The sequence below is a fragment of the Pogoniulus pusillus genome, chromosome 26 (assembly GCF_015220805.1).
Source record: "Pogoniulus pusillus isolate bPogPus1 chromosome 26, bPogPus1.pri, whole genome shotgun sequence".
Taxonomy (NCBI): Eukaryota; Metazoa; Chordata; class Aves; order Piciformes; family Lybiidae; genus Pogoniulus; species Pogoniulus pusillus.
The window spans coordinates 15,139,921-15,398,478 of NC_087289.1; the positions used below are offsets into that span (position 1 = coordinate 15,139,921).

Genomic DNA, 258,558 nt, shown 5'->3' on the forward strand with positions numbered 1-258,558 from the left:
GTAGGGTGTCCCTGGGCATGGCAGAGGAGTTAGAACTGGATGATCCTTGAGGTCCCTTCCAACCCTGACTGATTCTACGATTCTAAAATAAAACAAAGAAACAAAAGCCACCAAATCAAACCAAAATATCAGGGAGACATGAAACCTGCAGAAAGATGGAATCACAGAATCGTTTAGGCTGGAAAAGACCTTCAAGATCATTGAGTCCAACCATTAATGCCACCCTACCAAGTCCACAACTAAGCCACATACCCAAACACCACACTGACATGGCTTCTAAATAAATCCAGGGATGATGACTCAACTACCTCCCTGGGAGCCTGTTCCAATGCCTGATAACCCTTTCAGTGATTTTCCCCCCTGATTTCTAGCCTTGGTGCAGCTTAGCAGCATTTCCTCTTGTTCTATCACTAGTTACTTAGAAGAAGAGACCAACACCCAGCTCATGACAACCTCATTTCAAGGAGCTGTAGGGTGATAAGGTCTCACATCAGCCTTCTTTTCTCCAGATTGAACAACCTCAGTTTCTTCAGTTTGTCCTCATAAGACAGAACTTAAAATGCAGGAAAACATAAAGCAAAACTAGGGAGCAATCAGCATTTGACCTTTAAATTATGTTTGAGAAGTAACAGAAATAGTCTCCAGGATATGCCAGTTGGATACAGAGAAGTCACAAATTCACAGCAGGGGAAAGGTCTAAGTAGCTACATATTTACATTGCAGTTGAGAAATTCAGGTACTTCAGTACTAGATCTGCAACACCACACATTGCAAACTGAATGCAACCACACAGACCTGTAATTCAGTAACAAACCAGGGGCTTCCTAGAGAACTGAAGGCCTCAGGGCTGAGGCTTGCAAGCCCTGTTCTGCCTCCAACTCTTTAACCTGCCTAAGGCTTTCCTTGGTTTAGCCATGACAGCAGTTTCTCTAACAGGGTTACCTATGACTAGTTAGTTTTACTTCTGACTTGTGTGATACACAACTCACCAGAGATCGGTCAAAACCAAATACAGACCTGTTGCTGGACAAAAGTAGTTTTAGGTGTAACAAAGTGAAGAAATAAATAGCACCTGACATAAGCAAAAGCTACCATACAACATAAACCCAGAGCTGAGGACCAGCAATGAAAGTGACAATGATATCCACCCTCTCCTCATGTCTTCCAATCATCTCTAAACAAATGATGACAAGATCTTTTCTCAATTCCTTCCCATTTGCTAGAAGATTGGAGAAATGTTAATAGCAAGGAATATAAGTATGTACAACTTTGTCAAATAGCAAGGTAGGAAAATATCAACAAAGCAGATAAACAACATTAAAAAAACCCAAACAACTTTGGCTGGCCCAAAGATACAACTAGAAGGGAGAAATGAGGATGGGTAGCAAGCAAAGCTTCTTGACAAATGAAAAACATTTGGCTGTCTCTCAAGGAAACTACTGGGATCTCCATTCCTCAGGAGTTCTGAAACTAGACTCAACAAAATGTGAGAGAACCATATTGCATTGGCAAGGAAACCAAGTATATGGACTGTCCTCTTCCCTTCTGATTTCTATTTCTCTGAAGCATTGCATCAAGACACTGACCTAATATTGTGTGTATTCACTTCAGGCTGAAAATTTTCTGCTTTGCTGCTGCACTACTTAAAGCTTTCAACATAATTCTAACTTTCCTCTACTCACAGGTGGGAGAACTGGGACCTACTCCATATTAGCATCACAACACACTGAAACATTCTGTTCCCCACTGAAAGCAAAGTACTGTACCACCACCATTTGATTGCTTACAGCTCAACAACTCAAGAGATGTAAATCTGTAGCTCAAGAAGTTTAGGCTTCAAAACACTTGCTGTTATTTACCTGCCTAAAACCAAAACCTGTTGCTACAGAATCCAAGTGACAAAAGGACTCCTGTGCTCAGTAAAGACAATAGTGGATGTTCCGCTGACTGGAAGTCTCAGGAAAGGTTTGCTTCTCAGCTTCTACATACAGACAAACCACTATTTTTAAGTTGGAAAACCCTCACCAACATGATGAAATGGTTTGCAGCACATAAGCATGCCCATCACCTTTTGCCAGCGATGACATACAAAGCAGTGCCTTGCTTTAGGGCGCAAACACAACCCAGCACAACACGGCAGTGGCAGCCAGTCACTAGTGGTGTCCCTCAGGGATCAGTGCTGGGTCCCATCCTCTTTAACATCTTCATAGATGATCTGGATGAGGGCATGGAGTCAGTCATCAGCAAGTTTGCAGATGACACCAAGCTGGGGTCAGATGTGGCTGGGTTGGAGGGCAGAAGGGCTCTGCAGCGGGACCTTGACCGCCTGGACAGATGGGCAGAGTCCAAGGGGATGGCATTCAATAGCTCCAAGTGCAGGGTGCTGCACTTTGGCCACAGTAACCCCATGCAGAGATACAGGCTGGGGTCGGAGTGGCTGGAGAGCAGCCAAACAGAGAGGGATCTGGGGGTGCTGATTGATACCCGCCTGAACATGAGCCAGCAGTGTGCCCAGGTGGCCAAGAGAGCCAGTGGCATCCTGGCCTGCATCAGGAATGGTGTGGCCAGCAGGAGCAGGGAGGTCATTCTGCCCCTGTACTCTGCACTGGTTAGACCACACCTGGAGTCCTGTGTTCAGTTCTGGGCCCCTCAGTTTAGGAGGGACATTGAGATGCTTGAGCGTGTCCAGAGAAGGGCGACGAGGCTGGGGAGAGGCCTCGAGCCAGAATTCTGAACTACTTGTTGTGCTTTTTGGTAGAGGAGACTAAAGGAATTGTGGCATGGCAAAGAATTTTCAAATTGGAAAGAATTTAAAACTGTTGAGAGCTCCTGAACTTCTTTTGTTTAATAGTTACAGGAGAACTGAGCCAAATATTTCTTAATTAAATTTAAGGTAGTTGCTTTACCTTAAGCACCATATTAAGTAACTCAAAGGGATTATAGAATTCCTCTAATTTGTGTTTAATAAAAATCACAATTCTTTCTAATGAGACTAATTTAAATCTTCATACTCGTTGTGCTTACAAAATAAATCAAGAAATATTATCACGAATGTGGCAGCTGTAGCAACCCAAAAGGTTATCACTAATGAATCAATTGAAGAAGCAGTTTAACACCACTTTACTGCCACCATGACAGATATGACAGGCTTACAAATGAACACATTGGATACTAAGCGTTAACATCCATGTTCTGTCAGCTTCTCCTGTGACTAATCGAAACGTAGCTTGCATTGCTTTGACTAATAAATAATCCTGGTTTGTAAAACTGCCTTATCTTGCAATTATGGCAGTGTGAACAGTATCTTAATTATAGCTCTTTCAGAGCCTCATCTATCAGTCACTGCCAAGAAATACTTCCAAAGGTTCACAGGCAGAAAGAGGGAGAAAAAAAAAAGCAGCTCAGAGCCCACTCAATAGACCAAAATGTTGCCCACAGTCACTTCCTCCTAAATAAAGCTATGGGTGAGAGTGTGGCAGAATTTCTCAGTTTGAAGTACAACTTCACCAGGTACTAAATGTTAGTTGTGGGGTAGGGGGAGAGTTTTGCATGCAATTGTTCTCAAATTCCAAGCCTATTTGCATTTTTCCCACTAATCCTGATATTCTTGGAATTCAGTGAAACTTGTATGATTATGGAAGAGCAGTTACAGGCAAATTAAATTGGTTCTTTTTGGTGTGGGACATCACAACTAATCAGCCTTTCTACTATTGGGGCAAAGGGTTTTTAAATCATTGTGACGGTTTGGGAGTTACCTGCCCTCCACCCCCACCCCCCCACCCCCCTTATGAAACCACCCAGACTAGAGTCAGCTATGAAACCACCCAGACTAGAGTCAGATGAGCTGAAAGTTAAGGAATGAAGCTTTAAATTCACAGCTTAGCACAAGAAACAAGCAGGCATTTGCAATATCAACAGCTCTATAAAGAAATATACAAGTTAATACAGAAACACAGCACCTCTCCCAGAAACTGTGTTCAATTCTGGGCCCCCCAGTTTAGGAGGGACATTGAGATGCTTGAGCATGTCCAGAGAAGGGCAACGAGGCTGGGGAGAGGCCTTGAGCACAAGCCCTACGAGGAGAGGCTGAGGGAGCTGGGATTGGTTAGCCTGGAGAAGAGGAGGCTCAGGGGGGACCTTATTGCTGCCTACAACTACCTGAGGGGAGGTTGTGGCCAGAAGGAGGTTGCTCTCTTCTCTCAGGTGGCCAGCACCAGAATGAGAGGACACAGCCTCAAGCTGCGCCAGGGGAGATTTAGGCTGGAGGTGAGGAGAAAGTTCTTCACTGAGAGAGTCATTGGACACTGGAATGGGCTGCCCGGGGAGGTGGTGGAGTCACCGTCCCTGGAGCTGTTCAAGGCAGGATTGGACGTGGCACTTGGTGCCATGGTCTAGCCTTGAGCTCTGTGGTAAAGGGTTGGACTTGATGATCTGTGAGGTCTCTTCCAACCCTGATGATACTGTGATACTGTGAAACCAGAGTCCCCAGGAGGGGCTCCCAACCACCCTTCCACCCTCTTTCCACCCCTCTATGTTATCCCAGACTTTGCATTACATGCACAGTGGGCTGCAAGGATCAGCAAGGGAGTTAGAAAGCAGAAGGATTAGTTACACAAGCAGCAGCAGCTCAGGCAGAAAGGCAGAGACACCAGCTGTGACAAAGACCCATTCTTTTATCTGTGGTTGTGTTCTTGTTTTTATCCATCTCAGCAAGCCTAGGAGCGCAGTAGTCACCACCACTGTTTCCTTTTCACAGCCTATCATCTCAGTTCTCTCACTAAAACACTCCTTTTTGCCTCACACCAGCACAATCACACTCGGTAACAGTGCAGTGCAATAGCCAGCTAACTTCAGGCACTGTTGACTTCGTTGTGGAGGCAGGGAATTAGCATGGGAGAGTCAGGAACATGTATAAAAACAGAATTAATTTATTTGCCTGAAACCCACCCCCAGAACTACGTACAGAAATTGAGTTTTAATTAGCAGATTCAGTTTGATTGAGATCTTAGAAGGATATCATAGCTAAATTTGACTGCTTTAGAAGTCAGGAGTTGGAAAAGGCTAAGCTATTAAATACATCATTCATAGAATCATAGAATCAACCAGGTTGGAAGAGACCTCCAAGATCATCGAGTCCAACCTATCCCCCAGCCCTATCCAGTCAACCAGACCATGGCACTGAGTGCCTCATCCAGGCTTTTCTTGAAGACCCCCAGGGACGGTGCCTCCACCACCTCCCTGGGCAGCCCATTCCAATGGGAAATCACTCTCATTCCCCACTATTCATCAGTCAGGCTGAGCTAAGTTTACTCACAGGTGAGCCAGGCTGTGGGAGAGAAAGGGCTGCCCAGGTGCTTGTCTGCTCACTCTCTTCCAAAGGACACCCGAGGCTCCTTAAGGCCTATCGAGCTGCATAAAGGCAGTGCTTACGGCGGGAAGCCACCCAAAGCAGGGTCCTGTCCCTCAGGAGCTGGCCCCTGGGAGTGCCTGGGGACTCTCTCTGCAGGAACTATCCAGGCGGGGGAGAACTCCAGGGCGGGAAGCACCCCAATATTCACACCTTTCCTAGACACAGAGCAGAGTTACCACTGCCCAGGCACAAGGAGCACAGCCAATGCCCAGCCGGATCCCAGCGCGGGCACTGCACGGGCACCCCTGGTGCCGGAAGGGCCCTTGGCTGCCCCCTTCATGCCTGCAGGGCTGGGGGGGAAACAGGTTCTTCGTGCCTCTTCCTCTCCCAGCCAAACCACTGAGGGAGAGGAATTTGGGGTATACAGGACTCCAGGACATACTTCCACTGATTTTATGTGGTGGTTTGGCTATTATCTGCCCCTCCCCCACTCCCCCCCACTTTAGAAATGCCCCAGCTAACTCAGCCAGCTCTGGGAATATAAACTGTGCTAGTTAGAAGCAAGCTGGAATGTTTTGGTAAAACAACTAGATAAAGGGCAGTGAAATGAAAACAATTGTGTCTCTTCGCTCACAGTCAGGCTGAGACCTCTGGGAAGAAGAAGTAAAACATTCTCCATTTTGTCTTTCACTTCTGCCTTTGCCTTCAGACCTAATCACATCTCATTAACCCTGCTCCCACTAACCCTGCTCCCTAACCTCTTGGCTGCACCTCTTTTCTTCCTGAGAACTGGAGTAAGGTTGAGAGGGCAAGGGGAGGTGTTGGGGTGGTTTGAGAGCCCCTCCTGGGGACTCAGATTTCTGGGAGGGGAGTTGTGCTTCTGTATTGTTTATCCTTTGTATATTTCTGTATATATTGTAAATAGCTGCTTGTATATCTGCTGCTATAAAATAAATAGCTTCATTTATATTCCCAGAGGCCATCTGAGTTAGCTGGGGCAAATTCAAAAGTGTGGGGGAGCGGGTAAGAGCCCAAACCATTACATAAATGAAGCTATTTATTTACAGCTAGCACAATATACAAGCAGATAGTTACAGTACATACAGTTATAGACAGAAATATACAAATGAAAAGTAATACAGAAGCACAACTCCCCTCCTAGAAACCTGAGTCCCCAGGAGGGGCTCTCAACCACCCCTGCACCTCCCCCTGCCCCTCTCAACCTTACCCCAGTTCTCAGGAAGAAAAGAGGTGCAGCCAAGAGGTTAAGAAGCAAAGGTGAGCGGCAGCGAGGTTAAGGAGATGTAGTTCAGTCTGAAGCCAAAAGCAGAGTGAAAACAAAATGAAGAATGTTATCTAATGTTTGCTTTCTTGTTCCCATACCTCTCAGTGAGACTGTGAGGGAAGGAGCCACAACCAATGTTTTCCTTTCATAGCCAGTTATCTACTTTCTCTCACCAAAACATTCTAGCCTGCTTCAAACTAGCACTTGGTGCCATGGTCTAGCCTTGAGCTCTGTGGTAAAGGGTTGGACTTGATAATCTGTGAGGTGTCTTCCAACCCTGATAATACTGTGATACTGTGATACATTTTAAGAGCTGGAAGATAGGACAGGTCTCTCCCTCCCACTCTCTGACCGCGCACAGGTGACTGGGCGATGATGATGCCAGTGCCAGTGTTGTACTTACTCATTTTTTAATCACTGATCCTTCAGTGCTACTGTTATTTCTGTACAGGATTGGACAGATGACTAAAAGGGAGTTTCCACTCCTGCAGAAAGCCCAGACTGCAATCTTTAAAGTTCTAAAACCCAGAGTAGGATTACTATGCAAACCACTACACAGCAGCAACTCCTCACAGCAGCGTGAGGGCAATACAGAGAGCAAACCTGCTTCATTACCTGCTTGTCAAAACCAGGAGCCAAGACAAAGAGACTGGCAATTTTTTAAAACTCAGGCACAGGGACATTGACCTCAGCAGGGGCCTGAATAGCAGGAAGGCATCAAGACTGCAGAGAACTAAGGCTGGACATGCAAACTGCTTCACCTTTATTGTCATCCAAGGAAAAAAAGCAGAATGAAAGAGGCTAAAAAAATTGCAGTGCACTCCAGCAGGGTAGTGAAGGTCAAACTCAGCAAGAGACAATGCATTCTAATGAATATTTCCCACAACTCCTGGAAGATTAGATTCAGCACATCTTTAAATCTCACCAATATATTAAACTGCTAAAAAAATAGATGAACCTATCAGAACTGTAGAAATATCTTATTTTGTATTGGAAGAGCTTCTTCTCAAGTGCAGGTCTCCAAAAAAGTATTAGGATAGGTTTCTATGATCAGGACAAAAACTCTTATCTCAAATAACAGGGAATGAGAGAGAGTTAACACAGAGTTAGCTGACAATACAACTCTTAGAAGAGATAAAAAAATATACCATCAAATTAGTGTCAGCAGACAAATAGGAAGTCTGCTAATGATCAACTCTGCTCATTTAAAAGCTAACCAACACAGTGTGATGGAATAGATCCCTGTGCCAGAGGATTAAAGACCAAATAAATCTAAAAAGGACTAAAATGTAAATGCATTTAATCAATACACATACATGGTTTGGATCAGTGTAGAATTCCCACTGTACAGACCCATTTATCAGAAAGGAGGAATGATGAAAGCCTAATTGCAAGTGCAACCGTGACTATCTTATAACTATCATTTTTCTTTCACACACTACACACCATTAATGTGGTGTAAATGAACTAAAGAAACTATCTAGAAAACAATCTGACAACCTTTTGAAGAGAAAACAAACACCACCACCACAAAAACCCCACAGGCTAAAGGAGAAAGGAGGCTACGTCAACCATAATTAAAATCAAGACTGTGGTAAGGACACAACTTAGAATAATATAAGGCTCCAAAGTAGCAAATGCTTCAGCATCTAATTTATATCTACAGCCACAGCTGGTCAGCTACTTGCACTGCTTTTTCTGAGGTCAGTGCTCAGCACCTCACAAGACCAGTCCCAGAGCAACTCCAGAGAAGTAGGTTAACAGAATCAACCAGGCTGGAAGAGATCTCCAAGATCATCCAGTCCAACCTAGCACCCAGCCCTAGCCAATCAATCAGACCATGGCACTAAGTGCCTCATCCAGGCTTTGCTTCAACACTTCCAGGGATGGTGACTCCACCACCGCCCTGGGCAGCCCATTCCAATGCCAATCACTCTCTCTGCCAACAACTTTCTCCTAACATCCAGCCTAGACCTCCCCTGCCACAACTTGAGACTGTGTCCCCTTGCTCTGTTGCTGCTTGCCTAGCAGAAGAGACCAACCCCACCTGGCTACAACCTCCCTTCAGGTAGTTGGAGACAACCATGAGGTCCCCCCTGAGCCTCCTCTTCTGCAGGCTGCACACCCCCAGCTCCCTCAGCCTGTCCTCACAGGGCTGTGCTCCAGGCCCCTCACCAGCTTCATTGCCCTTCTCTGGGTATATTCCAGTACCTCAACATCTCTCTTGAAGTGAGGAGCCCAGAACTGGGCACAGCACTGAAGGTGTGGCCTGACCAGTGCTGAGCACAGGGGCAGAATAACCTCCCTTGTCCTACTGGCCACACTCTTCCTGATCCAGGCCAGGATACTTCTGCCCACCTGGGCACACTGCTGGCTCATGTTCAGCTACTATCTACCAGTACCCCCAGGTCTCTTTCTGTCCCCAGCCTGTAGCGCTGCTTAACCAAACAGTTAAGAGCTTGAAACAGTGTCAAAGCAATGCAAAACACCAAAGCAAACCAGCAAAGCCCCTAACTCCAGAGGAATGAAAGTCCATCCCAATGTACTAACATTTTTACCGCTATTGCCTTCACTTCATGATATGAGGCACAGGTGACATGGTAGGGAATGAGGCAGAGAGTGAGGAATAGGAGAGCTGAGGTTATTCCAACAGCAACTGAACTTCATTTTCAGTAAAACACTCCACCCAAGAAAATGTTTCTTCCTATTTCAGCTATGCTTCCTGCAACTTGCATCCCAACACCAACTTTAACAGTGTTAAAGAACAGCAGCTTCCCAAGGGCAGAGGATGAGTGCTATGCCTTTGCAGTGAGCGGAACACCTCCTAGTGCACACTTACTGCCCCTGGACATAACATCTGTGAATGAGAAGGTGAACAGCTGAAGCTGAGTTTACTACTACATTGCTTCTTTTTCAAGTGCTCATAAGGAATGTGTACAGACTGAACATTTCTCAGGTCTTTCTGCTATGCAGACCCAGGCAGGTCAGGACACTGCAGAAGAAGAAACCCACGTTTGTGAAGCCACATTACTAAACTAATTAGTGCTGGGCCCCATCCTTTTTAACATCTTCATAGATGACCTGGATGAGGGCATGGAGTCAGTCATCAGCAAGGTTGCAGATGACACCAAGCTGGGGGCAGATGTGGCTGGGTTGGAGGGCAGAAGGGCTCTGCAGCAGGACCTTGACCGCCTGGACAGATGGGCAGAGTCCAAGGGGATGGCATTCAATAGCTCCAAGTGCAGGGTGCTGCACTTTGGCCACAACAACCCCATGCAGAGATACAGGCTGGGGTCGGAGTGGCTGGAGAGCAGCCAGACAGAGAGGGATCTGGGGGTGCTGATTGATACCCACCTGAACATGAGCCAGCAGTGTGCCCAGGTGGCCAAGAGAGCCAGTGGCATCCTGGCCTGCATCAGGAATGGTGTGGTCAGCAGGAGCAGGGAGGTCATTCTGCCCCTGTACTCTGCACTGGTTAGACCACACCTTGAGTACTGTGTTCAGTTCTGGGCCCCCCAGTTTAGGAGGGACATTGAGATGCTTGAGTGTGTCCAGAGAAGGGCGACGAGGCTGGGGAGAGGCCTTGAGCACAGCCCTACGAGGAGAGGCTGAGGGAGCTGGGATTGGTTAGCCTGGAGAAGAGGAGGCTCAGGGGGGACCTTATTGCTGTCTACAACTACCTGAGGGGTGGTTGTGGCCAGGAGGAGGTTGCTCTCTTCTCTCAGGTGGCCAGCACCAGAACAAGAGGACACAGCCTCAGGCTGCGCCAGGGGAAATTTAGGCTGGAGGTGAGGAGAAAATTCTTCCCTGAGAGAGTCATTGGACACTGGAATGGGCTGCCCGGGGAGGTGGTGGAGTCGCCGTCCCTGGAGCTGTTCAAGGCAGGATTGGACGTGGCACTTGGTGCCATGGTCTAGCCTTGAGCTCTGTGGTAAAGGGTTGGACTTGATGATCTGTGAGGTCTCTTCCAACCCTGATAATACTGTGATACTGTAACATTCAAATGGCTCCTTTTTCTGATGCTGGAACAGACAGTGATCTTGTGTGGGAAAAGATTCCTGGTTTTTCAACTGCTAGTGTTTGCCCTCAATTTAAAGCATTCAGGTACACTTCACGTTCAGGTACAGCAGTTACAAAGCAGCGTTACTAAAGAAAAGAGTTTTTAAAGAACTTGTGAAACAAACATTTCTACTTACTAAACACAACAGGAAAGGTTTCCAGATCACATCCCAGTAAAATTGCTGCTTTCCAAGTACATGCCTGCAAAAGAGGACAAAAGAATGATTAATGGACAAGAACACACTGTGACTGTGGGCACAACAGCTGATAATATTTCTTCACTAGACAAAAAGGCCAAATGCAAGTTGTATGCACTATACACAGCATTCCCAGATATAAATCTAGCTATAAAATATTCTTGAGGTCTCTCAAGTCACAGACTGTGAGAATGGATAGACAGAAGTAGGGAATATGGGAGGTAACAGTGTAGAGGACAATGCTATACAGTTGCTTTTATTTCTGTGACCATCTCCAAAGAACTTGAACCTACAATGACTTGCATGAAGGCAAATGCACAGGCAGCCACCCTGCATATTATCAATATGCTAAGCATATTCTGCCATTTCAGCAAACTACATGCATTTGGTTAATCTTTTCAGCCTTTATCACAATATGCCTTCAGGACAGGACCATATTCAAAACTACTAGGAAACAAAAACTCCTTTCCCTATTGAACTGGTTTCATCTCTTTTTATTTTTCCTTCTTTGCCACAGCATTGGCCTTCAACTGCTAGTTCACAGGCTCACAGGATGTTAGGGGTTGGAAGGGACTCAAAGAGATCACCAAGTCCAACCCCCCTGCCAGAGCAGGACAATACTAACACAGATCACAGAGGAACACATACAGACAGGCCTTGAAAATCTCCAGAACAGGAGACTCCACAACCTCTCTGGGGAGCCTGTGCCAGTGCTCTGGGACCCTTACAGTAAAGAGGTTCCCCCTTGTGTTGAGGAACCTCTTTTGCTGCAATTTGCACCTATTGCTCCTTGTCCTATCACAGGCAGCAAGTGAGCAGAGCCTGTCCCCCACCTCCTGACCCCCCCAGCCCTCAGATATTTATAAACATTTATCGAATCCCCTCTAAATCTTCTCCTTTCCAGACTAAACAGCCCTAGGTCCCTCAGCCTCTCCTCATAAGCCACATCCTCCAGTCCCCTCATCATCCTCATAGCCCTCCACTGGACCCTCTCCAGCAGATCTCTGTCCCTCTTAAACTGGGGAGCCCAAAACTGAACACAGTATTCCAGGTGAGCTATCACCAGGGCATAGTAGAGGGGAAGGAGAACCTCCCTGGATCTGCTGGACACACTCTTCCTAATACACCCCAGGATGCCATTGGCCTTCTTGGCCACAAGGGCACATTGCTGTGCATGGGTAACTTTTGATCCAGTTCTTGGTTTAAAAGCAGGTAGCCATGTCAGACAATAAGCAGAAGATCTACCTGAGGGCTTTCCTGGTAATTTTCAACTTGACTGACCTATAAAAAAAGTACTGGGAAATAAGTCTGCAGTGCCTAGAAGTACTGAGTGTTTGTTCAGCTCGGCAGTACTGAATTGCCTTTCCTTTAGTTCAAAGTAAAACGGGAAATAATTTATTCTTCAAAACATTTCATGAACTAATTTAAAATCATTGACTTCAAAAGAAAATATGAAGAAGAAAAATGTGAAATTCTGAATACATTCATATGCAATAGCAGCAAAACTATTCTCTCCCTCTTCTGTTTCACAGACGTGGGATAGTTCCTTCTTCAAGTAGGACAGTGCAGTATAGTTGGTATACAGAAAATACACTCATCACAGTTCAGGGAACATACTCAAGGAAACAAAAGGCATTACAACTTAAGAGATTGATAGGCTTGTACTTAAGATGTAGCTGTTGTACAGAATCATAGAATCAACCAGGTTGGAAGAGACCTCCAAGATCATCCAGGCCAACCTAGCACCCAGCCCTATCCAATCAACCAGACCATGGCACTAAGTGCCTCATCCAGGCTTTGCTTGAAGACCCCCAGGGACGGTGCCTCCACCACCTCCCTGGGCAGCCCATTCCAATGCCAATCACTCTCTCTGTGAAGAACTTCTTCCTAATATCCAGCCTATACCTACCCTGGCACAACTTGAGACTGTGTCTCCTTGTTCTATTGCTGGTTGCCTGGGAGAAGAGGCCAACTCCCACCTGGCTACAATGCCCCTTCAGGTAGTTGTAGACAGTAATAAGATCACCCCTGAGCCTCCTCTTCTCCAGGCTAAACAACCCCAGCTCCCTCAACCTCTCCTCATAGGATTTGTGCTCCAGGCCCCTCATCAGCTTTGTTGCCCTTCTCTGGACATGTTCCAGCACCTCAACATCTTTCTTGAATTGGGGCCCAGAACTGGACACAGTACTCAAGACTGGATGAGGCACTTATTGCCATGGTCTAGCTGACTGGATGGGGCTGGGTGATAGGTTGGACTGGATGATCTTGAGGTGTCTCCCAACCTGGTTGATTCTATGATTCTATCTGTTGTACAGTTACCAACACCTATAAAGGAGGCCTGAAACAGGTTCAGGAGAACACAAACTTCTACAAACAGGTATTTGTGGAAGAGTTTCTTAATGCACAGGGCACATAAACACAAGTATTTGAATGTTTCTGAATGCAGCTGTCTATGTTCACTTCATTCTTCATGGTTCTGAAATGACTGAGTGCAATCAGTTAATTTGTTTTGAGAATTTCTAGCAGAGTTTCACTAAGCATTTGCTAAAGAGGGAGCTGAGTATTTACTCACAAAAATATTAATCTCTGGATTTGCTGGGGCTAACTACAGCTTCCCAGACAGAACCCAAGCACTTGAAGGGAGTTCAGTCGGTGTCTTGTCAGCCATTGAGGGGCTTGTAAATCTTCCCAGGCTCTTAGCAGGGGTGCTGAGAGAAAGCAGACATTCTCTGACCTGGTCCTGGCTCCTTTTGGACAATCTGTGTCCCTTCTAGGGCTGCTTGTCTTGGCAGAAGACTTGCAGGCGTAGGCAGGATGTCTTGTAGACACGCAATCTTGGCACAACATCATGCTGGCTAAGCAAGGCTATCGTGTGAAGGCACTAATGCCTTTTCCTGGTAACCTTAAGACACAGCAAGCTTCCAGGCAGACTAACTCAAAGCATCAGGGATTGTTACTGTTTAGCCAGGCTAGCATATAGCCTAGCAGAGCACAGCAGATACAATAGCAGAAGGCAATGGGAGAGTCACTGCCAGAAGCAGAGAGCACGTTAAGCAAAAGCAATGGTAGTAGAAGCAAGTTGTCTCTACCTGCTCATCTCTTTGTATCAATGTAGCCCGAGTCTAACGGGCCTTTGGACTCAGATTAGCCAATCAGAAGGGCAGCTAGACAAGCTTAATACTAGGTGAAGTCAGGCTTGCTTTTACCTTTTAGGGCAGAACACAAACAAGTGTATAAACACATGTGGGTACCCTGTAAACAAGTCTGAATGCACATGGAGGCACCAGGCTCTTTTGTCCTTCTTTCCCGTGGTTACTTCCCCCAACAACAGAAGGGAGAGAGGGCAGAAAAACATGTCTGGGTCAGGCAGGACATGTTCAGGCCTAATTTGGCCTGTTTTGGCCTTCCACAACACATCTCAAACCACATCTACCTTTCCTAGTGTTGTAGGCAATCTTATTAGGAAGCAGACCATGAAGAATGGAGATGTAAAAATATCAGAAATTTAGGAATCATCTCTTTTCATTTCTACCACTCAAATAGCAAATGAAATAAACATATACTGCCATTTGGCCTGTGGACATGAAAAGTTCATCTTTTTATCTTCTGAATCTTAAGGACCATAACAGGGAGAGGGCTTACAATAAGTCACTGAGCACTAGCCAGCTTTTTGGTTTCTTTTCCTCTTTCATTGCTGGCTAAGAGATACTGCTTTACTGTTTTCAGACCACAAAATAAAACAGCAGCTGCACTGGAAGTTGCATATGTATCTGTGTGTTTAGATATATTTATTTATATACATATATGTATGAAAGGGACCTGGGATACTGGAAGATAGTAGGTTGAACATGAGGCAGCAGTGTGCCCAGGTGGGCAGGAGTGCCAATGGCATCCTGGGCCTGTATCAGGAACAGTGTGGCCAGCAGGACAAGTGAGGTTATTCTGCCCCTGTACTCAGCACTGGTCAGGCCACACCTTAAGTACTGTGTCCAGTTCTGGGCTCCTCAGTTCAAGAGAGATGTTGAGGTGCTGGAAGGTGTCCAGAGAAGGGCAACGAAGCTGGTGAGAGACCTGGAACACAGCCCTGTGAGGAGAGGCTGAGGAAGCTGGGGGTGTTTATCCTGGAGAAGAGGAGGCTTAGGGGTGACCTCATTGCTGTCTACAACTACCTGAAGGGAGGCTGTAGCCAGGTGGGGTTGGGCTCTTCTGTCAGGCAGCCAGCAACAGAACAAGGGGACACAGTCTCAAGTTGTGACAGGGGAGGTTTAGACTGGATGTCAGGAGGAAGTTGTTGGCAGAGAGAGTGATTGGCATTGGAATGGGCTGCCCAGGGAGGCGGTGGAGTTACCATACCTGGAGGTGTTGAAGCAAAGCCTGGATGAGGCACTTAGTGCCATGGTCTGGTTGACTGGCTAGGGCTGGGTGCTAGGTTGGCCTGGATGATCTTGGAGATCTCTTCCCATCTGGATGATTCCCTGAGTCTATATGCGTGTATAAGTGTGTATATGTGCACACATGCATACATACACACACACACACACGTATACATAATGTGTAAGTCAGTCCAGTGAGAAGTACTCAGAATGTAAATTTTATAATGTGAATTTGCAGAACATGGCAGTGGGAGACTGGATTCTTTAGGCCATCCAGTGATGATTTTATTGTGAAGTACTATTTTCTATAAGGCCTTTGAGATAATTTCAGAGTATTGTAAATGCTACATCTAACCCCAGAACATGCTACATAGCAGTTATGACTGGCCAGAGTAACACAACCAAAATGTGTTAGTAAGTAAATCCTAAAGACATAGATGCCTATCAGGAAAAGATCTAGAATTCAACTTGCAAGCTACATTGCATTAGCAGTCCTTGCAGTTCTGAAACATAGTTTATGTCCCAAAAGCAAAGAACTCATGGAACACACCAGAGAAGCAAAACCATCATTTGTTATTCTTCTGAATGACTGAGCTGAGATACCATCTGGACAGAGAGATGCCTTGGACCAGACTCAATTTCCCAACTAATTTTGCCCATTTGGTCAACATATTACTCTTGTTTGTTGCTATTTGAATGACCTAGTTTACCCCAGAAACAATTTCTGAAAGTGAATTTCCAAGTGAAACTAATCTGTGCAGAGAACACTTCTGTGATTTTCCAACAGAAGCAAAAAAAACCCCAACAAATCTCAACCTCTCAATCTCCCACTGCAGTACTGAATTCAGAGTTCACCTGAAGTGTACAGAAAGATATTTACTGAACACAACTGAAGAGAAGGTGAAGGGAACTAAATAGCTTATTGATATTCCCCTGGAAGGAAGAGGATTAATTTGTTTAATAAACTGCTGAGCTACCAACTTAGACCTGATGCATAAGAGCTCCAATAACATTCAGGGGAAAAGTTCCTATTTCTGACCCTCTCTCTAGCTGTAATTACTGGGGTTTATTTGTTTCTTTAGGGAGTTGGAGAAACCAGGAGGGGCATTAACAGAATCTCCAGGCTGGACTTCCGAAGAGCAGACTTCAGCCTATTTAAGGAACTAATTCAGAAAGTTCCTTGGGAAAAAGCCCTTGAAAACAAAGGGGTCCAGGAAGGTTGGAACTGCTTCAAGAAAGAACTCCTGAAGGCACAGGAGCAGGCAGTGCCTCTGAGCCGGCAGACGAGCCGACAAGGGAGGCAGCCAGGCTGGATGGGCAGGGAGCTGCTGAAGGAATTAAAGGTTAAAAAGAGAGTGTATCACCTTTGGAAAAGAGGGGAGATGTCCCAGAAGTTCAAGGAAGTTGCTAGGTCTTGTAGAGGAAAAACTAGAGAGGCAAAAGCCCACTTGGAGCTCAGGCTGGCCACGGCTGCCAAGGAAAATAAAAAGTGTTTCTTTAAATATATGAATGGCAGAGAAGGGCCAAGGACAACCTCCAGTCCTTGTTAGATAGAGAGGGGAACATAGTGACAAAGGATGAGGAAAAGGCAGAGGTGCTTAACACCTTCTTTGCCTCAATCTTCACTAGTGGGACAGGTTGTCTCCAGGACAGCTGGACTCCTGAAGTGGTGGATGGAGTCAGGGACCAGTACAGTCCCCCTCTAATCCATGAGGAAGCAGTAAGGGACCTGCTGCGTCATTTGGATCCTCACAAGTCCATGGGACCGGATGGGATCCACCCTAGGGTGCTGAGACAGCTGGCAGATGAGCTGGCCAAGCCACTCTCCATCATTTATCAGCAGTCCTGGCTCACTGGAGAGGTCCCTGAAGACTGGAAGCTGGCCAATGTGATACCCATTCACAAGAAGGGTCGTAAGGAGGAGCCAGAAAACTACAGACCTGTGAGCCTGACCTCAGTGCCAGGCAAGGTTATGGAACAGGTAATCTTGGGTGCCATCACAAAGCACCTACAGGATGGCCAAGGGATCAGGCCCAGCCAGCATGGGTTTAGGAAGGGCAGGTCCTGCCTCACCAACCTGATCTCCTTTTATGATCAGGTTACCTGCCTGGTGAATGTGGGGAAGGCTGTGGATGTAGTCTACTTGGACTTCAGCAAAGCCTTTGACACTGTCTGCCACAAGAAGCTCCTGGCCAAGCTGGCAGCTCATGGTTTGGACTCTGGATAAAATCATTACAGCTGCTAATTAGCTTTGGTTTTCTCTTTGAAAAAAACTTATGAGAAGACTGTGCCCCCCTCTCCTCCTTGAGCACACCCAGATTTTCAGGGCTTACTTGAATAGTGTCATAGGAATTACAAGAGTTTCATCAAGCCTGATAGTCAGGTTGACAAACCATGTAAGTGTTCTGGCTGGAAAAACCTTTCCAATGAAGGCTTTCATGAAACAGCAAGAAAAAAAAAAAATCTTTAGAGGAACCATCATAAAAGGCATAAGAACCATTAAGTGTCCATCCCATGGCACATCTTTAAGAAAAATGGGTTTCAGGCATTCCTGCAAGCACAAGAACACATTTTTCCCCCTCACTTTATAGTTCCTCCCAATTGCACATCTCTTCAGAAGGATCTGTAACGTTTGCACATCTCAGCTATTGCCATTGAAATGGCAGTTGATGGATGCTGAATTGATGATTTCACAGACAGAAATCTTTAACAGAGAAACAGGATGCAAGCACAGCAGTGTCACAAGCACCCTGCCGATATTCCTTAACTTCCACTCAAAACAACTGCAATTAGTACTGATTTGTGAAAAGAAGGGTATAAAAAAGAAAAGGTTGAAGCCAGTAGCCCCCTTTATACTGGTGAGGGCCAAAGCTGTTCAACAGCCTCAGGCTGCGACAGGGGAGATTTAGGCTGGAGGTGAGGAGAAAGTTCTTCACTGAGAGAGTCATTGGACACTGGAATGGGCTGCCCGGGGAGGTGGTGGAGTCGCCGTCCCTGGAGCTGTTCAAGGCAGGATTGGACGTGGCACTTGGTGCCATGGTCTAGCCTTGAGCTCTGTGGTAAAGGGTTGGACTTGATGATCTGTGAGGTCTCTTCCAACCCTGATGATACTGTGATACTGTGAACTCCAGTTGGCAGGACCAATATTAAATAATAAAGTACCTGGTCATATCTCTACATTTATTCTTTATTTCAGGTTTCATCTCAAGACAAGCCTGAGGAACAGCAGCAGATTGCAGATCATACCCGTTTTGGATCACTAACCCTCCTCATGCCTCTCACACCATGGAAAGCAAGGATGTCAAGTTCTCCTGGCAACCAACAACAGAACAAGGGGACACAGTCTCAAGTTGTGACAGGGGAGGTCAAGGCTGGATGTTAGGAGGAAGCTGTTGGCAGAGAGAGTGATTGGCATTGGAATGGGCTGCCCAGGGAGGTGGTGGAGTTGCTGTCCCTGGAAGTGTTGAAGCAAAGCCTGGATGAGGCACTTAGTGCCATGGTCTAGTTGATTGGATAGGGCTGGGTGCTAGGTTGGACTGGATGATTTTGGAGGTCTCTTCCAACCTGGCTAATTCTCTGATTCTCTGATTGTAAATGGTCAATGCTAGGAAGCCCTGTCTGATCCTTGTCCTGATCTAGCACTCCACATTCCATCAAGGCAATCACAACTTTCGGGGAGTTAAACTGCTACCATGATTAAGGAAACCTAACACACTGGAAACCTAGCAAGTAAAGAGCCCAGGGAAGCAAACTGATCTAACTCTGCTATTCGGTGAACACGTCACTGGTGATCAGAAAGGCAGTACAGAAGTGGTCACATCTAACTTCAGTTCCTTAAATGCTCTGAGGCATTTTAAAGTATTAGCAAGATCTGGGATGTAAAAGTCTGGGTACACTTAGGCCAGCATTTGAGCACTCAAGAATCCCATTCATTACTGCTCTGATTCAATGACCTTACACACATAATCAATGACTAAACTGATAAATGGGAAGATTTGTTAAAAATCTATTTCTCAAGTGCTGGAACTAAATGTTTTATTCTCGACAGCTGTAATTTATAATTCACTGACAAGAACATTTGTTCCAGCTGTTCAGACCTATTTCACTCAGCAGAGAGAGAAAGAGAGAGCACCCTGTATTTCCAAAGCCAGACACAGCATTTACATTGGGAACTGCTTGATTCATTTAGCAAATTGAGTTATTAGCTAACTCAAAACAATTAGATGACATTCTTAATGCTCATAATTAGAACACTCATCATGGGAGCTATGAGGCTGGAGTTCTTTAAAGCTTCAGCAATAGCAAAGTGCCAGAAAAAAAGTAAAACAAACTAGTGGCTTTTAATGTCTCAGCATACTTTTTTTCATGTGGCTAAGTAATTTCCTCAGTTTAATTGAGATGATTCATTCCACATATGCTTTACGCCAGTGTCTTAGCATTCCCTTTGCATGTCACTGAATCGGATCTTTCTAGGTCTAATAATCAATATTTCTTGTTTTCATTTAGACAGCAAAAACTGGATACATCTTTCCTTTAGAAAGCTTGATCTGAAAAGCTGACAACTTCCTCTGAAGCTTTGGTGGGGGAAGGATAACTTATTATTTGCATTGAAAGGCAGTTTTTGACCACTTGGTAAACAATGGTTGGACTTGCCTAAAAGAGCTGCAGGAAATTTGGGTGAATTTTCTCTTGTATCAAAGTTTAAAAATGCATATGGAAATATGACATGATCTTCTTGATCAATTTAGTTCTATACATTAATATATGTTTTTATGTCTCACTATCTGAGGGGTGGCTGTGGCCAGGAGGAGGTTGCTCTCTTCTCTCAGGTGGCCAGCGCCAGAACAAGAGGACACAGCCTCAGGCTGCACCAGGGGAGATTTAGGCTGGAGGTGAGGAGAAAGTTCTTCACTGAGAGAGTCATTGGACACTGGAATGGGCTGCCTGGGGAGGTGGTGGAGTCGCCGTCCCTGGGGCACTTCAAGGCAAGGTTGGACGTGGCACTTGGTGCCATGGTCTGGCCTTGAGCTCTGTGGTAAAGGGTTGGACTTGATGATCTGTGAGGTCTCTTCCAACCCTGATGATACTGTGATACTGTGATCATAACCTCTAAAATGTTCTTATGAATATTTCAAAGTGTGTGGATCCTACACTGGCTCACCTTTGTTCCCCTAACTCCCAGTTCCCACATGTGCTAGTTTGAGGCTAACTGGAATATTTTAATGAGAAAAAAATAGGTTATAGGTTGTGAAAAGGAAACAATGGTCATGTCTTACTTCACTCATAGGCTTGCTGAGCTGTGTGGAAACAAGAACACAAAATGTAGGTAAGACAGTGGGAGAGAGAGAGTGTGTGCGTGTGTGTCACATCTGGTGCCCTGGGCTGCTTCTGTGTAACTAATCCTTCTGCTTTCTAACTCCCCTTGCCAATCCTCCAAATCACCTTGTGTGTAAGCTATACTCTGGGGTAAGGTAGAGGAGTGGAAAGAAGGTGGAAGGGTGGCTGGGAGCCTCTCCTGGGGACTCTGGTTTCTGGGAGGGCTGTTGTGTTTCTGTATTACCTTTAACTTATATATTACTATATATAGCTGTAAATATTTGCTCGTATATTGTGCTAAGCTACAAATATAAAGCTTCATTTCTGAACTTCCACCTTGCTGAGTTTAGTCTGGGAGATTTCATATGAGTGAGGGGGGCAGGGAACTTCCAAACCATCACACCACATTATCTAGAGAAACTAACATTAAACTTCTCAACAGCAAAACAGTTACCAAAACCTAATTTGCACTGATTTACCTTTTAATGCCATATCTCCATATTTGTTCCCTGAAAATTCAGTTATCTAATGAGACTAGCATGTGCCAAAATCTAACTTCTGTTCTTGCCTTTGGAAATTAATGCCATAAGATTACATTGCATAGTTAAGAAATCCACTGTGCAAGGATATGAATAAGCATTTCTAAGGTTAAAGGTTTTTATAAAGTTCTATGATGTGGGAAGGGAATTAAAAGAAAAAACTCACACTGCATTGGAAAGAAGCCCACTTATAATGAATGGGAAGCCAGAAAAAGCATGGAATTCATTATAGTTTTAGCACTTCTTCATCTGAAATAGATAGCATAGGAGCAGGAGAGTTGGAGTAAATGGGCTTCAGCTCAGAACTCATCTCCAGTGTAGCAAGAGAAGCCATGACCTTTCTTAAGGATCTGCATTCTCCATCTACAGCTCCAGGTTCATAACAGAAAAGCAGATCAAAAGCATCATTATGAAAACCCACCTATTTTCTTTTTAAAGAAAGAAGAATTCTTGTGGGGTTTCTGTTTGTTTTGGTTTAAATACTAATCTTAAAGCTCCAAATTTAACAACTCTCAGTTTCTATTCATTAGAGCTTACCCAGGACTGACCAACTACCTGCACCTTTAAGTCCAAACCACTTACATAGGACCAATAGGTTATGGAATGATGCTGAATGTGGTAGTGACTGAACAAGGTCTTCTGATACTAAATTCCACTTTTGTTCATGTTGAATCTCAACATAAAGACAGTGTCTTTGGTTGAACATATTTGCACAATTCCTGCTAAACTTGCTGAATTTGCAATGCAGAGTGCCATGAAGCTGTTACTCTGAAGGAAAGGAGTTTAAAGGTGTCTGGATGCCTCCTGCCAACAACAACAGAATGAGTTTTGAGTGTCAGCAGTAAGGAGCCAGTTCCAGAAATCAAACACACAGCAGCACACCAGCCTTCTGATTCAGTCACCTAGGTAAAGAATAAGATTCTTCTTTACCTACATGAAAACAGTATGAGAGATGGGGTAGAGACACTTGGCCTTAAAACTTTAGTGTTGGAAGACTATATATGAAGGTTGTTCATTCCTCCTCTGGTTTAGGGGACTTGCTCTCCTACTCTGAAGAATCTTCAGGATATTTTAACTGCTATTGGGGCTTCTCTCATTTACATTCAGTGTCCTCCCTCCTGTGCATGTGTAGGAGAGGGGTAAACTCACCCTGCTCCACTGAACATCTTTGCTTCCCCATGTTTCCTAGATGGTTTACATTCTGTTCTGGGAAGTAATTTTGCTGCTTATGAATGTGGATGACTTCTTCAACGCCTAGGGGCCATCAGAATCAGTGCCAAATATTTCAAATCAGGGAGGTGGTGGAGTCAGTCCCTGGAAATGTTCAAGAAAAGACTGGATGAGGCACTTAGTGCCATGGTCTAGTTGCTTGGATAGAGCTGGGTGCTAGGTTGGACTGGATGATCTCCAAGCTGGTTGATTCTATGATAGATCTATTAGAGTTTATGCCTGGTCAGTGGTGCAGCATATGTAGCCATGGTTTGACCTGAATGAGTAGGTGCTGATCTCCTGATAAAACAATTCAGTTTCACACTGATATGACAACACATACAACTACTTGGTACTGTGCTCTACTTGTGGAAACCTTAATTTCCAGTGACCATTAGATTTCTCAGGTACAACTTTGTATGATGCAAATAGATCCACCTTGTATCCTAACCAGTGACTACAGAATCAACCTTACCCGAGCATCTTCAAGCAAAGGTTCAACAGAACACCCACACATCCTAAAAACTAACCTGCCCACATCCACATAAGTAAACACTGAGAGCTGTGTCCTGGAGTCCTGCACACCCCAAATCCCTCTCCCTCCGTGGTTTGAATGGGAGAGGAAAGGTGTGGAAAACCTGTTTCCCTTGCTCTGCAGGTGTAAAGTGGGGGAGCACAGGGTCCTTCTGGCACAAGGGGTGCCCGTGCAGATGCCCATGCTGGGATTGGGCTGGGCATTGGCTGTGGTCTTTGTGCCTAGGCAGTGGTAACTCTGCTTTGTCTAGGAAAGGTGTGAATATTGGGGTGCTTCCTGCCTTAGAGTTCTCCCCTGCCTGGATAGTTCCTGCAGAGAGAGTCCCCTGGCACTCCGAAGGACAAGCTCTTGAGGGACAGGACTGTCCCTGCTTTGGACAGCTTCCCACCATAAGCACCCTTTGTGCAAGCTAAGGAGGCTCAGATGTCCCTTGACAAGCATCTGGATTGCCCTTTTCTCTTAGCCTGGCTCATCTGTGAGTAGTAAACTTTTGGCTCAGCCTGATTAATAGTAGGGAATGCCATGTTTAGTGGCTTAGCCTTTTCCATCTCCTGACTTCCAAAACAGTCAAATTTATCTATGGTACCCTTGTAAGATCTTCTCAAACTGAATCTGCTAATTAAAACTAAATTAATTTCTGGATATAGTTTTGGGGGGCAAGTTTCAGGAAAATAATTCTATTTTCATACATATTCCTGATTTGGCCACATTAATTCCCTGCCTCCACAGCAGCCAGGTAGAATCATAGAATCAACCAGGTTGGAAGAGACCTCCAAGATCAGCCAGGCCAACCTAGCACCCAGCCCTGGCCAGACAACCAGACCATGGCACTAAGTGCCTCATCCAGGCTTTGCTTCAACACTTCCAGGGACAGCAACTCTACCACCTCCCTGGGCAGCCCATTCCAATGCCAATCACTCTCTCTGCCAACAACTTCCTCCTAACATCCAGCCTAGACCTCCCCAGCACAACTTGAGACTGTGTCCCCTTGTTCTGTTGCTGCTTGCCTGGCAGAAGAGCCCAACCCCACCTGGCTACAGTCTCCCTTCAGGTAGTTGTAGACAGCAATGAGGTCCCCCCTGAGCCTCCTCTTCTGCAGGCTGCACACCCCCAGCTCTCTCAGCCTCTCCTCATAGGGTTTGTGTTCTAGGCCTCTCATATGCTGCCTCTAAGAGCAGCCAAAACCAGTTAACTAGGAAGAAGCACAATTAGTGTCAGCCTGAACCACTCTCCTGCCTCCTTAACGTCCTGCAGCTCTTACTCTGAACTAGAAAGATCTATGTCTACCTGTTCTGTCCACAACACAGAACTTTGAAGCTCTCAATCACCCTTTTCCTCAACATCTCTCCATGCTGAAGAGCCCTAGCCTCATTACTCACTTCTTTTATAAAGCCTGTTCCAAGATTTTAATCACTCCTGTGAGTTTTATCCTGTTTGGGCCAGAGTGGAGATTAAAGAAAGCATAACAGCAGACAGTACTCAGGATGCAGAAGTTCTGGGCATTAGTACTGGTGTATAAAGCATTGAATGTTGCTTCAGTTTTGCTCTGTATTATTGTCTTAAGAGCATCAATGTTTGATGTAAGTTTTTGGCCCACTCCTGACACTGAGATGGCTTTTCTATTACAATCCAATGTCTTCCTCAAGAACCAGCTCAGAGCCTACCTAATTCTCTCTCATCCAGACTCCCTCCTCCCCCATGTACACCACTTTTATCTCCACCACACTGGCACTGAATTTCACTGTCTGGACACTTGGTTTCACTGGTAATTGAGAGTTTTCTGGACAGTAATGACCAACATCAAGTACTCAACTCTTCCTGTGTCATTTACCACCACGGGTCTCAGAACAGATTTATTTGCTAACTCATTAGAAGAACTCCAACAAACTGCAACATTCTCGACTCTGTCAAGAAGTTCATCCCCATATCCAGTAATTCCATTGTCAATATACCAACAAGCAGCAATTTTTTTGTGTACATATCTCAAGCTCAGCAGCCTGCAGTTCCTCGTATCTCATTTTTACAACACAGTATCACATCTGCCATCTTCCAGTCCTCGGGTACAGAGTGTTTTCACACAACACCACAGCTAGTCTTGTTATCTCATTCCTGAATCCTTGGGTTAATAGCAAATTACTTGGCAACTTCTTCTATTTGATTCATAAATTCCTCTGCCAGCTCATCAATCTGAAAGAGATTTTCTGATTAACTCTTTGTTAAAAGTGTTCCAGCACTACCAGTTCCAGGGAACTGCCATTTCTTCACAATGAACAACCAATGCAAGGAATCCTTTTGTCATTTCTGAGCATCTGCTGGCCCTGGAGATTTTTCTGGCAGTCTCCCTGATGCTGTTTCTGAAGATGTATTTCTTATTAGTTTTGATACCTTTTGCAAATGGTCCTCTAACTCTTCTTGCAGTCTGCCTTACTGCAATTCCACATTTAACCTGTCATTTATTTTATAATCCTTTGTAATTTCTTCATTGAGATAAAGCTTTCAGCTTTTAGAGGATTCTCTTTTGCTTTCAACAGTAACCATCATGCTGCTATTAAGCTCTGATGCTTCCTTTCTGAAGTGTTTTACAATAGGTGTGAAACATTTGTTCTCTGCCTCCAGGATCACATCCGTGCCATCTGTAATTTTCAGCTTCCTTTGTAACAAGTTGGCATGAGCTGTTTTCCCCATTTCCACACACCTCTTGAAGTGGGAGCATGGCTGCAACAGATTATTTGGCTTCTGTTTCTTTTGCATGGATCCTGAACTAATTATACTGTTTCTGCTCTTGATTTGACGTTTTGAATCAGGTCTGTGCACTATTTGTCACTAAGTCAAAGGTACCCTTTTAGGCTCAGGAAAGCAGAAGTTATGGCACTATGATAGTGCCAAAAGTGAGAAGAGTTTTCACGCAGGAAGAGGGCAGCTCTGAGCGATGATGCCACAGAGAGTGGCTTCCCTTAGCTATGTAGGACAAACATAGCTTCCTCACTCCTCTAATCAAAGTAGGCTCAGTTCTGCATGTATGTTCCACCTATCACCAGTGAGTGAGGTAAGCAGGGTGCCCAAGGTAAGCATTTGCTGGTTTCCTCACCAAGACATTAAGAATGAAAGAACCTTTTAACCACAGTTTCCATAGATTCTGCATTACATTAATTTCCCTGAAATGAACAATTATGTCAATTTTGAAGATGCAAAAGTGACTTTTAAAACCCACTATGCACTGCTGAGCTTCCTTCTGAGTATGCCTTCCTCTTGCTTCATAGCCCTTCCACATCATAGAGCATAACAGCATCTGTACAAATGGAAGCCCACTCTCAGGATGCAATTTCTTTTTCTCTCTCTATCCCAAACTTGCTGTGTGACCTTCAGCAAGTCATCAGATCTCACTGACTCATAAGACTATCTCTGGAAAAGGGAACTGCAAAGCTTTAATATCTGCAGATGATTATTATACGTATAAATCCTCATCATCATTTTCATCACTATTTTCATCACTTGCTATTTCACTTTCATTCCAGATATGAAGCAGAAAGCTCAGCAGAAATACACAAAATAGATACCAGTTTTGTGCAAAAGAGATAGACTACATTTGCTGTGCCTCCAGGCTCTGCCAGACAAGGGTACCTTTCAAGCTGCTTTAAACAGACAACACTCCGCTGCAATGATTAGAGGTGGGGGGACATGCATCTGCTGAGGATACAGGTCATTATGGTCACTGCAATATTAGGCAGTATGAAAACAAGGAAAAGACTGAAGAAACATTCTCTGCTGTCAGGACACCACAGCTCAGACAATATGGGGAGGGCAGGAATATGCACAGAAGAAGCAGTGACCTGGCCAAGTCACTTGCCTCTTAGCCCCAGTTAACTACAGAGCACACATCTTTTAGGAAGCCAGGCCAGCACTTTGCTCCCTACTATGCCAAACTGCTCCGTGCAATGCTTTTGTAAGGAGCTACCCAAACAGCATTACCTGTCTCATCATTGTCATCAGGAATTGGGATCCTCTTACCTTCAAGGACTTTGACTAAAACTCATCTCAGCATGAGTCTGCAGCAACCTACCCCATAATAAGTTACTGTTCCCATACAATGGAAGCTGGTACAGATGCAAGACTTCATGGGAAGAAACCATCCTGGTACCAACAGTCTGTACCTGCCACCTACGATGGGTGGTTCCACCGTTCAAGACCATCATCTCAGAACCAAAGAATGGAGCTGCCATCCTAAGAGATGGATGTTTTAGTGTTGCTAAGGAAACTGTGGACTCAAGTGAATTTTGCTCATTTTAATATCATTATAATACCAAAACACACCTCCTGACCTCAGGCTACCCACCTCCAGGGTAGACCACACCTTGGGCCCAGACCACGCCTCAGGCACTCCTCTCTAAGCATGCCTCTAAACCTTACATCGTAGGGGGCATGAGGGGCATGTGGTCATTGACAGGTGTGAAGTCAAATATAAAAGTTGTTTCCCTAGCAACAGGTGAGAGTTCAAGAGCACAGAAGCTCAAGAGCCCTGAGAGCACCAAGAGCTTCTGCTTGAGCCTCAACTTCATCTCTGCACTTCACTACAACAGAAGAGGTCTCTTCCAACAACAAGAAAGAAGGCTACAACAAGAACAGGAGGACCAGCAGCACTGGACTTTGGGACCAGAGAGACATCTTTGGGACCCTCACATTGTTGGTAGCTATAAGACCTCTTCCCCTTTCCTCCCTTCACTTTTCCCCTTTCTCTTGTTGCTCTTCTCTGTTTTTTATGGCCAAAGAATAAAGTTCCACTGTTGATTGAAGCAATACCCCTTGGCATGCATTGCCTGTGTTTTGCACTTTGAGATCACACTAATAGACCACCACGAGTCCACTGCTCGGACCGTGGCAGTTTTCAATTTGAGTTTCCCAAAATAAACCCCAAATGGATTTAAAAGAAAATCATCTACATTCCTTAGAAATAATAACCAGCAGTTGCAAACACTTGAGTTTCGTATTTTCCAGGTCATCTTAATTTCACGGTGCCAACCAGAGAAGAAAAACAGAAGGTACAGAAAGCTCTTCTCTGAAGAGGGTTCAGTCCTGGAAGCTGTGAAAAAATGACTTTACAAATGGTCAAGCAAAAGTTCTGCTTCTAATCAGTGAAGCCAGCACTAAGCTGTTGACACCAAGGCTTGCACAGAGCTGTAACTGTTGACAGCATACTTAGCCTGAGGGATCTGCAGAATACTGAGAGAACTGGATTTTCTAGACAGTGCAGAGACCAAAACAGAAAGGAGGGCTCCAACTGAATCAGCTGCTCTTACAATGAGGACAAAGCTTGAAACATGTGTGACCTTACCCTTAATGCCACCCATATCTCAATAATAAAAAGTAGCATACTAGACACCAATATCTTGGCTAGCAACTGGGAAAGGAAAGGACAAGCAGGACACTTTGCCCACCTAGAAATGACTGTGCAGGAGGCCTAGTGGAATCTCAATGGCTATCACCTACTAGGTCCAGAAATGGTGCTTCACACAAAGCCTCACAGCAGGAAGAGGCTCTGGCTTTGCTTGCGCTTCGAGGCTTCCCTGGCTGAACGTGGGTTGTCTTTTTACCTCCTCATTCACTGCTGTGATCTCTACCTTCTCTGTTTGCAGGGAGTGGAGAAATAAAAATGAAAGGTCACACTCCTAAGCCCTCAATGTATTTTAGATTCCCCATGCTGTTCAGATGGCTGTTCCTCCATCAGTGACTTCACTGATCTCTCCTGACTCTACATACATGTAAGAAGATTAGAAGCAAGCAGAAAATAACCTTTAATAGAATATTTTGTATAGTAAATAGGAGTCTTTAAACATATTACAGGAATGAGAAAATATCCCTCTTCTGCTACTCAAATATTTATGCAGGTTAAATATTTATGCACATACAACCCTGGAGCTCAGCACTGGTTTACCCCACACACTCGGAATGTGTGGGACATCAGCATTAAGCTTCTGTCAAGGGCTATGTTTTTATGTCATATTTACCCACAGAGAAGCCGCATGCCTTCTTCGGTATTCATAATAAAACAGAGCAAACATTGCCCGAGTTGCAGCCAGGATTAGCGGCAGCAGTAGCAGAGAGCCACCAGATGGTGCTGTTAAAGACGCTATGGAAAGCTGATTCCGAACTGAACATCGCAGATAAAATCACGGTCTTAAAATCACGTTCCTTTCGCAGAATCACAGAATGTTAGGAGTCGGAAGGGACCTCGAAAGATCATCTAGTCCAACACCCCTGCCAGAGCAGGATCACCTAGAGCAGATCACACAGGAATGGCATTCAGGTGGTCTTGAGTATCTCCAGAGATGGAGACTCCACAGCCTCCCTGGGCAGCCTGTTCCAGTGTTCTGCCATCCTCATAGTGATAAAAGTTTTCCTCTTGTTTACATGGAGCTTTTGATTCTGTTTATTAAAGCGGCAAGGCTGCTACTGCAACTTTCCTTTTTAAAAGGGGAAAGGTTAGTGCTGAGGGCAACACAGCCCATTAAAGTAGGAACGTTTTTGGTTAAAGCCTCCAAGAGGTAGGTTGCATATCAGGAGGCTTTCAGGCATCTGAGCACAGGAAAGAAAGCATCAGGATCCGGGGACATACCTATGCTCCCAGTATGCTGCAGAGACAGCATGCAGGCTGCTCCAGCCCAGCTCAAGACATTTATGTTCAGTGTCACCTGGCATTAGCCTGTTTGCTATTTGTATCTTCAGCTCTCCCAAAGAAAATGCTGAGTCAGTTTGAAACTCTTAAGTTTTTTCTTCCAACACTCACATTCAGAGAAGAAATAAAACCTCTTTGCATTGGGAACCCATAGCCCAATATTCTCTGGAAGATAGGAAAGGAGGCTCTTAGCCCCTTTCAGAACAGCAGCTGTCAAAGCAGTTCCTTTCCTTGCGTGCAACACTACACTTCTCTGGAATGGGAGGCTGAGGTGCACAAGTCCCTAGGTCTGAGGGGATGGGGGCAAGGATTATAACCAAAAGTAATTTCAGGATGTATGTAAATACTCTGAAATAATGGCTAGAACCTATGTTTTTAACCTTTCAGGCATTTGCCAGCAGGAGCCACAATCAGACTGAGAGTGGCCTCTCTGCTGGCGGGGAGCACCTCAGGGTGCCAAACAAACACCCAGCTTCATGGTCTAGATGTATGCAGCCCTTCAGGCCTGCCAAGGCTGAGGACCAGCACAGTTCCAGCCAGCTAAGATGCTTATTTTTTAAATCCCTTCCAGAGGTTTGACAGCAGCTACACAGACTTCTTCAGCACAACAATTTTAGGCACCTAAATTCTAACCACATCTCACGTCAGCACTTATTTTGAGTTGTGTTTTTGTCACTTCAGCTTTATATTAAAAGACAGCATTTTCCAAAGCCTGGAATTCATTGGCCCTAACCCAGTTATTTCAAACTGGCTTCACTTCTACCTTTTTGTCCCTCTAACGAAACAACAGCTGTGAATATTTCATGACAAACAACTAGGTCATCCCTTTTTGCACTGGTGTGATCAGATGACTGCAAGCTGCATCCATACGAGCTTTCTATGGGAACAGAAACGATCCCACCATTAGCAGTCCCTATGCCAAGGAAACCTGAAGTGTGTGGATACAAAATGAACACAAGACTGGGAAACTGCCTTTGTTAGGAGGATGAACTCTAAAAGCCTATGGGCGATGTAGTAATCTCAGCTTCTGGAGTACGGGAGGTAGAAAGTTACACATCCAGTGCAGTTGTGAGAACCAGAGGCCAGCTTAGCTAAAACTCCAAGAAAGCTGTGACAGTTTACTCTGAGCTTCCTCTAAACTGTAATGGGAAAGCTGGAAACAGCTTGTGGCTGTAAGTTCAAAGGCATGTATGTGGGCTATAATGCATGTTGCTCCCCAGCTGAGACGCTTTACTGATTGCATGAGATGTTATGCACTTGAATGAATTGTAGCTCTGGCTATTAACAGTTTAATAATGGTACTGTGAATTAGCATTAAATTACAGTGAATGTTACAGAAGAGGATCTAATATTTACATTAGTGCTTAATGAGATCCCCATAATTAATATAATTGCACTGAGCCACAGGAATTAATATTCAACCAGTTGTGTTAAAAAGCTATCCAATACACAGAGAGACTTTTTGAAGGCACCTTCCCAACAACAACAAAAAGGATTTTCTAAAAGCACAAGTCCTGCTGCTGCAGGGGTGAAATTCATTGTGGGATAAAGGCCTGGGTCCCCACTGAAATGTTAGAAGACATTCATTTACCCTATTTCCTAAGCATTCACGTTATGCTTATTCTAGAAACACTGCAGCACGAAGCAGAACACCTCTTAAGTTCTGTGCTCCACTTCAAGCACGGCTCCTAAGGTTGCAACAAACACGAGTGGGAAAAAAACACTCAGACAGGTGACAGAGGTACATAAACAGCTGCCAGAAGGCACAAAAAGCACGGCTTATAGCTGCAGAGAGTGTGTTTTATAAGGAAGGAGGTAATTCTTTTCACCTGCAAGGAGTCACCAAGACCTCTTTGCCTTTGTTTCTAAAAGGCAGACTTGAGGGAGACACAGACAGAGAGGCCCTCTGAAAGCCAAGTGCCTTCAGCAACCCTCTGGTGAGACTGCAGGGACAAGGAACCCGAGTAGCCATACTCAGACATGAGGATAATGCCTTTCTTCTCATTTCCCCAAGCATTTTGTACTTAGAGATAGCTGACAGTTCTTCTGTTTGTTTGTTTAGAAGCTCCCTCTCTAATCAAGACAGAAAACTTTCCTCTCTTGCTATGCCATGTTTAAATAGGCACTGCTATTTCATTTTTCTGTAGCCAAGAACCTCACAGATACTATTTTTCAGGGTAACTGATAGCACTAAGGGCAAAAGATTAAGTATGTAAGTCTTAAGTATCAAAGGATAATTAATCTTGCATCCTCAGCCATCTCTTCTATGTCTTCAGACATTAGATCAAGTTCTGCTTGCACCAGAGAGCAATGTCAATGTTTTAAATAGTGCTGGCAAAGACCAGCACAGAGCTATCTCTCTTCCTCCCTGTCCCCTCCCTTCCCCAATGTACTGGGAGTTATTTTCAAAGCAAACAAAAAGCAAGTAAAATTTGTCAGCCAGCCCGTCCAGCATCCCATCAGACTTGGAGAAAGCCACCCTGTGGTGAACGAGTAGACATGAAGACTTCAAGCTAATACTCCAAGAGAAGGTCTCAACAAGAATGATTGTTACACCATGCCGGTAAAATACTGCCTCAGTAGCACCAAAGCTGATTACCTTTGTGAAAGGCACCTACCTTGTCATGCTTTGCTCTCCCCTCGCTGCAGGGCTCAACACAGCTCTGCAGCACTTCTTAGGATCTCAATACACACCTCCAGGGAAGGGAGTGCAGCAATTCATGACTGCCCAAGTCAAAGGACCTATCACCTTTAAACCTGCTCTCAAGTACTTCTCAAGTTGAGGCAGACAGTCAGTCTGTCAGGAGCTTGGGAAACGTTTGTCAGAGACAGAGGTGGCAAAACACTGCCTGTCAGTTGGTTATACCTTCTTTCCTTTATCCCCTCCTCTCTTCCCTCCAAAAAAACCCCGAGTCTCACTCCTTCCAGCTCTTGCTGTCAAACTCCTGTGATGGCACAATCCAGCACACCAACTACCTGACACTGGAAATGGGAGAGAGAAGGGAAAGGTAGCTGGAACTAGTGGGGAATGTAGCTACTTTCAGCTTCTCATGGCAAACAGTGTTTACCTTTTGTTTCTTATCAGTTGCAAGTACAAGACCTAAATTAACCATTCTAAACTACTCAAGGATGGCCTTCAAAACAGCGTTGCCAGTTCTTCTATTGGTATTCTTCACACAGTTAACATTTGATTTGCCTGCTGCAACTACAAATGTTCCATTATTCTGCTGCTATTGGTATCTGAGACATTGAGCCCTGCTGCACTGTTTGCCTTAATGATTTCCCATGACAGCAAATGCTCCATACCATTTATCTGTCATGATAAGTGCTGCCCAAACTCTTTCCCAGCGTGTTTCCTCTCATCAATGAGCATTCTTTTATTCTTGTGTTGTAAGAAAGGTGAACAGGAACACTGGACTGTTTAATGTGCCTCCTGTTAACACTTTCTCTTACTCAGGTGTGTATAAAAGATTAGCAAACCATTAAGAAAACACAAATTCAGGAGATGCTTCTAAAAATACCTCATTTTTTGCAACCCTGGAGTGGCAAAATATCTTGAAATGGGATTCATAGCATTAAAAACAACAGTTAAACTGAACAAAATGATAACACAGTATCACAGATCATCAAGTCCAACCCTTTACCACAGAGCTCAAGGCTAGACCATGGCACCAAGTGCCACGTCCAATCTTGCCTTGAACAGCTCCAGGGACGGCGACTCCACCACCTCCCCGGGCAGCCCATTCCAACATTAGCATTAGACGTTCTTAAAGTCATCCCACATTGGATGCAGTCACCATTAGGTAGGATAACTATTCTCTGAGGCTGACCTGCAAAATGCCCCCCAAAACTCAGGCAGAGTTATGAAGTAGGTTTGTGGTATTACAGTGCTGGCTGCTGGCAGGATCGCCCCATCAATCCTGCACACCCCATGCTGGTACAAGCCACAGTTTATGTTACCAGAGCATACATATTCATCATCAGAGGTAGGGTTATTACAATTCTTTTTTGGAGTTCATTAACATAGGTATTTCCCATTCTCACCCTGGTTACAACCCACCCTGGTGGTCTTCAGTGGTTATCTGAGGTGAGCACCAGCACACTCTTCCTCACAGGGCCTTTTCATCTTTGATCAACAGACCCCTCTTTATTGCTGATGTCAGGCTTCTCCTTCTTCTCCTTCCTGCTTTGCTTAGTCACTGCAGGCCTGGGTCTTTACAAGATTACATATCACAGATCTCAAACTAGTAGCTACTGGTACTTCATAGAATCAATCAGGTTGGAAGAGACCTCCAAGATCACCTAGGCAAACCTAGCACCCAGCCCTGTCCAATCAACTAGACCATGGCACTAAGTGCCCATTCCAGGTTTTGCTTGAACACTTCCAGGGACAGCAACTCCACCATCTCCCTGGGCAACCCATTCCAATGCCAATCACTCTCTCTGCCAACAACTTCCTCCTAACATCCAGCCTAGACCTCCCCTGCCACAACTGGAGACTGTGTCCCCTTGTTCTGTTGCTGCTTGCCTGGCAGCAGAGACCAACCCCACCTGGCTACAGCCTCCCTTCAGGTAGTTGCAGACAGCAATGAGGTCACCCCTGAGCCTCCTTTTCTGCAGGCTGCACACCCCCAGCTCCCTCAGCCTCTCCTCACAGGGCTGTGCTCCAGGCCCCTCACCAGCTTCATTGCCTTTCTCTGGACACATTCCAGTATTGAACTGAGGGGCCCAGAACTGGACACAGCACTCAAGGTGTGGCCTGACCAGTGCTGAGTACAGGGGCAGAATAACCTCCCTTGTCCTACTGGCCACACTTTTCCTGAGCCAGGCCAGGATGCCATTGGCTCTCCTGCCCACCTGGGCACACTGCTGGCTCATGTTCAGCTACTCTCTACCAGCACCCCCAGGTCCCTCTCTGCCTGGCTGCTCCCCAGTCATTCTGTCCCCAGCCTGTACTGCTTCTTGAGGTTGTTGTGGCCGAAGTGTAGAACCCTGCACTTGGCCTTGTTCAGTCTCATCCCATTGGCCTCTGCCCACCTATCCAGCCTATTAAGATCCCTCTGCAGGGCTCTCCTACCCTCCAACAGCTCCATAGCTGCTCCTAGCTTGGTGTCATCTGCAAACTTACTAACGCTGGACTCAATCCTCTAGTCCAGGTCGTCAATAAAGATATTGCACAGGACTGGGCCCAGCACTGATCCCTGGGGAACACCACAAGTTTGGTATTTTATAATTTACTACAGACACCTTCAAAATGTGCATTTGGTCTGTAAGACCCTTTACCAGCACTCCTTGATTTTTCTTACATCAGAGCCACTGAACAAGATGAGAAGTGTGAGTGGGACAGGGACCTGGACTGCATGAAGCACCAATTTAGCAGCTCACTCTACCTCAGACAAGGTCTGAAACTATGCAGCAGGCAAACAGACATGAGCATAGATGCACACCACACAACCCAACAACACTGCAGGGGTACACAAGTTTACACCCCTGAACAGAGCAACTAAAGAAGCAAAACTGTCCCAACTGCCTGAGATCACTGCACACACATCGCTCAGCAGACCTAAGCAGCCTGGGCAAGTTGTCATACTGAGAGCATGCCCTACTGAGCACAAGTAGTTAGGTCTGACTGCTTTGATCAAAAACCATCACTTAAGCCCAAAACTCAGCCAACATCTATTACCACTGACAAAGAGCAAAGTCACTGTGCTCTTTTCTCCCCGGGTCCAAGCATATGGTTCAGCCAACATCAGAAATGATGGAAACAGGTTCAGCTTGCTATGGTTGCAATTAGCAAGTCTTAATTCACATTTAGAGTACAAAAGGTATATTCTCCTCATCATAAATTCATTAAGCTAATAAAGGTTAAGTATACACTGCAAACCAGGGTTATAAAAGCATAAAGTACAACCTCTCTCCACCCAGACAGTAACTTTCACAAAAACCTGCAGGAGTTAATCATCTTTTAAGACCTTCACCTCTGTCATGTTTGATTTGTATCACCCAATAGTTCAAAATTACTAGAGAGATGGACAGACAAACACACATCAGAAAAACAGAGAGCTGTTTCCATAGTGAAGTGCATTAAAAATAGAAAGAACATGACACTGATGTTTCTTTTCAGATATTGCCAGAGGGATTCTTCAAGACACTGTATCCTGAAGCTCTAATCTCTATAGTGAATTTTGACTGTTTAAAAAGCACTAGTAGGATCCCTCATAATTCTTGTGCTGACAAAATTAATTGGACCAAATTCCTATGCATACTCAGGACAGGTGAGATGGGAAAAAAAACCACCCATTGGACGCTTAAAGATGTAATGCAGCTTAACTTGCAGCTATGACACCATATGTGAATGATCTACATGCATGTGTAGTTACAGTCTAGTTTCACTGTCAAACTGAAGTATTAGAGCAGCTGTAATTTGCCTCATACATATTTGATACCCTGGCAATAACTTCATAGCCAGCTTTACTGCAACTTCATTGTTGGACAATAAAAGTTGGACTAAAAAATATTGCTTAGAGAAAGTCTAAGCAATGATGAAAAGTGTTGGAAGCATTAGTCTTTGGGTTACCCAGAGATTTCTGTATGCAAACATACTAACTTAATACATCAATGTCTGCATGAGACAAGCAGGCTGAATTAAGAGCCACCTCTTCTGCAAACGAGCAGAAGCCAGCTCCAAAGCATCACGGGGCACACTGCACTGGCTATTTGCTCATACAGGTAAAGCCTAAAACCAGCCTCATGACTCAAGAATTCCTCATATATTTGCAACAAAGACTAGCTCTGGTGAGAGTATCAGTGATCATTACAGTGGTGGCAGAGACAGCCAAGCTCCACAAAAGAGCCACTGTCTCTTGAGAAAGTGACTATGTCTGATTTTAAGGAACAGTAAGAAGCACCCAAAAAGTGCAAAGACCACAGCCTTGAGAGCCTGCACTGGTATTTTCTGAACATTTCAGCCCAGACACATAGGAATGAAGGCAAGGCTGCTCCTTCCAACACCCTTTACAGAACTAGAGGCAAAGGCTTCTCAATGCTACAGTCTGTGAACCAGTCTGGAAAACCTTAAAAATGTAAAGTCTTCTCCTTCCCCAATAAAGGCAGTAATTTCTGTCTGTAAAAGTAAGGTTGTTATTTTGGCCCTTGTCACTTGAAAGCATGAATTCTACTTCTCCTTTCTATCTACGTAGGAGTCCAGAAAAAAGAAAGTCAAAATACCTTCAATTGGAGGGTCCAGACAGAACTGCCTCAGAAGACCCATTTCTGAATGGCTGCAGTAACCAACAGAAAAGCAATAGGACTGCCAAGCTCAGCAGGAGCAATAAGCAGAGTGAAAGGTCACTTTTTGCTTAAGTTTTAGTCTTGTAACGTGAGGCATTTTGGCAAAGTGTGGAAGACAGACTGGCCAATGCTAAGGCACAAGCAATCTTTTAAAGCTGCACTTCATCTGACATGGGCTTTTGTCTGCTTTCAACGAAGTAGTAATTTATCTGGCTGGTAGTTGGTGAAGCATTAACTACAGTGAATATTAGAACTGAAAGCAAACATCTATTCTTTTTAGTTTAGTGGACACAGGGAATGGGAGAAAGATGGCAGTTGTCCTGTGTCACTTCAGTAGTGACAATTTTCTCTTTCAACCTCGTCTTGCAGCAAGTAGCCTGCATGCACCTCTGACAAACAGCCACACACAAAGAACTGACTTCATCCAAATCCTGAAACAGTCACATATCATTAGCTGCAATAGTTTCATAAATAAAGGCAAGGTTTCTCTGAAGGACCTTTTCCAGGGAAAAGCAGTGCTGAGAAGCTATATTGAAAGCTCTATTTTAAAGCTGTGACCTAGACTCAGTACTTAACAATGACCCAGTTACCTAGGCAGTTTGGAAGGGCTTGTGTCTTTTTTAGGTGCATAGGCAGAGGTAGCCATAGCAGCACTTGCGTCTGTTGCAGGCATTCTGCCTCTTGCAGCTTCCTTTCCCCGCAACTTGCGCCCACACTGCTATTGGCTAGAAAATATGCCCTGCCAGAAAGCTGTACCAGCCAAAAGGGTCTTTGGCTTCAGGTAACGTTTTCCCCACAATCATCAGTATCTTTCACTAAGATCACAAGCTTTTGTCTCGTTGAAGAATAGTTAATAAAGAGTAGATACCATCAGCAATTCAGTGGAAGCATCTCCCTTGTGCCGAATGGATGCTGTTCCACAGAGACAGATGACTGCTTGCTGAAAAGACCTAATTTATTGGCATCGTTTGCACTAGGGAATGTCAGCTCACAGAACCAAACCTCCTGAACGAGATGGTCAGTTGCTATCCAGCTAGTCATCAGAGCCTGTACTGCAAGTGCCCTTATAAAGGCAACTTCAGCTGGATAAGACTCCCCAAACTGTCCTGGAGCATTCTCACGTCCCAGTAGCATACCAGCATAGGCACTATTCATATCTATCCATTGCCTTAAACTACATATGAACCCTCCCTTAACTATCTTAACCATGAACAGAGACTGCTCTACAAGACCACTCCTTCTGAGCAGGTTTGTCTAAACATTAGAAGTTACCTCTGTGTAATTTTACAACATCTTTAGCTACAGTAGACATCGAGAGAGAGAACCCTAGGAACTCCTGGCTTCTCTGCCCAGGAAGTTAACTAGCACATCCCAGCACAGAAGCAGTGTCTACCAGTCTGTGTACTGTAGAAGCCACCTGAGAGAGAACCTGGGACTGACCAAAAGTCCTGTCTGCAGAGCTCCTGTCCATTTCTTTACTGGGAGGCTAACTAGGAATTCAGTCAACTTCTCTGCCTGCAGGCCAGATGTGCTCACTCTGAACAGAATTCGTGGACCACCCAGGGAACTGTTGATAAAGTGTACTGGATATCCATACAGACACAACCCAGATATCAGCTACGTCAGAACTGCAGCAGGGTAAAGTTGAGTTTCACCCTTATGCAACAGGGATAACCTACATACAATACTCTATAGATGTTCACCTCAGTATCCACTGAGTTATTTTAACAGCAGCCACTTGATGCCCTTTCATACAAGCCTTATACCATTCCTAAGGCAGGCACACTGACTTTGCATGGCCTTCTCCTGATTATCTGTTGTATGTTGTCTCAGTTCTAATTTCAATTTCCCCGAGACTCAAATATAGTTGATGGAACCAACAACAATTTATAGGATGCTCTTCCCCCTGCTTTCCCAAAAGAAAAAGGAATTAGATGGAGAGAGAGAGGAAAGGTAAGCAGACCCAAAATAAATAAACTCATTGCAATTTGGAAGTTAAAAGAAGAAAAGTTTAACAATAAATAAAAGGTGTATGAGGTAGGGAAGTTACAAAGGTGTAGGGAAGGGAAAACAAGATACAAAATAGGTAAATATGCAACCAGATTTGATGGGTGCTGGCCACGTGGTGTAGCAAAGAGCAGCAGGAAACAGGAATGGTGATGCAGGCAGAGAGAGAGAAAAGGAATCATAGAATCAACCAGGTTGGAAGAGACATACAAGATCATCCAGGCCAACCTATCACCCAGCCCTAACCAATCAACTAGACCATGGCACTAAGTGCCTCATCCAGTCTTTTCTTGAAGACCCCCAGGGACGGTGCCTCCACCACCTCCCTGGGCAGCCCATTCCAATGCCAATCACTCTCTCTGTGAAGAACTTCCTCCTAACATCCAGCCTATACCTACCCTGGCACAACTTCAGACTGTGTCCCCTTGTTCTATTGCTGGTTGCCTGGGAGAAGAGGCCACCCCCCCACCTGGCTACAATGCCCCTTCAGGTAGTTGTAGACAGTAATAAGATCACCCCTGAGCCTCCTCTTCTGCAGGCTGCACACCCCCAGCTCCCTCAACCTCTCCTCATAGGATTTGTGCTCCAGGCCCCTCACCAGCTTTGTTGCCCTTCTCTGGACATGTTCCAGCACCTCAACATCTTTCTTGAATTGAGGGGCCCAGAACTGGACACAGTACTCAAGGTGTGGCCTGACCAGTGCTGAGTACAGGGGAAGAATAACCTCCCTTGTCTTACTGGCCACACTGTTCCTGATGCAGGCCAGGATGCCATTGGCTCTCTTGGCCACCTGGGCACACTGCTGGCTCATCTTCAGCTTACTGTCTATCAGTACCCCCAGGTCCCTTTCCTCCTGGCTGCTCTCCAGCCACTCTGTCCCCAGCCTGTAGCGCTGCTTGGGGTTGTTGTGGCCAAAGTGCAGAACCCTGCACTTGACCTTGTTAAATCTCATCCCATTGGCCTCTGCCCACCCATCCAGCCTGTCCAGGTCCCTCTGCAGGGCTCTCCTACCTTCCAACAGAGTTCCAACAAGAAGTCCCCCTGCTTTTATGGATCTTAGGAAGGGGGAGTGGGCTAACCACCATCACCTAGTAGTGTTCAGACCCACCCCTGGGAAGGGGTCAAGACCACCTGGAGTCAGGTTCAAGACCACTCCTTCAGGACGGTTAACTTTGTACACTTGTGCATCTGGAAGTGGGAGCCCAAGGGTTAAAAAGGCAGACAGAAATGGTTTATGGTTTGGAATTATGTAGTCATTATGCTGAGAGGATGGAACACTTCTGGGCACCCAACTCCATCTCCTCGCTCTTTAACAAATCTTTACAATCCCTCTGACACTTCCCAAAACATTTAAGTGTTGACCAGAAAGCCCACAGCTTTTCTGACAAAAAAAAAAAGGTTTTTCTGAAGCTCCTATGGGAATAATGAGCCTCTCCCATTACAAAAGGACAAGTTAGCTGAAAGAAGCAGTAGAAGAACTAATGCCATTTGCTAAGATGGATTGCTATTATTTGAGCTGTCCATCTACACGTATTTGTCCACAGCGTATTTTTAGTACTAGAAGCAAAGTAGTTACAGATCACAGAACAGCAAAACTGCCAGAAAACATGGACTGACTTACCTTCATCAAAATAAATCACAACAGGTTTTGGAACTCCCATCACTCAGAAGCCATAGGTGACCTTGAGGGAGAAGTTGATTAAAACTGTCACACAAAGCCCACTGTTATACTTTATAGCTAATGACACCAAACTGCCAACTGAACTTTGCCTGCTTGTGTCTGCACAGTACTCCAAAAGCTGAGATGCTGCTCCTCAATAGCATCTGATTGAAGGAAATTTAGTGGTCTGACTTGATCTCTGAATTACAACACTTTCTCATGAGGCTGTTTCAAATGCTACAAACAAGAATAAGGAACCCAAAAGCAAGGGGCAAGATTAAAAAAGTAACAAAACAAACAAACAAAAAAAATCAACCACACCCCAATCCAGTTCACTTTCCCCTCTCATCAGGTTACTTAACTGTGTACACCTGGAAAGTTCCCAGCTCTCAGGTGCAACAGACCAAATCCTCCGTGGGGCAGACGTTGAGGTAGGCTTCAGCAGAACACTACTGAGTACACCAAATTGTCTACAGCTTGCAGTGTCCAAAGCCAAGAGTTTGGCTTCCACTGGGGGCACACATGGCTGAGAGCCCAGCACCACCATGTCTGTCCTGGCAAAGAGGGACGACGACTACCACAGGTGCTGGGATGCTCAAAGGCTGTGTGGGAGACCGGAAAGTGATACTGTGATACTGTGAAAGACAGGAGCTTATACCAGTATGATACATAGAAGGTCAATCAGTTTATTGAAGCTAAGAGTGATACTCATAGAGAGGATTGGGTACATATGTATGCAATCTTGATAGGCTCCACTAACCACACCATTTCCCTTGCTCCCAGGGCTGACCAGCTTGTCCCCCATCAAGGCCCCCTTGCGCAGCTCAGCTACAGATAGCAGCCAACTTTCTCAGCTTCTCTGCTAGCCTCCCCAAGGCCACCTCCCTGCAGCTGTGCTTGCTATCAGAGTGACCTTAGCCTTCCCTGCCTCTTCTCCTTATTTTTCAGACTGTTCAGTTCTGCTCAATCCTGCTCAAACCCCGCACATGGGAAAGCAGACTGCTTTGAAAGTCTTCACTGTGGGAAAAGCTGCCAATTCCTTCATACAAAAATAAGAAGGAGTTCCTTTTCACATGTTGGGATAATTCTGCACAAAGTAAGCACTAGTACACCAGGTCTGGGGATCCTGGTCAGACACTGAAAGCCTGGTAGGTGGAAAACCATGAGAAGACCCAACATTTCACTACTGGTGGCTCAGACCAACAGCACAGAGCATAAGGCTGAAAATTCCAGCCAGGAATTCTGCAACAGGGCCCGGACAGACAGCACACTAACCAGGCAAGCCCTCATGACTTCCCAAACTGCTACAACAGAGGAGGCACCCCAAGGTCCTTCACTTTGAAGAAGCCTGTGCAGCAGAGCCTCAGAAACTCCAAGCTCAGGTCTTTTTCACACAGGAGGCACATCATTTCAGGACAAATATGGTTATATTCTCTCAGAAGTCATAGAATCAACCGGGTTGGAAGAGACCTCCAAGATCATCCAGGCAAACTTAGCACCCAGCCCTAGCCAAGCAACCAGACCATGGCACTAAATGCCTCATCCAGGCTTTTCTTGAAGACCTTCAGGGACAGTGACTCCACCACCTCCCTGGGCAGCCCATTCCAATGCCAATCACTCTCTCTGGAAAGAACTTCCTCCTAACATCCAGCCTATACTTCCCATGGCACAACTTGAGATTGTGTCCCCTTGTTCTGTTGCTGGTTGCCTGGCAGAAGAGCCCAACCCCACCTGGCTACAACCTCCCTTCAGGTAGTTGTAGACAGGAATGAGGTCTGCTCTGAGCCTCCTCTTCTCCAGGCTCCTTCCAACCCTGACTGATCCTGTTATTCTGAGACTGTAGAAAGCTCAAGACCTTCTGAGGCAACTGACATTAGACAGGTGTTCTGCCCTCAAAAAGGCCAGATTGAGTAGAGTAAGACATCCAATTTCAACCATAACTACCTGAAATCAGTAAGCAGTCCAAACAAAGCCAGGCTTCTCCAAGCAACAATTCAAATTCTTGGTGATCATCTTTTTGCCCAAACTTCCTCCTACCCCAAAGGTAACTATGCTTTGTATTCAGGCCTTTCAGCTTGTTGGGGGGAAAATGAATTCAGATGACTGTCTCTAGTTACCTGGCTGTGGCATTATCCTGCTTCTTTCTTACGTCACTATATTAAGCAAGCACATGGAAATTGCCAAATCCTCCATTTGTTTTAACTTTTCTTTTCATAATTCATAGATGCAGAGACCCAAGAGCAGATATGACCTACAGATAATTCAGTTGCTCCAGTCAGTTCAGACTTCCCATTGTCATAAAGCCTGACATTTACACGGTGTTTGAGTAGGATGCCAGCGACTGCCACCAGTGAACAATATTCTGTCACTTTATTGGTGCCAGTTATTTACCTGACCTTGGCTCAGTAGAAATGAAGAAAAAAAAGAACCAACCCAGCAACAACAAAACAAAATAAATGGTCTTCTTTTCCTTCCCACCTGTTCTTGGGCAACAGCCTGAGGTGGAAAAAAGGCAAGCTGGGGGAGATGTGGGGATCCAGGGATATTTCCTAACTTGTTCAGAGCAGTTAAGCCAGCTCTGCTCTGCTCCTGGACCTCGACAGTGCCCTTGGCATGGTACCAGCACAGAAATATGCTGTTCAACATTGCCTTGCTGCTGCCTTGTATCTGGAGTCAAACAAGGCCCAAAGTACAAACAGAGTCAAATATATACTCGGCCAATTTGTCTGTATTATGCCTAGTGAAAATGGTCCTACCCTCTGCCTATGACTGGTCCTCCTGACACCCCTAATGAAAGTGGTGTCAAGCCAGTCACGTCCCTCAGGAAGGCAGAGTTCATTATCGCTCTGTTTAGGCTGCTTACACATTCACACAGTACAAAACAGCCAGAGAAGAGAACAAAGTACTCTGAAATTATCCTAATTTGAGAAAGCCTTTTCCTTAACAAGCTTTTCTCTGTTGCAAACAAGCTTTAGCTCAGGAAATTATACAATCATAGAATGTCAGAGGCTGGAAGGGACCTCAAAAGATCATCTGGTCCAGCCTCCCTGCCTGAGCAGGGTCACTTAGAGCAGAGCACACTGGAACACACCCAGACAGTTAAATGCTGCACTACTGTAGCAAAGCTCACTGCAGGAGCTTATTTTATAATCATTGACCTATCATTGATTTTACTTCACCAAAACTCAGAGTTCAGTCACTTTTTCACAAGGTCTAAGATTCACATGTCCAATTAGGGCAGACAGCACCCAAGCACCAAGACAAGTTTACCTGTATGATCTGACAGTGCAGACACTGAGGTTGCTTAGTCCCTGTCTTCTGTCCTCCAGAGCTTGCTGGGAATGTGCTGGCTTTGGATGCACCTTTCATACCTTTAGGAGCTGACAGCAGTCGTGATCTCTTTTCTTCCCGTCCTGTCTCACCTTTCTGAATCATCAAGACCTTTTAACTCTTTATCTGGATGTCTCTACAAGTGTTTTCTGCTCTTGCCTAGGGTGTGGGCTGCCCCTTGTTTTTCTGACCCGGATGTTGTGAATAGCTGCAGGTGGACGTGCTGCAGCTGTAACCTGCTAATGAAGAGGTCATCAACACCTGTCATTCCAGTAGCCCCTCCTTAATGCATTTCCACAGCTCAAACCTCCCTTTCCTACTTTAAATTAGCTTTCTACAGTGCAGCTGCAGAAAACACGAAGAATTCAGTCACACCCATCACCAGGACTGCATCCTATCTGGATTTAAAACAAAAGGGTACTTTTAGTAACAGACAGGCAGCTATTCTGTTTTCCTACCAGGGTGGAAGTTTGACTCAGTGCATCTTTTCTGAGTTTAACTGATGGCAGAGCATAGGTAAATGTTTTTGCAATAACACTCAGCACTGTCAGCTCTTTCAGTCTCAAAGCTTAGCAGCAGTCACCTTTCAGCTGCACAACGCTGCGTTGCTGCATTCCTTCCTTGCTGTTGGAACAGCTTTACTTAACCTACATTTTCTTGACTAAAGCAGTAAGTTCTCATTCTGTACTCACTGACAATGTGAATAACAAAGCTCTGCCTTTCTCACAGAATCCCTACCCACACCTGAACTACGGTGGACTTTCCTTCCCTGACTGAAGATACCCTGTTGTTTCCTCTAGTTCTTTGCAGGCCTATTGCCCTTTTGGAAAGAGAACTCAAACATGCTCTACTTGACATAGCCCTAAGCAAGAAGAGACCACTACCTGCATCCCTGCCTGAATGCCCGGAGAAGAGGCATGCAGCCTTTGCCTGCTGCACAGTGAGACTGCCAAGACAATTTTTCTTTTCAGTTAGCACCTCTGGAAATGCCTACATCTCCTTTCCTGGAGCCCTGTGGGAGCACACTCACCTCCAATGCAGATGTACAGAACAAGTGTTCTTGCATGAAAGATCAGGTAGCTGTAACCCAAGAAATCTCCCAGTTTACCTCTCTGCCAGCCAGGCATATTGCCAAGTAATATCTTTGACTCCCTCCACACAGCCCATGACACTGAGATTGCATCCAGGTTCTGCTGGGCTCCTGGTCCCTATTAATTTTTAGTCACTCACTCCAGGGCCACACTACTTTGTGATTTCAATGCTTTCAGTTGCGTGTTCTCAGCTTCAAAAAGAACTCCCAGCCAAACAAACAAATCCCAAACTCCTGCCACCTACATTTCTGATAAGCTCTGAAGAATAAACTCTCTCAGACGTTTTGGAGAAGATGCCCAAAAGCAGATTCTGTGGCCTGATTGACACAGCTCTTTGCTCCTCACACCTGGAAGCTGAACTAGGATGAGAAATGGAGTAACTCAGTAAAGGAAGGCTAAGAAAAATCAAAGTGGGAACCCAAAACTGAACTTTTCCTCTAACTCAACACTCATGTTGTAGAAATGATAAAACATCAACTCTGGCTGTATAAGGAAAATCATTCATATTTAGGACATAGTCATATGTTGCAGTTAAAAGTATTACAGAGCCCTTAAGATGCACTCTTCAAAGTAGTAGCTGATGGTAGGCTTGTGGAGGAGAAGATCATAAAAAGTATAACAAAATTATGAAAACCTGCTCCTTAACAATTCATTGTAGAGGTCTCAGATACAGCACAAGATTATGTAAGTTTTTACTGTTACCACACTTCCTCCATCTCTGCTTGACTGAGCTTTCTCTGCATTTCAATCAAAGCAGGGCACTATCTCTGGGAAAATGAGTTCCTATTCTGTGACAAGTAATGAATGTCCTATGGGGGCATGTATAAGGTGTCACGTAGCAGGTAGCAGAGTTATCTTGCAGTATACAAACTCAGAATACCTTTGGTTATGCTTTTCAGAATGTGACACAAAGAAACCTGGGCTTCTCATGCTGACCATGAGACTTCAGCTCTCCATCTCAGCCATGGCAACCATAGCTCACTCTGGACTGCTGTTTATGGAGGGTTTCTCTCCAATAAAAGTTGCTTATGAAAGAAAGATATAAAATCCTCTATCAGGCAGCTGTATGAGGGTTTGCTCTCTGAAATAGGAGTGCTCTGGAAATAGGATTTTAGCATTTTCCAATGCCTTTGAACAGTATAAATCAACCTATTCATCTGATCAGCATTAAAAACACATATCTCTCAGGGAGAAAAGTAACTGCAGCCACAAAGTACCAAATTCCAGTTCAAGGCACTCCAACTAATGCTTCACAACCAGATGGCCATTTTGGGAGCATCTTCGGGTACTGTTGTATTTCACCTTAATTTAACAACCTGTTGGAGTTTGTCCTCCAGCAGAATCTGGGGCTGTAGCTCCTCCACAGTGGTAAATAACAGCGGCCAAAATTAGCCATCCCAGGAAGCAGTTGGTTTGGAGCACATCAGACCGATGCTCAGTTTGTTAAAGCTATTAGATGCCAGGCTCTCCATTCTCCTTGTTCTAAGAGCTGGAGGAGGAACCCAGCCAAAAAACCACAACACACTAAAACAGACAAACCTACAAGAAAACAATCTAAACCCGAGAGATTTGCAAAGAAAGACAGCTGAAGGTAAATTATTTCCTGTACAGGGTAATTTTCATGCAGAGTAAGTTCCTGAAGAGGGACATTAAGCAAAGAATGCAACTATGTTTGAGAGATAAGTAGGCAATTTTCTAAAGATGAGGATGTTAGGCACATGGAGAAAAGAAAATAAAGAGAAGGGAAAGGACACACTCATCACTCAATAGCCTCTTTTCTTGAGTGTTTCACACTTCTGTGAAACACAGATAGTAACAATAAATGCAGCAGGCCTTCACCAAGGAGAAACAACCTCTCCCAAGGACTATGGGCAAACCTGCTACAGATTAACAACTCCACAGCTTCTGAGGAAAACCACCTACCCTGCAGTGAAAGGTGAGAGGAAGCACAAAACACAAGAACGAAAGCATCAACACACCCTGAACAGGCCCAACTTGTGCTGAAGCAGGTCTGTCTGCCACTTTGTAGATGGGGCATGAGGAGCAAACCCATGGCAACCCCTGCCCGGTGACACTTGCACGGCAGCATGTCTCAGCCCTGCTGCCTTCAGACAGCTCAGTCCTAGGAGAGAAGAGCTACATATGCTATCAATAAAGGGCTACATGAATATTATCAATAAAGCAGTCTACTTACCAGCTACACAGTCATGAAGAATGAGGCCACCTTCGGTCTTGGTTTGGCAGACTGTGCAGCTGGCATTAGGAAAGGCAGCGTTACTGTCCAGGAGCAGAGACAGCCAGCTGCTCTCGCAGGAAAAGGGATTCAGGAGGCAGGGAAGCTGGTAAGGGCTTACCAACAGGGCAGCAGCCCTCAGCCTGAGCTCAGTATCCAAGCATCCATCAACTGTCCCAAAGAGGGTGACCAACAAGGACCAGCTACAGAGTCCAGCCAGGAATAAATAGAGAGAGACAGAGATGGCTACAGCACAAGGCCAAGGTCCACCCAGGAAGCAAGGACAGAGGACTGGAACTCAACCCACCCACATCACAGCTAGGGCAGAGGGTACCAGGGATGGGAGGAGCCCTAAGCAAGGCTGCTGGAGACAATCAACCCCTGTTAGTGCCCCAGGACAGAACAGCTGCCTCTCGTCCCAGTGAGGATCCCCCTCATCCCCTACACATATCCAGACATACAGAAACTGGAGTCCTTGTAGAGGCTGGTAAGGGCAGTCAAGGCTCATAGCCCTGACAGTAATGTCTGCACCTCACCTGTAAAGGAAAACAAGCAAGAAAGCTGATGGAGGGAGCAAAGATAAAGGATGGCAGATCAGAGTGTTCCCAGGATCCATCAGTCTCATATGATGGATGGAAAGTGATGCCATGCAGGGTCTCCAGTCTGGGTTGTGCTCTAGAAATAATTAGTCAAAATAACTTATTGCTAGCAGCTAGGCCTCTGGTGTGAAAGTCAGAGTCACTTTTGGAGAAAACTCTGGCAAAATGCAGAATCTGGACAATGAGAGGCAGGGTTCTTGCAAGAAGAAGTTCTCTGCTTCAACAAGTTTAAACATCCTTCCTGCCTCTGCTTGAGAAAACAAGGACCTGTCTGCACACATAAGCAACTGGCATGATCTTTGGGGCACCAGTCCCACCATGCAAGACATTCACTAGTTCATAGTGTAACTGCTCCTCCCAAAGTTAGTCACTTCATTAAACAAAACAAAACAAAACGTCTTGTTAATATATGTGATTGGCTAGGGCTGGGTGTTAGGTTGGACTGGATGACCTTGGAGGCCTCTTCCAACCTGGTTGATTCTATGATTCTACATAAAGTTTCTAGTGCTTAGCAAAAAGATAAGACTGGATGAGGCACTTAATGCTATGGTCTAGTTGATTGGCTAGGGCTGGGTACTAGGTTGGACTGGATGATCTTGGAGGTCTCTTCCAGCCTGGTTGATTCTATGATTCTATGAAATGTGGCCATTGGTTCAGTTGACTTTTAGTGTTGAAGCAAGAAGCAAATTTAGTTGCCAGCATTCAAAAAAAATCAGTGTAGAGTTAGGGTAGAGCATTACCTTGGAAATGTCTTGGAAGAAACTTGACCTTATACATATGTAAAGGGTGAGTGCCAAGAGGATGGAGTCAGGCCCTGAAGGGACGCTGTATCCAGGTGGGGTTGGTCTCTTCTGCCAGGCAACCAGCAACAGAACAAGGGGACACAGTCTCAAGTTGTGACAGGGTAGGGGGAGGTATAGCTGGATGTTAGGAAGAAGTGTGCTAGTTTGAAGTGTGCTAGCTTCCCAGAGAGAGTGATTGGCATTGGAATGGGCTGCCCAGGGAGGTGGTGGAGTCGCTGTCCTTGGAAGTGTTCAAGCAAAGCCTGGATGAGGCACTTAGTGCCATGGTCTGGTTGACTGGCTAGGGCTGGGTGCTGGGTTGGCCTGGATGATCTTTTCCAATCTGTTTGATTCTATGATTCTATTAAGCAGAGGTAAAACAAAGTCAGAGGTATTTGGTAGGGAGGAATTTAACTACAGAGACTTGCACCAGTTAAACACACAACTGATCCTGTTTACAGACCACTACCTCTCTGGCATTATTAATAAATCATGTTCTATTTCTTCCCCTTAATTGCACTGACTGCATTACCATGATGAGAAGAGCCTAAGAAAACTGGAAAAGCAGATTATTTTGAGAAGAAATTGGGAGCCTGAGGTACTGTGGCATATCACTGAGAGAAAGCAGGTGGTCACAGGTGGCACTGAGCCTCAAAAGCTAATGACTATCTGTGCACTGTGCTATAGGGCTTGGTTGCACTTTGATGAAATACTCTGTCTACAAGCTGGCACTGCACATTTGTTTTCAGAGCAATTAAAATCTACAGTGGATCAGAAAACACTATTTTTATGAAAACCCACAGCAAGGCAATAATTTACAGACCTACTGTATGAGCATAAGGATTTTCTCCTTTGGGCTGAAACCTCATTATTTTTCATCTTGTCCCACTTGGACTTCTTTTTTCCTTAACAGAGGTGTAAAAATTTAACTACCACTATTCAGTTACATCTAAAACTGCACATTTCATAGGCAGGTGCTGTAAAGGTGTTATCATCTATTACTGAAGGTGTTATTGTCCGACTTTCAAGGTAACAGAATGTCCTGTGAGCTGTACCTGTGCAGCTACCAATTTTTAGAGAGCCACTGCTGTAGAGTGAATGATTCATTAATTGGTATCAATGATAAGACAAAGTTAAGTTTCATCTGAAGGAGCAAAAATATACTGAGGTGACAAAGCTGGTGAGGGGCCTGGAGTACAGCCCTGTGAGGAGAGGCTGAGGGAGCTGGGGGTGTGCAGCCTGGAGAAGAGGAGGCTCAGGGGGGACCTCATTGCTGTCTACAACTACCTGAAGGGAGGCTGTAGCCAGGTAGGGTTGGGCTCTTCTGCCAGGCAGCCAGCAATAGAACAAGGGGACACAGTCTCAAGCTGTGGCAGGGAAGATATATGCTGGATGTTAGGAGGAAGTTGTTGGCAGAGAGAGTGATTGGCATTGGAATGGGCTGCCCAGGGAGGTAGTGGAGTCGCTGTTCCTGAAGATGTTGAAGAAAAGCCTGGATGAGACACTTAGTGCCATGGTCTAGTTGGTTGGATAGAGCTGGGTGCTAGGTTGGCCTGGATGATCTTGGAGGTCTCTTCCAACCTGATTCTATGATTCTGTGGAGAGATTTTCTGACAATTAAAATACTCTGTCTATAAAGCTTACTGGTCAACAAGAATTTTTTTTACTTAGGGAAGTATTACACTTCAAAGATTTTCAGCATGATTTATCAAATACTCTATGACTCATTTTCTATGCTTTAGACATTTGTCTAGAATCCAGAGAAATGATGCTTCAGTCTCCATAGATTTTGTTGTTCTTTTTTTGCAGGAAAACAATGTTTTGCTGTGCTATCTCATCCATTCTTAGCATTACAGTGTCATAATACAACAAAAGCCTTTGTGCTTGCAAGGTGGATGTTTACATCTTCTCAATAGATGATTCCCTTCAGGATCCCCTTGTTGCAGGAAATGAAAGGACCTTCCTTGTATCCTTTGAAAGCTTCAGTCATAATACCACCCCAAAAAAAGCATCCACAAGTAAGTGCTCAGTACCTGCTAGTAAGACAATCATAGAATCATAGAATCAGTCAGGGTTGGAAGGGACCACAAGGATCATCTAGTCCCAACACCCCTGCCATGGGCAGGGACACCCTACCCTAGATCAGGCTACCCACAACCTCATCCAGCCTGGCCTTAAACACCTCCAGACATGGGACCTCAACCACTCCCTTGGGCAACCCATTCCAGGCTCTCACCACTCTCATGCTGAACAACTTCCTTCTCACATCCAGCCTGAACCTACCCACTGCCAGCTTTGCTCCATTCCAACTACAGGACACTCTGTTTTAGGAGATCCCTCCAAAGATATTTCTTTACAAACCCTTCTGTGTGCAATATTCTGGCTTTAAACAACTCATCTCATTAACTGCCAACAGAAACATGCTGCATAAGTCTATTGGGCCACAGCTCTTAAAAGCCTTGACAGCTTCTTGCCTTCCCCCCTGCACAGCTATGCCTCTTCTCTTTTTCCAAATCTGCCCACTACTGCTCTCTGGAAAAAACTATCATCTTAGCTATATAAAACTGTTCCAAGTTGTTTTGACAAGAGGCAGAAGTGCAAACAAGAGCACGTTCTCCACTGCAGCAGAAGAAACAGCTAAGCACTTCCTAGAACAACAGAAACACTTAGCAAGGCAAAAGCTGAATTTCTTTAAGCTCAGTCTCCACCTTCCCTAAAGCAGGAACACTGAAACGTAATCATTTAGAGAATGAGCATGCAAGCATTATGCAACCCCAGAAATTTTATTTGCCCATAGCTGGAAAAAGCCAGTTGGATGTAATTGGAGAAGCTTAAGCAGGAGTCACTCTAGCAGGTCGTTCTGCAGCACCTTTACCCAGCTCCTCGGGCAAAGAGGGTAAAAATAAACTCTGTCTGTAGCCTCCAGTAGAGTACTACATGTTCTCATACTGTGTGTCTCTAAAAAAAGCTGTGCTTTGCTAATTAACTTTCCCAGAGCTCTTGCTCCTGCATTTAGGGATGCGTTGTTATGACACACCAGGGCTCTGGAGCTGCAGCATCTCCTTTCACAGCACTCATCCCTTCTTCCTCATAGCACAAGTAGCAGAGCTAAATTGCTGTTCATCAGCAAGGTCTCCCCCCCCTCCCTGCCCTCCACCCTTTTCCCCTGCAAAGCCTGGTATTAAACTTCCCTCTGCATACACATTCGTGCCCATATCTTGCTTCAGCCCAGTTGTGTCTCCCACTGTGCAAAAGATTGCTGTGTTTAATCTCAATTTCTCCACAGTCCCTGCAGTTAAAGCTCACACACCACAGCATTTCACTGGCAGCAAAAACTAGCCTCTCCCTCTAGCCTACATTTCCAGTGTACTTCTGCTTCTCCCTCCTGCCCTCAGGGCCATGTGCTGCTTTCTATGAACAGCCTTGTTTTACTGCGCTCACCTAATGATCGAGTTCAGAGAGCATCACTGAGCACTACCTGCAGCCTGCACAGCTTTCAAGCTGTACCCACAGAAGTTGGTAGCTTGGAATATTACTCTTGTTCAATAAAATACTGGTATTAGTGCCATGGTAGCTGCAGGGCACTCAGTATTTCATTGCCTCACACAGAGCAAGAGGCAGATAGCCACTGCCTCTCCTAATTTTTTCAGTGTACAAAGGAATCCTAAGCACTTTTGGTCAAAATGAAACATAGAATCACAGAATTAACCAGGTTGGAAAAGACCTCTAGGATCATCGAGTCCAACCTATCACTTAACCCTTCTAATTAACTATACCATGTCACTAAGTGCCTCATCCAGCCTCCTCTTAAACACCTCCAGGGATGGCGACTCCACCACCTCCCCAGGCAGCCCATTCCAAAGGGCAATCTCTCTTTCCGTGGAAAATGTCTACCTACTGTCCAGCCTAAACCTGCCCTGGTGAAGTTTGAGACTGCATCTTCTTGTTCTGTAAGTGGGTGCCTAGGAGAAGAAACCAACCCCTGCCTGGCTACAACCTCCCTTCAAGTAGTTGTAGAGTGCAATAAGGTCTCCCTTGAGCCTTCTCTTCTTCAAGCCGAACAATCCCAGCTCCCTCAGCTGCTCCTCACAGGGCTTGTGCTTCAGCCCCCACACCAGCCTTGTTGTCCTTCTCTGGGCACCCCTCATATCCCTTCCCATTGCTTCTGAAAACAGCTTAGGCTGTGGCAGAAAGCAAGTGACAACTGCATTTTTATGATTATATTACTAGGAGTCTTTGAGGAGTACTAGGACTATTCACAGAAGGAGAAAAGAAAATCAGAGTGTCAGAGCCTTGCACTTGGTGGTTCCTGTTGTGTGAAGTCCTTGTGTACAGTGTAAAGGCAGAAAGAGGACTAAGGTTTCCTCCATGCACTGCCTGCCTTTCAGAAGGATATGAGACTTGTGAATAGATTGTTTGGTCACAGTTTGAAGCTTCTTCTACATTCCTTATTCTGCTTGAAGAATGGTTATTCATACCAGAGCTTCGGTAGGACCACCTATGGGAGACAGAGCTCCTCAGTTTAGTGTGCAGAGGAACAGCAAGCCTGGATTTCCCTCTTGCGTAAAGGGGAGCACAACCAGAGCCCCTGAAACAAACATCCAGTGCTCAAAGAATATATTTGGCAAAGTCAAGAATCAGCAATATTAGCAGCACTTTCTTTTACTCTCTATTTACTCCAATTCTATGGATACAGAACAAACAGGTATTTAGTATTGTTTCAGCTGCTCCAGAGAGGAAATTGCAACTGTCTTTACAAATGGCTTGAAAATCCACATTCAGTCTCTGCTTAAATTTAATGTGTAGCATCTTCTAGAAGTTTCTTCCAAAACATTTCCAAGGTAATGCTCTACCCTAACTGTACACAGATTTTTTTTTAAATGATGGCAACTAAATTTGCATCTTGCTTCAACACTAACAAAGGTCAACTGAGCCAATGGCCAGATTTCAACAAGCACTAGAAACTTTATGTAGAATCATAGAATCAACCAGGTTGGAAGAGACCTCCAAGATCATCCAGGCCAACCTAGCACCCAGCCTTAGCCAATCAACCAGACCATGGCACTAAGTGCCTCAGCCAGGCTTCTCTTGAACACCTCCAGGGACAGTGCCTCCACCACCTCCCTAGGCAGCCCATTCCAATGCCAATCACTCTCTCTGCCAACAACTTCTTCCTAACATCCAGCCTAGACTTCCCCTGGCACAACTTGAGACTGTGTCCCCTTGTTCTGTTGCTGCTTGCCTGGCATCAGAGACCAACCCCACCTGGCTACAGCCTCCCTTCAGGTAGTTGTAGACAGCAATGAGGTCAGCCCTGAGCCTCCTCTTCTGCAGGCTGCACACCCCCAGCTCCCTCAGCCTCTCCTCACAGGGCTGTGTTCCAGGCCCCTCACCAGCTTTGTTGCCCTTCTCTGGACACATTCCAGTACCTCAGCATCTCTCTTGAATTGAGGAGTGCAGAACTGGACACAGCACTCAAGGTGTGGCCTGACCAGTGGTGAGTACAGGGAAAGAATAACCTCCCATGTATAGAATCACAGAATCAACCAGGTTGGAAGAGACCTCCAAGATCATCCAGTCCCTGGCTTCTCAGTGTTCCATGCAAGCAGTGTAAAGAAGTGTCATTTAAGAAGCAGTGTCATTTAGTTTGCAGAACTGCCAAAATCCCAGTTGCTTGAATGAAGAAAAAAAGCCAGTAAAACAGGCCCATCTTCTCCTTTGCTCTAGTTCCTTCAGCACCTTCCCTCTCCCAGAACAGAATGGAGACTAACTCAGCCAAGCATTCTGTCATACCTTGAAGTTCATCCTGGAATCAAAGTACTTCATTAAATCAGGGTCCCTGTGGTTAATGATTTCTGCCCCACAGAGAGGAGAGCTGGAAAAGTTAGGTATAGTTTAGACTCAGGCAAATATTTGAACACAACCCAAGAAAAAAGCAGCCGTGCAGAGCAAGATCTTACATGAAGAGCATTATCACTGGCCTGAAATCAAACTGACAACCTTTAAATCAGACTTCAGCTGATCTTCAGACCATAAAGTGACACTTCTTCATTCCCTTCATGTACAGCAATAAAAGACTAGCAGTTGAGGGATTTTACTGAGCCTGGTGGACAACACAGCCGAGTTCAAACAGTGACACAAGTGTGTCTTCATTGTATTTGACTGAAGCTCAATAAACTTGTGTAGATACAACTGTCAAAGGCAGGGATGCTGTTAACAATTTCATGAAGGCAGAGCACTCGGTGAGATGAAAGGCAGCTGCCAGCTTGCAGCCACAGGAGCACACCCTCACAAACAATGAATGGAGACAAGGCTATCGATTAGTGCTTGGCAGCCCACTGGTTTGTCTGAACCAGCTACAGCTTAAGAATTACATATAACAGAAAGCCAGTAACCTTCTCCTCTCCCTGCCCTGCTCCAAATTAAGATTATAACACATGAACTTAATTGAATACTCAGAGGAAGTTTACACATTTTGGGGGGGGGCCTCAGAAGCCATTTTCAGTTTAACTGTAGGAAATGTGCCTGGCTGGATCCAGCCCCTTTAAACGAGCTCAACAGAATCAGTTGGTATAAAATAATTTGCTTGGGAATGAGATCTGGCCTCATCCTTCACTGGTCCTGTCCCTCCCCATACCCATGGCTACTCCCTTAGCCACGTACAGAATGCTTTAATAGAATATGGTTTATCAGAAAATCCATAAAAGCCACATTTGCATAAACCAGACTTTCTACACTATTTCATTTCCAGACACTCATCACTTTCCATGCAAAGGAAGGTAAAACTGAAACTCAAACCAACAAATTCTTGCTGGTCTGAATATCCAGAACCTGTTCCTGAGCACTTGTGCTAAATAAACGAGAAGTGGTTTTGCTTTAGGACATTCCTGTTATGATTCCAAGGCAGGAGAATGTTTCAAATCTAGGTGCACATAGCCATTTAATCCATAGTACTTGGTAAACACTCATGCAGGATTTCAAGTAGCAGTATCAAAGATATTTCATAACAATTTGCTTCCTATTATTTCTCAGAGCCTCAGTCTAGCCCCAAAGACAGAAGACAAGAAGAAAGAAGACTAACAGTAAGGTATAAATAATACTGTGGGGAGAAAGAAAACAAACTAACCACAACCACCAACCAAGCAACTGTGCTAGTTAGAGCCTAGGATATTTTAGTGAGAGGAATTAGATGATAGGCTGTGGAAAGGAAACTATGGTGATGTCTGCTGCGCTCATAGGCTTGCTGAGATGTATGAAAACAAGAACACAAACATAGACAACAGAGTTGATGTTTCTGGCTTGGGCTGCCTCCCTTCTTTCCCAAACCTGCTCTCTGTGTAACTAACCTCCCTGCTTCCTAACCCCCCTGGCCAATTCTCCAAACTTTGAACGTCAGGCAAAATCCAGGATAAGGTAGAGGGGTGGGAAGGTGGTGAAAGGGTGGTTGGGAGCCCCTCCTGGGGACTCTGGTTTCTGGGAGAGGGGCTGTGTTTCTGTATTACTTTTTACCTTGTCTATTTCTGTCTGTAGCTGTAGATATTGTAAATACCTGCTTGTCTATTGTGCTAAGCTGTAAATATAAAGCTTCATTCTAATCTCTAGCTTGGGTCTGGGTGATTACATAAGAGTGGGAGGGGGTGGGTAACACCCAAACCATCACACCAACAACCAACCAACACCACAAGCAGCCAACCAAAAAAAACCCTCAACAAACCCACATGCAAAAAAACCCAAACAAACAATAACCTACAGAGCATCCAGCATCTGTCCCCACTGCAGCAAGGTCAGGCATTAGCAGTTTTGGCAACAGCCAGCTCCTTATCTCCTGTATGAAAGACACAGTGCTGGGAGCAATTAAAGACCAGTGTAATGCCAGGAAGGAGGCATAATGGCAATTAAATGGGATGATACAAGCACATGCAGGTCTTTAACAATGATCAGTTAGTGAGGTAAAAATAACTGTAGAGAATGCTCTCACTGCAATTCATTTTCACCCTGCCACAAGTAATGCTGGGACAATATTTTACATGGGGCAGTAAATAGCTCTATGATTTACTGCCATTTCAAAGTGAAGTAAGCAGCTGACACAGAGTGATATGTACCATCATCTCAGCATAAATTCATAACATTTAATCAGCCATTTGCTACAGAAGGATATCTGCCTGCTGGATTGCCTTTAATCAGTACTAACAGCATTAAAAAGGAACATATTCTGAAACTGAGAGAAAATTAGATGTGCTATTCAGCTGATTCTCATGCTTGAGATTCTGTGACTGCAGTCACATCTGATGTGCCTAAGGGTCCATCCCAATTTTCTTTCCTGTCAGGGGGAGACTTTGCTCCAAGGATACTGGATCAGAGTGGAACTGGAGTAGGCTTTGATTTATTTTTCTATTTTTTCCCTTTGAAAGCTCAGCACAGGGCTGCACAAGGCCCTGTTGTAGATGGCACTAGATGCTCTCCTGGCGTTTAACTCTGCGTGTTCCTTTTGTCTTTCACTCTGGGGGGGTGCAATTCAACAGCAAATCAAAAAGAAGTGAAGGGATGGTTTCCCTCACCAGAGTAACAATTCTTTTACTTGAACAAACAAACAAGAAACCCCCCACCAGATTGAACTTAGACCAAAAGGTAAAGTATCTGAAGTATTTTCAGCTTATTAAGAACAGGGTGGACAATCTGATAGCTTTCTCTATGCCCAACAAAGAGCACAAGACAGGAAAAGACTATTCTTGAGAGAGAAGCTGAATTAAATCTGTTCAGACATAGGTAGATTGTACCCCTCGGGGTTTTTTTCTGATAGTTTATTCTCTGGCTCTCCCAACAAACTTCTGCATTCATAAAATCATAACTTTTAAATTATATACAGACACAGAAGTAGTTTATTGCCAGTAAAAAAACATAAAGATTCCACTGTTTTCTACCCTCACAAATTTTAGCAATAAAAAATAAACCAAAATAGAATCATAGAATCAGTCAGGGTTGGAAGGGACCACAAGGATTATCTAGTTCCAACCCCCCTGCCATGCCCAGGGACACTCTACTCTAGATCAGGCTGCACACAGCCTCATCCAGCCTGGCCTTAAACACCTCCAGCCATGGGCCCTCAACCACCTCCCTGGGCAACCCATTCCAGGCTCTCACCACTCTCATGCTCAACAACTTCCTCCTCACATCCAGCCCAAACCTACCCATCTCCAGCTTTGCTCCATTCCCCCCGGTCCTGTCACTCCCTGTTAGCCTGAAAAGTCCTTCCCCAGCTTTTTTGTAGCACCCCTTGAGATACTGAAAGGCCACCAGAAGGTCACTTGGGAGCCTTCTCCTCTCCAGACTGAACAGCCCCAACTCTTTCAGTCTGTCCTCATAGCAGAGCTGCTGCAGTCCTCTGAGCATCCTTGTGGGCCTTCTCTGGACATGATCCAGCATCTCCACATCTTGTAAGAAGGGCTCCAGAACTGGATGCAGTACTCCAGGTGGGGTCTGACCAGCATGGAGTAGAGGGGGACAATCACCTCCCTGGCCCTGCTGGCCACACTTCTCCTGATGCAGCCCAGGCTCTGGTTGGCTTTCTGGGCTGCAAGTGCACACTGCTGGCTCATGTTGAGCTTCTCATCCACCAGCACTTCCAAGTCCCTCTCCTCAGGGCTGCTCTCCAGACAGTCCCTGCCCAGCCTGGATTTGTGCCTGGGATTGCCCCGACCCAGATGCAGGATCCTGCACTTGGTCTTGATGTACCTCATGAGTTTGGCTTGTGCATACACAGCTCCAGTATTGAGTGGCAGCCTACTAAATTATCCACAAAATAGTTTAGATGGTTGCTGGATAAGGGTTTATCATTAAGAAAAACCCAACCAGTCAACTTCAAACCTACCAGAATCCATGTGAACTAGACAGTACAAGGGCTCTAGAGACCCTGGCCATGATCCTGATCTGTAGCTGGTCACCCACAGTGGTTTGCTTGAGTCGTTTTGCCTCTGTATTACCGGCTGTGTGAAAGGCAGCATTCACTACCTTTGAGAAGTGCTAGCTAGAAATGTGCTTTGAACAAAGACAGATCACCTCTTAGTGCCTGGTACAACAAAATTACATCAGTCCCCAAACCACAATGAAAACTACCTATATAATTCACCCTGTTGTACAGCACATCCCCCAGACTGCATATTTTAACCACAAAACAAACCACGTGGGTTCCACAGAGAGAGAATTCTCACAGAAGGATTTCTTAAAGCAGTACAACATTGCAAAGTCAGGTCCTTTATGGGAAGTCCCTATATATGTCCATGAACATTTAAGCCAACTGAAAAGCTGTCAAATGTTACCTATGCCTGTAAGAGGATCTGCACTGTACTTTTGTTTCTACTAAAAAGCAAGAATTCTTGAGAAAAGGTCACCTGGGACAATGTTCACACACATCAAACTCTAGGAGAGGAAACAGCATTTCTTCCATTGTGCTAGTTTGAGGCTTGCTGGAATATTTTAGTGATATTAGATTACAGGCTGTGAAAAGGAAACAGTGGTGATGTCTACTTCACTCATAGGCTTGCTGAGATGTATGAGGAGAGGTTGAGGGAGCTGGGCCTGTTTAGCCTGGAGAAGAGGAGGCTCAGGGGTGATCTTATTACTGTCTACAACTACCTGAAGGGGCATTGTAGCCAGGTGGGGGGTGGCCTCTTCTCCCAGGCAACCAGCAATAGAACAAGGGGACACAGTCTCAAGTTGTGCCAGGGTAGGTATAGGCTGGGGGTTAGGAAGAAGTTCTTCACAGAGAGAGTGATTTCCCATTGGAATGGGCTGCCCAGGGAGGTGGTGGAGGCACTGTCCCTGGGGGTGTTCAAGAAAAGACTGGATGAGGCACTTAGTGCCATGGTCTAGTTGACTGGCTAGGGCTGGGTGCTAGGTTGGACTGGATGACCTTGGAGGTCTCTTCCAGCCTGGTTGATTCTATGATTCTATGAAAACAAGAACATAAACATAGATAAATCAGTTGGTGTGGAGCTCTGGAAGCCTGTGTTTTTTTTCCTCTTTGGGCTGCTTCTGTGTACCTAATCCTCCAAACTCACCTCAAACATAAGGCAAAATCTGGGATAAGGTAGAGGGCTGGGAAGAAGGTGGAAGGGTGGTTAGGAGCCCCTCCTGGGGACTCTGGTTTCTGGGAGGGCTGTTGTGTTTCTGCATTACTTTTAACTTGTGTGTTTCTGTATATAGCTGTAAATATTGTAAATATCTGCTTGTACATTGTGCTAAGATGTAAGTATAAAACTTCATTCTTTAATTTCCAGCCAGCTGAGTCTAGTCTGGGTGATTTCAGAACGGGAGGGGGGAGGTAACACCCAAACCATCACATCCATTTATTGCTATGAGAAACTTCCTGTGCTGCATGTTTTACACTTTGTGTGTGCATTTATGTATTTGACATATGCAATACCACATTTTCATCACACCCTTACACGTCTCAAACTTGTATACAAGGAAAGATCCAAGTAATAGCAGAGCTGAAAGCATAAAATGATTTCTTAATCTACAGTAACATACAGCCTTTTGGCAGTAGTACATCTACTGTATTTGTATTTTAGCTCACATACCACTTTCAAGGCTGCAGTATTTCAGCATAATTACAAATTAATGAGATAGGTAGTCTCTCTTACAGAGATAGCAGCAATCTGTAAAAGGGTATTAAGGAAAGGAGTAATTTATGGGCTCAGGAAGGTTCCAAGTGAGCAGTCACATTAGCATGACAGCAGGAGGTCAAGAGACTCGTTAGCCAGCAGTTACAACATATGCAGCTCGGTATTTTTATAGTAGCAGGATGCACATGCAACATACATTTTAGGAAGCTCAGTTACTTGGGTGCTCTGACATTAACTTCATCTGTATTTCCCAACCCACTGTGGGGGTGGCTCATTGCTGTGTGCCTATAATGGGAGATATGTTTTAAATACCCAGCTTTGTTGGCCTGGATGATCTTGGAGGTCTCTTCCAACCTGGTTGATTCTATGATTCTATGTTTCATACATTGCTCTGTTACCAAAAATAATCTTGCCCAGTAACAGTGTGGGACTGAAACAGTGAAAACAGCAGAGAGAAATATCTGTTGGTCCCCTTACCTGGGTAAGCCATCCTAACAACAAGAGCAACTACATCCCTTGCACCAACAGAACACCAGCCTTAAACTGGCCAGATACAGCCATCAGAGATGTATTGTGCTAATACCTGATGTCCTTTCTTCAGCGTGAACAACAAAGGAAGCATGGCCCGGGTTTGAAATCTGGGATTTGAGACAAGAGGAAGACAGATGATAGGTGAAAAGTAGACATCCATCCCTGGAGGTGTTTAAGGGCAGGCTGGATGAGGCTGTGGGCAGCCTGATGTAGGGTAGGGTGTCCCTGCCCATGGCAGGGGGGTTGGAACTGGATGATCCTTGTGGTCCTTTCCAACCCCGACTGATTCTATGATTCTAAAAGATGTATGTGTGTGAATCTGGAGGAGAGATACAGCAGCAAGGCAACATTTACAGAATACTTGTTCTCGAGCTGAGGAGAAAAGTGTTGAAAGCCTTCAGCTTGGATAAAATCCTAAATGTATGACATGGCACAAAACCAAATAAATAACAAAATTGAAAGGTTTAGCTGCTGATCAAATGAAGTGGCATGCCTCCAGTGATCCCAGCAGTACTCCTCTGTTTTATACCCACTGAAGGTGACTTGAGCACATTTGGAAAGGAATTTCAAAGGAATGAAGCCTACAGACAATCTAAAGCTACTTACTGTAAGTCATTCAGACAGGGGGAAAGAAACTGTCAAATAATCTTGCATTGTATGAAACAGCAGTGCCAACAGGGTGACCAGGTAACTTGTTTAAACTGGCTTAAGGTTTGGCTGGCATGTTTTGTCTCTCCTATTCCCCCCTCTCTGGCTGAATCCACCAAATCCTTTGTCTAAGGAACGATGGATTAAAGCAGAGACACACAAGTGTTTTTGTCTAAATCAGATACGTAGAACGCAATAATTGGCTCTGAACGTGCTCCACGACTGATACCAGCACACACCTTAATTATTAATTGAATTTTTTCAAACCAACAGGATCAAAGCCTAATATATCAACTCTTATCACATCTGCAGCACTCCAAGACTTCAGCATTATTTCTAATTAAACACATGGGTGCCTATATGAAAGGGAAAGCACACCAGCTTGGTTGCTTTCATAGATTTCAGATGTTCCTTGAATTCTGCAAGAAGCTGCCTCTCCTAAGCACTGGGTTATGACTCATTAAGAGATGACTCTTTTTTTTTTTTTTACCAGAAACATCAGATGTTGCCTTCTTTTAGAAGCATTTGGGCCTAATTTTTATTTCACCTAAAAATGGCAATTCCAGACTTCCATAAAAATCAGAGTGAGAGCAGAACATGATCAAACACAAATTCTCATACTAAGCAGACCTAGGAGGATTTCATTCAGTTGATAGCTGCATTATTCAGGCTTTTTTTTTCCCCATCTCAACTTTTGACACCCTTTCCCAGTCATGATTTTTTTCATATAACACAACATTACACTGTGGAGTTAACAGCCACAGGGTGTTTGGAGTCCCATATATGGGCCAGCAAATTGATTACCAAATAGAATCATAGAATCAGCCAAGTTGGAAGAGACCTCCAAGAGATCAACCAGTCCAACCTAGCACCCATCCCTCTCCAGTCAATTAGACCATGGCACTAAGTGCTTCATCCAGTCTTGTTTTTTAACACCTCCATGGACAGTGACTGCACCACCTCCCTCAGCAGCCCACTGCAATGGCAAATCACTCTCTCTGTGAAGAATATAGATGAAACAGAAATAGATGAACAGGAAACAGATTCATTGGGAAATACCATCGGGAGTCCAATGCCATCTCTAAGTCAAGGTCCTTGAACTCAAGGTCATTATAAACTAGCCTAGCTCCTTACATGTTGGGGTATGGGCAGCGCTGAATGACTTGAAGTAACCAAACACAAGGGGTAACATTAGGACATAGAGGAGGATGTGAGATAAGGGAGTGCAGCACTGAGGAAAACAACCTTGAGGAAGCTGGTAGAGAAAGTGCAAAGTTAGCTGTGCAAGAGGGCTAAGAGGACCAGCCAATCAAGTTCACTCCCCTAAGGTGTGTGAACAGCACGTACTAAACCTGTGCACCCTATCAGAATCATGTATGTTGTATGCTGAACGATTACAGCTCTATATAAGCATAGCTTTTAGCCTGCAGTAAAGGCTTGACTGAAGCATCATAGTGGTCTTCCGTGTCACTCTGGTCCCAGCATGATCTATCACAGTATCACCAAGGTTGGAAGAGACCTCATAGATCATCAAGTCCAACCCTTTACCACAGAGCTCAAGACTAGACCATGGCACCAAGTGCCACGTCCAACCTTGCCTTGAACTGCCCCAGGGATGATGACTCCACCACCTCCCCAGGCAGCCCATTCCAGTAGCCAACCCCAGCCCTTACACAAACAAACTCTGGCTCCTTCCTCCTGTAGAAAGCTGCTACTAGACTAAGTGCTCTGCTACACACCCCTGTGATGACCCCACACAGCTGTTCCACGGCCTACATGTCTATAAAGAATCATATTGCTGCTTCCTTTCATAAGCATACAGAGCAGCAGGCTTGGGAAACAGAAGGGACAGATGTTCAGCAACTGCAGTATATAGGGCTGACATGTAAACGAGCCAGAAGGAAAACATTAACTAGAGGAAGTTACATTAAAAAATCCACACCAAGAGTGAGCTGCACAGTCCCAGCAAAACCAAGTTTCTCTCTTCACTGAAACCCTAGCGAAAAACAGCTAGAAATGACAGAATATAGGTCAATCTAAAATAGCTATTCACACATCAGTGGAATGCAACACATCCATCCAGGACTCTCTGAGCAAAGCCCCTGAGTGTTTGCGCAGCTTGCAGTTCCACTGCAGACTTTGCCATACAAGAGGTGTTCTGCCACAGTGGCAGCTTTTAAAGTATCTTATTCCACTGCTTCCAAAACTCTCTTCTGGGAGGTGAATGAGTCCATTGTCCGTTTGTCTGAAGGGCAAAGGCAGCTGAGAGTGGCCTTATGGGTTCTGCTCCACATATCCAAGCACCACAGCACCGAGGACATTGTCCTGGGAACAGGAAGTTCTGACAAGAAACAGAAATGCCATACACCTGGTTTCTCATCTGGAGTGAGAGCTGCTTCATCTGTTCCTGAAAAATCACATTCACACTGGCAGCACCACATTAAAAATGGTGTTTGGGGGGAAAAACAATAAAAAAACCTTTGCCTTTTATCAGGACAGATGCTGGCCAAAAGCCTCTAGCAGAACAACAGCTGGCTTAGCATCCAAAATTAGAAAACAGTCTCTGTTTAAAGGATTTTTATTGATCTGGTTAGGCTCTAAAAGCATGGCAAATTCTCCTCTTATCTCATTCTATTGTAAAAGAGAAATGTTCATTCCAATTTATAAACATATATTTTCTTTTTTGGGGAAAAAAAAACCCCAAATCTATAATGATAAAGTAGCTTTTGACTCATTTTGTTGAGGTGCTGGAACGTGTCCAGAGAAGGGTGACAAAGCTGGTGAAAGGCCTGGAGCACAAACTCTATGAGGAGAGGCTGAGGGAGCTGGGGGTGTGCAGTCTGGAGAAGAGGAGGCTCAGGGCAGACCTCATTGCTGTCTACAACTACCTGAAGGGAGGCTGTAGCCAGGTGGGGTTGGTCTCTTCTGCCAGGCAACCAGCAACAGAACAAGAGGACACAGCCTCAAGTTGTGACAGGGAAATATAGGCTGGATGTTAGGAGGAAGTTGTTGGCAGAGAGAGTGATTGGCATTGGAATGGGCTGCCCAGGTAGGTGGTGGAGGCACCGTCCCTGAAGGTCTTCAAGAAAAGCCTGGATGAGGCACTTAGTGCCATGGTCTGGTTGACTGGCTAGGGCTGGGTGCTAGGTTGGCCTGGATGATCTTGGAGGTCTCTTCCAACCTCATTGATTCTATGATTCTATGCATAGAGTCACACAAAACTGTTAACAACACATATACCATGCCAGATATGCCAACACACACAGAGAACAGAGTAAGTTTTAAGGCTGCATCTTTATAATGATCCAAATTAGGACAGTGATATGTTAATGTCATCAGATAAAGTTGAATTACAATCCCTTCAGTTTGAAGCTACTGATGGTTGGACTTGGTCACATTTTCCAATCAAAAATATAATTTCTGGCTAACACAGGCATCCTGTTGTGAGTCTCCTCCCCAGCCCCATCCTCCATTTCCTTTCTTCTTTTTCTTCTCCTCTCACACCATATACATACACCCAATCTCTACCTTTTGCTAACACATGACCTGACTTTCTTTCACCTTCCCCTGTACCATGTTCCCCTTCCTCCACACCTTAACAGAGGAATATCTTTCCAGTATCAGGGATGAACATACATAAAAAAACCCTTTTGGTGTTTATGCTATTTGACTACCCTAAATTGCACTGCAAGGCTGTGCCTTTTACAAGGTTTAAAGAACCAGACCTGGAGCCCAACACAGGAACTGAATATCCATTTCCTGGAGAGAACAGTCCTCCTGTAAATGCTCAGGAGGTCACTCTGCCTCTGTTCTGAAATCAGGGTAAACACACTGATGGTGACCTGGACCCCAGCAAAATAAACCCAAAGGTGATCTGCCGAACAGCCCAGGCTTTGCATCTATACAGTTGGTTCACACATTTCTTTTCAAAGCCAGTGGAGTGAGTGTGCCTGAAATCTGAGGGACCTTCTGGCAAGCCTTGCTCACACAGTATGTTAAGCACTCACCCTGTCTTGAAGGCTGGCCAAATAACCCTGAGGCACAAACCGCTTTTCTCACTCAACTGTCGTCATCTGGAAAGTTGATAAAAGACAGCATACTGAAGGACTCCCATATGCTAAACCCCAGTTCTCCCTCGTTTTTTATTCATCATTCTGTGTGAAAGGTCTAAGTTGAATCCCAAATTGAGGCTGCACATACACAAACAGTTTAGCAGACCTAAAAGAGCCCTTCACATGTATTAATATCTTGTGCTAAGTGGTGTTCAGAGGCAGCAGGTAAATCAGAATTCATTGCCCTGCAAGCCATATGAACACATGTATACACAGTGCACAGCCTAGACGGCAACTGTATCCTGGCTGCTTTTATGCTCAACCCAAAGCTTACATATGCTGCAGCTATCTCGGCTCATATAGATTGTATAGGTTTAGGGGCTATCACATTCTCATGGAAATTCAGTTCAGGGCTCAATTTGCCCTTATTTAAATGCTAATTTCAGTGAAGTGGTTTAACAAAGCAATTATGGGAAAAAAAAAGGGCTCTAATCTTCCACTGAGTAGGGGAAAACTCCCAATGTGTGAGGCAGATTAACCACGTGAACACAACAGAAGTGATCTTTTTCACACTTAATGCACTTGGCCAATAAGTGATTGCCTTACAGAGGTGACAGTTCAGCCTCCTTTTCTAAATATACAACACCAAAGAACAAACAAAGCACTAACACCTCATGCAAGCCTTAACAACTACGCTTTGCAGCCTCTCATTTCCTGTACTTAACATTTGCTCTTGTTTTCCTTCTTAATGTATGTTTATCCATTTTATTTAGAACTTCTGACTGTAGGATATAATCAGACACTTTAGAAAGCATTTTGCTATAATTGTAGTTAGTCAAGTTAAGTGCCACAATTTAAAGTGGTTTAATGTTAATTCCACCTCCCCTCTCTGCCAGAGCTGCAACTGAAACCTACAATGCCAAGCAATTCAAGATGCCTCCACCTGCCAGAGTCATAACATGCTAGTTCTACCAGCTTTCCACAGCCTCTCTGGGTAGAAATTCAACAGACATTTTTCAGGGCAAGGGCAGACAGAAGACAGAAGTGATGCAAGGGAGTTTGAGCCCGCTACTCACGTCTTGGATAACCTGCAGTGCCATTAGAATTTGTAACATCTTTCTGCTCTTGAGAACAGGTAACAAATGACTGACAGAAATCTGGGAGATGCTGTCAAATGCTCAATCTTCTGCCTCTGAATCGGTGGAATTTTATATAAGTTGAACACCCAAAGGATTTAATGTCACTATTGATTTATGAGTTTCAAACACCAATTTCTTGTTTTCTAAAGTTTAATCATCTCATTTCTCTTCTTCGAGAGACCTGCTACCTCTCTTTGAACACTTCCTCACTGACTTTCCATCATCTTTTCAACTCTCCCTAAACTTTACTTTTCTCTCCCATATCCTTCCAAGCATGTACAACCTGTAGGTCCAGGGCAATGAGGGAGAACAATGAAACAAAGGCAGTTGCTCATCACAGACAGAATACAAAGGATGAAGGAGCAGGGAATAGTCTCCAACAACTGGAGAGAAAAGGCTTTTTTATGGACATATTTTTCTTCTGAAGCATCTCCATTAGTAACAAAAAAGCAAATTATAACAGGCAATACACAATTTTGATTAAATAATTATCACAAGAGCAAATAAATGTTAATTTCCAAAGCTCAGGTAACCCTAAACAGATGACTGTCACTCCCCAGTGCATCAGAAGACACTTTCCTTGTGTGATGTTCACAGTTTGTGCTACACAGTTAAGTAATGCTGTAGCATAGATCAATATAATCCTTGTGAAGTCAATGGAATGATTCCTGTTTAAGCTAAGGAAAATTACATGTGCAGTACAACTCTGCAGCAAGTTTTCACCACTAGAGAGGCAGTGGCATGCCATGGAAAGTGCAGGATGAAAGAACATGCACACCTTTTCATAAAGCCATCATAAAACAAAATCTACACTGGAACTCTTGAGCCATATAACCAAGTTCTGATGTACTCTGCACAGACTTTAAGAGATCATTTGAGTAGCAGTCAAGGATGAACAAGTTAGTCTTTCTTCATCCAGCCAATGCAAATAAAATAGCATTCAGCTAGGATGCTTATTTCTAGCTTCTCTAAATCAGTGGGCAGCTATGCTGGACCTCTGTCTTGCTAAAATATCCAGCCCAATGTGGCTGCTCCTTGGACTCAGAAGGCAATGTCTACATAAGATAGCTAATGCACTGCAGTTCCCAGCATACAGGGGAGAATGGCAGCTCCAAGATCTATGACAGTTCTTATCCTATCCAGGAGTGTATCTAAAGAAAACAGACCTGTGATGTTGAGTCTATGAAATCTACTGAGCAATTCTCATTGCTGGATGAGAGTCTCTATACAAGACTTGTCACTGCCTTTTCCTGAACCTACCTGAGGTTTTAAACAGGAAGATGTTCTTCCTGCAACAATATAATGACACAATGCAGGGAAGGAAGAGCATTTGAGAGACGACAACAACCCAGTATGAACACAATTACACAGCATCCACCACCTCTTTGATCTATACAACTTCTGGGCTTTTTTTTCCCTGTCTGTCAGCTATTTTTATCTGTCTGGAATAGCTTTCTAAGCACAATGGAGTGAAAAATACATAGCATGTCTGCAAATTAGCAATAAGTTGTACAACTAAATCCAGAATGGAATTTCCTTTGGTGCAATGGAATTTCCTTTGGTGCAAGCTTTGTTTCCATTCTCCTTATAGTCTATGCTGTCTCCCAGAGGCCTCGGTGACTATACTTGCATGTTTCATCATGAATAAGTGTAAAGAATGAAGAGTGGCTGCAGAAAAGAATGGGGATGCAGGAAGAGTTATGGTCAAAGAGTTTTTCTAAATTTAAAACCTCATTTTTAAGACAGAAAAAGGCCAAGGAACATGATCACTTTCATTACCCAAAGGGTGAATAGTTTATCTCCACTTGATAAGTGAAGCAGGGCCCTTTTCAGTACTCAGTCCACTGTGGGGTGGAGATAGGCTTATTTCCCAATATCAGCACTAGGCAAAAGGCTCATTGGTATCCATTCATGTGGAAACATTCATTTTGATAGTCAACAATGTTCTTTGGAGATTACTTATTTTAATTATTTCTTCTGCTGACTGAAGGCACAAAAAAAAATCCCCAAACCTAAGCAGTTTCAGAAAGCCACAAAGATGTTAAAACCTGCATGTGGTAGGACAGTGCCTTGCAGTTGTGAGGTGTTGTACCAAAGATGGACCACACCAAATGAACTCACACTGAGCAGAGAATGAAGAAAACTCTTCACTCTCAGTCTAGTGGAATCACAGGCTGGCTGGAGAAATCAGTCTGAGATCCCAAAAAATGCAAGTAAGACTTTGGGTATTCAGAACTCATCTTCTGCCCTTGCTGTGCCACAAGCATGTGCATGTTTTGACCAAGAATTGCCAGGATCAGTTGGTACATGCATCCTGTTTGAGAGGCTGCAGGCATTGCTAGTCACAGCCAGCACAAGATTTCCTTGTGGCATTCCATGCAAGCCTCTAACAGGTAAACATATCTGGGAATTAATCAAGAGCACTGACTGCTTTCTGCAAAATACAATAATCAAGCAAGTGGCCAATGTTAGCAAGGTCTTGACTAAGCCTAGTACTGAACAGCAGCAAACCTTTTGGAAAAAAACATCACTGGGGAAACGTGAACAAGAAAGGAGAGCAATGAGAGCAGGAGCTCACTCCAACCTGCCAATGGCAATGCAGTGCAGGCTTTGAGTTCGAGGAAATGCAAGTAAACAAGCACAAGCCTTTGGAGGTGACTCAGGTAGTAGTTAGGGAGGTGGAGTAAAATGCCAGAGCTTTGAATTCCTGATCTCAGACCAGATCTATGCTGGGTTGTTCTACACTAAAAAGCAGAGTTCCAATTCTGGAGCTGGGAACATTAAGTTCTGGTCTAACTCAAGAATTCCTCTCTGTGGTGCTCAATTTCAGAAATTCTAAAGCAATTCAGTCCCAGCATTAAATTCAGTTCTGGCTTATTCAGCAAGGTCTTTTATATTGCAGTTTTTATTAAAATAAGGTTGTTATTTTTTGTGTAAAGAAAATATGACAACACAAATACAACTACCCCTCACTGGATTTTCATAAAGAAGAAGTTTCATTGACCTTTCATAATCCTGACCTTGATTTGAAGAGTAGCATCTAAGCATAAACAATAGGGAGAGAAGAGCTAATATCCAAACCCACCAAATCCCTAAAAGCAAGTCTGTCTGAAATCCACAAATCTTTCAGTGAATGAGAACTGAGCTTCAAATCTGGTCTGAAATAACAACACATGCTTCATGCTAAAGTTTGCTGGAGGGAAGTAAAATCTTACCTTGATTTAACATAATTTTAACATCACTTTTGGGGCCAGGTTGGATGAGGCTGTGGCCAGCCTGATCTAGGGTAGGGTGTCTCTGCCCATGGCAGGAGGGTTGGGACTAGATGATCGTTGTGGTCCCTTCCAACCCTGACTGATTCTGTGATTCTCTATTACTGGGGGGAGGTAGGGAGGGGGAAAGGTTTTACTTTTTAATATAGTCAGTTTGCATTTGACTTCTCCTACTTACTAGAAGTCAGAGACAAAGACAAGTCTATGCAAGCAAGACAAGAAGTATTTTACTAAACTAAACCTTGTGGGCAGGTTTACTGAGCCTGAAAGCACAATTCTGCCAGATAAACAGCCCGAGCCCTGCTGTTCTGTAATTACACTGACAAACCCAGAATGAGTCTGTACACACAAATGAAGCAAGGTTTAATGCTTCAGCACTTAATTGAAAAGTTGGTGGAGGTGAGTCCTGGTGGCAGGGACCTGCATAAGCAGAAAGGTGTCAGATGAGAAAACCCAAACTGCCAGCACTTCAATATTCAGTGCTATTTGAAGCAACTGTTATCCACAAAGAGATTCCACAAAACACATGCAACAAATTAAGTTACAAATCCATACCCATTTGATTTAAAGTAAGTACCTTGGGACAATAAAGCAGTCTCCCTTGACAGAATTGGTTTCATTAAGGTTTTCCTAAAATTTACACACCACAGTAGGCACAGTAATTTTATTTCCAAATGAGCTAAACTAGCTTTTGATCTGATAGAGGCACTTACTTACGATCAGAAGGGCAAGAAACTGAAATATATGTAAGTGTGCAGGGCAATTCATGTCATCTCAGCATAATTATCCTACCTCAGGGTCAGCTCAAGTTGCTCCCACAAAAGCTAACTTCCTCTGAAGGGCTATTTGTCATGGATGCTTGATTCTTAATCACCTCATCAGAACAGCTGCTGCTCTGGATATCCCTGTGATCATTTGGAAGGTTTAAGGCCCCTTCTACTGAAGTTACTTATTAGTGGGCTCCATTCCAGCTAATATGCTGAAAATTTCCTAAAAAGCAAAAAAAACCCCAACATTTAAGAGTGTTTCAGATGACACAGAAGAGTTCTGCTGAGCTAAAGGACTTGTAAAAAACACTCAAATATTGAAGAGCAAACCTTTGTTTGACGTTACAGTACTAGAAGCTTTTGGCCCCAAGCTCTGCCTCTGCAAACTGAAGTCAACAATACTATGCTTTTGCACACTGCAGACCTTATTTTCATGTAAGCCTCCTGGTTTCATACACACCTGGGCAAGAGAGCTGCCCTCTCTCCACTTTCTGTAAGATAAATTCTCATCCATTGCACTTCTGGAGTAACCACAGCCACTGCACACACAAAAAGCCTTTGGACACGATTTCCAACAGTGATTCTGGACATATCCAGTGAGAAAACTTACAGCAGGGATTGGCTTGTCAGGTCTAAACACTTAACATCCCCTCAAGGTAGGGCCCAACCCTTAAGGTGCTTCCTAAAAGTGAAATCAAACTGACAGACAGGGAGTGACTGTGTGCTACAGGACAGAGTGTTTTTTCAGAGGAGAGAAAGAACTTTGTGCAAACATCTCTGTACTTTGACAAGACTGTACTTCTAACACATTTTATAGCAGCTGGGGAGATAGGACCATGCACCACACACTCCTCTCCAACCAGCCCACCCAGTACATCAAGAAGCACAAGTTTTAATTGTTGTAGGCTAAAAGAAATTAAGAGTTAATTTGTATAACCATAACGAAAGTCCTCAGAGGCTACAGAGTGCCAGGGGGGATGGGCAGCCTGTCCCAGAGGGTGGCCCAGGACATTGTAATCTGTTCACAGGCTATTAGGGGTTGGAAGTGACCCAAGGAGATCATTGAGTCCAACCCCCCTGCCAGAGCAGGACCACACAATCTAGCACAGATCACAGAGGAACACATCCAGACAGACCTTGAAAGTCTCCAGAGAAGGAGACTCCACAACCTCTCTGGGGAGCCTGTGCCAGTGCTCTGGGACCCTTACAGTAAAGAAGTTCCCCCTTGTGTTGAGGCAGAACCTCCTATGCTGCAACTTACACCCATTGCTGCTTGTCCTATCCCAGGGAGCATAGCCTGTCCCTTCCCTCCTGGCAGCCCTCAGATGCTTACAAACATTTATCAAATCCCCTCTAAGTCTTCTCTTCTCCCAACTAAACAGCCCCAGGTCCCTCAGCCTCTCCTCATCAGGCAATGCCCTCAAATCCCCTCATCATCCTCGTAGTCCTCTGCTGGACCCTCTCGAGCAGATCCCTGTCCCTCTTCAACTGAGGAGCCCAAAACTGAACACAGTATTCAAGATGAGGTCTCACCTTGATCTGCTGGACACACTCTTCCTAATACACTCCAGGACCCCATTGGCCTTCTTGGCCACAAGGACACACTGCTGTGCCACATTGCTGTGCCATGGTTACCTTGTTATCCACCAGCACTCCCAGGTCCCTCTGCACAGGGCTGCTCGCCAGCAGATCACCTCCCAGCCTGTTCTATGCCACATGCCTGCATCTCCCTGTTTAAGGGGGTGCACAGCCAATTCTCTCTCTCTGCTCCAGACATGTGCACTTTTATCTTCTGTTTTGTGGGGGAGAGGCCTTCTGCTGGCCTTGGCTGGCAGCTAATTTCGAGCTATGCCACTGAGCCTGTTGAGGGGGCATTAAGGCCTGGTTGGCCTGAGTCTAATGGCAGGGGCAGTTCAGCCTGCTCCTAGGCTTACTGAGGTTGACTGGGGGGGAGGTTTTTTGGAAGGCTCTGGAAGGTTTTGGCCTTCCTCTTACCTGACTACCATTTGGATATATTTGTATTTCCATTTAAACTTCCAATCCAGTGTGGAGTGTTTGTATTTTACTCCTTTGGGCAGAAGTAAAATACCTTTTCTGTCCTTTTGCCCTGGGCAGCTCATGGCTCAAAACTAGGACACGAATTTGCTGGCAGTTCTATAGAAGACAGTATCAAGAGCCACAAGAATTTCCCTGAACACTCTGGAGTCTCACTACTGAAACACTAATGCAGGGAAAGAACTGCACTGAGGTACCAGACCTCATAAGGACATATGGTTCAGTTTCAGTCTTCCAGCTTTACAAGTAGGTCATCATTTTAATTACAGTATTTGTATTTAAGCTCTGCACACAGCAACTAAATTTCAGCTGTGCAGTATAGTGCCAGGCTCTCAGCAGCATGGGGAAAAAAAAGGGAAGTAAAAAAAATCATCAACCAGCTGCCTACTTGTTCCCAGAAACAAGAAAACATCTATCAAGCCTTGGCATGAAAAATTCTTATTTCTGTTTTATCTATTTATTCTCCTAAAAAGCATCACTGAAACAATTCACAAGATTCATAATCTAGAAGAAAACAATTTAAGCTCTCTTCTTTACAAAAATACTAATTTGCAGAAAGCAGTAATTTACCTGAAACCTACTTAGGAAAACACTTCTGCAAATTCATGTCGTAAGAGTCTGCCCCAGAAGAATCAGAAAACATATTACTCCATCATTTGTGCTTTGTAGGTGTAGAACTATGTAGAAGAAGAATGTGGTGTCCTGGATACCCCAAATTCCTCTCCCTCTGTGGTTTGAATGGAAGAAGAAAGGCATGAAAAACCTGTTTCCCTCCACACACACCCTGCAGGCTTGAAGCAGGGGAAGCAAAGGGTCTTTCTGGCATGTGGGGTGACCTGTACAGATGCCTGTGATGAAACTGGGCTGGTGATTGGCTGTGTTTTCACACCTAGGAAATGGTAAATTGACACTTTGTCTAGAGAAGGTGCAAATATAGGGGGTTCTTCCCACCCTGGGGTGCTTCCCACCTTGGGAGTTCCTGGAGAGACAGTCCCCTGGCACTGCCAAGGACAAGCTCCTGAGAGACTGGACCATCCCTGCTTTGGATGGCTCCCCCACTTAGCACTCTTTAGTGCAAGCTTTAGAGGCTTAATGAGCCTCAGACATCCTTTTGAAAGAGAGAGAGCCGGCAAGCACCTGGACTGCCCTCTCTCTAAGACCCTATTCAGTAACTAATTGCTGACTGCCTGCCGGATGGAGTGACCCTAGCAGTTTTGGCTCTCTCCCTCCTGTTGTGAGAGCAGCCTCGTCCTGAGACCCTCCCACTCAAGAAGAAGTGTTCGAGACATTTCTGAGTTTGGCAGCTCTGTGACTCATCTCAAACTGCTGTGGCACAGGTCTCTATTATTTGATATCACTGGTAACGTCACAGGCTGCCCCTGCAGAGAGAATCCAGCCTAGCACATCCATGAGTAAGCTTTCCTCTTAATCTCCTGCTTGGCCTGATTGATAGTGGGGTAAAGCTGTGTTTATAGCTTAGCCTTTTCCATTTCCTGACTTCCTAAATAGCCAAAGTTATCTATAGTATCCTTTCTAAGATATTCTCAATCAAACTGAGTCTGCTAATGAAACTAAATTAATTTCTCTATATAATTTTGGGGAAGGGGTTTCAGGAAAATAAAACAATTCTATTTTTATATATTTCCTGACTTGGCCACATTAATTCCCTGCCTCCACAACATGTGGGCACAAAGCCAGCAGACAACATTCTCAGAGGTAAATCCCAAATAAAAACCATCCATGGGTTAGCTGCAAATAACAGGGCCCTAAGCCCCTCAGGCACAGCCCATGCTTCCAAGCTGCCCTGATCTTACAAGCAAAGCAGTGTGGCAAAGGAGACTAACACCACACTTGTTCAGCAAGCCCAAGAGCACTGTCAGAAGTTCTCCTTGCTTTAGAGGCAAAAGCTCCATTTGCTTTGGCTCCTGAGCCGCTGGTGGTGTCTGTGCAGCCCTGGTGGTGTCTGTGCAGAACCAGAGCAGACCCAGCAATTCAAAACAGCCTTCCATCCTTATAGGGCTCTTTGGCACACAGTGATCAGAATCTGACCTGCAGATCAACCCTTCAGAAACTTCCAAATCCCAGTGTTCTACCTGAACGTCTGCATTTCTGTTTCTATTATTCAAACACTACAGTGCTAAGCTGAATGGGGGTTTGCTTACGCCAGCTGTGCCCACCTCACTGCCTTGTGAACAGCATACAGATGCATCTCCCTCTGGCTTCCTCTTTCATTTGCTTCCATCCAGACTTCTCACATGCAAGCACTCCAACCTGCTTCATGCATGCACAGAGCTTTCTGCATACTGCAATCACCTTTGAGAAAATTCAAAAGCTTTTTTTCTTCTAAGCCATTCAGGTAAACATATATCTTAAGTTTGACCAGAGATGTTACACTTATGGAACACCCTGCTCTCCCTTGCTACAAAATCATTCAGAGATTCCTCCTGAGGAGTCCAGCCTCCAGAAGAACAGACAATAAAATAACTCATCCATGGTCAAAGACATCCCAAAGTGTTCTCTCATTCATGGGCTGTTACAAACACCCACTTCCTTTACATGCTTTTGAATGAATTGACTTTCAAGACATCTAAACTTTCAAAACTTGAGATGGAATCTACAGATGACAAATGATTTACTTTAGTTCCTGCAGATCATTCTCATGCCCTTTTTCATTTCAGCTATTACAAAACCCTGAGTCTGTCTTGGTGCTGGAGAGGAGATGAAATCTGCAAGTGTGAAGGGCACAGAGGCAAGGAATAGAATCTTTTCAAGAAGACCTGTATTCACTGCTATCACTCCAGATTCACAAATGGGATTCTCTTTCTTTGGCAAGACAGGATGGATGTTAGGAGGAAGTTCTTTACAGAGAGAGTGATTGGCATTGGAATGGGCTGCCCAGGGAGGTGGTGGAGTCACCATCCCTGGAGGTGTTCAAGAAAAGCCTGGATGAGGCACTTAGTGCCGTGGTCTGGTTGACTGGCTAAGGCTGGGTGCTAGGTTGGACTGGATGATCTTGGAGGTCTCTTCCAACCTGGCTGATTCTATGATTCTATGACACCAGGGTTTTGTTACTTCTCATGAGACAAGCAATTAGAGAGGAATATATTAATGGAATGGCTCTTGCAAGTCAGGAATAGTGAGTAAAACATTATGGACCCAAAGAGGGACAGGATAAGAACAGACTCCTTGAGTACATACTTGCAGTTCTGTGGGCAACATCTCCAAAACTTTGTGCTTCATGAGTAGGATGAAGGAATAGTACTTTCTATGCCTGTGTTCTCTTGCTCATTCCTTTTTTTTTCTTTCTACACTTTCCAGTATAACATCAGCAGTAATGCCAAAGGTAAACATGTCAGTCAAAAAGCAATATATGCAAATACTTAATGGAAATATTCATGTTCATCTTAACCTACTGCCAATTCAGAAGCTGGCAGGGTGAACAACTGACATAGAAAGAAACTATTTCAGGCCAACAGTCACTGGCTGCCTTCTCCTGGGGTAATAGAGTTTTGCCTCAGCCTAACATTCCACATAAGCACAAATGCCATAAAAAAGTGCACAGTGGTGCTTAGGGAGAGCACAGATACCACCCAACACAGAAAGTGCTCATCAGCTTCATAATTTCTTCCTCTGTTCTAATTAATAGATTGAAACTTATCTGCTGGACCCTGCAGATAGTTGTCTTTTTATTTTTAAAATTTCAAGCACTGAAATAATTTTAAAATACCAAGAACATAAAACCAATCTTTAAATAATCTATTAATGCTTCTGCTAAGGCAGAAGACACAATAGAATTAATTTACAGAGAGGCTTATGAATATTTACTCACAAAGTATTATATCTGGATTCCCAGGGCTAACTACAGTTGCCAGACACTACCCAAACACTTGAAGGGAGTTCTGTTGGTGTCTTGATTGGCATTGAGAGGCTTCTTCCAGGCTCTAACAGGATGCCAGGAAAGAGGCAGATGATCTCTAAGCTGATTCTGGTTCCTCATTTGAATTCCAGACTTGGCACAGAGGTTTGCAGAGTGCAAGCAGGATGTCTTGCAGATGTGCAGAAAGCATGATAACAGTGGCACTTCTTGCCATGTTGTGAGGCACTTAATGCCTTCTCCTGGTAAACCTGAAGCACAGCAAGTTTCCAGGTAGTCAAAGCTTGTACATTAAAGCTTTGTTGTTTGAAGCATGGAGGCAGAGCAGAACACACTGAGGCAGAGCAGAGCACATTGTCCAAGTAAAGCAGTGAGGCAGGGCAGAGCAGAGCTTGCAACTTAGCTCCATTTATATTATTTGGCCAAGTGCAATGGCTCCTTTGTCCAGAGAGATTCATCAATCAGAATGGCACTTTGCCAAACTGCAGAGGCAGCAAGGCAGAAGGAGCACAACTGCTTGCAACTTAGCTCAACTTCTATTACTTGCCCAAGAGCCCTGTCTCCTTTGGCCACAGAGATTCACCAATCAAAATGGCATCTGCCAAACTGACCATATGAGGTGAACCCAGGGCTTGCTCACCCTTATTTGGGCAAGACACTCACAAGTGCATAAACACCTGTGGGTACCTGCTCATCACTTTGGGAGGAGACATAATGGCCCAAACCTTTGTTTTCCTCCTGCCCTTACTTCCTCTATCAGCAGAAGGGTGAGGCAAGCCAGGACATGTTTTAGGCCTATTAGCCTTCCACAACAACAACATATTCAGCAGTCCAGATGAATACACCAAGGATCTTTTGGTTATTAAGGGAATGCCAGTTCAGAGTTCCCCAGCTACATCTTTGCTTTCAGGGAAGATCTGCCACCCAAAACTCTTTAGCAACCTTCCTGAAGCTCAAATTAATCTGTAAGCCCACAGCTCAGCAAAATGATCCAAACAGATTCCTGCTGCAGCCCCATTCAATGCTAGATCAGTGCTCAAGGAGATAGCATTCAATCAAGTTTTACTTATAGGGAATTAGCTACAGGATGGTAATTAAACCCTTCAGTGTCAAACCTCAGTTAAATCAGGGGTAGGTGATATAGTCACTCCTGCATTTCTTCCACTAGAGAAGGGAAGAAATCACCCACAGAGTCACTGGGGAAGTCACTGGGTTCCACCTCTCATCTCCTCCTGCTGTTCTGTAAGGCCCTAGTCAGCAGCCGTCGTATCTCCCCTTAGTGGCTTCCAAACACTCTTCAGACACCTTGCTAGACCATGGCCTTCTGAGGTGAGGCCTTACATAAATGAGACCCAGAAATGTCTATGTTGCCATCTTCATTTAGAAAGTTTTGTGCTGTAGGTGAGTTTCCCTACTGTACTTTCCTCCTCCATACCTTCAGGCTGCATCTTTGCTCGCTGTGCTCAGGCAAATGCCATAAGATAATCACCACCCATCACAGACTGCTACAATTAGTCAGAAGGCAGCTACATCATAAGAGCTAATTGGCCCCATTAGCTATTCTCAGTTGAGACCATTATCTGAATAATCTTTGCTTGTTCTTGTCTATGATTTTGCACTGAACCAGCACATCCATTCCCCAAAATACTTTTTTTGCTCCTGCTGATTCTGTATTCCAACAGTATATAGAGCAGCTCACATTAATAGAATCTGCAGATCTTCTGATTTCCTTGACTGAGCTGGCTCGCAGTGTAATTTAGCTGAACTCACCTTGTTTAGAGTCAAACAAAAAGAGAGGTACCAATTCCTAGTTGTACTTTACACTAAAATAACTTATTCCATTAGCAAAGGAAAACCATTCTTTTTCTCAGATCTGGGATGTATCCTATGCTCAGCCACACGCCTGAAACTGAAATGACAGGAGCATAAGGCTGCAATGCAGCATAGACAGGGGTCTTTTTATGTCCACTGACAGATATTTAAGTGAATACACAGAAATACCAAGGAGTGTTCACAACCACTATTCATGCTCAGAGCTGTGAAGTATCAGCATAAAAAGCTCAAAGGCTTAACTCCACCAGCTGAATGCCATCTCCTCAAATCAGATCTGCATTGTGTGGTCTGTGACGACAGCTCCCTGATACTCCTGTCGCATGTCACATCTCAGGCATTGCCATGTGGCTAGAGCAGATAAAGCATGCTTGGCAAATTCATCCCTATTCCAACAGACCAGTGCTTCTCATGAGCACAGCAACAGGTCATGACATTGCTGTCTGTAGCAGTCAAGGGCAACACAGAAGCCCCTTTGACTATGGTGGGTACTCATGAGAAGTTTCAAAAGACATTCTTCTCCCTCAAGCTTTATGAGAGACAGTCACAGACAGAGCTTTCCTGAAGAATTAATGGCACTCCAGACCTTGCACGAGTGCACTTCTGTGCTAAGAACTTGAAGTGACAAGAAGCAGGGATGTTCTTCACAGGTGGGGTGAAGACATAAGGACTGCAATGTGAGTTTGAACTCATCTCTGATGTAAATTTCAGGCTCACAGCAACATTCTTGCATTTGTTGCTACTGGATATCACAAATTTAATTTGTTAAAGTGTCTGTTAGGTTCACAGCTCCATCTGAGTGTACTCAAATACAGATATTCAGGGTATGATCTTGAGAACTGTCACATATTGAGAACCACTCTTAGTACTAAGAAGAGATGTTCAGCTCTTCAGAAGAAAAGCTGGGATACTCAGACTGAAACACAAGTGGAAAAGCACTTGTAACAAATTGACTCATGCTTCAACACTTGGGGCCACTAACTCATCTGTTTGCCAAGTCAGTCTCCTTTACATGGCTTCCTGAGGTGTCCAATGGCCAGTTCCGGATCAAGAGCAACACAAGAAACACTTTATTCCACCAGCTACAAATCCTCCCCCACCACCTGGCTCATGTCTTGGATATAGCAATTCTTTAACTCAGAGAGAGGCATATGAAGGCCTGAGAGAAAAAGCCTCAACTCTTAACTGTCATCTCTTCACCTTCCACACTTTCAGAGAAAACACTTCTAGCTTTCTGCCCAGCTTGCCACTTACACAGGCAAGTAGCTTTCCCAAAATGCTACCTAATATCCATGATATTCTCAATGATACCCTTGCCCTCAAGGGCTATAGTTTCAGGGTTAAGTCCCCACTGTCCTGCATTTTAAATATCTAAAAGCAAAGTCTTGGTGCACCTCTGAAGTACAGACAATAACACAACACATAACCACTTCTCTCCTAGCCTAACACAACCCCTACTGACACACACCACAGCCTAGAGGGCAGAGAGGTAATGCAAAGCAAGGAAACAGCTATGTATCCCTAACAAACAGAACTAATTGTTTCATGGAAATGTTGCCAAGGTGTCCTGGATACCCCCAAAGTCCTCTTCCTCCATGGTTTGAACGGGATAGGAAAGGCATGAAAATCCTGTTTCCCCCCCAGCCCTGCAGGCTTGAAGTGGGGAAGCAAAGTGTCCCTCCGGCACAAGGGGTGAGCCATGCAGGCGCCCGCGCTGCAGCCGGGCTGGGGCTGGCTGTGTGCTTCGTGCCTAGGGACGGGAACTGGACCCTTTGCCTGGGAAGGTGTAACCATTGGGGTGCTCCCTGCCTTGGGGCGCTCCCCGCCTGGAGAGCTCCTGCAGAGAGAGGCCCCTGGCACTGCGAGGGACAAGCTCCTGAGGGACAGGACCATCCCTGCTTAGGACAGCTCCCCACTGTAAGCACTCTCTTGGGCAAGCTTAACAGGCCCAAGGAGCCTCGGATGTCCTTTGAAAGAGAGAGAGCTGACAGGCATCTGGAGTGCCCTTTCTCTCAGACAGCCTGGCTCACCTGTGAGTAGTGAACTTTCTGCTCAGCCTGATTGATAGTGGGGAAAAGCTGTGTTTACAGCTTAGCCTTTTCCATTTCCTGACTTCTAAAATAGCCAAATTTATCTGTAGCATCCTTTGTAAGATCTTCTCAATCAAACGGAGTCTGCTAATTAATTAATTAATTTCTGTATGTAGTTTTGTGGGGGGGTTCCAGGAAAATAAAGTAATTCTATTTGTATATATATTCTTGACTCAGCCACGCTAATTCCCTGCCTCCACAACACAAGGATGTCAGGCTGCACATCCAGGGGACAGGACATTGATCAGCAGAAATTATCACAGAAGAAAAGCAAACTTGTTCACAGAAAGGCCAGAAGAGAGAAAGGAATGGATGCCAAGCAAGCACTAACCACCTGGGCCCAGGTAAAGCCAAAGATGACAGCTTTAGTGTGAGGTTTCACAGAATCACAGCTTTCTTGAGTCCTGCTGTGTTCAGGGAATGCAGGCCTTTGTAAATTCTCCATGAGGACATAGGAGTGCATCAAAGCCATCCTTAACTTAGCAATTTCTCATCTTAAGTGGAAAAAATGACACAAAACCTTCCTTCCCAGACTTCTTTATTGGCTTCTTGGGTCAAGAGAGGGCACAACAATAATAACAGCCTCAGCAAGGAGATGATACCTTGTTCTAGAAAAGCAGTATTTGAATCTGGATTGAAGGGACAATGCTTTTTGAGCAGCAGCTAGGTATAAGAGGACCTGATTTCTTCCTTATCAAGGTTTCAACTTCCTTTGCTGTTAAGGGACTGATGTGCATTCTGGCCCTGCATTTTCAACAGACACTTTTGGATATATTTATAGTGTCTGGCTGATTTGCCCAGGGTTTAAATTGCTCAGGACAAGCACTTCTGTTAGCCTTATTTATAATACCTAACAAAGTAAGAACCGTGACAGTAGCAGAGAGATGACTGCAAGGTTTTGCTATAGTAAGGACTCCTCCTTTTGTCAGCAAGCATTGGCTGAAGGTACATTTCTCCATCTCTTCAGGCAATGAGAAAAATAAGAGAAGAACTGGGAACAAAGGGAAGCATTCTGCACAGCACCACAGCAGATCAGCAACCAAAAAAATCCTGCCATATATTAATCTTAACCCTGTTCATTTTGCCTCTGAGCTCAGGACTAAAGGCAGTTCATCTCCTGTGATCCCCTGTTGGACAGGAGGATCCCATACTTGCTTTAGAGGTGACCCAATACATCAGGGACAGCTCTGACATCCTTAGTCCTGCCCGTGAGCTGCCTTGGAGCAGAAAGTACACTTCCTGTCACCCCCCTCATTGCCCAGTGGCTAATCCTGCTACCTTGGGAGCACCTAAACTATGTGACTCTGCTTCAGCTACCCATGTAATGCAATTCATTTTCTTCATTAGCAACACAAAGTCCCACTTTGCAGAGAGACATCATACTCTGAAGTAGCACAAGAATAGGGAAGATCTTGTCTGTTGGAAAACAGTCATCCAACACACATGCTCTTCTCAGGCTCAGACACACTCCTGACTTCATGCTCCCTTCAGGCAGAGAGTCATGTGGGATACTGAGCCCTCTAAACTCAATCTGACTGGCATGTCTGTGGGAAAGGACATCTAACTGGGAGCAGAACCTGCCTCCCACTTCTTGTTAAAAGAAATTAAAATATTTGAACATCCAGCACCAACAATCTTTCTTTAAAAATTATGCAGTTCAGACACTAACAAAATACGGACGATGGAGATGGAACTCTTAAAAGCTGGTTTGGTCTTTTTGCGTTCCAAAGCTTTCCCCAGTTGGATGAAAAAAAATATTCTCTTGGTGTTTTCCTAAACTTTGACAGGAAGAAGCTATACAGATACATTATAGTGTGATGGAGATACAGAAACATCAGAGCCTGTCCACTTAGCAAAAGACCTGGAACACTAATGAAGGTCACTGTGAGAGAGTTCACAGTATCACAGTATTATTAGGATTGGAAGAGACCTCATAGATCATCAAGTCCAACCCTTTACCACAGAGCTCAAGGCTAGACCATGGCACCAAGTGCCATGTCCAATCCTGCCCTGAACAGCCCCAGGGACGGCGACTCCACCACCTCCCCGGGCAGCCCATTCCAGTGTCCAATGACTCTCTCAGTGAAGAACTTTCTCCTCACCTCCAGCCTAAATCTCCCCTGGCGCAGCTTGAGGCTGTGTCCTCTTGTTCTGGTGCTGGCCACCTGAGAGAAGAGAGCAACCTCCTCCTGGCCACAACCACCCCTCAGGTAGTTGCAGACAGCAATAAGGTCACCCCTGAGCCTCCTCTTCTCCAGGCTAACCAATCCCAGCTCCCTCAGCCTCTCCTTGTAGGGCTGTGCTCAAGGCCTCTCCCCAGCCTCGTCGCCCTTCTCTGGACATGCTCAAGCATCTCAATGTCCCTCCTAAACTGGGGGGCCCAGAACGGAGAAATGTAGGTACAGGGTTAAATAAAAGCAGTAACAGGGAAAACCATAGCATTATTAAAACTGCTTTGGTTCTAAGCTTACCAACTGTGCAACCATGGCAAAAGTTCCTGAGGGTACTGTTCTATTTAGAGTGAGATTCTTGGTACTCCTGGTGTTTTCCATTTTCCTCTCCTAGATGCCTTAAATAACCCTAGGGTAGATTTTGTGATTCTTACTCAAGACAAACATTAATGAATTCTTCACAGATTAAAGTATTATCCCTGTTCATTAACCCTCACTCAGGAGAAGCATTTCACTCTGCAGAAGCCATGCACAGCAAAAAAAAGAACAGGCTGATTCATCTGCAATGCAGCTAACCCTTAATTGCTTACTTGCACTGTCAAGCTCTACCCTCCCAAAGCCAACTTGCCGTTTGCTTTTTCGGCTAATTATATGACTCTCAAAGGAATGATTTTTCTTGCAAGGCACTGAAAGAAGGGCAGGAGGCATTATATCATTCTCTGCCACATTTAATATCATATATAATGAGCTTCCAAATTCAGAGATGTCTGAGGAAACGATGGAAATGCTGAATCTGGCCCTGTGACACAACCAGATTTGCAGGGAAGGCAAATCTTCCCATCTTTGCTTTCTGCCCTCTGTTGCTAGCATCCAAATGGAAATTAGCAGAAGAACCAAATCTATTGGCAGGATTGAAAAGTGCATGCATTCAAACTGTCCAACATTATTAAATGTATGAATAAAACCATTCAAGATAGAATCAAATTCCCTGCTGGGCAGAAAGGCTATTTGTAGGCAACCAGGGAGAAAGTGTGCTGTAACTCCAGAATCATACAGCTTCAAATTGTCTCATTTGAGATGCTTAGATAACCGAGTCCCCTGAGTTTTCCTATTCTGCCCAGTAAAATAGCCAAAGAAAAACTCAGCACACAAAGGATTAAGATATGCTATTTCTTCATGAATGCATGGCAGCATGGAAAATGCTTAAAGGTGAGAGTGGCTTGTCCTTGCCTTTACAGCTTGCAAGCAATCTGTTGATGTTCAGTACTGACTTCCATAAAAAGCATGAAGTATGATTATGCCACTAAAAAAAAAGCTGGAGAGTATCCAGTGTTTAATTACCATCATATCAGATTCTTAAATGCTGATGAGAGCAAGTGTCAAACTAAAAGAACTGTGTGCCATAGAGAACACTTTGGGGACTGCCTCTTCACAAGTTTGATGAGTGCCCAGCAAACTGACTACTGGGAGGACTTAGAGAGATTCAGTATGCCGAAGAAAAACAGAGACACGTTCCAGTGAGTTCTCTGGGGACCAGGGAATGCTCTCACACATGGGTATTGTAGCTTAAACACTAAAAGCATATTGAGAAAGGTATACTGGAAACCACAGTATCTATGACTCACATGCTACAGCCATAAAGGGAGAAACTACAATGCTGAATAAGATGCAACAAACAATCCCAAGTAGCCCTATTGATGGAAGGGCAGGCTATACTCAGGTCTTCTCCAACCTGGTTGATTCTATGATTCTATCCCACTGGCCAGCAAAGCTCCTGAGGTGTGTAGATAGCAGAACTGGTCAGCTGCTGTCTCGAAAGGTAGGCATCCCCCCGGGGACCAGCAGCTGTTAGGCTGGTGAGGCTGGTGTTGCTCACAGCTCAGCCACCTATGCTCTCAGTGTATACATGTTCAGAATTGTGACTTGGGGCCTGTAGGTCCCAGAAGGCTGAACCAAGCAGAACCAAGCTCCTCCCTTACTTCACAGTGTGCTACATAACAACTTTCCCTACTGCCCATGTGCGTTGTTGGCTTTGGTAGTTGTGTGACCCCTTAGCGAGGGGAGCCTTCATCATCTTCAGCTCCCTCTGCAGCTGCCTGTCTTCTGTGGAGCCTTTCAAGGTCATTGCTGGCTCCACATACAGTTTAGCCAACTCCATATTCCAGCCTCTGATTACAGGGATGGTACTTGCAGGCTTTGTTTTCCTTAGATTTCTCACTTGAGGGCTCACAGACTCTGTTCTTACCTCTGGTAACCTGGCAGCTATTGGCCTGTTGCCCCTAAGTCCCATCAGCCACATACCAATTTCCCTCTACAAGACATTAATTTACATGGATCCCAAACAACTTGAACATAGACAAGAAAGTCAGTGGAGTCCTGTGAAAACATGATACAAGAGCAGATAGAATGAGAAGCTAAGAACAAAGGTCACTTAGACTAAGCATAACTCAAATCCTTTCTTTCAGTTGAAGGACGAGATCTGACAGATGCCTTTTAAGAAATGCTTCTCCAATTACAGTAGGGGTTATATTCAGCTATACCTAGATGATCTAACCAAATTCCAGACCACACTGTTTTCAACTTTATACATACAGAGAAGGACAAGTGAAACAGCATGGGAGAGGTAAGTGTGCATACTTTTTACATAGAGACAACAAAAGCATGGAGATACGGTGCATGTCTATGCCCAGCAGTGACAGCTGCAGACCTGCACCTTGCTGTAGACCACTGAAAAAATGTGTCACAGCCACAAAGCTCAACCTCACACCTTGCAAGAAGGTCATATACAGGAGATATAGACCAGGGAAGTCCTTCCGCCCCTGTACTCAGCACTGGTCAGGCCACACCTTGAATACTGTGTCCAGTTCTGGGCCCCTCAATTTAAGAAAGATGTTGAGGGTTTTGAACATGTCCAGAGAAGGGCAACAAAGCTGGTGAGGGGCCTGGAGCACAGCCCTATGAGGAGCAGCTGAGGAAGCTGGGAGTGTTCAGTATTGGTAAGAGGAGGCTCAGGGGAGACCTCATTGCTGTCTACAACTACCTGAAAGGAGGTTATAGTCAGGCAGGGGTTGGTCTCTTCTCCCAGGCACCCAGTGACAGAACAAGAGGACACAGTCTCAAACTGTGCCAGGGCAGGTTTAGGCTGGACATTAGGAAGAAATTCTTCATGGAAGGAGTGATTGCCCATTGGAATGGGTTGCCTGGGGAGGTGATGGAGTCACTATATCTGGAGGTGTTTAAAAGGAAGCTGCATGAGGCACTTAGCACCACGGTTTAGTTAATTAGAAGGGTTAGGTGATAGGTTGGACTCGATGATCCTAGAGGTCTTATCCAACCTGGTTAATTGTGTGATTCAGACTAAAACAAATACAAGAAGTGTATGCAGGTCTTTTCAAGAACAAACCCAGTATCTTTAACTGAAAACAGTTTTGTAGCCAGTTTAGAAGTTCAATATTGCTGTGCTTCAAATGTAATCAGCAAACTTCCACCATCCATGTACTGGGGAATCCCTCAACATGGCAGTAACTAAAATGGGGTTTGCAAGAGAATTTGGGCTAGCTTTTGCAAGAACATCATTACTTCCAATCTTCAGGCTGATATGTTCCCCTCTCCTCTGCCACAAACACCTAAGAATATTGCAAACAGCAACCCAAAGAAAATAAACTCCATAGAGTAAAGAAATAAATTTCTTTAAGGTGTGCAGAATGTGGGATAGACAATTCAGCATGAAGGGCCTGTAAATCTCTAGAAGTGAAGGAGATTACTCTTGGATATCTCAATAGTTGCACAGAAGTTGCAAAAAGCAATTTGCTCCTGTGTGCATGAAATCATCCAAAATGCTGTAACACAGAGTTCTTACAGGAATAGCTGCACTGGAGTGATTTTGGCCAGGCACAGCTTCAAAACCCATTTTCTTTTTTACTAGCTTAATCGATGCCTGGGGGAAACATTGCAATACCTCACCACATCCTCCTTTCCTAGAGCTACTGGGGAAAAAGTCTGTCCAAAAGTGGCACTTGAGGATTCAGTAGACACATGGCTGCAGTATTGCTGTAGTGGTTTTAATAGCAAACAGCCTGATTGCTCGCAAGAAATACTAGACCAACATCTCTTCACAGGCTCACAGGGTGTTAGGGGTTGGAAGGGACCCAAGGAGGTCATCTAGTTGACTGGATAGGTCTGGGTGCTAGGTTGGACTGGATGATCTTGGAGGTCTCTTCCAACCTGGTTGATTCTATGATTCTATTACCCCCCCCCCCCCCCCGCCAGAGCAGGACAATCCTATCTAACACAGATCACAGAGGAACACATCCAGACAGGCCTGGAAAGGCTCCAGAGAAGGAGACTCCACAACCTCTCTGGGGAGCCTGTGCCAGTGCTCTGGGACCCTTACAGTAAAGAAGTTCCCCCTTGTGTTGAGGCAGAACCTCTTGTGCTGCAACTTACACCCATTGCTCCTTGTTCTATCCCAGGGAGCAAGTGGGCAGAGCCTGTCCCCTCCCTCCTGGTAGCCTTCAGATACTTAGAAACATTTATCAAACCCCTTCTAAGTCTTCTCTTCTCCAGACTAAAAAGCCCCAGGTCCCTCAGCCTCTCCTCATCAGGCAGTGCCCTCCAGTCCCCTAATCATTCTTGTAGCCCTCTGCTGGACCCTCTCCAGGAGATCCCTGTCTCTCTTAAACTGAGGAGCCCCAAACTGAAGGCAGTATTCAAGATGAGGTCTCCCTAGGGCAGAGGGGAAGGAAAGTAGATACAACACAGGCAAAAGTTCCCGTAGGTCAGCATGCCCTCACTGCACTCTAACTCATAACTTCTTGCATTCAGACAAGATAAGCCCTAACCAAATACAATCAATCTTCTCACACCTGCTTTACAGAAAAGGAACAGAACTATTGAGAGGTCACAGGTCCTGCCCTTTGGCCTTTTGGAGCCCGTAACTAAGGCCAAAGCAAATCTACACATTCAACATTCCATTTAATGAACATTTAATCCAAAATTTATATCCTCTAGGTTGTTCTGAACAGCAGAAGAGGATGATTTTTGACTGGCAATAGGTCAAAGCCAGTAGAATTGCTGGCTATCCCATGAGCAGACATTTTAGCACAAGGCTCTTTGCCTCTTAGCAAGGGGACTTATTTGCCCTCTCTGTTGTAAGCACATACAGAAAGTAGTCTCATACTCCTCTTTAGCACCTTTGTAGAGGCTTGGGTTTTTTTTCCTGTCTAGTATTCTTTACACAGAGTGTAAAAAGCCATTTGTCTCCAAACACTGTGGCCAAGTTTGCTGACACAGCACCTCCTGTCCTGCAAGCACCTCAACAAACCTGTTCTGTGTACCTCGACAGATAAATTACTCCCTAACACAGCACACCAGAGTGAAACCTCCCATTCTACTGTTAAGGAGTTTTGATAACACAAATTTTGGTCATATCTTTTCATCTTCATACAGCTCCCTGGTGTCATCCTTACACAGTAGAGAACTGAGGAGAACCCTCCTCTCTCTAGGTGGAGCGACTTGCCCCAAACTACTGAGTAAGTAAGAAGCTTGTAGAGCTCCCTGTCCAGAGCAGACAGCCCTCTGAAATGATGTTTGTTTTACTGGCTTGAATTCATCATGTGTACTTCATGTGTTGATTTAACACTTTTTCCCCTCCCCTCATATTAGACCATAAGTAAATTTCCATCATGCTTCCTTCTTCCTTTGGTAGTGATTAAAAAACTCTCTAGGATTCCATTTCTCACGTGCAAATTTCTGTGATCATGAAATAACTGTGCCTTTTATCTGCCTTTTAAGAGAATTATAAAGCAGGAATATGCCATCCTTGTCTTTGTGCACTGGAGATCCCTATCCAGTCATGTTCTCCTTCCCCATATGGCCAAGATGCAGTAATTCATCATGTCAGTGTTCAGGGAATTCTTCCTCTCCTGCTTGGAAATGATCAACCTGTTTTCATTTCCCTTGAGCCTTTGGGAGGAGACAGTGACTTAAACTTCAGACTTATGATTAATGTCACTTCCTTCAATGTAAGGTACAAAACCAGGAGAAAAACAGTAAGTCAACAATAAAGGACAGGCTTTATCAATTATTTAAACACTATTCACACATGAAAAATTCAAAGAGACTCAATATATTTTTCCCCCAACAGAATATCCTGTTATGAAAGCATCAGAGCTGTAAATCAAATCTCTACCTGTTCCTTGAAGTGATTTAATTTTGGGCTTTATGAGTCACTGAAAATGATGGCCAAGTTTTGCTGAAACGTGATCTCAACTGTCACACCTTAATAGTAACAGGAGGTTACCAAAGGCTAACTTGTATATTCAAATCATCTCTTCATATAAGGTTTTAAACTTGCCCCTCTTATTCCTGCTGTGTTTATATAATGCAGAATGTGTAGAGAACTTGGACCAAAGCTTGGTCAGAAAGGAGCAGCTTACTCAGATGATTGTCAGTTCCATTACACTGCATACACCCCCCCAGGGAACAGCAGAAGCATTCAATATTAAAGCTGGAGATATTGACCAGGGTCCTTACCTGCCTGTGGTAAACATGAGGAAGATCAACTGCAAGCATCAGACATTCCAAGGCCAAACCATTTTTTCAGGGTGCCTCAGGATCTTTCTGAAATTGAACCATGAATAAAAGACTTTATAAAGGCAAAACAAAAACCAAGAACAAGAGGACATTAAGGCAGGAGTTCTGAAGAACTAAAGGACTCAGAGCTATCATATGCAGCCTCTTAATCAAAACCACCCTGGTGTTGGACATGGCAACATGACACCTGGACAAACCAGAGGAACTCTGGACTAATAAGCCAAAGGACTCTCCAAGGCAAATAAATAGAAGCTAGTGTAAAGAAATCAATCTGTAATACATGACATAACATAACATTTGGGGAGCAACAAAGGTAACATTTGGGGAAGAAACAAAAGTGGCTTCATAAAGGGAAGTCAAGCTTCACAGACCTACTGAAATTCCCTGAACAAGCCAGGAAGGCAAGGGAAATTAAGTTCCTGATGAACACCTCTACTTCCTGAAAGTACTCAACAAGGTCCTCCCAGGAGCAACTTTTAAGGACAACAAGCAGCCATATAATCAAAAGCAAGAGTCTCACATGGGTTGTTCAAAAGACAGAAACCTAAGCAGGAGCTGGCAGCTTCTTGCAGCAACGAGCTCACTATGAGCTGCCCAGAAAGATTCACATCAGTATTTGGGTCCTTCAAAACTTCAGAACTGTTTTGGAAAAGAATGTGAACAATATAGTTTGTTGATACTCTGGTATCTGCCACTGGGAGCTGCTCCAGGTGCTAAACAAGTGATCAAGGAGAAAAACTGGGGAGTAGACTTGAGGGACTGTGGTGGGTTCCCTGTGGCAGCCAGAGAGTACCAGGAGAGGAGACTGCTAGGCTCCTGGTTGCCAACAGAGATAATTTTTTTGCGCTGGTTTGTTTTCTTGACATGAATTTGCAGAATGTGATTCTCCATGTTGAAAGAGAAGGCTCCAGGGAGATCTTAGAGCAGCCTTCCAGTATTGGAAGGGGACTAGAGGAGAGCTGGAGAGGAACTTGTTAATAGGACATAGATTGACAGGACAAGAGGTTATCATAGGCCCACAGGATGTTAGGGGTTGGAAGGGACCCAAAGAGATCATCGAGTCCAACCCCTCTGCCAGAGCAGGACAATCCTATCTAACACAGATCACAGAGGAACTTATGGCTGCAAACTGGAAGAAGCTGGGTTTGGATTAGATATTAGGAAGACATTCTTCCTTGTGAGGTTGCTGGGACACAGGAACAGGCTGCCTACAGATGTTGTGGAGGCTCCAAGCCTGGAAGTCTTCAAAGCCAGTTTGGATGGGGCCTTGGGCAACCTGGTTTAGTAAGAAGTGCTGTTGCCTGTGGCAAGGGGGTTGGAACTTGACAATCTTTAAGGTCCCTTCCAAATCAACTGGAAGATTAAAGTCAGTGTACTCGATATAAAAATCACTGAGTGCAGATGACAACCTCCATGCCAGATGAAATACAGATAAGATGACTTCAACCTTGATATAAGCTGCCTATGAGAAGTCAGACTGGCAGAAAAATCCAGAGCTGAAGTAGTCACCTTCCCCCAGACACCATCTTCCTGACAGACAGAAACTGCTGAGTACTCAGAAACTGCTGGAAATACTCTTTAGGTATCCAGATCCTGCTACAACTGAAACAATCTAAACTGCATGCTGAACAGCAGGCAACGTCCCCAGCAGTGACCAGGAACAGACACAAGCCCCTCCTGCCCTTTATTTGCAGCAAGGGAAGTGAGGGCCAGCTCAGGGAACTGAACTTAGCTGAAACCAGGTCATGCTCATGCAACTCGTGGAAGACAAAAAGTTGTTTAATTCACCACATACCATCTCTCCTTCTACTACTCACAGCACAGAGAGGTGCAGAATTAAACTCTACAGGAAAAAACAAACAACAACAAACTGGCCTATCAATTACCCCCCAGTTTCCATATTACCTCTGTAAGCCACCAAGGGGCAATTCCCCTCCCTGCTGCCTTCACAAGGATTCTGTATAACTGATGAGAATCTGACCAGGAAACACTCGTCCCTCTTTGCAGTCTCAATTGCAAACATGTGGCAAGTGTCTCCTTTTGGTTTTAATTAGTTACTCACGTTTTTTGAGGCAATTTGTATGTTCTCAACTTGAAATACTATGCATATCATTAACTCAGAGGGTGGCCTGGTCTGAAGTTTGGTGGTCTGTTATAGATCTGAGCTCTGCAACAAAACAGGACAGCTCCACACACAAGAGCGTTTTCAGAAACAAGAATCTGATGAGCAGAGTGCACCAAAATGTGTATTTGATGTTATCTTTCTCACAAAGAAGTTCCCCCCTGCCTCCCATCACCTCTGTTGGCAACTAAAATAGTAGAAGTGTAAGATTTGAGGATTGAAGCTCTGGTTAAGTGTGTTAAATGACATCAGTTTACAGGCTGTACAAAGAGGCTCCTGTACAAGGAGACTGTGAAGAACATCTTCAGACTTTGCTCTTTCACAGTTTCAAGTGGTTCTTCTCTAGGCAAGATCAGTATCAGCTCTGGAGTACTGGGCACTGAGGAACTAAAGGAGACACAACAAGGACAAGTGCAGAGTCTGGGGAGGAATAATAAACTGCACCAGTAAAAGTCAGGAGGTGACCTGCTGGTGAGCAGCCCAGTGCAGAGGGACCTGGGAGTGCTGGTGGCTAACAAGTTACCCATGGCACAGCAATGTGTCCTTGAGGCCAAGAAGGCCAATGGCATCCTGGGGTGTACTAGGAAGAGTGTGTCCAGCAGATCAAGGGAGTTTCTCATCCCCCTCTCCTCTGTCCTGGTGAGACCTCATCTTGAATACTGTGTTCAGTTTCGGGCTCCCCACTTGAAGAGGGTCCAGCAGAGGGCCATGAGGATGATGAGGGGACAGGAGGGCACTGCCTGATGAGGAGAGTCTGAGGGACCTGGGGCTGTTTAGTCTGGAGAAGAGAAGACTTAGAGGGGATTTGATAACTGTCTATAAATATCTGAGGACTGGCCAGGATGGGGGGACAGGCTCTGCTCACTGCTCCCCGGGATAGGACAAGGAGCAATGGGTGTAAGTTGCAGCACAGGAGGTTCCACCTCAACACAAGGAGGAACTTCTTTACAGTAAGGGTCCCAGAGCAGTGGCACAGGCTGCCCAGAGAGGTTGTGGAGTCTCCTCCTCTGGAGCCTTTCAAGGCCTGTCTGGATGTGTTCCTCTGTGATCTGTGCTAGATTGTGTGGTCCTGCTCTGGCAGGGGAGCTGGACTCGATGATCTCCTTGGGTCCCTTCCAACCCCCAATATCCTGTGAGCCTGTGATATCATATTTCTAACAAAAATACCCAAATGTTTGGAAGCAACTTTTCTTGTCTTGTGTTTGGGTGCAAGGTAGGCATCTCTGGAACTTGGTATGAGCTGATGAACTGCAAATTTCTACACAAAGTTCTACCACTAATAAACATTTGAAGAAGAAACATTCCTGCATGAGGACTTCCAAGAGATTGCAAAAACATGATTTAAGGGGAGCAGTCTGCCAGCCTAGATGAGATGATAAGGTAATCCTCAAGTCTTTCTCCCTCTGCACAGAACAATAAGCATATTCAAGATTCAAGGCTGAAGACTCAGACTGAACTATTTGCAAAGCTTGGTACAAACACATGACACTGTGCAGAACGCCCTTACTGTCCTCCGGGCCACTCACAGAAGGACAGAATCAGCCAGGTTGGAAGAGACCTCCAAGATCATCCACTCCAACCTATTGCCCAGTCCTAGCCAATCAACCAGACCATGGCACCAAGTGCCTCATCCAGGCTTTACTTGAACACCTCTAGGGACGGCGACTCCACCACCTCCCTGGGCAGCCCATTCCAATGCCAATCACTCTCTCTCACAACAACTTCCTCCTAACATCCAGCCTAGACCTCCCCCGGCACAACTTGAGACTGTGTCCTCTTGTTCTGTTGCTGGTTGCCTGGCAGAAGAGACCAACCCCACCTGGCTACAGCCTCCCTTCAGGTAGTTGTAGACAGCAATGAGGTCACCCCTGAGCCTCAATTCTTCCAGGCTAAACACTCCCAGCTCCCTCAACACACTACAGATGCAGAACATTCTGCTCCTGAGATAGAGATAAGAAATGTCAGGAACTGCCCTGTCGTCAGATGTGCATTCAGATATTCCAAAGCTACTTCTGACCAGGTTTTATTTTTACTCTGTATTTGCCCTTTTCATTTTTGAGCACACATTCCCAATCAGTTTTTTACGCTGGCTTTACATCTTTGTTGCAGGGTGATGATGGATCAAATCAGCTTTCCGCCTCTGAGCTGCCAAGAACTGATGTTCCATCTCAGTCTCCCTATTGTGCTGTGCACACGTGCACATTTGAAAATCATGCCAGAGAGAGGAAATAAAGCTCAGAGGCATTTCAGCAGAAATGTTTTTCTGCAACCCTCAGAGAAGAAAGGAACAAAATTATTATATTGGTTTTATAGACACAGTACTAACACTAGACTCAGTGGGAGAGTTATTAGCAGAGTTGTTAACTGCTAAATGAGAATGTGCTATAGGAAAAAAAACACCACATAAAACCCCCCATCCAAACCACTACAGTTTGTGTAAATGTATATTGGGTCTGAAGATACTGGAAAAGTGGGACACTTTTACAGAGTATTAGGAAATAGTTACCAGGAGCTTTGTTTCAAAGCCTTATTTTCTCTCTCCTCTAGGAAATTACTCAGAGTAATACAAGAAATACATAGATAAATAAATGGAGTTCAACAGCAGACCTTAAAAATTCACATGTTTAAACTCCAATATTCTCTGCTCCTGTAGATCTATATACACTGTTCCCCTGTATTTCAGGTCCAGATCATGTCCTCTTCAGCCACCATCCAGGCTCTGCCCTTCTGCTTCCCAGCTCACTGTGATCTCTGACTCACAGCTCACTCATTTTATTCAACACTCCCACAAGTCCTGCAGTACATCAGATCATGCAATATCATAGGACAGAGAAGGAAATGGACCTGCTATACCCAGAGAGAATATTTAAACTAAAAATAATTATATTTAAACCACATTGGCATCCAGGGCTGTTGCAATTAAAATAAGGTTGAGTTTGCACATTAGAAAGGCTGCTCTTTATTTTGATTGCAGGAAACAGTCTACTCTGAGCATTAATAATGCCTTTCAGCTACCAACCTGGCTGGAAACCCACATACAGCCAACCTCCACAAGCACTTGGCTCAAGAGTTTTCACCAGGGGATTATCACAAGGAGCAGGACCTTCATAACCAAGCAAGCACTGGATTCTAGGAATTTATTAAAAGTTGTAGTAGTACAATAGGTCATTACTTGCCTGAATGCATTCCTTGGGCAGTGCTGCTGCATACAGAAAATACCCAAGGAAAATAGTGAACAGTGCTGAAAGTCTTTAAAGAGTAGAAACAGTCAGAGAGACAACACATTTTCATTTTAAATGCTTGTAAGGCATTCAGAATGTGTGTTTGTCATGAAGGGAACACACGAAACAGGCAGCTAACAGCCACTGATCTACTACAATTAAATCTCCTTCCAACACAACTAAATTACTGGTTTGGATGTTGGTTGGGAAAACACTGCTGCACAACTAATTAAACTATTAAACTACATGGAGAGGTGGAACAAAATGTGCACACAACTCAGTCAGAAAAGGAAAATCTCTCACAAGTATGCAGGATTGATCTACCTACCTACCTACCCACCCACCTTTATCTCTACTCATAGAATCATAGAATTAACCAGGTTGGAAAAGACCAACCTATCACCTGAACCTTTTCATTAACTAAACCATGGCCCTAAGTGCCTCATCCAGCCTCCTCTTAAACACCTGGTGACTCCACCACCTCCCCAGGCAGCCCATTCCAATGGGTGATCACTCTTTCCATGCAGAACTTCTTCCAAACGTCCAGCCTAAACCTGCCTTGGTGCAGTTTGAGATTGTGTCCTCTTGTTCTGTCACTGGGTGCCTGGGAGAAGAGACCAATCTCCACTTGGCTACAACCTCCTTTCAGGTAGCTGTAGAGAGCAATAAGGTCTCCCTTGAGTATCCTCTTCTCCAGGCTGAACAAACCCAGCTCCCTCAACCACTCCTGGGGTACGGCTGTGTTCCAGCCCCTCACCAGCCTCGTTGCCCTTCTCTGGACATGTTCATGCACCTCAACATCTTTCTTAAACTGAGTGGGCCAGAACTGGACACAGGACTCAAGATGTGGCCTGACCAGCTCTGAGTACAGGGGTGGAATGATTTACCTGGTCCTGCTGGTGACACTGTTCCTGATACAGGCCAGGATGCCATTGGCCTTCTTGGCCATCTGGGCACACTGCTGGCTCAATTTCAGTCAATTGTCAACCAGTACCCCCAGGTCCCTCTCTGCCTGACCGCTCTCCAGCTGCTCTGTCCCCAGCCTGTAGCACTGCATGGGGTTGTTGTACCTAAAGTGCAGCACCTGGCACTTGGACCTGTTAAAACTCATGGCATTAGACTGTGTCCATCTCTCCAGCCTGTCCAGGTCCCTCTGCAGAGCCCTCCTACCCTCTACCAGGTCAACACATGCTCCTAACTTGGTGTAGTCTGCAATCTTACTGATGGTGGACTCAATCCCCTCATTCAGATCATCAATGAAGATATTAATCACCAAAGGAGGGGGGGGGGGGGAGATGGTGGGGGAGTTGTGGGGTAAGGTTCCTTAGGTTCTACTGTAAAAGGGAAGAAGTTCCAAGCTGCAGAGGCTGCTTCTGTGGAGCAAGAGTAAGAAAGCCTCTCTCTATAGCAGAACTCCATTTATACCCTAGGTGGTTTATCTGTGGTCAATTGCCTGATAAGCTGGAGGGTCTGTTTCTCCAGGCAAACAAAGGAACCCTCAGACGGGGGGGGGGGGGTGGGGGGGGGGGGGGGTGGAACCAGATACAAGGAGAGGATGATCTTTATCAACTCTGCAGGACCCTGCACTGAGCTGGGTGGAGGGAGTTGTACCTGCCACTGCGTTGCTCAGACACACCCACACCCCTGCCTAGGCAGACACTAAGAACAGGACTGGTGATGTAATTTCTGTTGTTCAAGTATCCACAAGAAATGGTAAACTGGGGGAAAAAATAAACAATCCACAAAACCAACAAAAAAAAACCCACAAATAAACAAACACCAACAAAAAACCAAACCCTCAGAAAACCATAGAAGTACTATAGCAGGTGATATGAAGCAATCCAAATTAAACCCCTAAAAAGATACTGTGCCCTAATTTAAGCCAAAGTTGGGCATACTTACAGCATCACTGAACAGCTACATCTCTAGAAAGGGCAAGAGGTTTGTTTCCCAAGGCTGTCTTTTCAGGTGTCATTGCAACAGCTAAACCACTGCCCTGCCTTCTATCAATTTTCCAAACAATAAGGTCCCAGCAAGCTTGTTCACTATTTGTGCTGGGCTTTAAGAAACATGCCACAGAATCAAATCTGAGTGCTGTAGTTAACATTCAAGGGTACAAAAACAGTGCCACACAGCCAGCAGCCTTCCTCTAGGATTTAACTGCTGCATGCAATGCCTTCTAATGATCTTGTGTGTCACTTGAGATGTGTCTTGCAGCCTGGCCAATTGCCTACCCTTGAAAGTCTGTGACCACAGCACTTCTCCCATCTTCATCACCCCCCACTTTACTGCCTCTTTGTATGGCCAGTCCCTCTGGCCCTGCAAAACATATCTGGATGCTTTCCTGTGTGACATGCCCTAGGTGATCCTGCTTCAACAGAGGGGTTGGACTCAATCTCTGGATAATCTTCCAGCTCCTACCATTCTGTAATTCTGTGTGAAAAGAGAGGGAGGCACAGCTGCTTCAGACACCATGCAGCTCCAGTTACACACTTCAAGCTCCCTATGTAAGTTGCTGAAGTGCCTGGAGACATTGGACACAGAGGTTGGAGAGGATGGCTTCTGATCAACCTTTCTCCTAAGACACACTCTACTTCCCAGGTGTGAATCACAGGCTCTACAGGAGCCAGAGCTGCTTTCCATATAGGACTTCATATACAAACTTCCTTAGCAGTGCCAGATGCAAAACTCTCTTGTTGCTGTGACCGGCAGCCAGCAAACACAAAGCAACAGTGCAGATGCCAGCAAGAGCAACAAGGCAGTTTTCTTCTAGTCCCAGCAGAAGCCTCATGTACTCTCGGTGGGAGGACAGCACAACCCAGTGCTCACCACCTCCTTGATGCCTTCCTGGTACTTGGTATTTGCCTCTCCTGTGCTGCCTTACAGATCTTGGAAGATACAGTGCAGCACTAAACCCAGAAGGTCTGAACGGGATCAAAATAGCTTCAACATATGTACCTAAGCCTGATGAATGCCATTTCAACTCATTTCCATAAGACTAATGCCTTGCTCTACAAATAACTTCTCATAGAATTTCATAGAATTAACCAGGTTGGAAGAGGCCTCCAAGATCATCCAGTCCAACCTAGCACCCAGCCCTAGCCAATCAACCAGACCATGGCACTAAGTGCCTCAGACAGGCTTTGCTTGAACACCTCCAGAGATGGTGACTCCACCACCTCCCTGGGCAGCCCATTCCAATGCCAATCACTCTCTCTGGCAGGAACTTCCTCCTAACATCCAGCCTAAACCTCCCCTGGCACAACTTGAGACTGTGTCCCCTTATTCTATTGCTGGTTGCCTGGCAGAAGAGACCAACCCCACCTGGTTACAGCCTCCCTTCAGGTAGTTGTAGACAGCAATGAGGTCTGCCCTGAGCCTCCTCTTCTCCAGGCTGCACACCCCCAGCTCCCTCAGCCTTTCCTCACAGGACTTGTTCAACATAGGAAAACCACTTTCTATCAACAGTGTGTAGTGCCACAGATACAACACAGGCACCAAACAACAAAATAATCAGTTTTTCCACTCAGATGCTTTCTAATGCTACTTGGGATTTTTTGTAAGATGTGGTGTTCACAATAAACAATTTAAAGATTTAATGTTCACTGACTCCTCTGTCATAAACAGCTCTTGAGCTGCCAAACAATAATACCTTTTTCTTTTAATTCTTTAAAAAGCCCAGATATTTGTCAACAAGTTTAGAACTCTTAGCAGTGCTCCATGAATATCATCAGCCTCAGATCCTCCTCAAAGGTCTACTATATTGAGAAAAAAAAGGCAAGTCTGATGATCTCCCCTTTATCTTTATTACAGCAGCACTATTTGTGCTGCTAACATTAAGGGTCTGTCAGCATTTTTATTGGAAACCACTACTCCAGGGGTTTATAACTCAGCAGTAAAAATTCACTCCAGAAGGAAACTTATCATGCAAAGGAGCTCTTATTTAAGCTCAAATGACAGAAAATTATATTCATACTTGTAAAAAGTTATTTTAAAGCACTTTCAACTGTCCAGGCAACTACATCACTGACCAGTTACTTGAGTTTCTGCACTGAGGAAAGCCCTACAGAGGGACTTTGCCAGGCTGGATGGGTGGGCAGAGGCCAATGGGATGGGATTTAACAAGGCCAACTGCAAGGTTCTACATTCTGGCCACAACGACCCCAAGCAGCACTACAGGCTGGGGACAGAGTGGCTGGAGAGCAGCCAGGCAGAAAGGGACCTGGGGGTGCTGGTAGAGAGTAGCTGAAGGTGAGCCAGCAGTGTGCCCAAGTGGCCAGGAGAGCCAATGGCATCCTGGCCTGGATCAGGAACAGTGTGGCCAGTAGGATGAGGGAGGTTATTCTGCCCTTGTACCCTTGTACTGGTCAGGCCACACCTTGAGTGCTGTGTCCAGTCTTGGGCTCCTCCATTCCAGAGAGATGTTGAGGTACTGGAATGTGTCCAGAGAAGGGCAACAAAGCTGGTGAGGGGCCTGGAACACAAACCCTATGAGGAGAGGCTGAAGAAGCTGGGGGTGTGCAGCCACAGAAGAGGAGGCTCAGAGGTGAACTCATTGCTGTGTACAACTACCTGAAGGGAGGCTGTAGCCAGGTGGGGTTGGTCTCTTCTCCCAGGCAAGCAGCAACAGAACAAGGGGACACAGTCTCAAGTTGTGCTGGGGGAGGTCTAGGCTGGATGTTAGGAGGAAGTTGTTGCCAGAGAGAGTGATTGGCATTGGAATGGGCTGCCCAGGGAGGTGGTGGAGGCACCGTCCCTGGAGGTGTTCAAGTAAAGCCTGGATGAGGCACTTGGTGACATGGTCTAGTTGATTGGCTAGGGCTGGGTGCTAGGTTGGACTGGATGATCTTGGAGGTTTCTTCCAGTCTGGTTGATTCTTTGATTCTATGACATAACCCTTCAAATGGCTCTCATTTTGTGCAATAACCTCTATTTGATGAGCTCACATTGAACACTAAGCTCCATCTTACATGCTTTATGCAAGTGAATCACTCCAGCCTGATTGTTAGAAGGAATTGCACATTATGGCACATTTCACACAAGATGCCAGTTCAGCCAAGGTCGTGTTTCGGAGTGCAGTGGGAGATTTTGCTTCCCAAAAGATGTCTGATTTCAAAATGTGGCTGACATTCATTTCCACAAATCCTCCAGAAAGCTTTTTGTTCTTTTCTAATAGAATTGCACCACCGGTTACTTTATTATCTTGATTGCTCATTAGATTAAAATCTGGTCATTTTAACTTGAAGGGAGCTTTGAACAAATGACCACCTTTCTAGAGCAATTCCTGGTTTGTCTTTGACCAGCACGGTTTCTTATGTGGTTGTAATCTACAGTAACTGTTGCCTGACAAGAGCCTTTTAACTGAAATTGCTCCTATTACAGCTGTAATAAAATTAGTTCAGAAGATGAAGAGTCTGGCTTTATGGGTTCATCCTTCAGTTTCCCCTCTTTGGGCAAGATTTCTATCATTTATTGTACTTTGTAACACATGAAAATACTCAAAATCATCAGAGGTTTTCATGTTAGCTTACCACAGAATCAGGCAAAACCTCCAAAAGAAGGCAAGGTGAGTGAAGAAGCAGCCTTCCTGACATGGAACAAAAAATGGCTCAGAGAAATAATGAAACATCCAGACACACAATTTGAGAAGGCTTGGAAGCTGCACTTACCTGAGGGAACACTGGTGAAGTCAAAGGCTCATTTGAAAAAATTCACACCTAGGAAATAATTCAGAAGCAAGTATTTCAGGAGCTATTACTTGTGCTCCCACTTTTTTAAGTGAAACTAAATTATGGGTTTGAAAAGAAGGCAGTCCCCTGGAGCAATACCACCTGAGAACTGAGAGGGATCCTTGGATCCAAGCTGGCCATGTTCAGAGGATGACTCCGGAGTGCCACTGGGATGGTCAGGAGCTGTATTTCTGGTTCAATTTGTAAGATGAGAAATGTCACAGAATAGAATCAACCAACTTGGAAGAGACCTCCATGATCATCCAGTCCAACCTATCAATCAACCAGACCATGGCACTAAGTGCCCCGTCCAGTCTTTCCTTGAAGACCTCCAGGGATGGCGACTCCACCACCTCCCTGGGCAGCCTATTCCAATGCCAATCACTCTCTCTGGCAACAACTTCCTTCTAACATCCAGCCTAGACCTCCCTCAGGTCTTGCATTCATGGTACTTGCAGACAGACGGGACTCCTAACACTAGATCAGAATTATTGTGGTACTGCTACTATTGCCTACCAGGTCAGTACTTCAGTAACCTCACTAAGATGGCTCATGCTAGGCATCATTAAAATCCTCCCAAGTCTTCTCAGACCCAGTTTTGTGGCCTTCTAATTCCAGCATTTATGCCAAACAGAGAAGCACAGATGTAGTTTTCTCACTTGTAGATCACTTTCACACAGCATGGTGGGATTTACATGACAGCATAACACAGTCTCTTTTGGGAGGGTAAACAGTTTTCCCAGGGCTAGTGAAGATTATCAGGCCTGTTCAGATAAAATAACCTCTGTTCTGGGATCAAACAAAAAATTTAAAAGAATGAAACATTCCTACTGCAAAGAAGCTGAGCACATGTTTTAGCTTTAGGTATATGCTCAAAAGTCACTGGCACTGGTTTAATTGCTGGATTTAACAGATTTGACTTCAGTATATACTTAAGTATTTCACTGACATGGGAATTTTACAGATCTCATTTGACATGAAAAGGTTTTAGGAATGAGCCAGGTGTACAGCAGTTATGAGCTCCTGAAACTTTTACCTACTGATGTGGAATTCACAAAAATGAGCTGCAGATTGCTACAACCCTAAACCTCTGACTTCCACTGAAAATTCACCTCTTAATGAACTGACCCAACTCACCGCTTCAACAGTGACTTGCACAATCTAGAGCTTGAAAAATGAAAACAGATTCGAGAGATCTTAGTTCCCCCCTCCAGCTCTGCAAAGCTTATGAGCCTGTGGGTGGTACACTAACTGATCTTACACACAGAAGCACATCCTTAAAACACTTCTTTAGAACCTGATTTGCAGCAAATGCTACAGTCCTCACTGAAACATCTAAGTCTTCTGAAAATTATCCATACTAGGTGGTCTATGCCTTTTTCACAGAGAGATGAGGAGCTCTGTGTTCTTGCAGTGTTTTGATGTAATAGTTTTTCCTATCCCACCAGTCAAACAGATGCTTCCCAGGCATCTGCTTAAAGTCTTCCTGCAGTAGTCTTCCACTATACCCATTCAGCTTCCCCTCATAAACTGCAGTGCTGCTGATTCACCATTTCAGGCACCTTAAAGCATTACACTAAAAGGAGGGGAAGACAACAACCCACCCAGGCTCTCAGATCTGCAGGCCTGCATGGGCACTAGTATTTCTGTGTGGCTCTTCTGCAGGGCCTTGTGCAGCAGCAACACAAGCTACTGGTTTTCACCGACTCCTATACTGTGGAACAAGCAGTACCTGACTGGGTCAGTTCAGACAGTCCCACTGCCTGTGATGTAGCCATTCAATTCTGGCTGCAGCTCTGTCTCAGCAAAGGTATGGTTACATGCACTATGATGATGACAGGAAAAAGGTAGCTAAGAAGAAACTCCAAAAGTGGAGCGGTTAATATTGGTGGTGTGTTACAAATGATGCAAAATTAATCATCGATATCAATGTTGATATCCAAGTGAAGATTGTTAATAACTATGAAAACTGTTTGTGAACATGAAATCTCACCAGAAATCTTATTTACCAGGTCTGAGACACACAGCTTGGATGCTTACACACACAGGGAACAGGCAAAACTAGAACACTTTAAGAAACAACTGGCAAACATTATACTGGAAGAGGAGGTTCTTGCAGTCAATATACTGCTTGCAGTGAATTATACCACTTAGCCACTAGATGGACTCAGGAAGCCACTCTCTGCTTATGGCAGAAGGCAATTACTGAATTACAAGAGGCTTTAAGTATTTACTCACAAAAATTATCTCCTGACTCACAGGGCTAGCTATAGCTTCAAACAGTACCCAGGGGGTTCTGTCCATGTCTTGTGAGCCTCTGAGGCTTCTGATTCTTCCCAGGCTTCACAAGGTGCTTGGGAAAGAAGGCGGATGATCTGTGACCTCATCCTGGCTCCTCTGAATGATCTGTGTATCTCCAGGACTTCCCATCTTGGCAGGAGACTTTCAGGTGTAGGCAGGATGTCTTGCGATGTGCAGTCTTAGCACAATGTCACATTGGCTATGCAGGCCAATCACGTGGAAGCATTTAAAGCCTGTTTCTGGTAAACTCGAAGCAGGCAGTTTCCAGGCAGTTCAGGAGAGCTAGCTTACAGCTTAGCATAATGCTGCAGGAGGCAGTGGTAGAACCACTGCCAGAGGCAGAGAGCCGTGGCAGCAGCAGGCATGAATATATCAGCAGAGCACATTGTGTTACCTGCTCATCTCTTCTTATCAATACAGACAGAGACTAATGGGCCTTTGGACACAAATCAGTCAATCAGAATGGCTGTTAGCTGAGCTTGACCATATTAGGTGAAGCCATAGGCTTGCTTTACCCAAATTTGGGAAAAACACAGGCCTTGCACAAGGCAGACACAAGCCACGCGTATGCACCTCGTCCACCACGGGATGTAAACAAGAGCAAAACAAGTCAGCCTGGGCAAGCCAGGGTCCTTAGACTCAGTGGCTCCAGATTCTTTATCCTCTTTCCCACAGTTGCCTCTCCCCATAACAGAGGGAGAGCAGAAAAACATGTCTGGGCAAGCCAGGACATGTTCAAGCCTATTTCGGCCTATTCAGATCTACCACAACATGGCGTTGGTAGCATTCTCCTAGACCTGATATTCCCTCAGCCCTTCCCTGCTCAGGACTAGTGTTTTGGAAGAACATGACGCACATCAGGCAGCCAACACTGATTTCAGCAGGCCCACAAAATGTCCTTGGGTTGGAACAGAAAGAAATCCCTGGTGCTCACCAGTCCTAATTCAGACAGAACTCCCTTTCATGCCACTGGGAAGACAGCCAGCAGGAAGGCTCAACACTGAAATCCACTACTGGGGTGGTTAATGTCCCAGAGGAGTTTGTCTGCTACTTACTCCTGTGCTCTGGATCAGACCCTGAGCACAGCGAAGCTGTTGCAGTTCTGCATACCCTGCAATAGCTCCTCTCACAGCAAGCCAAAAAGGGAAAGCAAGACCAGGTAACAGGCTTGGCCAAAGTCCACTTGGCTACAGTCAAAGCTCCTTTTGTATTCCAGAGCACCATGGGACAGGCATGTTGGCTCCTAGCAGCCACAGCCATCCAGAAAACTCTCTTCTCTCTTCTGGTTACAGATTATCTCTGGTTTGAAAAAAATATTTCACCTTCATTTATAGATCTCTATATTATTCATTATTGTATAAATTACATACATCGAATCACAGAGTTACTGAGGCTGAAACACACCTCTGAGATCATCAGGTCCAGCCTATGACCTAACAACCACCACATGTCACTAAGTGCCACATCCAATCCTTCCTCAAACACCTGCAGGGACGGCGACTCTGCCCCCTCCCTGGGCAGCCCATTCCAGTGTCTAATTATCCTTTCCATGAGGCAATGCTTCCTAACATCCAACCCAAACCTGCCCTGGTACAGCTCCAGTCCATGCCCTCTCGACTTGTCACAAGTTGCCCAGGAGAAGAGCCTGACCCCACCTTACTACAACTTACCTTCAGGCAGCTGGAGAGGGTGATATGGCCGCCCTGAGTCTCCTCCAGACTGAACCTCCCTCAGCTTCTCCTCACAGACTTCCCCTCCAGTCCCTTCACCACTCTCATCACTCTTCTTTGAGCTCCTCTGCTCCAGCACCTCAGTATCTTTCTTGGCGTGAGGGACCCAGACCTGCACACAGGACCTGACGTGAGGGGCCCAGACCTGCACACAGGACCTGACGTGAGGGGCCAGACCTGCACACAGGACCTGACGTGAGGGGCCAGACCTGCACACAGGACCTGACGTGAGGGCCCAGACCTGCACACAGGACCTGACGTGAGGGGCCCAGACCTGCACACAGGACCTGACGTGAGGGACCCAGACCTGCACACAGGACCTGACGTGTGGGGCCCAGACCTGCACACAGGACCTGACGTGAGGGGCCCAGACCTGCACACAGGACCTGACGTGAGGGGCCCAGACCTGCACACAGGACCTAACGTGAGGGGCCAGACCTGCACACAGGACCTGCCGTGAGGGCCCCAGACCTGCACACAGGACCTGACGTGAGGGCCCAGACCTGCACACAGGACCTGACGTGAGGGGCCCAGACCTGCACACAGGACCTGACGTGAGGGACCCAGACCTGCACACAGGACCTGACGTGTGGGGCCCAGACCTGCACACAGGACCTGATGTGAGGGGCCCAGACCTGCACACAGGACCTGACGTGAGGGGCCCAGACCTGCACACAGGACCTAACGTGAGGGGCCAGACCTGCACACAGGACCTGACGTGAGGGGCCCAGACCTGCACACAGGACCTAACGTGAGGGGCCAGACCTGCACACAGGACCTGCCGTGAGGGCCCCAGACCTGCACACAGGACCTGACGTGAGGGCCCAGACCTGCACACAGGACCTGACGTGAGGGCCCAGACCTGCACACAGGACCTGACGTGAGGGGCCCAGACCTGCACACAGGACCTGACGTGAGGGCCCAGACCTGCACACAGGACCTGACGTGAGGGGCCCAGACCTGCACACAGGACCTGACGTGAGGGGCCAGACCTGCACACAGGACCTGAGGTGAGGCCTCACCAGTGCTGAATCATTTTGGCTGGAAAAGACGTTTAAGATGATGAGTCTGCTCTCTAAGTCTCCCAAGGCTGCTGTTAAACACAACAGCTCCACCTATTTAAACACCTGCAGGGATGGAGATTCAACCAGATCCCTGGGCAGCCTGTTCCAGTGTTTGAACCCTTTTTCAGTGGAAAACTTTCTTCTAATGTCCAACCTAAACCTCCCCTGGTGCAAGCTGAGGCCATTTGCTCTTCATAGACACTTGTACTACAGGGAGAAGAGACCAACACGTACCTCACCCCAACCTCCTCTCAGCAGCTGCAGAAAGAAAAGTCTCCCTTCAGCTTCCTTCTCTGCAGACTACACAAGCTCAGTTCCCCCAGCCGGCCCTCATAAGCCTTGTTCTCCAGACCCTTCTCAAGCTTTGCTGCCATTCTCTGGATACACTCCAGCACTTCAGTCTCCTTGTAGTGAGGAGCCCAAAACTCAACCCAGTAACCAAGTCAGCACTGAGTACAGGGGGACAACCAATTTCCTAGTCCTGATGCTCACACTAATCCTGATGCAGACAGGATGCTCTTGGCTGCCTTGGTCCCCTGGGCACACTGCTCAGGTGGCCATCATTTTATATATATATGACACTGTTACATACATTCATCAGGGCAACGAAGCTGGTGAGGGGCCTGGAGCACAGCCCTGTGAGGAGAGGTTGAGGGAGCTGGGGGTGTGCAGCCTGCAGAAGAGGAGGCTCAGGGCAGAGCTCATTGCTGTCTACAACCACCTGAAGGGAGGCTGTAGCCAGGTGGGGTTGGGCTCTTCTGCCAGGCAACCAGCAACAGAACAAGGGGACACAGTCTCAAGCTGTGCCAGGGCAGGTCTAGGGTGGATGTTAGGAGGAAGTTGTTGGCAGAGAGAGTGATTGGCATTGGAATGGGCTGCCCAGGGAGGTGGTGGAGTCACTGTCCCTGGAGGTGCTCAAGAGAAGGCTGGATGAGGCACTTAGTGCCATGGTCTGGTTGATTGGACAGGGCTGGGTGCTAGGTTGGCCTGGATGATCTTGGAGCTCTCTTCCAGCCTGGTTGATTCTGCAATTCTATTCTACAATACAATACACTTTCTTTAACCATGTGTACATTTCTATGTGTAAATGGTTACAGAAAAGAACATTTATTACACCCAATGTAGAGAAGTATTCAATAACAATATTTTTTCCTCTGAAAATAATCCAAGTTGCCTTTTACCTAAACTGATCTATAATCACTTCTTAGAACTACCAGCAATCAGATTTTGTCTCCTTACTGGTAGAGCTAGCCACCCACTGCGTTTTCTTATATATATTAGCAAGTAGGTCATCAAGTGGTTTTATTTTTAGATCTACTTTTAAATACTCATAAGGGGATCAGAAGATCCTCACCTATAAAAATTCCTGACACTTCCATGTTATTGCTATCAATTAGAGACATTTTCCAAGTGCAGAAGGTAATTATAATTATTAGCATTTATAATAAAATGACTAAGCTGGAGATATTTTTGGAAGGGTGCAGACTATCACTGAGCAGTTATATCATCTCTGATCCCTCAAAACGTGTGCAAAAAGAGAACATCCAGAAAAGCTGATAACTGTGTGGTAAAGAGATATATATAATCATCTTTTTGTTTGACTGGTCTACAACTGCCGGTGCCAGAATGCCTGCAGATGTATTTTCCTCTTCCAATGCAATGCTGCATACAGTGGCTCAAGGAGAACTCTTCTATGATCAAATCAAAACTGGAAAGCCTGAATTCTAAAGACAGCTCAGATGAAATGCCAGATTTTTCCTGGACCTTTTAATATCAGTTATTTGGTAAAAGACTAAATAATTACTGACACTTGGTCTACTTTGTCTGTGTAGAATCTGATCCAGCATGGATAAAGAGAGGTTGATGAAATTTGGATTAGGTTCCTTGAGCAGGCTGTTTGAGGTCAGTGCATTGGCAGAATACCTTGTACAACAGTCTGCACCAAAAGGCAGTGTGAATGTTTAAATGCTCTCTCTCTGGCATGGAAGGATGAGATGGCAACCCTCCTGCTACTCTGTCCTTGATTTCAGCCACTCCTAAGAGAACCCTGCACAGAGCTGCAAGCAGAAAGACTTAAATTCTCCGAGTTAATTCCCATATCTAATATTGATTTCAACTCTCTTCTCTCTGTGATTGAGATTTCCACTTTTCCAAGTCCTGTATTAACTAGTTCTTGCAGAATAACAGATGCAGAAATGAGCACCAAGTATTTAGGATGCTTATTCTGAATACACGATGTCATGAATATTTTGACTGATCAATCCTCTATGAAGCACATGTTCCTGAAGTTAGGTGAGTAGTTGGTCTTTTTATCCTCTTTCATACACAACTACGAGACAGCAGTGTCATTTATTAATAACACAGAGAGCAGTCAGCCATCCTCCAGCTCAAGTACAGGCATACCCAAAGACCTAGGCTTGGTATTTGGAGGGGAATTAGATTGGTTTTACTTGCTGTATATTTTTCAATTATTAACTTTTCCTACCTGCTTACTCTTTCCAGAATATGCTAGATGGTGTCAACAACTTGCACTGCTCCCATACTTCATGGTAACAGGCAGATGGAACATTAGTAGGCTAAAACCTCAACACGTAGAGCTTTGAAAAGAGATGCATCTGTTCTTAGTTTTTGTTCCTCTAAAACATGAGGAGAATGGGAGGAATTTGGAGGAGGAGAGTCAGAATCGTATGGCATCCATCAAAATGCAGATGGTTCTCTCTTACCTCTGCCTCTACAGCACATCAATAAATTAAATTGATTCCAGTACTGCTGCATACACATAACTATAGGAGGACATTATTAAGCCAATTACTATGACCAGCTACAGACTAAAGAAGGCAGCATTTTTCTTGTTATATCCCTTGGCTCTGCAGTAATAATGCTGGCTCATATCCAGCCATTTTCAGCTACAGCTTCATCAGCATGCAAGATGTTGGGTGGTATGTACTATTTGCATCACTCTTCTCACAACAAGGTCTTCATCTTGCTATTTCAACATCATCAGCTTTGCTCCTAACCCTACTTTTTCTCCCAAAGGATTGTGTTCCTGTTCAATGTCACACTATAGGAAGGGCTGGATATCTTGTGAGTTTAAATGAGTCCACAGTTACACTGGGCCTAACTGCACTGACATTTTCATTTCTAATGATCACCTTTATACCTTTAGACAAGAAGCAAGTTGTCACTAGGAGTACTCTGACACAGAGAGATGGCCTGAGCTCCTACACTGACTTACTCTGCGCTGAGTTTCAATTGCTAATCTGGTGGATTCATTTACCTCTTCCTGTGCCTTAGTTCATTCCTCTCTAGAAATGCTACAATCAAAGGAATAACAAAACATAGTTCCCTTCCTTGCCACTCTCAAAGTCTGCAATGAATTGAATTTAAACTCAAGTATTTTCCTTAAATGCAGTCCAATGCAACTAGATATAAGAGTTCAGGATGGTACAAGGGTTTCTACACATCACCTGGGAACTTCACTGAACTAGAATTCACTGCTTAGCTGCTTCTTTGATCCCTGCTTTAGTCCTCCCATTGCTGTAGCTTCTCCAGCCAATGTAAATTTTAGTTAGTTTTGAGTTGGTTAGTAAAAAAAATCCAATTACTCACATTACAAAATTGCATCCTGATTTATACTGAAAAGCTGATCACATTAAAACCACCAAGTTCCTAAAGAGATTTGTGCTTAATATTTTCAGCAAAGTGAAAACATAGGAGAGGGAAGTTCAGGAGTGCCAGGGAAGAACTGCTGAGCAGTATGAATCTACAGCAAGTGCTCAGGACTGGCAGAAGAAAAATCGGAGTCCATTACGCAGCGTTGCTGCATTACTAGTTTCTTCTTCTCCATTTCAAAAGCAGAATCTACACTCATCATTGCAATGATACAGGTTAATGAAGACATGCCACTGTGGGGAAAAGCAGAATCAACTGCTGATCTCTGCTTTCTTGTCCATGTTCCTTTCCTATTCTACTGGCATTCACCAGAACAACATTCTTCCACAGAATCATATAATCAGGTTGGAAGAGACCTCCAAAATCATCCAGCCAAACCTATCACCCAGCCCTTGCCAATCAACTAGACCATGGCATTAAGTGCCTCATCCAGTCCTTTCTTCAACACCTCTAAGGAGGGCAACTCCACCACCTCCCTGGGCAGCCCATTCCAAACGCAAATCACTCTCTCTGTGCCCATATAGGAATTCAAGGTTCTCCTGTGATAAATGCTGCACATATTTAGTGTCTCAGTATAACTGCTACACCAGAGAATATTTGCTCTTTCACAGCTCTCCACATGCTAAAAAAACCCAACAAAGACAATACAGAAAGCGAAGGTTAACTATTTAATATATTCATACACATACCTTACCCATCTCTGCCTATCAACAGTAAAATGAGGTCAGCAATTCGGGCTGGGCTGGATCATACCAATTATTGCCATATTAGCACTTTGAAAGAAAGGATGAGGCCAAGATGGAAAAAAACCATAAATAACAAGGAGGAAAATGGTAAAGAAGGAGAAGTGCAGTGAGAGGCTCCTATTCCACTAGATGCTGAGCTAGCTATTGATCTTTATTCAGCTTTGGCAAATCCCCTTAAATGAAGCTGCGTGTTCCAAGGAAGGGCTGTGATAAGTCTATTTGTGCTTTAGTAAAGCTAAAATGAAGTTTCATAATACCCAAAGTACTTGGCCCAGCATTCCTGTGATGTAATTCTGACTTGCAGAATATTAATTCTGAGCATGCAGAGGTCTAACAACAAAACATGTGAAATGTCAGTAGCTTCAGACTGATGAAATCCAGGTAATCAACCTGATACATCAAAAATTAAGGAGAAGCCATCCCCATCACATTAAGGGTGTTCATAGGCTGGGCTCTCCACACCACTGCATCAGTGTTGCTGCAATACCAAATGAATGACCCTGCCACAGGGAACCTGGGATCTACTTGGGCTCCTCTAAGAGAAGAATTTGGTTCTGCTCCTTTGCTTATTCTATGGTAAAGCTTGTGAGGTAACTCAAAATGCCCTCAGATTTTCTTAGCAGCACAAATCAAAAGCTGCAGATTCCCAGAGACACAGGTTTTTAGTTTCAGTTAAAAAGCAACTTAAAGCAGTACTGGCAACACTTGAGGACCCATACCTACGCTGCTGTGTGGCAGGCACTAATAGCCCCCGTTCTGCTTTAGCCCTGCTCCTGTTCTTAATTCATGCAGGTCATTGCCATACCTGTCAAATAATTCCCTGTACAAGGTATTGATGCTTACTTTTATGGGTCAAGAAAGTACAGGAGATCCTTCAGGGACACAGCATTAACAACTCCTCAAATCACCTCACAGCCAAGAGTGCTGAGAGGGCTGGCAGCTGAGCTGGCCAAGCTGCTCTCCATCATTTATCAGCAGTCCTGGCTCACTGGAGAGGTTCCTGAAGACTGGAAGCTGGCCCATGTGATAGTCATCCACAAGAAGGGCCAGAACCAGGAAAATTACAGACCTGTCAGCCTGACCTCAGTGCTAGGCAAGGGCATGGAACAGGTCATCTTGAGTGCCATCACACAGCACCTACAGGATGGCCAAGGGACCAGGCCCAGCCACCATGGGTGCACTTTGGCCACAACAACCCCAAGCAGAACTACAGGTTGGGGACAGAGTGGCTGGAGAACAAACAGCAAGAAAGCGACCTGGGGGTTCTGGTAGAGAGTAGCTGAACATGAGCCAGCAGTGTGCCCAGGTGGCCAGAACAGCCAATGGCATCCTGGCCTGGATCAGGAACAGTGAGGCCAGCAGGACAAGGGAGGTTCTTGTGCCCCTGTACTCAGCACTGGTCAGGCCACACCTTGAGTGCTGTGTCCAGTTCTGGGCTCCTCCATTCAAGAGAGATGTTGAGATGCTGGAATGTGTCCAGAGAAGGGCAACGAAGCTGGTGAGGGGCCTGGAGCACAGCCCTGTGAGGAGAGGCTGAGGGAGCTGGGGGTGTGCAGCCTGCAGAAGAGGAGGCTCAGGAGTGACCTCATTGCTGTCTACAACCACCTGAAGGGAGGTTGTAGCCAGGTGGGGTTGGTCTCTTCTCCCAGGCAACCAGCAACAGAAGAAGGGGACACAGTCTCAAGCTGTGGTGGGGGAGGTCTAGGCTGGATGTTAGGAGGAAGTTGTTGGCAGAGAGAGTGATTGGCATTGGAATGGGCTGCCCAGGGAGGTGGTGGAGTCGCTGTCCCTGGAGGTGTTGAAGCAAAGCCTGGCTGAGGCACTTAGTGCCATGGTCTGGTTGATTGGCTAGGGCTGGGTGCTAGGTTGGACTGGATGACCTTGGAGGTTTCTTCCAGTCTGGTTGATTCTATGGCAATACTTTCAATACTCCAGGCACATTTACAGGGTCATAGACCTGTTCAGTTGGAAAAGACCTGTAAGATTGAGTCCAGTGTTGATCTGACACCACCACAGCATTAAACCATGTCCGTAAGTGTCATGTCTACACTTCTTTGAACACCTGCAGGGACAGCAGGAACTCCACCACCTCTCTGGGCAGCCTGTTCCAATCCTTGACCTCTCTTTCGGTACAATGTATCTCCATTCAGATGTTCTTGTCAAGAATATATGGTCAGAAAATCCGTAGGGTTACTAAAGAGATATTTTAAAAATTGGCTTTTACTCATAAAATAGTATTTAAAAAGTGCATGAAACCAGGAAAACTCTGGAATTCCATCATGATACTTTTACAGCCATTCAAACTGCAGCTGCACTGATTAGTATTTATGACCAGATTATCTTTCCCCTCCAAAATAGTATATAATTCCAGAAGACAATATGCAGATACCATATGGTCCCATGAACATCTGCAGCCCAGAGCCATCTCTGTCAGAAGCACAGAATGTCAGTATGAGATTGCCCAGGAGTTTCCATCTGATCTGCTGCCTCAGGGATTGAAAGAGCAATAACAATAAAGGGGAACCGTGAGTGTTGCTTAATGTTTTTCAATGGATCGTGCGCGTTAGAAACAGTAATTAATGATTTGGTTTATAATGCCTCAGGGAATTACTGTCCAAGGAAATAATGTAAGTAATTTAAATTTGCAATAAAGTGTAAGCGTGCAGGCATTTCGTGGCAGCATACAGCACTGATTTGCCAGAGGGGAAAAAAAACACTCTTACTGCAGCCACGTCCAGATAATCCCCAGCAAAAGCCATATCAGCCCCTTAAGTGATTTGATTACGCTCTCTCACTGTGCAACAGTCCTCAAAGGCATATTCAAAGCCAAATACACCTCACTAAAAGACCACAGGAGCAAAAAAGCCAGCACGGAATTAAAGGACTCCTTTTTCACTCTTTTAAGGCAACTGCAGTTCTCTCTTTCCAAGCACATCTCCCGACACTTGCAATTGTCATCGTTATTCTCTTTTTTAGAACACCTGCATAGCTTAACCCATGGCAACATAAGAAATGAAACAATCAGGTCCATGAAATAACCTACAGAAGAAATAGCTGCCTTGACCCAAATCTCCTGTGGCCATCTCCTGTGAGGGCAAAATATCCGAGAGCTGCAAGTAAGAATTCCTAAGCAGTACCTCTCTGTCTGCAGCCCTACAACTCTTGATCTTTCTCTCCTAAAAATGCTTGCAAGGAGAACACTGTAGATCATGCCTTGCAAGTCAATAAATCTAGGTTTTGTCAAAGCCAGAGGATAAATGAGATCTGGAGAAAAAGATGTCTAATACTGACCTTCTCTACTAAGGCTGTCTAAGTTCTAGTTTAAATTTCCCAGAGACTCAATTACAGTTAATAGAACCAATAACAACTAATGGATGTCTTTCCCTCTTCCCCCCACCTTTTGCAGAGAAAGGAATTAGATGTAGAGAAGAAAAGGTAAAACACACCCAAATGAATAGTCTCACTTTGATTTGGAAGTTAAAAGCGAACACTTTAACCATTGTGCTAGTTTGAAGATAGCTAGAAAGTTTTGCCTAGAAGAATTAGATCACAAGCTGTGAAAAGGAAACAATGCTGATGGCTACTGCACTCATAGGCTTGCTGAGATGGATAAGAACAAGAACACAACCATAGATAACACAGTCACTGTCTGGGCTTTGAGCTGAACTTCTCTCTCTCTCTAACCTAACCTGATGTCTGTGTGACTAATTCACCTGCTTCCTAACTTCCCCAGCTGACCCTACAATCTTCCTTGAGCACAGCAAACATTTGAGGTAAGGCAGTGTCTGGGGTAAGGTAGAGAGGGGTGGGAGAAGGTGGAAGGGTGGTTTGGAGCCCCTCCTGGGGACTCAGGTTTCTGGGAGGGCTGTTGTGTTTCTGTATTACCTTTTAACTTGTCTATTTCTGTCTATGGCTGTATATACTGTAACTATCTGCTTGTATATTGAGCTAAGCTGTAAATATAAGCTTCATTCAATTTCCAGAGCCAGCTGAGTCTAGTCTGGGTGATTTCCAAACTGGGGAGAGGGGGGGCAGGGAACACCCAAACCATCACAAGAATAAATAAAGGGCATTTGAGGTAAGGGAGTTACAAAGAGGTATAGAGAAGGGAAAACAAGATACAAAATGTATATAGACAACCAGATTGATGGCAATGGGTTTGTCCCCCTCATGGAATGGTGGCCACGTGGTAAAACAGAAGAGCAGCAGGAACAGGAGGGTGGCACTGTCAGGCAGGGCAGCAGGGCAAGAGAGAATAAAAGAGGAAGCTCCTCTGTTTTTACAGGGGGCTAGACAGGAAGAGGAAGGGGACTACACCTGGAATAAGGTTCAGGCCCACCCCTGGGGAGGAGTCAGGAGGACCTGGGGTCAGGGTCAAGACCACCCCCCCGGGAGGGTTAACCCTTTACAAGAACCCAGCCACCTTTGCTGAAGCCACTGCATCTACCAACTGGAAGGTGAAAGGAGGTCATAGGTAGGGCGCATTCCTTACTCAGAATTGTGCTTTGATTCAGCAAGTTAAATGTATCCTTGTGGATTCTATTTACACTGATCAGAATCCTGTAGAGATACCAGACCATGACAGGGATTTGCTTCTCTAATGGTGGCTTCCCAAGCAAGCATCTTCATCCTTAACATTTAGTCTCCTGAGACACAGGTCCATGGCATGCCATGTTCCCAGGTAAGATAAGTTACTACCTTCAAGTGAGAAGCTGCACTGTCAGAAGCAGAAGTCTGGCACAAGTACCTCTGAAATCCCAGTCACTAGCACCTCTGGTGCATGGCAAAGGCACCTGTGCACTGCAACCATCTTGCTTTTTGGCACATTCTTCATTGCTTCTTCAGCAAAGCACATCTGAAACACTGCATGGTCCCTAGGCTACATAAAGAATGTCATCTCCTTTGTTCAGGTTTGGCCTCTAGTAACCCAGGCAAAAGAGCTTTGAAAAGCAGGGGTTAGTTCTGTGGAAACGCATTCCCTCCCTCACTGCCACCCAACAGGCACATCCTGGCACAGCTGTGCTGACACAGAGAGGGACCCACACTCCAGGGCAGCACAGGGAACTGGCTAATAACTCTGGATATCCTGAGTGTTGGTTCAAAGGAGCTGGGCTCTTCCCCTGTCCCTCTGGGCAGTGCATACCAGGCCTGTTAACGTTTGGCATAACAAGGACAAAAGTGATCTTTGTGAGTAGCTGGTGATTAACAGACATCCTTCTTCTTATATTTGTACTTAGGCTGAGCAATGGAGACCATTACACCAAAATAAGAGTTTTAGCTAAAAGTTAAAACTTCCTAAGATAATTTTATAAGCAGCTTGAATGGGCTGGTATTTGTCAGCACCATCAGAGGTGTTGAAAGTAGACCTACTTTCTTCTGATAGCACACTGCTGTCTTCTAGATATCTCTGAACATAATTACTTTCTCCCAGGCAACCAGCAATAGAACAAGGGGACACAGTCTCAAGTTGTGCTGGGGGAAGTCTAGGCTGGATGTTAGGAGGAAGTTGTTGGCAGAGAGAGTGATTGGCATTGGAATGGGCTGCCCAGGGAGGTGGTGGAGTCACCATGCCTGGAGGTGTTCAAGCAAAGCCTGGATGAGGCACTTAGTGCCATGGTTTAGTTGACTGGATAGGGCTGGGTGATAGGTTGGACTGGATGCTCTTGGAATTCTCCTCCAACCTGGTTGATTCTATACCCACTTCTATTCTACCCTAGCATCTTTAAGAGCTGGCAAAAATGCACTGATGGATTACGTGGATTAAAACACGTAAATAATTCTCCCTTACAGACTAATAAGCAGGACAGTTATTCTTCCCAGCATGCCTTACCTGAAGCAAAAGCCTTCAGCTGGTTCAGGTTTTTTGGAAGAATCCTCATCCTGCAATGTGAAGTCTTTCCCATATTTCATGAGTTACTTTTGTCTCCAGCATTTTCATTCAAGGAGCTGCACTATTGCAGTGATAGTTACCTAAGGAACTGTGCTTACATGCCAAGAGAAATCACATACTTCTCTTGGGTCTGGTCCCCCCAGTGCCCACACATGCAACATCATTCTCTTCAATAGCTCCAGGCAGCAAAAGGCCACATGTGCCCTATGAAATAGGTGATGTGATTGCACAAAGACAGGTAACTGGAAAACACAAACCCAAACTGCTTTTGCACTGTTGTCTATGGCAATCGATGAAGAGAGAATGACCACCTCTTCCACAGTGCTCCCCGTGCAGCCTGAAAGCCACTCATTGCCATATTTCATGGCTATTCTGGGAGCTAGAGTGCAGTGAAGCAAACAAGTCCTTACTCTAATGGTATTTCTGAGAAATCAGTTAATCACCGAGTTTAATGCATAAATTAGAACCCTGAACACAGACTTCACATTGCTCATGGTCCCTCTTGCCAATTGCAATGACTTGCACATTGCTTTGGAAAAACAAAGGCTGAGCTGCATTAACACACCTGAACTGTGCTATGTTAACACACCTCAGCTGTGCATGTACTTGCAGCCCTCTTCACTCAACTCTCAGCTTTCTGCTGTGACAGGCATCAAGGTACTATCCTGAGCCAACACATTCATTAGCTCAAGTGTTACTAGAAGAGCAGGATCTATGACGACTTCAAATAAAGAGAGTCCTCTCACTCTGCTGGCATTAGTATTATGGGGACTGCAGATGTATTTTACACCACAGAAACTCAACTACATGTAAGCAGAACATAACTACTCTCACATACAATAAGCAGCCATAGGCAGGAGATCAAGAATATCTCCAACTTTACTGAGACAAGGAAGTTGTTAACAAAAGCCCTCTGCACTAGTGTGAGACAGCACTGATGTAAGGGCAACTTTATTACAACAATGTGCCAAAGGACCATCAATATTTTCCTCCTGAGTTGGGATAAACAAACCAGCAGTAGCTTGTCATGAAAGCAACAGACAGTTAAACTTTGCTGCCTCACACGTATCCAGCTCTGCCTGTAAATCTGATGTTGCAGGAGATGGCTTTCTGGAGACTTCTTGCAAACCACTGCAGAGGATCCTGCTTCTCCTTGTGTCATCCAGAGGAGGGTGACAAAGCTGGTGAAAGGCCTGGAACACAAACCCTATGGGGAGAGGCTGAGGGAGCTGGGGGTGTGCAGCCTGCAGAAGAGGAGGCTCAGGGGTGAACTCATTGCTGTCTACAACTACCTGAAGGGAGGCTGTAGCCAGGTGGGGTTGGGCTCTCCTCCTAGGCAGCCAGCTGTTGCTGGGACACAGTCTCAAGTTGTGGTAGGGAAGGTCTAGGCTGGATGTTAGGAGGAAGTTGTTGCCAGAGAGAGTGATTGGCATTGGAATGGGCTACCCAGGGAGGTGGTGGAGTTGCCATCACTGGAGGTGTTGAAAAAAAGCCTGGATGAGGCACTTAGTGCCATGGTCTGGTTGATTGGATGGGGCTGGGTGCTAGGTTGGACTGGATGATCTTGGACATCTCTTCCAACCTGGCTGATTCTATGATTCTATAACTGATGAATAATCATGAACATCCATCAAAAACTAACTAGTATGTGGGCTAATCAGGCATTAGTATTATTCAGATAGTAGCAATTCATGTTTGTTTCATAAAAATCCACCCATTATAAAGCATATCTCTGTGTTTTATGTCTGCAACCAATATGCACATGAATTATTAATATGCTATAAAATGAGTCTATTTTGGGGGGGGGGGGAAATGAACTACCTAAAGCATTTTCATATAAATGACTGCAATTTAGTGTTCAAAAACATTTCATTTTTCAGCACCCTGCTCACTTCCAATTGAAGTCTGTGCATGGGATTTGGCCAAGCATGTCGCAAGAAACCTCACATTTATAAATGATTAACCCACGAAGATCCAGCATGGATCAAGTATAAAAGAAGCAGCCATGCAACAGCAGGCAGATAGGACTCACCCTCCTGAGCTTTTAATAAGTTTTTGCATGAGTAGCTTCAAAAAGCTGAAGCCAATTCCTGTAATGCTTGAATGGTTTGTTTAGGACAAGTACATCACCACTCTTCCCTACTACTGATGTGAGCTGAGCACAAGGCAAACTGTTCAAACACACTATCTGTATGCATTGCCCAAGAGTGAAATTGCCTCTGTTCTGTTGCACTGGGATCATAGAATCATAGAATCATAGAATCAACCAGGTTGGAAGAGACCTCCAAGATCATCCAGGCCAACCTAGCACCCAGCCCAATCCAGTCAACCAGACCATGGCACTAAGTGCCTCATCCAGGCTTTACTTGAACACCTCCAGGGATGGTGACTCCACCACCTCCCTGGGCAGCCCATTCCAATGCCAATCACTCTCTCTGGCAAAAACTTCCTCATAACATCCAGCCTAGACCTCCCCCAGCACAACTTAAGACTGTGTCCCTTTATTCTGTTGCTGGTTGCCTGGCAGAAGAGACCAACCCCACCTGGCTGCAGCCTCCCTTCAGGTAGTTGTAGCCAGCAATGAGGTCTGCCCTGAGCCTCCTCTTCTGCAGGCTGCACACCCCCAGCTCCCTCAGCCTCTCCTCACAGGGTTTGTGTTCCAGGCCTCTCACCAGCTTTATTGCCCTTCTCTGGACACATTCCAGCACCTCAACATCTCTCCTGAATTGAGGAGCCCAGAACTGGACACAGTACTCAAGGTGTGGCCTGACCAGTGTTGAGTACTGGGGCAGAATAACCTCCCTTGTCCTACTGACCACACAGTTCCTGATACAGGCCAGGATGCCATTGGCACCAAAGAGTTTGACTTGTCTTAGAAGAAGGCATTTGAGTATCTAAAGCAGCCTTACATTCCTGAGAGACTACTGTAAGTGACATTCTTTATCCATCTCTCCTTTCCTCCATTCAGGTTCAGCAACCTCATGAATGTCAGAGGAAGAGGAATTTAATCTTTCCTCAAGCAAAGACCCAAATAATCAACATTGTTAAAGACTACTATGTATGCAATAGGAATACTCTTGTTGGATACTAGGTATATTCTCTTCATTCATCTTGCCTTGCTTTCTTCATCTGAAAACTGGACTGGGTATCTGACAACAAACTGTTATCAAGGAAGCACAGTAGGGGGAAAAAAGTCACAATATATAATTGTGGGCTTGTCTGTAGAGAAATAATGAATATGGATTAAATTAATTAATGCAAAACTCAAAACCAAAACTTGCAGATGAACACTCTAATTCAAAAGCAAAGTAAATCAAACCTGAAGTAAAACTATATCTGCAACAGCAGGAGCTGGGCTGTCCAACATCAGAGTTCTTAGAAATAATATCAAAGTACAGCAGTGCTCCAGAAACCTCTGCTCCACTCAGGATGGTTTGCAGATTCTGCTGCTCAGTTCCCCTGACTGGCTTCCTCACCTCTCCCTCCAGTGATCTGTTATTCTTGAGAATTCCATTCCCAAGATCCAAAGGTGTGATGCCCACCTGCTCATGGCTGTGACAGAGGGGAAGCATTCTCTTTTAAGTCTTTAAAATATTGCTCTTGTAGAGAAAACATGAAAAACTACATAAGGCAGAACTTGCTTCAAGCAAATTCCTGCCTCCAGAATGAGTATTCAGCAGGTAGGAAGCACTTCAGATTCCACGACACAGCTGGTTGGAGAAATATAGACAAAACCAACCAACAAACAAAACCAAGCCAAAATCTCATTTGGGAAGCCAAGCTGATCAAAAAGTCATTGAATGCAGTTTGGTGGTTAAAAATCATTATATATAAGCTATACTTCAAGTGATGAATCAGTAATAACTGTGACATAAAAGTTTTATAGGCAGCTTTACCTGTCAGAAGAGTTCCTGCACTATAAAATCAATGTTCAGTGGGATTTCCAGCAGATAAAGGAACACTTGATTCCATCTTTAGGGAAAGCTCTGTCCAGTTTGATTGTTTAGCTAGTTCAGTGTACAGCTCTTGCTATTTCTTTCCTGTCCTCTAGCCTCCATCATAAGAGTATTATCTACATAAAAATGACATTTCCCTCACCTCAAAACTACTACTGTTTTAAAAGGTTAATGGCTGTATCTGCATAGGCCTCTAAACCATGACAGCTTCTGTTTCCTGAGCAGAAGGTATACACAAAGTCAAGCCACGGGTTTAGAAGATTAAGTGCAGTCAGAGAAACTGTGATTCTATGCTTAAAAACATGCAAACCTATCAATCTTTACTCTGCTGATCTTTATACATTAAATCAAAAGACCATAAAATGTGTGCTCCTTCTGACAGAATGCTTTCAGTCAAATACAGAACTCTGCACCAATGAACAATGTGGTTAATTACTTATTGCAAGAAGAAACCCCCAACGCAGTCAGGAACACACCAGTAAGGCAACCTACTTGTGCAGAAAACTAAGTATGACACTGAGTCAGATGAACAACTCTTGGAGCCTCAAGAAAATACATTGTTTGTTTGGGTTCTCTTTACCACACAACCAAAGGATCCTTTGCTTTTGCTTTTTGACCTCCATGGCCCCAGGGCAGGGATCACTTTACATGACCACAGATGACAAGTATCATAGAACAGAATCATAGAATCAACTAGGTTGGAAGAGACCTCCAAGATCATCCAGGCCAACCTAGAACCATCCCTGTCCAGTCAACCAGACCATGGCAATAAGTGCCTCATCCAGGCTTTTTTTCAACATCTCCAGGGATGGCAACTCCACCACCTCCCTGGGCAGCCCATTCCAATGCCAATCACTCCCTCTAGGAAGAACATCCTCCTAACATCCAGCCTTGACCTCCCCTGGCACAACTTGAAACTGTGTCCCCTTCTTCTGTTGCTGCTTGCCTGGGAGAAGAGCCCAACCCCACCTGGCTACAGCCTCCCTTCAGGAAGTTGTAGACAGCAATGAGGTCACCCCGAGACTCCTCTTCCCCAGGCTGCACACCCCCAGCTCCCTCAGCCTCTCCTCACAGGCTGCTTTGTTGCCCTTCTCTGGACACCTTCCAGCACCTCAACATCTCTCTTGAATTGAGTAGCCCAGAACTGGACACAGCACTCAAGGTGCGGCCTGAGCAGTGTTGAGTACAGGGGCAGAATAACCTCCCTTGTCCTACTGGCCACACTGCTCTGGATCCAACCCAGGATGCCACTGGCTCTCTTGGCCACCTGGGCACACTGCTGGCTCATGTTCAGCTACTCTCTCCCAGCACCCCCAGGTCCCTTTCTGCCTGGCTGCTCTCCAGCCACTCTGTCCCCAGCCTGTAGCACTGCTTGAGGTTGTTGTGGCCAAAGTGCAGAACCCTGCACTTGGTCTTGTTAAATCTCATCCCCTTGGCCTCTGCCCACCCACCCAGCCTGGCAAGGTCCCTCTGCAGGGCTCTCCTACCCTTCAACAGATCCACAGCTGCTCCTAGCTTGGTGTCATCTGCAAACTTACTGATGCTGTACTCAATCCCCTGATTCAGATCATCAATACAAATATTGAACAGAATTAGGCCCAGCACTGACCTGTGGGGGACACCACTTGATAGAGCTGCCAACTGGCTGTGGTCTCATTCACCACCAGTCTCTGGGCCTGACCCTCCAGCCAGTACAACTCAACCTGATTTGGACAAGATCATATTCAAAAATCATAGAAAGGTTTGGGTCGGAAGGTACCTTCAAGATCACAGAATCAAAGAATGCAAGGTTGGAAGGGACCCCAAGGATCCTCTGCTCCAACCTTTCTAGGTAATAGTGTGAATAAAATAGAATGGCCCAGCACCCTGTCAAGATGAGTCTTAAAACTGATCAAACTCACCTAGTTCCAAACTCCTTACTCATGGGCAAGAGACACCTCCTACCGGACCAGATTGGTCAGGGCCCCATCCAACCTAGCCTTCAGTACTTCCAGGCTTGAAGCCTCCATGGCTTCTCTGGGCAGCCTTTTCAGTGCCTCATCACCCTCCTATGCACACATGAGAAAGTGCAGGTAAGCCTACATATATGTGGGGTTTTTTTATACTCAAAGGCATTTGTGCAATTGCACACAAAAACTGAGAGTAAGTTCTATATTTCTGGGCATTCTGTGTTCTAAAGCAAACAATTAAATGCTTAAACTATTATTAAAATGATTGAGATTTGCCACTTGATTCAAAGACATGACAAAATGAGATGCTGTACAAGTTATTATATATTAAATGTCCTTTTTTTTTCCAAGGTAGGAAAAAAAAAAGACAATTCACTATTGCAGTTCATCTGCTCTGGAAAGAGGAAAAGGGAAAAATCAGTGTTTTTTATGCTAGGGGACACAAGGAGTCACATTAGCATTTCCCCACAAAAGACACTGGTGGTCTAATTTACTGCTGCACAGCTCAGCTGAGCAGAGGAGTCAAAGCTGGCTGGCTGTACTCCCAGCAAAGGGCTGGTGATCATTCATCTCCTCCTCAAAGGGTGACAAATGTGTGGATTTACACTTGAAAAGGAAACAAACTGTTCTAAGGAGCTACTGCTAAGAGATAGGTATGGGAATGCTTCCATTTCTGCAGGTGAGAAGAAAAGAAGTCAAGCATTGTTAAATGAAATAACCTTGTGGCTCACCAGTAAAGGAAGGCGGCTGTCATATTCCTGAGGCTTGCCCAAGGAATGTGTAACACTACCTGTTGGGAAGAGGCAAATGCAGCCGAAAGGGTTGTGCTGAAGGCAACCAAAACTCCCAGGGCCACCGAGGAGCTGAAAGTCCATTCCATTCCCTCTGTGTGTCAGGTTAAATGGTCCTTTTTGAACGCTCCTAGGCTTCTAAAATCTGCTGTCTTATCAACAAAGCTTTCCCCTCTCAACTGCCAGACAGGAACTTCTCAAAGGAACTTGCACTGTTGACAGCAAATCGGCTCTTCATTTCTGCTAAGAAAGGGACCTGATCTACACTGATTTCCTACTTTTAGTGATGTCAAAGGTAAGGGCTCCTTCTGTTCCAAGTATAGGCTTGGAGAGGGCTTCATGATGGGTCAGCAATACACTTAATTCAATCACAGTAAATAACATCTCCTTACTATGAGATGATAAAATCACACCCACAGCTAACAGTGCACTCATTTAAAGCTGCACCACTGCCACTGAGACCAGCAATCTGCCTAAGCATAGTGGTAGCAGAGGACACTCAAGTCAGCTCCTGCTGTGAACTGGAGATGGTGCAATGGATGTATGACCAGTTTGAAGCTCTCCCCTGGGTGACTTTAACAATGTGCATGGCATGCTTGGTCACCCTCAGTGAGCCAAGGTTAATTTAATGAAATTATTTCCCTCTTTAATTGAATGCAGCAGTCTGGGTGATCAATAAAGGGAAGGGTTATCTTAATTCAGACACTGCTCTTCAACCAATAGCACTGATGGGCTAGTTTGTCTGGTTGCTTTTAATGTATGCTAAAAAATGGAAATTGAACAAAGCTTTCTCCATACCTTGAAATGAGCTGTTAGATGACTTCCATTCATATCACTGCACCACTGTACATCCAGATCTATTTGAAGATTGTGTAACTCTAAGAAGTTTCCACACAGAAAACAGCTCCCATAGAGATCCAGGATAAAAAAAAACGTGTGATATGACATGCATAACTCTGTATTAGAGCTTCATCCAGCAACCTCTGGGTTTGATTCAGAATAGTTTGACAAGATTTAGAGACTGTGATATCAAATTGTCATTCTAGGTGAGGGTAAAAGCAGTCAGAGATGCCTGCTATGAAATCAAAATCACTAAACTCACAGATGCAAAGCAGTGAGATACTGGATTTGAGATACTGGAACATGTCCAGAGAAGGGCAATGAAGCTGGTGAGGGGCCTGGAGCACAAACCCTATGAGGAGAGGCTGAGGGAGCTGGGGGTGTGCAGCCTGCAGAAGAGTAGGCTCAGGGGGGACCTCATTGTTGTCTACAAGTACCTGAAGGGACACTGTAGCCAGGTGGGGTTGGTCTCTTCTGCCAGGCAAGCAGCAACAGAACAAGGGGACACAGTCTCAAGTTGTGTCAGGGGAGGTCAAGGCTGGATGTTAGGAGGAAGTGATTTGCTGTTGGAATGGGCTGCTCAGGGAGGTGGTGGAGTTACTATCCCTGGAGGTGTTGAAGAAAAGACTGGATGAGGCACTTAGTGCCATGGTCTGGTTGATTGGATAGGGCTGGGTGCTAGGTTGGACTGGATGATCTTGGAGGTCTCTTCCAACCTGGTTGATTAGAAAAAAAAAAAAAACAACAAAACTGACCCACATTGAATCTTGGATTCATGGTGAGCAGATTTAATGTGCACCACTTTCAGAGCAGTTAAGAGCCCTTAGGGGCTCCTCAACTTGTGTGTGATCCAGAAAAGGTTTCCTGAAGGCAATAGAGAAATATTGATTAGAAGAGTATTTACAAACATAGGTCTGAGGCCATTTCATACAATCATAGTCTCAGTCAGGTTTGGAAAGGACCACAAGGATCATCTAGTTCCAACCTCCTGCCATGGGCAGGGACACCCTACCCTAGATCAGGCTGGCCAGAGTCTCATCCAGCCTGGCCTTAAACACCTTTGGAAACCAAGTCAGAAGTTTTCAGTGAGTACTGGATTTATGTAGTCTTTGTCAACAGCAACATTCCCTATCCTTTTTTCCTCATTTGTGCTAAATTTCAATTCATGGCTGTATACTGTAAATGGAAAGATGTGGAATTAAGAAGATGAAATAATACACTATCTTTTAAACATGCAATACTGAATTTATAGCTGCCTCTTCTTTTTTTTTTTTTTTCCCTGGCATCTTGTCAGCATAAAATACAAAAGGCTCAGGAAATCTAAAAGAGAAAAGCCTCTCTCACACACTTTATCAGTGAAGAATTTCCATGGCAATACTGCTTTGAAGCTAAATGGTTTTATTTATAGACAAAGCAGTTTTCATAGCTCATTTGCATTTTCTCCAGATTACCATAACCATACATGATCCATTGTTAAGATCTGCAGATTTTATCTGTGCAGTGCCAGCAACTCACTGAAATATTTAGAATATGAAATGATAAATAAATTAAATGCTCCTGCAACTCGTCAGATTCATGACAGGCTGCAAGGGAAGGCAGTCACCTCCACAGCGCAGTACAGTGATGTGTAGCAGAGCAGAATGAACTCATGTGGTCACTCTGCAGAAATACCTAACAGAAAGGTTGAGAGCAGCATTGTAAAGGGTTGACCCTCCAGGGGCAGTGACCTTGAACCTGACCCTAGGTGGTCTTGGCCCCTCCCCAAGGGTGGGTCTGACACTACCAGGTGATGGTTAACGCACTCCCCCTTCCTGTCTAAAGATCCATAAAAGCAGGGGGCTTGCTGTTCTCTCGCTCTGCGCTCCCTGCCTCTCTCTTTACCAGCATCACCATCCTGTTGCTCTTTGTTTTACCAGGTGGTCACCACCCACGAGGTGGACAAAGCCATCATCATCAAATCTGGTTGTATTTGCACATTTTGTACTTGTTTTCCCTTCCCTATACCTTTGTAACTTCCCTACCTCAGACACCTTTTTAATTTATTGTTAAACTACTTTTTTCACTTCCAAATCAAGTGAGATTTATTTATGTTGGTGTGCTTACCTTTTCCTCTCTCTACATCCTTATTCCTTTCTTTTGGGAAAGAAGGGGGAAGAGGGAAGGGCACTCTGTGAATTGTTATTTGGTTCTATTTGAGTCTCTGGGAATTTAAATTAGAACTGAGACAAGCATGAATGGAGAGTGAATTGGAAGCCATGGATGAGGAAGAACCAGAAGGACAGTGGGTGCTGACAGCAGGTCATGATCCAACAACTCTACAGTCAATATCTCAGGAAATCCCAGATGAGGTAAATAAAGAACACTAGATGTACTCTAAAGCCACTGAGAAGTGGTGGTTAAAAGACTCAGAATTGAGGTGTGCTAGTCTGAGCCCAGCTGGAATATTTTGGTGAGAGGAATTGGATGACAGGCTGTGAAAAGGAAACAGTGGTGGTGTTTACTGCACTCATAGGCTTGCTGAGAAGCAGAAGAACAAGAACGCAAACATAGATAATACAGTTTGCTCTCTGGCTTTGAGCTGCACTTCTCTCTCTAACCTGCCATCTGTGTGGCTAATCCTGCTTCCTAACCTCCCCAGCCCATCCTCCAAACTCACCCTGAGTGTAAGGCAAAATCTGGGGTAAGGTAGAGGGGTGGGAAGAAGGTGGAAGGGTGGTTGGGAGCCCCTCCTGGGGACTCAGGTTTCTGGGAGCGCTGTTGTGTTACTTTTTAACCTGTCTATTTCTGTCTATAGCTGCAAATGTAAATACCTGCTTGTCTGCTGTGTTAAGCTGTAAGTATAAAGCTTCATTCCATTTCCAGCTTGGCCAAGCCTTGCCTGGGTGATTTTCACAAGTGGGGGGGGGGTGGGGGGTGGGTAACACCCAAATCATCACATGAGGAGGATAAGAATCACAGAATGGTGGGAGTTGCAAGGAACTTTTGGAGATCATCTAGTGGCATCCAGGCAGGTTTGGAATGACTCCAAAGATGGACACTTCACCATCTCTCTGGGCAGGCTGTTCCAGTGCTCTACTACCCTCAAAGTCAAGAAGTTCCTCCTCATGTTTAGAGGTAATATTCTATGTTCAAGTTTGTGCCCACTGCCTCTCATCCTGAAGTTAGGCATCACTGAAAAGAGACCAGCCCCATCCTCCTGAAAAAGTAGTAAAGCCTAATGATGGAGAGAAGCCAGACATGACAGACAAAAGCACCACAATTACAAAAGCAGCATTGGCTCAAGCCTTGAAAGGATGCAGGATACATCACAAGGACCAGAGAGTCAGTGTATCTTCTCCTTTGTCTGCAGAAACTTTGGCCAGGCCACAGGGGAAATGCCTTGGTGCCTGGATGCTGGCCTGTCCACTTGGCACCTGCACCTTGGTGCTTATGAGGGTGTGAATGAACTAGCATCTCTTTGAAAAGAAAACCCTCTTCTTCTCCCATTAATAATTACTGCATTGGTTTCATATTAATTGCTACTCCTTCCCTTGGAGAACTATAAAGAATAGGTCCAGCTTTTGCCCTCAACCTTGATATGGAGTTAGGCAGGAAAGAAGGAAGCACGGTCCAGAAGTACTCTCTCCCACTGAAAGCCAAAGCAATACAGATGTGGAAATCTAGCAAGAAGTGTGCATTCAGCATTTATTTTTTGGGAGAATCTGTGCCAGTTGCTCCAGCAGAGGACATGAAATGCTCTCTTTCACAGAAAGCTGTAATTCAGCTCAGATAAATTTAAGTGTTGCCTGCAGCTTTGCAGGGAAATTCTCTACTGTTACTCCTAAGCAATACTCACACTTGGTTCATCTCTCATCCAGATAACTCTGTCACCAAGCTCATAATTAGGGATTTTTTTTTCCAGGAATACTATATTCAAAAAAATCTGGAGAAGGCCCAAGAGCACAAGGCCTCAGCTTCCACTGAGCTGGACCATAGGAAGGGTGGAAAAGCAGCTTATCCCAGTCTTTACTTCACAAAAGCCAGAACTTCAAACCCCACCAGCCAGAATAGAAAGGCAATCATCACCAGGAATACATACTCCAAACAGGACTCATCAGTAAGGACACAGCTACTCCATCTGAGGTGTAAATGTTACAGCTAGCATCAAGCAAACTGGTATGCCTCATGGAGCATCCCAGTGCCACCCATGGACACTCAGTGCAGACTCACTGTTGGCTCAGGGCTGCCTGCTCTAAATCACAGTCACAGAATCACAGAATGTCAGGGGCTGGAAAGGACCTCAAAAGCTCATCCAGTCCAACCCCCCTGCCAGAGCAGGATCACCTATACCAGATCACAGAGAAATGCATCCAGGTGAGCTTTGAATATCTTCAGAGAGGAAACCTCCACAAGCCCCCTGGGCAGCCTGCTCCAGTGTTCTGTCACCCTCACTGTGAAAAAAATCCTCCCAATATTTAAATGAAACTCCTATGCCTCAAATTCCACCCACCACCCCTTGCCCTGTCACTGGGCATCTCCAAGCAGAACCTGGTTCCATCCTCCTGGCACTCACCCTTTACATACTTATAAACATGAACCAGGTCACCTCAATCTCCTCCAAGCAGCAGAGCCCCAGCTCCATCAGCCTCTCCTCATAAGAGAGATGTTCCATTCCCTTAATCATCTCTGTGACCCTGCACTGGACACTCTCAAGCATCAATATGTCCCTCTTGAACTGGGGGGCTCAGAACTGGACACAGGACTCCAGATGGGGCATCATCAGGGCCGAGCAGAGGGGCAGAAGAGCGTCTCTTGACCTACTAGCCACAGCCCTTTCAATACACCCCAGAATGGCATTGGCTCTCCTGGCCACAAGAACACATTGCTGGCTCTTGGCCAACCTCCCATCCACTAGGACTGCCAGATCCTTTTCCCCTTTGCTGCCTTCCAACCTATACTGCTGCCTGGTGTTGTTCTTTCAGACAGTCCTCCATTAACATTCATTCCTCTCTCCCTGCTGCAGTCCCCCAGACAGCAAATGGTGGAGCCATCCAAGTGCAAAAGCAACCCTTTGCCCCAGCAGTCCAGCTGGCCAATAGCTCTTCAAACAAGCCAGGAAACAAAGAAAAATTATTTGCCAACTTCTTGTTTGCTACCAGCATAGACACCACTCAGGACAAGTCCTGGTTCAGTGCTTCCTCTCTGACATTTTCAGTCACACAGTGTAAAGCCACAACTGCCTTGCATTTACCACAAAGAAGAGGCCACAAGAGTGAGAATTGAATCACAGGGTGGTTTAGGTTGGAAGGGACCTCCAAAAGTCATCTAGTCCAACTCCCCACAGTAAGCAGGGACATCCTCCATTAGATCAGGCTGCCCCTGAGCCAGACCTGTCAAGCTTGACTTTGCATAGCTCCCAGGGATATATCTCTCCTGGGCAACCTGTTCCACCACTCCCATGGTAAAGAACTTGTTCCTAACATCCAATTTAAATCGACTTTTCTTTAATTTCAAACCATTAGCCCTTATCCTATCACTGTAGGGCTTGGTAAAGAAGTCCCTCTCCAGCCCTCCTGCCGACCCCTTCAGATACTGGAAGGCAGCTATTAGGTCTCCCCAGGGTCTTCTCTTCCAGGGGCTGAACAAGCCCAGTTCCCTCAGCCTGCCTTTGTGTTCTGGGTACCACAACAGAGCAGCTGAATGGTGGACAGTGAGCCCCCAGCAAATTAGAATACACAACTTGCTTTTCACTTGTGATGCTTTACTCTTGACTTGTTGATGCAGGAAAGGTTGCTGCTGTTGACTTAGTGAGATCAATCACTCTCCCACTGCTATTGGGCCTGTCAGAAGAGGCAACTTTCACTGTAGCTCTTAAAGGACACCACAAACACACCTCCCTTTCTTACAGCCAGCAGAAGGGACCATGCAGGGTATCGACACCTACTCTGTTTACTGTACTTAAAGTAATGTCCAAGAACCAAAGAGGTGGTTTCAGCTTTAGTGAAGAGCCACCACCTCATCTCTCTCAAGATGAAGTGAAAACCATCAAGTGCAGAACTCTTACAATAATTTAATGCACACCACAAGACCATCCAACAGTCTCCTGAAAACAACACATACTCTTTAGCTCCAGTAACCATATTACTGAAAATAGATTTTACACAATCCTCCTTCAAACAGCCATTTAAACCCCAGGCTTAAAGGAGATTATGCTGTTTGCTGATTTAAGCTGAAAAGGAAGCTTGTTCCAGTCATCTGAGGGCTCCAGAGGCAAAAGCTCATCTGCCAAATTCCCTCTTTATCCCAGTACAATATAAAGCATCTAAATTATGATGATAATCTGGAAGCAAAATGACTTTCCTCTCAAAGATAGTGTTTAAGTCAGTTTCTGAGGCTTTTCAGGCTTTTCCAGGGATTGTTTCAACTTTGGTGCAACAGTTCTATGATGTTGCCTGATCTGTTTGATCTATGAAAGGTGATTTACCTCAGTATCTGTAGAGATAACCCTCCTGGAAACCTTCACCTTGGACTCAAATGCACAGAGGCCACTCACCTTCTTACAGGTATAAGCTGCAGACAAAGGAAGAATTGAATGCACAGCCTAATGAGGTATGGCTGTGGGACATAAACTGGGCATTTATCTCCAGCTCTGCTCCTCACTTCTGGTACTGCCCTGGTCACATCTACTCTCCCATTTGAAAAGAAGTGGCTGGGCCCAGGCATGGCTGCTTACTGTGATGGATTTGGGTACTTATGCAGCCATTTTTGCTCAGTTGCTGCTGTTTGCTCCAGAAAAGCTGGCAAAATGGCCATGTTCCCTTGTGGCAGTACTGCCCAAGACAGGTGGTGCTGCCCTTTACAAATGCCATCATATCTATTATTAGAGAGACAAAAGGTTTTGCTTCCTGGAAAATTAAGGTAGCTCTACACTGTCAAGCATAGCAGAACCCAGCTCTCTTCATGCCTATGTCAAAGGAACAAAATCAGACAAATCCCACAGGAATCTCCAGGGCTGACAGACACTGAGAGCTGTTCATGAAGACTAAAGGAGGAACTACAGCCTATATTGCTCCTCACAGCACCTCTTGGCAATTTCCTCTGTTATTTTTGCTATTTTATGCTATGAAAATGAAAAAGCTAGGGAGAGAATGTAGGTTAAAGCTTAACAAGTTCATTTCTCCAAATATTAAATATACCATAGACTTATATAGATATCTACACTTGAGAAAAGGAAGCTGAGGAGAGACCTTCCTGTTCTCTACAACTACTTGAAAGGAGGCTGGAGTGAGGTGTTGGTCTCTTCTTCCAAGTAACAAGTGATAGTACAAGACTAAATGGCCTCAGGTTGAACCAGGAGAGGTTTAGTTGGAGATGAGAATAAACTTCTTCACTGAAAGGGTTCTCACACACTGGAACAGGCTGCCCAGGAAGATGCTGAGGGAGCTGGGGTTGCTTAGCCTAGAGAAGAGGAGGCTCAGGGCTGACCTCATTGCTGTCTACAACTACCTGAATGGAAGTTGTAGCCAGGTGGGGGTTGGTCACTTCTGCTAGGCAAGCAGCAATAGAACAAGGGGACACAGTCTCAAGTTGTGCCAGGGGAGGTCTAGGCTGGATGTCAGGAGGAAGTTCTTCACAGAGAGGGCGATTTGTCATTGGAATGGGCTGCCCAGGGAGGTGGTGGAGTCACCATCCCTGGAGGTGTTGAAGAAAAGATTGAATGAGGCACTTAGTGCCATGGTCTAGTTGACTGGACAGGGCTGGGTGCTAGGTTGGACTGGATGATCTTGGAGGACTCTTCCAACCTGGTTGATTCTATGACTCTATGGCTGAATCCCCATTCCCAGAGGTGTTTAAAAGACATTTGGTGCTGAGGGATGTGGTTTAGCAGCAGATTTGGTAGAGTTAGAGAACATTTGGACTCGATGATCATGAAGGTCTTTTTCAACTAAAACAATTCCATACTTCTGAGGCACAGCCATACCAATTGGGGTCTCCAGGGACACACATAATTTTTTCTTCCTGTTATCACAGTTGGGATACTTCTGTTTCTAGACTCTAACCTTCATTTTTCCACAATTATTAACACTTGATGGAAAGGCAGAAAGACTGTGCAAAACACTGCATGAGAATTTAAAAGGCAATGCAGTGGAAAACTGTTAATGGTTAAATGCATCATTATGCCCAGCAACATTACACAATTAACAAATCTAATCATTTAACACTCTAACACTTCAAACTCCCATTAAATATGTAATTTCCTATATGAAATAATTATTCATTTATCAGTAGGAGCTGCCTTCACTTCAGTACAGAAGTAAAAATTACAATTAGATGCAGCAGGGCAGAAGGAATTTTCGGTAGTGAGATGGGATGGAGCTGTGTGCGCAGCTCTTGTCTCACAGTCAAACTCATAACTCTCACAGGACAACGCCTCTAAATATCTTGGGTCATTAGCAAAATTACATAGCTAATGAAGGGCAAATTAATGGAGCTCTGGAACATTTTATAAGCCTGTAAGAACAGCTACTTGTTATACATCACTAAGAAATAATTGCGGAGTCAATCTCACCAGCTCATTAAGCTTTAACAATACAGAGTAGGCAAGCTACTCCTCAAGGAGAATCCTCAGACTTATGGCTGGCAGGTCCCCAGGCTCAGGAGGCAATTGGAAGAGGGGGTTAAGGAAGATGAGATTTCAGGTTTGCAATACAAGCCCCACAATTCAGGGCAGGGAATCTGAGAGAGCCCAGCTGCCTGCCCTAAAGTAGCCGCATCTGCAGCTTGGCAAACAACTTCATGCAAAGCCTGAATGAGATCTCAAGGAACCAATGATTTCCCTATGGAGAACATACAGGAGGAGTCATGAGGGGATGACACCAATACTGCATAAATAACTGGAGATAACTGGGTATATTTATGAAGCTTTGATGTCTTCTTCACCATGGTGTTGGCCAGGCTGTTTACAGTGAACCTCTGTGATGGAGGCCACCTCACACCTGACTCTCATTTGGTGCACACTTCACTTAAACAGGCATTCAAGAGTAGGCAGTCCTGAGTCATATTCATTCAGAACAAGTACTGCATGTGTCAGCAATAAAGAAGTTTTTTAGAGACAGTAGCACACCTTAAAACAAATTAGGATGAGCTTTTTGCAATACCAAAGGAGCTGACAGTTGCTGCTCCATAATTGGTCCCAGAATGAATCTTTTCAGTATTTCACAGAACAACATAAAGTGGCTGAAAGGGGAAAGAAAAGTGGCTGAAAGGGGAAAGAAGCTGAAGACAGAACCTCCATGTAAAGGTTTTAACAAGTTAGGTACTTCTGTTGGAATGTCCCCACCCCAAGTCCATATAATTAGTTCTAGATAGGGCTCAGTTCTCCACACAGTTCTCAGCTGGAGTGGTGGAATTAACCAAAGTAATCATCTTCATTATTTTAAGTTCAGTTAAGCACCTAAAAAACCAGATCCTCATGTGACATACTCCACTATAAGCACATCATAGGGACCTGCTCAAAACCCTGCTGCATTTTTTTGAATCCAAAATGAAAACCAAGGTCATAAAAGATGAACCACAAAACCCAATCCACTAAGATCCATCCAAAACATGTTTGGATTAGAGCTGTACTGCAGATCACATCAAGTTAGGTGGTAGTTTTGATTTGAATGAGGGTAGGGAGGCTCTGCAGAGGGACTTGGATAGGTTAGAGCAATGGGCCAACATTAATGGGATGAGTTTCAACAGGGCCAAATGCCAGGTCCTGCACCTGGGTCACAGCAACCCCAAGCAACGCTACAGGCTTGAGGCAGTGTGGCTGGAGAGCTGCCTGGCAGAAAAGGATCTGGGGGCTGTAATAGTCAGGAGCTGAATATCAGCCAGCAGTGTGTCCAGGTGGACAAGAATGCCAGTGGCATCCTGGCTTGTATTAAAAATGCTGTGGCCAGCAGGAGCAGAGACCTGATTGTCCCCTTGGACTTGGCTTTGGTGATGCCACACCTCAAGCACTGTGCTCAGCCTTGGGCACCTCAATACAAGAGAGATGTGGAGGTGCTGGAGCAGGTCCAGAGGAGGGCAACAAAGCTGGGGAAGTGCCTGGAGAATAAATCTTATGAAGAGCGACTGAGGGAGCTGGGGGTGGTTGGTTTGAAAAAGAGGAGGCTGAGGGCAGACCTCATTGCTGTCTACAGCTACCTGAAGGGACACTGTGGAGAGGCTGCTGCTGGGCTCTTCTCACAGGTAACTGGAGCCAGAACAAGGGGGAATAGCCTCAAGCTGAAACTGGGGAGGTTTACATTGGACATTAGGAAGAAGTTTTTCACTGAGAGAGTGGTCAGGCACTGGAATGAGCTGCCATGGGAGGTGGTTGAGTCACCCACCCTGGATGTGTTTAAGGGTCATTTGGATGTGGTGCTTAGGGGTATGGTTTAAGGTGAATCTTGTAGAGTAGGGTTCTAGGTTGGACTTAGTGATCCTGAGGAGCTTTTCCAACCTGCATGTTTCTGTGATTCTGTATGAAATATAACTACCAAAGTCAAACTTTCTTCGAGATTTGGCTTTTCTCATTACTGTAACATCAAAACCCTATTGTTCCTCTCACCACAAACACCTGGCTAAGTCAGACTCACAGACATAAAGCAAAATATCATCTGCTTTAAGTACTTTTCAGTGATTTCCTGTGAAAGTTTTCCCATGTGGCTCCTATAAATGTCTTTTTCCCCCCATGTATCCTCTATTATACCTGGTGGTTCTCAGAAAATTATACCCTGAAAAAACATGAGAGGAACTTTTTTTTATTTAAAACCCCAACCAACCCAACAAAAACCCCAACATAAGAACCTTCACTGAACTAAAAGCACTAGCCACTGCTAGTGACAACAGTCTGGCAAACAAATATCACTCCTAGAAACACTTATTTTGCTTTTCAAGGACTACAGACTCAATACAAATTGAAATGACCCCTAAAGCTGATCTGAATTTCTCCTAGCTTTGAGATGCACTAAAATGTTTAAGTGGGGGGTTGGGAAAAAACAGAAAAAGCTCTTCTGTGCAGCAGAAGGTTGGAACACACTCAGGTCCCAAAGCTGACACTTAGAATCATAGAATCATAGAATCAACCAGGTTGGAAGAGACCTCCAAGATCATCCAGTCCAACCTAGCACCCAGCCCTATCCAGTCAACTAGACCATGGCACTAAGTGCCCCATCCAGTCTTTTCTTGAAGACCCCCAGGGACAGTGCCTCCACCACCTCCCTGGGCAGCCCATTCCAATGCCAATCACTCTCTCTGTGAAGAACTTCTTCCTAATATCCAGCCTATACCTACCCTGGCACAACAAGATGCTCCATGTTCACCACCTTGCAACATGCCAATGAGGCTGCAGCTGACTGGCAGCTGGTCAAGAAAGTCAGGGAAAAAAAGATCAGGAGCAACGGCAAAAGTTTGAAGGTTTTCAGGAGAAGCAAGAGATTTTCCCAGCACAAGTACATAACATAACGTGTCCAACTAGAGTGAATTGAAAGGTCTCGTAAGCTCCCGTTGGAATCCTCTGAAGACATTCCCACTGGAACACAAGGAACCTTTTGCTTTCTCCTGTGTCTACTGATTCACATATTAAAACCCCAGGTATGTACCCTCTTAAAAAAATTAACAGCACTATAGTGAAAATATTCTGCAATCCACATTAGTGGCTGATCTCCAGATCTCCCAGCTTCAGGAGCTCCCAGTGGCAATAAGCTTCACAGCCTAATTCAATGCTATGCTGTCTTAACTAATTCCATTAAAACTCCTTATTGAGTTCATACCAAAACTGTTACCTCCTGCTCTCAGCACTCCTCCTCAACCTTGTGCAGTTTTTAAACATTAGACATTACATAATTTCTTTTTAACCACCTAATGAACTGTAAAGGAATCCTGTATAAAACAATCCTTTGTGACTAACACTCCATAGGACCATAAAACAGGAACCATGGAAAAATAATGATTCATTTTCCAGCTTCCAAGGACATTGCTGGTTTCACTGCTGTCCACAAAGGAGTCATGCACACTACTCTGATAAATTCCTGACTGACTGCAGTCAAATATATCACACTGGACAAAGGTGAACTCTAGCAGCATCACTAGATGCCTTTGCTTGACTGTCATTTCCAGCTGCTAATTGATTTGACTTCTAATGGCCTTTCTCCCTGTATTTCATTGTACTTTATTAGCTGCAATTGAAAAGAATGCTTCTCATGTACTGTGACAGTTACAGAGAATGAATGAGCAATTTTCTTGCTGGGCCAGTACCAGTACATCTCAATTCCATTTGGACTCAACACTTGTAGCAGAATTGAGCAGTGTAAGATGTACTGCTCATAAAGCACAGTAAGAAGGTCACTGTCTGCTGAGCAGGTTTTATGCTCCCTAAAGCACAGATCAGAGTTGGAATTTCCCAATCCAATTCTCTGAGTACCATTAAGTGCTAGATGCTTCTGTTCCTGCACATGTATTATAGAACCACCATAGATATATGCTAGCCATATGTTAGGTCCATCAGCTATTCCCACTGTTTGCAATGCTACTTACCAGTATATAGCACACTGTTACCTTAAAGGATGAGCTTGTGCATAGAGGTATTTTATGCAGTTGAATGACAGAGGTATTTTATACAGTTGAATTTAGGCTCAGTCTTTACAGACTGGAGACCTCCTGTCTCAATTTCTGGAGCAAGAGCAGGCTGAGTGAACACTCAAGGTATTAACCTGGACCAGGTTCTTTTAAAAGGCTGTATTTTTCTGTCTGTTCCTTTTTATGCTGTACTCTAATAGTCTTTTTAATAATTTCCACTACACTGCTGCATTTATTTTATTATATTCCACCCCTGAGGATGGCATCTCTAAAATGAAGACATAATTGGTGGAGTAGAATCCTAACCCAATACAGATCAAAATAAGTACATTGATATCAGCTGAGAAGTACAAACCTTCTTCCCAGCAGAGGTTCTGCACTCCCTCTGCAGAAGGAACCTCAGTAGCACTGCTGAAGAGATGCAGGAAGAAATGGCTACTTTTCTAAATCTCTGCACCTTCCCTGTGAAGCTACAAGCACAAAACCAGATACAACTGCCCCCCAAAACTAGGCTTACATGATCATTTGGATCAGCAAGATGGAACTCTTCCTTCCTATGTTCTTCTATATATTGTGGTCTTCAAACTCCTTCTAAAAGTCCACCCCAACCCCTCACAGCAGCCTTCTGCAAAGAATGCTTAGAAGAACCCCAAACTTGAGTAAAAAATGAAACAAATGAAAAACTAAGGTGCTCAAGTGACTCATCACTGAAAGGTTTATTTCAAGAGTAGAAGTAAAACCTGAAGACCCTGATTATGGGCAGTGCTAAAGAACTGTCTGTATCAGAAATCATTCTGAAGTGAGCACAGTAGTTGCACAAATCACAGTATCACAGTATCATCAGGGTTGGAAGAGACCTCACAGATCATCAAGTCCAACCCATTACCACAGAGCTCAAGGCTAGACCATGGCACCAAGTGCCACGTCCAATCCTGCCTTGAACAGCTCCAGGGACGGCGACTCCACCACCTCCCCGGGCAGCCCATTCCAGTGTCCAATGACTCTCTCAGGGAAGAACTTTCTCCTCACCTCCAGCCTAAATTTCCCCTGGTGTAGCTTGAGGCTGTGTCCTCTTGTTCTGGTGCTGGCCACCTGAGAGAAGAGAGCAACCTCCTCCTGGCCACAACCTCCCCTCAGGTAGTTGCAGACAGCAATAAGGTCTCCCCTGAGCCTCCTCTTCTCCAGGCTAACCAATCCCAGCTCCCTCAGCCTCTCCTCGTAGGGCTGTGCTCAAGGCCTCTCCCCAGCCTCGTCGCCCTTCTCTGGACACGCTCAAGCATCTCAACGTCCCTCCTAAACTGGGGGGCCCAGAACTGAACACAGCACTCAAGGTGTGGTCTAACCAGTGCAGAGTACAGGGGCAGAATGACCTCCCTGCTCCTGCTGACCACACCATTCCTGATGCAGGCCAGGATGCCACTGGCTCTCTTGGCCACCTGGGCACACTGCTGGCTCATGTTCAGGTGGGTATCAATCAGCACCCCCAGATCCCTCTCTGTCTGGCTGCTCTCCAGCCACTCCGACCCCAGCCTGTATCTCTGCATGGGATTGTTGTGGCCAAAGTGCAGCACCCTGCACTTGGAGCTATTGAATGCCATCCCCATGGACTCTGCCCATCTGTCCAGGTGGTCAAGGTCCCACTGCAGAGCCCTCCTGCCCTCCAACCCAGCCACATCTGCCCCCAGCTTGCTGCCATCTGCAAACTTGCTGATGACTGACTCCATGCCCTCATCCAGATCATCTATGAAGATGTTAAAGAGGATGGGGCCCAGCACTGATCCCTGAGGGACACCACTAGTGACTGCATTTATAGACTAGGGCATCCCTCACACCATCTCAATCACCGCTTCGTGTACAGGATATCTTTCAGAAAGGATAACCAAGTTTTCAGAGGGAAAAGCAAACCAACACCACCACACCACCCACCAACAAAGAACACCAAGAGCAAACAAAACCACATCCAGTTTAAGTCCTGAAATCATGTAACAAGCCCAAATGCAGATCCATAAGGCAAATTCTAATTCTGGAGACTGCTTCTCTGTTTGGAAAGCAAGGAGGACTGAGCAGGTATCCATGGACTATGATCTGCACATACAAAATCTAGCAAAGCAACTTTCAAAACCAGTATAGAAAACACAGAGAATCAGCTTGTTTCCAAACAGGGAGCTAGAAGAGACTGTGCTTCCCAGTTATAAAATGCAAAATTCCCACCTGAAACTAGTCCATTTTCTTGTACTGTGTGACACTCATTTTAGAAAGGCCTGTCTTTGGTCTATAAAAATGGCCAAGGTTCCAAGGCAGGATATGATCTAAAATGCATCTGTGTGTGTCACATTTCCTTCCTGCACCTCAGGCAACCGAGTAACCTCAAGCTTAGAGTGCTTGTTATCATGAGTATTCCCCACTGTCTGACTCACATACTCAGAATGTGCTCTTATGCTGTACAGAGTGTTCTGACTAGACCTGTGCTGATGCAAGTTTTATCCAGAATAACCAGGCACTTAAATGCTGGTTCAGGAAATCTGAGTAGGAGCACAATTTTAGAAAGCAATTCTAAAAACAGTGCCTCCTTACACAACCTGTCTGCCAAGACTTCCAGAGTTACTCTTTTGGACAAGAATAAAGTGGGGGGTGGGGAGGAGGTCTATCTTCTGCTCCTGCCAACTCTGTGCAAAGCTTTGGAAGAGAGACAAATGTCACCTTCTGCCAAACAGTTTGCAAATGAGTAGCTCTGTCACAACGGATATTAAGGGAATCACCCAAGATACCACAACAACTTAGCAAGCCATCTGGGAGAAAGTAACTTGCTGAGAGCTACTATAGCAGTAGCTTCCTGAAGAGTAGCTGCACTGACACCATGAAATAGGTGTGGTACTTCCACTGGGGAGCTTGCTTCTGTGGTGATAACATAGTACTATATTGGGGTAGCCTCAGCCTGAGCTTGACCTGGCCCCTAACTCCTTCAGCTGCCTTTGTACCTTGAGAGCTGCTCCAGTGTCTGCAGCAGTGATAAGACTTGGATTCAGCAGTTTGTTGTTTGCTTGCTCCTTGTCCTGAACAGGACTTTTGTGTATAAGCACTTCAAAGGGCTAGGCAGATACAGCACAGTAAACTGCCTACTCTATTTCAAGAGCAAAACAGGGTAATTTAATGGGGACAAGACTCTGGCCCAAGACACCTCATCATTTATATGGGACAGGCTCCTCCTACATAAACAACTTTTATATAGTCTCTGGCTACAGAATCTGAATCTATAGTTGGCACCATAGGATTTAATTCATTCATGCACCATCTAAACTGCCCAAATTCAAGACAGCAACAAAAGCATTCAACATTGATGACTTCAGACAAATATCACTGCACTTCCCAATGAAAGACACACACAGAGCAAACAATTTCAACCCAAAAGATCAGAGACAGGCCTATCTCCAGTTCTGACAAGGGAGCACCATCCATCTTAAGGGAGAGAGGTGGTGCTGCCATCTCTCTGTCTCAGTTCTGAAAGTGTGTAGAATAATTCCTAAGGTAGTTTTATTTATTATCTCCTACCAGCAGTCTCCAGCCTCATGTAGCTGTGATGGTACCTGCAAAATCAGAGCTACTAAGGAACTACATCAGCAACAAGGATCCCCTTCAGAAGCCTCTCTTGAGGTACTGTGCAAGTCAGCCCTATCAGATAGGGCAGCAAGAAGCAAGACAAACTTTTACTCAAGGCACACCATGAGGTGTAGCAGGCAGGAATCAGGCAAAAGTCCTGTGTAACTTACTGAAACACACCTGCCTTGTTCCAGGGTAAGCACTGGGGATTGGTAAACTCTGCCTCACCCAAATGAAAAGCAGCAGTGCTTCTCTGCTGAAACTGCTTGTTCAGCCTTCCCAGCTGCAGCTGCTCAGGATGCAGCCACTACGCTTGGAAGAAAAATGGTCTGGGAAATTCCCCATGTGCGTCTCTGAAGTCAGGAGCAGCTTTGCTCCTCAGCAGCCCAGCACTCCTGGCAAGCAGCCTGCTTCCTGCTAGATCACTCCAGTACTCACCTGCAATATTGTTGAACCAGCTTTCTCCCCTGCACTGCTCCCTGTCTCAAAGCCTGATACTTGCACAGTACCAACTAAGCTTTTGTGTGGCAATCTTACAGAAGTGCTACACATCACTGAACCATCTTTACTTACTTCTGTATGGGAATAGAGAGCCAGTTGTGCCCTTCTACATCTTATATTAAACCACAATAAACTTGTTAATGAATCCTGATAATCAACTAATAAACAAAATCAATTCCTTCAACATAACCAGAGCTGCACTGTCAGGTCAAGACAAGAACCTCTGGTGAGTGCATTTCTAAATGCAGCACAGAGAGAAGGCACTATACTGCAAATGAGGCAACAGAGCTCAAATGTGCAGCTTGGCTGCTGAATGTCAGATCTGTTCCAAGGAGGGGTAAGGATGGCTGGCTCACCATCTAGGCAGCCAGCACCTAAACGTGAAGCAGATCTCCCAGGGTACATCTATCACAGCATTCTCAAGCAGACTAGTTCACTATGTCCATATTCTGAATCGAGTGTGAAGGATAAGACACAGCTAACTAAGGCAAACTGTTAGCTCTATCTACCTGGGCTTAACAGTGTGGCTACCTGACTCCTGGGCAGGTTTGGCTCCAAGTAACACAACTCACATGTATACACATAGCGCTGTGCAACAGAGCATGGAAGTGACAAAGCAAACACTCTTCTCCTTCAGTGCACCCTATCACCCAGAAGAGCACAGGTCCATTCCTTCCAGCTTGAAATTAAGATCCTTAATTTCTTGCAAACCACCATAATTAAACAGATTTTGCTGTAAGCCCACATGGATCTCCTAGAAATGAAGCTAAAGATGTGAAAGCAATTTGTCCTGTCTGGGAGGCTTCGCCTCGCTCTTGGTTTTGTTCACTTCTGAATCATCTTGCCCCTTCAATGAATGAAGTTAACCATTAGAGTAACCCCACACTTACACATCTGAAGAACTTGTTGGTAACTATAAAATCCAGAGAGTGAGTCTGAAAGGCAGTTATTGCCTAATTAGGCAGTTGTGTGCCTATAACATCTATTTAGTGCCTTGTTTCAGGTGTATTACCATGCTTTTAATTTATTGGTTGACAACTAGTAGCAATTGTCATGGCAGAAAAGATAAAAACCAAACCAACCAACCAAAAAAATCCCCCTCAAAAAACCCAGGAAAGAATTAAAAGCTACAAGAATCATTCCAGGAAAGGAAATGTCACTGGACAGAAACCATTTCAGTTAAAATGGTTTCAAGTGGGCTTTTCTACTTGTAAACTTCTTACATCTTCCTGCATCCCATTGTTAGCTCAGTAACCCACACTGTGAGGCTGCTGCTGACAATGACACACAATTTATTTTGCTAACACATGAAATGAAGTGTCTGGAATAAGCTCCTAAATTAGTTGCAATTGAATAGTTGTTATATTATCATTAAATTTCAGCATATTCGATAGCAGAAAATGTGCTTGGTGTTTTGACTGTTATCCCTGGCATAATTCACAAAAGAAACAGAGGTGTGACTTGATTAAACACATTCAAATAGCTAAGATGCTTCTGCATTCAATTTCATTAAAGAGCTGTTAGATATTAATTAGCATATCTTCTACATGCCATTGTTTGACTCGGTGATCATCCTTTATCTAAATGCTTTTGGCAGCAGAACACAAATCCAATAGAACAACATAAACGACAACCACAGCACACAGCAGCTGCTATAGAATCACAGAATGGTTTAGGTTGGAAGGGACCTCAAAGATCATCCAGTTCCAACCCCCTGCCATGGGACACTTCCCACTAGAACAGGCTGTCCAAGGCCTCATCCAACCTGGCCTTGAACACCTCCAGGGAGGGAGCAGCCACAACCTCCCTAGGCAGCCTGTGCCAGTGTCTCACCACTCTCACTGGAAAAAAAACCTTTAACATCCAGTTTGAATCTCCCCTCTGCCAGTTTAAACCCATTCCCCCTTGTGCTGTCATTACAAGACCTTGTCAATAGTCCCTCCCCAGCCTTCCTGTATGCCCTTTCAGATACTGGAAGGCCACTATAAGGTCTCCTCAAAGCCTTCTCTTCTCCAGGCTGAAGAGCCTCAACTCTTCTCCCAGACAACCAGCAATAGAACAAGGGGGGACAGTCTCAAGTTGTGGTGGGGGAGGTCTAGGCTGGATGTTAGGAGGAAGTTCTTCACAGAGAGGGTGATTGGCATTGAAAAGGCTGCCCAGGCAGGTGGTGGAGGCACTGTCCCTGGAGGTGTTCAAGAAAAGACTGGCTGAGGCACTTAGTGCCATGGTCTGGTTGACTGGATAGGGCTGGGTGCTAGGTTGGACTGGATGATCTTGGAGGTCTCTTCCAACCTGATTGATTCTATGATCCTCTTGTAGCCTGTCCTCATAGCAAAGCTGCTGCAGCCCTCTGAGCATCTTTGTGGCCTCCTCTGGACTGGCTCAAACAGTTCCATGTCCTTTTTGTGCTGGGGGCTCCAGAACTGCACACAGGACTCCAGCTGGGGTCTGAGGAGAGCAGAGTAAAGGGGCAGAATCCCCTCCCTTGCCCTGCTGCCCACACTGCTCTTGCTGCAGCCCAGCACAGGGTTGCTGTCTGGGCTGCACTCACACTGCAGGCTCATGTTGAGCCCAGATTCCCAGGTCCTTTTCCTCAGGGCTGCTCTCAGCATTCCCCACCCAGCCTGGAGTTGTGCTTGGGACTGTGCTGACCCAGGTGCAGGACCTTACACTTGGCCTTGCTGAATGTCATGAGGTTGGCCTGGGTCCATACTGTACTCCTTGTAGCTGCAAGTTTGCAATATCTAGCATGAATATAGAACTCTGTCAATGAAAACGATTATACAGTTTCCTACAGAATGGGGAGTGCTAAAGGTGTGTTGGGGGGAAAGCACAAGATGGGAAGCCCCTGGAAAGACTCAGTTAAGTGGCTTGTTAAAGGTTTGACCCTTCAGGGCACTTTAAAGCATCTCTGGGAACTATTTTCTAGATGTCAGTTGTCATTCAGATGTGTAACAAACTCCTTGTTTCTAAAGCTACCCAGCAGCTGCCTAAAAGGAAAACCAGATCAGAGGATGCTGTGATGCTAGAACCTTTGATAGAGGCAGGATATCATTTCAGAAGCAGGTCTGGGGAGAGTTAAGCCTACCCCAAATATCTGCAGTAATCTCATTTGTACTGTTACCCTCATAGTAGGGCTCTTAATCTTGTTCATGTTGTTTCCAATACAGGGGACAAAACTATTTGGCAGCTCTTGCTGAATAAGCTGGTAAGGTTCATCTTCAGACCTTCATCACTAGATATGCACACAGTGCAAGCCCTCTGCACTGACCACTGAACAAGGTATTGATGTGATGTTCTGCATAGCTAACAGCCCTAGCAAAAACAGCAGCTGTAGGCACAATCCATACATCAAGAGAACAGTAGAGGCCACACACATAAGGCTGAGAGAACTCTATCATGGAAATGACACACATGGATCTCCCCTAGTTGCATGGGATCACTAAATGATAGGAGAAGACAAACCAGGGGTTGACTGGGCCAGGACTCATGCCTAGTTTTATGGAATACAGAATTCAGGTGGCAGCAGTTTGAAGCTCACTGCCTTGTTTTAGCTGCTGGATGGCTGAAATATTAGAACAACAACATGCAAGCGGAAGGTAGCGATGCCTAGCAGATAGACTGCTGAACTGGGAGTCCCAGCAGGAAAACTGGTACTCACTCTGGCTTTTCCAATGGAGACAAGCTTTTGACATGTGTCTCCCTCAGGGCTACAGACCAACAGTGTCCAATCTGCTTTGTATGAGCTTCACAGGCACTCTGTGTTCCTCTTCCTGCCTGTAACCTGCCTTGTCAAGCTCAGCTCCTTCTCTCTCTTTGCATCTCACCTACTAACTTTTCTCCTCATCAAAGAAATACGAAGAACTAAGACAAATCCAACCTGTCCACACCACTGTTTATCCCTGTCTTCCCCTCAGCCAGACCTAAACCCAACTCTCTCAGCTTGTACACTTACTCTCTCTTCAGTTCACCTGGATTCAAAGGATTATAAAAACTTCATCCCATCAAGCTATAATTACCTCTCAAAGCAATCACAAAGCTCACTCATCCATGCCTTTTCTCTCTCTCGGCATCTCCTCTGCTACCTTTTTTCCTCATCAAGGAAGAAAAAGAATAAAACCAGCCTGTGCACACCACTGTTTATCTCTGTCTTTCTCTAAGTCCAATCTCAGCCCGTACACTGACTCTCTCTTCACTTCACCTGCAACAAGAGAATGGTGCAAAGAAGAAGAGAAGGAAGGAGCACCGGGCAAAAAATGCCTCTGTGGCAAGCAGACAGGCAACAGGGTGTCAGAGGACCTGCAATCTCTTCCCATGCTGCTGCATCCTAGTGGTTGGGAGCCAGTGCTACAGACTGCTGCTCACCATGAACTACCTACTGCCAGTACAGGATTGTGTAAAAGGCCTCATCCCAAAGGAAAATGTAAGGTCTTCATTCAGCCTGTATGGTGACAGTCAAAGAGAGTTTCAGGAGGTATTAATCAGAAAAGTTGCTATTTTCACAGTCACCAATGAAGTCAGTCTGGCAGCACTTTCTTCTTGACACCCAACAGTTTGCAAGATGAAGATAAAGCAAAAAGTTAGCATATGAAATCTCCACCCATAGCAGTGTGAGGAGTGGCCCAGAACAGGACCAACTCCTTGGTTATGTCTGTAACATCACAAGCCACATCAATGTGACTGACATCTAGTGACGATGCTGCCAACAAAAGCAAGTTTTCAAGTTTTAGCCAACTTGAACCCAGTTTCATAGTAATTAAAACAGCAAAAGAAATGCAAAGGAGCAAGCAAACCCCTCTGCACTAGCGGCAAAGTAGGTCCTCTGACTGGAATTAACCATCCAGTGGAATGATGCACACTGTTTACCAAAGCACCAGGTTGGGCTGCTATTTTCACAGATAATTTCACAGCAGTAAGAAAATCACACTGATTAGGTCACTGCATCATTTGCTAGACAATAATTTTCACATTTGCTTAATACCAACTGTGCTACTTAATTGTCAGGGAGCGTCGCTCTCTACAGCTAAATCGTAACCACCGCAAGGCATCTGCAGCAGCCAACAACCTGGCAGCATCTTTTGCTGCTCACTGATTGTGGAAACGGGGACAGGTTACTCACACCATCTGCTGCAGAGGAGAGGTGGGTACTTGGGACTGTTGGTTCAAAGCACCATCAGACAACAAGACATGCAGTTCAGGCAGGAGGATGCAAACCGGTTACAAAACAAACAAAGGGGGGAACAGAAGCCAAAAGGAATGCTCACCCCAAATTTAAGATCTGTCTGTCCCACAGAACAAACACTGATGTTTCTGAACAAAGCTTACTCTGCCTACCTGTGCTCATTTTTACTGTGCTAGAGATTGCCAACACTAATTGCCAAGGCTAAGAAACCAGCTTTGAGGGGAGCTGACTGGGAAATCAGAAGCATTTTTGGTTTCACATCAGATTAAAACCAAGTTCTTTCAACAAGTAGCAAGATACCCAGAAAAGCAAACAGACTGAAGTTTTTGCTTCTGAGTCAGGTTTGAACCGAGGTTTCCACTATCAGGCAGAAGGCACCACAAGTTAGCAGCTTTCTCCCCATCACTTTGGTTATCTCCTTCCATTTTCATGAGAAGGTTTCCTATGAAGGTTATCTCAGCACTAATTCCACTAATGCCAGGAGCAAAGCTTTTTTCCATAGGAATGGGGAAGGCAAACCTCACCTTCAGCAGCAGTAAAATGCTATTGCCTGATTCCTTAGGTGGATTTATCTTCTGTAGAGTTTTCCATCAGAAAGACAAACCAGAGGCCTGCATTGGCAGAGCTGTTGCTCATAAAGGCCTCTTCTCTGCAGACAGACCCTGGGATGACATTGATAGGTTGGAGCTCTCCTTGCCAGTAAACTGAACATGACCCTTTGCAGTAGTATCATGTGGTCATGCCCATGCAGTCTCTGTCAAGAACATCTAATAAGAGGAAGATAGTAGGCATTTTAATTTGACCCTAAAGGAACTTGGGTCTTGGCTTCCTTTACAGTCTCTCTCTGTTAAATATCCAGACAGTACATACAACATAACTTACTTTCCTGTCTTCATGCCAACTCTCAGCATAGAATGAATGTTTTGATGGAATAATAAACCTCTCAAAATCTGAGCTGATAATGGACAGTCACATTAGATGCTTAAATTATAGCAGCATGAACAGCCTTGCAATAATCAACCCAGGAACTGCCAAAATGTTTTCATTGTTCATTAACTGGAACCTTTTTTGCATTGCTAATCCTAATGAACTGACATTCTCATTACCATTCCAAGCACTGTCTGCAGCACATCTCTGGATTTCTTTTCCACCCAAACATACAATCTTATTCAACTGGTAGCCTGCTAATGCATTAAAAGCTCAGAAACTGGTGCTTTAACACAACTGTAAGAAACCCACAGTGCAAGCACCTTTAGGGGAATGCTCAGCTGAGTCTTGAAGAACTTTTGTTTCAGGAGAAAAACAGGTCTTTTATTGGTGAGTTTTAAGATTAAAATCCCAAATCCATTTAAGTCAGTGGAAGCCTTTCTATTCATTTCTATGTACATTGAACAGCTTTAACCCTGTCTTCCCTTCATCTTCTGCTTCTCCCAAAGCATGAATAAGTGAATTCACTGACAGTGCAGAGATAGAGAATTTTCTTGTAGAAAGCATGAACAATCATAGAATCAAACAGGTTCGAAGAGACCTCCAAGCTCATCCAGTCCAACCTAGCACCCAGCCCGATCCAGTCATCTAGACCATGGCACTAAATGCCTCATCCAGGCTTTTCTTCAACACTTCCAGGGATGGTGACTCCACCACCTCCCTGGGCAGCCCATTCCAATGGCAAGTCACTCTCTCTGTGAAGAACTTGCTCTGGACTTGAACAACCATCACCATTTCCTCTACTCTAACCCCAGGATACAGTCTCAACCAGCAACAGAACAAGAGGACACAGTCTCAAGTTGTGCCAAGGGAGGTCTAGGCTGGATGTTAGGAGGAAGTTGTTGTCAGAGAGAGTGACTGGCATTGGAATGGGCTGCCCAGGGAGATGATGGAGTCACCATCCCTGGAGGTATTTAAAAAAAGCCTGGATGAGGCACTTAATGCCAGGGTCTAGCTGACTGGATAGGGCTGGGTGCTAGATTGGACTGGATGGTCTTGGAGGTCTCTTCCAACCTGGTTGATTCTGTGATTCTATGATTCCATGAATCCTACAATCCTCAGTTCACAAGCCAGACTCTTCCTTTGCAAAATTCAGAATTAAAAACAATGCCCAAAGTTCCATCAAAAGAGAGTTCAGTTTAGGATATCAGTAGTTTATTCACTCAGCTTATTTCTGACACGTGAGCAGAAAATAGAGATGTCCAACTCACACTGAAGTGAGTAAATAAAAGATCCAGTTATTAACTGGATCTTCACAGAGAGAGTGATTGGCATTGGAATGGGCTGCCCAGGGAGGTGGTGGAGTCACCATCCCTGGAGGTGTTGAAGAAAAGCCTGGATGAGGCACTTAGTGCCATGGTCTAGTTGATTGGATAGGGCTGAGTGCTAGGTTGAAGTGGATGATCTTGGAGGTCTCTTCCAACCTGGTTGATTCTATTCTATTATATTCTAACTTCATAAAGGTGGGCAGCTCTCTCACCTAAGCAATGGGACAAGTTTTACATAAGAAAAGCCAGATGTAGAGCCTGGTTCATTTTTCAGTGGGACTCTCTTGTTTTCAAGTCCAACAGCTCCAAAACAGGAGACTAAAACAATATTAAGGCATCATCTTCCTGGAATTTCAGTTGAACTACTGTTTTGTCCTAGAAAGACAGCTGTTGCCTTTAGCTATAAAGCAGGAATAAATTGCTCTCTCCCTCAAAAGAGACTGCATCTCCAAAGAACCCCACATGTGAAAAAGCAGTGTGGATTCTTCAGAGATGAAGCATTTCCTAAGTTGTTTTATGACAAAAACCCTTCAAGGTTAACATCACTCCAAATATATGCATGAGCCCTGACTCCTCATATTAAGCAGAAACAAACACATAGAATCATGTTCCAGCTTCTCCAATATAACTTCATAACTAACTACATACACATTCCACATTGGTAAAGTGTTTGCAGGCAGACAAAGGCTTTGAAGTCACTATTTAAGAGGGGGGTTGTATTTAGAGAGATCTAAGCTGTTTTTCACTAAAGCCTGCATTATTTCATTCATTCTAACAATTCTTAAAGCAGCAAGAAATGTTCTATGCAAGCAGAGGCAAACATTTTTGGTTCTTGTCCTCAGTTCCCTCATCTCCAAGGCTCCACTAAAGCGTTTCTTTGTAGTTTTCAACATAATGTTCTTGGAATAAAGCACTGGACTGAGTATCATACACTTCTTGGAGAGACAGTCCCTGGAAAATCAAATAACAGCCTGCCTCAGGAACAGAAGGGTGAAAGGCAGATTACAAAATACAGCCTGCCCACAAAAAGCTCTTAAAAGATTTGGATTTAGCCTATGACACAAGCCACTAGCTTATGAAATAGCTATTTTCAAGAAATCAGTGGGCACAAGATAGATTCATAGACCAAAATTCCAATTACAAGAATTACTGCACAAAAGCAGCTCCTGGCAGCAAGAGCATCACTAAGGACTTCCTCCACACTGGCCACCTCCAGCTTCTAGAACCCTCACTAATGCTAGGACTCAAGGACATTCTTTTCAAAAGAAAACTGCACTTTAAAGTTGGATAAAGGGAGTGTGACTAAAGGGGCAGCAGCTACACAGAAAACCCCACAACTCACACAGAATCTGACACAATGTTAGGGGTTGGAAGTGACCTAAAAAGGTCATAGAGTACAACACCCCTGCCAGAGCAGAATCACCTAGAATAGGTCACACAGGAATGTGTTCAGGTGGGGTTCGAATGTCTCCAGAGAAGGAGACTCCACAACCACTCTGGGCAGCCTGCTCCATTCTTTTGTCACTCTCTCAGTGAAAAAGTTTCTCCTTACGTTCACATGGAACCTCCTGTGCTCCGGCTTGCACCCATTGCCCCTTGTCCTGACACCGAACATCACTGAGAAGAGTCTGTTCCCACATTCCTCAAATTCCTTTCTTCTTCCCTCTCCTCCCCACCCCCGCAGGCTTGAAGGGGGAACAGCAGGAGACCTTTTCGCAGGCTTGCTTGCTGACCCATGTGCGTGTGGAAGCTATGCAAGTTTAGCAGAGGTTCACTTGTCTGACAATCCCCTTGGATGCAAAGCTTGCCAGGGTCTGCCAGCCCAAAAAACAGAACCTCATCTTGATCTTCACCATAGGAAAATGGCTTTTAAAGATGATGAAACCTTCACTCAAAGATGATACAGGTCAAGGCAGGCTTCAGAGTCAAGGCTTATTCTTGGGTTAGACTGCTCAGAAGCCACTAGCTTGTGCAGATCATAGAATCAACCAGGTTGGAAGAGACCTCCAAGCTCATCCACTGCAACCTAGCACCCAGCCCTGTCCAATCAACTAGACCATGGCACTAAGTGCCTCATCCAGTCTTTTCTTCAACATCTCTAGGGACAGTGACTCCACCACCTCCCTGGGCAGCCCATTCCAATAGCAAGTCACTCTCTGGGAAGAATGTTCTAGCCAGAAAACTTTAATATCCTTTACCATTTACATTGTATTAGTGTCTAAGGGGGCAAGCATCAAGCCTGCCTTAGAGGAGGAACAATAAGCTATTCAAACATACAGAAGAAGGTGACACATGTTGTAAGAGGGAAGAGTAGGTCTGTGCTTGATCAGAAGTTATGACACTGGGTTACTACAGATAAGACCCAGGGAAGCAGGGCTTGCAATATGTGCATGAGCAGTAGGGAAAGATGGGATGGAACAGATTCTAAAATAAAGAAGAAGCTCTGTTGTCCTTTTTTCAGCCTTCTGGGACGTCCTGGCCATACATTACAGAATTCAGAACCCATCTATCCCAAGAGCCTAGGAAGATGGGTTGGAGTGGCACCAGTCTGACCACTGGTGGGGATGCCTACCTTAAGAAGATGAGTGCCTGCGAGCAGGTCAGTTGGATAGGGTGAACATAACCTGCTTTTGATCAGTAGAGTTCCTCAGCATTCCTTGTCATATATCTTTCTCCCTATGATTTTAGTACTTGAGCTATAAGCATTGCAGTCTCCAGTATAACTTTCTCTTTATGGTTTTAGTATTTGGGCTATAACAAAGTGTTGAAACTGTACCCAGAGGGAGGTAGCCCTGCATGAGAGCATTCCCTGATCCCCAAAGAACTCAGTGGAACACATGCAAATCACCAATATCTCCTCTCTTCACCGACACATTTGTTTTGTTTTTCTTTTTCTCCCTACTTTAACAAGCAGACACTCAACTAATGGATAGCATAGCTGTATTTTTCACACCTTTGTCTTTCAGAGGTGTCAGTCACTATGCTTTCACTGGAGTCTGATGGGTGGGGGAAGAAAAAGTTTAATTTGAAATAAAAAAACAAACTAGTAAGTTATTCCTTCTCATTCAGCTCAGACAACTCTCTGAATGACGAGAGACTTGAACAATGACTTAAATATCTTCTATGGATCCTTTCTGCTTCCTGCTATTCAAGTTACTTGCCCTTTCCCATTCCATTTCTAGTGTTTAGTTGGGGTAGAAAGAGATTCATTTGCACAGCTAGCAGAAACTCCTTTTGGATTGCTACTCATCATTTATAAACAAAACATGGAATCTACTGTCTAGATTTTTTGAGGCAGGGCCTACATAGCCATTTTCCCTAGGCTTGAATGAATGCTGAAGTGAGCTTACAATGAGCACAGTGTGAGATTCAAGCCTTGCACATTATTTCACTGTGGCTGAAACCATGTGTCTGCTGCTAGCTCTAATATATACTCCTTGGCACTTAGAAAACTCGCTGGAAACTTGATGCCTGAAGAAAATGTTGAATAGGAAATATGTATCTTTAGACAATGCAGACAACAGTAAGGGGGCTTGTTGGACTCCCGTCACAGCAGCTGCATATGAATTTCATGATACAGAGAGCAGAACAGGATCCACACATCGTATTGAGTTGCTTCTCATGTTTACAGCCCTGGGCACTAAGATGCGAGTTGAGACAATTGTGCTCATATTAATAAGTTGTTTGACTTTGGAGGACTTCAGAAAGCATCAAATTCTAACGCACAAGGATAAAGCACTGGCTTCAGAAAGTCGAGCTGTACGCCAAAAGCGGCACACGCTGACCTAAACCTTTAAGACAGGAGCATATATCTGAAAAGAAATTAGTGTCACTCCAATTTACACTGAAGTTATGATGAGCCCTATCAATATCAACCAGGGAGGCACAAATCCTCTTCGGGGTCACAGGAAGCTGCATACCTCCCTGAACACAATTTCATCTCAAACATAAAACACGAAAGGTGAACAAAGAGCAAGTGTGGAGGCAAAAAAAGTGTTGTAAATCAATTCCATCCACAGGCATGGAGATAGCAAGAGAGAATACTTGTCTCCTACACAGGAGTTCCTTAAAACCAACAGCCAATGAACTCATACCTCAAGAGGGCTCCGAGTCATAGATCCTGACAGCAGTGACTAAATGAGCCAGAGAAATCTGCTTGCAGTCAATGCACTTTTTTTCCTCCATTAAAATCACAGCAGATTCAGGTTCCTATAGGTGTGCTCATTGGCACTAAAACCTGAATACCACTGAATAAAACATGCTCTACAGTTTTGCTTTGCCTTTTCCCATTACCTCTAAACACAGCTCTTAAAAAGCAAACTTTGGACACCATACTACACAGTAATAACCAGGGGCAAAAACACTCATATAAGTTAAATATCAAGGGAGAAACACGACCAGACTGGGGAAAGGGCTTTCAAGAACAAGATGTGAGAAAAGCAGGAGTAACCGAAAGCCTGACAGCAACAACCTGCTCTTTTAGAAGGCACAACAGCCTCAGTGGGGCAGCTGTTGAATTTCCTGTAACACCGAGTCCAGGGACAGCTGCTCAGACAGTAAGGGTAGATTACAGACCACAGAACTTCAAAGGAGATGTGCATTCTGGTCATGGGGTATGTTGGGGAGGGAGGGAACAGGGGAAGGGCTGCTTCCTACTCACTGTCACATCCATAGCCCTAAGACTGTACACAAACACACAATTCATTTCCCATTCAGCTGCTGAACTGGAGTAGTTACAATTGTTTGCACATCAGCACCCAACATTACCAAAATCTCTCCTCTTCTCCCTGATCTGGCAGCCTAACACCCAGAAATCTGCTTATGGAATACCTCAGTCAGGGTGGCTCACACTTCAGCATGGAGCTCTCTACATCACCCATGGCATTCAGAAGAGTTAGTGATATTCTTCCCATCCATTACTCTGCATACAAAGTGTATAGATGCATAGCTAGAAGCCTCCAAGTTGGAGTCATGTGGATTTAAGGATGCACAAATGGACCACAAATTTTCAAAGGATCATAAAACTTCATCCCATCAAGCTATAATTACCTCTCACAGCAATCACAAAGCTCACTCATCCATGCCTTTTCTCTCTCTCGGCATCTCCTCTACTACCTTTTTTCCTCATCAAGGAAGAAAAAGAGTAAAACCAGCCTGTCCACACCACTGTTTATCCCTGTCTTCCTCTAAATCCAATCTTAGCCCATACATTGACTCTCTCTTCACTTCACCTGCAACAAGAGAATGGTCCACAGAAGAAGAGAAGGAAGGAGCACCAGGCAAAAATGCCTCTGTGGCAAGCAGACAGGCAACAGGGTGTCAGAGGACCTGCAATCTCTTCCCATGCCGCTGCATCCTAGTGGTTGTGAGCCAGTGCTACAGACTGCTGCTCACCATGAACTGTACTACCAGTACAGAATTGTGTACAAAGGCCTCATCCCAAAGGAAAATCTATGGGCTCTGGTCAGCTTGAATAGTGACAGTCAAAAAGAGATCCAGGAGGTTTTCATCAGAAAATTATTATTATATACAATACAGGGAACATAACTAATGAGAAGCAGAAAAGCAATGGTTTGCTTTTGCTTGAGATTAATTTAGCAAGTTCAAGAGATCTTTTTTTCTGGTTTTCTGTTACTGTCACTCCTGCTCACGTTCCAGTGGGATGAGACAGTGACAAAACAATGAATGAAGACAGAAGGTCTCTTGCAGCTAAAACTATTTGAAGACCTCCTCAAATGCATTTTGTTTTGAAACATTGTGCTCCACCACTTAAGCTAGAATTCACAAATCAAAGAGCATGTAACATGTAATGTAGCCCAGTGCACAGGTAAGTCCATCATATCTCCCATCAGAGCAGTGATGCTGTTCTGAGTTAATGCAGAACCCCAGACATCATGCACAACTGTGAATGTCTCCACTAACATCAGAGGACAGGCTCTTACCACAAGATCTGAGGCCAAGCTAGGAAGACAGCATCTGTGGATACATCTGACCTAAACATGATAAAAACAGAGCATTTCAAACCTCATCTCCATTTCAGAAGCTACGTACATGACAGCCTCCTTTTCCCAATAGTTAAGTGCCCCCAGGTCAATCTGAGCACTGCAGACTTTCTATTAAAGAGACAGTAAGCAAGTTCATTTGGCATTTAGAGCAAACACTTGTCAGAACTCAGGTGCTGTGCAAGCTTTCCCCTCTTCCCTAGCCAGCCATTTTAACTGTGTCTGTTCCCAAGGCTGGACTCTCTTCCTGCACCACCTGTTCCAGGTGAATGCCCCATTAGACACTCTTGGAAGCCGAAAGGTCTTTAACTAACAAACCAAAGTGAATTCTCAGGCCTCAAGATGTGGTAGGGTTGCATATCGAGCACATCATGAAGCTTGAAAGCATGACCTTAAGCTCAGATGTACATAACAAATAAACCTGTCAAGAAACAGAAGAACCAAAATCCTGACTGAAATTAGGGTCTGCCTAACCCAATATTCCAAGAACAGAGAGGACCATGCACTTCCTATCATCTGCATTTAAAATGTGTAACTCTAATGTGGGTTGCATCTGTCAAATATATGTGCTGAAAGAGAATTACATTCTAGACTAGGAAGTCTGTACTTTATGAATTACTAATAGTATTTACTTACCAAGAATGGAAATATTTTCCCTCTGACATATGGGCTTAGATAAGAGAATTACAACTTTCAGTCACTAGGAAAGTAGACCAGGGTCTGAGTCTGGGTGCATAGAATTACAGAATCATAGAATCAAGCAGTTTGGAAGAGACCTCCAAGATCATCCAGTCCAACCTAGCACCCAGCCCTATCCAGTCAACCAGACCATGGCACTAAGTGCCTCATCCAGGCTTTGCTTGAACACCTCCAGGGATGGTGACTCCACCAAATCCCTGGGCAGCCCACTCCAATGCCAATCACTCTCTCTGTGCATGGAATTAGAAGCTTACTTCGTTGTGAAACATAGGCTGGGATACGGAGTCATCACTTGGATGCTTTGTTTTGGAAACTCTTGTTAGTTACCCTAACATTGGAATCAAACTGTAGTGAGGGCAAACTACAAAACATCACATTTCTGCGTTTGTTTGTCTGTTTGATGATGTTGTTGGGTGTTTTCTGTTTTCTAAGCTCTTTTAAAAAAACAGACTTTTAGATGCACATCTTACTTCAAGCAGACCTTGGAAAGGAGAACTGCACTTTAAAAACAATAAGAAAGCACTTGCATTTCCCACAGAACACTTATGTGCAAAAGCAACATCTGTTTTTCAGCTAGAGACCTAGCTTTGGAACCAAGTTTGGCAGCTAGGTTAAATCAAGTCACAGGAGTCAGATTCCATCTAGTTTTCAGGGCACATTTCAAATGACTCTGCACATCAAACATTAAGAGTGTGTAGAAGTCAAAAGGTCAAGTAACTGACAGCAACATTAGGAATGTAAATTGCTGTGAGCATTTAATTTCTAGATTTATGACCAGAGACAGTCTTCAGGCCACCATGGGGAGGAAGCTGCAGGGCATGGAAGAAGAGGCCACCACGAGGAACTCAAGTGGGATGGGGAATCCCAAGGACCACATGCTACAACAGCTGCTTTTTAGAGGAGCTCTGTCTGATAACCCTGAGTTCCAGGTACTATTGAAATTGCCACAAAGTGCTATTGGCTGCCTGGAATTGTGTGGTTTCTTCCTTGCTCTGCCATTCAGTCCACTGCATGGAGCTTCGATTTCCACTGATACAGTGGATTCTTCATCTCACAAAGAGATTAGTTACGGATCTCTGTGTAGCATTACACTATGTCACATCTGGTCATGCAGCTGGATTAGATGGTCTGAAACAGAAACTATTTATTCTGCATCTACCAAGCCTTTGCTGAGGTTGCATGCAGACTTTGCAGGGCCTGACTTGACTTCTCTAGTTGGGCTTTAAAGTCAAGGAAAGTTTGGAAAAGACAGAGTAATTCAGATGCCTTTGTAACTTTAGTGAAAGAACAGTTTTGTTTTCATCCTAACTCAAAATAAACTGACATGTAAGTGTGTGCTAGTTTGAAGCTAGCTAGAATGTTTTGGTGAGAAGAATTAGGTCACAGGCTGTGAAAGGGAAACAATGGTGATGTCTACCTCACTCATAGGCTTGCTGAGACGATAAGAACAAGAGTATAAACACAGATAAGGCATTCGGGCACAGCCTGGGCTTTGATGTGCATTTCTCTCTAACCTCACCTTCTGACTCTGATTAATCCATCTGCTTCCCAACACCCCTGGCCAACCCTCCATTCTTCCTTGGGGCACAAGACAACGTCTGGGGTAAGGTTGAGGGGTGATTGGGAGCACCTCCTGGGGACTCAGGTTTCTGGGAGGGCTGCTGTGTTTGTGTGTTACCTTTTACCTTGTGTGTTTCTGTCTATAACTGTATCTACTGTAACTATCTGCTTGTCTATTGTGCTAAGCTGTAAATATAAGCTTCATCCAATTTCCAGAGCCAGTTGAGTCTAGTCTCGGTGACTGCCAAAACGGGGGGCAGGGTGGGGGACGAGTAAGACCCAAACCACCACAAAGTGAAACAGTGACATTGTACAGATCGTGGTGGTCACATCCATTCAGACCACTTGACAGTCCTAGGAAGTAATTAGCTTGATTTACATAATACCTGCTCTGCAACAAATCCTTGGACCTTTACCAGCTCACTGACTTTCTCCTGTCCCATATCAAAACACTGCAGCCTCATGGAATTCATTCCTTTAGACTCTTACTTTATGAGAGAGAAGAGAGCACACAGAGAGACAGTTCACCTCTCCTCAGTGGGGCTTTCAGTAGCATGAGCCTTGTGGAATTCATTCTTTCAGACTATGAGAGAGAAGAGAGCACACAGAGAGACAGTTCACCACTCCTCAGTGGGGCTGTAAGTAGCATGTCTGGCCTATCTATCTTATTTTCCTTGTTCAAAAAACCCTGGGATTCAGTGTCAAACAGAACACAGCACTCTTGCCTTGGGCTGTTTCATGACCTTATTCCACAGATTAGCTGTTAAGAGTTCTTCTGGAGGTTCTGCACACCTGTGTAGGTGGCCACAGAATTTACTTGGAAAATATACACTACATAATGCCCAAATCTGTCTTAAGTCAGGAAAGTTCTGAGAATACATTTAGAGTGAAAAGCTTCGACCACAGCCTTTTGGGAAATGGAGCTGAACACCCCCATACAGCTTAGTGCTGCTTCCAAATGGCCAGCATGGGTTTAGCTGGTGGATTTGGCACAGCTGCAAAAAAAATACAGTCATTTCTATTCAGTCATTTGAAATGCTGAACCCAAGATCTGCTTTGGTGTGGATGATACTTCCCCCAGTTCAGCAGATAGGAAGCAACAACTTTGACTTCTGAAAGGATGTTAAAAATGTCCATTAAACTGGCAATATGCTTCTGCTTCTTATGGATGGATCTCTAGACTTTGAAGTGGCCATTACTTCTGCAAAACCTCATTTTATAGGCTTGCCAACAGACCTCTGCATAATTGCAAATTAACTAGCAGAGAGAGCTGCTACCAGGGCCCTCATTAGCACACAGTCAGTTCTAGTACTTTGCTCCAGCTTCCTAGATCATTACTTGAGCTCCCAAGTAGATCCAGCATCACAATTAAGCTCCCTCTTTTAACCTGAGACCCTATAAAACTGTGGTCTAGTTTACTTCAGCAATCACTTTGTGCCTTATGTTCTTTCTGACTGAAGGGCAGGCTTGGTTTTTCTCAGACTTTGCTGGTTTGTTTTTACAAAGCAAACCCAGCAGTGCAAAGTATTTGGCTTCATTTTATCCCAGACCGAGCTCAGGTTCAGTCCTCGCTTGATTTTCAGCATCAGACATGACAAGATTGCCCTTCAAGATTATCAGACCCCAGGCAACAGAGGAAGAGGAGGGAAGGAAAACAAAGATAAAGCACAAACACCAAAGTGACCAGGTTTTTCTCTGTAAGGAGTTTGGATCTAGATCTGCCATTTGCTGGAAAAGGATCACTCAAGCCTTTGGATCTCAAATGAGTGTCTGGAACCAAATCCCCAAATATTTTGCTGAGGTGAAAAAGAACAACGACGAAAAGAGTAAATATTTTATCAAAGCCACATTTTCAGCAGCTGAACTGAAACTTGCCATATTCCCATAGCACCACATCAAACTGCTCTAAACGCTTTCAAGTTCTGATTAGCACAATCCAAAGGAAGGTTCAAATATCTGCCAAGATAAGGCAATGCTGAGTCTGGGGTAGCAATTCCAAAGGTCACACATAAGCTTGTAGATGCTTTTAGATCTCACACAGAGCTACTTGTTAGAACCAAGAGGTAATCTATAATGTAGGGCTTCATAGCATCAACATTTGTCCTTTTTCCTCTCCAAGTAATTTAGACTGCTCTTTGAAAAGTATTTTTTGTCCAGTTTTGCATTAAAAAAAAAGGCAGAGCTTCAACTGATACTGAAACAATCCTTCCAGTCACTCAGAGAAAATGTCTTCACTCTGGGGTCTGGCTCACACCAGGGCATGAGTTACAAAACATGTTCAGGAGCTAGTTCAGAAAAATCAACTACAAGCACAGGCAGAGAAATTGCAGGGCAGGGTTTTGGATGCTACTGCTTCAGTAAACAAGGGGTTTGTTCTGCATCATCCCAAGAGGCCTAGGGGTGCTGGTAGATAGTAGGTTGAACACAAGCCAGCAGTGTGCTCAGGTGGCCAGGAGAACCAATGGTATCCTGACCTGGATCAGGAGCAGTGTGGCCAGCAGGACAAGGGAGGTTATTCTGCCCCTGCACTCAAGACTGATCAGGCCACACCTTGAGTGCTGTGTCCAGTTTTGGACTCCTTAACTCAAGAGAGATGCTGAGGTACTGGAATGTGCCCAGAGAAGGGTAACAAAGCTGAAGGGCCTGGAGCACAGCCCTGTGAGGAGAGGCTGAGGGAGCTGGGGGTGTGCAGCCTGCAGAAGAGGAGGCTCAGGGCAGACCTCACTGCTCTCTAAAGCTACCTGAAGGGAGGCTGTAGCCAGGTGGGGTTGGTCTCTTCTCCCAGGCAAGCAGCAACAGAACAAGGGGACACAGTCTCAAGTTGTGCCAGGGGAGGTCTAGGCTGGATGTTAGGAGGAAGTTCCTGCCAGAGAGAGTGATTGGCATTGGAATGGGCTGCCCAGGGAGGTGGTGGAGTCTCTGTCCCTGGAGGTGTTGAAGCAAAGCCTGGATGAGGCACTTAGTGCCATGGTCTAATTGATTGGACAGGGCTGGGTGCTAGGTTGGACTGGATGATCTTGGAGGTCTCTTCCAACCTGGTTGATTCTATGATTCTATGACTTTTGCCACTTCCCATGGCAAGTGAGCCAGGCATTAAACTGCTACCTAAGTCAGGATTTTCTGCTTTCATGCAGTGTCTCAATTAATCAGAGTTTTGCTCTAAAATTCAAGCTGCAGTGCTCAAAGCCAAGGCGAGTCATAAAATACAAGCTGATTAATTTCCCTCTAATTTGTATGATAATTAAAATTTCAACTTTTAATTCTGTTAATTGTCCTCCCATAAGGAGGTTGATTTGGCTTTGCTAATACCTGCTGTGAAAATGCACTTCCCACAGGTCTGTCTTTGTCTCCTTTAAAATGTAATGCTTTTATATAATTATCCTTTAACTTCTATAGATAAATGTAAGCTTATCTCTGGTCTGTTTCGACACAAGCTCCTTTGTAACTTAAACTATGTCCATAAATCAAATGCTGGAAGTCATTAGGTGTTTCATCAGAACATTGTGCCAGTGTGTGGTTCTCTGTGCCTTTTAATGAGCAATTAAACTTGCAAAAGACAGGGGGAGAGGAAATCTAGAGCTAAAAAGGGAAAAAATGTACAATAGGACAGCTGTCCTCCCCAAGAAATCAAATATCTCTGAAATGCATTGGAAAAACTAAATACATGCTACAGCAGACACTCTGCTGTGCTTTCACCTTCTGCATTCCACTACTCAAACAAACTCCATAGAAGAGCAGTCAGAGAAGGGCTGATCAGACCTGGAACCTGCACACAACCCAGATGTTCACTGGAAAAATTAACAAGGCTAAGTGGAGAGTTCTACACTTTGGCCACAACAACCCTAAGCAGCACCACAGGCTGGGGATAGAGTGACTGAGAGCAGCCAGGCAGAAAGGGACCTGGGGGTGCTGGGAGAGAGTAGCTGAAGATGAGCCAGCAGTGTGCCCAGGTGGCCAGGAAAGCCAATGGCATCCTGGCCTAGATCAGGGACAATGCGGCCAGCAGGACAAGGGAGGTTATTCTGCCCCTGTGCTCAGCACTGCTCAGGCCACACCTTGAGTACTGTGTCCAGTTCTGGGCTCCTCAATTCAAGAGAGATGTTGAGGTACTGGAAGGTGTCCAGAGGATGGCACCAAGGCTGGTGAGGGGCCTGGAGCACAGCCCTGTGAGGAGAGGCTGAGGGAGCTGGGGGTGTGCAGCCTGCAGAAGAGGAGGCTCAGGGCTGACATCATTGCTGTCTACAACTACCTGAAGGGAGGCTGTAGCCAGGTGGGGTTGGTCTCTTCTGCCAGGCAACCAGTACCTGAACAAGGGGACACAGTCTCAAGTTGTGCTGGGGAAGGTCTAGGCTGTGTGTTAGGAGGAAGTTGTTGGCAGAGAGAGTGATTGGCATTGGAATGGTCTGCCCAGGGAGGTGGTAGAGACACCATCCCTGGAGGTGTTGAAGAAAAGCCTGGATGAGGCACTTAGTGCCATGGTCTAGATGACTGGATAGGGCTGGGTGCTAGGTTGGCCTGGATGAGCTTGGAGGTCTCTTCCAACCTGGTTGATTCTATGACAAGAAAGTCTAACTGGTAAAGCTACAGTCAACCTACACAGCTTGTGATTCTCTGGATGGCTACAAAAAATCCTTTATTTGAGATATATGAAAGAAAACTCTCACCAATCCTCTCCTTGGGCTACAACACATATTCAAACACATGCAACATCTGCCATGCTGTCTGCCATTAACGAGTACAGTAAGGCCACTGCAAAGAAGAGAAAACATTCAAGAGTCATCTGTGGCCTCTGTTTGGCTCTGGACACAATCAGAAGTCCCATCTACAACAAACTAAAACAGACAAATAAAGAAACAAAGCTCACAGTTAAAAAAAATCTATCAACACACTTGCCTCAGTAAAAGCTCTGAAGCCATTCTCCTAAGAGAGAAAAAATCATTATTGCTCCTGAATATGAGTCTATTTAACACATTTCAAGATGGTCATATCTTTTTCTTGCATCTTTTCCTGGCTACAATGTTGTATTTATTTTCTGTTTCATTTAGCACTGACTTCCATTTGCATTGCCATTAGAGGCAGCTGAATAATACAGAAGTATTAGACAAATAGGCATTCTCCACCAGCAGAGTATTTAAGTAGGAATAAAACATGGACAAAACACAGAAAAGGATTTTCAAAGAGCAGCGTTTTTTAATGATACCTTAGAGAAGTAAAAGAGGTTAATCAGTTCTGTATGTAAGCATTTTGTACAAACATCTGCAATATAACCATGTTTGCTCTAACCCTCTTTTTGTTCCTCAGAACACAAAATGATGAGTTGCCTTCTGGCCCTTCACATGGCTTGAATTTCTTTCCTTTACACTACCCTGCTGTATATCTTTTACTGTACAAGTGGACAACACATAAAAAACCCTCCAAGGGCCTTCTGGGTTTTCCCTGTGAGGATGCTTGAACTTGTGCTCAAAAAGGGTGCAGTGAGAGCTCCAGCACTGTCCTTTTCTGGAGCCATTTGAGCACTTAAGTAAAGCTTCCAAGTTACAATTACTGTATCTCAAGTAGAACCAGCAGTGAAGGTGGGATAAGGGGACACAGTCTCAAGCTGTGCCAGGAGAGGTCTAGGCTGGATATTAGGAGGAAGTTCTTGCCAGAGAAGAGTGATTGGCATTGGAATGGGCTGCCCAGGGAGGTGGTGGAGTTGCCATCGCTGGAGGTGTTCAAGAAAAGCCTGGATGGGGCACTTAGTGCCATGGTCTGGTTGATTGGACAGGGCTGGGTTCTAGGTTGGACTGGGTGAGCTTGGAAGTCTCTTCCAACCTGGTTGATTCTATGATTTTATGATTCTATGAATGATAGACATGGAGGAGCCAAGTCAAAACCCTTTCTTTCCCACTGGAGCACCAGATGGTACAGATCTCTCCTCTGTCTTAAACCTCAGCAGTACCACTCCTTGTTGATACTGTGCAGGAAAACTAAACACCTTTCAGTCCTGAACTCTTTAGCTGGGATTTTTTTCCATCTTCCATTCTTTTGGCAACGCAATAACAACTAAATCTTACTTTCTTTCTACACACTAATATTCCCTCCATTTAACTTACTACGGAGTCAACAATACCAAGACAGTGGAAAAACACAAAAGGGTGCAAAGAAGCTCTTGCATTTATTACCCTTTGACTCAAAGCAATATAGGAATATGCTAAGTGTGTTGCACCAATCATATAGCCCAAACCTTAGCAGATAAGACAAGAAAATCAATTGTAATTTCTCTGGCTGTTTTCTTATATATTCTCAACTTGTTAGCAGCCATTTCTTTTTGGAGGGCGGTCAATGAATATTTAACGTCGGAGCACACTGCCAATTTTATCTGCCAGCTAATAAAAAAGCTGCTTGGTCATGGGTGTGAGAGAAGAGCTCTATTTCAGCCCATGTGGCTGGCTGTAATAAGAAGGATGACAAATTTAAATTGGGAGATTAATGGATAATTTGGAATCACTGTCATTCTGACACAGCCAGCGACCTTTTCAAATTGACAGATAGCTCCATTTCACCCCAACCACATACAACAAGAGATTGTTTCAAACAATTGGACCTAAATGCCAGGCTTAAAGGAGGCTGGGCACAGAGATGCCACAGGGCAGTTTCTAAGTAAAATAGGCCTCCCACAGATTAATGAAATAGTTAGGAGGGCCATCCATCCCCCAGTTCCATTTCTTAGGTTTTAGCTACTACAGCACTAGCAAGGTAAAAAGGACCAATGTCAGGAAGACTAATGCTCAGCATTATCTCTTCCAGCCAGGAAAATGGTACAGCTGAAACCCAGAACCATCTAGGGCCTGTCCAAAATTATATTATGAAAAGATAGGAAATAGGTGAAAAAAAAAGTGCCTGCAAACATCTGTAGCCATTCTGTGATAGTGGAAAGCACTGCTTCAGTAGCAACATAGAGACTTACAAATCACTCACGAGTCAAATACAGCAAAACCCCCCTGAAACACTCATTTCCTGCTAGAGATAAGTTTTGCTCCAGTCCCACAATAACAGACCTCAGCTGTAAGTTATTGCTAACCACAGAAAAACTATTTTATGTAAAGTTGTGACAGCTCTCTCTAAGTATCTTCTCTCCCCAAATACTTCACAGTTCAACTCCCTGTTAAAGTTCAATCTTATGAGACGACTTGGGAAGGGAAGTCATATTTATAAACAAGAAAGCCCAATACGAGTTGTCTGTTGACAAACTTGGCATGCCACTGTGCATGAAGTAGAACAGACACAAGCAGAAATCAATCCCAAGGCAGCACTCTCACATTAATTTAGAATTTTGTGTTCTAAATTGTTGCTGTACAGAAGGCTTTCGCTTAGCTTGCAGATGTTTGCCAGAAGTGGGTTAGAATTTCCCTTTCATTCATAGGTCACTTGTCACATACTATCCCAAAAAAGGACATGATAAAGTGGTATTTCAGGCCTGCCACTTCACCTTCCCAGTGATCACTGTGTGGAGATCAGCACTCAGCTCCCAGATTTCTCCAGCCTCTTATTGTCACAAATAGTCTCTGAGCAGTGATTTTAAAACACTTAAAAAGTTACTGGGCATTTCCTAAATGTGAGAGGCCACAAAGCACTGCTCTCAGGGGCAAGGTGGGGATGTTCCAAAGGAATGTACTTTCCAGCTGGTAGAAAAGGATGTGCAAGGCGGATGGACACCACCACCTATACTGAGAAAAGATCTCACAGTAGCTCCAAAGTCTTCTGTTACAGCTGATTCCAGCTGGCATCCTCAAATCAAGACACCACTCCTAATAGCAGTACAAGATACACCTCCTAATGCCATGCAGATTACACTCCTGATTCAAATAATCCTCAAGGATGCCACTCCTAAAAGCAGTACAAGATACACCTCCTAATGCCATGCAGATTACACTCCTGACCCAAATAATCCTCACTCAGTTCAGTAACAGGGATAACCTGAGATGTTCTGGGAGGAATGTAGTTTAGATTCACTGGCTAGAGTAGGACACAGCTCTTGGGAATTCTGCTTGCTGCTAGCTACCTAGAATAAGACACTGGACCACATTTGAGATGTTAAGAGAGCAGACTATTTCACTTAGAAGGGACCAGTCCAACTGCCAGACCACTTTAGGGCTGACCAAAAGATACAGCATGTGAAGGGCATTATGTAAATGCCTTTTAAACTCTGAAAGGAACGGGGCACCAATCACCTCTCTAGGAAGCCTATTCCAGTGTCTGATCACTTGTCCAGTAAAGAAATGTAAACCTCCTCTGGCACAACTTTGAACTATTTCTATATATCCTATCACTGGATAAGAGGGAGAAGAGCTCAGCACCTCCCTCTCCACTTCCCCTCCTCGGGAAGCTGTAGGGAGCAATGACGTCACCCCTCAACCTCCTTTCCTCCAAACCAGTCAGTCACAAAGTCCTTACTTGCTCTTTATGGGACCTTCCTTCCAGCTCTCTCATCAGTGGGGTGGTCTTTTTTGCACACCTTCAAGGACCTTCACATCCTTCTGAAATGGTGAGGCCCAGAACTGCACACAGTACACTGCATACAGTTGGATAATTGGCTCCTGGCTTTTGCGGTGGTTGATGTAGCCCAGGGTGAGGTTTGCCCTTTTGCTGCCACAGTCTCATAGTGGGCTGCTGGTTGGCAGCCAGCTCACAGATCCCTTTCTACAGGGCTGGAGTCCAGCCACTCACCTCCCAGTTTATCCTTGTGCCCAGGTAGAGAAGTAAGCTAAATGATCATAAGAAGGTAGAGCAACCATCAAATATTCCATCCTTCCAGCCCAGCAAAAATGCCAGCAAATCCTGCACCAAGGCAGCATGCTTGGAGTCAGTGCAGATACAGAATGAAATGCCTGTGCTGAAGCAATGCTTCTCCACAAAAAGAGTGTTTACAAACTCATAATGGAGTTATGAAATATGACAAATCTCTAACTAGCTGTGTAACATCTCACCTGGCTACTGAGGAGCAGGGCTCAAGCACAATGCTCTCTGAATTTAATCTAGGAGGACAAGTGATGCACAGGCAGTTCTGCAGTGGAACATGCCAAGTCCACTCCACTGTATTTAGCAAGGTGATTATTTGTGAGCAGACAAATCAGCTAACAAACTGCAAGTCTTGTGGTTTTTCAGGGTGATGGTTTGGATGTTACCCACCCTTCCATACTAAAGAAAATTACCCAGGCTAGGCTCAGTCAGCCTGGAATTTGAATGAAGCTTTATATTTACAGCTTAGCACAATAGACAAGCAGATATTTATAGTACATACAGAAACAGACAAGTTAAAAAGTAATACAGAAACATAACAGCCCTCCCAGAAACCAGAGTCCCCAGGAGGGGCTCCCAACCACCCTTCCTCCTTCTCCCCACCCCTCTACCTTACCCCAGACTTTGCCTTACGTTTAAGGTAGTTTGGAGGGTCGGCCAGGGAGGTTAAGAAGCAGAAGGATTAGTCACAAAGGCAGCAGGTTAGGTTAGAGCAAAAGTGCAGTCCCAAAGACAGAGAGCAAACAACTGTGTCATCTATGTTTATGTTCTTATATATCTCAGCAAGCCTATGAGTGCAGTAGACATCACCTTTGTTTCCTCTGCACAGCCTATAACCTAATTCTTCTCACTAAAATATCCCAGCTGGTCTCAAACTAGCACACTCAGATTTATCTGAGAACTCCTAAACCTCAACATGCTCTCTGGATGCAGGAAGCATTTCATAGCCAAACAGGGGAACATGGGGTGAATTCACCACTACCTTGTGATAAATAAGTTAAATATTGAATAGGCACTAAATCTTGTGGGCTGCCTGGGGATGAGTAAGTGCAGTAATTACCAATAGGAGAAATGGGAAAACTCCAAATCTGTGCTGAAGTGACAAGCTCTGTAGTATGCAGATGAGCAATCACAAAGTTACACCACAACTGTAAAACAGTACATAGCCCAGAGAAGAACTTGGAAAGCACTCCAAGCCAATGTGCTTGACATTGCTCCTGTCAGAACTCAGCAGAGATCACTGTGGTTTATCTCACTGATACCATCCTGCCGGTGCAGCTGGGCACAGAACTGACGTATGACATCTAGAGAGAAAGTCTGAAGCAAAACAACTGAGCTTATCATTTCTATACTTGGACTTAGCTGACACTCTTCAGCAAATGCAGGACAGGTCATTCTGAAACTGGAAACAGATCAAAGTGATTTTTACCTCACAAATAAAAGCAAGGAATTAATCTTTCAGAAACAGAATGATTTTAAGATAGTTGGCTGCTAGCACGTCACAGTGAGACTGCAAGTTCTCTATTTTGCTGTTTCTATAATTCATCAAAGCACTTAGAATTGTAGAATCAACCAGGTTGGAAGAGACCCCAAAGATCATCCAGTCCAACCTAGCACCCAGCCCTATCCAGTCAACTAGACCATGGCACTAAGTGCCTCATCCAGACTTTTCTTCAACACCTCCAGGGATGGTGTCTCCACCACCTCCCTGGGCAGCCCATTCCAATGCCAATCACTCTCTCTGCCAACAACTTCCTCCTAACATCCAGACTAGACCTGCCCTGGCACAACTTGAGACTGTGTCCCCTTGTTCTGTTGTTGGTTGCCTGGGAGAAGAGACCAACCCCACCTGGCTACAGCCTCCCTTCAGGTAGTTGTAGACAGCAATGAGGTCAGCCCTGAGCCTCCTCTTCTGCAGGCTGCACACCCCCAGCTCCCTCAGCCTCTCCTCATGAGGTTTGTGTTCCAGGCCCTTCACCAGCTTTGTCACCCTTCTCTGTACATCTTCCAGAGCAAGCATAGACAAGGTTCTAGAAAAGGATAGAAAAATCTCCTCTTCAGGTGAATTAGGCAGTAATAAGCCACCTTAAAATTTTCCCAAGGTTCACACACCAATTTCCAGAAGAAATCTCAGGTAGTACCTGAGTACTAACACCTGAGTAATAACAGTGTAGTAGAATGAAGAATTCCAAGGAAAAGTAGTTCTCCTGTAATGTTACTCCCCTTCCTGCCCTTAATCTTAAATATTAGCAAGGTTAATGCATGGTTTTGCACTCAGCCTGTCTTTGAGAATCCATGTTCATAAGTCCACAGAATGGCTTAGGTTGGAAGGGACCTTAGAGATCATCTACTCCAACCCCCACTGTTGGCAGAGCTGCCTCTCAACTAGATGCAACTGCTCAAGGCCTCAGCCAGCCTAGCCTTAAACTCCTTCAAGGAGGAGGCATCCACAACCTCTCTGGGCAGCCTATTCCAGAGTCCCACTACCCTTACACTAAAGAACTTCCTAAAACGTAGTTCAGTGACTGTTTTTCTTCTACAGAAGCTTCTCATTCAGCTCTGAACAAATCCAGAGCAAGGTAGCTCAAGGCTGGGGAATTCCTCTAATCCCAATCCACCAGCCCTGTGCCTGGAGGGGACCAACCCCCCTCCTCTAACGCCTCTGACTTCTCTGAGAGAGGAAGCAACATCTCCTACTCAAGGCAGGAGGCTGTATTTGAAAGGCAATAAAGAGAATCCAGCTGAGTGCCAGTAAATTCCTACCCACTTCCCCCTTGTCACTACAGGATTCATGCACCAACTCTGCCTTATAATTAAAAGCTTCCATAGATAATAAGAACTGCAACTAAGCAATTAACAAATTTCCTATTATACATATCATTTAATTAGCATTTTACAAGGATTGTTCGTCAAGAACAAGAAGCATCTTCCTGCCCCTCTCAAAATGAACTATGCTTTCATGGGGAGTCAGAAATACAAGCGAGTCCCTCATGTTGTGCCAGGGGAGGTTTAGGTTGGATACTAGGAAAAAAATCCTCACTGAAAGAGTGGTCAGGCACTGGAACAGGCTGCCCATGGCAGTGGTGGAATCATCATCCCTGGAGGTGTTCAAAAAGCTTGTGTATGTGGCAGTTAGGGGCTATTGTTCAGTGGTGTCAGGTCAATGATCACACTCAATAATCTTAGAGGTCTTTTCCAACCAAAATGATTCCCTGAGTTTCAGCTGCAATCTCTAAGTGCTAAGCTGTCTGCACCAGGGTTCCTTCCCAGCCTAGCTAAGCAGCTCTGTGTTCTAGTGGCTCCAGTGAAAATCTGAATCAAGCCAGAAGCACATTAGATCCTAATTTCAGCTGGCATTTTGCAAGACTTGGATAAGTCATTTGACCTCTTCATGCCTCGCAAGACAGCTTGAAAGATGCTTGGAAAGGCAGCGTTTCAATGCAAAGCAGATGCCTGGTGTAAACAGATTTTCCTGGGTAGGTATGTGAGCCCATTAAGACTCATTCATTGACTGAGAAACTATACTGGTGGGAACAGGCTTTCTGAGCTCGAAAGCCAAGGGGCAGGATTTCACATTCCGCTGCGGTCGTGTCAGTAAAAATCACTCTGCCTGGACAAATTTATTAGTTTCAGTTAAATGAATTATGATTGCAATACTTCTGTCCAGAAGCTATTACATAGGCAGAAACTTAACTTCAGAATTCTTCATCAGAACTACAGGGATACCCTCACACAGCACAATTCTTAAAGGTAGCAGGCTAAGCTTGTGAGAATGCCTCTTACTTTGGCCATGCTGTGTTTTTCTCATGTGACAAGCATTCTTGTAACCCCGGGACAATTAACTCTCTGTTTAAAATGCTCTCCATTGGAGCTTCACAGGATCACAGGATGTTAGGGGTTGGAAGGGACCCAAAGAGATCATCGAGTCCAACCCCCCTGCCCGAGCAGGACAATCCTATCTAACACAGATCACACAGGAACACATCCAGACAGGCCTTCAAAGTCTCCAGAGAAGGAGATTCCACAACCTCTCTGGGGAGCCTGTTTCAGTGCTCTGTGACACTTACAGTAAAGAAGTTCCCCCTTGTGTTGAGGCAGAACCTCTTTTGCTGCAACTTACACCCATTGCTCCTTGTCCTATCACAGTGAAAAAAGCCTGTCCCCCACCCTAAAAGTTCTCTGAAAGCAGTTCCAGAGGCATGCATCTTCTTGACCATTAGAGAGAGCACAACAGAGAAAGGAGGATGTAAAAACTGTATTTAGGGAAATAAATTTGGAACACTGTAATTTCTAATACATATAGAAGCTTTTTAACAACCTGGAAATTTACATGATGGAGAAATAAGGTACTCTACTAGGAAAAATAGGATTAAATTTGAAACAGTCAAATCAAAACTGGCCCAGTTGCTGGCTAATACTGTGTGCTGTCTGCCCTTCTGCAGTGCACAGCAACGGTCCCATTGGTGTGTGGGAACCCTCACTTAACACTCCTTGCTAAAAGGAAACAGAGGAGACAGGCAGTTTAACAACACAGAATCACAGAATCAACCAAGTTGCAAGAAAACTCCAAGCTCATCCAGTCCAACCTAGCACCCAGCCCTAGCCAATCAGCTAGACCATGGCACTAAGTGCCTCATCCACTTCAACATCTCCAGGGACAGAGACTCCACCACCTCCCTGGGCAGCCCATTCCAATGCCAATCTCTCTCTCTGACAACAACTTCCTCCTAACATCCAGCCTAGACTTTCCCCAGCACAACTTGAGACTGTGTCCCCTTGGTCTGTTGCTGCTTGCCTGGCAGAAGAGACCAACCCCACCTGGCTACAGCCTGCCTTCAGGTAGTTGTAGACAGCAATGAGGTCTGCCCTGAGCCTCCATTTCTCCAGGCTGCAAGCCACTCCCAGCTCCCTCAGCCTCTCCTCACAGGGCTGTGCTCCAGGCCCCTCACCAGCTTCATTGCCCTTCTCTGGAAAACTTACAGTATCTCAACATCTCTCTTGAACTGAGGAGCCCAGAATTGAGGAGCACAGCACACAAGGTGTGTCCTGAGAAGTATTGAGTACAGGGAAAGAATTGGGTTTATACCACATTTAGCTGGAAAATCCATCAAAACTCACCTACAAAAGTAACCAAGGGCCAGTTTAGAAACTTGAATATAGGCAGGAGAAGAAAAAAAAAAACAACCAAGAGAAACCTACAAACCACCAACAAAAACACCTCACCAAACAATACACCCCAAACCACCTCACACCACAGAATGTCTCCTACCACTCAGAACACAAAACACCCAAGGTTTACCAGCTCGAAGGGGACAGAACTGAGCATCTCAATAGCTTTGCTGAGTGACATCTACATTCCTGGCTACCTGTAGAACTGCTGATCACCAAGCACAGTAGAAATTTTCCCAATGTGTTGCAGAGCAGAACACTAAGAAGTCTGGCCTCTCTTGCATCAGCCTCATACTGGACAATAAATCAGCATGCTGGAGCCCAGAAAGCTTTCACAAACCTGCTGAATGACTCCACAGCCCTCCTGATTTGGCAGGGCCTCCTTAATCCGAGGAACTAATTCATGCCAGACATTCTGGCAGAGTCACAGAGCTTTCTGTACAATATAGAAACCCACAGACCTCAAGGACTTTGTCCAAGCTGAGGACTCCCTGCTGTCCAAGGAGACATTAGATCATCCTGTCAGGATAGAGTTGACCACAATATGGATCCTTCTCTGGACATAGTGGAGACACCAAGAGTTCTACCTGACTGCTGAAGCGCAAGCACCTTACAGACACCAAGTTTATACCTCCAAAGCCACTACTTGGCAAACTGTGCAGCTTTTCACAGCACATCCTCCTAAGCTTTAGCCTGGTCACAGCAATACCCTCTGTAAAACCAGAGGACCACACAGAATGGCTAGGGTGGAAAGGACCTTAGAGATAATTTACTCCACCCCCCTGCCATGAGAGATGTTGAAGTGCTGGAACGTGTCCAGAGAAGGGTAACAAGGCTGGTGAAAGGCCTGGAGCACAAACCCTATGTGAGAGGCTGAGGGAGCTGGGTGTGTGCAGCCTGGAGAAGAGGAGGCTCAGGGGTGACCTCATTGCTGTCTACAACTACCTGAAGGGAGTCTGTGGCCAGGTGGGGTTGGTCTCTTCTCCCAGACAACCAGCAATAGAACAAGGGGACACAGTCTCATGTTGTGCCATGGGAAGTATAGGCTGGATGTTAGGAGGAAGTTGTTGGCAGAGAGAGTGATTGGCATTGGAATGGGCTGCCCAGGGAGGTGGTGGAGACACCAGCCCTGGAGGTGTTGAAGCAAAGCCTGGCTGAGGCACTTAGTGCCATGGTCTGGTTGACAGGATAGGGCTGGGTGCTAGGTTGGACTGGATGAACTTGGAGGTCTCTTCCAACCTGGCTGATTCTATGATTCAACAGGACTTGGTTGCCCAAGGCCTCATCCAATCTGGCTTTAAGCACCCTCAGAGAGGGGCCATCCACAAACACACTGGGCAACCTACTCCAGAGCCTCATCACCCTTGTACTGAAGAGTTTTTCTAAGATCCAGCCTAAACTTACTCTACCTCATCTTAAAGTCACTCCCCCTCATCCCATCACTAGCCACACTTACGAGAAGTCTCGCTCCAGCTTTCCTGTAGGCTGCCTCCAGGTAGAGGAATCAAGATGACCACATTCCATCAAACATACAACTACAATGTAAGTATATAGTCCTCCTGTGCTCTAAGTAGATTTAAGAGAGCTGAACAATTTCTTTAAAGCATCATGACTACATCTAACACTATACTGAACAGCATGCATCAGTTTCCAGCAAAACACAACTCCCAGCTCCTACTGTCAGAACTAATTGCAGCAGATGTTATCACACTCATTAGAAAAGAAACAAATCAGGCAGAAATCACTACACTATCACAGTTATTTTAAAACCATTTCCTTTTTTTAGCACAGGGCTCCAGGCTTATTGGAGGAGATCAGGAATTACACTGCCTCTGAGAAGGTAGTCACCATTTCCTAGCCTCTAATTATCAGCTGGAAAAGAATTGGGACTAAATTTATTATAACTCTGCCCACTAGAGAACTCTCTGCTCTGACTCATGAGAGATGCCTGAACTCATTCCACTCTTCATACAAACAGAAGTCCAAAAATAGACCAAAATAAACTCCATGGGTATGAGACTTTTGCCCTGGGAGTCTCCTGCCATGCTAATGAAATCAGTGGGAAATTCACTGCTACCTTCAAACAAATCTAAGAGCAAGTGCAAAATTACCTTTGAAGATTTCATACTTCTACAGAAACTTGCAGATGATCTGAAATTGTTTTACAGCTTATTATAAGTTAAGTCTTTGTGATGGTTTAGGTGTTCCCCACCCCCCACACTTTGGGAATTCACCCAGACTAGACTCAGCAGCTCTGGGAATTGAATGAAGCTTATATTTACAGCTTAGCACAATAGACAAACTAAACATTTACAGTATATACTGAAATATACAAGTTAAAAAGTAAGACAGAGAACACAACAGCCCTCCCAGAAACAAGAGTCCCCAGGAGGGGATCACAACCACCCTTCTACCTCCCTCCCACCCCTCTATCTTACCCCAGATCTTGCCTTATATTCAAGGTAAGTTTGGAGGGTCAGCCAAGGGGGGGTTAGGAAGCAGATGGCTTAGTCACACAGACGGCAGGTTAGGTTAGAGAGAGAAGTTCAGCCCAAAGCCCAGAGAGAGACTCTCTTATCTATGTTTGTGTTCTTGTTCTTATACATCTCAGCAAGCCTGAGTGCAGTAGACATCACCATTGTTTCCTTTTCACAGCCTGTAATCTAATTCCTCTCACCAAAATATCCCAGCTAGCTTCAAACTAGCACAGCCTTATATTATTCCTGTGAACTTGGGCAGTGGCAGCATGCTCCCAACTCAGGTATCTTCAACAGACAGTTAGATGCACATCCCTGAATGACAGGATGCAGCCTTTCCAAAACAAAGCTTGGAACATCTTAAAGGTGGAATCTCCGGATAAGAAGAGAGGAGGAAGAAAACCCTCAAACCAAAACAATCCATCCACTTTTTTCCCACCTCAGATTAATTAGAAAAATTAAATTACACTATCCTCACAGACACTGTAATTTCAGGAAGAAATTAAACACTGTGGGAATTGATAGGAAGCCCAGAGGCATGTGCATGTTTGATACCTTCCACTATAAAGAGGTGAAAAGTGAGGGACAAGTTTTCAGCCTGTACAGAGGAGGGCATACTCTAGTGGCCACATTTTGAACAACTCTTATCTATCACCTGAAAGAAACAGCCAAAGCTGGATAAATGGACAAAAAGTTAGTGCCTATCATAAATTAAGCTAGGTGCATCAGTATCACGTAATGTTAGGGGTTGGAAGGGACCTCAAAAACATGAATTCAATCCCTCCTGCCAGAGCAGGATCACCTAGAGTAGGTCACCCAGGATTGCATCCAGGTGGGTTTTGAATGTCTCCAGAGGATGAGACTCTGCAACCACTCTGGGCAGCCTGTTTCAGTGTTTTGTCACCCTTGCAGTGGAAAAGTTTTTCCTTATGTTCATGTCAAACCTCCTATGCTCCAGCTTGCACTCACTTCCCCTTGTCCTGTCACTGGACATCACTGAGCAGAGCCCAGCTACATTCTCCTAACACTTACCCTTCATCTCTTTATAAACATGAACGAGGTCAGCCCTCAGGCTCCTCTTCTCCACATTAAAGAGCCCCAGCTCCCTCAGCCTTTCCTCATAAGGGAAACTCCCTTAATCATCTTTGTGGCTCCATGCTGGACCCTTTCAAGCAGTTCCCTGTTCTTCTTGAACTGAGTTCCCCAGCACTGGACACAGTATCCTAGAGTTGGCCTCACCAGGGCAGAGTAGAGGAAGAGGAGAGCCTCTGTTGATCTACTAACCCCACTTCTTTTAATACACCCCAAGGTGCCATTTGCCTTCTCGACCACAAGGGCACACTGCTGGTTCATAGCGATCCTTCTCTACCAGGACCCCCCAGGTCTCTGTCCTCTGTGCTGCTCTTCAACAGGTCAGTCCCCTACCTGTACTGGTTCACGGGGTTATCATTGTTGTATTTCATTGAATTTCTCCCTGCCCAACTGTCCAGCCTGTCTAGGTGCTGCTGAATGGCAGCACAGCCTTCAGGTGTGTGAACCACTCCTCCCAGTTTTGTGGCATCAGCAATCTTGCTGACAGTGCACTCTGTTCCTTCATCCAGACTGCTGATGAATACAGTGAATAGTGTTGGTTCCAGTATCAACCCATGAGAGATCCCACTGGAATAACATCTGAACATGATTACACTGAGCTGAAGTGCAGAGAGCTGAGTTCTTTCAGCTCAAGAGATCATCAGTCCACTGCAGATGTAGTAGATTAAGGCTTATTGGAATATTCTAGTCAGAGAAGTTAGAGCATTGGTTGTAAAAGATTAACAGTGATAAAGTCTGCATCATCCCTTGATTTGCTGACAGGTATAAAAAGTCAAAGTATGAACACATTTTTTCTTCTTTGCTTTTGAGCACTGGATCTGTTTGCTGTTCCTTCACTTCTCTCTCTAATCTCTTCCACTAGCCTTGGCTGACCAGATAACAAGTAAGCCTTGCGGCTTATTTTCTCTCTGGGGACAGAGAGAGTGGCATTGGCCCCTTCTGGCCTTTCTTTGCCCAAGGGGAAAGACTGGATGTCTGTATTGTTTCTAAATGGCATATAATTGCAAACACATGCAAATGTATTTTGTATATAAGCTTGTCAATTTATCTTTGCTGTAAATATAGCTTTATCTTCCTTCCAAGCCAACTGAGCTGGCCTAGTACATGTTCGTGGTGGGGGTGGGAGGGAGGGAAGTTCCTAACCCATCACAACAGTTATAAGACAGATATCACCTATAAGAAATCTATGTACCTAATTTCACAGCTATATATTTTGAAGGCATGCCATCCTATGCAGTTCTCAACACATATGTTGCCCTACATGGAGAACAGGAGAAGTATATTAACAACAACAACAAAACAAACAAACCAACCAACAGAACCAAACCAGGTGAAGCAGTTTGGTGCATGCATGTTAACATGAAAGCCTCAGTTCAAAGAAAAAAGTCTCCTGGGCAGCCCATTCCAATGCCAATCACTCTCTCTGCCAACAACTTCCTCCTAACATCCAGCCTATGCTTCCCCCAGCACAACTTGAGACTGTATCCCCTTGTTCTGTTGCTGGGTGCCTGGCAGAAGAGACCAACCCCACCTGGCTACAGCCTCCCTTCAGGGAGTTGTAGACAGTAATGAGCCTCCTCTTCCGCAGGCTGCACACCCCCAGCTCCCTCAGCCTCTCCTCACAGGGCTCTGCTCCAGGCCCCTCACCAGCTTTGTTGCCCTTCTCTGGACACCTTCCAGCACCTCAACGTCTCTCTTGAATTGAGGAGCCCAGAACTGGACACAGTACTCAAGGTGTGGCCTGAGCAGTGCTGAGTACAGGGGCAGAATAACCTCTCTTGTCCTACTGGCCACACTGCTCCTGATCCAGGCCAGGATGCCATTGGCTCTCTTGGCCACCTGGGCACACTGCTGGCTCATCTTCAGCCTACTACCCACCAGTACCCCAAGGTCCCTTTCTGCCTTGCTGCTCTCCAGCCACTGTCCTCAGCCTGTAGTGCTGCTTGGGGTTGTTGTGGCCAAAGTGCAGAACCCTGCACTTGGCCTTGTTATATCTCATCCCATTGGCCACTGCCCACCCATCCAGCCTGTCTATTTTGTTCAAATAATCCCTGGTGGGTTCTCTAACACTTCAGGTTAACTTCGAGCAGGGAGAACAGGCTTGGGAAAAACACAAGTCCTGTGGCTGGGGAGGTGTTTCCCTGGTTAAGTCAGAAGGAACTAAAAGCATACTTGGAAGGTGCCCTGGATAACATTTTTAGCTGCATTCTGTATTTATCTGCACCTATAAGAAGCTATAAAATGTCTGCACAACTACAGCGAGGGCCGATCCATGTGGAAAAGGTAGGCTGTGTTTTATAATGGTGTCCTGGTAAGGCATAAATCCTGCCAGGCCAGTTTAACCCTTGCTCTCCTCCTCCTGTTGTGCCAGGGTCTGGGAGTGAGTTAGATGAGCAAACAATAAGGGTTTGGCCCCAGCAAAGCCTTGAGGGCCAGAGGGCTTAGCACCACAGGTCAGGTGTCTTGTGCTGCCCTCACTGTGCCTGCCTGAGGTCAAAGGAGGCACCAAGCTTTGAATGCATTGACCAGAACAATGGTGCTAGTGCCTCTTGGCCAGTTTGATTTTCAAACTGAAGCATATAAAGGGGGATGATTTTGAAACCACCTTTCTGAATCTGCCTTTGCCTGCATCAGCCATCCTGCCTCTCCTCCTTTGCAGCTGGTTAAAGGCAGCCACACATTGCAGCTAACACTAGTGGCTTAGCAGCAACTCACAGAGAGAGTGATTTGCCATTGCAATGGGCTGCCCAGGGAGGTGGAGTCACCATCCCTGGGGGTGTTCAAGAAAAGACTGGATGAGGCACTTGGTGCCATGGTCTAGTTGCCTGGATAGGGCTGGGTGCTAGGTTGGACTGGATGATCTTGGAGGTCTCTTCCAACCTGGTTGATTCTATGATTCTGTGAACTCCTTCCCCTCTGTCTGGAATATTTTGTATTTTACCCTGGGATCATCATCACGAGTTTGAAAGTGTCTTTGATACAGGAGACTTACTCAGGGACCAAAAGCATCCAGAGTACATCTGCTGGAGTGAATGCCAAGGCTCCATAAGCATAGTTAGAATTCTTCCTGTTTTCACATTGCTGTTTTCCAAGTTCTGATTGTTCAAACTGTTTAATTCTGTGCAACTGCTTCCTCTCGACCAAAACTGCAAAGAATCTCAGGGAACTTCCTTGATTTTGAATATTAGTAATAAAAATAATATTCATACAGAAATTAATATTCATAATGATTACTAATGTCCTACAGAAATGGAAATCGGCTTTTTACACAGCACAGACAACAAATTTGGTACATCAGGCTTGGATGTGGCAGTCCTGGCACACCCCCAGGACACTGGTCACTAATTATGCACTCTGTACAGCCCAACACATTACTCCATAAACTGGACACTCCTCTTTTCCCTTTTTAGTGTCTCATGCCTTTGGTTAGAAGTCTACACCATGAGGTCCCTAAACCTTCTACAACCTACTACAGCATAAACATTCACAGACCCTCCATTGTCTACCCAATTACTTTCATTTAGTAGAGTCACCTCTTTAAGATAAAGGCAAAATATTACTTGCTACATCTCTGTGCCTATCAGTCAAGAACAAGCAGTCAATGCAGTACTGAAGCACAGAATAGTTTCAGTTGGAAAAGAGTCAAACCATTATCTAACTCTGCCAAGCCCAGTGCTAATCCATGTCCCTCAGCACCAGAACTCTACATCTTCTAAACCCCTCCAGTGATGGAGTCTCAACCACCTCCCCAGGGAGCCAGCTCCAGTGTCCAAGAACCCCTTCAGTGAAGAAGTTTCCAGATTGCTGAAGCACTTTGTTGTACTTACATGCTAAACTTTCTGTGTTCAGTGTCACACTAGGATATGAATTTCAGCTCTACTGAATAATGGAGTCTGTGTGCCATACCCCTGAAATAGCTCTTGCATTGATTTCTCAGCACAGTAAATAACTTTCAGGTTGAGAAAGTCCCAGCAGATAAGAAAATGGCTCTGCATTTCTCTCAGCACTGCAATTTGTCCTTTGAGAACGTGTACATTCATTACTGCAAGTTTCCACTGCTTCTCCCTCTCAAGAAGTAAAGCCTGAACGCCATACATTTCCATCAGCCTCCTCCTTTACGTCTGCCTGTAAAGATTTACTGCAATAGCTTTTCATCCTGCCCTGCTGCTGTCAATGCCGTCACAGAATTCAATAGGAGAGTGCACATGACACACCAAACCATTGCTTTCCAGTCTGAGATTGGATGTCCTCAAAACCTCCTATTCCTCACTACTGAAAATACACCATGTTCCACTTGAGCCTAGAGAAATGCTACATAAACATACAGAAGACTGATGGAGATCCAACGCTGACAAAGTCCGAAAGAACAAATAAGTGATCTCTATTTTGGGATGGAAAAAAAGTGTGGGAGAAGGAGACTTGGACTCTCTTTCTTGGTTGGGCTCAGCTATCTTGTATTCCAGTGTTATTCCCTCACCAAGTAAACGTATTTTAGAACACTTAACCACACATCAGGGAAATAACCTCACCTCAAGTGTTTCTGAATAGGAAAAATCAAGTGTTCTTCAGCTTGGAAGAACACTTTTGCCTCTCTCATTTCCTACCTGGCAAGGATCACGCCTACCAAACCAACTTTCCATTAATTTTGCTGCCTCAAGACATCCTGAGGCTGCTTTTCACTACTTCAAATAGTAGGTTCAGAGAATCATGTGGCCATAAAACTCAAATTAGTATTATAGAAGTGACTGTCAGCTGAACTAAGGGGCTGGCTCTGATTGAGAGGAATATAAATTAACCCAACTAATCTGATAGAACTCAAGACTGTACATCTGTATTTGTGCAGTGTGAAGTAACCTCAGCTTTCTGCATTCCTCTGACCTCGGTTACCTACAGGGTCTTTGGTTTCACATTTTTCCACACTAGCTGGCAAAACTCTCTCTCATTTGCAAACTCAAACCTAAGACTGATGTACTTCAGCTCACTTTCTGCCATATGTTTTGATTTCACGAGTTTGGTCTTCTATTTACAGAGTCTGGGTGTAGGGTTTGCTATTCTTAGCTCTTCTGCCTGATGAAAAGCTTGTTCTCTGTCGAGTTGTAGTGGAAAGATCACAAAAGCTCCAAGACTGTCATATTAGAGGTTCTGCAGCATGCATTCTTCTGATGGTTTTTAGCTTTGTATAGCTCAAAAGCACAGCTCAGGCTGTGAGTGCACATGCTGTATTGACCCAGGGCTGCATATATACACTGAAATGAGCTCTCTCTTCTCCTCAGCTATTAAAAAAGACAAAGCCTCTCACAAACAGATTGTTGTAATTTTGCACAACTCCCCAAGGGTGAGGAAGTTTTGACCCAGCAGACTGATACCTCCAGCATATCAGACTTTAAACTAAAATAGCCAGCACCTGTACCAAAACACCACTTGTGTATGCAAAGCACATCATCTCAGCCATTTCAGAGTACTCTGAACCTAAGGTCCATTCAAATAAGAACACAGATGTTTTGAGGTAGCCAGTGGCAGAGTGACAAGGAACAACTTTAAATAAGAGTGCACTGCAGCTGCCAAGAGGAAAACAGAATTAATGTGTACATTTTAAAGCACATTCAACTATTGTACTTGTTCCCTATGTGCATAAAACTGCATACAGATATAAAAGAAATTCATTTCTACAGAGAACAAAAATGTGAGGAATATGACAAAGTTTAAAGTACTCAGAAATAAGGATCAGTTGTTCATAGAATGGCTTTGGTTGGAAGGGACCTCAATAATCATCCAGTTCCAACCCCCTGCTACAGGCAGGGACACCTCCCACTAGAACAGGCTGCCCAAGGCCTCATGGTCTCTCCCAGTGCAAGAGAAGGGAATCAAAGAAAGATACATGCAGAAGAATATCCAGAGAACATTAAAAAGTATATTAGTCCAACCTACCTCATTTTCGGGCTTCCACCTAATCATATTAGTGCCAGACCATTAGGTTAATTAGGATTATATGACCAAAAGCTTCTCACTTCCAGATAAATCCACATTGAAATATCTTTGGGAATAAGCCTTTTATTCATGGGGATGATTGTCTTTGGCCAGTGCAAGATCTGTCTCCAGAGTACTTTCCATGTCCCCAAAGTATTAAGAACTTCCCTACCTACCACTCAGCACAACATTATTCATAAATTGCAGTTGCATCCTATAACTCATGAGCTGATGATGCTAGTTAATTTAACAACTTCTGAGGCTTCTAAAGGGGTAGATTTCCCAGCTTCCTCAGCAGACTTGTTTTGATGGGAACAGAGAGGCTGGAGAGAAGGCAGGAAGAAAGGGACCTGGGGGTGCTGGGAGAGAGGAGCTGAACATGAGCTAGCAGCGTGCCCAGGTGGCCAAGAGAGCCAGTGGTATCCTGGCCTGGATCAGGAGCAGTGTGGCCAGTAGGACAAGGGAGGTTATTCTGACCCTGTACTCAGCACTGCTCAGGCCACACCTTGAGTACTGTGTCCAGTTCTGGGCTCCTCAACTCAGGAGAGATGTTGAGGTGCTGGAAGGTGTCCAGAGAAGGACAACAAAGCTGGTGAGGGGCCTGGAGCACAGCCCTGTGAGGAGAGGCTGAGGGAGCTGGGGGTGTGCAGCCTGCAGAAGAGGAGGCTCAGGGGTGACCTCATTGCTGTCTACAACTACCTGAAGGGAGGTTGTAGCCAGGTGGGGTTGGTCTCTTCTGCCAGGCAACCAGCAACAGAAGAAGGGGACACATTCTCAAGCTGTGCCAGGGAAGATATATGCTGGATGTTAGGAGGAAGTTGTTGTGAGAGAGAGTGATTGGCATTGGAATGGGCTGCCCAGGAAGGTGGTGGAGTCACCATCCCTGGAGATGTTGAAGAAAAGAGTGGATGAGGCACTTAGTGCCATGGTCTGGTTGATTGGCTAGGGCTGGTTGGTAGGTTGCAGTGGATGATCTTGGAGGTCTCTTCCAACCTGCTTGATTCTATGATTAGTTAGACCTGCAGTTTAGGAATGGAGGGAATCTCTCCTCCACCCAGACCTCAGAAAGTTCCAATACTTTCCTGTTCTATGGCATTATGTCCCTTTAAAACAATTAAAAACTGTGTGCAGCTGCCAAGTTGGCTTCTCATATTACAAATTCAGCTCCAAATTTCTGCCTTACTTCATATCCAGCTCTTAACACTACTGATTACAGGTTTTTCTCCTCTCTTCCCTCCTGCTGCTGAAAGTACATTTCAGATTATTTTCACTACAAAGGTGTTAGCTATAGAAGAAAATACAAATGACACTTTTCATCCTGAATTTCTAAGTACCAGAGACATTTCTAAACACTGTGGTAGAAAAGCACACTTGGAATGAGAAAGAGAAGTTGCCTGCATTTCACTTCAGATTACCATTTGCAACTGTGGGTTAATTTTACAGCTCACTTCACCAACATCTTCTGCAGTTGCAAAATACACCCAGGCAATTGTTCCACTGTTGAATCTCAAAATCCAGCTGTACAAACTAAGATTCAGGTGTCAAGCCATATTTAGAAAGATAGCAGCTATTGGAATTGATGAAGTTGCACACTTAAACACTGCAGTGAAACTGGAGTCAAATTTTAGACACAAATTAGGACAACACAGAAGGCTAAAACCACTCAAGAGGAAAGTCTTCCATGGCCTTGGCTCCACTGCCACAGAGCTGTGACCCTGCAGATCTTTTCAATGCTTGAGAATGTCTGGATAAGACTCATTACAGAGCAATCTGCATGAAATTCAATGACCTGTGACACCAAGTGGATCAAACTAGACAACATAATTATGTCTTCTGTGAACCTCTGAAGAGAGATGGATTAGATCCTCCAGTGAAAAAGACTTGACAGGGACCCCCACTGCTCATAGACCAGAGGTCTCACCATCACTGCTTGCCAGATATAAATGAAAGTCATCAGTTGTTTCTGAAAGCTGCAGTTGAACTGCAAGGACCATGAAGAAGCTTGGAAATGTTGTTCTGCTGGAATCAAGAAGTGGAGAAGCTGAAAATTTATTACTTGGAATTTAGGCATAAACTAGCAATGGTGGGATGCTCCACTAGGCAAAATGCCCTTAAATTAGAGGGAACCTGTAAAAGCAGTGCTTCTTACAATGCAACCTACTCAGGTTTGTGCCCTAGTTTTGCACAGTCAGGAACAAGATGCACACTTATTTTGCTTCTCAATTAATAGATGGTGCCAGTGATCCTTAATCCTCCCTTTGTTAAGTTTTGTCCATCTCAGAGAAATTTCTCTGGAGAGCTCACTTTTATTGTAAGCAATATGAAAGAGTATCCTGCCAAACTGAAACAGTGGAACAACGTTCGCCACGTTTGGCAAATGGGGAAGCCTGGAGGAGGCTCAGAGGTGACCTCATTGCTGTCTACAACTACCTGGAGGGAGGCTGTAGCTAGGTGGGGTTGGTCTCTTCTGCCATGCAATCAGCAACAGAACAAGGGGACACAGTCTCAAGTTGCTGGGAGAGGTCCAGGCTGGATGTTAGGAGGAAGTTGTTGCCAGAGAGAGTGACTGGCATTGGAATGGGCTGCCCAGGGAGGTGGTGGAGTCACTATCCCTGGGGGTGCTCAATCAAAGCCTGGATTTTTATTTTCAGTTCACTGATTTCTGGTGGACTGAAACCAGAAACTGATTACTGCCTTAGTAGTTTTATGTAGTCACTGGAGGTGTTGAAGAAAAGCCTGGATGAGGCACTTAGTGCCATGGTCTAGTTGATTGGACAGGGCTGGTTGCTAGGTTGGACTGGATGATCTTGGAGGTCTCTTCCAACCTGGTTGATTCTATGATTCAAGGATGTGATTTCAGGTACATTGGAGGCAGAAAGAAAAAGGTCAGTGCACTCAAATGTTCAAAGAAGAGCAAAGTATGAAAGAGCAACAGAGCAACAGCTGTGAACTATGACAACCACCTAGTTTTAAAACACTCTCATGGAGGAATTACCTGCATCTTCCAGGATTCTCTAAAGATGAAAGCTCTGCAGTACAAAATAACATGCATTTTTATCAGACAAACCAATAGTCCTGTTCCACATAGACATGCTCCTTTTTAGACAAAATACAGAAAGGAAACTGCTGGAGTCAGGCTGCTTTACAACTACAAATCCAGCTCTGCACCCACCAGTTACCTGCAGAGGATAGAGGACTTTGGGCAGTGTGCCTCAGAAAGAGCCATCACTCCTGCAAGGCAGAAAAGAGAAAGTGCTGCTAGGTGAAAATAAAGCTTATTGCTTTCCAAGGACATCCATGATGGGTGGATGCACAGACAATTCCTGCTGCAGCCTTGTTTCAGCAAACTGCAACTGTACACACCTAATGGAACTGGGAAGCCACCCAACATATTGCTCCATCAGTAATCTAGGCTGATCTCACCACTTCTAATGGAGCTGTTCAGAGATCCCTGTTCACCTTGTCTGGAAACAATCTGACTGAAGGCAATCAAAAAAAGCTTGACAAACAGATCTCATTTTAGCATGGTGGTCAACAAAGCTGCTTCTCCCACACAGATAATTCTAAGGTTGGATATCCATGAAGGCTGCAAACACCAGCACTGTAGGTACCACACTTCACAGTGCAGGCAATGTGCAACATTCTTCCTGGTGACTAAGCTAAACACACATAAACAGCCTTCTGCTGTTTTGTGGCTAAAGAGGAAAGGGCAAACTAATGGTAAGAACTAGATGAATAAGGCAGCCCTGTGACTGGGCTGTGCTGGTATACTGTCATAGAATGGTTTAGGTTGGAAGGGACCTCAAAGATCATCCAGTTCCAACCCCTCAGGGACACTTCTCACTAGAACAGGTCATTCAAGGCCTCATCCAACCTGGCCCTGAACACCTCCAGGGAGGGAGCAGCCACAACATCCCTGGGCAACCTGTGCCAGTGTCTCACCACCCTCACTGGAAAGAACTCTTTCCTAACATCTAGTTTCAATCTCCCCTCTGCCACAGTTTAAACCATTCCCCCTTGTCCTGTCATTACAAGACCTTGTCAATAGTCTCTCCCTAGCCTTCCTGTAGGTCCCTTTCAGATACTGAAAGGCCACTATAAGGTCTCCCTGAAGACTTCTCTTCTGCAGGCTGAAGAGCCCCAACTCTCATAGCTTGTCCTCATAGCAGAGCTGCTGCAGCCCTCTGAGCATCCTTGTGGCCCTCCTCTGGACTGGCTCCAACAGTTCCATGCCCTTCTTGCACTGGGGCTCCACAACTGCACACAGGACTCCAGGTGGGGTCTGAGGAGAGCAGAGCCAAGGGGCAGAATCCCCTCCCTTGCCCTGCTGGCCACACTGCTCTTGAGGCAGCTCAGGACACGTTTGCTGTCTGGTATTGCCAGGTGCTGTCAGGTACTAGCCACACAGCTGCTGTGAGTGAGCCACCATAGGCTAGCAGCTGTCCACAAGCCCATGACAAGCTGCAGTAGGAGTCCAGCTGTGCTCCAAAGCTCTTGCTTCATCAGCTCAGACTACTTAGGAGTACTAGTCCTAGCTGTTACACCTGCCCCTCAACCCTAGGCCTATCATGAATCAAATCAGGCCTCTGAACACAGACTGAAAAGCACAAAATTGCTCTTGCTGATGCTTTAAGTCCCCATCTTTCAGTCTTTGTCAGATTGTTGGTTTAAGTGATGTTCCTACCCACCCCAAACTGCTGAGCAGGCCTGAGGTACCCAACACTCAGAGCAGCTCTGCTTGTTCCTTACCAGCTGTGCTGCAAGCTGACTGGACATGGTGCTGATGACTAGACCCTATGGTCCACATCCGAATCAAAGTTCAACTTCTGGTTTGGAGTCTTTGCCCTTGAAAACATTTTTCTGTATCACTGTGTGTCAAAAAAACAAGTGAGCAAATGGAGAAACACCAACAGTGGAGGCAGTGATTACAAAAGTCTATTTGTGATATTCTTCATGTGCTTAGTGACATCATCCATCACAGCCAGATGTTACAGATTGAAGCTGAACAAATTAAAAGCCTGGGTTTTGCCCTAGGCCTATTTTGTTTTGTAGTGCATCTCATTAGTGTGGTTTCCTTTAATGGCTCATTTAGATTTTGGATTGAAAATTAGAAATTAAGCAAGAGCTAATTTAAGCAAATATTTTTGTAGAGCCACTTGCTGGCACTTTGGAACCTAAGGGGCTTGAGGAGGGCAGGGGAATAAGAGTTTTCTGTTTATCAAACTCACCCTGCAAGTTTTTTGATGCTAAAATGTTTAAGTTCTAAGTACTGCAAAGGGGATATTTATTTTCTTAAGAAATACTTCCATGAGAATTTAGAGGTCTAAAGTTGATGTATCTACCCTCAGTGGCCAATGTTAATTGGCAATATCCCTTTAAAAACAAAGGGCCCTAGCTCCAAAGAGGTGCTTTGAATGAGAAAATAAATTTGGGTTTGAGAAGTTCAGAAGCCTGAAACTTGACATCTTCAAAACAGAAAGAGCTTGCCCCAAGAGAATAAGCTTCCAAAGAAATGAGAGGAAAAGGCCAACAGGGTGTGGGGAAGGACTATTAAGAACTGAATAGAGAGCTTTCAAGGTCTGTCTATGTGAAAGAATCAAGTCTTAAGGCTTTAAAAGTATCATATACAAAGCCCCCAAACCTCATTTTTTCCTCTGTAAAGCTTTGAAGATGCAAACACTCCCAATTACACTCTAGATAGTTCACCAGTTCACATTAATGTCACCTGATCCTACACCCCAAAGAAGCTCCAGCACATTCAGCTGTTTAATGCTGCTGAACTTTTCTTCATATGCTGCCACTGCAATATGAAGTTTGATACAAGTGGCGCCCTTAGAGACGTCACCAAGCAATGATCCTTTTAAATACAAGTGACAGAAGCTGCTCCAAGTTCCTTAGACTATGCACAGAAGTTCTTAGATTGGAGAAGCTCTTCGAGCTCCTCAAGTCCAATCGTTAGTTTCACACTGACAAGTCCTTGACTAAGCCAAATCGCTCAGCACAACATCTAAGCACTGTGAATCGCTGTGGTTGGAAAGGACCATCAGGATCAGCCAGTCCAACCTTCATCTCAGCATCCTTCATCACCAGACCATAGCCTCAAGCACCACATCCACTCTCCTTTTAAACACCTCCAGGGATGGTGACTCCACCACCTCCCTGGGCAGCCTGTTCCAGTGCCTGACCACTCGCTCAGGAAAGAACTTCCTCCCAACAGCCAACCTAAACCTCCCCTGACGCAACGTGAGGCCATTTCCTCTTGTCCTATCATTAGTAATTTGGGAGACGAGACCAGCTCCAGCCAGACTACAGCCTCCTTTTATGTAGTTGTAGAGGGCAATAAGGTCCCCTCTCAGCCTCCTCTACTCCAGACTAAACACTCCCAGCTCCCTCAGCTGCTCCTCACAGGTCATGTTTGCCAGACCTTTCACCAGCCCAGGGCTGCAATTCCATGGCATTCTGGAAATCCAGCCGAGGGCTGATACAGTCATATGGAAATCTGTTTTCACAGTGGTGCAAAGTTCTGAGGTATCTGTCACTGAGCACAGAGAACATTGCTCATTACAACTCTTTTTACTCTGCATTAATTTATCCAAATCAGGAAGCTACTTGCACACGGTCACAGCTATCAGATTCTCAGCTCTGCCTTGCAAATCTGTCTTGGTGAAAAGCAATTACTCTCTTCAGCAAAAAAACTCCTTCAAAGAGCCATTCCTGCAGCTGAAATCACACTTGCAGAGTCTCCCACTTCTTCCAAAACCAGCTCAAACATTTGTCAGATTCTAAGTCAGAGAGGAAGAGAAAAGGTTAAGTCAAAAGCCTTTAACTGTTGACTACCTTTAAGACAGATACAAGAAGGGACTTACTTACAAAGACTCTTTACACAATATCAACAGAGTGTTGGTGAAACATCCTTCCACACCTAGAGGCACTACAGATTGCTTTCAAACAGGCCAAAAGGATGCCCTTACATTTATAGCTGCAAGTTATCCCTGGCTTGCCAAAGGGTCCTCTCCCTCACACAGTAAATTGTGCATCAAAACCTGAGCTGGCACAAACTGGTGTGAGTCCACTAAGGAGGTGGAAGTTTAGCAGCCCCAAATGAGAAGCTGGGCCTGTTAACACAGCAGATTCATCCTCTGCTTCACATACTTAGCACGGGAATGGATCTGCAAGAGAAATTAATTCTTGACATTTTTAAGAGATAGGTCTTTCAAGACAGATATAGGTAGCAGGGGCCACAGTCTGCAAGGTTCTCCTGAAGCTCCATTTTGAGGTGCAGAAGGTATTTCAATGCACAGTCTGAGGTTGGGATGCACAGACAGTATAGGAATGAACAAAATTTAACTAGTAGTTAATAGGTAGTTGATAGGACTAGTGGAAAGCTAGAAATGGGTAGATTCAGACTGGATGTTAGGAAGAACACCCATGAGGGTGGTGAGACCCTGGAATGGGCTGCCCAGGGAGGTGGTGGAAGACTCATAGAATCACAGAATCAAGCAGGTTGGAAGAGACCTCCGAGATCATCCAGCCCAATCTAGCACCCAGCCCTAGCCAATCAACCAGACCATGGCACTAAGTGTCTCATCCACTGTTTTCTTCAACATCTCCAGGAACAGCAACTCCACCACCTCCCTGGGCAGCCCATTCCAATGCCAATCACTCTCTCTGACAACAACTTCCTCCTAACATCCAGCCTAGACCTCCCCTGGCACAACTTGAGACTGTGTCCCCTTGTTCTGTTGCTGCTTGCCTGGCAGAAGAGACCAAACCCCACCTGGCTACAACCTCCCTTCAGGTAGTTGTAGACAGCAACGAGGTCACCCCTGAGCCTTCTCTTCTCCAGGCTAAACAAACCCATCCCTGGAGGTGTTTAAAGCCAGGCAGCATGAGGCTATGGCGAGCCTGATCTAGGGTAGGCTGTCCCTGCCCATGGCAGGGGGGTTGGAAGTAGATGATCCTTGTGGTCCCCTCCAGCCCTCACTGATTCTATGATTGTAAGTAATGGAAATGGACTCTGACAGTGGATTCAGAGGGAGTCTTGATGGTTCTGCAGTTTGGAAAAGTATTTTAGATGTTTCAGTCAGAGAAAACTGCAACTTGCAAATGGAACTCTAAGTCCAGACTGTGTGCTTAACATGCAAATCCTCTTTAAAACTTACTCCTGTAACTGGAATAGTCCTTAGATAGAAGCAGTGTGTTCCCCAAAGGCCGTTTGATTTATGATGACTGTATCAGTTGCATAAAAAGATTCCCTGCCTAAACTCTGTTGTCATCATAAAGTCTGAGGACTTAAAAAAAAATAAATCTATTTAGGTCAAATTACTCACAAGTTTGAATTAAATTCAGTTCTGTGTTTGCTCTGGGGGTTAATTGTAAAGTTCCCATTAGCAGTAATGTGAGCCATGGGGATAGCACCTCGCACTGAAGATTTATCTGCTACTGTATCAGCACAGATGCTGGAAAGCAGGAGTGTGCATGACATCCCCAGTTGGAACCAGGACCTAAAATCTGCCAGCTGCAAAGTAATCCCATGGACAATAGTACAGGCAGCAGCAGCAAAGAGTACAACAGTTCCAGATAGAGGGTCAGGCTCATGTGCTCTGGTTAAAGCTAGTGCCAGGCAGCCTCTTGGCCTTATTCTCCTTATAAGTTTACATTTTCCTCACTAATGTGTTTGTTGACAATGGCATCACAGAAGTTGGGATGTTTCTATCCAGCCTCCAAGCAGGTTGCACAGAACAGAAAGAAATGAATGCTGACAACTGGTAATCTGATTTTCATTTATACTGCTGAAAAATAGAGGTATTGTTTGAGTGGAACAAGTACAATTAAGAGCAGAACTACATGCAGTGTCAGTAGTGCCTAACTCCCCCAGACTAATGCCATGTGGGGTGAATGATTTTGTGCTGATTTCAACATTTTGTGAAGATAAACTTACAGGAAGAGCAGCACTATTAAGATGCTTTGTAATACCTGAGGGTTTTCTAAAGCATCTTCATAGATTTCAGTCTATACTTTAGAAATCTGCATCTGCACATGGAGCTGTTTAAAACTCTTAAATAAGCTTTTAATCTGAATTCCATTGGCAACAACTTCAGGCTAGATCAAGGATATGGGATTGTAAGAAGAAGCAGCTGAGCTCATTCTGAAGGAATATCTTGTCTGTTTTTTGCTCACAGACTGCTCTGAAAAAAACCCACCACATCCTCACTCATGTCCCAGTCTGATTTCTAAAGCCAGTTACATTAAAGGTTCAGACTCAAGTTAATCAGGTAGACAGCACCACTGTCCCTGTGACTCCTCTAAATCCTAATCAAGACAATTCCAACAGTTCTTTACTTAGATAGAGAAGAGAAATATCAGATTCCTACCAAACCACAGAAAAAAAAAATCAACAAAAAACCATGCAGCAGCTGTTAGTTTCTAGATTAGTAGAGTGTAATTGGAAGGTAGGTGCTGATCCCAACTCATTAGCAGGACCTACACAAACACTGTGGATGACTGCCTGCTGTGCTCCTCACTTTAAATGTACCATTAAAGAAACACTTTCTGAAGACCAGAGATAACAGAGGTCACCAGCATCAGAATAAAGATTCCAGATAATCCTCAAATTAAAGGCCTTCAGGTGTAAGGAAATCCTGCTGGCACACATCTGAGTGATAATCTAAACATAATCCACAAACTGGCAAACTGAATGCTGAATTAATTATAACACTGAGGGACTGTGGGAAAGAACCAAGATTACTGAGCTCCTAATTACTGAATTTGATTGTCCTGGAAACAGGGTAGCTATTCACTTCGTTTTATCATCTTCAGTTCTGCTTTGGACAGACAGAGTTTTGTTGCTCTATCTCAAATTAAGCCTCTGCAAGATTTTGCATGCAGTAGAAATGAAACCTTGGCCTAAATGCCCAAAGACTTGACAGCTGGGTAAACCACACAAATCTTTTAGTTCTTCAAAACATCAATTTCTCAGCAGAGGCTACCTCACCAATCTGCTGCCATGCCTCTCATAGTGCTACATACTCAAAATGAGAGTCACATTCTTAGAGTGCTTTGGCTTTTTTATTATTGCTAGCTGTGCTGGTTTGAGCCTAGCTGGAATGTTTTGGTGAGTAGAATTAGATCACAGGCTGTGAAAAGCAAACAGTGGTGATGGCTACTGCACTCATAAGTTTGCTGAGATGGATAAGAACAAGAAGACAAACACAGATAACAGAGTTGCTCTCTGTCTCTCTGGGCCTCAACTTCTCTCTCTAAGCTAACCTGCCATCTGTGTGACTAATCCTTCTGCTTCCAAAGCCCCCTGGCTGAACCTCCAAGCTACCTTGAGCATAAGGCAAAGTCTTGGGTAAGGTAGGGGGATGGGAGGAAGGTGGAAGGGTGGTTGGGAGCTCCTCCTGGGGACTCGGGTTTTTGAGAAGGCTGTTGTGCTTCTGTATTACCTTTTTAACCTGTATATTTGTGTCTATAACTGTATATACTGTAACTATCTGCTTGTCTATTGTGCTAAGCTGTAACTATAAGCTTCATTCAATTTCCAGAGTGGCTGAGTCTAGTCTGGATGATTTTCCAAAGCTGGGGCAGAGGAGGGGAGGGAAGACCCAAACCATCACATCCTTATTTCAGATCTCAGTTGGCAGAGCATGGGACTCTTAATCCCAGGGTGGTGGGTTTGAGCCCCATGTAGAGCGCCAAAATTAGGATGTGATGATTTGGGTGTTACACTAGCTCCATCTTAAACAGATAGTACTAAAACAGAATAGAGAAAGCAGTCACTTAAATGAGAATCTGGGGAGATTGATTAACATCAGTGTCAGATTTATCATAATTGATTTAGCCAGATCAAACACAACCATGTTACTCTACTATAAATTTACCCAGATTCCTACCATGCATTCCTTCCTCTGCATCTTGCTGTGGTAGGCCTCATAGACCCAAAATAGGCTTATACATGTCCTGCCTTGCCTAGGCATGTTTTCCTGCTCCAGAGAGGTAAGCGTGGGAAATGAACCCAAAACCTGGAGCCATAGAGTCTGGCCTGCCCAGGGTCCTGTGGTATAAGGTACACACACTTAGCTTGTGCCTGCCTAGTGCAAGGCCTGTGCTTTGCCCAAATTAGGGAAAAGTGAGCCTGTGGCTTTGCCTAATATGGTCTGGTTTGGCTAACTGCCATCCTGGTTGGCTATTCTGTGTCCAAAGGGCAATTCATCTCAGCCCACATTGATAAAAGAGATACGCAGGTGAACAACCTGCTTCTGCTTCCCTGCTTTGCTTCCCTGCTCTCTGCCTGCTCTCTCTGCTGTGCCCAGCCCTGCTGCTATTGCACACGGCCTTATTGCTTGCCTGCTAAACTCCACTGCCACCAGTTACCAGGAGCAGACCCTGGATGCCTGCACGCCATCAGCCTGTGTGGCCAGTGTGACATGGTGCTGAGACTGCACCACATCTGCCTCTGCACCTGAAGGTCCTGCCTAGAATCCCTGGACACATACACAGATCATCCAGAAGAAGCCAGGAGACAAGGGCAGAGATTGTCTGCGTCCTGTCCCCAGAAGCCAGGAAGACTCAAGCCTCAACATCCAACACAACGGAGTCCCCTGAAAGCATTTGGGCACTGCCTGGACTGTGGCCAGCCCCCATGAGGGTAATAATAATAATCTGTGAGTAAATGCTTCAATGCCTCTTTGTAACTCTCTACTGCCTGCTGCCATAGAGCAGAAAGAGCTTGGGCCCAGCCACTGGGCAAACAGCATATTGGCCACAAGCAGCGTTTGACCACGGGAATAGTCTCAGTCTCTTCCAGTTCAATTAATGCTTATGTATTTTGCTGGTTATTCCTAGATCTAGATATTATCCATAGAATGTTTCCATGACAGTGTAAGAACCAAAACACCATTAAAATTAGTGGTCAGGGGTGGCAAGAGCTCAGAATATAAAAATTAATAAATGTTATTAATTTTGGAATATATCATCTCACACCAATTAATTTCCCCTCTCCAACACCTCTCCAAAGAAAAAGCCTGCATTTCATGCAATCCAGGAATTGAGAAGCACACTGCTTAAAAAGAAATTATCCAAAAACACAGCACAAAGTTCTGTTCACTTTTGTAAGTTAATTTGTTGCATAGAAACTTGTAAATGTATTTTAAATAAATCCACATTTATGACTTATGGATAAAAGTTTTTATGAACACATTACAGCAAAGCATTAATCTTCCTTCTTCCATCTGACATTGGAGCCCTCCATTTAGCATTTCTCATTGTGTATCACAGAGGGAGTTAGTGCTGTGCTTATACCTTCCTCTTCCAACAGAGCACTTTTTAAACAAAAAAAATGCTCCACAAAACACAGAAATATACCACAGTGTCTCCAAGTCCTTCAGGCAACAGCGTGGCACAAACATCATCAGCTGATCTCCATTTCCTTCAAGGTTTGACAGGAATTTTCATTCAAGGTTGAGGTCTGCCTCCATTTGCTACCCAAGCAATGTTTTTCCCCCGAGAAACACTGCTGAGCACTTTATTAGCTGCACCTTATTAGCCACACATCTGCGGCCCTGTGAGGAGAGGCTGAGGGAGCTGGGGGTGTGCAGCCTGGAGAAATGGAGGCTCAGGGCAGACCTCATTGTTGTCTACAACTACCTGAAGGGAGGCTGTAGCCAGGTGGGGTTGGTCTCTTCTGCCAGGCAAGCAGCAACAGAACAAGGGGACACAGTCTCAAGTTGTGCCAGGGGAGATGTAGGCTGGATGTTAGGAGGAAGTTGTTGGCAGAAAGAATGATTGGCATTGGAATGGGCTGTCCAGGAACCTGGTGGAGTCACTGTCCCTGAAGGTGTTGAAGCAAAGCCTGGATGGGGCACTTAGTGCCATGGTCTAGTTGACTGCATAGGGCTGGGTACTAGGTTGGACTGGATGATCTTGGAGGTCTCTTCCAATCTGGTTGATTCTATGATTTGAAGCACATGGTGAGCAACATTGAAATATTATCTTGCTACACCATTTCAACTCCACATCTTTCTCTCCTTCCAATTTCAGTTCCCACAGATATAAAACACTTTCTTCATAAGGCAACATGAAACATTGTCCAAATAAGTGCACTGGAAGAGCTGGAGGATGAAAAGGGACTTGACGATCACATCGGGTTGGAAAGGACCTTCAAAGGTCATCTAGTCCAACTCCCTGCAGTCATCAGGGACACTGCCAATTGCATCTTGCTGCCTGGTGCCACAAGACACAGAGATAAGGTTTCTAAGAAATATACAGTAATTCTTTTCACACACAATGAAGGTGAGCATGAAGAAACTAGGATTTGTTTGAGGCCATGAGAGGTTTAAAAACAGGACCAAGGAAGCAAGTCCGATCTCTTAAGAAGTAAGTCCCTGCTGAATTCTCAGAGAACACATTGGCAACATCTACAAAGATGTATTTCTAAAAACACATCAGAAGATTTTCATAGGCTACTCCCTTTAAAGGCAAACCCACATTTTGACCCCATTTGTCATTCAAATGTTTCCATAACCAGCGACGTCTACATGCCAGAGCTCTCATTCAACAGTGAGCAGGTTGCTCTTCAAACTCAAACAAAACTCAGCAGGCTAGAGAGCTAAACAGGGATAGCACAGAAACACACACACACACTATCCCTAACCATTGGTTAAGCAGAGCTTTTAAAATGCAGATTAGATCTCCAGATAGTAACAAATCATTAGAGCTGGAAAACCTTTCAGCCCAGTACTTTAATTTGAAGATGACATACAGTTTTATGTCGCTGCTATAAAACATCAGCGCTGGTTTTAACTCACTGTTCTGCTTTCCCATCAGATTTACTGCAGCAGAATTGAACCAGGGTTATAAAGAGCATGAGTAGTTAAAGAAATTCTATTTGATGCTGGAAATAGTTTCAGAATGGACAATTAAACCCATTTTCCCAGCAACTTAGACACCCACAGCAGTCAGTGTTGTAATTTGTTGTAAACTCTAGCACACATGAAATATCACAGCTATCAGCTTCTGGCTGTTTTTAATAGCTTGCTGCTGACCATAAGAGCACTTCAATAAAGTAAAGCAGTAAAAAAAAAACCAACCCAAACAACAAACAAATAATAACAAAACAGAAAAAAAAAAAGAACATTTTTCATCTTCATTTTTCAAAACTGAAAAATCCTCCAACTCTTGAGATGTAAGGCACCATTAAGAGGGTTTTATATTCATTGCCTATGGTCCACAATTCAAAGATTCCTACAGAAAAATGCTAATCTCAGAGTGACATTAGTATAATTATGACTTAATGACACCAAGTATGAGTGCATATGCATCAAACAAGACTTGTAAGAAGTGACAGTCTGTGGTTTGGTCATGGGGATGGGACTGATATATCTGACACTTGTCTCTGTGTTGTTAGATATGGAAGGAGCATTTTGTTCCTCCCTGATATAACCACTGCTCTCCTGAGGAGGAGCTATGCTTCTGTCACTGCTGTCTCTCACCTGGGGTAAACTCAAGACATACTGTGAATTTCTACGAAGTATCCAGAGAAGAAATCCTGATTTCAGTTGTCAAGTCTACATACTATAGAATCATAGAATCAACCAGGTTGGAAGAGACCTCCAAGATCAGCCAGCCCTGGCCAAACAACTAGACGATGGCACCACACCAGCTTTGTTGCCCTTCTCTGGACACATTCCAGCACCTCAACATCTCTCTCAAACTGAGGAGCCCAGAATTGGACACAGCACTCAAGGTGTGGCCTGACCAGTGCGGAGTACAGGGGAAGAATAACCTCCCTTGTCCTACTGGCCACACTGTTCCTGATGCAGGCCAGGATGCCATTGGCTCTCCTACCCACCTGGGCACACTGCTGGCTCATCTTCAGCTACTATCTATCAGTATCCCCAGGTCCCTTTCTGCCTGGCTGCTCTCAGCTACTCTGTCCCCAGCCTGTAGCACTGCTTGGGGTTGTTGTGTCCAAAGTGTAGAACTCTGCACTTGGCCTTGTTAAATCTCATCCCATTGGCTTCTGCCACCCCTCCAGCCTGTCAAGATCCCTCTGCAGAGCTCTCCTACTCTCCAACAGCTCCACACCTGCTCCTAGATTGGTACCCAGAGAACAACTAGTTTTGCTATTATCAACTGTGGCAAAGAAGGCATTTTTCTCATCCTTTGTTACTGCTTCCCCACCCTGCATCCAGTAAAGGATGGAGACTTTCCTTGGCCCTCTTTTTGTTCCCAGTGTATTTATGGAAACATTTTCTACTGTTTTTTATAGCAGCAGCCAGACGAAATTCTGGTTGGGTTTTGGCTCAACTATGTCCTACATTTATAGGTGTGTATGGAATACTACAGAGGCAGAATAAACCCATGTTCTTCCTGTTTCCAAGCCTCAAACTCTCAATAGCAACAGATTATGAAGTTCATCAGGAAAGAACAAAAGAAGGAATTCAAGACTGAATTAGTGTGGACAGTCATGCCATGTACTGGTATCATATTGGAGGGTCACACTGTTAAGTTTACAGACTGGGAAAGACATGTGAGAGGAAAGGTTTTAACAGCAACTGACAAGCTGCTATGTGCTAGTTAGAAGCAAGCTGGAATGTTTTGGTAAAAGAACTAGATAACAGGCAGTGGAATGAAAAACATGGTGTCTCCTTCTCTCACAGTCACGCTGAGAACTTTGGGAAGAAGAAGTAAACATTCTCCATTTTGTCTTCTTCTTCTGCCTTTGCCTGCAGACCTGGTCACATCTCATTAACCTTGCTCCCACTAACCTTGCTCCCTAACCTCTTGGCTGCACCTCTCTTCTTCCTGAGAACTGGGGTAAGGTTGAGAGGGCAAGGGGAGGTGTTGGGGTGGTTTGAGAGCCCCTCCTGGGGACTCAGGTTTCTGGGAGGGGAGTTGTGCTTTTGTATTGTTTATCCTTTGTATATTTCTGTATATAATTGTATATAACTGTATATATTGTAAATAGCTGCTTGTAAATTCTGCTAGCTGTAAATAAATTGCTTCATCTATATTCCCAGGGTCCGTCTGAGTTAGCTGGGTACATACAAAGTGTGGGGGGGTGGGTAAAAGCCCAAACCATCACATGCTATAACCAGGGCTACCTCCTAGAGCAGACACTGCTTTAGAAACACTCAATGCATATGCTCTAGAGCACATGCAGTTAACACAATTGAGTCAGATTTTACTAACAATTCACGTTCAGAATAACTTCAAGTCATACCAGGTAACAGAGCAGAAACTGTCCTTTCATAACTCACACACTCAGCAGCTTGTTTGTTGTCCAGCCTAACATACCAACTTCTGACACACACACACAGTATCACACACAGTATTATTAGGATTGGAAGAGACCTCATAGATCATCAAGTCCAACCCTTTACCACAGAGCTCAAGGCTAGACCATGGCACCAAGTGCCACATCCAGTCCTGCCTTGAACAGCCCCAGGGACGGTGACTCCACCACCTCCCCGGGCAGCCCATTCCAGTGTCCAATGACTCTCTCAGGGAAGAACTTTCTCCTCACCTCGAGCCTAAATCTCCCCTGGTGTAGCTTGAGGCTGTGTCCTCTTGTTCTGGTGCTGGCCACCTGAGAGAAGAGAGCAACCTCCTCCTGGCCACAACCACCCCTCAGGTAGTTGTAGGCAGCAATAAGGTCTCCCCTGAGCCTCCTCTTCTCCAGGCTAACCAATCCCAGCTCCCTCAGCCTCTCCTCGTAGGGCTGTGCTCAAGGCCTCTCCCCAGCCTCGTCGCCCTTCTCTGGACACACTCAAGCATCTCAATGTCCCTCCTAAACTGGGGGGCCCAGAACTGAACACAGCACTCAAGGTGTAGTCTAACCAGTGCAGAGTACAGGGGCAGAATGACCTCCCTGCTCCTGCTGACCACACCATTCCTGATGCAGGCCAGGATGCCACTGGCTCTCTTGGCCACCTGGGCACACTGCTGGCTCATGTTCAGGTGGGTATCAATCAGCACCCCCAGATCCCTCTCTGTCTGGCTGCTCTCCAGCCACTCCGACCCCAGCCTGTATCTGTGCATGGGGTTGCTGTGGCCAAAGTGCAGCACCCTGCACTTGGAGCTATTGAACCCCATCCCCTTGGACTCTGCCCATCTGTCCAGGCGGTCAAGGTCCTGCTGCAGAGCCCTTCTGCCCTCCAACCCAGCCACATCTGCTGCCAGCTTGTGACAGCACACCACCTTTCATCTTCTGCTGCACTCTCCAGCTGAAGGATTGATTATACAGAAGTCCCTTAGCTGAGCTTTATCCAGAGCTAGCCAGGTGGCCTATCAAGCTACTTCTGCCTCCTGATGGAAAATACCATCACATGCTAGCATCTTCCAGTTGGATTTGAGGGTCACCTATTGCAAAGCACAACAACAATCAGGCACGACTGAAAATTGGAATAGCTCTAACACACAGAATGGAAAGAAACAAAACACAGCTGACATTTTCAGGGCTTAGCTCCCCCCCAAAAGTTTCCCCACACAACCTTTAGTTTTGACGTTTACACTATTTTTAATGCAGCAGTGCAGCATCTTGGATTGCCCTAGAGCTACTCCTGAATCTCATGTGAAGTTTGGATGAGGTTCACTATTCAAAGGGCACATTATCAATTCCTGACATCCAGGGAGAGAACTGTGCCTGGAGAATTTCCATTCTCCATGTCAAAACATAAACCACACAATTAACCTGAAAGTAAAAATACTGCATAGAAGCTCCCCTGTATGTATTCAAGGTTCTGACTGCTACGTATTACAGAATCTGAAATCATTGTTAAAAGCCATAACATTTGGTTAAAGACAATCTAAGGACCAAAAGAGCAAAGCAAAGAGGTTATAAATTCAATACAACATTCTGTGTAACAGCAGAAACTAATTTTGCTCTGCACCTTCTGTGACCAGTGGGTTGACTTAAAAGAAGGCTTCCCAAAATAGGTCTTACATCCACCAAGTAAATTGGCAAAGATCAGCTCTTAAAAACTAACTTAGTTTCCACTTATCTGTCTTCAGTATTCAGCATGGGATTCTGTCATGCTTAGAACAGGCAATACACTGTGAGACCAGCCAGAAGATTTCCCCAGGTTACATTGTGCTAGTTTGGAGCTAGCTAGAATGTTTTGGTGAGAAGAACTAGATTACAGGCTGTGAAAGGAAAACAACAGTGATGTCTACTGCACTCATAGGCTTGCTGAGATGTATAAGAACAAAAATCAAAACATAGATAAGGCACTTCTCCTGCTGGGGAGCTCCAAGCTGCATCTCTCTCCCTAACCTCATCCTCCGTTTCTCTGACGAATCCACTTTGCTTCCTAACCCCCTGGCCAAACCTCCATTTTTCCTTGGGACTGGGGTAAGGTTAAGAGAGGTAGGGAGAAGGTGAAGGGGCAGTTGGGAGCCCCTCCTGGGGACTCAGGTTTCTGGGAGAGCTGTTGTGTTTCTCTACTACCTTTCACCTTGTATATTTCTGTACATACTGTAACTATCTGCTTGTCTATTGAGCTAAGCTGTAAATATAAGCTTCATTCCATTTCCAGAGCTGCTGAGTCTAGTCTGGGTGATTTCCGAAGTGTGGGGAGGCAGGGAACATGCAAACCATCACATACACACATCCACGTACAGCAGGCCTGCTCCTGTTATAGACATACACAACACAAGCAGAAAGGAACTTGATGGTGCCTGTCTGTATCTGCAGGATGTGAAAAGTTTCCACTCATTCAGTGAAACATCAGAACAGATGCCAGCATCAGTTAATTTGAAAGTTTCAGCTATCTACTGATGCTCAGGCAGTTTCCATGTTGGTTTCTTAAAACTATTCTCCCCTTGATGACTGTCCCATTTTTCAAGGCTCCAGTCTAACCCAATAGTGAAGAGAATACAACCAATCTACAGCAAATGTGGTAGAAGTTATTCACTGTCCTGTTTCAGAATACTGGAACAGTTATTTTTAAACTAACTGCACTGACTTAAACAAAAAAATAATCCCTAATTTGTTGACACACAAATGCCAAGATCTACTGAGGCTTGGATCCCAGTATTCCACAGACCACACAGACACTGGTCAGATCATTAATAGTTGTAGCCAAACCCCAAGACAAGGAGGAATATGGAACAAGAGAAACTATAGCAGCCAGTCTGACACTTGTCTAAGCAAACTGTAAGCCAAACCATTGTCAACAACATTTTTTAAACATTGAGGCAAAGAGTTTCAAGGCGAGAAATCAGAAAGAGGCTAAATGGCATTGAATTTGGGTGATTTACTGGGAAAAAACACTCTTCTGCAGAGAACTTGGAAAAGATGCTTTGTGAAGTTCATATTCCTGCTGGAAGGTGCAGTAATGGCTTTGCAGGGACCATGTGACTTGAGTACTGTTTGCACTAGTGCTGGGGAAGCCAAGATAAGGCTTTAATAGTTACTGGTCTCTGCAAGAGTCCTCCCTTCTGAATATTTGTTTGTGACAATCCCCTCCTCCACCTGTGTGGATAAAGACTTTAGTCAAAGCCTGAGTTTGTTCTGTGAGTCAGTAATAAAAAGCTGGCTGCCTTGTATCATAATGCAATAAAAATATAGAATAGAATAGAATCAACCAGTTTGGAAGAGACCTCCAAGCTCATCCAGTCCAACCTAGTACCCAGCCTTTTGCAGTCAATTAGACCATGGCACTAAGTGCCTCATCCAGGCTTTGCTCGAACACCTTCAGGGACAGCAACTCCACCACCTCCCTGGGCAGCCCATTCCAATGCCAATCACTCTCTCTGCCAACAGCTTCCTCCTAACATCCAGCCTAGACCTCCCCTGGCACAACTTGAGACTGTGTCCCCTTGTTCTATTGCTGCTTGCCTGGCAGAAGAGCCCAACCCCACCTGGCTACAGCCTCCCTTCAGGTAGCTGTAGACAGCAATGAGGTCTGCCCTGAGCCTCCTCTTCTGCTTACACTTACACTGTGAAGCATGAGAGGGTTTCCAGAAACAGAGCCTCATCTGACTAGACACAGCAGAAAATACTTAAATAGTCCTTCACTTACTGTCTCAGTGAGCTCCATATCTGAATTCCCCTTCCCCTACTTTACATTCACTGCTCATTGTCTTTCTAAGCTGATTACAGTAATAATGTTAAAAGTCATACCACGTTTTTCACCCTTGTCTGCTTGTGTGACTTTGCAATTGGACAAAGAATCTCTCATACCTACTTCAAGAATATTTGATTTCTCTTATCTAGTAGCATGCATTAGGAGCATGACAAATTAGTCTCTACTATCAGCACTTCCCCTGATATTTAGATGAGATCATTTCGACTGTCAAGGCAGAAGCAGAACTTCCAGATGAGATCATTAAAAATGATGTTGAATGCCAAGGAAATCCATTCTAAACAAATCTTGCTACCATACAGGCTACAGGCTACCATTAGCAAATCAAACTATGTACCTTGCATCTTTCCTTTTAATGATCTAGATACTGACTTGTCCCTTTGCTTATCCTTTCCTACCAAGATGCTCTATTTTCCAACTAAATTCTACCTTATCCCACAGTTCTTTCCATCTCTGCTGTCTCAATCCATTGTTGCTTTTAGTGAGTTCAGCAATCCAAAAAATATGTTAGACTGACAGTCCTGGAAAATCAGCCTCACTGTTTAGGTGCATGATAAACAAACAATCATTACAGCCAAGTTTAGCCTCAACTATATTCCAAAGTGGTGTCTTCTGGGATAGGTTCTCTACAGACCTACTGTTCAGAAACAATGTAAGCAGAGTAAAGGCAAAAGAAAACTGCACACAGTGTGCAGTCTATAGTGAGTCCAGTTTGTGCATGTATTAAATATAAATTGAAACACAAAGCTCCAAGAAAAAAAGCTGTTACAGAGCAATGCACGTATAAGACAAGAAAGAAAAAGACATGGTCAGACTCAACCTGCAGTATGCAGACCACAGCACTCATTCTTAGGGTTCTACATCCTCATTTGCATACCAGGCCATTCCTCAGCCAAAATAGGTTTTCTCCAAGTATCACATTAGGCACACACTACTCTTTGGGTTAAGTTCTATTTGAAGGCTACACAGTTCCTTCACCCTCTCAAACCCAGTGAAGACGAGCATCTGCTATTCTTACTGAGGTCATAGAATCATAGAATCAACCAGGTTGGGAGAGACCTCCAAGATCATCCAGTCCAACCTAGCACCCAGCCCTGTCCAATCAATTAGACCATGGCACTAAGTGCCTCATCCAGGCTTTTCTTCAACACTTCCAGGGTCGGTGACTCCACCACCTCCCTGGCAGCCCATTCCAATGCCAATCACTCTCTCTGACAACAACTTCCTCCTAACATCCAGCTTAGACCTCGTCTGGCTCAACTTGAGACTGTGTCCCCTTGTTCTGTTGCTGGTTGCCTGGCAGAAGAGACCAAACCCACCTGGCTACAGCCTCCCTTCAGGTAGTTGTAGACAGCAATGAGGTCACTCCTGAGCTTCCTCTTCCGCAGGCTGCACACCCCCAGCTCCCTCAGCCTCTCCTCACAGGGCTGTGCTCCAGGCCCCTCAACAGCCTTGCTGCCCTTCTCTGGACACATTCCAGCACCTCAACATCTCTCTTGAATTGAGGAGCCCAGGACTGGACACAGCACTCAAGGTAGGGCCTGACCTGTGCTGAGCACAGGGGCAGAATAACCTCCCTTGTCCTACTGGCCACACTGCTCCTGATCCAGGCCAGGATGCCACTGGGTCTCTTGGCCACCTGGGCACACTGCTGGCTCATGTTCAGCTGCTATCTATCAGTATCCCCAGGTCCCTTTCTGCCTGGCTGCTCTCAGCCACTCTGTCCCCAGCCTGTAGTGCCGCTTGGGGTTGTTGTGTCCAAAGTGTAGAACCCTGCACTTGCCTTGTTAAATCTTATCCCACTGGCCTCTGCCCACCCATCCAGCCTGTCACGGTCCCTGTGCAGGGCTCTCCTACCCTCCAGTAGATCCACACCTGCTCCTAGCTTGGTGTCATTTGCAAACCTACTGATGATGGAGTCAATCTCCTCTTTCAGTTATGACCTCAGGTCAGTGATGACCACGTCCACACACACATGCATCCCAGCAGAAATCACTGTGTGTTTACCACCACAGCTGAGCTATCAGATCGTTTAAGACATGGAAAGGATTCAACATGTGAAAAAGTTTAATGTTAATCAGGTGCAGGAAGAAACAGGAGAGAGATTGCAAAACAAGCCTTACCTTTGTCACTTCCTCTGTGCTTCTGACAATCCTTAAAATAGCAGAGGAGTGAAAAGTGGGTCTTCACCTCTGCAGAAAGAAAAGCATTGACATTTTGTTAGCAATGTGCTTTCCCACAAAAGCTGAAAGACTGCCATGGTAGATCTAAGTATGTGCTGCATGTAACACTACAGCTGGGCCATTGTGCATTTTATACTCTAAAGAACAGTTCTCAGCAAAACCACGTCTCAACTATTTCCTTTCCCTTTCTTAGCAAAGAGCTGCAAACCACGTGCCTGCCCTTACCAAAGTGTACCTGATAACAAACAGTGCATACAGAAAAGAATTCATTGGAAAAACCCTTTTAAAACACTAAAATACAAAAGTCATTAACATATGACCCTTTGTCATAGTAGTCTGATTGTCAGAGAAATTCCCTTCCAGTTTATTTACTGGCACCTTAGTGGCTTTTAATTTTGTTGACACTTGCACCTAAAAATGATAAAAGCACATCCATTTTGCCTCTCACACCAGCTTATTCTAATGCATATGAGAGCAATTACTTCTTGACAACTCTCTGATGAATAACTGTGCTCTTTGCTAAGCTTGTCACATTGATCACTGGCCAGCAATACAATTAATAAAGTATTGCTGTCCACATTGCACATTAATAACTAGCCTAAACTAGAGGTGGCAAGTCTGATGGATCCAGTGCATTTTAATCTTTCACACCCTGTCAGCTCAGAAGATTAAAGGAAATCTTCAAGACAATCTCCACATGCCAACAGTGGGTTCCATGACATCCCAGCCAGGGTTACAAACTTGAGACCAAATATTTCACGAATGCAACTCAGCTGGACATTTCAAGCTTCATTTCTAAACACTGCACTGCCTTACAGCCAAATAGTTATTTATTTATTTCTCCTTCCTACTGAAACTTCTGAGAGGTAGAATTGAAGTTGTCAGTTAGACCAGAATTCATTAGAAAATAATACCTATAAATTCAGTGCACTCTGAAGCATTGCTTAATAACTCCATAACATTTAGAATGGAAACAATCAATCTAGGAAAGGTCCCACCTCTTCAATACAGAGTGAAAAGGATGAATTAAAGCTTGGTTACAAGCAACAAGTCTGGAGCTATCCTCCTCCAACATTTAACTACTTTAAATTGCTGCTTTTATAGTTGTGCCAACAAATGGGCTTTAGGCAGAACACTTTTTGATTTCTCAGATGTACTGTCATAGAATCAACCAGGTTGGAAGAGACCTCCAAGATCATCCAGCTCAATCTAGCACCCAGCCCTGGCCAATCAACTAGACCATAGCACTAAGTGTCTCATCCAGTCTTTTCTTGAACACTTCCAGGGATGGAGACTCCACCACCTCCCTGGGCAGCCCATTCCAATGCCAATCACTCTCTCTGACAACAACTTCCTCCTAGCATCCAGCTTATACCTCATCTGGCTCAACTTGAGACTGCGTCCCCTTGTTCTGTTGCTGCTTGCCTGGCAGAAGAGACCAACCCCACCTGGCTACAACCTCCTTTCAGGTAGTTGTAGACAGCAATGAGATCACCCCTGAACCTCCTCTTCTCCCAGCTCCCTCAGCCTCTCCTCATGGGGTTTGTGTTCCAGGCCTCTTTCCAGCTTTGCCACCGTTCTCTGGACACATTCCACTACCTTAACATCCCTCTTGAATTGAAGAGCCCAGCAATTTGGAGCTGTTTGGCAGAATTTAGACAAACTGGTGATGGCCTCTGGGAAAATGAGAATATTATATAATTCAACACAGACTAAGGACTGTTCCAAATATGTTTGTTCAGTACTTCAAAGGTGATTTTTTCAAAACTGGAGAAAAAGAATAATAAAATCAGTGCAATGATGGAAGACACAAGCACAAGGCAAAGCCAGACTTAAGTGATTACTATAATCTGAAGATTACAATTTTATGATCAAAAGGATAAGCTGGTTTAAGAAATAGAAAAAGCATCATAATGGGACAAAAAAAATAAGAGCATAGGGGAGCAAATAAGATCTCTGAATTGCAACACTGGAACACCCACAGCCTACAAAAAAATACATACTGGAGCTTGATACCAGTATATCAGTATCATGCCCACAACACCAGACTAGGTTAAAAGATGTTCAGTGGAAGGATGTTACCACAGGAAAGCAGGGGGAGGAAATCTCAGTCTAAACAAGATGTGATTTATTCCAACATTTTGAGTAGTAAGACTGACACAAGTTACCAGCTGAAATCTCTTGTTTACCTTCTTACAGTCAGGAGTGGTGCCCATGCCTGGCATGCCTCAGTTGGTCACAGGGCAGACCCCACGCAATGCTGGCTGAGCACAAGTGTGCTACACCAAAGCAGCATCCTCATGTGCACTAAGCTGATTCTGCAGGCACTGGCAGCTTGATACCTCCAGTAAATTAAGACACAGAAAGGACACCTAAGAAGGCATAATTAAACCCACTAATGCAGCTCTAATGCTTCCAAGAACTGAGGTAGCTTCCCTCTTTGACACTGCAGAGCATGATGTACACCATGCATTGCTTAGATCTTTAAATAGTCTCAAATGAGTTGGACCTGCACTGTCCTGCATCACAGATCTTCTCTTATTGCTCTCTGATTTATAAATTATCTGCTTGGAAGGCCAGTTGTACCCTAGTAAAACAGGTGGAGGTGGCTATCTGTCATACTCCTGCATGAAACCATTTCAGCCTTCTCTCAAGTGTTTTGTAAGAGCATCAGGACTGCTCAGCACACCACCTCAGGCGTAGACCAGATTACCACTGAAGTCTCTCTGTTCCAGATGATAAGCATAGTACCACTGAAATACCTCCTCCTCAGTTTGTCAAGGTACAGAAGTCTTAAGATAAGGCTTCCTAGACAACCTAGAGTGCTGCAGTCCTGCCTCAAGGTTACGGCCGACAGCAACCTGCTCAGCTGTAGAGGGAGATTTGTTGTCTATTAGACTCATTGTGAGCTAAACACAGCTCACAGTCCAGGAATGTATTATACTGAAAGGCAGTTTGCTAAAGATGTTCTCATCCCCCAGTAGCCCTTCAGCCTTCACTACCTTGCTTCACACTGCCAGGAATGGAGGCTATGCCATGGCCCTGTACTGCTATGAAGTTTTTAATTATGCTTTATTTTGTCTTTGTTTTCAAGGACATGTTTAACACCCTTCAGCTAACACAATGGGATCTCTTATTTGTCTATTTACATTGTATTAGAAAGAAGTGATAGAGCAAAGTAATGTGGATTTTGGAAGCTCCTTCACATTCTGTTCTAATAGAAAAGTTTAATAAGGGAATCTTGACTTTCAATAATGAAATGGAAGTTTATCAAGTGGCGTAATATAACAGCAGTGGATTGAATCACAGTTTGCACTTCATTACAAAGGGGGCTTTCATAAGATTACTCATGCAAATTAGTTGTCTCTTTCCTGTGTGTTTAAGGATTGCAAAACCAAAAGACACTTCTATTAGAAACTGAACAGAAAGCAGCGCCCAGTCATAACATCAGTTAAAATCATCTCTTAGGAGCACGCCTAAAAGCACTTTGCTTACAACTCAACACTTTCCCAGCTTAATGTACCAGATCAGCTGCAGAGATTCTTTCTGCCATGCAATTTAGTATGCAGCAAACTAATCTGGGGGGAAACAGCATGCATATAAAACGTCACTAGGAATGCTACTTACAATGGCCCATTGAGGATGGATAGGTAGGAGCACACAGAAGGTGTAACCAAACTGATGTTTCCATAAGACGGCAGAAGACTCAGGAAAAACACATAGAAATACCTGGGATGTAATGCCTGGGGATTGTGCTATCCACTGCTCTCAGCATAATGGATGCAGGAACTGGGGAGATAGCCTCATGAGAAATGCTGGAGTTAAGAAAGAGGGGCCTAGTGGTGGGAATCATGAATCCATCTGCCTGGGAGTTATGCCATCAAAAGAGAAGCGGCAAAGAGCCGTACCCAGTTTTTTATGTAGCCTGTCCTCCTTATTTGGACATTACTTCTTTCAAGGGATGAGAAAGAAAATTTTACCTTAGGGAGCTAAGCACTAAAAGCAACACTTAAAAACCTCACAAAGGAAGCAGTTAAAACAAGCTCTTTCCAAACACATTTGTTCTCTCTGCTTTCTGAAAGGTCTGCTGAAGGCAGTTGTCACAGCAGGAAACAGAACACTATCCACAGTCACCCTTTGAAAGTTAGAGGAAGAAGTGTTTCAAGGAAGTCTTCAGAGTGAGAAAAGATCTGATGCAGTGATGACAAACGAGACTGAACTACATGATGCTATTTTACCTTCCATCAACATACATGCTTCCTGCAAGCCTCAACAGCAAGGGATTCTATCAATGTACAAGAAATTCATTCACTGTCCCACTCAAGATTTTCTCTCTCTTAGGGAGAGAATTATTAATCAATGAAATGTGCTCACTGAAAGTGAACATAACCATCCATTACTGGGAAGGGTTTGTCTTGAGAGCTCTTGATAGGCAGTTTCCAGAATGCCTGGGACCAACTTTAACTCAAGTAGACAGTTAAGGAGCAGGAATATATGTTTTGAGTTGACTTAGGTCTTCATTTTAATCAATTGCCATTTGTTTCAAATGGGAATACTATGGAAAACAGAATGATTGAACAGCAGAATGTTATTAAACATTCTCTGTCTGCAGGAAAATAACACATCACAGCAACAGAAGTGATTCCCACTGAGTCACTCACCCTGTCAGTTTTGTGGTGTCTGAGGCACCTCCAAGCCCAAGGTAGCTTAGACACTGCTAGGTATTCTAGTACAGCTGCTACAAAGAGCATACTTTCATGGCTGCTGCCATATGCAAGGAACTGAGAGGCAGTACGTACTTCCTCCTTGACTGGGACCTGCACTCACTAAGGGCCATACTCGCTCCAAGTATTACAGAACAAAGTACAGCATCTTTACTGCTAGGATATCAGTTCCCTGATGGCCAGACCAGTCTCAGCTCCAGCAGGGCTTAGTGAAGCATTGTATAAACGAAGGCTGACAGGACCTGAGACAATACTCAGTAACACAAAGGCATCTGGATGGAGGATGTAGAAAGAAAGCACACTTCTGAGATAGCATGCTTTTGAGCAACAGATGAAATAAACTAGTGCTAGCCTCCAAGCATTCATTCAAATCAGTTTGGTGATCAAATCACCATATAGGTAACAGGAAGTCTTCTGTCTGGAATTCCTCTCTGGAGAGATTACTGGAAAAATATCTTAAGGTGTCTGAACAGCTCAGAACATGAAAGTATGAGAGCAAAATCCAGGGTCTGTTGGGTAGATATAATTCATTGAACCTCTGTTAATGATTTAAGAATGGAGAAGAAAATTAAACTGACACAGAAGCCATTTTTTCCAAGTGAAAGGGGCATGTGATGGTTTAGATACCTGAAAAGAGCACAACACTCACATTAAGAACTAGAATTGTCTATTCTGTCTTCCAGATACAGCTCAGCATCCATTAGAAGCAGTAAAACAAATGCTGTATATTTAGTGCCAGTGCTAGGTTTACATATGCTGCTGTTATTTTATGGAGTTGCCCTCAGTGTTGCCCCTACACACAGCAACCCAGCTCTGCAGAAGTCTTGCTCAGGTAAAGGAAACCACCAAAACCCAACTATAGAGGTACACCATCTTCAGTGCACCAACACTTCACTCTCCCCTCCCAAACAGTCCATTCTCAGGCGTCTGAGAGGGCCTGGCATACATCATTTCCAGTGCAACTAGTTTATGTTCATCTTGTCCCACAGAGCACCACATCACTGCAGGGACACTTTCTGTGCACGGCCTAAAATAGTACAGAACATCACTGCAATCAATCAGGTGAAGGCCATGAGTGGCTCTAGCTTTTCCATCACTTTGCAGTGCTTCCACAGTGCTTACTATCTACAACTACCTGAAGGGGCATTGTAGCCAGGTGGGGGGTGGCCTCTTCTCCCAGGCAACCAGCAATAGAACAAGGGGACACAGTCTCAAGTTGTGCCAGGGTAGGTATAGGCTGGATATTAGGAAGAAGTTCTTCGCAGAGAAGGGGATTTCCCATTGGAATGGGCTGCCCAGGGAGGTGGTGGAGGCACCGTCCCTGGAGGTCTTCAAGCAAAGCCTGGATGAGGCACTTAGTGCCATGGTCTGGTTGACTGGCTAGGGCTGGGTGCTAGGTTGGACTGGATGATCTTGGAGGTCTCTTCCAACCTGGTTGATTCTATGATTCTATGAAAGGGTATAGAACAAGGCTGCACAAGCAACCTCCCCTACTGTTATGAAGGGGACTAGTTGAAATCTGAGTTTGCAATGCAATGAGGCCAACTTAAAAGTTATTCAATAACTTATTAATATACACAAAATAATTCCCCCAAACTTGTTTACAACTCTCCACACAAGTTCTCAGATGTGGTTGGCAGAACTACTTTACAGAATGTCTCTGTGCAGTGGAATCTTGAAAGGTTTTAGAGATGTCTCTGGTAGAGAGTCTGGCGGCTGCATTCGCCGCTTGTGAGGTTCATTAAATCCCTTTAGCAACCTGAATACAGAGTGAAGAATACTCACCAGTCCTAATGGCTGTGGCCCAAAACACAGGCAGGAAAATATTCACTAGAAGTCCTGTGGCGAATTCCACACAGGCTGCAAAGTGGAATCAGCTGCTGGCTGAGGTGGCTGAGGCAGCTTGAGGCTGCTGAGGGGGCTTGAGGCAGCTGAGGGGGCTGAGGGGGCTTGAGGCAGCTGAGGGGGCTGAGGGGGCTTGAGGCAGCTGAGGGGGATTGAGGGGGCTGAGGGGGCTGAGGTGAGGGGCAGGCGAGCGGCAGGTGAGTGAGGAAGGAGCAGGCAAGCTCCTTATTCCCCTGTTCACCCCTTTTATAGGACAGGGGCCGAGGCTAATGGCCTCACTGGCCACACTGTCACCCAGTCACCTCTGGCAGTCACCCAAAGACACCCAGAAAAGGCAGAGCCCCCAGGCTGTTGTCTGCCACAAACGGGGCCGCATTCGCCTTGTGCGTGACAGGGGCAGGGGCCTTGGGAAACCCCTCTCAGGCGACCGGATTAAACCGGACCGGGTTGCCTGGGCTCCTTTGTCCTGTTTTCTTGCCTCTGGCTGCAGTGCAGACAGGGGGGACCTCAGTGCTGTCTACAACTACCTGAAGGGAGGCTGTAGCCAGGTGGGGTTGGTCTCTTCTCCCAGGCAAGCAGCAACAGAACAAGGGGACACAGCCTCAAGTTGTGCCAGGGGAGGTCTAGGCTGGATGTTAGGAGGAAGTTGTTGGCAGAGAGAGTGATTGGCATTGGAATGGGCTGCCCAGGGAGGTGGTGGAGTCATCGTCCCTGGAGGTGTTGAAAAAAAGCCTGGCTGAGGCACTTAGTGCCATGGTCTGGCTGACTGGCTAGGGCTGGGTGCTAGGTTGGCCTGGATGATCTTGGAGGTCTCTTCCAACCTGGTTGATTCTATGATTCAGGCAGGTAAATATGTCTGGACAAGACAGGAGATGCTCAAGCCCATTTTATGCCCAGTAGGACTGTTCACCACACCTACAGACAAATTTTCTGTTGAACCACAGGAATACAGCACTAACATCAAAAGTAAAGGTAAAAATCAGAGCAAAACTTTTTGTCCTTTTGGCAAATAAAAATATATCCAGTATATGTGTTAGAATCATAGAATCAGTCAGGGTTGGAAGAGACCACAAGGATCATTTAGTTCCAACCCCTCTGCCATGGGCAGGGACACCCTACCTTAGAGCAGGCTGCCCACAGCCTCATCCAGCCTGGCCTTAAACACCTCCAGCCATGGGGCCTCAACCACCTCCCTGGGCAACCCAGTCCAGGCTCTCACCACTCTCATGCTCAACAACTTCTAATATGTCAATAATAAATTGCAGAGGAAAGCCACATATTAGTCACATATTAGAAGTATGCCCCTAAACAGAATACCTCAATTCACAGTATCACAGTATCATCAGGGTTGGAAGAGTCCTCACAGATCATCAAGTCCAACCCTTTACCACAGAGCTCAAGGCTAGACCATGGCACCAAGTGCCACGTCCAACCTTGCCTTGAAGTGCCCCAGGGACGGCGACTCCACCACCTCCCCGGGCAGCCCATTCCAGTGTCCAAATTCAGGTAAGAAAACACATTATAACACAAGTACAATTTGGTTTTGTCTTCCCAGGACCCACACAAGAAGCTGTTCTAGCTCGAGATGCCTATTTTGCTGAATTGAAACTAAAAGAGCAGGATTCTGTCTAGTTGCAGTGGACAGCTGATTTGATGAGATGCATCCTCACAGGAAACACTGCTTTCCAAAAAGAACACACTTACTTCAACCTTGAAGTAAAACAAAAAAACCCAAAAAAGGCAAAACACTACACGGTTAAAAATCTGCCACATAAATGAAGTTAGCACAGCAGGGCTTTAACTGTAATAATTTAACTTGTCAGTTCACATCACTCACTGACTTGAAGAATTCATGGGGCTTAACTGATCAATATTATAAATGGTCTGGATGGCTCTGCAGGAATTGCCCAGTCTTAATTTGAGGTCACTTTTTACTCCTTTTAAGTCTCATTAGCAGAAGCCAGCAGATCCAGAGATGGGAGGACAAAAGCAGAGAGCTTTTTATCAACAGCAAGGAGAGCAAGCTGAAGCAAAAGAATGCCACTTCCACTGAATTGTATTCGTCCTGCAATCTCTTCCAGGCCTTTGGCAATGAACAAAAAACCATGTGGAATCAGTGGCAATAAGAAGGATGAGTCATAGTTTCTCAGGGCTATATATTTTCTTTAGTTTGAATTGCAGATGACAACCAACAGCAGCTGTACCAGACCAGATTCTCAGCTGGCACAATACAGCTTCATCTAATGGATTCTGCAGAGAAGGACAATTTTCATCAACTGAGGTGTTGAAACAGCATACTTAACTGTTTTCCTTCACCTTTCATTTTCTTAAGTGACTCCCTGAATGCCTGTCCCATTTCAGGACTTTGAACAACATCCTGCGGAGACACAAACCTGGCTACCACCAGGAGCAGCATAGCAACACCGGCTTTGGCACAGAGTCACCAACAAGCTGTGCCTGTTAAGTCCAGCCATGCAGATTCATCCCTGGAGTCCCAGCCTCACGGGCTGTAAAGCAGTGCAGCTGTAGGGAAGCCAGAGCTACACAGACTGTGTGAGCTGGGGCACACTGCTCTCTTAGCAGCTTGGACGTTATTTTCAGAACAGGGACAGTTCAGCCCAAAGTACAGTCATCCTTTTTGTACAGATCTATTTATCCATTGTGTAGGAGACTGAAGGGTGCTGCTTTGGTCTTTCCTACCTTCTTCTAAAGGAAAGAAACTCCCCAGGCCCAAGCATCCAATGACTTTCAGCACAACTGAGCAGAGCTGCTGCATGTGAGTGCCATCTAAGCCAGCAAGAAAACCAAAGCCATCAGGCAATTAGTTAATGTTCCTTGTCCACGGCTTAAGACACCAGAAGCACCTCTGGCTGGAAAAAGAACAACTAGAGCTAGAACTTATAGCCTACTACCTTTACCCACATCAAGCAATCATCTTCAAATGGAGTTCAAGAAGGAAACCTACATATTAACTAGTTGTGAATGCTGATGCGCAGGAGAAACCTACTGTGTCTCCAGATGGAGTAGCACCAGGTGCACCCAGAAATCCAGTTCAGATAGGGTCATTAGCCTGTGAACATATATCTCTGCAGCAGAGTGAAAATGGAAAAAAATATGCTATGCACTTCTATTTGAAAAGGCAGCTGGAAGGGCGACGAGGCTGGTGAGAGGCCTCGAGCACAAGCCCTATGAGGAGAGGCTGAGGGAGCTGGGATTGGTTAGCCTGGAGAAGAGGAGGCTCAGAGGTGACCTTATTGCTGTCTACAACTACCTGAGGGGTGGTTGTGGCCAGGAGGAGGTTGCTCTCTTCTCTCAGGTGCCCAGCACCAGAACAAGAGGACACAGCCTCAAGCTGCGTCAGGGGAGATTTAGGCTGGAGGTGAGGAGAAAGTTCTTCCCTGAGAGAGTCATTGGACACTGGAATGGGCTGCCCGGGGAGGTGGTGGAGTCGCCGTCCCTGGGGCTGTTCAAGGCAGGATTGGACGTGGCACTTGGTGCCATGGTCTGGCCTTGAGCTCTGTGGTAAAGGGTTGGACTTGATGATCTGTGAGGTCTCTTCCAATCCTGATGATACTGTGATACTGTGTGATACTGTGAAGCCAAGTCCATAGCCTAAGCAGATGAAAAAAAAAGAAAGGAAAAAACCCAAACCAACCAAACATTGAACTCTTTAAAATCAAAGACTGAAAACCTTGTCATCTCTAGAGGGAGGCAGTGAAAAGCAATAGTGCATGGTAGTGACAACATCATGTTAAAAAAATGAAGGTGTTCAACAATCCTCCCATTTTCCCCCATCCACATGCTCTGTCAGTCTATGTGAAACCAAAGACCTGCCTCACAGCTGAAGCACTCAGCTCCTCAAAGAGGTCCTGAGCTTGATTAAAGCACAGTTGAACAGGATGGAAAGTATGATTTTCATGGACTGTTGGCAAACAGTTTGGACTGGTGCACAGGCAAAAGGAAAAGAGGTTCTTTTAAAACATAATAGGGCATCAGCTGCAGCTGCCCAAGAGAAATTTGTAACCATCACTGCATCATAGAATCATAGAATCACAGAATCAACCAGGTTGGAAGAGACCTCCAACATCATCCAGTCCGACCTATCACCCAGCCCTAGCCAATCAACCAGACCATGGCACTAAGTGCCTCATCCAGGCTTTTCTTGAAGACCCTCAGGGACGGTGCCTCCACCACCTCCCTGGGCAGCCCATTCCAATGGGAAATCACTCTCTCTGTGAAGAACTTCTTCCTAACATCCAGCCTATACCTACCCTGGCACAACTTGAGACTGTGTCCCCTTGTTCTGCTGCTGCTTGTCTGGGAGAAGAGGCCACCCCCCACCTGGCTACAATGCCCCTTCAGGCAGTTGTAGACAGTAATAAGATCACCCCTGAGCCTCCTCTTCTCCAAGCTCTTGACTTTCCAGTGCCCAAGACAGAGTCAGCAGTTCAACAGGAAGGCCACAGAAGCATTCAAAAATATCTTCTAGCTTTTGTAATTCCATATGTAACAGAAGCACGTTTAAGATATGCTTCAAGGTGCCTGCTTCCAATTTTAGCTACAATAGACTATTTACTGTGTTTTGTCTGTGGCACACCAACAGTCAAGCTATAGAAAGATCGCTGAAGCCAGTTCTGAAATATCACTTTACCCAGCTAAATCAAACATCATTTGCTTTCTGAAGTAAGGCTGATGAAATCATTTTGATGATTAGAGTGGCTAGTGCTGTAAATGAGCATGGTTTCAGTCTTTGACATTGCAGATGTGGCTTCACCCAACAACAGTATTCACAACTCAAAGAGTCTGATTTTTCAACTACACCAGGAGAAAAAAAGAAAGCATACATCTTACATGTGGTGCAGAAAGAACATTCCAAGAGCATCAGATCCTCAGAACACTCAGATTGGTACCATTTTCACTCAGGTGACATTTAATGCTTTGATACTTGGTTTTGGACCATCACTACATTCATAGAGAGATGCCAGCTCCTATTCCAAACTGTTTCTTTATTAGCACCTCTACATCTGGCAATGTCTCCTCTGTTTATCACAGAGGCCATCCCAGACACAGCTTACCCATGCTGTACTCTCAGCCACTGCTGGTATCTGTATCTTTTCTTTATACCAATAGATGCAGAAAAGTGTGTGTTAGTCCCCCTTGACACGTGTTAAGACACTTGTGTGCTAGTTTGATGCAGGCTAGAATGTTTTGGTGAGAAGAACTAGATTACAGGCTGTGGAAAGAAAACAATGGTGATGTCTGCTTCACTCACAGGCTTGCTGAGATGTATAGGAACAAGAAATAAAACCATAGATAAGCACTCTCACTTGGGCTGCTGCCTGAGCTGCATCTCTCTAACCTCATCCCCCATTTTGGACTAATCCACTTTGCTTCTTAACCCCCTGGCTGAACCTCCATTCTTCCTTGGGACGGGGTAAGGTTGAGAGGGGTAGGGGGAAGGTGAAGGGGTGGTTGGGAGCCCCTCCTGAGGACTCAGGTTTCTGGGAGGGGAGTTGTGTTTCTGGATTACCTTTTTACCTTGTATATTTCTGTATATACTGTAAATATCTGCTTGTACACTGTGCTAGCTCTAAATACAAGCTTCATTCATATTTCCAGGGCTGGCTGAGTCTAGTCTGGGTGATTTCTAAAGTGTGGGAGGTGGGGAACACCCAAACCATCACAGCTTGCTCCAAATTTTGAACGAGGTAAACTTAATTCAGTGCCTCAGCTCTCTCCTATTGATTCACAAACAATGCAGGCAGAATGGGAGTCTGTCACTTGACCTTTAGCAATACTTGCAATGAGGAAAGCACATGAGGACCTCATAAACCTCCCATGATTAAGATGGAGAAAAAGGCATGCAGTAACCTTGTATACCTGCACTTCTCAGTTGAAAATTCTGTGACAGGCAGATTTCTACTCTTTCACATAACTATAGGGTGAAGTGTTTAATTTCTAATGAACACTAGAGAATAGAAAGGCTATTTGAAAGCACTCCTCCAACTCCAATTTATGTAAGGTACTTTGCTCCCAAAGGGAAAAAACCTCTGGTGAACAGTGCTGCCTTCTGAAAATTATTTCCCCTGAACTGAACGTTGCATTTTGGAATCAGAATGAGATACTTGGAGGAAGATTTAACTTAAATATGAAAGTTCTAGATATACAGTTTAAGGCACAGAATCATGACTCCTCAGGTAGAGGCAGCTCTACAGAAAAGAAGGACTTTCATAGGGCCAGCTTCCACAGGCTGATTTGGCCCAGAAGAACTCTGTTGTGGAAAAGCCCCATCAACAGACACTTAGTGCTGTGGTGGTTTAGGCTGTTACCCACCCCCCACACTTTAGAAATGCCCCAGCTAACTCAGACAGACTCTGTGAATATAAATGAAGCTATTCATTTACACCTAGCACAATATACAAGCAGCTACTTACAATATATACAGTTATATACAGAAATATACAAGGTAAAAGTTAATACAGAAGTACAACTCCCCTCCCAGAAACCTGAGTCCCCAGGAGGGGTTCTCAACCACCCCAGCACCTCCCCCTGCCCCTCTCAACCTTACCCCAATCTTGAGAAAGAAAAGAGGTGCAGCCAAGAGGTTCAGAAGGAAGGTTAGTGGCAGCGAGGTTAATGAGATGTTGCTCAGTGTGAAGCCAAAGGCAGAGTGAGACAAAATGGAGAATGTTATCTAATGTTTGCTTCTTGTTCCCATAGTTCTCAACGGGACTGTGAGAGAAGAGACACAACCAATGTTTTCCTTTCATAGCCAATTATCTACTTTCTCTCACCAAAACATTCTAGCCTGCTTCAAACTAGCACAAGTGCAATGATGTCTTCTGTAATGCAGGCCGAAGAAGTTGGCTTTTCCATTAGAAATTTCCCACATCCATAGTTTCCATCCTGCATTTCACAACATCAGTACACTAAAGAATGACTCAAAGGAGATATGTGACAATCTATAAGAGCTGAGTATCTCCTGGCTAGTACTCCCCAAACTACAAGAAGACTCTAATACTGACTGCTCACAGTTTAAAAGCAGTGTGATTATATGGATCAAAAGCTATCAAACTCCTGGCAGCACAATTCTCATTCCAAATCACTTCAACCCCAGACACCACTTCTTTTTCAAGATATGGTACTATCCATCAGGTACTAACGTCACCTGCTTGACAGGCCCAGCTTTACTCTTTACATATGGCTGCACTACTACATACCTAGAAGATCACTAGGACCCATTCATGCACAAAGTGGTGTTGAGGTATTGTTTTAGCCACAGTTTTATTCACTGTAAATACTGTTTACAGGAATTGCTTTTTTTTGAGGAACAAATTATCTCTTGCAAGTTCCTATTCAGCACATTGTCTTCAAAGTCATAAACCAGAGACAATAACAAATCACAGTATCACCAAGGTTGGAAGAGACCTCATAGATCATCAGGTCCAACCCTTTACCACAGAGCTCAAGGCTAGACCATGGCACCAAGTGCCACGTCCAATCCTGCCTTGAACAGCTCCAGGGACGGCGACTCCACCACCTCCCCGGGCAGCCCATTCCAGTGTCCAATGACTCTCTCAGGGAAGAACTTTCTCCTCACCTCCAGCCTAAACTTCTCCTGGTGTAGCTTGAGGCTGTGTCCTCTTGTTCTGGTGCTGGCCACCTGAGAGAAGACAGCAACCTCCTCCTGGCCACAACCACCCCTCAGGTAGTTGTAGACAGCAATAAGGTCCCCCCTGAGCCTCCTCTTCTCCAGGCTAAACAATCCCAGCTCCCTCAGCCTCTCCTTGTAAAGCAACTCAAGGCCTCTCACCAGACTCATCACCCTCCTCTGGACACGCTCAAGCATCTCAATGTCCCTCCTAAACTGGGGGGCCCAGAACTGAACACAGTACTCAAGGTGTGGTCTAACCAGTGCAGAGTTGTGCTAGTTTGAAGCAAGCTGGAATGTTTTGGTAACAGAACTAGATAACGGGCAGTGAAATGAAAAACAATTGTGTCTACTTCTTTCACAGTTACGCTGAGAACTCTGGGAAGAAGAAAGACTTCTTCTCCATTTTGTCTCTCACTCTTGCTTTTGCCTTGGACCTGGTCACATCTCATTAACCCTGCTCCTACTAACCTTGCTCCCTAACCTCTTGGCTGCACCTCTTTTCTTCCTGAGAACTGGGGTAAGGTTGAGAGGGCCGGGGGGAGGTGTTGGGGTGGTTTGAGAGCCCCTCCTGGGGACTCAGGTTTCTGGGAGGGGAGTTGTGCTTTTTGTATTGTTTATCCATTGTATATTTCTGTATATAATTGTATATAACTGTATATATTGTAAATAGCTGCTTGTAAATTCTGCTAGCTGTAAATAAATTGCTTCATCTATATTCCCAGAGGCCGTCTGAGTTAGCTGGGGCAAATTCAAAAGTGTGGGGGGGAGGGGTAACCCCCAAACCATCACAAGAGTACAGGGGCAGAATGACCTCCCTGCTCCTGCTGACCACACCATTCCTGATGCAGGACAGGATGCCACTGGCTCTCTTGGCCACCTGGGCACACTGCTGGCTCATGTTCAGGCAGGTATCAATCAGCACCCCCAGATCCCTCTCTGTCTGGCTGCTCTCAGCCACTCCGACCCCAGCCTGTATCTCTGCATGGGGTTGTTGTGGCCAAAGTGCAGCACCCTGCACTTGGAGCTATTGAATGCCATCCCCTTGGACTCTGCCCATCTGTCCAGGTGGTCAAGGTCCTGCTGCAGAGCCCTTCTGCCCTCCAACCCAGCCACATCTGCCCCCAGCTTGGTGTCATCTGCAAACTTGCATCTAATCTAAGTATGGCTCAGTTCTGTGCTCCTGGTTAAGGGAAAATAAACTAGCTAGCAGCCATCTCATTTTAGACTGGCTATCAAACACGGCTAAACAGAGTTCATCTTTCAATATGGGAAACCAGCCCCCCAAAAATGTGATTGAACAGAAACTGAAACTTCCATTCATTAAGTTCTGTGCTATAATCTGAAAATAAAGTAGTTCTACAGATAATTACTACATTGCCATATTTATAAGAAGATGGCACATATGGGGATAATAGCAAAAATGGAAGTACCACTTCCCTATTAATATGGAAATTCAGAAATTATTTGAGTTATCTGTTATAAATCAACCTTCTCATTTTTTGCTGATGGAAATGCCATTTATGTACTACATTAAGTCCTAACATTCCTAATGCAACTCCCCTTTTACTCTGATAAATCAGTGTAATGGTTGTCAAGCTTATCCTCAATTTGGCAGGAGTTCTGCTCTTAAGATTAAAATGGGCCAAATCAATACTTGGTGCAATACCACTAAATGTTTTGGAATTAGAGTGAGGAAGGATTTACTCTCACAACCTTGTTATTTGCTCACTTCAGCAGCCCAGAGCAGATGCTGCACAGCCACACTGTGGTTGCATTAATCATTAAACTGACCAAAGCATGCCACAGGTTCTGAGGCAAAAATTCACGTTTGTGCTGTAGGAACAACTCATTGGAAACTGTCTTTTTAGTCTTTTGTTTTTATAACAGGAATGGCAAATTGGTGATGCTAGCCTACTGGCTTCTATACAGAAGTTCTGCTGGTTTGAGGCTAATTGGAATATTTTAATGAGAGAAATTAGATTATAGGCTGTGAAAAGGAAACAATGGTGATGTCTGCTGCACTCATAGGCTTGCTGAGATGTATAAAAACAAGAACACAAACACAGGACACACAGTTGCATGTCTCTGGCTGCCTGCACTTTTCACCCTAACCTAACCTGCCTGTATCCTGCTTTCTGACCCCCCTGGCTGATCCTCCAAGCAAACCTTGCACGTAAGGCAAAGTCTGGGATAAGGTGGAGGAGTGGAAAGGAGGTGGAGGAGTGGAAAGGAGGTGGAGGAGTGGAAAGGAGGTGGAGGAGTGGAAAGGAGGTGGAGGAGTGGAAAGGAGGTGGAGGAGTGGAAAGGAGGTGGAGGAGTGGAAAGGAGGTGGAGGAGTGGAAAGGAGGTGGAGGAGTGGAAAGGAGGTGGAGGAGTGGAAAGGAGGTGGAGGAGTGGAAAGGAGGTGGAGGAGTGGAAAGGAGGTGGAGGAGTGGTGGGGAGCCCCTCCTGGAGACTCAGGTTTCTGGGAGGGCTGTTGTGTTTCTGTATTACTTTTTAACTTGTGTATTTCTGTATATATTCAAAATACCTGCTTGTATATAGTGCTAAGCCATAATGTAAAGCTTCATTCAATTTCCAGAGCTGCTGAGCCTAGTCTGGGTGGTTTTCCAAAGTGTGTGTAGGGGGGTGGGTAACACTCAAACCATCACAAGAATGCAAGATTTAGGAAATCACTTGTGCAGGTTAATGAGAAGCCATAAACCCTACTGATACCTCCTGCTCACTGTGCTGCTCTGCATCCTGAGCCAGAGAGATCCCTAAGCCACAACAGGACTGCTCCTTCTACCACAGCATTCTACAGAAAAGCATACAGCAAAGCTTAAAGGTCAAATAGAAAAAGAACTGCAGGATGATGGCATGAATAATTTGTTTCATTAATTTAGTAACATTGGTTTGTTGTGATTATTGCTACAAACTCCTCTCATATTTACAACTGTGATCTTTAACATCTGAATAATTTAAACCCAGCGATTAGTGAAGCATATGTCAGAAGAATCAGGAAAATTAGCTCCTCTATTGTTCCCTGACTATAAGAGAACATATTTTCCTACCCAATTATATTATTACTCTGTGGTTTGTATTTTGAATAGACTAAATTACCATGCTGAGAGATTCTGAACATCCATTTTGAATGGGAGCAGCAAGATGATATGCACTTAAAAAGCAACTGTAAAGAGACATCTGTAAGACACCCCAGAGATTCTCCCTTCTCCCTTCCTTGTAAGAATCTAGAAAATGTCAAGATGATGAGAATGATTGTAGCTTTCCTCATGGTATGGAGTCACACTGTGCTGCAGGCTCAAACAAACAAATGAAAAACCTCAATAGACTAACCCAAACAATGAAACAACAACACACAAGCACAAAAAACCCCAGATTTTGCCTACACACACAATAGCTCTTTGGTACATCACACAAACTGAGGCAAGAAGAAGTTGAAGAAGAAAAAATTACACCTTGTGGTATTCACTTCAACTGTATCCAGCCATTATAGGCAACAGAAATCCTGAATAAGAACTTCAAGGGACATCTTCTAACTTCACAGATCCCAAAATAAGTGATGTTCTAAGAATATTACAAGATAAATCAATAGACAGATGTAAGTAAAACTGAGAAGCAGATGATTTGGGAAAGAAAGTTTTAGAGGAAGTTCTTCCCAGAGAGAGTGATTGGCATTGGAATGCGCTGCCCAGGGAAGTGGTGGAGTTTCTGTCCCTGGAGGTGTTAAAAAAAAGACTGGATGAGGCACACGGTGCCATTCTTGGAGGTCTTCCAACCTGGTTGAGTCTATGAAAATGTCTTTAAAGCCTGGGGCAAATCCCACAGGATCTTTTACTCGCCATTCTGTGGGCTGACAAGCTCCTACAAACTGTCTCAGACAGAGGTGAGTATGCCAAATACTTTCAAGTAACTGGGATCAATGAGTCCTACACAGTTTGAAAACAAGATAACAGAAACCAGTGATTTTGGTTTAGCATAAAGCATGTCTGACACTCAACTTTTGCACAGAAGAGGTGGTCTGCCAAGTCAGGGGTCAGCTTAATCATGGCAAACAAGGGTGGAAGGATATTTTCTTAAGAAGTGGCAATATCTGAAATTGAGAGCAGCACACTTAAGAGACTCAGCAAAATCCTAGTCCAGGCTAGACCTGTAATATTCAGGTGTCCACTAGTGAGCTCAAATGCACTGTCTGCACTGCACTGCAATTCCACTCCTGCAAGACAAACTGACCTGCAGGGAACTCTTGCAAGCACAGCACCTATGACAAGGTAGAATTTTCCAAGATCCATCAAGTTGTCCAAGAAGAAAGTGAAAATAAACAATCAAAGGTACACTTCCCCTTCTACTCACACAGAACACTAGAGCAAGGTTTATGAACTGTACCTCAAAACAACCACCTCAGGGAAAAGGTTGGACAACATTCCCTACTCCCAAACAAGTGACAAATCTGAGTCAGGGCTAAATCACACAGTATCACAGTATCATCAGGGTTGGAAGAGACCTCACAGATCATCAAGTCCAACCCTTTACCACACAGCTCAAGCCTAGACCATGGCACCAAGTGCCACGTCCAACCTTGCCTTGAAGTGCCCCAGGGACAGCGACTCCACCACCTCCCTGGGCAGCCCATTCCAGTGTCCAATGACTCTCTCAGTGAAGAACTTTCTCCTCACCTCAAGCCTAAATCTCCCCTGGCGCAGCCTGAGGCTGTGTCTCCTTTTGGGAAAGGCAGAGAAAGAGACAACAGCTGTCCTGTTTGGGACCAGGCTCCTCACAAAGTTGAGATGAAGAATAAAACTGCCTTTTGACTTGATGCTCACAGATTCTCCTGGTGTGGCTTCCTTTCTGCTAGGCTTAGGTCAAATAACACTTGTGGATCATGGAAAGCACTTAGCCATTAAACACTGGATTGCTCTGAAACAACAGTGCCTTAAGAAGAAGCCAACTCACTTCCTATAACCATGATTTCCAGACACTAACAAGCTGGAAAAGGTGCTCTCAAAAAATCCTTACACAGATCTATTAGAGGAAGTATTAAACCATGATCTTGCTACATTTGGAAAGCAGAAGAGGTTTAGCACGTCGCAAAGAAAGCAGATTAAGACACTTAGGCTTTAACAGATGAAAAAGATCAGGAAAAAAACTGCACTGATCCTCCACAAGCTCCAATATAACAAATAGCAAAGCGAAATACACAATGTGTGGCCTAACAGCTGCAGTCCTTCCAGCTGCCAGAGCCCAAACTTAAAGAATATTCTTTTTGCTGATTGAAACCCATAAAAAACACACTTCCACATCTGTTAGAACAAGATGTTTGTTTACTACATCCCCCTACAAAATGGAATGATGTTTCTTACCTAATGTACTGAAGAATTTTGAGATGAAAGAGGGATGTTATGAGATCCATGCAGAGTATAATTGAAAGAATATTTCCAGATAAAGATACCATATGTTTTGTATTTCCAGTGAACCTATAAATATCTCTCTAACAGTTTGGGGGCATAAATACCATGATTGGGGAGAGTTTTATGCATTTGCTTAGGGCTTTTATTACTTTCAATTATCAGTTTGCTAACAGCATTTCATCTTCCTCTGACTACAGAGCAGTATTCCTAGGGATCAATTCTGAGCTGTCAATATGATCACTGAAGTGTGTACAGAACTGAGCGGTGCTGGGGCTCGTGAAGCTCTGTGGAAGCCAGATTGTAATTCCTCCCCCACCCCAAATGTCACCTGCTCTCTGACCAGCAAAATTTGCTGCCTTTGGTTGCAGGGTATGATGAGAAAAGCCTTTAAAAATGCAAACTTTCAGAAAGTGCCAGCTGTACAGCAGAGCTATGCAATGTAATACTTTCTGCACAGCACATTAGCAGGAGTAGTGGAATGTGAGCACAAAGAAATCTAAGCTTGTAGAGACAGAGAAATACTGGTATCTCACAAGTGACCACATAAGAAATTCTTACTGCCTTTATAAAGAAAAAAAAACCCAAACCAAATAAACCAACTAACCCACCCACCTGAACCATTGTGCTAGTTTGAGCCTAACTGGGATATTTTGGTGAGAAGAATTAGATTACAGGCTGTGAAAAGGAAACAGTGGTGATGGCTAACTGCACTCACAGGCTTGCTGAGATGGATAAGAAAAAGAACATAAACATACATAAGAGAGTCTCTCTCTAGGCTTTTTGGACTGCACTTCTCTAACCTGCCTGACTAATCCATCTGCTTCCTAACCCCCTGGCTGATCCTCCAAACTCTCCTTGAAGTGTAAGGCAAAGTCTGGGGTAAGGTAGAGGGGTGGGGAGAAGGTGGAAGAGCGGTTGGGAGCCCTTCCTGGGGAGTCTGCTTTCTGAGTGGACTGTTGTATTTCTGTATGTCCTAGTTTAGAGCTAGCTAGAATGTTTTGGTGAGAAGAACTAGATTACAGGCTGTGAAAGGTAAACAAAGGTGATGTCTACTTCACTCATAGGCTTGCTGAGAGGTATAAGAACAAGAATCCAAACATAGATAAGGAAGTCACTTCTTCTTGGGGCATTGCCTGAGCTGCATTTCTCTCTAGCCTCTCTGCCATCTCTCTGATTAATCCACTTTGCTTCCTAACCCCCTGGCCGAACCTCCATTCTTTCTTGGGACTGGGGTAAGGTTGAGAGGGGTGGGAGAAGGTGAAGGGGTGGCTGGGAGCCCCTCCTGGGGACTCAGGTTTCTGGGAGGGCTGTTGTGTTTCTGTATTACCTTTTACTTTGTCTATTTCTGTCTATAACTGTATCTACTGTAACTATCTGCTTGTATATTGAGCTAAGCTGTAATTATAAGCTTCATTCAAATTTCCAGAGCCATCTGAGTCTAGTCTGGGTGATTTCCAAAGTGGTGGGTGGGGAACACCCAAACCATCACACTGTATTACTTTTTCACTTGTATGTTTCTGTATATAGGTGCAGATATTGTAAACATCAGCCTGTCTATTACACTAAGCTGTAAATACAGCTTCATTCATTCAATTTCCAGAGCCGACGAGTCTAGTCTGGGTGATTTTTCAAGTGGGAGGGTAACACCCAAACCATCACAACCATACTGAAGTAGTTTCCAGATCCTACCATTAGATGAATGATGCCTTTCCCCCCACACCATAGAAGGGGAAACTGACAGTATTTTAGGGAAAGATGTCATTTTCAGTAACATTTTCTTTGTATTACGGTGTAGAAGAGCTGTGCTCGCCCTTGTTTCAAGAAGAATTATTTTACTGTCAGTCTTGTTTAAATCTGCTTTGTGCATTACTTTTCCATTCCCTGGTAAGAAAAAGGAACCTTTTCAGCCTTTGCTTATTGCTTTTTCAGCTTAATTTACAAGGGGATGGCTTTATTTTGCTGATGTTTCATGTAGTTAAAAAAGTAGTGCTTCCATGCAATTCAGACAAGCACTGCAATTTATGTGTGCACTGTTCCACAATGCAAACAATATTATTCAGATGTATCAACTTTAAAACAAGGTCTAAAAGTTGAAGAATTAAACAATATGCATCTGCCTGATAGAGAAGCCAGCAGAAAGAGTGCACAGAGTTGAGTGTTTCACTGAAATTTTACTAATCCCACTATAAATTTGAAGCCTTTGGAATCCTGCTGATTTGCAATAGAGATCACCACATGGCCCAGGACTTCACCAGATGAAAACTAGAAGCACATCATGGCATTCTACCAACTGAGAGCTCTGAGTGGTAACAGGAGCTCCACCAGTCAGGAAGCTCTTCCCAAACAGTTCAATGATCTGAGTTTTACAGCTATTTTCTTTAAGCTCTGAATGAAAGAATCATTTTTGAAAAATAAAATTAAAATTATTTCTGGAATCATAGAATCAACCAGGTTGGAAGAGACCTCCAAGCTCATCCAGTCCAACCTATCCCCCAGCCCTAGCCAGTCAACTACACCATGGCACTAAGTGCCTCATCCAGTCTTTGCTTGAACACCTCCAGGGACGGTGCCTCCACCACCTCCCTGGGCAGCCCATTCCAATGGGAAATCACTCTCTCTGGCAACAACTTCCTCCTAACATCCAGCCTAGACCTACCCTGGCACAATGGAAGTTAAGAATTCAAATTGCTATGAGGACAGACTGAAAGAGTTGGGGTTGTTCAGTCTGGAGAAGAGGAGGCTCCCAGGTGACTTTCTTGGGGCCTTCCAGTGTCTGAAGCTGGGGAGGGACTTCTTAGGCTCTCAGGGACGCGGGGGAATGGAGCAAAGCTGGAGGTGGGGCGATTCAGACTGGACATGAGGAGGAAGTTGTTGAGCATGAGAGTGGTGAGAGCCTGGAATGGGTTGCCCAGGGAGGTGGTTGAGGTCCCATCCCTGGAGGTGTTTAAGGCCAGGTTGGATGAGGCTGTGTGCAGCCTGCTCTAGGGTAGGGTGTCCTTGCCCATGGCAGGGGGGTTGGAACTGGCTGCTCCTTGTGGTCCCTTCCAACCCTGACTGATTCTATGATTCTATGAAATTCTTCAGCCAAAGTAAATGCTAAACAGGATTCAGAGCTTAGGAATAAAATCCTCTAAGTCTGTGCTAGACCCATTTAAATATTCAGAAACTTAAGATTGAATTAAAACAGTGTAAAATGTGCAAGTTTGGGTGTTTTGTTTTTCTTTCTTCAATAATGTGTTTGAGATAACAGTAATGGGGCAGAAATTTAAGTACATGTGTGCTGCTAACAGTTATTCATCAGCTATTTAAAAGGCAAGTTTTGCCACCATTACTCAGACAAAACAGCAACTTTGCTTTGCTACTGCTCAAGGTACTTCTGGTCATAAGGACACCTTATTTTTGCCTCACCCTCTAAATTAGATTTTTAGCACATATTTAGGTCCCACCAGAACTGAGGTCTCATCTAGCCTGAGTTTTGCAGGGTTATGATGCCACTGCCAAGCAATAACCAGTACAGCCTAGGGCATCCATCTTTCTAGAGTCCACAGGAGCTATCCAAGCAAGACAAATACCAGTGGCATGTTTCAAGGAGGACTGCAAAGTCACTCCAATGGAGGAACAACATCTGGCTTAAGACAGAACTTTTTTCTCACTGATTTACACGAGATGACTTAAGTTACTGCCAAGAAAGCATAAACACCCCTCTGGAGTAGTGATTTCCAGGATAGACAAAGTTTCCTAGGAAAAAACAGATTTGCTCAACTGACCTAAGAGCAGTAAATGAAAACTGCTTTAGTGATGAGCTCAGTCAAGAGCTCACTGGGACGCAGGAGCAGCTGACTCTCTGCACCTTCTGACTCACAGCTTCCAAGGAATTAGAAAACATGCAAGATCTAGGAAAGCTCCCAGGCAAGTGTATTGTAATCCCACAGCAGACCACACTCTACAGCTCTCAGGGAGCCAAGGTCCTCTGAACTCTAGGAGACCACACACCAATCACCTATATATCAGTATGTCTAATAATGAGTCCAAGTGAACAATCACACAAAAGGGTGAGGAAGAGAAGCAAGAGTAAGCGTGCTATGCTCCATCTTTCTAGATGCATCACTGTTGTGCTACAGACTCAAAGACATGCACAGAATTGACTTAACATGAAAAACTCCAGAGACCAACATCACCACAGCAGCTGGATGCACACAGGCCAGAAAAGAGACTTGTGCAGATCTTGGGATAAAGTTCTGTCATTACTCTTGGTCTTTTTTTCATAGCTGAAAACACTTTGGGAATTACCTCAAGTTGTGCCAGGGGAAGTTGGATGTTAGGAGGAAGTTCTTCACAGAGAGAGTGATTGGCATTGGAATGGTCTGCCCAGGGAGTGGTGGAGTCACTGTCCCTGGAGGTGTTCAAGCGAAGCCTGGATGAGGCACTTAGTGCCATGGTCTAGATGACTGGTTAGGGCTGGGTGCTAGGTTGGACTGGATGATCTTGGAGGTCCCTTCCAACCTGGTTGATTCTATGATTCCACCTGCAGCAGCAGTGAAGCAAGGGGCTTTGGCCATTTTCTAACCATTCCTTCATGTGACTGCTGCATCAAACCTACCTAGAGACCATTTGCAGTCACAGGAATGAATGACATCAACACTGAGACTCACAAGAAGTCCTGCCTAGAGAAGCATTTCTGACATTTTTTTAGTGGCCAAGACCAAACAGAATTACACAGAACACAAGTGACAGCCTCATCACCTAGCAAATTTCAAAGGACTGGAAACCAGCAGCAGCAACTAGATGCATTCTAGAGCTGTGTGTGACAGCTGTCTTGGCTAAAGATCACTGAACTCAACCCTTCCCTGAACAAGCATCCATACAGGGCAAGCAGGATGTTTTCAATTCATACACAATTCTGAAGAGAAAATGAGACCTGGACAACTACAGCCAGGCAGAGCTCATACAAAGGTCAAGGTCTAACACACAGCTACTGATCTGATTTCCTGCATTTTCATTTCCCAGACACAATATTAAAGAACAGGTTTTATGCTCTGCCTTATATTAGGTCTGTCTCAAGGGATTACAGGCTTTTAAAGAAGGCTGTTCAAGTATAACATTTCAGAACATTTTCTCTCAATGCTCTATCTACTTCCTATTACTCATCCACTATATTTTCTTCCACTGTATTTTCTAAGCTTTTTTCTTTCCAATCAGTTGTTGCAGTCCTTTGCCATAAGGCCCTTTTTTCATAGAATCATAGAACCAACCAGGTTGGAAGAAACCTCCAAGATCATCCAGTCCCACCCACCACCCAGCCCTATCCAGTCAACTAGACCATGGCACCAAGTGCCTCATCCAGGCTTTTCTTGAACACCTCCAGGGATGGTGACTCCACCACATCCCTGGGCAGCCCATTCCAATGCCAATCACTCTCTCTGGCAACAACTTCCTCCTAACATCCAGCCTATACTTCCAGCAGCACAACTTGAGACTGTGTCATACCATTACACTACGCACCTAATTTACAGCTGCTCTATGCTCAAAGGACACAGGCAATATGAATGCACTTGACCAGCATCTATGCATGGATACACCTACCTCATGTAAAAGAAAAAGTCCACATAAATCAAACTGATGATGATCCAGTGGTTATCAAGCATTAGCTCTTTTCAGCAAGATTAAGTGATTAAGAAGAAAGCTAACAGCCTAGGTCTTCAGAATATTAAAAGAGGATCCCCAAATCATAGAATCATAGGCTCAACCAGGTTGGAAGAGACATCCAAGATCATCCAAGCCAACCCACCAACCAGCCCTAGCCAGTCAGCCAGACCATGGCACCAAGACATCCAGTCTTTTCTTGAGCACCTCCAGGGACGGCAACTCCACCACCTCCCTGGGCAGCCCATTCCAATGCCAATCACTCTCTCTGCAACAACTTCCTCCTAACATCCAGCCTAGACCTCCCCTGGCACAACTTGAGACTGTGTCCCCTTGTTCTGTTGCTAGTTGCCTGGCAGAAGAGACCAACCGTACCTGGCTACAACCTCCCTTCAGGTAGTTGTAGCCATCAAGACACCAAGTAAAGGCCAAGTTGTAGACTTGGTTTGCAAACGCTTTCATTTTTACTGCAGAACAGAGATGGGCAGCATAGTGCTACATTCAGAGCCATCCCCACTCAGCATTGCTGTCATTAGACACAGTCTGCCCTTGCTGTGCTGTACCAAAGCAGTACTCAAATGCAGTCTCACATGTTAAATGTTTCTTGGAACAGAAACTAGTGTCACTCACTGCACAGGACTGTGAATTAACCACATAAGAGAGTGGCAACAATTCAACAGGAAAAAAAAATGTGCATAGAAAGTTATTGAGCCATAGGAGCAACAAATACTTAAACTATACTCACATGCACTAACAGCTGTCCACCCCTCACAGTTATAAGACATGGGTTTTGCTTTGGAAGATTGCTCTTTCGAAAAAAGTAAGAGAAATTCAGATCCATTTTCCTTCACTTTAATATTGGGGAACAGCAACAAACACACTCCTCCTAGAACCTTTGCCACTGCAGAAAGAACACAGTGAATTATTTCCTTGCAAAATGGCATAACAGATGGGAAGAGAGGTAGTCAGGCACTGCAGAGATTAGCTACTTCTTTGCTCAGTGCAGGTATTATGTAAATTTGCTACTTTGGCTTTTCTAAGCTGAAGGAGCAACTGGATAGCTGCTGTGGTAGGGATATACACCTGTAAATTGGTTTGTATTCTCCTCAGCACAGGAGAGGTTGCCAAAGACATCTTCAAGGTTTGCAGTGAAACTATCTTTCTATCTTGTACAAGCTGTTCCCAGCAAAGGGGTCTAGCAATCAATGCACATCCTAACAGAAAGGTCAACAGCAGACTTCCTTTTTGCAGCCAGGTTCATTTGTCTGCTGGCTTTTTGCCCACCCAAAAACATGAGTAAGTTTGACCTCTACATGCGCTACATACAGCCTTTTTTATTAGGTATCATCTGGGCAATGGAGATGTTATCTTCGACAGCCCGAATGCAGAGGAACTTCTGAAGTACTAGTAATCCAGTTTACAACTGATTCATGGACTGGTTAAGGCAGAGTGTTGATTCCTATGCTCCTATCTCATAAAATGTTTAGTAGGTACAGGATTGCTGTACACAGACTGCTGCTTTCGGTTACTTGTCTCAGCACCAGTGGTGGTATGTGCGTGCAAGGACTGAGCCTGGAACTTCCAGTGCAAAGTGCTACCTTTACTTCTCAGACTCAAGCAAAACCAATTTTTATATATATATATGTTTCACAGACATCTGTAGAAACATGACTTGTTAACAAGCTATCAGAAAGAACATACATGTTGAGTGCCCAAAGGTTAACTTCTGTTTGACTAAATAGGACTGTAGTTTAGTTTTCCTTATGCTGCTACCCTCAAAGCTGCAATCATGTTAGAGAAAGGTAATAATTTGTGTATATCCCTTAATGTGGAGAACCTATCATGCTCCAGGTAACCACGGGAGGCACTCAAACTAGGGAAGAACTCTAGTTCACTTTCCAACGAGCTTTATGTCTCTCTAGCAAAAAAGAGACTTACCCTATTTCTCTAAGTCAGAAGCTAAAGGCAACCACAAGGCTCAGACATCTATTCAATACATGAACACAGCATAAAGGCATCAGTAGCTCCAGTGAACTGTGCAAGACTACTTACAGAAATGTTACTAGGCTTACATATTGGTTTTAGGACTTCACAGGCAACACAGATTGAGGCAGAAACTTCCAGGAAAGGAAAACAGACTGAAGTTTACATTGGTGGATTCCATTCCATCAAAGCAAAGGTAAGCCTTACTACAAATACCTTAAGTGATGGATTTGATCTAGCAAATACTGGATTATTAAGGATAACTTATCCCAGTTGGTAGCAACCTAACCTTAAGGTCAGAGAGAAAACAAATCTCTATGGCTGAATGACAGTAACTAGCTTTGTTGTTTTTAATGCCTTACTAGAATTTGTTAACCTGGAGGGCAGATAAGATGTGTTTTTCCATGGAGAATGAAAGCCAGTTCTGAAAATAGCACTTGGTTATCAAATCACAGAATTGTTGAGGTTGGAAGTGATCCCTGGAGATCAGTATAGGCAAAACTGATTTGGGAGCTTAGGCTGGAAATGTCAGTGACCACATGAGTGCTGTAGGGCAGCTTGTGCATTGGGACAGCATGCTGCTGGCTTCCACTGACTTCCAAGCAGCAGCATTCTACCCGAAATCTAGTGCACAACTAGGAAGGCTGAAGGTGAAGGCAAACTGCAGAGTGCTCAACCAAACTGCCTTTGGAAGTGATTGAAGGAGCAGGAGGCAGTGAGAAGGCTGTAGATTATAAACCATATCTGGGCATTTGGACCTCAGAAAAAGGAGTCTCAATAGAGCTACCATTTAGAAAAGAATGCTTCAGTGATGTTTGCCAGGGTTATGACAGAACTTTTTACATGCTTTGTTTTAACAGGATTGCATTGGTAAGAATGCTTTGGTATTGTGTGACAGCAGCCTATCACAAAAGTTATTCCTTCATTTTAACAACTCCCTCATACCCCTCCTTAGAAACAGCCCTGGAGAAAAGTTGTACAGGAAACAGGATTTATAGATCTGTCAAGATATCATTTCACTACTTTACATCTTGAGAAAAACTGCCAGTGTTGTTTACTTTTGAAGTTGTTGCACAGTTCATACCCCCCAAAAATTATATACTCTCTAAAATAAGAGCAAACCTGCCAGCAACAGGAGAGTGGCTGTTTCCCTTCCACATTCTTTGTGCTAAATCTGAAGTGCACAAAAGTTTTCAGGACATATTATTTCTATTCATCACTGTTCAAATCTTGACATTGCAATGAGTTAGCATTGCAATTGCCTCAGTGTGATGCTAGCCCTAGGACACATTACTTACCTGGCATAATGGATTAAAGTATGGTGATCTGGAAGGAGCTTGTTCAGAATAAAGATTGAACTCCAGTGGTTATTTGTTGCAATCAGACTGGAGATGAAGTGGGCCCAGAAAATTGAGAGTATTGTTGAGAATTCTTTTGAATCACCAAAGTCAAAATTGCTGCACAACAATGTGCAGGGCTTCAAAACTTCTCTTCCTTTAGGAAGCATTGTGGAAGTTGCATTAAGTACTGACCCAATGGTACAGCTTCTGACTCTCTTGCAAGAGTTTGGCAGAACCAATTCACTCAAACAGAGAAAGAGCTCTTAAGCAAAGAAACTTCGGCTTTAAAACACTGAATTTAGTGGTGAGAGCTTAGAATGGGCTGCCCAGGGAGGTGGTTGAGGCCCTGTCCCTGGAGGTGTTTAAGGCCAGGCTGGGACTCTGGCCAGTCTCATCTAGGGTAGAGTGTCCCTGCTCATGGCAGGGGGTTGGAATTAGATGATCCTTGTGGTCCCTTCTAACCCTGAATGATTCTATGAATTTAGAATATACTTTTCCATTTTTCTGCTTTCTGTCTGTGACAAAGAAGCTTCATGAAAGCAAAGATTTCTTTTTTTTAGTAGACTTTATCTGCCCACCAACTGCCATCTTGGAATCACAATCAATTGTGTATTATACCATAAGTAATTACACAGAGCAAATAAACAGCCAGGGCAGTAAAAGACAAGCAGAAATTCTACAACTGATAAAAGACTGTTTTCTGCAATTACAGTACTGTGAATAGGAAAAGATGCTTATCTTTTCCCATTTAAATCTAGAGCTCCCCAACCAACCTTTTCTTTAGTGCAATATAATAGTACCTTTTAATGGCCAACACCTCTTATTGCCTCTAGAGAAGATACAGTTCTGCTATTGAATTCAAGTTTAGACTGGGTTCAGTTAATGCTCTAAAAATCAGGATGAATTGACAAGCAAAATGTGTCCTTTGACCTATTTTTTCCCAAATACTTGTTCAGTACTAAATACATTCACATAAGAGGTGATTAACTCTGTTGAGTTCTGAAGAACTGCACCTAAGAACAAAGCATTTGAATAGGGAGCAGACTTCAGCTACTTCACACTGAGGTGTAAATCTCAGGCTAACAAACAGCACTTACTGTCATAACCAGCAGACAAACAGCAAATACTTGCTCTTATCTAGAGTACAGCTACCTGCTTTGTTAAAGTTTTTCTTTTGAGAAACTAAGGTAAGTTAATCCCAAGTCCAACCCAAAAAAGAAACACACAAATCTATCTGAAAGTATCGTCCTATCAAACAGCTGGCACAAGTGCAAAGCAGAGCAGATCTCCCTTTCCTTGGATGACATTATACCTCACACTTCAGTGATTCATTCCTCTTAGCTTTGAGGAAGAAGCCTTCTTTCCTCAATTATTAGCAGGTTTGTAAAGTATCTGGCAGGACTGGTGGTCTCTGCTCAAAATTCATTCCCTTACCCTGTTTCCTCCTCAGCTCAAGTTCTTAAAAATGTCAGTAGCTGAGCATAGATTTTTATTATTGTTGATCTGTTGGAGGGTAGGAGAGCCCTGCAGAGGGACCTTGCCAGGCTGGATGGGTGAGCAGAGGCCAATGGGATGAGATTTAACAAGGCCAAGTGCAGGGTTCTACGCTTTGGCCACAACAACCCCAAGCAGCACTACAGGCTTGGGACAGAGTGGCTGGAGAGCAGCCAGGAGGAAAGAGACCAAGGGGTACTGGTAGAGAGTAGCTAAACATGAGCCAGCAGTGTGCTCAGGTGGCCAAGAGAGCCAATGGCATCCTGGCCTGCATCAGGAACAGTGTGGCCAGCAGGACAAGGGAGGTTATTCTGCCCCTGTACTCAGCACTGGTCAGGCTACACCTTGAGTGATGTGGCCAGTTCTGGGCCACTCAAACCAAGAGAGATGTTGAGATACTGGAACTTGTCCAGAGAAGGGCAACAAAGCTGGTGAGGGGCCTGGAACACAAACCCTATGAGGAGAGGCTGAGGGAGCTGGGGGTGTGCAGCCTGCAGAAGAGGAGGCTCAGGGGTGACCTCATTGCTGTCTACAACTACCTGAAGGGAGGCTGTAGCCAGGTGGGGTTGGTCTCTTCTGCCAGGCAAGCAGCAACAGAACAAGGGGACACAGTCTCAAGTTGTGCTGGGGGAGGTCTAGGCTGGATGTTAGGAGGAAGTTGTTGGCAGAGAGAGTGATTGGCATTGGAATGGGCTGCCCAGGGAGGTGGTGGAGTCGCTGTCCCTGGAGGTGCTGAAGAAAAGCCTGGTAGTCTTCAGACCCACCCCTGGGGAGGGGTCAAGACCCTCTGGGGGTCAGGGTCAAGATCACTCCCCCCAGGAGGGTTAACCCTGTACAAAGAAACATTTCCAGCAGCAGCTATTCCAAGGAATACAAATAACTTCATTCTGCATTTATCAGTTCATTTGCTCTGAGGGTAATTTCACATCCTAAAGAGCTTTGCAGAGGTGAGTTTAAGCTTCTTCCTTGTTTTAGATGACACACTTTCATCTTTCCCTGCAAATAGAAGCATAACACCAATGGCAGGAAAACAAGTGTCTCAAGTCCTTTCTTGAATCAGGTTAAGGGATCACCCAGGGAAGCTGATAAAGACAGAGATCGGAGTACCAGCACTATCAAGTACTTAGACTTCTGCTGCTTAAAAGCTCCTGTGTCAAGTTCCTTCATAGAATGCAATATTTATCAAATGTTAAAGCCTCTTTTAACAGGTTTGGGTGCTGGTTGTTTATGACAGCATTTCCAGCCTATTAGATCACAAAAGGGAAACAAAGCTGTGAGCCGATACAGAACATAAATTCTGAGAGCTGGCTTACATTTCCTCAGCCAAACTGCTTTCATCAAGTATGATACTAAAAGACTGTGACTGAAAGGGAAGAGAATGAGGAACTAGGGACCAGAACAAACAAGCACAAGCCTGTGAGGAGAGGCTGAGGGAGCCAGGGTTGTGCAGCCTGCAGAAGAGAGGGCTCAGAGGTGACCTCATTGCTGTCTACAAGTACCTGAAGGGAGGTTGTAGCCAGGTGGGGTTGGTCTCTTCTGCCAGGCAGCCAGCAACAGAACAAGGGGACACAGTCTCAAGTTGTGCTGGGGGAGGTCTAGGTTGGATGTTAGGAGGAAGTTGTTGTCAGAGAGAGTGACTGGCATTGGAATGGGCTGCCCAGGGAGGTGGTGGAGTCACCATCCCTGGAGGTGTTGAAGAAAAGCCTGGATGAGGCACTTGGTGCCATGGTCTAGTTAATTGGACAGGGCTGGGTGACAGGTTTGACTGGATGAGCTTGGAGGTCTCTTCAAACCTGGCTGATTCTAGGATTCTAAGAAGGGATCATAATTTCTGAGAAACAGGAATCACTAAGCATAGCTTCATTCCATGTCCTTCAGGACAAATGGCATGATCACAAAAAGCAGTCACTCCCTAATGCCAGATTATACTCTGACCTCAGTGTTTGTCTAACTAAAGATAACTGAGGTTTGCTTTCAAGTTAACATCCAGGTCATTGACTTGACAGGCCCCACTCAAACAGTTCCAGCCCTGACCTCTGTGAAGTGTGAAATCAACTTCCTACTTGTATCCAGTCTCAAATAGAAGAACTGAAGTGCCATAAGTCTGCTGTTTGGGGTGAGGTGGGGGGAATAAATAATACTAACAAAAAAGACTATCTGCATCTAAGACACCTATAGTCATTGGTTACACACAGAACACATAGACAGCATGAACAAACACTTTAGCATAAACATGCACTTTGAATATTTAATTCATACAACTGTAGTGTTTTTCCCTTAGATGCCTGTTAAGAGATGAGGAACTTACTGCATGACTGAGCAGGAGCTGCAGCCCATACTGAGAGAGAGATGCCCGTTGCAGTCTCTTGATAGATGCTTTTCCAGGGAGAAGGAAAATAGGGCATTGTTTCCTCCAAGCAGCCTATGTTTATAGTGCATGAAATTAAAATGCAGGCATTGTTCTTTCTTCACTTGAAAATGTTCTCAGCTTCAGGGAGAGCTATACAGTCATCAGCCAAAGCTGTACAAGAACATGATCTGTTCTTAACTTGCTTAATTTAAAATACAAATGCTTGCTCAGATCATTTAGCATTTTCCTGTCATGACAGTTGCTTGTTATGACTCAAATTACCACATAGCTTCTGCTCTTCTTGGGGCTGTGGGTTGCTCTGCACTTTACTGGAGCCAGGTTCCAAAGAAACAAGTATCTGCTTCTGGAAGGGCTGTTGTGTTTTTGTATTACCTTTTAACTTGCATATTTCTGTCTATAGCTGTAGATATTGTAACTATCTGCTTGTATATGGTGCTAAGCTGTAAATGTAAAGCTTCATTCTATTTCCAGAGCTGCTGAGTCTAGTCTGGGTGATTTCCAAACTGGGGAGGGGGGCAGGGAACATCCAAACCTTCACAGCCACTCTTGCTCATGGGATTGATGGGATAGATTGAAATTCAGTGAAAGGTTGATTGAACTGGACTCCAGTAGAGCTTAACATGAATGAGAGTCAAAACAGCCACAGCTGGATGTCAGCTCATGCCTCATTCAGCATTAGCCAACCAAAACTTTTTAATGCAGGCCATACAAAATTCAAATTGTCTTTGTACTGTTACTTCATCATACTGAATATTACTTCAGGTAAACATTCTTGAAAGACACTTAGATCTTCTAGGACTGCTCAAGAGAGAGAGATGTTATGGGGAGTGCCACTGCACAAGTAAAAAGCCATGAATGGTTAAAATGTAGGTGACCACACTTGAATTCAATACACTTATGAATGTTATTTTCTAAACAATTTACTTGGAATTAATCAAAGCTGAATTTGTTGACTTTCATTTTCACCTCTCTTTAAATTATTTCATGTTTTCATTTCATTTGTACTGTAAAAAGGTACAAGGACTCCTCTGACAATCTACAAAGGGCACTCAGTGTGATCGAATATAACGAACTATAAATCTTACTTTCAAATATTTGACTTCAATTTCCTGAACTTTGAGATCCAGAAAGATCTATCAGTATTTTTGTGGCTTCACCATAGTAAAGTTATACTATCCCCCAAGTACACAGGGTTTTTAGATGCACTGAAAATACCAGTGCAGCAAATTATGTTTTTCACATTGAACTGATTGTAAATGTTCACAGGCTCACAGGATATTAGGGGTTGGAAGTGACCCAAGGAGATTATTGAGTCCAACCCCCCTGCCACAGCAGGACCACACAATCTAGCACAGATCACAGAGAAACACATCCAGACAGGCCTTGAAAGTCTCCAGAGAAGGAGTCTCCACAACCTCTCTGGGGAGCCTGTGCCAGTGCTCTGGGACCCTTGCAGTAAAGAAGTTCCCCCTTATGTTGAGGTGGAACCTCCTGTGCTGCAACTTACACCCATTGCTCCTTGTCCTAGTCCAGGGAGCAAGTGAGCAGAGCCTGTCCCCCCCACAACCAGGACCTCAGATACTTATAAACATTTATTAAATCCCCTCTCAGTCTTCTCCTCACCAGACTAAACAGCTCCAGGTCCCTCAGCCTCTCCTCATAAGGCAGAGCCCTCCAGTCCCCTCATCATCCTTGTAGCTCTCTGCTGGACCCTCTCCAGCACATCCCTGTCCCTCTTCAACTGGGGAGCCCAAAACTGAACACAGTATTCAAGATGAGGTCTCACCAGGGCAGAGTAGAGGGGAAGGAGAATCTCCCTTCATCTGCTGGACACACTCTTACTAATACACCCCAGGATCCCATTGGCCTTCTTGGCCACAAGGGCACATTGCTGTGCCATGGGTAACTTGTTAGCCACCAAGACTTTCAGGTCCTTCTCCATGGGGCTGCTCTCCAGCAGATCACCTCCCAGCCTGTACTGGTGCAGTAAGATGTTCTAAGACTAGTTACTGACATACTGACTAATGTTTGGTATCAGTGTATGACAATTTAGACTTACAATTTATATACTTAAGTTCTCCTGCAGAATAAGCAAGACATACAGATACAGATGCATCACTAGAATTCCCCTCATGACTCTGCAGTTCTTCTCTCCAGGTACTAAAGCATGCAGACACATTCTGCATAGGCAGATTATCAGAATAAACAGGGGGGCTGCACTGCCCATTGCACATGAGGGTACATTAACAAAATGATCTTCTAAAAATCCACAAACAGAACAAGCTGGTTTAGACTGTAATTATTTCCTAGCATCTTCAAGTAAGAAATGTGAAGGGTTTCTCAGAATTGGCACTTTGCCTCTACTAATCTCCCATAGCATAAGGAGTGGCACAGGGTGCCCAATCCAAAACTCAGATCAAGTTATTGCCATTGCTTTCAGCTGGCTTTGAACCACACTCTAAACTAGGGAATGTTAGGTTCCTTTCAAGAGTGATCAGTTGCAATACACTACAAAGGCAGCAAGTGAAGAACTGACTCTCAGATTTCACAAAGCATACCAAAAACCATTGAGAAAGGATGGATGTTTTTCTAGATCTTAAATTTTGCCTGCCTTGAGTAAATAAGACCAGGCTGTTAGAACACAAACATCTGGGGAACCCATCAGCTCCTCAGGAGTTCTGATCTGAATGGCACCGTGCACCTGGTTAGCAACTTTATGCTGTGCTAGGTTTAAGCCACAAAATGGTCTGCTTCAGTAAAATATTTACTTCCTTCTCAGTGCTCTACTTCAGGCTTGATTTAGAGCACACTACCTGGGAAATTAAGGCACCTCACCTGGGTATCAAACAGCTTTCTTTCATCTTGAAGTAAGCTTGCCTTGAATATCTGGTTGTTAAAGCTGCACTTGTAGCTGTAAATGAGCAACACCTGCTGATTTGATGGAGCACCTCATCTCATGCTAGGCTATCCAGACCTGAATTTTGAAGTACTCAGCTTTTAAGCAGCAGAGCACTATCCAGACACTGCCTCTTCCACTCATTCTCAGGCTCTCCTTGGGAGAGTTTGCAGTCAGTGGCACCCCACTAATATAGTCTATCCATAACTAACATTTTACTGCCTTGGATGCTATGGTTCTTGATTGCCACTTCACACTCACTGGACAGATCTGCTACAGTATCACAGTATCATCAGGATTGGAAGAGACCTCACAGATCATCAAGTCCAACCCTTTACCACAGAGCTCAAGGCTACACCATGGCACCAAGTGCCACGTCCAATCCTGCCTTGAACAGCTCCAGGGACAGCGACTCCACCACCTCCCCGGGCAGCCCATTCCAGTGTCCAATGACTCTCTCAGGGAAGAACTTTCTCCTCACCTCCAGCCTAAATCTCCCCTGGCGCAGCCTGAGGCTGTGTCCTCTCATTCTGGTGCTGGCCACCTGAGAGAAGAGAGCAACCTCCTCCTGGCCACAACCACCCCTCAGGTAGTTGCAGACAGCAATAAGGTCACCCCTGAGCCTCCTCTTCTCCAGGCTAACCAATCCCAGCTCCCTCAGCCTCTCCTCGTAGGGCTGTGCTCAAGGCCTCTCCCCAGCCTCGTCGCCCTTCTCTGGACACGCTCAAGCATCTCAATGTCCCTCCTAAACTGGGGGGCCCAGAACTGATACTGTAAATATTCACTGCTTTCATAGATACAAGCCTTGCACACACCTGTAAAAATGATTTTCCCCTCTAAAGTCCTTTCAGGCCCCCCTTTCTTGCTACTTAGGTTGAGGTTTTTCTGTCCCTAAAACACTTCATCCACAGTACATGAACACAACATTTAAGTCCAAGTACAGGCTGCTTTAGCTGTCAGAGCCCTAAATTTTTTCTCCCACTGGCAAAAATTAGTTGCTGCCAGCTCATCCCATTAATAAAGCCTTGGACAATGAGTTTCCTTTCATGCACTAGATGATTTTAGTGTACTCATGTTTACAAATATGTTATATTAACAATTACTTGAATTCTGCATTAGCTGCCTCCAAAGATGAAGTGTGACAAGGTTCTGTGAGCTCATCCCTGATTACACAAATAGCAACTGTTTTACATGGCTCAAAAAAAGAAATCAGCATTCCCAGCTCGCAGAAAGATTCCATTAAGCATCACAGCAGGGTGATGAGGTTCAAGCAGCACAGAAGAAAGGAGCATCCTTCCCTGTGAAATGGCTTTGTTGGCATCCTAGCGTCTGATTCAGATATTTAAAGGGAGTTGCTTGCTAAATTGCTTTTGTTACACTATCACACAGACATGTTGGATTTGTAAAGTTGAGAAGCAGAATAAAAGAGTTATAAACAGTTTGTGAGAGTTGGGAATTGATCACTCATTTGTACTTTTCTTGTCCATTGGCCCGAGGAGGAAAACTGAGCTAGGTGGTGCACTGGTACCATCGAGAAGTCTATTTTTGACATCCTGGCCTAGGTGGTCTCTCCAAGGAAGCATCATCATAAGAAGAGGTCACCTTAAATAAATGGCTAAAAAGCACCCTGCTTTAACATGTTCTGAAGTCTCCTTATGCAGTTGCTTTCTTATGTAACACTCATTTCATTTTAGCAGGTGGTTACAGCTGTTTAATGCTTAAGATCTATTATATCATCAAAAATTCCATTCTGCTTGAACATTATCCAGAGAAGTATTGGCTCATATGCAAGATCTCAATGTACCCCTAGAAAAGGAATGACTTGGATCTTAAATAGCTAATCCTTGCTCTTGCTATTTTATTTTGTAGTATTATTTTCACGCTGATCATATTACTGCAAACATTCAAACCATTTAATTTCTGCACTAGAGAGCTGCATTATTTGTAGGGGTGGTGGGAAGCTCTCAGGCCATCCAGTGAACTCAGGAGTAATTACAGAGTTCATGCCACAGTTGTGTGACATGGACTTCAAACACTCAGACAGAACTCTCCTTAGTTTGTAATTAACCACAAACTTGGTCTCCTCTTGCTTGAAGGCTGAAAATTCTTTATGCCAGTCAAAGCTGTTTCATTACATTGTACATCCTACAACTCTTCCCAACTTCTGCATGAATATCAACTTCTTCAATCACTGTTGATCTGCCACATATATTTGATGCCTGAGGCAGACAGAGTAAATGACATGAACTGCACAATCTTTTGCCATGGTGCACATGGCATTCCTATGCTAGAAGGCCCTGAAATGACATTCTTGCATATGCAGAAAACTAGAGAAGGTAGAGTATCTTGATTTGGAAGATCTGGTCACCACAGAGTGACCCAGTTGGAATGGTCTAAGGGGACTACTAGGCACCCCTGAATAGGAATACTCTTAGAAGGCTTAAGGTAAATTCATCACTGTGCCCAACCTCTAAGTACATACTTTATGTATTAAACTAAAAGCATCCAGTCACAATTCCTACCATTCTCATTTCCAAAAAAAACCACTTTCAGACTGGCACTATGGGGTGAACACAGGCAGCCATTTCTCTAAGATACACAGGAGACAGGCAGCTCTTCTAAATCCTCTGATTCGGCTCCTCCATCACATCTAGAGATGACAGTGCATCTGCTCCACAGCCAGAATGTGCTTCAAGAGTCACACAGCTCTGGGTGAAGTAGGGTGGACTTATTGGTCTTGCATGCACTTGAGGCAGTTTCCAAACCAGGATGAAGACTCATCCACATTAGAGCAGCTTTGCAAAATCTGCCTTGGATTCAGTTCTACATGAAGGAGTTACTCACAGCATGAAGATATTATTTTTTTAAGGTATTGAGACTATGTCCATACATTTGCACATACTTTTTTCTGCTTAGTTGTGCCAGAAGCCCTGAAAATTAGACCTTCACCAGAACAGGTTACTCCTTTGCATAACAAAAATCTAGCATCCATCCCATTTCACATTCAGCAAGGCTGCTGTTCCACATCACAGCTCTGCTTGGCAATCGACCTGGGAGAAAGGCAGCTGATGAATAATGAATGACTGCAAGAGCTTTTGAATAATAGGACTGCCTAAGTGAGATGATTAGAGATAAACTTGCACTCCTGCACACCCTTTCCAATGCCATGTGTTTAGCAGTTAGTTCTATGCACTTTTCTTAGCCCATGAATAGTTATTTAGAATGCAAGAAAGGGCATGGTGAGGACAATGGAGGATCTTCTGGCTTAACAAAATCTCTTAATGTATGTAGAGGTCACTTTAGGCATCACCTTTGAAGAAACCAGCCAGATCACCTTCCTGAACTCAGAGAAGAGTATCTTTCTACATTAGAAGTAGCCATGAACCAGTTCAGGCTTCTGAGCATAATTTGCTATCAGAATGATAAATAATTGCCATATTTAAGGACCACATCAACAGATCTCCATCGGTGTTTTACCTTCTTTAGAATATGCTAAAGAAGTCAATTCCCCTTCACTGGTGTTTAATATGGTTTTGGATCAGTCCTGATACACAGAAATCTCAATCATTTACAACCTTTCCAAAATCAGCCATATCCTCCTTCTGTGGTCTGGAGTGCAACTGCTGCCCACACTGGAAATTCATCCTTACTTCCCAGACCTGGTCATTAAAGCTCACTTTTTCCATCACTCTTCTAAGTCCACTTACATGCTGCAAATCTAAATTTGCTATCTCTACCCAACTGCCAATTTTCTCTGCAATGGATGCATTTCTTTACTCTCTGTAAGAGTCCTTATCTCTCATCCTCTCCAGAGGGATATGTGGAGTTCTTCCTAATCACTACAAACTCCTCCCAATGAAAGCAACATTAGTGAGATCTATCTTCACACTGCTCCCTTGAAACACATCTGCTCCCATTTTGTTCTAATGGTGTGTTTTCCACTAATTGCTTTTACATAGATTGTGAAAGGAAATGGCACACTTGCCCACAATACAATCATTTCTCCAATTAGGAAAATCAAATCAATTCCTGAACAGAAAATTAATAGTCACAGACACATATAGCTATGTTTAGGCACTGAAAAATTAAGTGGATAATTAAGGTTCCACAACATTACATTTTTGGTCCTGAAATGTGTCCTTTCTTGAATACAAGCATTTCTTCTCACAGATCAGCACTTTCAAAGGTAAATTTGGCTCTCATCTCGATGCATGTTTCTACATACAGTACCTGATGCTCACAATCATCTTTTATTGCCAAGCTGGAGTCATGTAACCAGCTCTGATCAATTAGAGTATACTTCTTGAGGAAATATGCACCAAATCTCACTGCCTATGAAACTCTTGTAGTTCAGAGTCTTCTACTTGATATCCCCTTTGAGCCTTACATGTTGATTTGGCTTCTGTAACATGCAAAAAGCTATGACTGCAGACAGTTCTGTACCTTCTTCAAAGCTGTAGGCAAAAATGTTGAGATGTTGCAGAGACTCCATTGTTCCAACAGCACTTCATGAACTGCTACATAGCTAAATATGCTGTCGAGGAGCACTGCTCAGTCTGCCAACTTTAAAGGGATGCAACAGCAATGATGAACAATCTCTCATGGTAAGATTTTGGGAGAACTTGTCCCACTTGCTGAAAGGGATGCTGCCCTCCATCTGCAAGTATATTCCATAGATATCTACTCCTAAGTTTCATTAAAAATCTGGATATTCTAATAATTTACTTTTCCAAGTTCACTTCAATTCACATTGCTCAAATAAACCTCATTTTGCCCCTTTTCTACATGCACTCTGCCTCATATCTGTGTAAGGCTGGGCTGTGATGATCACAGTATCACAGTATCATCAGGGCTGGAAGAGACCTCACAGATCATCAAGTCCAACCCTTTACCACACAGCTCAAGGCTACACCATGGCACCAAGTGCCACATCCAATCCTGCCTTGAACAGCTCCAGGGATGGCGACTCCACCACCTCCCCGGGCAGCCCATTCCAGTGTCCAATGACTCTCAGTGAAGAACTTTCTCCTCACCTCCAGCCTAAATCTCCCCTGGTGCAGCCTGAGGCTGTGTCCTCTCCTTCTGGTGCTGGCCACCTGAGAGAAGAGAGCAACCTCCTCCTGGCCACAACCACCCCTCAGGTAGTTGTAGACAGCAATAAGGTCACCCCTGAGCCTCCTCTTCTCCAGGCTAACCAATCCCAGCTCCCTCAGCCTCTCCTCGTAGGGCTGTGCTCAAGGCCTCTCCCCAGCCTCGTTGCCCTTCTCTGGACAGGCTCAAGCATCTCAATGTCCCTCCTAAACTGGGGGGCCCAGAACTGAACACAGTACTCAAGGTGTTCAGCCTCTTTCTGTTACCTGCCCACAGATTATTTTCTCCATTTTATAACAAGAGTGTGCTAGTAGCTGCAGGAAGGAAGCTCAGGCTCTGCCAGGCTCTTTTAAGGCTCTGGAACCATCCAGGCAATCAGATGCCAGCCAGAGGCTGAGGATGCTACATGATGCTGCTTCCTTTACACAAAAAGTGTTGGCATTTTCTTACCCTTCTCTGGCTTAGGTGAACCACATTTGCTTGCTGATCCTGTTTGAAGGTAGCACTAGTAGGACACAGTTTCAAAACTACTGTACTAGTGTCATCCTCCACAAAATGACATTAGGATAACTAGTCAGACAAGCTCAGTTCAGTTAAGTGTGAGGCAGGGTTTCGTTGTGCCATAGAAACACAGAATCGTAGAAACAACCAGGTTGGAAGAGACCTCCAACCTCATCCAGTCCAACCTAGCACCCAGCCCTAGCCAGTCAACCAGACCACGGCACTAAGTGCCTCACCCAGTCTTTTTTTGAACACCTGCAGGGATAGCAACTCCACCACCTCCCTGGGAAGCCCATTCCAATGGCAAACCACTCTCTATGTCTCCTCTAATGTTGAGACCTTTTATACCTTTAATTCAGTTCAAATATTCAGAGTTTGAGTATCTGAACTTTTCCTCTTTCTTTCCATTTGAAATCTAAGAAGCACTCCTTGACTAATCCTTAACTTTGCCCAAACAATGTCTCTGAAATCTCTTTACCTTTTATGCTGCTACTTCAAGTTGCCCTTGAAAGAGCTGTTAGTAAAGCTGGCAGGCCTGTCATGACTCCGAGGGCACATAGAACAATCAGAGGTCTGCAAGAGAAGAAAGAGTATTTTTGCAATTATACAACTGTTACTTGTGCCTGGAGCTGATTTGCACAAATCCTTCCCTGTGTTACAGCACCAGTGCAGCAAATGCTTTCCAGAGAGCAGCAATATTCATTTTCTGAGATCTTCTAACTCAGCAAAAATATTCTTTTCAGAAAACAGTTAACACTAATGTTGGTGTTGACTCGTTTGGCAAAGAATAGTTTCTTTAGGAGCCTGTTGTTTGGGTCCCCTTTGGAGGCAACTCATCTCCATAGGAGTAAGATCAGTCCTGATCTTCCCATGACTAAGAAATAAATTGCCTTTGACAGATTAGCACAGAAACAGGAACACTGCACCCTGCTAACAGGCATCTCTGGAGAAAATTTCAGCAGCTTGTGCCACTGCAGCATCCCACAGTTAGTCTCAACGAGAGGAACTCTGCAACAAACTCAAAAGAGAGTTGTCCTGTCATGGAATAGCTAGCATTCTGCATAAGACAAGACACCTATTAGAACCCTGAGTATTGGAAGCTGTTTTAAGATGACTCCAGTGCTGCTCTAAGTTACTGCACAGGCAAGGTATTCACTTACTCATCTTTATTGGGACACTGCATTTAACTTCCCCTTTCAGTGAGATCAGCATTTAAAGGGTTTCTGTCAGCCAATAGCTAGGATATCACCAAGTGATTTCAGAGAAATTCAGAGGCTGCCCCTCACAGCTACCACAATTATTAGTCACTACTGACCCAGCTTGACTACAGCCAGTGATAAAAAACAGAGTCTTAATCCCTCCCTCCTAAATTGCCTAGCTCTGTGTTACGAATCAAGATAAAAAGAACAGTCAGACCAACACATTTTTCTCTGGTATTCCTCAGCCTGAGGTTTGCTTGCACACAGCAGTTTTTGTTCTGACTGTCCTGTTGCTGCACATACCTCACTTTTATGGTGAAGTACTGCTGCTTTTTCTTGGAGTTTCTCAATTTGAGGGAATTGTCCTTTCATTTCTTGTCTGCAGATGAGCTTCACTTTCCCCCCCAGTTGCTAATTTTTAATTTGTCCTTGCAGCTGTGTTTTGGGCTAGTTATATGCTACCACCTGACTATAAAATTACTTTATTTTGTTCTATTTCATCTCCAAAACATGAGCCTTTTTTTTCCCCCCTCTCCAGGAAATGAAAAACCTAATAACAGGTAATAGTAATATCTCTTGAAACAGCCACAGCAAAGCCAACTAAACAGCTATCAGGCTGCTGTTTCCAATGTTATACTACACTTCCCTTGCAAATTATAAGCAGAGGGAGAAACTGTTGCTTTAGCCCTTCCATAACACACCAAATAGGAAAACAGACCAAGGGAAGCCCAGAGGTGAAATATCTCCACCCAAGAAATAAATTACATTCAAAAAGCCTCCATCAACCTAGCTGTGTGTTTATCCAGACTTGAAAAATCTCAGTTCTCTTAATAGATTATGCAGCAGCTTTCCACATTTATTAACGACCCTGCAAAGCTATCTCAACAGGATTGTGCAGATAACTGCCACAGAAAAGGTCCACTGCAAAGAAGCCACAAATGAGAAATCTGATCTTTGTAACATTAGCACCCAGGGAGCTCCACAATCCAGGGCTATCGGCAGCTCACAGGTTCCAACCTTAAGGTTTCCAGGTGATAACTGCACAATCTACTAAACACACATTCCATGTAATTAAACATTAATGGATAACCTAAAGCCTGCTACCCAGTGGGGTCCAAAATCCATTAAAGCCTGTCTCTGACAAAGTATGGCCAGAACACATTTTACATGCAAATCTACCACCAAGCTCCCTGCAGCAATTGTGCATGCAAAATGACTCTGACTTCTGCTTTATGAAATACTTTTCTCTGATTCTGTATCAGCACAGCTACATGGTGCACCCAAATCAGAGCAATGCAGGGCATCCTCTGCCTTTGGACATCCCACACACAGTAAGGTGCTTGCCACAGTACACTGCAAACACTCTTATGCCATCCATTCAGCTGGAGGTAGAGCAGTCAGTAGGAGATTGGGATTAATTGGCACATGTACAAAGTTCAGCATTATAAGTGTAACAACTAAAACAGAAAAGATGTCTTCTATACTGTCCTGCTTTGAGCTGAGACAGAAAGTATTTTACCCTAAAGGAGTAAATAAACACATCTGCACTGAGTTAAATAGAAATACTATTTACAAAAGTAAACTAAATACAAAAGGAACCAAGATAGAAGCATAAATCATAGAACCAATCAGGTCAGAAGAGACCTCCAAGATCATCCAGTCCAACCTAGCACCCAGCCCTAGCCAGTCAACCAGACCATGGCACTAAGTGCCTCATCCAGGCTTTTCTTGAACACCACCAGGGATGGTGACTCCACCACCTCCCTGGGCAGCCCATTCCAATGCCAATCACTCTCTCTGCCAACAACTTCCCCCTAACATCCAGCCTAGACCTACCCCGGCACAACTTGAGACTGTGTCCCCTTGTTCTGTTGCTGGGTGCCTGGCAGCAGAGACCAACCCCACCTGGCTACAGCCTCCCTTCAGGTACTTGTAGACAGCAATGAAGTCAGCCCTGAGCCTCCTCTTCTGCAGGCTGCACACCCCCAGCTCCCTCAGCCTCTCCTCACAGGGCTGTGCTCCAGGCCCCTCACCATCATCGTTGCTCTTCTCTGGACACATTTCAGCACCTCAACATCTCTCTTGAATTGAGGAGCCCAGAACTGGACACAGCACTCAAGGTGCGGCCTGAGCAGTGCTGAGTACAGGAGCAGAATAACCTCCCTTATGCTGCTGGCCACACTGTTCCTGATGCAGGCCAGGATGCCATTGGCTCTCCTACCCACCTGGGCACACTGCTGGCTCATCTTCAGCCTACTATCTGCCAGCACCCCCAGGTCCCTTTCCTCCTGGCTGCTCTCAGCCACTCTGTCCCCAGCCTGTAGCACTGCTTGGGGTTGTTGTGGCCCAAGTGCAGGACCCTGTGCATTCAGAATCAACTCTGGCCTAGCCCTCCCCCAGGTAAGCCCCAAACTGGCGTGCAGCTGGCCTCAACCAGGCCCCAAACAGCCAAGCCTCTCCCCTGACACACTCGGCCCAGTGTTAGGCCTCACTGTCCCCCAGAAGACAGCCCCAGAGCAGGCCTTAGCTATGCAGCAAGAAGCAGCCTGCCAGCCAGGCCTGCCCCCACACAGCCTCAAGCAGCAGCAGCAGCGAGCAGACGCTGGGAGCAGGGAGCTGCCTGGCCAGCCTGCTCCTTCTGCAGGGAGACAGAGGCAAAGGGAACAGGCTAACAAGCTGCAATGTGCCCTGCCTCCCCCCTCACACTTTCTAGACTGGAGGAGTAGTATCTCTATGGTAGGACCATTGGTCCTAAACCTACAGTATCATAGAATCACAGAATGTCAGGGGCTGGAAGGGACCTCGAAAGCTCATCTGGTCCAGCTGCCCTGCCAGGGCAGGATCACCTAGAGCAGATCACACTGGAATGCATCCAGAGGGTTCTTGAGTACCTCCAGATTGGGAGACTCCACAACCTCCCTGGGCAGCCTGCTCCAGGGCTCTGTCACCCACCCAGTGAAAACACTCCTCCTCAGGTTCACATGGAACCTCCTATGCCTCAGCTTCCACCCCTTGCGCTGTCTCTGGGCACCATCAAGAAGAGGCTGGCTCCAGCCTCCTGGCACTCACCCCTTGCATATTCATAAACATTCATCATGCCACCCCTTGGTCTCCCCCTCCCCAGCTCCCTCAGCCTCTCCTCCTAAGGAGGATGTTCAATGTCCTTCATCTTTTTTGTGCCTCTGCGCTGGACTCTCTCAAGCAGCTCCCTGCCCTTTTTGAGCTGGGGGGTCCAGAACTGGACACAATACTCCAGATGAGGCCTCACCAGGGCAGAGCAGAGGGGAAGGAGAACCTCCCTTCACCTACTAACCAGAGCCCTTCTAATACACCCCAGAACGGCATTGGCCTTCCTGGCCACAAGAGCACACTGCTGGCTCATGGCCATCCTTCCAGCCACCAGGACTCCCAAGTCCTTCTCCCCTTCACTGCCCTCCAGCAGGTCAGTCCCCAACCTATACTGATCCATGGGATTGTTCTTTCCCAAAGGGACAGCTCCACACTTACCCACATCCTCCATCACCACAGCACCCATCCCATTCAGCAGTGGGCCTAGATTGCCTCTAGTGTTGGTTCTGCTGCAAGACATCTAAAGAAGTCCTTTCTGTTGTCTTTGGCCTGCCTCGCAAGATGGAATTCCAAGGAGGCCTTAGCCTTCCTAGTAGCCTCCATACATCCTCTGGCAAACATCTAATACTCCTCCCAGGTGGCCAATTCCTCCTTCCACAATCTGTAGACTTTCTTCATCCACTTGGTTTTGTTCAGCAGTCCCCTACTTAACCATGCAGGTCTCCTGACTCCTCTTCTTGATTTCCTACTCACTGGAATGCTCTGATTCTGAGTTTGGAAGAAGTAGTTCTTGAATCTTAACCAACTACCATGGGCCCCTTTGCTTTGTAGTACTCTGTCCCATGCTATTTCCCCTGGTAATTGCTTGAAGAGGCCAAAGTTGGCCCTGCTGAAATCCAGAGTTGTGATTCTGCTAGATTTTCTGTTCCTACCACTCAAGATCCTGAACTCCATCATCTCCTAACTGCTGCAGCCAAGGCTGCCCTCAACCATCACTGCTTCAACTAGACCCTCCTTGTTGGTGAGTATCAGGTTCAGCAGCACTCCTGTCCTACTTGGCTCCTCCACCACTTGCATCATGAAGTTATCAACAGTGCACTGGAATATATATTGAGTGAAGTTCTAGAGCTAGGATTTAAAATAGCAGGTAAGCTGACTCCAAGGAATCAGGTCATAGGCTCACAATGCCTTTATAAGTAGCTTATTAAAGTTCAATAAAATGAGTAGCAGCTTTAAGTATATTACAATCACAAGTAGCAGAGGTTAAAGGTGGTTATAAGCCATGACTAAACTACTCTTGACTTGAAAAGCTGGTTTAATAAAAGTAATAAAGAGCATTTTTAATACCCTAATAAAAAGCAGTAATATTCTTGTCCATAAATTGTGAGACATGTCTTATTAGGGCACTTGCACACAGATTAGCCCATTCCAAGTGGTGGGCAACTTCACAAGCCAAGCTGGAGGAACTGCCTGCCAAAAGGTGCTTTCTCCTGTGCACTGCTGTGATTTCAGGGGCACGTCCCAGGACAGGATGTGCTACAGGAAGCTGAACTATAGATTCTTCCTCCAGGTGAATGAGTACAGGGAAAATGAACTTCTTCCTGAGCATATGAATGGACTCTTGACCAAATACCTCTTAACCTCTGCTTAAGCTTGTAAAATCCCAAGGAATAGGTATGACCATATTGAGCTTTAAGTTATGACACTGAATACACCCAAGTCTCTCAATTGAATGAGGACAAATAAGTCTCTGTATGCTCTCACACACCTTACCATAACTATATTCAGAGTAGAACAGCAAACCTCATCCTGTCCATCAGGATATCTCATGTGTCACTCTGCTTGTCCTCACACAATACAAGCAGAAAGAGCAATGGGAAAGCATATCTGAGTAGAAGTAAGGAATGCAGCAGAAGTAAGGAATGAAAAGGGCAAAGTTATGGCTGCAAACATGACATTAAACCATAAAAATAAGATGAAGATGTGTCAGGACAAGGAGCAAGAAAGCAGCATTTTTCTTTCAAGTGTCCTTGTAACAACACTGCTATACCATTCATTCTGTCTGTCATGATTCAGGTGGGATGATGGGTGTGCAGAGCATGAGACACAAATATTGGAATAAGTACAGAACACTCCAAGAAACTCTGGATTTTCAGTTTGTGTTCCATTAGAGTAGGAATTTCCATGAGGAGATAAGATCCCCAAGAACACAGAAGGATGGAGAAGACAAGGCAGCAGTTTTAAGGCCAGGGTAAGAAAGGTCTAGGAGCCTCAGCTTTGGCTAACTCCTTGACCTCAGTGCAGAGACTTCCCAGAACTTCAATCAGAAGTGAGAACACTCTGTTTCACTAGCACTGAAATTTGCCAGGCAAGGAACAAAGTCCAGCCCCCAAAACAGCATCAAGATATTTGTTTTCTCAAGAGGTTAGTGAGCAATTCTATTTGGACTCTGCATGCTTCTGAGAAATCTCCTAACCAACAAGGAGGAAAAAGCCACCATTTCTATAGTTCCTATGACTACGCATTTGCTCCTCTATATTCATCACACATAGCCTACAAACTCCAGAGAATGAAGACTGAATTTGAGTTGTGCAGCACAGGAAGAATATGGCCAGAAGAACCTATGAGGAGAGGTTGAGGGAGCTGGGCCTGTTTAGCCTGGAGAAGAGAAGGCTCAGGGGTGATCTTATTACTGTCTACAACTACCTGAAGGGACATTGTAGCCAGGTGGGGGGTGGCCTCTTCTCCCAGGCAACCAGCAATAGAACAAGGGGACACAGTCTCAAGTTGTGCCAGGGTAGGTATAGGCTGGATGTTAGGAAGAAGTTCTTCACAGAGAAGGTGGTGGAGGCACCCTCCCTGGGGGTCTTCAAGAAAAGCCTGGATGAGGCACTTAGTGCCATGGTCTGGTTGATTGGATAGGGCTGGGTGCTAGGTTGGACTGGATGATCTTGGAGGTCTCTTCCAACCTGGTTGATTCTACGATTCTATGATCTTTCCACAGCAGGATTTCACCTGCCTGGGCACTGGTTCCATCTCCTGTGTCCCTAATTCCCCCCAGAGTTCACAGGTAGCTTCACCTATTAATTTAGTTTGCAAAGATAGAAAGCAATTCAGCCCCGAGAAGCACATTTTGAGGCTGCATGCAGCTTGGGCAGGTACAGCTGCAGTTACATTTAGAGAGCTCTTACAGTGAGGATTTAAGAGTATTAGTGATTAAGCAAACAGACTCTAACTGAGTCTTGATTACAAAAACTGAGGATTAGGCAGACACCGGTCATACACGAGCTGCTGCTGGTCCTTGGGATGTACAAAGCATTTTGTTGATGCTTGGGGTGGTGCATTTGCTTTTTAACCAAGGCTTCACTTCAATCAGACTTCTGACATCTCATGATACCAAGCATCTCTTGGAGGAGGAATGTGAGAAGCTGCAGGACTCATTAGCAAAGTTTCATGCCTACTCATGAGGAGGGCCTCACCAGTTTGAGTGCTGCCTCAGGGAATGACTGCTGCAGTCACAGATTGGGGTAATATAAAGATATCCAAGTTAAATTTAGACCACAATTGATACCAGGCTACCTAGTTTAGCCACAAGAGCCCAAAGCTCTGCATGAGCTAACTCGCCTAGCAGGCCTGTGGCTGATGCTTTTATTAGCAGATCTTATGCTCTCCTAAAATATACCTCTTCAATTCATCCAATATACTGTGTGGGAAGAATATGCCTCACAGTAACTCAACTGTTAAGTGGATTTGTATGCATACCTCCCACACGACTGGAACATGTACAGAATTTCCCACCATACCCTTTCATATATCTGTAACTCTTTCTCTCTCTCTCTCTATATATATATGTATCTATATATCTATATATGTATCTTTCTGCATTAACCTAACCACTGTTTCATACTTTTTCTCTCTCTGAGACTGTGCTAAGACAACCTCTGGTTTGTTGCTAACGGTCTCTCTGATGCAGAAGAGCTGTTAACCACTTTACCTTTTTGGACTGGCCCCACTTTACCTTTTTTCTGGGCCACTCAATTCAAGAAGGATGTTGAGGTGCTGGAACATGTCCAGAGAAGGGCAACAAAGCTGGTGAGGGGCCTGGAGCACAAATCCTATGAGGAGAGGTTGAGGGAGCTGGGCCTGTTTAGCCTGGAGAAGAGGAGGCTCAGGGGTGATCTTATTACTGTCTACAACTACCTGAAGGGGCATTGTAGCCAGGTGGGGGTTGGCCTCTTCTGCCAGGCAACCAGCAATAGAACAAGGGGACACAGTCTCAAGTTGTGCCAGGGGAGGTCTAGGCTGGATGTTAGGAAGAAGTTCTTCACAGAGAGAGTGATTGGCATTGGAATGGGCTGCCCAGGGAGGTGGTGGAGGCACTGTCCCTGGAGGTCTTCAAGAAAAGCCTGGATGAGGCACTTAGTGCCATGGTCTAGTTGACTGGCTAGGGCTGGGTGCTAGGTTGGACTGGATGATCTTGGAGGTCTCCTCCAACCTGGTTGATTCTATGACTACATTGCCCACAAATGAAGAGTGGAGAAACACACAAAATTCATCCCACTACTCTCCAGCTTGAGATTTTGTGACAATGTAGTGAGCACATAAGGAGAGGTAGAAGGCTTTGCCTTCCTCCAGCACCCTGTCTGGAAACTTCACCTGTTTTGAAGCGAGACCAAGCTGAAATGGGGATATAAAGTCCTTCCTCCCACCACCCCACATTGATCAAGAGAAGAAAACTGGTTCAGAGGTGATGCCAAGAGAAATCCTACCCCAAAAGACTGGCTTTGGAACACCCCACCAGTCAGCCAGGATTCAATGATGCAAAGTAAGCTGTAAACAACTGTAAAACTCAAGTCACAGGAAAATGACTTAGGTGATGTCACCATGGCAGATCAGCTAGGATCAGCTGAATTGCAGCTTCCCATCTGCTGCTGCTGCTCACACACCTGTGTAAGTGGCTTCTCTGAGACATGCATTTAAAGGGCAGACAGACAGTCATTTTTTTTTGCTCCTTAAGTGTAAAATTAATGCATTCATTTAGTGAACTAATTTATGTAGACTGCAAAGATTCTATCTATTTGCAACATTGAGTTTACTATTGCATTCTGGATCCTTGGTTTTGGTAGCATGCATGCTGCCAATACACATCTGGTATATAAACTGCAGATGAACATTCACAGATGGCATAAAATACCTAAGCAAATGGTTTGCCCAAATATAGATGTGGATGAAATGACTCAGAGTGCATTGCTGGCAAACTTCTACAGATATGTGAAGCTGTACATGAAATTTCTCTTCCAGTAACTTTCAGAATAATGCCTTTACCCAATGCATAAGGAAACCTTCAACAGCAGTTTATTGTCACCTGGAATAGATTCTTATGACTTGAAATTTCATATAGTGCCTAGATAGAAGATTTCTAAAGATAGATTTCTGAAGGAGAAAAAAATTCATAGCCTACATGCTGTTTTCTTCCCATTCCACATGCATGCACCACAATTACAAGCTGCACAGTTTCTGTTCAGAGGACCAAAGTATTGCACTCCTGTACACAGAACGTACATGCCTCACATGAGAAAGCACTTCTCCAGGTTGTGTCCCAAGTGTTCCATCACAGTTGAAACTAAGGTGATTATTTTGTGTGTACATATACTTTCACCTGGTCTAACATGCGAAATAGATGAGGAAAGCTGAAATCATGTGGCAAAAAAATAAACAAGAGCAGCAGTATCACAGTATCACCAAGGCTGGAAGAGACCTCATAGATCATCAAGTCCAACCCTTTACCACAGAGCTCAAGGCTAGACCATGGCACCAAGTGCCACGTCCAATCCTGCCTTGAACAGCTCCAGGGACAGCAACTCCACCACCTCCTGGGCAGCCCATTCCAGTGTCCAATGACTCTCTCAGTGAAGAACTTTCTCCTCACCTCCAGCCTAAATTTCCCCTGGCGTAGCTTGAGGCTGTGTCCTCTCGTTCTGGTGCTGGCTGCCTGAGAGAAGAGAGCAACCTCCCCCTGGCCACAACCACCCTTCAGGTAGTTGTAGACAGCAGTACCTTCATAACAGAATGATGATTGGAGTTTACTGCTCACCACCTGCTGTACATGCTTGTTTTTTTCTGTTCCTTCATTTCCTACAAGAATAAAATAGTTTCTTTTGAGTACAAATCCTATTATTAAATAAACCCCATACTATACAGTGTCCCAAATCAAAACATATTGAGTCAAAAAATATCCCAAACAAAGAAAACAAAAAACACAGTGGAGAGCTCTGCCTGAGGTTCCAGGCTTTTGCCCTTAATGAAAAGCCTCAGTAAGAGTGGTTCACTCTTCAGAAGAAATGGCACAACTCCCATCTGGTTGCCATACTGCAGCAATTTGGCAGCATGGAAAATGGATACCGAGGCTCCAAACTGCTCCCACATTCCTTTCCCTGTCTCTGAAGGGAATTGCACAGAGCCATCACTGAACTGCTAATGGGCACAAGATGTGCATTTCTGCAGCACTGGAGACTGAGCATGTGCAAGAAGTGAGGGGCAGCAAGGCTTTTATAGCTAAGGCAACCACTTCCATTTCTGTTAGTATTCAACTAATGTGTCTTTTTCTCCCTTCTTTCACTAGTAGGGCATCTGTCTCCCTTCTTGCTCTCTCAATGCAGCCATGAAATGACTTGAAACAGACTAGTAAAGCCTGTGGAGTGAACAATGATTGTTCCCTATGCACTACTGGTCCCCTGGGAAGACTCAGATCAGACATGGTGCAAACCTGGCTAAGGAACAGCTCTTAATGATCAAGCAGCTCCAGCATGCAGAAACACTTGTGAGTTGAGACACAAATACAGGGATTTCTCAGCCAACTAGGTGTCCATTAGGCATCATCATCCACACTGGATGTTCTTTACAGCACTACCTCATTAGTTATCAGCCCTGAGCAAAGACTAACACTGAAGATGGGGACTGATAATACAGAAATCCTACTGCTTTCAAACACCAGTGTCAGACATGCAGAAAGACTGAGGAAGGAGCACAGCAGGTCTTAAAATCTGCCTTCCAGGGAACAATTAGAACACTTGGGCAATACAGAGTGCTGTTATCTGGATTTATGCAGGCAAAGCAAGTAAAAATCATTAATCCATCCACCCACAAAGAAGTTTCTAAGAGTACTCTGTGAATGCTTTCACTGTGTCCAATTATGTTCTGCATGAAACTATTTCAGTGTCTACTTGGCAGGTTTCATGCAAGAGAGAATTGCATCAAACTTGAAACTAATAATTTTAAGGAGATCTGAATGACAGTAATTTCAGAGCAGAGAGAACCTTGAAGTCCTTCAAAGTGTAGACTATTTAAACTTTCTTTTACCTGGCACAAAAATAAATACTTTCCATTCAGAGCAAGCACTTAAGAGTGCCTTATGCATTCTGAGTGTATGGACAGTACCAAACAGAAACAGTTCATAGAATCATAGAATCAACCAGGTTGGAAGAGACCTCCAAGATCATCCAGTCCAACCTAGCACCCAGTCCTAACCAATCGACCAGACCATGGCACTAAGTGCCTCATGCAGTCTTCTCTTGAAGACCTCCAGGGACGGTGCCTCCACCACCTCCCTGGGCAGCCCATTCCAATGGGAAATCACTCTCTCTGTGAAGAACTTCCTCCTAACATCCAGCTCACTAGTGTGATGGTAAATTCTTGCTTCTCCTCCAAAACAAAGCCACTAGCTGAAGGATATATTTATTCACAAGGCCTTCTCCAAGTAATATAAAAAAACACCCAGTAAATTTAGTTATTGCTTCTGGTCACTACAAGGAAAATAGAAGTCTCAGCTGTTGATTCTTAGAAGGCTATGAAGATTTTTTTCAATAAGGAATAAGTGAAAAAATAAAACCTGTGGGGTTTCTTTTATTGTACCAAATATTCAGTAAGAGCTGATATAAACTGCAAGTTGGTTCAATTACATACAGCATCTTTTGGAGAGATCTGATCCATATAGCTGCTTCCTTTTGGACAGTGAAACTCCAAAATAAATACAGTACTGTGTTGAAAGCAGTGACAAGTTACAGTCAAACTCAGCTCCCTTTGGTTCTAAAGGTAATGGTGGATGTCCTCCATTTTCCTCAGGATTGTTCTGTGATGTTACAACAGAAAAGATCCTGAATTCTTCCAGAAGTGATCCCAACTTTAGTCATGCCTACGGTAAAGTTATGCAGCTAAGCATTCCTCAAGTTGAAACTGAGGGCTGATAGAGTTAAACCATCAACAGTGCATGCAATGCAGTTGTTCACTCATGCTTCTTTCTGACTTGACAGCATGGTGTGTAATTTAGGCTATGCTGTGTGTTCTCAGCAACCAGATGGCAGTAAAGAATCCTGCAGGATTTTGTGCTATTTCAGTCTGGAGAGCTGCATTTTTATTCCATGAACTCCACTTCCTTGGCTCCAGCTCAGACAGTTCTGGCTCTTACGTGCTTTCCAGTGTAGAGTACTTTGCGTGACCTCCTTGAAAATCAATGCTGGATCACTGAGCACCATCTGTTGGGAGGTGCTCTTCTGAGCAGAGTATGCCCTGGGTTAAATCAAGTCTGTGGATTTTGTGGTGCTATCAGCAAGTCAGCAAGGCTTCCCTAGGGACCACCTTGTTATGTGGCAAATCTCTGCACACAAATGCACATCCTAGGAACTACCTAGGAGCATGTCCAGAGGAGGGCCACGAGGATGATCAGAGGGCTGGAGCACCCCTCCTATGAGGACAGACTAAAAGAGTTGGGGCTGGAGAAGAGGAGGCTCCCAGGTGACCTTCTTGTGGTCTGCCAGGATCTGAAGGGGGCCTACAATTGCTGTCTACAACTACCTGAAGGGTGGTTGCGGCCAGGAGGAGGTTGCTCTCTTCTCTCAGGTGCCCAGCACCAGAACAAGAGGACACAGCTTCAAGCTACGCCAGGGGAAATTTAGGCTGGAGGTGAGGAGAAAGTTCTTCACCGAGAGAGTCATTGGACACTGGAATGGGCTGCCCGGGGAGGTGGTGGAGTCGCCGTCCCTGGGGCTGTTCAAGGCAGGACTGGACGTGGCACTTGGTGCCATGGTCTGGCCTTGAGCTCTGTGGTAAAGGGTTGGACTTGATGATCTGTGAGGTCTCTTCCAACCCTGATGATACTGTGATACAAAAAAACTGGGGAGGGACTTTTTAGGCTCTCAGGGAGTGGCAGGGCTGGGGAGAATGGAGCAAAGCTGGAGGTGAGGAGATTCAGACTGGATGTGAGGATGAAGTTGTTCAGCATGAAAGTGGTGAGAGGCTGGACTGGGTTGCCCAGGGAGGTGGTTGAGGCCCCATTCCTGGAGATGTTTAGGGCCAGGCTGGATGAGGCTGTGGGCAGCCTGCTCTAGGGTAGGGTGTCCCTGGCCACGGCAGGGGGTTGGAACTGGCTAATCCTTGTGGCTACCTCCAACCTCAGTACTGCAGTTCATCAGCTATTCTGACCTTCAGTAGGGAGCATGCTAGGATATAGTGCAGCTTCTCCACCAAACAGCCTTTTGCTGTTTTTCACCAGCACTTCTAACAATACAACACTCCTCTGCAGGTACCACCCATAGTCATCAAGTATTTTAAAGAAATACTTGATAGCACAGTCAAAGCCACCAGATTACTGATGTAGCTTGGTTTCTGTGAGTGAACACAAATCTAATGTTGGAAGGCATCCAATTATTCCTAGGAAAAAAAAACCAAGAATTTTATGTGTGCAGCAATTCAAATGAACATTCATCCTCTGAGACATGAGGCAACTGTAGTGGATTTCTACTGTGCTGCTACATCTCAATTATTGCATTATGGGCTTCTCCTAAACAAGTACTTTCCAGAGAAGAAACACTGCCTCACACCAACAGAGATTTCAGTTTTACAGCCAGAAGTCTATTTCAAGATTTTTTAAATTTTACTGAATTATTGAGAAACTCTTGGAAGAGGGAAACTGGTATGGGATTGATTGGACTTAGGGGCAACAGGCCAATAGCTGCCAGGTTACCAGAGGTAAGAACAGAGTCTGTGAGCCCTCAAGTGAGAAATCTAAGGAAAACAAAGCCTGCAAGTACCATCCCTGTAATCAGAGGCTGGAATATGGAGTTGGCTAAACTGTATGTGGAGCCAGCAATGACCTTGAAAGGCTCCACAGAAGACAGGCAGCTGCAGAGGGAGCTGAAGATGATGAAGGCTCCCCTCGCTAGGGGGTCACACAACCACCAAAGCCAACAACGCACATGGGCAGTAGGGAAAGTTGTTAAGCAGCAAACTGTGAAGTAAGGGAGGAGCTTGGTTCTGCTTGGTTCAGCCTTCTGGGACCTACAGGCCCCAAGTCACAATTCTGAACATGTATACACTGAGAGCATAGGTGGCTGAGCTGTGAGCAGCACCAGCCTCACCAGCCTAACAGCTGCTGGTCCCCAGGGGGATGCCTACCTTTCAAGACAACAGCCGACCAGCTCTGCTATCTACACACCTCAGGAGCTTTGCTGGCCAGTGGGATAGAATCACAGAATCAACCAGGCTGGAGGAGACCTGAGTATAGCCTGCCCTTCCATCAATAGGGCTACTTGGGATTGTTTGTTGCATCTTATTCAGCATTGTAGTTTCTCCCTTTATGGCTGTAGCATGTGAGTCATAGATACTGTGGTTTCCAGTATACCTTTCTCAATATGCTTTTAGTGTTTAAGCTACAATACCCATGTGTGAGAGCATTCCCTGGTCCCCAGAGAACTCACTGGAACACTCTTCACACATGCATGTACACTAACATCCCCCAATCTCTGCATGCTTCTAAGAAGCAGCATTGACATACTTCAGACTTAACTAATTAGCATGCAAAAAGCAGCAATCCAGTGAGCCCCCAATATCCTAAGCTACACGACAATATTAGTCACAGAAATTACATTCTGTCCAGGAGAGAATGACACATCACATTTCTTTGAAAGCAGCACATAACCAAACTTTCCTCAGCAGCTGCAAATTCATTTCTGCTCAAGCAGCCAAGTTTCTCTCTAGGTTTCTCACTGTAGATTTCTCAAGAGATACACAGATACACTGGTACCCTGACCCTTCACAAAACAGCAGGAAACACTCAACCAATTACATAGCCAGTGTCATTCTCTCTGTGCATTGTGTAAGCTCCTCTTAATGCACAGAGATGCAGGCAGATTCTCCACAAGTCTCCATGTTCAACTTAATTCCTCACACCCCTCCAAGCACTGCCCTCTGGCTTTCCAGAGCTGTTCCTCACACACCTGGACCAAGAGCTTAGAAGCTCAGAAATGCCATCCACTGCTTCTACCATATCACACTGACAGATTTGCTTACTGCCATCTGCCAGCATCATGCTTTCTTTAATTCCCTGCTTTTGTTTCCTGGCTTAAGACATTACATCACTGTTACTAGTTTTCAGCACCAGAACTCCTGGAAACATCTTCAAGTTTATATGTTTTCACAGAAATAACATTCTCCAGAGCTATCACTCTTTGCAGAAAGTGCTGGAGAGATTGGAAAAAAAACCAAGCTTAAAAAGTGTGAATGTAGACTTCTCTTTTTACTTCTCTCCAGTTTTGCCATGGGGATAAGCTGGCTTAGCAAGTGCTTCTCAGTATTTAGAGGAATTTAGATGACAAGGCCAAAATGCATCATCCACAGCAAGTGCTATCTTCATACTTGAACCTTGCTGTGGTGTTAGGTGGCTTTAGCAGTTTTCCACCATTTCTGAGATTCTGAGCTACTATATTGTATTTCTGCTCCTGAGGGTAACTGTCCTGGCAGGCTAATAGGCCTATTAGATGTCCTGGCTTGCCCCACACTTCTGCTGATGGGGGAAGCAAGGGTGGGAGGAAAACAAAGGCTTCGGGCATTATGTCCCCTCCCAAAGTGATGAACAGGTACCCACAGGTGTTTAGGTACTTGCTGGTGTCTTGCCCAAATAAGGGTGAGCAAGCCCTGGGCTCACCTAATATGGTCAGTTTGCAGATGCCATTTTGGTTGGTGAA

The 258,558-nt window shown here is 44.8% G+C and overlaps 1 long non-coding RNA gene across 2 annotated transcripts; it reads right to left on the reverse strand.

The window, feature by feature from the left end:
• Nucleotides 1-76,303: 76,303 nt before the first annotated feature.
• LOC135186918 (uncharacterized) lies at nt 76,304-242,840 on the reverse strand. Of its 2 annotated transcripts, XR_010307146.1 has the most exons (4): nt 242,752-242,840; nt 201,264-201,332; nt 89,113-89,199; nt 76,304-76,738 (listed from the first exon to the last, which is right to left on the reverse strand). It is a non-coding gene; the product is annotated as an uncharacterized LOC135186918 (long non-coding RNA). The 2 variants fall into 2 exon arrangements; XR_010307147.1 differs by lacking the exons at nt 76,304-76,738; nt 89,113-89,199 and adding an exon at nt 160,231-160,396.
• Nucleotides 242,841-258,558: the final 15,718 nt, after the last annotated feature.